Here is a 267,844-nt window from a genome sequence, read left to right on the forward strand (position 1 = left end):
TTTCCCATTGTCTATTCCATCCGTGGTTGTCATGGGGAACGTGATTTAAAGGGGTGGTTGTTACTGTTTGTTGAGCTTAAATTGGGGTTTGTGTCCATCCATTTGGGGAGTAAAGAAGGTTTCCAGGTATTTTCCCACTTTGATAGAGGTTTTTTTGAATGTGTAAAGTGTGTAGTTGTTAGGCTGTGATGTTGGGGTAATAGAGGGTCTTTGGTGTGTTAGATGCCCCCAGACATGCTTCCCCTGCTGTCCCAGTGTCATTCCAGAGGTGTTGGCATCATTTCCTGGGGTGTCATAGTGGACTTGGTGACCCTCCAGACACGGATTTGGGTTTCCCCCTTAACGAGTATATGTTCCCCATAGACTATAATGGGGTTCGAAACCCGTTCGAACACACGAACAGTGAGCGGCTGTTCGAATCGAATTTCGAACCTCGAACATTTTAGTGTTCGCTCATCTCTAGTGAGTGTGTTTTGTAGTGCGTCTGGGTTTAAAGTGAATTGGATGAAGAGTGAATGGAAAACTTTCTTTTGTAATACAGAAATTAATGAGAGGGATATGAAGAGGGTAAGTGAGGAGGTCAGAATTTTGGGGGTATATTTTGGGGAGGAACTGGATGGTGGGAAAAGTTGGGAGGTTACGTGCTCCAAAATACAAAAGAAACTGGAACTTTGGCGGCTCAGAGAATTAACTTTCACGGGCAAAATATTGGTAACTAAAAGTATAATTTTGCCAATAATTTTATTTTTGGCATTGGTCTTTCCACCAAGTGATGGAATAGTGAAAAAAATTAACCGTTTATTATTCATATTTTTTGGGGGGAGCCCCATAGAAAAGACTAAAAGGGAATTATTGTACAAGGGAAAAAAAGCAGGGGGTCAGGATTTTCCAGACATTGCCATTTTTATTGGTCTGAACTACGTGAAGTTCTTTGTGCAAAGTATTCAAAAAGACACAAAGGCTAGTTGCCTGGTCCGGTATTTAGCTGGTACAGTGGTAAAACGGCTCAAATGGGATGTGGATTATAGGGGCAAACCATATGCCTTTGAATGTACAAAATGGTATACATACATTGAAAAATTCTTAAAAAAAATACCAGCTTGAAAAAATTGAAATGGGAGAATTTATCTCTGGGAAAAAGAAATTGAAGCAGTTATGCTGTAATCAAATTGTTACTCCAATAGGGAGGTTGAACAGTGAGAAATCAAAAGAAGTGTGGAATAAAATCGCCAAAGGGGATTGCACAAATAAGCAAAGAGACATGCTGTGGCAGGCGGCGCATGACGCTCTGCCGGTTCGCAGCGTGCGACATCGTCGCGGGTTGGCAAGTTCAGCAAGGTGTCCGTATGAAAGGTGTGCGGGTGATGAGGATGTATGTCATTTATTTTGGGGGTGTCAGCGAGCGAAAGATGTGTGGAAGGGGTTAAATGGTGTGTGTAAGGAACTGACTGGTTTGGAGTGTTTGTCTTTTGAGTTTATTATGTATGGTTTGGTGAGGTTGAGGCCTGTGAAAGAGAGAGTGCTATGGATTTTTTTGGCTAGTGTGAAAGAAGTGTTGTGGGACGCGAGAAATTTGTACATTTATAAAAATGGAAGATTATGAATGATAATCTGTTTTCCCTTAGCCCAAACAGCAGCACAACTGGGGTATTTCTGCCCCTGTGAGCTGTTAGGACAGGTGGAACTTTTAATTAACTAACAGCTTTACCCCCTATAAAGAGGCTGCAAGACCCCCTCCCCCCTGTGTTAGTATCAAAGTATACAAATACAAATACAATATACACCATGACAAGGATCTGGGAGGGAGCCTTGTGCTGCTGTTTGGGCTAAGGGAAAACAGATTATCATTCATAATCTTCCATTCCCCCTACGCCCAACCAGCAGCACAACTGGGGATTTAGCAAGTATCGCTATTACCCTAGGGTGGGTGATCCTGGAGGCTGATGTCAAGACAGACTGTCCAAATGCTGTGGAATCCGCCGCACGCCAATCCAACCTGTAGTGCCTGGCGAAGGTCAGCTGTGAACTCCAGGAAGCAGCGGCACATATCTGTTCCAAGGAAAGGGAACGTCTTTCTGCCCAGGACGTCGCCACTGCTCTGGTGGCATGGGCACGGACAAACTCAGGTACCGGAAGGTCTTGAGCACGCAGGGAGCAGGTGCCGAATGGGAGAGCCGTAAACTGGAAATGAGACAACCTTCCGTTTAAGTACACAGCAATCCTTAGGAATTTCCTGTGGGCTGGAAAAACAGGTACGTGGAGGTATGCGTCCCTTAGGTCCAAGGTGACGAAATGATCCCCGGGCTGCAGGAAGGGGAGTACCGATCTGATGGTTTCCATCCGGAACCGTACCTTGTGGATGAACTGATTCAGGTACCTGAGATCGATGATCATCCGCCATCCGCCTGACGACTTGGGAACTAAGAAGACCGGAGAGTAGACGCCTTGGCCGCGTTCTGTGAGAGGAACGGGTTCCAGCGCGGCTTTGTCCACATACTCCTGAACGGACCTTTCTAGATGAAGTTGTTTGGTGCCCTGAAAAGGGCGAGTTGTTATAAATTTCTCTGCAGGGTGAGAGATGAAACTTATTCTGTAGCCTTCCTGGATCAGTTGCAAGACCCAAGGGTCCTGAATATGAAGACTCCAAGCGGCCAAATGATGGGAAAGCCGGCCGCCTACAGCTGCGGGGGCGCGGGGAAGGGAGGTCGGATAGTCAGAAGGATGAGCGCTTCTGCTGGTCACGGGAGGCGCCACGACCTCTCCCTCTGGTCTGAGGGCCGGAGCGTCTCTGGCCTCGAGAACCCCTTCTGGAAAATCCGCGGCCCCGAAAGGAAGGTCTTCCGCTGTTGGAGGGTTGAGGGAGGTTCTTCCCCTTTGAATCCGCGAGGCCTTCCATAATTCGGTCTAATTCCCTACCGAATAGCCTCCCAGGCTCGAAGGGGAGGGCGCACATATTAAATTTGGAGGCATTATCGACTCTCCATGGTTTGAGCCATAATGGGCGTCTGGCTGCGGTGGAAAGCGCCATTGCCCTAGAAGCCAGCTTCGTCTGGTAAGAGGTAGCCTCAGATAGGTGGTCTACCATCAGATTAATATCTGACATGGCTGATAGCAGGTCGTCACGATGAACTCCGGTGTCGATGTCCCTAGCCAGGGAAGACAACTCAGCCCGCAGGCCTGACACCACTTTGCTGGCAGAGATGCCCACCGAAGCCTGGGCGGAGGAGGCTGCATATATCCGCCTCAGGGAGCCCTCGACGCGGCGGTCCATAGGATCCTGCAGATTCGATCCGTCTTCAGATGGCACCACCGTGCGCTTAGTTAGCTTGGCCACGGCCATATCCACTTTGGGGGGAAACCCCCATGTTCCCTGCTGGGATTCGGCAATGGGGAACAAGGATCTAAAGCGTTTAGTGGCGTTAAACGCTTTTTCCGGCCGTCTCCATTCTGCCTCCATCTTTCGGACTAAATCCGAATTTGCCCTGAAGGATCTGGATCTTCTGCTGGATCCTTCCCCGCTCTCACGGTCCTTTGCCCGGATGGTCTTGAGCAGTCTGGGCATCTTTTCCAATGGAAATATAGATTTCTCCACTTCCTCGGATTCCTCCTCTGAATCCAGCTCCCCAATATGGAGATCCTCCAATTGTGGGAGAGAGAGCTCACTGGGCTCCACTCGAGGTCTTTTTGCCATGTGGGAGATGGTATCCTTAACTTCTCTCATAGACTGATGAACGAAGTCTTTTACCCAGCCGACCACATCACGCAGGGGGGTATCCTCTGATGGGGGGCCTCTGCATCCATGTCAACTGGCTGCCCTGACAGCAACTGCGTCTCATCGTCGTCGATGAGGGTGGGTTGCTGGTCATCCGCCACCAAATCGACCGGAGATGGAGGAGACTCTAGTGTTTGAGCATCTGAACACAGATACTCGTCTGTTAGGTCCGTGGAATCGCGAAATGGAGGGGCAGGTTGCGGTACAGTCAAAGGAAGGGAGAACAGCTCTGGGGAGCAGGGACAGTTGGGGTTATTGTTCTGGGAAGATTGGGAATTTTGGGTGGAAGGAGGACAAGACTGTTGGGTAAGAGGAGGTGGAGGCTGACTGGCTGGTGGACAATGTGCTTTAAGCGTTATCCGACAGCCATTACAAGACCTGTTCCTGGTTCTCGGGCCTACTAAGGCTACTAAGGTTAATGTTGAACTTTTGTGCAAAGTGCAGAACTTAGGGCTCGCCTGATGTTAAGGGACACACGCTGGTACAAGGCTCAACTCACCCTAAGTGCCAAAAACACTGCTGGTGCAAGGCTCTACTCATGCCAAGGGCCTCAATCTCTGCTGGTACCTCAGCTTAAGGTCCTGTAACTTTGTTTGGAAGGGCTCATGTTAAGGGCTAGAAAAGTGAATTTTGGAAGGTCTTACCACATCTCACACACACTCAAAATGACAGTTAAGGGTGAGGGCTTTTGGATTTCCCATTGTCTATTCCATCCGTGGTTGTCATGGGGAACGTGATTTAAAGGGGTGGTTGTTACTGTTTGTTGAGCTTAAATTGGGGTTTGTGTCCATCCATTTGGGGAGTAAAGAAGGTTTCCAGGTATTTTCCCACTTTGATAGAGGTTTTTTTGAATGTGTAAAGTGTGTAGTTGTTAGGCTGTGATGTTGGGGTAATAGAGGGTCTTTGGTGTGTTAGATGCCCCCAGACATGCTTCCCCTGCTGTCCCAGTGTCATTCCAGAGGTGTTGGCATCATTTCCTGGGGTGTCATAGTGGACTTGGTGACCCTCCAGACACGGATTTGGGTTTCCCCCTTAACGAGTATATGTTCCCCATAGACTATAATGGGGTTCGAAACCCGTTCGAACACACGAACAGTGAGCGGCTGTTCGAATCGAATTTCGAACCTCGAACATTTTAGTGTTCGCTCATCTCTAGTGAGTGTGTTTTGTAGTGCGTCTGGGTTTAAAGTGAATTGGATGAAGAGTGAATGGAAAACTTTCTTTTGTAATACAGAAATTAATGAGAGGGATATGAAGAGGGTAAGTGAGGAGGTCAGAATTTTGGGGGTATATTTTGGGGAGGAACTGGATGGTGGGAAAAGTTGGGAGGTTACGTGCTCCAAAATACAAAAGAAACTGGAACTTTGGCGGCTCAGAGAATTAACTTTCACGGGCAAAATATTGGTAACTAAAAGTATAATTTTGCCAATAATTTTATTTTTGGCATTGGTCTTTCCACCAAGTGATGGAATAGTGAAAAAAATTAACCGTTTATTATTCATATTTTTTGGGGGGAGCCCCATAGAAAAGACTAAAAGGGAATTATTGTACAAGGGAAAAAAAGCAGGGGGTCAGGATTTTCCAGACATTGCCATTTTTATTGGTCTGAACTACGTGAAGTTCTTTGTGCAAAGTATTCAAAAAGACACAAAGGCTAGTTGCCTGGTCCGGTATTTAGCTGGTACAGTGGTAAAACGGCTCAAATGGGATGTGGATTATAGGGGCAAACCATATGCCTTTGAATGTACAAAATGGTATACATACATTGAAAAATTCTTAAAAAAAATACCAGCTTGAAAAAATTGAAATGGGAGAATTTATCTCTGGGAAAAAGAAATTGAAGCAGTTATGCTGTAATCAAATTGTTACTCCAATAGGGAGGTTGAACAGTGAGAAATCAAAAGAAGTGTGGAATAAAATCGCCAAAGGGGATTGCACAAATAAGCAAAGAGACATGCTGTGGCAGGCGGCGCATGACGCTCTGCCGGTTCGCAGCGTGCGACATCGTCGCGGGTTGGCAAGTTCAGCAAGGTGTCCGTATGAAAGGTGTGCGGGTGATGAGGATGTATGTCATTTATTTTGGGGGTGTCAGCGAGCGAAAGATGTGTGGAAGGGGTTAAATGGTGTGTGTAAGGAACTGACTGGTTTGGAGTGTTTGTCTTTTGAGTTTATTATGTATGGTTTGGTGAGGTTGAGGCCTGTGAAAGAGAGAGTGCTATGGATTTTTTTGGCTAGTGTGAAAGAAGTGTTGTGGGACGCGAGAAATTTGTACATTTATAAAAATGGAAGATTATGAATGATAATCTGTTTTCCCTTAGCCCAAACAGCAGCACAACTGGGGTATTTCTGCCCCTGTGAGCTGTTAGGACAGGTGGAACTTTTAATTAACTAACAGCTTTACCCCCTATAAAGAGGCTGCAAGACCCCCTCCCCCCTGTGTTAGTATCAAAGTATACAAATACAAATACAATATACACCATGACAAGGATCTGGGAGGGAGCCTTGTGCTGCTGTTTGGGCTAAGGGAAAACAGATTATCATTCATAATCTTCCATTCCCCCTACGCCCAACCAGCAGCACAACTGGGGATTTAGCAAGTATCGCTATTACCCTAGGGTGGGTGATCCTGGAGGCTGATGCCAAGACAGACTGTCCAAATGCTGTGGAATCCGCCGCACGCCAATCCAACCTGTAGTGCCTGGCGAAGGTCAGCTGTGAACTCCAGGAAGCAGCGGCACATATCTGTTCCAAGGAAAGGGAACGTCTTTCTGCCCAGGACGTCGCCACTGCTCTGGTGGCATGGGCACGGACAAACTCAGGTACCGGAAGGTCTTGAGCACGCAGGGAGCAGGTGATGGCCTCCTTGATCCATCTGGACAGAGTCCCCTTCAATGCTTTGACACCTCTATTGTGGCCAAATATGTTGATCAGCAGATTTTCTGATCTCCGGAAGGAGGCTGTACGGTCCAGGTAGATCCGCAGTGCCCTGACCAAGTCCAGCTTGTGCATCTTCTCCTCCCACTCAGAAGTGGGGGAGGGAAAGAAGGCCGGTAAAGAAATTACCTGGTTGATATTCTGAAGTGAAGGTACTTTTGGCAAAAATCCTGGAACAAACCTCAGCTGTACCCTGTCTGAGAAAAAGGTTATAAAGGGTTCAGAGGCCGCTAAGGCCTGTAGTTCTCCAACTCTTTTGGCGGAGGTTATTGCCAACAGAAAGGTAACCTTGTATGACAGGTACTTCCAATCCACATCAGATAAAGGTTCGAAGGGGGGAGCACATAGCCCTTGTAGAACTGCAGCCAGATCCCACCGAGGGACTGGAGGTTGTACCTGGGGTCGGAGCCTGGCGGCCCCTCTTAGGAACTGCTTAATTAGAGGATCTTGTGATAGCCGAGTTTCCAGGAGAGCGGACAGCGCTGAAACTTGAACCTTCAGGGTGGCTGGTGAAAGCCCCCTCTCTAGGCCGTCTTGTAGGAACTCCACAATTGAATTTCTGTCAGAATTGCGCTGGTTCTCCTCACACCAGCCTCGGAATATTCGGGCTATCCTCTGATAGCTCCGGTTAGTAGATTCCGCTCTTGAATGGGCTAGTGTTCTTAGCGCTCCCTGGGACAATCCTCTATCTCCACATACGGCGCGGTTAACCTCCAGGCAGTGAGGTTGAACCTGTCCAGGTCCTGGCAGAGCTGTCTGTTTAGAGTTACCAGGTTGTGGACTGATGGAAGCCTCCAGTAGATCCCTCGACTCATCAGAATGAGGTGGGTAAACCATGCCCTTTTTGGCCAGAACGGCATGATCACTATTGCCGAGGTCTGGTCCTGCCTGAGTTTCGCCAATACCTTCGGAATCATCGGAATGGGAGGAAAAACGTATGCCAGTTTGAACCTCCAAGGTATTGACAGGGCATCCACCGCCAAAGGGTTGTCCTCCTGGTACAGGGAGCAAAACCTTTCTACTTTGGCATTGTACTGGGTGGCCATCAGATCCACCTCGGGGAGACCCCACATCTCGGTAAGATGGTGAAAGATTTCTGGATCCAGGGACCATTCGCCTGACGTCACCAGGCCTCTGCTGAGCTGATCCGCAAGGATGTTCAAGCGACCTCGAATGTGAACAGCCGACAACTGGGACAGATTCCTTTCTGCCCAGGAAAATATTAGGTTGGTCACCTGCAGGAGAGAGGGGAGTCTGGTTCCCCCTTGTTTGTTGATGTAGTGAACTGCTGTTAAGTTGTCCGTCCTTATCTTCACCGCTTGTCCCTGCAGGTGATGTGCAAACGCCAGAAGAGCACGGTGAACTGCCGTAAGCTCACGCCAATTGGACGAGCGCGTTTTCTCCAGACGATTCCATGTACCTTGTACTGGGGTCTCCCCTAGATGCGCTCCCCATCCTGTGAGGGAGGCATCTGTAGTCAACAGGGTCCAGGAGGTCTGGACCGTGGACTTCCCGTCTTGGAGATGAGACCACCAAGCCAGTGATCGACGGGTACTGATGGATAACTGGATAGGCTTCTGAAGTCCTGAAGGACTGTGGTTCCAGACTCTCAAGATCTCGCTTTGTAAGGGGTGCATGTGCCACAGGGCCCAGGGGACTGCCTCGATGGTGGCGGACATGAGACCTAGGACCTTCATGGCCGTCCTGATAGTAACCTTCCGGGTAATGGATAGGTGATGAGCCGCTTGACCAATCTTCTCTTTGCGAGGAGAGGGCAGGGAGATCGTCATACTGAGAGAGTCCAAGATGAATCCCAGGAACTGGATCCGGGTTGATGGAACCACTACTGACTTCTGCCAGTTTACTAGCCAGCCCAGCTTGTTTAGTAAAGCCACTGTGGTCTCTAGTTGTGTGGCGAGAACCTCCTTTGACCGGGCTTTTAGGAGCCAGTCGTCTAGATACAGAACTAAAAAGATCCCTTGGAGGCGCAGGGCGGCTGCGACCGGAGCCACTACCTTTGTGAAGGTGTGGGGGGCCGAGGATATGCCGAATGGGAGAGCCGTAAACTGGAAATGAGACAACCTTCCGTTTAAGTACACAGCAATCCTTAGGAATTTCCTGTGGGCTGGAAAAACAGGTACGTGGAGGTATGCGTCCCTTAGGTCCAAGGTGACGAAATGATCCCCGGGCTGCAGGAAGGGGAGTACCGATCTGATGGTTTCCATCCGGAACCGTACCTTGTGGATGAACTGATTCAGGTACCTGAGATCGATGATCATCCGCCATCCGCCTGACGACTTGGGAACTAAGAAGACCGGAGAGTAGACGCCTTGGCCACGTTCTGTGAGAGGAACGGGTTCCAGCGCGGCTTTGTCCACATACTCCTGAACGGACCTTTCTAGATGAAGTTGTTTGGTGCCCTGAAAAGGGCGAGTTGTTATAAATTTCTCTGCAGGGTGAGAGATGAAACTTATTCTGTAGCCTTCCTGGATCAGTTGCAAGACCCAAGGGTCCTGAATATGAAGACTCCAAGCGGCCAAATGATGGGAAAGCCGGCCGCCTACAGCTGCGGGGGCGCGGGGAAGGGAGGTCGGATAGTCAGAAGGATGAGCGCTTCTGCTGGTCACGGGAGGCGCCACGACCTCTCCCTCTGGTCTGAGGGCCGGAGCGTCTCTGGCCTCGAGAACCCCTTCTGGAAAATCCGCGGCCCCGAAAGGAAGGTCTTCCGCTGTTGGAGGGTTGAGGGAGGTTCTTCCCCTTGGAATCCGCGAGGCCTTCCATAATTCGGTCTAATTCCCTACCGAATAGCCTCCCAGGCTCGAAGGGGAGGGCGCACATATTAAATTTGGAGGCATTATCGACTCTCCATGGTTTGAGCCATAATGGGCGTCTGGCTGCGGTGGAAAGCGCCATTGCCCTAGAAGCCAGCTTCGTCTGGTAAGAGGTAGCCTCAGATAGGTGGTCTACCATCAGATTAATATCTGACATGGCTGATAGCAGGTCGTCACGATGAACTCCGGTGTCGATGTCCCTAGCCAGGGAAGACAACTCAGCCCGCAGGCCTGACACCACTTCGCTGGCAGAGATGCCCACCGAAGCCTGGGCGGAGGAGGCTGCATATATCCGCCTCAGGGAGCCCTCGACGCGGCGGTCCATAGGATCCTGCAGATTCGATCCGTCTTCAGACGGCACCACCGTGCGCTTAGTTAGCTTGGCCACGGCCATATCCACTTTGGGGGGAAACCCCCATGTTCCCTGCTGGGATTCGGCAATGGGGAACAAGGATCTAAAGCGTTTAGTGGCGTTAAACGCTTTTTCCGGCCGTCTCCATTCTGCCTCCATCTTTCGGACTAAATCCGAATTTGCCCTGAAGGATCTGGATCTTCTGCTGGATCCTTCCCCGCTCTCACGGTCCTTTGCCCGGATGGTCTTGAGCAGTCTGGGCATCTTTTCCAATGGAAATATAGATTTCTCCACTTCCTCGGATTCCTCCTCTGAATCCAGCTCCCCAATATGGAGATCCTCCAATGGTGGGAGAGAGAGCTCACTGGGCTCCACTCGAGGTCTTTTTGCCATGTGGGAGATGGTATCCTTAACTTCTCTCATAGACTGATGAACGAAGTCTTTTACCCAGCCGACCACATCACGCAGGGGGGTATCCTCTGATGGGGGGCCTCTGCATCCATGGCAATCTCTATATTCATACCCGTCGGGTAAGGGAATCCTGCATTTACCGCAGGATAAATGCTTCCTCTTGGAGGTCGACTTACCCCGGGAGGGGAGCATGGAAGAAGAAGAGGAGGAAATACTAAGGAGAAAAGCAAAACCAAGTTATTCAGGCTCCATATAAGTGACCAGGTCTGCCCGCCCCTGCCAAACCTGAAAACAATACGGTCAACCACCCCAATGTGCTTGAGGGACAAACCGACAGCTTGAGCACCCAGAGAGTGAGCAAGCAAGGCAGTACTGACAGGGGGAAGTTTAAATAAGCCGGGCAAACCAAAAAGGGGCGGAGTTACGATGATGCCCCGCCCCCTCACAACAGAGCCCCGAAATACTGAAAAAACCGGGGGCCCAGGAAACTGGAGATATCCAGGAGGAGACCTGAATACTTCCCCCCTCACCATCCGACCGGAGGGGGGAAGAAAGCACAAAAAACCCCGCAGTTAGCGGCGACCGATGGCCGGAGAACTGCGCATGCGCGGCAAACCCGGAAGCGGAAGTTCCACCGCCTGGGAACACGGCCGCGCACTACAGTTCCCCCTATGCCGTCGGGGAAGAGAAGTTCCTCCCCGCCTCCTGACCCGCCGAAGTGCCGGCAGACACGCGCCGGCACAGGGGGAAGATGAACGCACCCCAGACGGGAGGAGGCAAGGAGCGGAGGTAAGCTAAAGTCGGAGGGAGAGGTGCCCCCTAGTAAGAGGTTGCAACACCTCTCCCCCCTGCCACCTGTCCTGTCCGCACAGGACAGAAAAAAACACAGGGGGAGGAGGTCTTGCAGCCTCTTTATAGGGGGTAAAGCTGTTAGTTAATTAAAAGTTCCACCTGTCCTAACAGCTCACAGGGGCAGAAATACCCCAGTTGTGCTGCTGGTTGGGCGTAGGGGGAATGAAAAATTCTCTACAAGGGATTGTATTTCAATGGTGCTGAAAAAGCTATATTTTTGTTATATGGTTGACAAAGAGAGGGGCATGGATGCAGAGGGTACTTGGAAGTTTCTGAAGTGGAAAAGCCTCCTGTAATGTGCATTGTGCTCATATTGTAAAATAAAGTTTTGTTATGCTTTCAAAAACGCCATCATGATGACTGGTACACGAGTTATGCAAAAATAACAGAAAACGTTTATCCACGCTGATGTGGCGTGGAAAAAAAAAAAAGAAAAAAAAAATTCTGGGAAGAGGAGAAGAGTCGCCTTAATCTTATCGATTGCTGGGAATTGCTGGGTCTCGCTGGTTAGAGGACATCGCAAGTTTCTACACTTCGTAGACGGTGTCAGACGAGAAAAAAAAAAAAAAAAACATATACAAGATCATTCATCCAAATTTAATGAGCAACATGGAAGAGGAGAAAATCCACATGGTGAGCTGCAACACTTGCTATATGTTTACAGATCTGCCGGACCATAAAGCCAACTTCACCTGTATGAAATGTAAACTAGTGGCCCTTTTAGAAGAAAAAGTGCAGAGGTTGGAAGAAAGAATAGTGACGTTGAGAAGCATCAAAAAAAGTGAGGTCTTCATTGATGAAGCTGAAGCAAGCCTCCAGAACACAGTAGGGGATGAAAGTGCTAGAGAGCCTACAGTTGCAGAGACTGATGCAAGTCCCCCGAATACAGTAAGGGAAGAATACTTGAGAGAACCTACAGAGGCAGAAAACTGGACACATGTGACCAAGAGATGTAAATGGATCACAAGGCCATCACCACTCACACAGCTAAGTAACCGATATGAAACTCTCATGCAGGCGGATGAAAATGACAAAAATAACCTATCAGCAAAAGAAGAAACAAAAGTCACCCAGAGACAATCAGGAGCAACAAGAAATGGTGTTGCAAGGAAGAAAAGAAGAGTAGTGGTTATGGGTGACTCACTGCTAAGAGGCACAGAGGCAGCTGTCTGCAGGCCAGACTTAACCACACGAGAAGTATGCTGCCTCCCAGGAGCAAAAATCAAGGATGTGGCCGATAGGATACCAAGCCTCCTCAGCTCCAAGGACGACTACCCATTCCTACTGATACATGTGGGTACAAACGACACGGAAAAAAATGATTTACCAACTATGTATAAAGACTTTGAAAATTTGGGGAAGACAGTGAAGGAACTGGATGCGCAGGTAATATTCTCAACAATCCTCCCAGTTGATGGTCATGTCATCAGGAGATGGAATAGAATACTAGAGGTAAACATCTGGCTTCGACGGTGGTGCCGAGAGCAAGGATTTGGATTTTTGGACCATGGCATGAATTACCTCTACGATGGACTCCTTGCTAGAGACGGGATACATCTCACAAAACCTGGGAAAAACATATTTGCCAGAAGACTTCACTCATCAGAAGGGCTTTAAACTAGAAGAAGAGGGGATGGGAGGAAAAAAGAAAGACAAGAACATGCAGCTAAAAGACATACTTAACAAGGTTACTAGATGTGGTAAAGAGGAACCAAGACAGGATACTCAGAAGAAAATTACGAAAAAGGATGCAGCAGAGCACAATCTGAAATGTTTTTACACAAACGCACAAAGCATGGGAAACAAACAAGGAGAACTAGAGCTGATGATACACAAAGAAAACTATGACGTCATCGGCATCACAGAAACCTGGTGGAACGACATGCATGATTGGAACATACAGATGGAAGGATACAACTTATTCAAAAAGAATAGAACTAATAAAAGAGGGGGTGGAGTTGCATTGTATGTTAAAAAAGAACACATCTCCACAGAAATTACAGTTTTACAGAATGATAATCTACTGGAAATTATTTGGGTAGTAATTCAAGGGAAAAACAATGATAAGGACATCATACTAGGTGTTTATTACAGACCACCAGGACAGACAGAAGACATGGATGAGATTTTTTCACAGCAAATGACCACGCTCTCAAAGAAACATGAAATAGTGATCATGGGAGACTTCAATTACCCTGACATTCATTGGGAAACCCACACAGCCAAGAGTAAAGGCTCCATCAAATTTTTATCCTCTCTAGCAGACAACTTCATTGCCCAGCTAGTAGAAGAAAACACGAGAGGAACATCCATTTTGGACCTAGTCCTAACCAACAAGGAGCACATGGTTAAGGGACTACGGGTAGCAGGAACACTGGGATTCAGCGATCATGCTATACTTGAGTTTGGGGTTGCAAGAAGAAGACCTGAGAAGACACAGACTTCAAGGCTCGACTTTAGCAGGGCAGACTTCAAGAGCCTGAAGGCAAGGGTTAGCAGAATTCCATGGTGCAAAATTCTTAAGCACAAAAATGCACATGAAGGGTGGGAAATCTTCCGTAGGGAAATCATTAAAGCACAGGAACTAACAATACCTAGAAGGAAGAAAAATGGGAAGCACCTAAAAATATCAGGATGGATGACCAAAAAATTACATAACCTGCTAAAAAGGAAAAAGGAAACATACAAAAAGTGGAAGATGGGAACTATACCTAAGGAAGAGTACACAGCAGTCTGCAGACTCTGCAAGACAAGCATCAAAGGAGCTAAGGCTGAACACGAATTGAAGCTTGCAAAAGAGGCAAAGAGTAAGGTAAAAGGATTTTGGGGATATGTTAAAAGCAAAAGAAAAGTGAAGGAGACCATTGGAGTCCTGAAGAATGACAAAGGAGAAACAGTTAACATGGTGGAACAGCAGGTGGAGCTACTAAATTCATATTTTGTATCCGTCTTCTCCCAAGAAACTAATGGAAATATCGACATTAATGCGATTGTCATCACCTATTAACTCCAAATCAAGATATTCCCCGCTAGTCTGACTGACGCTTCCGGTCTGACTGACCCTTGGGGTCTTTCTTTTTCCGGAAGGGTCAGTCAGACTAGCGTGGAATATCTTAATTTGGAGTTAATAGGTGATAACAATCGTTCCTGGACGAAAACACACTTTAAAGAGGTTGATTGCAATGCCCTATTAGATTATAATAGCTGCCACTATCGGAAATGGAAGAAAAATGTGCCCTTTGGGCAATTTAAGCGTATTCGCCGGAACTGCACAGACCTACATGACTTCCAGTTACAAAGTTCAGTTCTGACACAAAGATTCAAAGAAAAAAGTTACCCAAAGAGCATAATTGCAGCAGCAGAAGCTAAGGCCAGCAAGCTAAGCCAGCAAGATTGCTTGTTACACCGATCCAAAGACATCAAGGTCAAATATAATCATAACTTTTTGACCACCTATAATGGTGCTCATAATTCCATCAGGGCAGCCATTAGGAAACATTGGCACATCCTCTTGAACGACCCTCATTTAAAGATGTCCATTCCCAATGTTCCTAAATTTACGTTTCGTAGAGCTAGGACGTTGAAAAGTCTAATTGCTCCCAGCAGACTAAAAAAATCTTTTGTACCTACATCTTTGACTTCTACCAACCTCTGCAAAGGTAGCTACAAATGTGGCAAGAAACGGTGCAAATGCTGTTATTGTATAACCCATGGAAGTGATGTTGTCACCAGTAGATCAACCAGGGAGTGCTTCCATCTAAAGTTTCATCTTGATTGTTCTTCATCTTATGTTGTGTATTTGTTGGAGTGCCCATGTTCATTACAATATATTGGAAGGACAAAAATGTGCCTAAGAGAGAGGATCAATAAGCATCGATCCAATATCCTGAATGGTTATATGAAGCACAGTGTCTCTAGGCATGCTGCAACATTCCATAATAAAAGCTTTGATGGGTTCAGAATTACTCCACTAGATCACGTTCCATCTGGCACGCATAATAGGTTCACCTTGCTGAAACGCAAAGAAATGTTCTGGATCTTTAAGTTTGACACCTTGGTACCGAAAGGGTTGAATGAAGCTCTGGAGGATGTTACATCTTAGTACAGGTCCACAATTTAGTATATCTTCCAGTGTCTTCTTCCTTCCTACATCTTAGTCTTTATTCCCTTGGTATTTTATATTCCCAGTGCACCAGTGCATTGGGTGTGCTTGGCCCCCCCCCCCCCATTAGTGTAGGTGAGTAGCCCCTATTCACATTTATATATGTTTATATATTTATATATATTTTTATATGTGCCTGTTTATTCTTATTTTTAATTCTACTATTTTATCCAATATATTTATTTTGAGTATAATTATTTATTAATTTATGTATTCATTAATCTATGTATATATATTATATTATTCAGTGCAATGAGTCCATATTAACACATGGGGAGAATATGTAGTTACTCCTCTATTATCACACATAGTAGTTGGAGCAGGCTGATTCACCTGTCTCCCATCCTTTCTGCTGCCGGCTCTATTGGTACGCATGCACACAGCCTGGAGATTGGCGCTTGCACACTGAGATTATCCAGACGCCAGCTAGGCCGGCATGTGCAGGCCCGACACTGGTTAAGTGTGGGAAGTGTTCTCCCGCCCCCTTTCTCCACCTGTGTGTGTTAAATAGCTGACCTTTAGCCTGGAGATACATGTTTGGAGCCATCCAGGCCAGGAAAGACAAAGATTTCATGTTGTTTTATTCATGTTGTTTTATTGATTATGTTCTAGCTACGGAGCCCTGTTCCTTTCTAGGCACAAGGTGCTAGCCGTCTAATATATATCTGGTGTGAAGTGTTTATCAATAGACTATTGCCTATGCTGGGAATAGTGTTACTACTTTGGAACTATGTGTTTTCTGGCTCACTAAAAAGAAAATGTATTATAGTATTGGGGCTCTCTCTTTCCATTGAGCAATTTTTTGTTTTTTATTCATTACCTAAGTCACTCTATGGTATTTCATTTGTCATACAGTTGCTGTTCTTTTTTATTTTTTATTCCTATTGTTTGATGATTTTTAATGTTTCTTATGTATATATCTGTGTTGCTTGAAGTGACTGTGCACTTGAGGAAGGACTACCATATGTCCGAAACGCGTTGTGCTGTTCCATTTGTTATTAAAGAAGTTTCTGTCATCTTCTGGGTGAACGCTGTTCTTCAGGCTGAGCATTGTATCAGGCCGGCCCCAATTTTTCGTTGTACGTTCCCGTTCGTGTAACGGTCCTGCAGCTGCTGCCCTCCACCTTATTCTACATACCCTGGATTTGCTTGCTCTCAAGGTTATTTGGGTTGTTGTGACTTCCTCACAACCCACCCAGGTGAGCAAGCACTTGTCTCTACATTTAAACCACATTTTCTTCCAGTGGTAATACACGAGGATCGGCTTGGTGTTGTTTGTTTTTTGCTCTTCTGCCTTACGTCCTTCTCCTGCCTTAGCTCCTTCTCCTGTACCATCATGCGCCTCCTCAAAACAACCCACCATCTCCCAGACTTTTGAGCGCAGGCAAAAATACAGCGCTACCCACCCCCATGCTCAAGCCTTAAACGCGCACATCTCCAAACTGCTGGCCCAGGAGATGTTGCCGTTCCGGCTTGTTGAAAGTCAGGCCTTCCGTGACCTGATGGCAAGTGCGGCACCTCGCTATGCCGTCCCTAGCCGTCACTACTTGTCCCACTGTGTTGTCCCCGCCTTGCACCAGCACGTGTCACGCAACATCCGGCGGGCCCCAAGTTCCGCGATTTGCACAAAGGTCCACTTGACCACCGCTGCGTGGACAAGTGCATGCGGACAGGGACGCTACATTTCACTGATGGCACACTGGGTTAATGTAGTTGAGGCTGGGAGCGGGTCACAATCTGGGGCGGTCTACCTTATTTCCCCGCCCAACATTCCTGGCAGGGGCTCTGAACCACCACCCTCCTTCTCTTCCACCTCCTCCGCCATCACATTGACCCCAGCTACCAACTGGAAACGCTGCAGCACTGGCGTGGGGAGACGTCAGCAGGCCGTGCTGAAGCTCATAAACTTGGGGGACAGACAGCACACTGCTTCAAAGGTGAGGGGTGCCCTCCTTGATGAGACGGCAACATGGCTTTCACCGCTGCACCTGGGCCCAGGCATAGTCGTGTGTGATAACGGCAGCAACCTGGTAGCGGCTCTGGAGCTTGCCAACCTCCGACACATTCCATGCCTGGCTCATGTGTTCAATTTAGTGGTGCAACGGTTTTTGAAAACATACCCCAATGTATCCGAACTACTGGTGAAAGTGCGGCTCTTGTGCGCCCACTTTCGCAAGTCCACAGTAGCCGCTGCTAGCCTCCGAAGCCTCCAGCAACGCCTCCATCTGTCAGAACACCAGCTGATGTGTGATGTCCCCACTTGCTGGAACTCGATGTACCACATGTTCAGTAGAGTGTGTGAGCAACAGAGACCCTTGATGGAGTACCATCTCCAAAACCCATGGGTTCCTCAGAGTCAGCTTCCGCAGTTTCTGCACCATGAGTGGCCATGGATGGCAGACTTATGCGAGATCCTGTGTGTCTTTGAGGAGTCAACCATGAGGGTCAGTTGTGATGACACAATTGTGAATGTCACAATCCCCCTCCTGTGTGTGATGCGAGAATCCCTCATCGCCATCAGGGATAACGCATTGGATGCTGAGGAGTCGGGCATAGGTGCTGAAACATCCCAGCAGGATAGTCATGGCACACTCCTGTCTGCTTCACAGCGTACATTGAGGGAGGAGGAGGACGAAGTGGCAGATCTCATTGTAACACAGGAGGCTAGCGGGGAAGTTCATTGCGTCCCATTGCTGCAGCGCGGTTGGGGCGAAATGGAGGAGGAGGAGGAGGAAATGGAGAGTAAGCATTCCGGTGGGGGCAGCTAAGTGACGCCAAGTAACACTCTGGCACACATGGCTGAATACATGTTGGAGTGCTTTGCAACTGACAAACGCATTGCCAAAATCCTGGAGAGCAACGACTACTGGATTTTTGCAATCCTCGACCCCAAGTATAAAAATTTTGTTTGTAATTTTATTCCGGTAGAGGGGAGGGCCAGTCGCATGAGTGAGTGCCACAAGCAACTGGTGCAGAATATGATGGAGATGTTTCCATCAACTGTCGTTGGCGGCACACAGGAGAGTTCCTCCAACAGGTGACAAACTGTCATCCGATCCACACCCGGCAGGGGCACACTCTCGAAGGTCTGGGACACGTTAAAGAGGACCTTTCATCAGATTGGGCACAGGCAGTTCTATATACTGCTGGAAAGCTTTCCCGATCCGTGCCCTGGGTAAAGCGCTATCGGTCCTGGTACCGTAGCGCTTTACAGTCAGAAGGGCGTTCCTGACACTGTCAGGAACGTCCTTCTGCCCAGCAGCACCTATCGCGATGTAGAGTGTGAGCGGGGAGGAATGCCCCCTCCCTCTGCTCACACAGCTCGTCCATAGACGAGTATTATCAGGAGGGGAGGGGGCGTTCCTCCCCGTTCACACAGCACAGCGCGATAGGTGCTGCTGGGCAGAAGGACGTTCCCGACAGAGTATCAGGAACGCCCTTCTGACTGTAAAGCGCTACGGTACCGGGACCGATAGCGCTTTACCCAGGGCACAGATCGAGAAAGCCGATAGTGCGCTGAATTAAGCCGATAGTGCACTGTCAGCTTTCCAGCAGTATATAGAACTACCTGTGCCCAATCTGATGAAAGGTCCTCTTTAATGGCACCCACTCGCCAAAGTACCGCCACTGAGGGGCCTAGTGTCACCAGGAGGGATAAGTATAGGCGCATGTTGCGGGAGAACCTGGCCGACACCAGCCCTGTCCTCTCTGATCCCTCTGCGGCCTATAATTATTGGGTCTCCAAGTTGGAGTTGTGGCTGGAACTTGCGCTGTACGCATTGGAGGTCCTTTCCTGCCCTGCCGCCAGCGTGCTTTCCGAAAGGGTCTTCAGAGTTGCCGGTGGCATAATTACGGATAAGCGCAGCCGACTGTCAGCTGACAGTGCTGACTGGCTGACGCTCATAAAAATGAATAGCCACTGGATAGACCCATCATTGTTATGTCCACCGGTGTCAAGCACCCCAACATGAAGTTGCATGTGTGTGCTCACCCTCTCCAATTCCTCCTCCTCCTCCTCCATCAGCACTGCACAATTCTGATCCTACTAGGATCAATCCACCCTGATACCCCCAACTCTGCTGGTTAGAGTCTGAATCCACCCTGATCCCCCCCAACTCTGCTGGTTAGCGTCTGAATCCACCCTGATTCCCCCCCCCACCCCCCACCCAACTCTGCTGGTTAGAGTGTCTACTCACTCCAAGGGCCAAAAACACTGCTTTCTAAAGGCTCTACTCATGCCAAGGGCCAAAAGCACTGTAGTTTAAAGGCTCCACTCACTCCAAGGGCCAAAAACACTGCTTCTTAAAGGCTCTACTCATGCCAAAGGCCAAAAACAATGCTTTTTAAAGGCTCAACTCACCCAAAGGGCCAACAAATCTCTGCTGGTGCAAGGCTGAACTAAGTTAAAGGGCATAAAACTAGAAGGCTGAAGTCACCTGAAGAGCCTCAATTTCTGCTGGTAGCTCAGCTTAAGGGCCTGTAACTTAATTTGGAAGGGCTCATGTTAAGGACCTTAAAAGTGAATTTTGGAAGGTCTTACCACATCACACACACACACACACACATCCACAATGACAGTTCATGGTGGGGACTGAAGGATTTCCCATTGCCTATTCAATCTGTGGTTGTCATGGGAAACGTGATTTAAAGGGGTGCTTGTTAATGTTTGTTGAGCTTAAATTGGGGTTTGTGTCCATCCATTTGGGGAGTAAAGAAGGTTTCCATGTATTTTCCCACTTTGATAGAGGTTTTTTTGAATGTGGAAAGTGTGTAGTTGTTAGGCTGTGATAATAGAGGGACTTTGGTGTGTTAGATGCCCCCAGGCATGCTTCCCCTGATTCCCAGTTACATTGCAGAGGTTTTGGCATCATTTGCTGAGGTGTGATAGTGGACTTGGTGACCCTACTGAGTCGAATGGTAGGATCCCCTGAAATGAAGCATTTTCTCCCATAGACTATAATGGGGTTCGATATTTGTTCGAATAGTCGAATATTGAGATGCTGTTCGAAACGAATAATGAACATCGAATATTTTACTGTTCGCTCATCTCTAATAGTAACAAAATTTTATTATATTTAGACCTTTACTTTGAAAGAGCCAAATTCTTGCATTGCAGCTTGTCCATCTCTTGGCTGATGTTTCCTTCTACATTTGGCCCTACTGCCTCTGAACATTTGCTGCCTGCCGATTTGATTTTCCTCTCTCCTGGTAGCCTATCGCCAGTCAGTGGTGAACCTAGCCTCTCTGCTGCCTGAGTTTTGACTCTGGGGGGGGGGGGTGTTTATCTTTTCATTGTCCGCCTCAGACACCGGGGGGTTGGGGATGCTAGCGGTAACATTACAATAAATGCAATGCAGTAATATTTTGTGCAGTAATACTCACAGGAGACGTCTTCCCACATTACCCGTTTCTTCCCTTTGGACCGCCATGACCACTTCTTGCAGCTGTGACTTGACTCTGTAAATGTAGACAAATAATTAAAAAAACTGACGCCCTGGCACTTGCAATATGAAGCCCTCAGTTGCAGCTACTCCGAGTCACCAACCTGGTAGGTGGTGGGTAAACACAAGGAAAAATGGAAAATAGTAAAAACCGGGTATGAAAGCGCCACTGAGTAGATGTAGGTTGATAAAAATCACTTTATTGGTTCCAAAGACAGAGGTATAACAACACAATGCCCAATGTATAATCCATGTAGCATATTCATAAAACTATAACATGGTAAAATAACGTGAAATTTTCAAAAAAAATTGTAATAAACCAGTTTGACAGACGGGGTTGTGTCATCAATTAGGTATATCTATACACACGGGGGGCGGAGCCTGACCGCGAATGGCACTGGATGCTTGTTACTAGAGCTCCCGCGCACAGTGCCTTCACTCACCTCGTTTAGCCATTTTCAGCACCTCAAAATGGGAAAGAACGGCAGAGACAGATCCCTTGAGACTCCGAGCACACCCAAGCTACAAAAACAAGGTGACATGCAAAAAATTCTCCGCAAAAAAGCCAACACTCCACCGAGGAGCGCTCTCAAGATGGCGCCGGAGCGCGGGACGGAGAGTGAATACATGGATGACTCGGAGGAGGAAGGAGCCGTGAGTACGGAGGGTCGCAATAGCGACATTATTCATATGTCTAAAAATTTCCTACAAAAGGATTTAGATAAAGCAGTAGACGAAATTAAAGCTGAAATACACTCTGTGGGACAAAGAGTCCAAGTTTTGGAAGAGGCATACACAGCAGTGAGGTCGCATGCAGACATTATGGCTGAACAGTTCTATAGACACAAGACACTGATAGACAGATCTTTAATGTTAGTGGAAGACCAGGAGAACCGCTCCAGGCGTAAGAACATTAGAATGAAAGGTCTCCCAGAGTCTGTACTGCCTGAAGAACTTTCTAAAATGGCCGCCAGTGTTTTCTCTGATTTAGTGGGACAGGAGCATGCCCGATCTATTGTTATTGAAAGGATCCATAGAGCCTTGAGGGCCAAACCAAAACAAGGAGAGCCACCAAGAGATGTGATATGTGGACTATTATCATATGTGTACACTTCTGATATACTAACCGCAGCCAGATCTAAGGATCGCATTACATATGAGGAGACTGAGATCTCCCTATACCAAGATGTAGCCCCATCTATCTTAGCCAAGCGCAGGCTTTTGAAACCACTGCTGGAAATCTTAAGAACCCGCAACATACAATACGCATGGTTATATCCCTTTGGATTAGCAGTCATGCTAGGCGGCAAACGATTGGCAATACATACCCCTGAGGACCTACAGGCTATTTGGAGACACCTGGACATTGATCCACTCCCGATTCAATCTTGGTTACCGACAGCTGACATTGACCCAGTCCCGGAGTTACCCCCACTTTCCACCTGGAATAGCGGAGGAAAATGCAAGTCCCAAAGAATGTGCAAAGCCTTGGCAAAACTAAGACAGGAGACATCCTAACACAATCTCTCATCCGCAGGCAATATGCATGTTGTACCCGGTAATCTACTCATGACCTCTTGCCAGAACTAGCAATATGCACCCTACTGTACCAAAGATTGCCTTACAGTTTGTTTTCAATTTTGAGTTATATGACTTTATGAGTTAAATATTCCATAACGCATTGAATATCCTTGATTCAAGTTGTTTCTCTTGTTTTTTCTCAGTTTGTAATGTTATTTTTAGGCGAGGTAGTGAAGGCACACTACAGATCAGAATTGTTCTCCTTACCCCATATTGTTCGCCTTTGGTGTATACTAACCAGTATTGATCCCGGGTGCTTTCCTGGTAGTTTCAACACTTAGCTCCCGGCTTTAGCCAAGGTGGTGTCTCACTAGGGGGCATACTTGGAATCACAAATCTCATATCTTTTGCCTACCTCATCCCCCCATAGACATGCTTCAAACATTATCCAGCTTCTATGAAGGAGACATTATCCTTGGAGGAGACATTAATGTAGCCCTAAACCCTCTGATAGATACATCTATAGGGAAATCCGCCATATCGCAAAAAGCATTGAGCCGACTTCAAGTGGCGTTACAAGATTTGCGTCTGTTGGACTCGTGGAGGGCCTCAAACCCCTCTGTTAAGGACTATTCTTATTTTTCCCCTCCTCATAAATCTCACCAGAGACTTGATTATATTTTTTGTTCCACCTCCATGATCCAACAGATAATCAGATCTAAAATAGGCTGTATGAGCATATCAGACCATGCTCCTGTTTCAACAACTTTCCTCTCCTCAGACATTCCAGCGCAACAATGGACATGGAGACTCAATGAGTCTCTATTAGATAATCAAGACACAACAAAACAAATCGCAGACGAACTCAAACTATTTTTTGAAATAAATAACACTCCAGAAACTAACCCAGCTTTACTATGGGAATCTCATAAAAGCTACATCCGAGGAATATTGATAGCCAAAGCCTCAGTGTTAAAAAGATCTAAAAGAAAAGAAATTGACTCTGTGCTAGCTCAGATTGCATCTTTAGAGAGAATACACAAGCAACAACCCCTTAAAAACCTACAAGTTGAACTTCAGAAACTGCGTGACAAACTGAAACAACTAATGAATAATTCAGCTGTTAAGAGCCTACTATATTCTAAACTGAGGTTTTATTCACATGGCAACAAAGGTGGCCGCCTTATGTCAGCAATGATAAAAAAGGAGAGGGCCAAGTCACACATAGCAGCAGTAAAAAACTCAACAGGTTCATTAAAAAGAGATACGAAAGACATAGCCACAGCTTTTTATGCCTTTTATTCGAAACTATATAATCTGAAATTCTCTACTCCAAAGCAGCCAGTCCTAGATAAGGAGAAACTCATATCTGAATTTCTATCCTCCATAAATCTCCCAAAAATTTCAAGCTCAGCTCACACATCCCTTTTATCTCCAGTAACCTCAGACGAACTATTAAAAGTAATAAACTCCTTCCCCTTAGGTAAAACTCCAGGACCAGATGGGTTGCCACTCCTATATTACAAAAAATTCACTATACAACTTCTTCCCCATCTAGTTGATACCTGCAACTACCTCCTCCAAGGCAACAAAATGCAAAGACAGACTCAAGAAGCACATATAGTTCTTCTTGCTAAAGAGGGAAAAGACCCTCAAGACTGTAGCGGCTACAGACCCATCTCACTCTTAAACCTAGATTTAAAAATATGGGCAAAGCTTCTGGCGATGAGAATAAAAACCTATTTACCGGACATAATTTGCGATGAACAGTCAGGCTTTGTAAAAAACAGAGAAGGTAAAGATAATACAATTAAATTGTTACATGCCATGTCAATTGCAAAAAAAAATAAAATACCGTTAATATTGCTAAGTGTAGATGCTGAGAAAGCATTTGACAGGGTGTCTTGGAAATTTATAGAGGCCTCACTTCTGTCATTCGGTTTTCCAGTACCCTTCATTAAAGCAATTCTAACACTGTATGAACAGCCACACGCTAGACTACGGATAAATGGTACTCTGTCTGAGTATTTCTCAATATCAAACGGGACCAGACAGGGTTGTCTATTATCACCCTCTCTTTTCGTGTTAACTCTGGAAACATTTCTACAATCAATTAGGCAAAATAACAAAATTCAAGGATTTCAAAGAGGGAGAGCTTCCTTACAAGCTGTTGCTTTTGCAGATGACATATTATTCTGTGTATCCAATCCAGCCACCGGTCTCCCCGAACTATTAGAGTCCCTACAAAGATATGGCCAGCTCTCAAACTACAAAATTAATGTGTCTAAATCAGAAATATTAAATGTATCCCTTCCCAAAGCTGAAGCACTTGAATTAGCAAAATCCTCCCCCTTTCTATGGAAATCATCAACCATCAAATACCTAGGTATCCACCTCCCGGCAGATCCTAAAGAAATATATAAGCATAACCACCTACCTTTATTGAAAAATGTTGAAAAACTACTGTTGAAGTACGACCTTCCACTAATCTCTTGGCTAGGAAGAAGAAACTTACTACAAATGTACATAGTGCCGAGAATTTTATATACGCTACAGATGTTACCCATACATGTCCCAAATGATTTCTTCTCCTCGATACGTAGATTGTTTTCTCGCTATCTATGGAGAAAGAAATCACCCAGAATCGCACACTCCTTCCTCACCAAACCAAAAAAGGAGGGAGGCTTAGCTGTACCAGATTTGCTGCTATATTATAGAGCCATCCAATTGTCCAGATGGATGTCGTACACCGTACCAATAAAATCTCCATCTCTGACCCTCCTAGAGGAAGCAAACCATGGCCCTGACATGATGAAACAACTATGGCTACCGAACCCCAAAACTTTCAGACACACAAATTTTTACCCCCTGTTAAAAGGCCCCTCAGAAACGTGGTTTCTATATAGAAACAAACTCATTACTGACGTGTCTCCACTGCTACCAGCAAATCTAGCTACGTATTTAACCTCCTTCAGATACCTAGACCCTCCTAATTGGTGGCAGAGGTTGAGTAGTTTCAAGATTAAAGACTTGTCTAAAGATGGAATCCCCCTGTCCAAAGAGGACTTACAGTTGACATTATCGATATCCAGTATAAACTTTTTGGATTATGCTAACTTTGTGCGAATAATTACAAACTTAGCTCAAAAAAACAATATCCAGAGACAACTGACTCGGTTTGAAACCTGTCTAATCTCATCCTCTCCCACTCACAGAAAAATCTCAACATGTAAAAATTATCTCACGCAAACAGCATCGACATCCAAACCTACCTACATTACCTCTTGGGAGTCTGAACTCAAGACATCCCTAACGGGTGATGAAATAGACTTTATTCTCTCCCACTCACACGGGTTTTCTGTTTGTTCTAGACTCCAAGAAAATCATTTTAAAGTACTATCCCGTTGGTACAGAACACCCACATGGTTCCTGCAAAGGGGCTTATCATCTACAGACACATGTTGGAGATGCAAAAAAGCTTCAGGCACAATGCTGCACATTTGGTGGGAATGTGAAACTATTCAAAAATATTGGCATGATGTATTGGCACAGATCAGGCTCATTATGGGGCGAATTCCTATAATTGGCCCTGCAGAGACCTTACTCTCAAAACCCTCAATAAGCTATAAACCTTCTAAACAAAATCTCATAACACACCTTTTGGAAGCAGCCAAATCAATGATCCCGTTATATTGGCTTCAATCAACCCCACCATCCTTCAGATGTGGAAGGAAAAAGTACATCAAATAGCTTGTTTTGAGGAGCTAATAAGTTGGAAAGACAGATCTCATGATGCATATACAAATCTTTGGGGTCCCTGGAGGAAATACTGTGCTTAAATTCCCTTTGAAACACTTACTTTAAAGTTTGACAAACAAAAATTTGAGTTATGGTACTACATATACTATGACTATTAAGTCCATGCATTCCTGACTCATCCCCTCCCCTCCCCTCCTACTCCCACCATCCTACCCTTTCTCTCATTTTATATGCCCCTTCCCCTTTTCTGCCCCTCACTCCAAAAAGCACACTTTATCTTATCTAATCCCTGAACTCACCACCCTAGTTTTCCACCCCTATGGTAAAGAAACCCAATTCATTGTACAAAATCTATACCCATTTTGCAAATGTTTTTTCTCTATTACTCATTTTAACATTTGACAAATTATTTCATCTATTTCATATTTCATATGTTCTTGTTTGTATACTCAACCTTTTGATATACAATTTTTCTTATTTGTTTTTCAATGTTCCAACCTACTATTCATATCTAATTTGTTTTGGTGAACTATGTAATTGTGTAAAAAAAAATGATGTAAAAACCTAATAAAATTGAGAATTTAAAAAAGATATATCTATACACACATATATGCATAGTAAATATAAATGGTTACAATATGTGAATGCAGTCACATATTGTAACCATTTATATTTACTATGCATATGTGTGTATAGATATATCTAATTGAGGACACAACCCCATCTTCCAAACTAATTTATTACAATTTTTATGAAAATTTCACATTATTTTACTATGTTATAGTTTTATGAATATGCTACATGGATATATTATATCTTATCAATGGAAATGCTTCTCTCTTATCAGCCCTCTCATGCAGCTTCTCACATCTGCTCACTCTTCTCCAGTGAAAAGACAGATCAAGTGATGCTAGGTTCACACTAGCGTTTGAGTCTCAGTACAAGATTCCATCTACCATTCCTCTTAAAATTGGAGAGCTTTAAGTCCTGAGAGGAGGACTTTACTCTCTGCTATCTTCCACGGAAACCAAGTGGACCCCATTATAGTCTAAGGGGACCACAGGTTTCTGCATGCAACCAGTTTTTAAGCAGATAGGATTTTCGCTTTTCAGGTCGAATTTTGAAGGACGGAAACACCAACATTAATGTGAAACTAACTTTAGATAGAATGGAAGTAATACTACTCAATACTCTACATCTAGTTCCAGGAGCACAGATGGTAAACCCCAAAACTATACACGTCGTATCGTGAATAAACGCAAACACAATGAGCAGAATGATGAACCGTCTGAGCTGAAGGTAATTAATCTGTCCAATCATTCTTTATCAGATGCACAAGTCTCGGTACTATCATTGGGACTCACCTTTATGTCCCACTGCACCCCTTGACAAATTTACAGCTATAAAAGATGTCTTTCTTTTCGCTAGGAAATTATTGCTTAAAAAACATTTTTTTTAAAGAGGACATGACTTCTTGTTTCACAGCCCAAGAAGAACTGGAGGCACTCCAGATTTTAGAAAAACACCTCGCAGAACAACTGGAACAGCAGGTGAGTACATTTCCTCCCAATATAGCCAAGAAATCCACCACATTCCCACCCTTGAATTTAAGTCCGCATGTAGATATTTTTGTGAGATCTATGTGTGATGTCATCATGTCGATTCCTGCACATAAAAAATATGACAATCTAACAGGGTCACAGAGAACTGCCTTGAAAGAATTGAAGAATATGAAAGATGTGGTGATTAAAGCAGCAGACAAGGGCGGGAATATGGTGGTCTGGCCGGTTTTGGCTTATGAAAAAGAGGCATTTCGCCAATTAAACAATAGCAGATGTTATAAGAGGTTAGATTGGTATCCAACAACTACCTTTGGGAAGGAAATTGAAAATATTCTAAGGAAAGCTTTGAGTGAAAACCTTATCACACAAAAAGTATATGATGGCTTAATGGTAGAACACCCCATAATACCGACTATTTATTTCCTTCCAAAGGTACATAAGAACAGTCTCAATCCACCTGGGAAACCCATTGTTTCTGGGAGAGGTGGATTGTGTGAACCGATTTGTAAATTCCTTGATTATTACCTCAAACCAATCATACTCACCTTGCCATCATACATAAAGGATTCAACGGAGGTTCTGCAGCGGATTGAGGATATTACTCTGGAGGATGATATGTATTTGATCACAGCAGATGTGGAATCGTTGTATACCTCCATTGACCATTCCTTGGGTATGCAAGCGATCAGGTTCTATTTGAGATCAAGTGGCATGGAAGCTGAGCTGATGGACCTTCTTCTTATACTATTGGAGTATGTCCTCAATCACAATTTTTTTGTTTTCAAGGACCACCTCTTTCTCCAGATCCAAGGAGTGGCTATGGGGGCGGCTTGTGCCCCCTCTTATGCCAATCTCTTCCTTGGATTCTGGGAGAGGGAGGCGGTCGATCATACTTACCAGCATGGGGACAGGTTTTGTCCTGGATGTGTTTTATTGATGATATCATCTTTGTTTGGCAGGGTACCAGACACCACCTGGATGAATTCTTGACGGAACTAAACAATAACACGCTGAACATTAAACTTACCTACAATATCTCTCAGAAGGAAGTTGATTTTTTAGATCTAAAAATTATTGTAGACAATACAGGAAATCTACATACTACTATCTTCCGTAAGGAAACCAGTGTGAACGCGTTCCTGCATTCTAACTCAGCTCATCCCTATCATGTCATAAGAGCAATGATAGGGATGACAATTCCTCAGGGCTAAACATATCTGTGACTTACCTGACAAATTTAAAGAAGAATCCAACCTTCTGCGACAACGATTTTTGGCTCGGGGCTATCAACCCAAGTGATATCGAAAGGGGATATAACAGAGCAGTGGAGGAACCTAGGAGTAATCTTCTCAACTTCAAAAAACGGTCACGAGAAGGAAATCAGATACGGTTTATTACCAACTACAATAACAGGTGGAAAGATCTACGTAATGCTATGTCCAGATTTTGGCCGATTCTAAAACAGGACAAGACACTTGAAAAGATCTTGCCATCAGAACCCCTAATGGTGGCTAAACGTAGCAAAACCCTAGGGGATCACCTTGTCCGAAGCCACTATGTTCCTCCACCATCAAGATTTATCTTCTCTAGCAAAGGTCCGAAATGGGGCTCCTCTGAGTGTGGTCACTGCACAGCATGCAAATTTATGATAAGAACAGACTCCTTTCAGGATTCACAAGGATCTCGCCAATATAAGATAGTACACAGCATGAATTGCCGCAGTGAGGGTGTTGTATACCATCTGACGTGCCCCTGCGGACAAATCTACATTGGTATGACCACACGCCAGTTACGTGTATGAATATTGGAACATATCCGTGACATCAGGAGGGCTCAGGATCCAAATGATGTATCTTTGCAACTGAACATAAAACCTGTTGCGAAACATTTCCGTGACCACCACATGGGGGATGTCCGTATACAGGTAAGGGCGATTGACAGAGTACATTTGGGTGTATGTGGGGGGGACATTAAGAAGAGGTTGTTACAATTGGAAACGAAGTGGATAACAATGTTGCAAACTGTATCACCTAAGGGATAAATGATAAGGTGGGCTTTGGATGCTTCCTTTAATATAGGTTATTCATTCTCTGGCTTTTATTGTTTTAGAATGATTTATGTGATGTTTTGTATCGTACCTTTTGGTGGGGGGCTTCTTATTTGGGGTCTGTTTAGAGTTTGGCACGTGAAAAAAATAGAAAAGAAAAATAGCGCACTCACCAGTCAACGGATCTAAAAACAGCAAAATTTTATTTCATCCTTAAAATACAAGGTCAGCCATTTCGACCATCAGGACAGAGAAGATGTAATGATACAAAAAGAAAAAAGCGACGATCGTTTCGTGCGTCTAGCACTTCGTCAAGTTCGTGCCAAACTCTAAACAGACCCCAAATAAGAAGCCCCCCACCAAAAGGTACGATACAAAACATCACATAAATCATTCTAAAACAATAAAAGCCAGAGAATGAATAACCTATATTAAAGGAAGCATCCAAAGCCCACCTTATCATTTATCCCTTAGGCGATACAGTTTGCAACATTGTTATCCACTTCGTTTCCAATTGTAACAACCTCTTCTTAATGTCCCCCCCACATACACCCAAATGTACTCTGTCAATCGCCCTTACCTGTATACGGACATCCCCCATGTGGTGGTCACGGAAATGTTTCGCAACAGGTTTTATGTTCAGTTGCAAAGATACATCATTTGGATCCTGAGCCCTCCTGATGTCACGGATATGTTCCAATATTCATACACGTAACTGGCGTGTGGTCATACCAATATAGATTTGTCCGCAGGGGCACGTCAGATGGTATACAACACCCTCACTGTGGCAATTCATGCTGTGTACTATCTTATATTGGCGAGATCCTTGTGAATCCTGAAAGGAGTCTGTTCTTATCATAAATTTGCATGCTGTGCAGTGACCACACTCAGAGGAGCCCCATTTCGGACCTTTGCTAGAGAAGATAAATCTTGATGGTGGAGGAACATAGTGGCTTCGGACAAGGTGATCCCCTAGGGTTTTGCTACATTTAGCCACCATTAGGGGTTCTGATGGCAAGATCTTTTCAAGTGTCATGTGGAGAGTTGCAGCCATCGATCTCTACCATCGGAGCCTTTTACATATGGACTCCATATTTGTAGATGTTAAATTTTTAATTTTTTTTTTCTAAAAAAATTTTAAAAAATTTTTAAAATATTTTTTTAACTTAGACATACTTTTTATTTTTGCTCACTTTCACTATTTATTATATTGTCACTTATTTGATTCACTTTATTGCCATCGTCTTATTAAATTTTATTGGCATCTTCATTTCACGTTTTTATTTTGTCACTCAGTATTTGTTTTATTCAAGTGCATATTTCACTTGACTTTTCACATTTTTTCTTGCACTTTTATCATATTGACCTTGAAAAAACCTTGCTGGGTTACCTTTTTTTTGTTTGTTTTATCTTATATGTAGTATTGCAACAATAGTTTATATCTTTTTGAAAACCTTTTGTGTATATCAACATCATCTATAGTTCACATTTTTTCTCTGGTGGCTATATGCAGTAATTAATATACAGGCGTATACAAGATATTGCTCTTGGTTTATATGTGCGGTGACTGTGGTCTTCCCTTCTATACACGCTGTATGTGTGTCTCCTTTGGACACTCCTACTGTTTTGATTAGCTCAAGCATTGTCATGTGATGCTCTCGCACCATTGTGATGCGGGAGCCACACCTGAATGAATTAATGGCGCCATTAATCCACTATTGTGTACCCTATAAAAGCTTCCCCTCCTGCCTCCATTCTGTAGCCCCCTGAAGAAGCAGGGGAGAAATGTCCATCGGGGCTCAGAGTGGAGGTCGCAGCTGGTGAGCAGTGGTTTATGTATATGCTTTACATCTTTTGTCCTATGTAGACTGGCTTATGTAATACTGGCATGTGTGTGTAACTTCACATTGTTTCTGTTACCTTATTTGCTCTAACTATATAGTGGTGATGTGGGTATGATCTTTGCAATGCTACAGATACTTTTCAATTAAGTGCCCTGATCTTGTGATATTGTCGGCAATAGGAGCCTATTTACATTTATATATACAAAATACAGGGCCCTTCTATACACACATTAATTGTGGCTGTTTTCATCCCCTACACCACTAGCAGATTATGCACCTGCTGGAGCTGCTCAGTCCAATGCGACCTCCACTCTTGTTGTTTGACATCTGGTGTTTTTAAATGTTTTTATGTGTTTGTGTTTTCCTGATACCAATATTCTTTACATTTAAAAAAATTTTGTAACAATAAATTTAGCTTTAAAATAAAAAAAAAAAATTTGTGTTATTTATACATTGATACTTAGTTGGTGCTTTTAATTTTAGATAGAAGTCTAGAGTTTGGAGATAGGAAAGCTAAAGATGATCTCACTTTCCTAGCACCTCAAAACTAGAACTCTTGACTCCCCAATCACTTAGTTAAGCCTTAGTGTAAATATTTTGTAAAGGGTTCTCAACTCACTTGAGCCCTCCTAGCTGAAACTTCATTAAACAATCTGTATGACAACTATGTATGAGTTTTACTTTCAACCAGCTTTCCCTGGATGAGACATTCCATTTAAATAACACAAAGACTTTTGAGGCAGCAAAGGTTAATTGTACTTTCATATTATGTAGCATTTTAAGGTACATAGGATCAATTTATGTAGCATACAATTAAAGCTAATATATTCAAGCATCATTGTAACAGGTAGGGCCAACCATAAGTGTAATGCCTGTGATCAGAGTGAATGCTCCAGGTTTCCACTGTACATTACAAGAAGGATTCAGTGGCTGTAGTGGCCACTTTGATTCAGACTGCCTGCCATCTTTAAAGACCTGGCATCCGTCATAACAGTATAGTGGATGTTGGGAAGGAGGTTAATATTGTAATTACATAGATCATCATTACATTTACATAGAAAAAAGTTTAATTTGATTCCAACAACAACTTGTCTTTTTTGTCAATTATGTGTATTAATTAATGCAAACTATTATATGTACTATTGTAAAAATCAAAGCTCCTTGTTAATAACTGCTCATAGACCAATTCCTCTACCATAGTAACAAATTTTTATTATACTTCGACCTTTAATTTGAAAGAGCCAAATTCTTGCATTGCAGCTTGTCCATCTCTTGGCTGATATTTCCTTCTACTGTGTCACATCTAGCAAGGAGACCCTATGGAATAAAAGCCAAAGCATTGTCATCACTATTATTCTCTTCACAAGAATATCCACATTTGGCCCTACTGCCTCTGAACATTTGCTGCCTGGAAGATTCAGCATCTCCAATTTGATTTTTCTCTCTCCTGGTAGCCTATCGCCAGTAGTCAGTGGTGAATCTAGCCTCTCTGCTGCTTGAAATTTGACTCTGGGGCGGGGTGGGGGGTGGGGGAGGTGTTGTTTATCTTTTCATTGTCTGCCTCAGACACGGGGGGGGGGGTGTGTTGGGGATGCTAGTGGTAACATTACAATAAATGCAATGCAGTAATATTTTGTGCAGTAATACTCACAGGAGACGTCTTCCCACATTACCCGTTTCTTCTCTTTGGACCGCCATGACCACTTCTTGCAGCTGTGACTTGACTCTGTAAATGTAGACAAATAATAAAAAAAACTGGCGCCCTGGCACTTGCCATATGAAGCCCTCAGTTGCAGCTACTCCGAGTCACCAACCTGGGAGGTGGTGGGTAAACACAAGGAAAAATGGAAAATAGTAAAAACCGGGTATGAAAGCGCCACTGAGTAGATGTAGGTTGATAAAAATCACTTTATTGGTTCCAAAGACAGAGGTATAACAACAATAGAACAAAGGCCCAATGTATAATCCATGTAACATATTCATAAAACTATAACATGGTAAAATAACGTGAAATTTTCAAAAAAAATTGTAATAAACCAGTTTGGCAGACGGGGTTGTGTTATCAATTAGATATATCTATACAGTACACACATATATGCATAGTAAATATAAATGGTAACAATATGTGAATGCAGTCACATATTGTAACCATTTATATTTACTATGCATATGTGTGTGTATAGATATATCTAACTGATGACACAACCCCATCTTCCAAACTAATTTATTACAATTTTTATGAAAATTTCACATTATTTTACTATGTTATAGTTTTATGAATATGCTACATGGATATATTATATCTTATCAATGGAAATGCTTCTCTCTTATCAACCCTCTCATGCAGCTTCTCACGTTTGCTCACTCTTCTCCAGTGAAAAGACAGATCAAGTGATGCTAGGTTCACACTAGCGTTTGAGTCTCAGTACAAGATTCCATCCACCATTCCTCTTACAATTGGAGAGCTTTAAGTCCTGAGAGGAGGACTTTACTCTCCGCTATCTTCCACGGAAACCAAGTGGACGCCATTATAGTCTAAGGGGACCACAGGTTTCTGAATGTAACCAGTTTTTAACCGGTTAAGGACCGCCGTACGTAAATTTACGGCCTGCGGTCCAGGTACCTAAAGACCGGACTATTGTCAAAATACGTCCTGTCTTTAGGTACCTTCTTGGCGGGGGGAGGGGTGCGGGGAGGACGGGGGTTAGGTGTTACTAACACCTAACCCCTTCCTCAATAATGTCCAGTTGGAACTGAGTCCGACTGGACGTTTTAACCCTTTCGATCGCGCCGTGAAACATCACGGCGCGATCGAAAGGCATCCGCCAGCAATTGAATCAGATCGGCACCCCCCGCGGCGAGATCGGAGGGTGCCGATAGCAGTAAAAGGTAGTCTGGGGTCTGGCCAGTGACCCCAGACTGCCCGGAGCCCCCACATACCTGGTGATCCTGCCAGGACCTTCTGATGTCAGGCTGTGCGTCTACACAGCCTGACATCCTGCTACGGAATGCCATGTGGGACACCTGCAGGCTGTGTCTCACATGGCATTCTATATCAGCACAGTATTGCTGATTGAAGTGTCCTAAATGGACACATGAAAAAGTAAAAAAAAAATTAAAAAAAATAAAATGAAGTGTATGAAAAAAATTAATAAAGTAATAAAGCCCAAAAATCCCTTTTTCTCTATAGAAAATGAATTATATAAAAAAAAGAACTAAAAAGTAATAAAAACAATGCATATTTGGTATTGTCGTGTCCGTAACAATCTATACAATAAAACTGAAATAATATTTAATGTACACGGCGAACGCCGGAAAAAAAACCCGGAAAAAACTCGCCGGAAGTAATGATTTTTCGCCGTCTCACCTTACAAAATATACTATAAAAAGTGATCAAAAAGTCATATGCATCCGATAACAGTACCAATAAAAAGCGCAGGTTGTCCCGCAAAAAATAAGCCCTCAACCAACACTGTCAACCGAAAAATAAAAATGTTACGCCTCTCAGAAGATGCTATGCAAAAAACATTGATTTATGTCCCCAAATGTGTTTTTCCTCTGCAGAACTAGTAACACATAAAAAAATAACATAAATGAGGTATCGCCGTAACCGTACCGACCCGCAGAATAAAGGACACATGTTACTTATACTGTACGCTGCATGGCGCAAAATTAAAAAAGTAAAACTCAATGCCAGGATTGATTTTTTTTTTTTTTTTTAAATCCAGCAAAAAAGGGTTAATAAAATGTATTCAATAAGATGTAGACACCCAAAAACGGTGTCATTACGAAATGCATCTCATCCCGCAAATAACAAGTCCTTATATGGCCGCGTCACCAGAAAAATAAAGAAAATATAGCATCTAATAATGTGAAGACAAAAGTCCGCAAAAATCGCCAAATTATTAGAACACAACTGGCTGCGGCAGGAAGGGAATATATAAGCTGTGCGAGCGGATATCAGGGGACACCCCATATTTACAGCTTATGAGGGAACGGACACCAGAAGTGACCCCTAAAGTGACCCCCAGAGTGACTCCCCCAATCATAGGAGCTACTGGGACATAGTACAGAATTTGGTGTCCCCAATTTCCTCTGCACCGCTTATATATTCCCTCTTCGCCATCCGCTGTGCAGTCACATCTGGCATACTAATCCTCACTACACCCCCTGATACATTCTTTGAGGGGTGCAGTTTTCAAAATGGGGTCACTCCTTTGGGGAATCCACTTTTCTGGTACCTTACAGGCTCTACAAACATGACATGGCGTCCAGATACCAAACATCTGAATCTGTACTCCAAAAGCCGCATCGCGCTCCTTCCCTTCTGCGCCCTGCTGTGCGCCCAAACTGCAGTTTATGCCACATGTATGCCACTGGTGTACCGGGGATAACGTACGTAATGTCATATGTGGGTATAAACTGATATTGGGGCACAGCCGGACACAGAAGGGAAGAAGGGTTATTGGGTTTTTGGAGCGCAGAAGGTTTGGTTTTTGGATGCCATGACACTTTTGCAGAGCTGAAACGCCAGTAACGTGGAATCCCCTGATATAAGATGTTATTTTGGAAACTACACCCCTGAAGGATTTATCCAGGGGTACAGACAGCATTTTTAACCCCCAAGTGTTGCTATAACTTATTATCCATAAATGAATACGAAGCTGATTGTGAAAGGTGAAAATGACCATTTTTCCAGGAATACGTCCTTTCAGTGCGTAATATGTTATGCCCGACTTGTATCAGAGATGAACGCTCTGAAAGCTGTTGTGCCCAGGATACCCGCTTAACAGTTTTTGGAGTGTCTCTGCTGACATAAGTCGGGCACAACATGTTGCACACTGAAATGGCAAATCAGTAAAATTTTCATTTTTAACTTCTCTATCAGTTGCGATTTCATTTCTGGAAACTAAATAAATGCAACACTCAAGGGTTAAAAAAATCTCGCTACACCACTTGATAAATCCCATCAGTGGGCTAGTGTCCAAGATGGGGTGACATGTCTGCAGATTCCACTTTATTGGCAATTCAGGGGCTTTGCAAAAGTGGCATGGTGTGCTCCAAAAACCAATATAGCGCTCCTTTCCTTCTGTCCCCGGCTGTGCCCAAACAGCCATTTATACCCACATATGGCATTAAGTCCGTTATCCGGGGTACACCAGTGTCATACATGTGGGCATACACTGCTATTTGGGTACCCAGCAGGGCGCAGATGTGAAGGAGCAATATGTGCTTTTGGAGTGCAGATTTAGATTCTTCGTTTTTGGACACCATGTCACATTTGCAGAGACCCTAAAATTGCCCCTACAAAATGGGGTCACTTCTTGGTGAATTCCAGTTTACTGGCACCTCCAGGGCTCTGCAAAAACAACATGGTGCCCAGAGGGTCCCTCTAAATCTCTACCCCAAAAGCTAAAACGCACAGTGGTCCTTCCCTTCTGAGCCCTGCTGTGTGCCCAAGCAGCAGTTTACACCCACATATATAATTTTTTGCCCCTCGGGATGGCCCCTTAATAGTTTTAGGAGTGTAGGTCTCTGACAACACAAAGTGGGTGCAACGTATTGGGCACCGAAATGGCATATTTTTAAAAATTTCAATTTTCATTTTGTACATTAATTTTTGGGAAGCATTTTAGGCTCAAAATGATAATACCCCTTGATACATTCCTTGACAGGTGTAGTTTCTAAAATGGGGTCACTTTTGAGGGGTTTCCACTGTATTGGTACTTTAGGGGCTCAGCAAATGCGACATGGCACCTGAAAACTATTCCAGCAACATCTGCCCTCCAAAATCCAAATAGCGCTCTTTCCATTCTGAGCCCCAACATGTACCCATACAGCAGATTATGGCCACATATGGGGTATTGCCGTGTTCAGAAGAAATTGTGTAACAAACTTTGGGGGGATTTTAATTCTTAAACTATTTGCAAAATTAAAAATATGGCGCTAAATGGACGATTCATTGGGAAAAAAAGTAATATTTCATTTTCACGTCCCAATGTTAATAAAATCTGTGAAACACCTGTGAGGCCAAAATACTCACTCTACCCCTAGATAAATTCTATGAGGGGTGTAGTTTCCAAAATGGGGTCACTTTTAGGGGGTTTCCACTGTATTGATACTTTAGGGGCTCTGCAAATGCGACATGGGATCTGAAAAATATTCCAGCAAAATCTGCCCTTCAAAAGCCAAATAGCCCTCTTTCCATTCTGAGCCCCGCCATGTTCCCATACAGCAGATTATGGCCACATATGGGGCATTTCTGTGTTCAGGAGAAATTGTGTAACGAACTTTAGGGAGCTTTTTCTCCTTTATCCTCTTGTGAAAATTAAAAATTTGGGGCTAAATTGACAGTTTGTTGGAAAAAAAGTAATTTTTCATTTTCAAGGCCCAATGTTAATAAAATCTGTGAAACAGCTGTAGGGTCAAAATGCTCACTCTACCCTTTGATATGTTCTGTGGGGGGTGTAGTTTCCAAAATGGGGTCACTTTTAGGGGGTTTCCACTGTATTGGTACTCTAGGGGCTCTGCAAATGAGACATGGCACCTAAAATTATTCCAGTAAAATCTGCCATCCAAAAGCCAAATAGCACTCCTTCCATTCCAAGCCCCGCCATGTTCCCATACAGCATACTATGGCCACATATGGGGTATTGCCGTGTTCAGGAGAAATTGTTTAACAAACTGTGGGGGGGCTTTTACTCCTTTAACCCCTTGTGAAAATGAAAACTTTGGAGATAAAGTGACATTTTAGTAATTTTTCATTTACACATCCCAATGTTAGTAAAATCTGTGAAACAACTGTAGGGTCTAAATGCTGACTATACCCCTTGATGAATTCTGTGAGGGGTGTGGATTCTAAAATGGGGTCACTTTTGGGGGGTTTCCATTGTTTTGGTACTCTAGGGTCTCTGCAAATAAGGCATGGAGCCTGAAAATTATTCCAGCAAAATCTGCTGTTCAAACACCCAGTGTCGCTCCTTCCCTTCCATGCACTGTCGTGTGCCCAAAAGTCAGTTTATACCCACATGTGGGGTATTTCTGTGCACGGGAGAAATTGCACAATAAACTATCAGATGCATTTTCTCCTTTAACCCTTTGTGAATGTGTTAATTTTAGGTCTAAATGAATGTATTAGTGAAAAAAAATGAAATGTCTAAATTTCACTGCCATATTATTTTTATTCTTATGAAATGCTTAAAGGGTTAACAAACATCCCAAATGCTGTTTTGAATAATTTGAGGGGTGCAGTTTTGAAAATGGGGTAATTTATGGGGGTTTCTATTATACAGGCCTTTATAATTACTTTCAGAACTGAAGTGGTCCCTAAAAAATTGGTTTGGAGAATTTTCTTGTAAATCTGGAAAATCGCTGTTACACTTTTAAGCCTTGTGACGTCCAAAATAAATTAAAAGACAATCAAAAGATGATGCCAATATAAAGCAGAGATATGGGAGATAATATTTATTCATGTATTTGGATGGTATGACTATCTGCTTGAAAAGTAGAGAATTTCACATTTTGAAAATTGCAATTTTTTTCTAATTTCCATCAAATTTCCTAGTTTTTTTTATAAATAAATGCAAAAATATTGATTAGTGTTTACCACTAACATGAAGTATAATGTGTTACGAAAAAAACAATCTCAAAATCATTTTTGTAAGTTAAAGCGTCTCAAAGTTATTGCCATTTAAAGTGACACATGTCAGTTTTGAAAAAAGAGGCCTGGTCTTTAACATACTTTTGGGCCTGGTCCTTAACCGGTTAAGCAGATAGGATTTTCGCTTTTCAGGTCGGATTTGAAGGACGGAAACACCAACATTAATGTGAAACTAACTTTAGATAGAAGTCTAGAGTTTGGAGATAGGAAAGCTAAAGATGATCTCACTTTCCTAGCACCTCAAAACTAGAACTCTTGACTCCCCAATCACTTAGTTAAGCCTTAGTGTAAATATTTTGTAAAGGGTTCCCAACTCACTTGACCCCTCCTAGCTGAAACTTCATTAAACAATCTGTATGACAACTATGTATGAGTTTTACTTTCAACCAGCTTTCCCTGGATGAGACATTCCATTTAAATAACACAAAGACTTTTGAGGCAGCAAAGGTTAATTGTACTTTCATATTATGTAGCATTTTAAGGTAAATAGGATCAATTTATGTAGCATACAATTAAAGCTAATATATTCAAGCATCATTGTAACATTGTATAACTATGATTGGTAGACAATCATCTGAACGAAGTTGGTGACAATAATGTGCATATTACCAATTTGTTTGTTCTGGTCTTTTTCTACTTTTGCATTAAACTTTAAAGGAATTCTTTAAAGAACTGTGAGGCAGCTGGGGAGATGGGGTTTCAATAAAGATGTTAAAGTCATCCATGATGAGGGTAGAAATACCGCTGGATAAAAAAAAACAAAATGATCCAGAAATTGGCAGGGTGAGCCAGGTGGATGGTAGATCACGGCTACATGTAAAAGGAGAGTGGGCAGAAAGGTCTGATAGCATGGACTTCAAATGAGGGGAATGTAAGTGACAGTACTGGTGGAATGACCAGAAAAACGCACTGTGGTGACAGAAGTATGCCTACCCCACCACCCTACCTGTTCTCAGGCCTAAAAGTGTGTGAGAATTGTAGGCTATTATGACACAGAGCAGCAGGAGAGCCAGTATCTGACTTCTGCATCCAAGGTTCAGTAAGGAATAAATTTCTGTATCAATGGCATACTTTTCATTGTGCTGAAACAAATTAGGGAACCTAAGAGAATATTTTCATTTTACTTCAGTCTGAATCCAAATGAGTACTTATACATCACAAAGTGAGAGGGGCAGCAGCCTTGAGCTGATAGACCTCAGTCTATCACTCTGTTTCACAAACTGAGTTCACTACGTCTTGAACCCATGATTTCCTGGCTATGTTCTGCAGTCTTGACCATTATACTATTAAGAATCCTGTTTGTTCTACGCCTTGCCTGGTCTGGTCTCTTCTATTGGAGTAATTGGTTTATGGAGATCAGATCACCTGTTCTGTGGTCAATCACAGTTTAGCTAGTCCTATATAAACCCACATCCTGTGCCTGATTATTATCGCTGTCTGACCCTTGTTTACCCTGAATCTCACCACTACTTTACTGCCCCTATGTACCGAACTTTGCAAACGTCTGACTACGGCTGATCTACTGCTCCTGTTTACCGAATTCTGCAAACGTCTGACCATGGTTTCTTCTACTCCTGAGGTACTTATACTGCATTTATTACATTAGTACTGTACCATTTACCTCATTTGGACTCCAGATCTGATAACTACCATTGTTACATAATAATCAGGCCCAACATGGAGACTGGAGGGGCAGAGTCTGCCTTGTCACAGCATGCATTCCAGATCTCGGAATTACATAACCTTGTATACAATCTTCAAGGACAATTAAATAAAGTGAAAAGTCAAGTAACTGAATTGGAAGGACATGAATTGTGTGCAAATTCTGCTGCGGTCAGACCCACTTCTCAAGTTTACCAGATTCCACTACCAGAAAAATTTGGTGGAAAGAGACACTTGTAACGAGGATTCCTTAATCATTGCCAGATGATTTTTTTTCTATGCATTCCTCTCAGTTCCCAAAGTTGTGTTCATCATTGCCCTGCTAATAGACAATGCACAAGCATAGGCATCATTCTATTTAGAACAGGATCATGCCATTTTGAATAATTTGGAGGACTATCTTGCAGCAATTAACTTAGTATTTGATGACCCCAATCGTTGCGCCACTGCTGAGTATCTCAATGCACAGATATCAATGTAAATAATCTTATAACACCAAATCAGCATGGGTTTATGAGGAATCGGTCACGTCAGACTAATCTGCTCAGCTTCTATGAAGAGGTCAGTTCAAGACTGGACATGGGTAATGCAGTAGACGTGGTGTATCTGGACTTTTCAAAGGCTTTTGATACTGTTCCACATAAATGGTTGGTATGCAAAATGAGAATGTTGGGACTGGGGGAAAACAAATGCATTTGGGTTAGCAACTGGCTCACTGATAGGAAACAGAGGGTTCTTGTTAATTGTAAATATTCAGACTGGGCCATAGTCACCAGTGGGGTGCCGCAAGGGTCAGTATTAGGTCCTCTCTTGTTTAATATCTTTATTAATGACCTGGTAGAGGGTTTACAAAGCAGGGTGTCCATATTTGCAGATGATACTAAACTTTGTAGGGTAATTAATAATGAGTATAGTAGAATATTACATGGGAATCTAAGGAAACTGGAAGCATGGGCAGAGACTTGGCAAATGAAGTTTAATGTTGACAAATGTAAGGTAATGCACTTTTGTCGACGTAATAAAATGTATGACTATGTACTTAATAGTAAATTACTGGGTAAGACTGCCAATGAAAAAGACTTAGGGATTTTGGGGGACAGCAAGCTTACCTTTAGTAACCAGTGTCAGGCAGCTGCTGCCATGGCAAATAAGATTATGGGATGCATCAAAAGAGGTATAGATTCTCATGACAAGGACATAGTTATACCTCTATACAGTGGCGTAACTACCGTGGTAGCAGCAGTAGCAGCTGCCACAGGGCCCGGGCCAGTAGGGGGCCCGGTGACAGCCGCTACCGCTGCGGTTTTTTTTCAATAGGCAGTTACGGGCCCTATTCACTTACCGATCCTGGCTGGGCCGGGATCGGCAAGTGACACCACGGGCCCCACAAAGGCTATCATTATACTCGGGGGTCTTTGCAGACCCCCGAGTATAATGACCGGCGGATCGGGAGAGGTAATAAACATAAAAAACTGTTACTTACCTCTCCGCGATCCTGCCAGGCCTCCGTCCTACTGTTGTCTGACGTCTCTGACGTCACATGAACCCAGCATGCTTCCCGGGTCATGTGACGTCCTACGTCATTAACGAAGGACGCGAGAGGAGGACAGCACAGGAGCCGGGAAACAGGTAAGAAGCAACAGTGGGGTTTTTTTTTCAATGTTTTTATTCCCCGGGTCTCCGATTATTATACTCTGGGGTCTGAAAAGACCCCAGAGTATAATAATTGTTTATGGGTGTCCACAGAGGGACATAATACTGTGTGCCACTATTGGGGTTAATACTGTGTGCAAGGGACACTATTGGGGTTAATACTGTGTGCAAGGGACACTATTGGGGTTAATACTGTGTGCAGGGGCCACTATTGGGGTTAATACTGTGTGCAGGGGCCACTATTGGGGTTAATACTGTGTGCAGGGGCCACTATTGGGCTTAATACTGTGTGCAAGGGCCACTATTGGGGTTAATACTGTGTGCAGGGGCCACTATTGGGGTTAATACTGTGTGCAGGGGCCACTATTGGGCTTAATACTGTGTGCAAGGGCCACTATTGGGGTTAATACTGTGTGCAAGGGACACTATTGGGGTTAATAGTGTGTGCAGGGGCCACTATTGGGGTTAATACTGTGTGCAGGAGCCACTATTGGGGTTAATACTGTGTGCAGGGGCCACTATTGGGGTTAATACTGTGTGCAGGGGACACTATTGGGGTTAATACTGTGTGCAGGGGACACTATTGGGGTTAATACTGTGTGCAGGGGACACTATTGGGGTTAATACTGTATGCAGGGGACACTATTGGGGTTAATACTGTGTGCAGGGGACACTATTGGGGTTAATAGTGTTTGCAGGGGCAAGTAAGGGACATAATAGAGTGCGGAGGAGGGGGGGGTCGGTCGAGGTCTTCGGCGTCAGTTGGGATGGGGGGGGCATGTCAAAAGTTCGCCACGGGGCCCCGCCATTTCTAGTTACGCCACTGCCTCTATACAAATCACTGGTACGGCCACACTTAGAATATTGTGCGCAATTTTGGGCCCCGATATACAAGAAAGACATAAGTGAACTTGAAAAAGTGTAAAGACAGGCAACCAAAATGATTAGGGAATGGGTGGACTGGAGTACAATGATAGATTAACAAACTTGGGGTTATTCAGTTTAGAGAAAAGACGTCTACAGGAAGATCTAATAACAATGTACAAATACATGAAGGGACAATACAAAGAACTTTTTAAGGATATTTTTACTCCTAGGCCAGTGACAGTGACAAGAGGACATCCTCTACGTCTGGAGGAGAGAAGGTTCACCAGAAACATACAGTAGAAGGGGATTCTTCACAGTAAGAACAGGGAGGCTCTGGAACTCTCTGCCCCAAGAAGTGGTGAAGTTCAAAGAGGGCCTAGATGCCTTTCTTGAAGAGAAAAATATCACAGGATATGGACTCTAGATTTTAAGGACACGTTGATCCAGGGTTTTTATACTGACTGCCAGATTTGGAGTCGGGAAGGCATTTTTTCCCCTGAAATAAGGCAATTGGCATGAGCCTCATGGGGTTTTTTGCCTGGATCAACACTGTAGGGATTGTAGAGTTATAGGTTGGACTTGATGGACTAATGTCTTTATCCAACCTCATCAACTATGTAACCTCCGCACTAAAATGGCGGTTCTATGGACTTTCTGAATCAGTTAAAGATGAACTTGTTAAAGAGGACCTTTGACCTCCTGGGGCACATGCGGTGTAATTGGCTTTTACGTTCTGTGCTCCCGGTGAAGAGCTATCAGTGCTGGTACTCTTCCTTGTCAGAAGGGCGTTTCTCACAGTCAGTCAGGAATGCCCTTCCTCACAGTAGCGTCTATTGCACTGCACTATGAGAGGAGGCATTCCTTACCTTCCTCAGCCATAATGCTGAGCAGTGAGGAATGCCGCCCCAGTACTCCTTTATGGACCAGTACTACCAGGAGGGGAGCGAGGCGTTCCTCACTGCTATCACAGTACAGCAAAATAGACACTACTGACTGTCAGAAACGCCCTTCTAACAGTGAAGAGCTATGGTACCGGTACTGATAGCTCTTCACCTGGGGCACATGACGTGAAAGCCAATAGTGCGCTGAATTCAGCGCACTTTCGGCTTTCTAGCATTATATAAAGCCATATGTGCCCCAGGAGGGGAAAGGTCCTCTTTAAAGTAGAACTTCCATCTGACTTTGAGGAGTATATATGATTATGTGTTCGTATTGACCAAAGACTCCTGTAAAAGAAGCGAGAAAGACAGGGTTATTATGATGGAGGCACCTTCTCCCATTTACCAGAGCGTCATTTTTACCAAAAATGCAGACACCTTCTCAAACAAGTTCTGCCCAGAACTTATGCAAGTAGATGCTATCCAGGGACCAATTTCGACTGCTGAAAAACGTTGTTGCCTTCCGGAAAGAGCATGCCTTTATTGAGGACAACCTGGACATTATGTTCTTGACTGCTCTAATAAGCTTTAAAGGGCTGTTGCAGCAACTGAAATTAGGTCAAATTTGGAGTCTTGTCCCCACTGTGTTTCTGTACTTCTTAACCCCTTCAGTGGCGAAGACATACTAAGGCACTGACCCACAAAGCAACTCATCACGTACTCTATGCTTGAGTGCTACTGCAGAAACAGCATGCCCAGTGTGAACATTCTCCTGCAGTGCCTCAGATGATTCATGCGCCAAATGCCGTTCAGACACTCCACACCTGAACCTAACAGCCTGGGATCACAAAGACCGAGTCAGAACAGTATCTGCCACAGTGTCTACTTGAGCTTGCTTTGTCTCTCGATGGATGCATGCTTCAGGTGTTTGTAATTGTCCTCATCCTATCAGGTCTTTCCTGGGTCTGTAAAAGGCTGACTGCTGACTTCAGTCCTCTATGGTTTTCGTGGTTACCCTCAGTGTCGCCCAGTGTGGCCCAGTCACGAAGGAGAGTTTAGTTGGAGTTGTATAGTTTCTGGAGCTGAATTGGAAGTGGTGTGGGTTTTGTTCTGTGTGAGAGTCTGTTTTACCCTCATACCTGCCTAGTCAACCCCTGTGCTGCATTTCTTGCTGCCTGTCGCTGTTTGATATTAGTGAGTTTCTGTTTTGGGTTTCAGGTTTGTTTTGCCCCAGTCATGTGGTTCCTTTCCTCACTACTCCACTCTTCCTCTCCTCAATTCCTGTTGTGTGTTTAGTGGTTGTGCTGTGCCTGTTAGTTCTCCAGCACGTCCCATCCTAGTTAGTAATGTTTGCAGCTGCACTTATCCTTTCGCTAGGGGTGACCGCCTCTAGTTTCTCAGTCCCTAGCCTCTTTCAGGTCTTCGTGTTTAGAGAACCAGTAGTTGTCAGGGCTGAGATTAGCTCAGGAACAGGTGACCAACACACCTAATCAGCCGTCTTAGCGCTAGGGACAGCTTACCTGACCTGTTTCCCTAATAGTGCTAGCACCATTCAGTACCACAATTGTCGGGCATTGACACAACCATGACAATGACTTCTAACCTCTTCAAGACCAAGCCTAAAAGTATCTAGCTGACCAGGCCTCATTTTTCAAATCTGACATGTGTCACTTTATGCGGTAATAACTTTGAGACGCTTTAACTTATACAAGTGATTTTGAGATTGTTTTCTCGTGACACATTATACTTCATGTTAGTGGTAAATATTGATCAATAATTTTATATTTATTTATAAAAAAAATAGGAAATTTATTGGAAATTTGGAAAAAATCGTAGTTTTCAATATGTGAAATGCTCTGCTTTTCAAAGAGATAGTCATATCACACAAATACATGAATAAATATTATCTCCCATATCTCTGATTTATATTGGTATCATCTTTTAATTGTCCTTTAATGTATTTTGGACATTATAAAGCTTACAAGTGCAAAAGCGATTTTCCAAATTTTTAAGAAAATTTCCCATACTAATTTTTTAGAGACCCCTTCAGGCCTATATAATAGAAACCCCCATAAATCACCCCATTTTCAAAACAGCACATCTCAAATAATGCAAAACAGCATATATGAAGTTTGTTAACCAATTAAGCATGTCACAGAAATTAAAACAATATGGAAGTGAAATTTAAACATTTCATTTTTTTCAACCAAACATTCATTTAGCCCTAAAATACACATTCACAAGGGGTTAAAGGAGAAAATGCATCTGACAGTTTGTTTTGAAATTTCTCCCGAGCACATAAATACCCCACATGTGGGTGTAAACTGATTTTTGGGCACACGGCAGTGCACAGAAAGGGAAGGCGCGACACTGAGGGTTTGAACAGCAGATTTTGCTGGAATAGTTTTTAGTGCCATGTCTCATTTGCAGAGCCCCTAGCCGGGGTGAACCTGCCTTTTTTCGCCGCCCGAGGAAAGAAAGCTGTGCACCCTCCCCCCCCCCCCCCGGGAGGAGGGGGCGGAGCGAGGGGGCGGGGCGGCGTTAGCAGGCAGAGAGCAAGCCTGGAGAGGACCTGCTCTCTGTCTGAGCATGAGCACCTCCCCAATCCACCGCTCGGTGACGCTAAGCCAGTCCAGGACAGCTTGTCCTGGACTGGCTTAGGTAAGCAAAAATGCCGCCCTCCCCGGGGCCCTGGCATAGCACCACCTGAAGCGTTCGCTTCAGGTCGCCTCATGGGAGGTGCGGCGCTGGCCCCTAGAGTACCAGTATAAAGGAAACCCCCCAAAAGTGACCCCATTTTAGAAACTACACCCCTCACACAATTCATTTAGAGGTATAGTGAGCATTTTCACCCAGCAGCCTTTTCACAGATTTTATTAACATTGGGATGTGTAAATCAAAAATTAATATAATGGCACTTCTTCACCAAATTTTTATATTTCACAAGGGGTTAAAGGAGAGAACGCACCCCACATTTTGTTAAACAATTGCTCATGAACGTGGCAATACCCTATATGTGATTATAATGTACTCTATGGGTACATGGTGAGGCTTGGAATGGAAAGAGCGCTATTTGGCTTTTGGAGGGCGGATATGACGGGATTAGATTTCCGTTGCCATGTTGCATTATCAGAGCCCCTAGAGTACTAATACAATGGGAACCTTCAAAAGTAACCCGGTTTTGGAAACTACACCCCTCACAGAACATATCAAGGAATGTAATGAGCAGTTTGACCCAACAGCTTTTTCACAGATTGTATTAACATTGGGACGTGAAAATGAAAAATTTGTTTTTTTCAATAAACCGTCAATTTAGTCTACATTTTTTTTATTTTTACAAGAGAAAAAAAAATCTGAGAAAAAGCCCCCCAAAGTTTGTTACACTATTTCTCCTGAACACAGCATTACCCCATATGTGGTCATAATCTGCTGTATGGGAACATGGCGGGCTCAAAATGGGAAGAGTCTGTTTTGGACTTGGAGGGCAGATTTTGCTGGAATAGTTTTCAGGTGTCATGTCGCATTTGCAGAGCCCCCTAAAGAACCAATACAATGGAAACCCCCCAAAAGTGACTCCATTTTAGAAACTACACCCCTGAAGGAATTTATCAAGGGGGTATTATCATTTTGAGCCTAAGAGTGCTTCCCAAAAATTAATGTACAAGGTACCAGGATAAAAGCTTTCATCCTGGTACCTGTGCCTACCATCAAGGCACGGGGAATGGTGGTTTCAACCGCCCATCTTTTATATATAGGAAGTGGACTATTAAGTTCAATTGTGTGTGAGCCGCCGTAAAGGGAAGTAGATAGGCTCCGAGAGGGTTCCTGGCTGCTAAAATATATTGAAAGCGTAGGATACCTCATTTGTTTGTAGAAATATTGAAACTAGCTATTCAGCTATTTAGTCTCCTGATGAACTCCTAAACACGGGAGGGAAACGCGTTGAGAGACGAGACTATTATATGTGAATGGGGACTTAAAGTTAACCCTTGAATAGATCCTCAACAAATTACCATCAGCTGCTATATCGGTTTAATACCGGATAGCTAATACTGGGCAGAGTGGGAGGTAGTTTATTTCCTAATACGGATACACCTTAGCCCATTTCTGCTACTTTATGGACGGCATGCTAATGTCTGTTTCCTTTTGAATATTAAACACTAGTAAGACATTTGTCTATTGGTTATTGGTCCAGGGGAGAGACTATTACTTCTGGATCAGTAAAAGCAGACCCTTGGCTTCTGAACTTAGGAGTTAGGAGTGATATATTAATTAAGTCATTTTTATACAAAGACTTTATTACAAAGGGTTATGCAGTGAGTTTGACACTTTATTTATTTATTTTCTATATGCCCGGGGATATTGTTTTAATGGTATCTAATAAAAGTTAAATTTTACACCGTCTATTTATTATTTGGAGTACAGTTTATTCAGATAGTGGATTCAAGTGGAGGTTCTGCCATATGTGGGTAGAAACGGCTGTTTGGGCACAGAAGGGAAGTAGCGCTATTTTGTTTTTTGGATCGCAGATTCAGATGTTTGGTATCTGATTGCCCATGTCATGTTTGCAGAGCCTCTAAAGTACCAGTAAAGTGGAATCTCTTAGGGAATGACCCCATTTTAAAAACTGCACCCTCAAAGAACTTATGGTTTGGGGGGTGTATCGGGCAATAGTATCCTAATAACACAAAAAATCCCTATTAAAATTTAACCTTTAATAGATTCCAATAAAACGCAAATCCCCTTAGTTAAGAATAAAGTGACTGGTGGTATCAGAAGACCATGGGAATTTAAAGATACACAAAGGGAAAGCTCAGTACTGGGTGCATAATATGTGGGACTATTCCCTCACATTGTTTCATATAGTCATCACTGTCCCTGTATGAGGTGCACTACCACTATACTTGTATATGAGAGCTCCAATAATGTCTCCTGCCCTTCCAGACACTTTGTTTATGTATAGCAATCTAAAAGATACATATGTGGGTCAATTAATAGTGAGTCAGGTCCTCTAGTATCGGCTACTTATACCCCGTCCCGTCAATCCCCAAAGGACCGGGCTGCCAAACCAACACATCCTCACTAAATATTCCCCTCTCATATGGTAAATAACCTTGACGCGTTTCACTAATTTGTTCATCAGGAGGTAAGTATGTTAAAGGATAGATGTGCAGTAAAAACCGCAGTTCACGGAACCATGAGGGTTGGCCCCGTTACTTAAAGGATTGACGCTGGTCTCTGCTTCGCTTCCGCTCTAAATAGAAAGAGCCTGGAAGTCCCCGCCTATCCTAGCTACGCCCCCACCCTCTGCTCTCCAATCCCTGAGAGCAAGGGAACAAGCCCACAGAGAGGGCGTGCCTGATGCACGGAACTAGATGGAGTCCGAATCTCGCGCATGCGCGAGCTCTTAGTAAAACACTCACTGTTTCTTTCAAACAGTGCAAGTGGTACGTGTAACAGGTAAGTAAACCACAGACCTAAGATGACGCTTGGCACGGATCCCCCACCCTGTGATACTAAAATCATAGACGCCTTTGAAAAACTAGTACTTGATGGTCTAGAGAAATTGTTACAAAATCTAGGATTTAAACGAGACAATCTACCAAAAGACGAAATCCTAGCATTACAGACTTTGGAAGCGGATAAATCCGTAATAATTAAAGCAGCGGATAAAGGGGGGAATTTGGTGGTTTTAGATAGAAACCATTATATTGAAATCTGTACACACATTCTATCTGACACCGATGCTTATAATGTACTTCCTGTTGACCCCACAGAGAGATATTGCACAGAACTAACTGACATTTTGAACCGAGCAAAGACAAATGGACTAATCACTCATAGTGAGTGGCAATACATGCTTCCCAGTTGCCCCCGGGTCCCCACATTTTACATTCTACCCAAAATCCACAAAGGATACCCGCCACTTAAGGGCCGCCTTATTGTCTTGGGCATAGGGGGTTAACACAAGGCGCGAGCGACTATGTCGACGAGGTAATACGTCCATTCGTTCTGGCGCTTCCCTCCTATGTCCGGGACACAATGGATGTCCTCTGTCATTTGGAGGACATCCAGATACCATCTGGGGCAGCCCTGGCGACACTGGATGTGGAGGCGCTCTACAGCTCCATCCCCCATGACTTGGGGTGTGGGGCGCTTCCTGGAGACCCGGGGGTCACGCTTCAGGGACCATGGAGGCTTCATACTGGAGTTACTACACTTTATTCTTTCCCATAACATCTTCCTGTTTAACGGCAAGGTATACCACCAGCGGCGGGGCACCGCGATGGGGTGCCCCACACCAACTTATGCGAACCTCTATTTAGGTTACTGGGAAGAGACTGTAGTCTTCAGTGATGACTGTGAACAATGGGCGGAGTACATTGTTTTATGGCTCCGCTACATTGATGACGTCATGATTATATGGTCCGGCACTCACGAATTATTTAATCAGTTCGTTGAACATCTGAATGTGAACAACTTGAACCTTCGCTTTACATCAATGATAAATGACAAACAAATACCATTCTTAGACGTCATTATCACCATCACGGATCAGGGTACTTTAGAGACCAGTCTATTTAGGAAAGACACTGCCACGGAATAGCCACCACCCGACAGCTTTAAAAAGAAGCATTCCTAAAGGCCAGTTTTTGAGGGTGCGAAGGAATTGCTCCTCAATGGAGGAATTTGACAGACACAGTGAAGCTTTAATACAGAGATTTACATCGAGGGGCTATCCAAAAAATCTTTTACATCAAGCCAGAGAGGCGGCTTGGCGCACTCCTAGGGAAACCCTGTTGACTCCGAGAATTAGGGAGGATGATAAAAAGGTCACACGTATGATAGGAACGTATAATAAATATACCTATGAAATAAATTACATCTTCAACACCTATTGGGGAATCCTCCTACAAGATGAGGACACCAGGAAGATTATTACACTATATCCATCCATCACTTTCAGGAGAGGCCGCAATGTTATCGATTTGGTAACTAGCAGTCACCTTCCTCCAAATCCAGTGGAGGAAACATGGATGACAAGGGCACGAACTCTAGGAACTTACAAATGTGGATCGTGCAGGGCCTGTGCCTATATAAAAAAAGGCACGGAAGTGATAGCGCACACCACAGGGAGAACTTTTAAGATCCGTCAATTCATTAATTGCCGTAGTGAAGGCATCATATACGTAACAACGTGCTCGTGTAACATCAACTACGTTGGCAAGACCAAGCGGGAATTCCACCGACGTATACTAGATCATGTGGGGGACATTATACATCAGTGTGACACCCCAGTAGCGAATCACGCCTGGTCTTGCCACGCGGGAGACCCTTTCTCCATCAAATTTCAAGGCATAGAAAGGGTCCCTAGATCAAATAGACGTGGCGACTGGGAGGGTCTGATTTTGAAAAAGGAGACACAATGGATTTTTCGTTTTAAATCCGTTAGACCCGGAGGCCTTAATGAATCCATTTCCTTTTTGCCCTTCCTGTGAATTCCCTTCATTACTATGGGGGTTTATGAGCACGCGTGTGTAGTGATTCTTTATCCACGGTGCTTTATATATACCCAAAGTATGTAGGATGTTGGATTGAGTAACTAACACGTGATATGTGTGATTGACCTCTAATTGAGCATTGGTCTGATGAACACATCCTTGATACTCCATTACGAACTACACACAGCCTTTTTAAAGATGCTATTATTATTAGCAATTTGGCGTGGATCATAACTAGAACCATCAATATTAACAAAATCATGAATATATCCTTCTTCATGTACTAATTCACGTGGTATATGGCCCAATGGAAGGCATATTGAATTGGATATGAATTATTCCTATTGAAGTATGAACACAATGTCCAAAAGATATATGTATGCTCTTTTGGTTTTATACATAATCAAATCCTAAGAAAATGGCTGCATGGTGTTATTCATTCAATCTTTATTGGACTTTGAGTTTTGTGTAGGAGATACAATAAAAATAGGAAGCTATATATCAATTGTTACGGACCTTCATGAAATAATACATTATAACCCATCTTTATCATATAATCCAGAGCTCGATCTGACTGGTTGGTTGTTTGGTCTTGTAGAACCAGCCTCCTCGTCATAAAATGGGGTCATACGCGGGTCCCCATTGGTTATAGGTCCAATTGGTTCTACATGTCCGTGCCAAGCATCATCTTAGGTCTGTGGTTTACTTACCTGTTACACATACCACTTGCACTGTTTGAAAGAAACAGCGAGTGTTTTACTAAGAACTTGCGCATGCGCGAGATTCGGACTCCGTCTAGTTCCGTGCATCAGGCACGCCCTCTCTGTGGGCTTGTTCCCTCGCTCTCAGGGATTGGAGAGCAGAGGGTGGGGGCGTAGCTAGGATAGGCGGGGACTTCCAGGCTCTTTCTATTTAGAGCGGAAGCGAAGCAGAGACCAGCGTCAATCCTTTAAGTAACGGGGCCAACCCTCATGGTCCCGTGAACTGCGGTTTTTACTGCACATCTATCCTTTAACATACTTACCTCCTGATGAACAAATTAGTGAAACGCGTCGAGGTTATTTACCATATTAGAAGGGAATATTTAGTGAGGATGTGTTGGTTTGGCAGCCCGGTCCTTTGGGACGGGACGGGGTATAAGTAGCCGATACTAGAGGACCTGACTCACTATTAATTGACCCACATATGTATCTTTTAGATTGCTATACATAAACAAAGTGTCTGGAAGGGCAGGAGACATTATTGGAGCTCTCATATACAAGTATAGTGGTAGTGCACCTCATACATGGACAGTGGTGACTATATGAAACAATGTGAGGGAATAGTCCCACTTATTATGCACCCAGTACTGAGCTTTCCCTTTGTGTATCTTTAAATTCCCATGGTCTTCTGATACCACCAGTCACTTTATTCTTAACTAAGGGGATTTGCGTTTTATTGGAATCTATTAAATTTTAATAGGGATTTTTTGTGTTATTTGATCAATTAGTTGTTTCCCTATACCCGGTGTATTATTTTGGCAATAGTATCATAAACGTGACTGCACAGCGGATGGTGAATAGTAGATATGTAAGCTGTGCGGAGTACATTGGGAACACCAAATTCCCTACTATATCCCCAGTAGCTACTATGTTTGGGGGGAGGGGTCACTCAGGGGGGCAGTTCTGGTTTATTTTCCCTGGTAAGCTCTAAATCTGGGTTGTACCCCAGTATTCGCTCGCACAGCTTATAGATTCCCTTCCTGCCGTAGCCAGTTGTGTTCTTATGATGTGGTGATTTTGGGTTTTTTGTCTTCACATTGTACAAGCTATAATTTTTTTTTACTTTTCTGGTGATGTGGCCGCATGACGGCTTGATGTTTGCGGTATGAGATGTATTTTGTTATAACATTTTTGGGTGTTTTTAACATATTGACTAACTTTTATTAACTCTTTCTTGGTGAATTAGAAAAAATCCCTATCAATTCTGGTATTGTGTTTTGCCTTTAAATTTTTTTTCCGCAAGGCCGTATAGCATAAGTAACATGTGAACTTTATTCTGCGGGTTGGTACAATTACGGTGATACCTAATTTATATTGTTTTTTATGTGTTACAAGTTTTGCAGAATAAATAATCCATTTGGGGACATAAATCAATTACTTTTGCATCACCAACTTCTGAGCAGCGTAACATTTTTATTTTTCGGTTGACAGAATTGGTGTATGGCTTATTATTTGCGGGACAACCAGTGCTTTGTATTGGTACTGTTTTTGGGTACATGTGACTTTTTGATCACTTTTTATAGCATATTTTGTAAGGTGAGATGGCGAAAAAACATTACTTTTGCTGGGTTTTTGGGGGTTTTTATAACTATATAAAACATTACACACTATTTTTTTTAAAACTTTTAATTTACATTTTTTATTTGTCCTATAAGGACACTAGAACCAGCGATCAGAGAGGATCGCTGGCTCTATGCTACAGACTTGCAATACAGTGTATTGCAAAATTTCTTTTGAAAAAAGCTCAGTTACCACTCACTGTATCAGCGATTCCAGCCTCGGGACTTGTCGAGGTAAATAATGAATAATTAGAGGAAGATGCGAATCCACAGCCCGACTTCTTAAAATTTCACTTTTAATCCATATTTAGGTTAAAATCAGCAGTGTACAAAGATAGAAAAAACATGGTGAAAACAGAAAGTAAAATAAAACAGCCGCAGACGCGTTTCGGGATTAAAAATCCCTTAGTCTTATCATCGCTAATGAATAGTGTTCTAGAGAGTAATAGACGATATCACATTATATGTTCACAACAACATCTGAAACTTGTAATTGTCTTGATTGCTATGATGTCATGGCTTTGCATATGCACAATAAAGTTTTTTCAAAAGAGCGTTGACTAACGGTTTGGATAATAAAAGATCATATACCTCAAAATTTCAATTAAAAATTTAAGTATAAATATAAACTTTATGACAAGAACATTTCTAATCGACTTATATTAGTGTGGCCGCCATGCCACTAAATCTCATTACATAGAAACCCTTATTTGTCTCCGAAAAAAGACACAGAGAAACCATACAACATTGAATACTGTGAAAAGAAAAGATAAGATAAAACTGACACAAGATTACCCAAGAAAGCCATGGTAAGTATTCCATAAAAAAGAGGAGTCTCTAAAGGTGAACCACATGTTATCATGTCCAGATTCTCGTGATGAACCTCAAGACACACAGAGATTTTTTACTTACAGGAAATCCCAGCTACTCGCCATGGCAGACCGCAGACGTAACCTTACACAATCACAATACCATAATATTTTTAATGCGCTGGTCACGTGTATAACGTCAACCCGTGCGTGTAAACGTAAGCGGCTGCCATGGCAACAAGCCGGGCAAGCCTTCATTCATGAAAAACTCCCATGATCACGTGTCATGGAATAACCAATGAAAATGTAGCCCTGTTACGAATTGCTTTAACTCTTGGACATCAATGAAGCCAGACTCATTAATGGGTTGACTATCAGCCGCCATCCCGTTGGACTTGAAAAGTGGAAACCCCTAAGTATCTTGAAAGTCAGCGATCTAAGTTTTTATTGGTACCATCGTAGCCCAAACGGCCACCTTTCCTATCATCACTGAAGTAGGTATAAGATGTTAAAGCTGAAGATATTAATAACAGTTGAAAACAAATGATAGATTGCACACACCATATAGGAGCATAGGTATGAACACTTCTAAGGTTACGTTGTCATATTAATAGATATATGTCAAATCAGTACGGATGTTCATCCCTTTTGGGAATCGTGAACAGAACTCCATGAAGCTTCTTTAATATATAATTTTTTTCTTATTGTCCCCACCCCTTACCAATTTGACTATCTTGTCTATGCCCCAAAACCGCAAACTTTTTACCGACCCCGAATGTGTTAAAGTGCTTAGCGGCTCCGGACATATGGTCCCCCGGTAATTTAGAACTGTCCGCTATATGTTCGAGGATACTAGTCTTAAGGGGTCTAGACGTGCAGCCTATGTAGTCTGTCTGGCACTCAACACATTTTATGCAATATATTACATCTGCGGTATTACAATCCAGCAAATAGTTAATTTTATGACTTTGTCCAGTACTATAGGCTATAATTTCATTACGATTGCTGGTATATGTACAGACCTTGCATTTCGGGTTGCCACATTTAACAAAACCTTTTGTGCATGAGGATGATTGACTTTCGTCCTGTAAAGGTTGTAGGAAACTGGGTGACAACAAGTTACCCAAAGTCCTTCCTCGTCTGGGCACATATCGGATACCCTGTTTCAAAATTTCTCTTGCTATCGGGTTAGTTTCCAAAATTGGAATATTTCTACTAATAATTTGTTTGATTTTTTTTAAACTCCAGACTGTACGGAGTAGAAAACGTAAGGATATTCTCCTCCGGTTCAACTTTATTTGACCCCCTCAATAGAGCATCCCTGGATTTAACTTTGACTTTTTTGGTTGCTCTATTGAGCATCCAAGTAGGATATTGTCGTTGTTTTAGCCTATTTAGGACGTCTGCGCTCGTACTTTCAAAGTCTGCCTCACGATTACAAGCTCCTTTAACTCGAGTAAGCTCCCCCACAGGGACGCCCTTAATAGTGGCTGCTGGATGGCAGCTGCCGGCCTTAAGAATTGCGTTTCCCGCAGAGGGTTTTCTGTAAAGGCTGGTGTGAACACAGCCTTCACTTACTGAACCCGTCAGTGTCAAATCCAAAAAATTAATGATGGTTTGATTTTTTTCATAAGTAAATTTTAAACCCAAAATATTGTGATTCAAATAATGAATGAATTCTGGTATGGGCGCTACATCTCCAAACCACACAATAAGTATGTCGTCGATGTAGCGCCCATACCAGAACAAATGTGTGTAAAAAGGATTAGTATCAGAAAAAATGTGTTTCTCTTCCCAGGCAGCTAGGAAGAGATTGGCCAAAGATGGAGAAAAAGGGGCTCCCATTGGAGCCCCCCGAATCTGCAAATAAAAAGTGTCCTGAAAAAGGAAAAAATTGTGAGATAAAAGAAATTTAGTCAATTCAAGAATGTACTCACACATTTCACTAGTATAATTACTGTATTTGTATAGATGGAACTCTAACGCGTCCAGGGCATCCCCATGGGGGATACTCGGGTATAGAGCGCAGACGTCACAAGTCCGCCAGGACATATCCTTATTCCAACGAAATTTATCGAAACACCTTAAAACTTGTTTACTATCTTTAATATATCCACTTGTTCTAAACACCAGAGGTTGCAAAATGGAGTCTAACCATATGCCTGGTCTCTCTAGCAAGGAATTATTCCCCGAAATGATTGGTCTTAGTGGGGTGGGTCTAGTGGTTTTATGCAGCTTTGGCAGACCGTAAAAAGTTGGTACACTAGGAGTTAAGTTTAGTAAATACTTCCGATCTATTTCTTTAGCCACTCCCTCATCTAAAAGGTTTTTCAAGGTGTCCATAAATTTACCTGTTGGATTAAAAGTTAATTTCGTATATGTTTGTACATCATCCAGAATCTCCAAACAACTCTTTTCATATTCAATACGATCCATAATCACAACCTTCCCCCCTTTATCCGCCCTTTTTATCACCAAATCGTTACGATTTTTCAATTCTTTGAGGGCTTGATTTTCCTGGGGGGAAAGGTTGTGACTCATGGTTTCCGAACTGACCTTTTCATGTAAGGTCCTGAGTTCATCCTCAATCTTTCGTTGAAAAATGAGAAACCCACTATCCCTACTCTGTAAGGGGTAGAACTCCTGATTGGATCTTTTTACAGTTGCCATGTCTAACTCCTTATTCACCTCACCTTGACTATATTCTAAGTGTTAGGGAATAGCAGATGATAATTCCCCAGCAGCTGCTGGTGAACCCTGGAGGGAGGGGCACAAGGGACAGTGAGCTCTAAACTGAAGCCCCCCGCTTTCCCTTCCTATTGCCAGACCCTATCCTAGGTGATAGGCGACAACCACGAGGACAAACCCTCCCTGTATACGTGAAACACAAAACGCAGACAAGACGCACAACAACAAAGGGAGGTCAGGTAGCCAGGGTTCGGTAACAAGAGAGCGATGCAGTTCCAAATCGGAGTCAAGAGAATAGTCAGTAGGAAAGCCAGAGGTCAAGGATAAGCATACAAGTAAATAACAGCAAGCGATACCAGAAAGCAAGTGCAATAACCGGCACCAGTGTGACTGTGAGCCAAGACTAAATAGGGAAGGAAGAACCCGCTCAGAACCTGACAGGAAGAAAAGCTGTCAATCACAGGCAAGACAGATTAACCATTTAATGAACAGAGGCAAAATTGGCTGAAGACGGGTGTGGTGCAAATCCAAAAGGACTAGAGCCGTGTTCACACAGTGCAACTAAAAACCTTAAGCAGATTGTCAAACTGCACACGCCTCCGGCGCCGCAGCATGCGAGCAGAGGGCGGCGCAGTGACCCGAACAGGCAGAGATGTTACAGTACCCCTCCTTTTATGAGGGGCCACCGGACCCTCACCAGACAAACCAGTTCTAGAGGGATTCTGAGTTTTCCCTGCCTTGTTTTTTGGTTCTGCTTGAACCACAGACGCTTGAGAACCAGGCAAACATTTTTTATTCACCTGGCGCTTCTGATACCACCAGGTATTAATACCAGAGGAGCGTTCCCAACTTTTAGTAGCTGAGACCTTCTCCTCACTGACACAATCAACAGAATGTAAAGCAATACAGTGGGATGAGCACTGATCTCCCCACTTTACCAACTCCTTTTTACCCCAATCAAAAATAGGGTTATGGAGCTTCAGCCAGGGGAACCCCAAAATAACATCAGCAGAGAGATTCTCCATAACAAAAAGGCTTATGACCTCTGAATGTGAAGAACCCACTTGCAAAGAGATCAAGGGGGTTTTAAAACTGACTTTACCCCTGGTCAGTTGAGTAGAATCCGCTCCAAGCAACAGACATAGGCGAGTCCAGTGGCAAAAGCTCAATGCCCAAAGATTCCACAACTGAATATTTAATAAAATTTGCTGCAGACCCAGAGTCAACTAGGGCCTTGCCAGAAACAGATCTGTCCCCAGAGGACAGAGACACAGATAACATCAGCTTATTGTTATTTCCACCAAATACCTGGTTGCCTGAGTGGTTCTTCCAATTACCACTCAGGCACTGAAGTCTTTGCGCAGGTGTCAGGGGTCTGATAGTGCAGTCTCGGATGACATGACCAGAGGAACCACAGTACAGGCACAGGTTATTCCTGAGACGATGTTCTCGTCGTGTTCTGGCGTCCACAGCTCCCAGTTGCATGGGTTCCTCACCAGAAGTGACGGGAGGAAAAGTAGGTTTATCAGAGGAGAGAGAGGAAGAGACAGAAAACTTGGAGGCAACAGGCCCTACTCTCTCTTTTAAATTTTCTCGGATCTTGCGGTCAATACGGACCGCCAAAGTCATGGCCTTCTCAAGAGTCGGGAGATCTGGGTGACCAACCCAGAGCTCCTTAACACGATCACACAAACCTTGCTTAAAGTGAGCCTTTAGTGCGGACTCACACCAACCTGCGGTTACACTGTACTTACGGAACTCAGAGCAATACTCCTCTGCAGAGCGTTTGCCCTGCCGCATGGTGAGGAGTTGAGTTTCTGCAAGCGCAATGTGGTCTGGTTCAGCATAAATAGAGCCCAGGGACTTAAATTTTTTTTCCAGATCAACCCACTCCTCAGCCTCAGCAGGGAGTTTAAGGGCCCAAGCTTGTGGGTCCCCCTGTAAAAGAGATATAACCACTCCCACCATTTGGGCCTGAGTAGCATGTGGATTAACACGGAAGTACAGGCGACAAGACTCCCTGAAAGTTTCAAATTTTGCACGGTCCCCTGAAAAACGGTCTGGGAGTAGCATCTTGACCTTATAAGGTGCCAAAACAGCTGGGGATGGTGCAGCAGCCTCAGTTAGGGTCTGAACCTGTTTAGCAAGTTCAGCTACCAGGCCTGTCAATCCCTCCAACTTGGCTGCAAAGCACTGGATAGGATCCATGCTTATCTGTAGGGAAGCAATGGATGTAGGTTGCAGGCCGGTTATTCTGTTAGGGAATAGCAGATGATAATTCCCCAGAAGCTGCTGGTGAACCCTGGAGGGAGGGGCACAAGGGACAGTGAGCCCTAAACTGAAGCCCCCCGCTTTCCCTTCCTATTGCCAGACCCTATCCTAGGTGATAGGCGACAACCACGAGGACAAACCCTCCCTGAATACGTGAAACACAAAACGCAGACAAGACGCACAACAACAAAGGGAGGTCAGGTAGCCAGGGTTCGGTAACAAGAGAGCGATGCAGTGCCAAATCGGAGTCAAGAGAATAGTCAGTAGGAAAGCCAGAGGTCAAGGATAAGCATACAAGTAAATAACAGCAAGCGATACCAGAAAGCAAGTGCAATAACCGGCACCAGTGTGACTGTGAGCCAAGACTAAATAGGGAAGGAAGAACCCGCTCAGAACCTGACAGGAAGAAAAGCTGTCAATCACAGGCAAGACAGATTAACCATTTAATGAACAGAGGCAAAATTGGCTGAAGACGGGTGTGGTGCAAATCCAAAAGGACTAGAGCCGTGTTCACACAGTGCAACTAAAAACCTTAAGCAGATTGTCAAACTGCACACGCCTCCGGCGCCGCAGCATGCGAGCAGAGGGCGGCGCAGTGACCCGAACAGGCAGAGATGTTACAGTACCCCTCCTTTTATGAGGGGCCACCGGACCCTCACCAGACAAACCAGTTCTAGAGGGATTCTGAGTTTTCCCTGCCTTGTTTTTTGGTTCTGCTTGAACCACAGACGCTTGAGAACCAGGCAAACATTTTTTATTCACCTGGCGCTTCTGATACCACCAGGTATTAATACCAGAGGAGCGTTCCCAACTTTTAGTAGCTGAGACCTTCTCCTCACTGACACAATCAACAGAATGTAAAGCAATACAGTGGGATGAGCACTGATCTCCCCACTTTACCAACTCCTTTTTACCCCAATCAAAAATAGGGTTATGGAGCTTCAGCCAGGGGAACCCCAAAATAACATCAGCAGAGAGATTCTCCATAACAAAAAGGCTTATGACCTCTGAATGTGAAGAACCCACTTGCAAAGAGATCAAGGGGGTTTTAAAACTGACTTTACCCCTGGTCAGTTGAGTAGAATCCGCTCCAAGCAACAGACATAGGCGAGTCCAGTGGCAAAAGCTCAATGCCCAAAGATTCCACAACTGAATATTTAATAAAATTTGCTGCAGACCCAGAGTCAACTAGGGCCTTGCCAGAAACAGATCTGTCCCCAGAGGACAGAGACACAGATAACATCAGCTTATTGTTATTTCCACCAAATACCTGGTTGCCTGAGTGGTTCTTCCAATTACCACTCAGGCACTGAAGTCTTTGCGCAGGTGTCAGGGGTCTGATAGTGCAGTCTCGGATGACATGACCAGAGGAACCACAGTACAGGCACAGGTTATTCCTGAGACGATGTTCTCGTCGTGTTCTGGCGTCCACAGCTCCCAGTTGCATGGGTTCCTCACCAGAAGTGACGGGAGGAAAAGTAGGTTTATCAGAGGAGAGAGAGGAAGAGACAGAAAACTTGGAGGCAACAGGCCCTACTCTCTCTTTTAAATTTTCTCGGATCTTGCGGTCAATACGGACCGCCAAAGTCATGGCCTTCTCAAGAGTCGGGAGATCTGGGTGACCAACCCAGAGCTCCTTAACACGATCACACAAACCTTGCTTAAAGTGAGCCTTTAGTGCGGACTCACACCAACCTGCGGTTACACTGTACTTACGGAACTCAGAGCAATACTCCTCTGCAGAGCGTTTGCCCTGCCGCATGGTGAGGAGTTGAGTTTCTGCAAGCGCAATGTGGTCTGGTTCAGCATAAATAGAGCCCAGGGACTTAAATTTTTTTTCCAGATCAACCCACTCCTCAGCCTCAGCAGGGAGTTTAAGGGCCCAAGCTTGTGGGTCCCCCTGTAAAAGAGATATAACCACTCCCACCATTTGGGCCTGAGTAGCATGTGGATTAACACGGAAGTACAGGCGACAAGACTCCCTGAAAGTTTCAAATTTTGCACGGTCCCCTGAAAAACGGTCTGGGAGTAGCATCTTGACCTTATAAGGTGCCAAAACAGCTGGGGATGGTGCAGCAGCCTCAGTTAGGGTCTGAACCTGTTTAGCAAGTTCAGCTACCAGGCCTGTCAATCCCTCCAACTTGGCTGCAAAGCACTGGATAGGATCCATGCTTATCTGTAGGGAAGCAATGGATGTAGGTTGCAGGCCGGTTATTCTGTTAGGGAATAGCAGATGATAATTCCCCAGAAGCTGCTGGTGAACCCTGGAGGGAGGGGCACAAGGGACAGTGAGCCCTAAACTGAAGCCCCCCGCTTTCCCTTCCTATTGCCAGACCCTATCCTAGGTGATAGGCGACAACCACGAGGACAAACCCTCCCTGAATACGTGAAACACAAAACGCAGACAAGACGCACAACAACAAAGGGAGGTCAGGTAGCCAGGGTTCGGTAACAAGAGAGCGATGCAGTGCCAAATCGGAGTCAAGAGAATAGTCAGTAGGAAAGCCAGAGGTCAAGGATAAGCATACAAGTAAATAACAGCAAGCGATACCAGAAAGCAAGTGCAATAACCGGCACCAGTGTGACTGTGAGCCAAGACTAAATAGGGAAGGAAGAACCCGCCCAGAACCTGACAGGAAGAAAAGCTGTCAATCACAGGCAAGACAGATTAACCACTTAATGAACAGAGGCAACCTTGGCAGAAGACGGGTGTGGTGCAAATCCAAAAGGACTAGAGCCGTGTTCACACAGTGCAACTAAAAACCTTAAGCAGATTGTCAAACTGCACACGCCTCCGGCGCCGCCGCATGCGAGCAGAGGGCGGCGCAGTGACCCGAACAGGCAGAGATGTTACACTAAGTCAATTAAAGTTTGTGTAGTCATGTGTTCTTTTAGAGTATTCTCCAATGCTAAAGATATCCTACTCTCAATCACACTACTTTGTGTGGAGGGGATGATATCCGAACCATTTAGCTATTTTTCCTCAAAAACTTATGGATCCAAAAAGAAAAAGACCACGTTATTTCACCCCCTCCAAACAGCATTGAATGGGAGGAACCCTAACTTAGAGGCAGATATGACACCGGGTGTAGATACATTGAAAACCTTTCAGGATGACAGTGTGGAAAATTTATCTTCTGTCACTTTGACGCAAGCCCAGCTGAATCTTCTAAGCAAAGACATGAACTTTGTCCCCAATAAACATTTTGACCTCATTAGAACATTACTGGATGTTAATTATTTTGTGAGATCTCTCACAGTAAAAAAAAAACATTTTTTTGAGGAAGGTTGTGATTATGTGTATTGAATATGAAAAGAGTTGTTTGGAGATTCTGGATGATGTACAAACATATACGAAATTAACTTTTAATCCAACAGGTAAATTTGAAAAACCTTTTAGATGAGGGAGTGGCTAAAGAAATAGATCGGAAGTATTTACTAAACTTAACTCCTAGTGTACCAACTTTTTACGGTCTGCCAAAGCTGCATAAAATCACTAGACCCACCCCACTAAGACCAATCATTTCGGGGAGTAATTCCTTGCTAGAGAGACCAGGCATATGGTTAGACTCCATTTTGCAACCTCTGGTGTTTAGAACAAGTGGATATATTAAAGATAGTAAACAAGTTTTAAGGTGTTTCGATAAATTTTGTTGGAATAAGGATATGTCCTGGCTGACTTGTGACGTCTGCGCTCTATACCCGAGTATCCCCCATGGGGATGCCCTGGACGCGTTAGCGTTCCATCTATACAAATACAGTAATTATACTAGTCAAATGTGTGAGTACATTCTTGAATTGACTAAATTTCTTTTATCTCACATTTTTTTCCTTTTTCTGGACACTTTTTATTTGCAGATTCGGGGGGCTCCAATGGGAGCCCCTTTTTCTCCATCTTTGGCCAATCTCTTCCTAACTGCCTGGGAAGAGAAACACATTTTTTCTGATACTAATCCTTTTTACACACATTTGTTCTGGTATGGGCGCTACATCGACGACATACTTATTGTGTGGTTCGGAGATGTAGCGCCCATACCAGAATTCATTCATTATTTGAATCACAATATTTTGGGTTTAAAATTTACTTATGAAAAAAATCAAACCATCATTAATTTTTTGTATTTGACACTGACGGGTTCAGTAAGTGAAGGCTGTGTTCACACCAGCCTTTACAGAAAACCCTCTGCGGGAAACGCAATTCTTAAGGCCGGTAGCTGCCATCCAGCAGCCACTATTAAGGGCATCCCTGTGGGGGAGCTTACTCGAGTTAAAAGAGCTTGTAATCATGAGGCAGACTTTGAAAGTACGAGCGCAGACGTCCTAAATAAGCTAAAACAACGACAATATCCTACTTGGATGCTCAATAGAGAAACCAAAAAAGTCAAAGTTAAATCCAGGGATGCTCTATTGAGGGGGTCAAATAAAGTTGAACCGGAGGAGAATATCCTCACGTTTTCTACTCCGTACAGTCTGGAGTTTAAAAAAATCAAAAAAATTATTAGTAGAAATATTCCAATTTTGGAAACTAACCCGATAGCAAGAGAAATTTTGAAACAGGGTATCCGATATGTGCCCAGACGAGGAAGGACTTTGGGTAACTTGTTGTCACCCAGTTTCCTACAACCTTTACAGGACGAAAGTCAATCATCCTCATGCACAAAAGGTTTTGTTAAATGTGGCAACCCGAAATGCAAGGTCTGTACATATACCAGCAATCGTAATGAAATTATAGCCTATAGTACTGGACAAAGTCATAAAATTAACTATTTGCTGGATTGTAATACCGCAGATGTAATATATTGCATAAAATGTGTTGAGTGCCAGACAGACTACATAGGCTGCACGTCTAGACCCCTTAAGACTAGTATCCTCGAACATATAGCGGACAGTTCTAAATTACCGGGGGACCATATGTCCGGAGCCGCTAAGCACTTTAACACATTCGGGGTCGGTAAAAAGTTTGCGGTTTTGGGGCATAGACAAGATAGTCAAATTGGTAAGGGGTGGGGACAATAAGAAAAAAATTATATATTAAAGAAGCTTCATGGATCATGGAGTTCTGTTCACGATTCCCAAAAGGGATGAACATCCGTACTGATTTGACATATATCTATTAATATGACAACGTAACCTTAGAAGTGTTCATACCTATGCTCCTATATGGTGTGTGCAATCTATCATTTGTTTTCAACTGTTATTAATATCTTCAGCTTTAACATCTTATACCTACTTCAGTGATGATAGGAAAGGTGGCCGTTTGGGCTACGATGGTACCAATAACAACTTAGATCGCTGACTTTCAAGATACTTAGGGGTTTCCACTTTTCAAGTCCAACGGGATGGCGGCTGATAGTCAACCCATTAATGAGTCTGGCTTCATTGATGTCCAAGAGTTAAAGCAATTCGTAACAGGGCTACATTTTCATTGGTTATTCCATGACACGTGATCATGGGAGTTTTTCATGAATGAAGACTTGCCCGGCTTGTTGCCATGGCAGCCGCTTACGTTTACACGCACGGGTTGACGTTATACACGTGACCAGTGCATTAAAAATATTATGGTATTGTGATTGTGTAAGGTTACGTCTGCGGTCTGCCATGGCGAGTAGCTGGGATTTCCTGTAAGTAAAAAATCTCTGTGTGTCTTGAGGTTCATCACGAGAATCTGGACATGATAACATGTGGTTCACCTTTAGAGACTCCTCTTTTTTATGGAATACTTACCATGGCTTTCTTGGGTAATCTTGTGTCAGTTTTATCTTATCTTTTCTTTTCACAGTATTCAATGTTGTATGGTTTCTCTGTGTCTTTTTTCGGAGACAAATAAGGGTTTCTATGTAATGAGATTTAGTGGCATGGCGGCCACACTAATATAAGTCGATTAGAAATGTTCTTGTCATAAAGTTTATATTTATACTTAAATTTTTAATTGAAATTTTGAGGTATATGATCTTTTATTATCCAAACCATAGTCAACGCTCTTTTGAAAAAACTTTATTGTGCATATGCAAAGCCATGACATCATAGCAATCAAGGCAATTACAAGTTTCAGATGTTGTTGTGAACATATAATGTGATATCGTCTATTACTCTCTAGAACACTATTCATTAGCGATGATAAGACTAAGGGATTTTTAATCCCGAAACACGTCTGCGGCTGTTTTATTTTACTTTCTGTTTTCACCATGTTTTTTCTATCTTTGTACACTGCTGATTTTAACCTAAATATGGATTAAAAGTGAAATTTTAAGAAGTCAGGCTGTGGATTCGCATCTTCCTCTAATTATACAGTGCATTGCAGTCTATAGAGGAAGCCAGCCGATACAGACGCATCGGCTGGGTTCCTCTATACCTGACAGGATCAACCAGGTACTGGGGGCTCTTAGCAGCCTGGGGTCACTGGTCAGACCTCAGGCTGCAGAAGATACTTATGGGCACCCCCCGATCTCGTAGCGGGGGGTGCCCAGGGGGCACTTTTAAACTTTGGTAAGCCCCTTGGTGATGTTTCACCGCTGGCATCTAAGGGGTTAAAACCTCCGCACGGAGACCAGCTCCGAGTGGAGTACATCGAGCACAGTGTTAGCTATCAGGTATAGCTAACACTTGCTTCCGATGTCGCCCGCAGGATCATCTAACCTGCGGGCGGCATCTCATGTCAGGGAAAGTTTGTTACTCCAACAAACTTTCCCTGACATGGCCGCTACATGATCGGGACCTGAATCTATCAGGTCCTGATCATGTCTCCGTGGACCCCAGCAGCTATTAGCACTGGGTCCACGGAGCTCCCGACCCTCGGGGAAACCGATCCCCATTTTAAAAGGAGCCCAAGCTGCGCCGACCGGGAAGCGGCTAATGGACTACATTTCACCTTACCAGTTCAGTTTTCGTGTGGCTCTTACAAGTTGTCTACTACAACAATGTTGGATTTCGGTGCAGCTGGAAATTTTATGAACATTAAGTTTGCATTTGATAATCATATTGAGAACAGCCCAAGATCTTCACCAGTTGAATTAGTGATTGTTGATGGGTCACCTTTAAATTCTGGTTCTGTTACTCATGAAACTACCGAATTGGAAGTGATTGATTCTGGTCATCAGAATCAAAATTTCACCAAAATTTCCAGTAATATTGGGCATAGCATGGTTCAGCATCCATAATCCTTCCGCAGACTGCAAGTCAGGAAATGTAACATTCACTTCTGAACATTGTCAACAAAACTGTCAACTGAAGCAGTCTATTCCTTCCCAGGTGGGAGCTACTGAAAGATCTATCACTAACTCTGTAGAATTACCTCAACCATATGAGGATTTTAAAGATGTTTGTGACAAAAGGAATGCTGACCAGCTACCTCCTAATTGCACGTATGATTGTCCTATTGAACTTTTTCCAGGTGCATCCTTACCTTATGGATGCATCTATCCACTTGCAGAGATGGAGCTGAAGGTCCTGGATAAGTACAGGGTGGCCATAATATAACCTCAGGTGTTTGGAGTTGTGTGCAGGCTGACCCAATGGACGGAATTGCCTGAAAATTTGTATGTGCGCTAATCAAGGCATGGGGAAACGGACGGCATGAAAAAAAACAAAACAAATAACCCTAAAAATCATCACCAACTGCTTCCTTGTGATAATGACACCCGCATGACATTTGCATTAATGTTTCTGGCCAGAGTGGAGGTGGATACTAATTGGCCATGGAATATTCTGTGGAGCGATGAAGCGCATTTTTACCTGAATGGAACGGTCAACACACAGAACTGTCGCATATGGGCCACTGAAAACCCGTGTGCGCTCGAGGGGGTTCCGCAGCATTCCCCCAAGGTGACCGTTTGGTGTGGGTTCACCTCATCGTTCATGATTGGACCGTTCTTTTTCGAAGATTTGGGCCCAACTGGGATTGCCACCTGTTCCGTCACAGCAGCGAGGTACTGGAAATGCTGGAAACAGTGGTCTTTTCCCAACTCCAACAGCTGCAGTGTCTGCAGATGATCACCTTCATGCAGGATGGAGCCCCTCCTCACATCGCAAATCCTGTGAAGAACGCTCTTCGTGCACATTTTCCCAATGACAGGATTTTGAGCCGCTCATTCCCTACAGCGTGGCCACCGCGCTCTCCGGATCTCACTCCTTGTGATTTCTGTTTGTGGGGACACTTGAAGGAGCGTGTTTATCGGGAGAATGTCAAAACCCTGCCTGACCTCAAAGACCGCATCATGTTGGAAATGCGCAGCATCTCACCAGAAATGTTACACGCAAGCGTCGAGCACGTTCTGCATAGGAGGACCATGCTCATCATGCATGATGGCGACCACACTGAACAGTCATGCTAGTCGGTGGTCCAAATGGGACATCCCCAAGTATCAACAGACAGGTTTTGCGCCACACACTCACTGTACAGCGCCACATTATCCTCTGGTGGGGAGTTTTCGGGGTTTTTTTTGTTTTTTTTTCATGCCGTCCGTTTCCCCATGCCTTGATTAGCACACATACAAATTTTCCGGCAATTCTGTCCATTGGGTCAGCCTGCACACGACTCCAAACACCTGAGGTTATTTTTATGGCCACCCTGTACATGAAAGAAAATCTGGCCAAAGGATTTCTTCGACATTCCACTTCTCCAAAGAAAAATGCCACATTATGTCCTTGTATTGACTATAGGGAACTAAATCAAATAACAGTAAAAAATCTTTATCCTCTTCCTCTCATTTCAGAGTTACTCGAGAGGTTACAGTCAGCAAAGATCATTACCTAGTTGGATCTACAACGGGAATACAATCTTGTCCATATATGACCTGGGGATGAGTGGAAGATAGCATTTCAAACATGCTATGGCCATTTTGAATCCCTTGTTATGCCATTTGGACTTTGCAACGCTCCAGCAACTTTTCAACATTTTATCAATGATATCTTCCGAGATCTGGTGGATCAATTTGTGGTGGCCTATTTGGATGACATATTAATATATTCTGAGAACCTTGAAGAACATCGTAAGCACGTTACCATAGTTTTGAGCCGTCTAAGAGAGAACCAAGTGGAAAAATGAGAATTTGAAAAAACAGAAATTCAGTTTTTGAGGTACATAATTTCTACAGAAGGAATGCACATGGACCCTAGTAAGATCCAAGCTATTTTAGACTGGCCTTCTTCCAAGAGTGTCAAGGAGATCCAAAGATTTGTCAGCTTTGCAAACTTCTACGGCAAATTTATTAGGAATTTCTCAAAAGTTATTAATCCAAACACACAACCCAGAAAGGAATTCCTTTTAAATGGTCTTCAAGTGCCGATGAACCAATTAACCCATTAACCCCTTCCCGACATTCGCCGTAATAGTACGGCAATGCTGGGAAGGGCTTCTCGCAAACCGCCGTACTATTACTGCGGATGCATGGTGCGCACACAGAAACTGACCACCGGCACCTCCGGGGTTACAGTGTCATATGGTGCCGATCGGCACCCCTCGCGCCGGTTTCGGGGGGTGCCGGTGTTCGTAGGGGGCAGCCCGGGGTCTGATCAGTGACCCCGGGTCTGCCCCTTCACTTACCCCCTCCTCGCACCTGGCTGATCCTGCCATAAATGAAGCTGTCAGCCTGTGCGTCCACACAGGCTGACAGCTTCCTATACACTGCAATACACGTGTAACACGTGTATTGCAGCGTATCTCTATTGAAGCAGTGATCAGCCGATCACTGCTTCAATCCCCATGGGGACAGAAAAAAAAAGTTGGACAAAAGTAAAAAAAAAAAAAAAAAAAAAGAAAACGCCGCGTCCGTAATAACCTGAACAATAAAATTAAAACATTATTTAACCCGAACGGCGAATGTCGTAAAAAAAAAAAAAACGTAGAAAACCGCACAAAATAATGAATATTCACCACCTTTCCCTTACAAAATGTTCAATAAAAAGTAATCAAATGGTCAGATGAAAACCAAAATGGTACCAATAAAAAGAAGAGGTCTTCCCGCAAAAAATAAGCCTTCAACCAGCTCTGTCTAGCGAAAAATAAAAACGTTATGCCTTTCAGAAGATGGCGATGCAAAAACAATAGATTTTTTTCCCTGAATTGAATTCTATTCTGCACAAATAGCAACGCATTAAAAAATCATATAAATGAGGTATCGCCGTAACCGTACCGACCCGCAGAATAAAGGTAACATGTTACTTATGCTGTACGCTGCACGGGAAAAAAAAAAAATGCTAAAAAGCAATGCCAGAATTGATGTTTCCTTTTACATCCCACCCAGAAAGAGTTAATAAAATGTAGTCAGTAAGTTACAGGCCCCAAAATGGTGGCATTGAAAAGTACATCTAATACCGCAAACACCAAGCCCTCATATGGCCACATTGCCAGAAAATAAAAATAAAAATCTACCTTGTACAATGTGAAGACAAAAACCCCAAAAGTCACCAAATCATTAGGACATAAGTGGCTGCGACTAGAAGGAAATGTGTAAGCAGTGCGAGCGTTTTCAGGGGACACCCCATACTTAGAGCTTATGAGAGATAATACACCAGCGCTGACCCCCCAGAATGCCCCTCTTCCCCGTCCGTGTCATAGGAGCTAGTGGGAAAATAGAATGGGATTTGGTGTGCCCAATTTACTCCGCACAGCTTACACATTCACTTCGGGGTTACTAATGCTCACTACATCACTTGATGAATTCTTTGAGGGGTGCGGTTTTCAAAATGGGGTCACTTTGTAGAGGTTTCCACTGTTTTGACTCCTCAAGGGCTTTGTAAATGCGACATGGTTCCTGAAACTGATCACAGCCAGATCTGCCCTCTAAAAGCTCTTTGGCGCGCCTTCCCTCCTGCATCTCGCTGTGCGTCCATATATTAGTTTACACCCACAAGTGGGGTACTATGGTAGTCAGGAGAACTTGCCTAACAAATTGTGGGATGCGTTTTCTCCTTTAACCCCTTGTGAATGTGCAAATTCTAGGGCTAAACGAAAATATTAGTAAAATAAATTCAAATTTGAAAATTTCACCTCCATTTTGTATTAATTCCTGTTAAGCACTTATAGGGTTAAATTACTAGGTATATGTTGTTTTGGCTTATTTAAGGGGTGCAGTTTTGAAAATGGGGTGATTTATGGGGGGCTTTAATACAAGGGTCTTTCAAAACCCCTTCATAACTGGATTAGTCCCTTTAAAAAATGGGTTTTGGAAATTTCTTGAAAATTTTGAATATTGTTGTTTCACTTGTAAATCTTATAATGTCCGTAAAAATTAAAAGGGTGACTAAAGTTTGATGCCGACATAAAGCAGAGATCTGGGACATGAGATTTATGATATAATTTTGGCGGTCTGACTATCTGTATGTAATGCACATCATTTCAAACTTTATAAAATGCATATTTTTCAAAATTTCCACCAAATTTCCAATTTTTTCATAATTAAACACAAAACATATCAACCAAAATTTACCACTAACATGAAGTACAATGTGTTACGAAAAAACAATCTTAAAATCACTTTGGTAAGTTAAAGCGTTCCAAAGTTATTGCCACATAAAGTGACACATGTCAGTTTTGAAAAATCGAGCTTGGTCAGGAAGTCAAAAAGTGCCATCGGCGGGAAGGGGTTAAAGACACTTTATACTTCTGCTCCTATCTTAGTTCATCCTAATCAAGACCTCCCATTTATAGTTGAAGTGGATGCCTCAGATTCAGCAGTAGGCGCAGTATTGTCCCAAAGAATTGGGGATAAACAGTGGATTCATCCTTGTGCTTTTTTTCTCCTACCTGATGTCACCTCCTGAAAGAAACTAGGACATTTGGAATAAAGAATTACTGGCAACTAAAAAAGCATTCACGGAATGGAGGCATCTTCTTGAAGGAGCATCTCATGTGGTTCAGGTTCTTACAGATCACCGAAATCTTGACTTTATTAGATCAACCATGAGACTTTCTGGTAGACAGGCTAGATGGTCTTTATTTTTTCAAGATTTAATTTAATTATTTCCTACAGACTGGGATCCCCCAATGGATAAGCAGACGCCTTGTCCTGGATGTTTTCTGTAATAACACAAGATGAAACTACCATCTTACCTGCTAAGAAGTTGCTAAGAATCACAGCATTCTTCTACGTCTCAGATTCCATTTTTTGCCAATATGAGTTTTCATCCTACATTCATTCCCAATTTTCCAATTTCTTCTTCAGTTCCTGCTGTCACCGACAGACTGTCTACTTTGAAACAAGTTTAAGAAAAATTGACAAACGCTATGCATGAAGCTCAAGATCACTATAAGAAAACTGCTGATAGTCATTGCAAGTCCTTTTCTTCCTTTGGTATAGGAAACAAAGTATGGCTCTCTACAGGAAACTTGAAGCTCAAGATACCTTCAGCCAAGCTAGGTCAGAAATTTATTGGACCATTTGAATTTGTGGCTCAAATTAATCCTGTAGCATTTTGTTTAAAACTCCCAAACTGTATGCATAATTCACTCTGTTTTTCATTCCTCCTTCTTCAAGCATTTTGTGGAAAATCCATTCCCAGAACGTAACTTGCCTCCAGGACCAAGTTATTGTTGAAGGAGAAGAAGAATATGTTGTAGAAGATATTTTGGATTCTAGAATTCATCGAAATCAGTCACAGTACTTGATAAAGTGGTATGGGTAAGGTCCTGAAGACAATTTATGGGAACCAGTAAACAACATCCATGCTCCACAACTCCATCAGCACTATCTTGGCAAACCAAGTACCGTTCAGAATATGCTCCTGGAGAAGGCAGAGTAATGCCACGAACTGAGTTCACTGGGTCTTGAACCCATAATTTCCTGGCTATGTTCTGCAGCCTTGACCATTATACTATTTAGAATCCTGTTTGTTCTGTGTCTTGCCTCATCTGGTCTCTTCTATTGGAGTAATTGGTTTATGGAGATCACCTGTTCTGTGGCCAATCACAGGTCAGCTAGTCCTATATAAACCCACAGCTTACTCCATCCTGTTCCTGATTATTCTGGCTGTCTGATCCTTGTTTACCTTGAGCCTCACCACTACTTTACTGCTCCTGTGTACTGAACTTTGCAAACGTCTGACTATGGCTGATCTGCTCCTCCTGTGTACCGATCTCTACAATGTCTGATTACGGCTGATCTATTACTCCTGTGTACCGATCTCTGCAAACATCTGACCATGGTTTCTTCTACTCCTGAGGTACTTATCCTGCATTTATTACTTTTTAAGTAATGTACCATTTGCCTCACCGTTTGGACTCAACATCTGATAACTAGCATTGTTACACTCTGGCAGATCGCTACTTGCCTAGGCAGAGCATTAATGCGTGTCTCAGTAGTTAAAAACATACTGGAAAGACAGTATCAGATTTGCAGAGGCGAACCCTCTGCATAGAAGGATTGTCTGTTTGAAAGAATGACATGTAGTGATTCATTCAGTACTGCACAGAAAATTGGACTTCACATGCCAAGCATAGGGCATTTAACAATGTTGAGACAAACCATCAGAAGGCTTTTAAATTAAACTGGTGTGCCAGCCAAATGTCGATTTGCAGGTGTTCCACTAATCTCATGCCACTAGAGATGAGCGAACAGTGAAATATTCAATATTCATTTCGAATCGCCCCTCAATATTCGACTATTGGAACAAATATCGAATCCCATTATAGTCTATGGGGAAAAATGCTCTTTTCAGGGGAAACCACTATTCAACTCAGGAGGGTCACCAAGTCCACTATGACACCTCAGCAAATGATGACAACACCTCTGGAATGCAACTGGGATAGCAGGGGAAGCATGCCTGGGGGCATCTAACATACCCAAGTCACAGTATTACCACACTATCACAGCCTATTAACTACACACTTTCCAAACTCAATAGAACCTCTATAAAAGTTGAAAAACACTTGGAAGCCTTCTTTCCTCCACAATAGTATAGACAGAAACACAAATTTAAAGCTAAAGAAACATTAGCATGCACCGATTTAAATCACGATGCCCATGACAACCACAGATGGCATAGGTAATGGGAAATCCAACAGCCTCCATCCTTAACTGTGAAGTAGAAGGACCAGCAACTCAGATTCCGTGATAAATGTGGTACTGAGGAACTGCGCTCTTCTCAATGGTTAGAAAACATGGTTTTATTGGTAAAAAAAAAACCTCACACAGCGTGTTTCGGGCGTCAGACTACGCCCTTCTTCAGGTGAAATAGTTTCTATAAATAAATAAAATAAAATATAATATATAACAACCCATTTATCAAATGTGTTCTATATTAAGCAGTAAAACCAGAAATAAATATAACCAGCATCTATAAACCTTCTGTGTACTTATACACACAAAATGAATGAAAAATATATGACCGTTTAAAATTATAACAATATTTGAAAAAAACCAATGATAAACATAATAAACCTAGATTCCAAAGATCAGCAGATCTTGAAATTGCAGGATAGTCCCAAAACAAGATTTTTACTTAAAAAAATTGCTGCATGAACCATTTTCATCTTGACACATAGATGTCAGTTGTATATACTGGTGGATAAAATATCCCTAAATCTATGGCTTATTTGATCCCTGAATGCCATCAACGCACAGTATCTAAACATTGTTGCAACTGCAGCCATGTGTACATAAACCCAAACGATGCCAAATAATACAATTGGCTACATTGTATATATCTGACCTCCCTCTTAGGACAGGTTCTATTTGCTGTTTAGCATTCTATTTAGCCCACAATAACGTTCCTAACAAGGAATTCTCAGGACCAAGTAATATAAAAGTTATTTCTTACCAATACCGCTAGGCTGATTACTTGTCAGCCCGGCGGAAGGCAAAGTTATTTATATCATTGGTGGGAGTGGATGGGGGAAGCTGTTGCTTCCCACGCGGGCACATGCAATCACGAGCGCACGTGTGCCCGTATCGGGCGAAGTTTCTCGGCATGTAGAAGGCGCATGCGTCCGCTTGACCAGCTTCACGCATGGGCAGAGTGGCAAATCTGCCCGAATCGCTCCGGACCACATAAGCCACTTCGAACCACCACCGCGCATGCTCCATGTTAACATCATTTGCCGTATCCGCTGCTCTAAAGGATCGGGTCCCTTACTGAGAAGGAAAAACAGCTTTCAAACATATAGATTATGACAAGGTGATTCTCACAACCAATAGTGCTAATAAGCAGCAATCCTAATGCTACTATTATGAAAACTGTAAATACACCAAAGTTTAATGGGGGAATGTGACAATGGAGTAAATTTATTTCGGACTCTATATAAATAGAATGAGATCCAATTTACAAAAATAAATAACTTTAAAAAGTTTTATAGGAAAAATTCTTTGGCCAAAGAAAAAACAATTGATTGAAATAAATAGCTAAAATTTAGGGGGGTTATTTTGATAGTAAAAGTGATTTCATATACAACATGGTGGTGATCTAGAATTATTAATCTAAAATTAGTCTAAAAATATTTTGGTTTAAATACGCACCATTAAAATAATTAAACTCGCTTGAGACTTCAGATATGTAAAGAAAAAATTTGTCATCAGTCTAAATATATTTTTGCAGATTGAAAGGCAATGTTGCGAACTGACTCTCTATAAATACAAGGTTATATTAAATGCTCATCCTGTTATATCCTCTAGTGCTTCATTTAGTCCTGTAGGGACCGAAGAATTAAGGCGATAAATCCAAAACATTTCACGGCGTCGAAGTAGCTGAAATCTATTTGGATACGTCCCTGGAATATAATCAACCGTGAAATTCTTAAAATCGCCGTTGTGGTACTGGGAGGCGTGCCTAGACACACTATGCTTTTCTAACTTGTTAAGCACATTCGAGTGGTGCTTGTTTAACCTTTCCTGAAGTATTCGTATAGTGCGTCTCATGTACTGCAGGCCACAAGAGCACTGCAGGACATAAATGACAAATTTTGAATCGCATGATAAGTGATGCTTGATTCTGAATGTTTCTCCTGTATTGGTACTGCGGATGTTTGACACTCCCTGGAAGTTGGAAGTGTCGAGGAAGGAAGTGCAAATGTTGTAGCACCATTTCACATGGGGCTACAAACATCCGCAGTACCAATACAAGAGAAACATTCAGAATCAAGCATCACTTATCATGCGATTCAAAATTTGTCATTTACGTCCTGCAGTGCTCTTGAGGCCTGCAGTACGTGGGACACACTATACGAACACTTCTGGAAAGGTTAAACAAGCACCACTCGAATGTGCTCAACAAGTTCGAAAAGCATAGTGTGTCTAGGCACGCCTCCCAGTACCACAACGGCGATTTTAAGAATTTCACGGTCATCCCGGTTGATTATATTCCAGGAACGTATCCAAATAGATTTCAGCTACTTGGATTTATCGCCTTAATTCTTTGGAACCAACAGGACTAAATGAAGCACTAGAGGATATAACAGGATGAGCATTTAATATAACCTTGTATTTATAGAGAGTCAGTTCGTAACATTGCCTTTCAATGTGCAAAAATATATTTAGACTGATGACAGAAATTTTTTTTTTACATATCTGAAGTCTCAAGCGAGTTTAATTATTTTAATGGTGCGTATTTAAAGCCAAAATATTTTTAGACTAATTTTAGATTAATAATTATAGATCACCACCATGTTGTATATGAAATCATTTTTACTATCAAAATAACCCCCCTAAATTTTAGCTATTTATTTCAATCAATTGTTTTTTCTTTGGCCAAAGAAGTACGCTTAGAAAACTTTTTAAAGTTATTTATTTATGTAAATTGGATCTCATTCTATATATATAGAGTCCAAAAAAAATTTATTCCATTGTCACATTTCCCCATTAAACTTTGGTGTATTTACAGTTTTCATAATAGTAGCATTAGGATTGCTGTTTATTAGCACTATTGGTTGTGAGAATCACCTTGTCATAATCTATATGTTTGAAAGCTGTTTTTCCTTCTCAGTAAGGGACCCGATCCTTTAGAGCAGCGGATACGGCAAGAGGATGTTAACATGGAGCATGCGGGGTGGTGGTTCAAAGTGACTTATGTGGTCCGGAGCGATTCGGGCAGATTTGCCAATCTGCGCATGCGCGAAGCTGGTCAAGCGGACGCATGCGCCTTCTACATGCCGAGACGCGAAACCTCGCCCAAAATGGGCACACGTGCACTTGTGAGCTCATGCGCCTGCGCGGGAAGCAACAGCTTCCCCCATCCACTCCCACCATCGATATAAATAACTTTGCCTTCCGCCGGGCTGACAAGTAATCAGCCCAGCGGTACAGGTAAGAAATAACATTTATATTACTTGGTCCTGAGAATTCCTTGTTAGGAACGTTATTGTGGGTTAAATAGAATGCTAAACAGCAGATAGAACCTATCCTGAGAGGGAGGTCAGATATATACAATGTAGCCACTTGTATTATTTGGCATCGTTTGGGTTTATGTACACATGGCTGCAGTTGCCACAATGTTTAGACACTATGTGTTAATGGCATTCAGGGATCAAATAAGCCATAGAATTAAGGATATTTTATCCACCAGTATATACAACTGACATCTATGTGTCAAGATGAAAATGGTTCATGCAGCAATTTTTTTAAAGTAAAAATCTTGTTTTGGGACTATCCTGCAATTTCAAGATCTGCTGATCTTTGGAATCTCGGTTTATTATGTTTCTCATTGTTTTTTTCAAATATTGCTATAATTTTAAACGGTCATATATTTTTCATTCATTTTGTGTGCATAAGTACACGGAAGGTTTATAGATGCTGGTTATATTTATTTCTGGTTTACTGCTAATATAGAACACATTTGATACATGGGTTGTTATATATTATATTTTATTTTATTTATTTATAGATAGAAACTATTGCACCTGAAGAAGGGCGTAGTCTGACGCCCGAAACGCGTTGTGTGAGGGTTTTTTTTTACCAATAAAACCATGTTTTCTAACCATTGAGAAGAGCGCAGTTCCTTAGTACCAGATTTATCACAGAATCTGAGTTGTTGGTCCTTCTACTTCACATTTATACACCTGCGAGGTGTTAGGAACATTGCTGCTCTATCTGACCATTGAGTTATCGTATTTACAGAGTTGTGACTTGGGTTCACAACTCCCCAAGGTGAGCGTCATTCCTTTGCTAAATATTTCCTCCTTTTGAAAATACTATACTACGGTTTGCCCGGTGTCTGTTCTATTTTGTTTTTGAGATTCCATCCTTGACTGTCATGTATGTGTGAAAATGGTAGTAAAAATCCAGCTTCCAGCGTCTTGAGTAAAACTTAACTTTTAATAAATTTCAAACATAAAACAGAATCTACAAAATATGTGTAACATCAGAGTTGCTAGCTGACGCGTTTCGAAAAAAACGTTTTCTTAAACGTAGCCTGATGAAACTGAAGCTCTTACTACAATACATAGAAGCACCAATCACCGTAAACTAACAACATATGTGAAAAAGTGGTTGGTGCTTAACACCCAAATACATTTCACCAAGAAAGGTTAAAAACATTTTAAAAATATATATAGCAACTTTGAAAATACGAATTTTCATAATACTAAATCATAAAGAGTAGAAATAGAACTACACCATATACTTAATCAAATATTTCAAGTTACTCAAGTATAAGAGAGAAAAATGAGCAAAAGGAAGCTATCATTAATGGATTGTAGAACAAGGAGATGCACATTTGTAATTGCATAAGGTAAGTATGTAAAGGAACAAACATATACAGATTGTACCTTATTAAAGTGATGATCATTCCCCTAATAAAGATGGCTGCAAAAACAAGAGAGTTTTACTGCGCATGCTCATACATTAAGGGGAATTGCCCTTATCAAAGATGGTTCCTATCGCGTATCCACCACCCAGCACGCATGCGCGCTGAATTGTAGAAGACACGGCAGGGACATGTATGGCAGTTTTCAATGAAACGAAAACAATCCAGAGGATAAGAAAAAAGCAGAACACAGACACTACATACAGGCAAGTAAAACATTTTTTTTAGTAAATGTAGGCAAGATGGTTTCTCAGGTTCACGCCGTGTGGATATCTGGTGTTAAGTTTCAGAATCCACTCAGCTTCCTTAATTCTAAGTTTGTGTGTGCGATCACCACCCCTGATGGCCTTGGGAATTTTATCTATTGCTTTAAAGTAGAGAGATGTAATATTTCCCTGATGTTCATTTAAAAAATGTTTGGATACACCAGTACTCTTAAATTGATTTTTATTCGTGATGCTTTGAATGTGCTCCACAATTCTATGTTTAAGGGAACGGTGTCCGACAGGTAGTGTCCGCTCAAAATCTGTCACGGACATTAGGAGCGGACACTAGCTGTGTCCGTGACACCTGTCATTCATTTCAATGGGCATCGGGTGCGTTGTTTTGCACTCCGTGCCCGTCCTTCCCTGTCCGCAAGTGAAGATGTCCGACTTCTCAAGCGGACAGAAAAACCCTGCATAATGCGAGGTTATAACCAAATCAATTTCTCAGCTATGAACAGCACCATTTCTGTCTCTTTGGACTTCATCAGCGCAGCCATCAGCTAGAGAGAATTGACGTTAGACGTTATCCCCATAATCTGGTCTCTCAGCCTCTCACTTAAACCAAATCAATTCTCTCTAGGCTGCGCTTAATTTGGTCAGTTGCAATGTTTGTAATAAAGACTATATAGGCAGTACCATCAGACCTACTAAACATAGAATTGCGGAGCAAATTCAAAACATCACGAATAAAAATCAATTTAAGAGTACTGGTGTATCCAAACATTTTTTAAATGAACATCAGGGAAATATTACATCTCTCTACTTTAAAGCAATAGATAAAATTCCAAAGGCCATCAGGAGTGGTGATCGCACACACAAACTTAGAATTAAGGAAGCTGAAAAAATGTTTTACTTACCTGTATGTAGTGTCTGTGTTCTGCTTTTTTCTTATCCTCTGGATTGTTTTCGTTTCATTGAAAACTGCCATACATGTCCTTGCCGTGTCTTCTACAATTCAGCGCGCATGCGCGCTGGGTGGTGGATGCGTGATAGGAACCATCTTTGATAAGGGCAATTCCCCTTAATGTATGAGCATGCGCAGTAAAACTCTCTTGTTTTTGCAGCCATCTTTATTAGGGGAATGATCATCACTTTAATAAGGTACAATCTGTATATGTTTGTTCCTTTACATACTTAACTTATGCAATTACAAATGTGCATCTCCTTGTTCTACAATCATTAATGATAGCTTCCTTTTGCTCATTTTTCTCTCTTATATTTGAGTAACTTGAAATATTTGATTAAGTATAAGGTGTAGTTCTATTTCTACTCTTTATGAAGTGATATGTATTATCACATTTTTTCATCTACTCTCAAGATTTTGATTTTAGATTCTGTTTTATGTTTGAAATTTATTAAAAGTTAAGTTTTACTGAAGACGCTGGAAGCTGGATTTTCACTACCATTTTCATATCATTGTTGTTTCTGGGCCGAAGAAATTTCATCCATGCATCATCGTCTTTTCTCCTGAGATGTGAGGGACTTATACTTACTTATACTTTGCAATTGGACACTTATTTTCCCTCCTCCCCCTTGTTCCCCATATTGTCTATATGTATGTGTGTGTGTGATGTGGTAAGACCTTCCAAAATTCACTTTTCTGGCATTTAACATGAGCCCTTCCAAATTAAGTTAGAGTGTCTTAAGCTGAGCTACCAGCAGAGATTGAGGCCCTTGAGGTGACTTCAGCCTTTTACCATCAGAGTTTTAGGCCCTTTAAGTTAGTTCAGCCTTGCACCAGCAGAGTTTTTTGCCCTTTGGGTGAGTTGAGACTTGCACCAGCAGAGTGTTAGCCCCTTTAAAATTGTTAGCCCTTAAAACGGTGGTTTCAAAACCATCACTCTCATTGTGTGGGATTGATGCAGTGGATTGGACTGAGGACCCAGACATTGACCTTGATTTTGATTGTGACATTGATAACATTTTGGCATCAAGTCCTGGGGGTAACTTTTAGTTAGAGTACCGCAAAGGTGGAGAATTGGCTGCAACCACTACTACCTGTAATGGTCCTCTAATATCGGACTCTACATTACCTCTACAGGGTCTGATCAGGTGTTAATAGTCCAAACAACATGCTCCAGTACTTTAGATGTAGATCAAAAACCACTTTCCCTTCCGACACCAGATTTAACCAAGGTTCATCATCATCCTTCTGAGATGGAGCCACTAAAGGAAACCTTGCCTTCCAAGGCATGTTCTGGAGCTGTGACTGAGCCAAATCTAAACAGAGAGTCCTTTGGAACTGAACAAAAGTGTCAAAAGACTTTAGAGACTGTTGAAAGTAATGGGATCCAGAATGAGGAGTTCATCAAAAGGCTGACAGACCCAACTCCAAATGCTGCAGCACAAGCAACCAGCAGTCAGACTAAGATTATCTCTTCTTCAAGTAAGACACAAGATTCTTTGGAACCAGAACAGGAAAACCCAGTGATTGCCATTGCAACAGTGCCTAGGCCATCTTTCAGAGCAGTTCATTCAGAGATTGAATTGGAGAAAAATAAGAACATTTACTGTGATCGAGTCTTCATGCACGTTAGTGGGCATGGACAACCTAACGTAGAAGATCCTCCATGCTGAGCTGGCCTCATTACTGAACACGATCAACTAGGATAATCAGGGCAGGAAACAGCCATAACATCTTATTGAAAGGAATCACCCTCGGTTTGCAAAGAAGCCAAAGTGCGTTTTGCACACTGTGCAACTCAAAACTAAATAGGGGCTCTGAGAAAAGCAACCTGAGCACCTCAGCCATGTGCCGTCATTTGTAAGGCAAGCACTGGGCTCAGTCAGAGAGAGCAAACGCAGGACAATCGTCGGCCAGCGTTGCCGAAACTGCCTCTTCCAAAGCTGGTGCTGCAGTCCAGACCATCAGCCTGGACACCTCCACATCTGCCTCTGACACTTTGGGGAGTTCACCCTCATCTGCCCCTTTTCCTGCCTCTGCTCCTTTTGCCTGCACCATCATGCGCCTCTTCCCAGCAACTCTCCATCTTCCTGGCATTTCATTGCAAGCAGAAGTACAGCGCACCCCCCACCCCACATGCCATGCCTTCAACGGCCTCATCTCAAAACCGCTGGCCCTGGAGATGTTGGCGTTCCTGCTAGTGGAGACTCAGGCCTTCCGTGACCTGATGGCAGCTACGGCACCTTGCTATCATACCCCTAGCCGTCACTACCTCTGTTGGTGTGCCGTCTCCGCCTTGCGCCAGCACATGTCCCCTAATATTAGTCGGGTCCTGAGTTCTGCACTTTGCTGTAAGGTCCACTTGACCTCCGACGCATGGACAAGTGCCTGTGGTCAGGGACACTGCTTCTCTGTAATGACAGGCCGGGTGAATGTAGTTGAGGATAGGCCCGGGGTTGAAACTGGGGTGGCCTATCTCCTCTCCCAGCCTAAAATTCCTAGCAGGGCCTCTCTGAAAGTCTACTCCTCTGCTGCAACCTCGAACACACCTGCAACCTGTAAGTGCTTCAGCACTGGGGTGTGGAGACGTCAGCAGGTCGTGCTGAAGCTCATCAGCTTGGCTGACAGAAAACACACTTCCCCCGAAGTTAGGGATGCCATTTTCTATGCGACGGCAATGTGGTTTTCCATGCTGCACCTGGGCCCAGGCATGTTTGCGTATGTGATCATGGCTGGAACGAGGTAGCAGATCTGGAGCTTGCCAGACTCAAACATGGTCCACACATGGCCCACGTTTTCAACTTGTTGGTGCAAAGGTTCTTTGAAACCTACACCATTGTGCCTGATATATTTGTGAAAGTGTGGCCATTTTCGTAAATGAAAATTAGCCTCTGCTAGGCTGAAAACATTCAGAGCACATTCCTGTCATCTTCGCACCGCTGGCTGATGGAGGAAGACGAGGGGGATGAAGTGGCATTTGATGTCACTGTCCCACACGAGGCTTGAGGGCAAGTTCAGTGCATCCCATTGCTTCAGCACGGATGGTGTGAAGGGGAGTGGAAAATGGAGGAAATGGAGAGTGACCCGTCCAGTTGGGGGCAGTGAAGTCATGCCAAGTAACACACTGGCACACATGGCTGACTTCATGTTGGGTTGCTTTTCAAGAGACAAAGGAATAGTTCACATCATGGAGAGCAAACAATACTGGATTTTTGCAATCCTTGATCCCGGGTATAAGAAAAAAATCTCGTCCTTTGTTCTGGTAGGGGAGAGGAAAAAAATCGCATAAATGATTGCCACAAGCAACTGGTGCAGAATATGATGGAAATGTTTCCGTAAACCCTCGCTGGCAGCAGAGAGCAGATTTCCTCCAAGAGGCTAACTGCCATCCGGTCCACAATCACCAGGGGAACACTCTCCAAGGTCTGGAACACGTTAATGCCCACCCCTGGCCAAACTACCACTATTGAGGGGCCTAGTGTCATCAGGAGGGAGAAGTATTGGCATATGTTGCGTGAGTACCTGGCCAACCACAGCCCTGTCCTCTCTGATCCCTCTGCGCCTTACACGTATTGGGTGTAGAAGTTGTACCTGTGGCCCTTGGGGTGAATGGAGGCTTCTACCAGCTGAGGTTTGGGTGAGTTTGGCGAGGGAGTGCAAGTACGCCTCGCAGTTAGCCTTTTTGGTGGCATAGAGTGTACACAATGAATCCCAACTGTCACTTGCAGAGCCACTCTTCTACTTGTAACTGAATGATAGAACCTGCGTGTCTATGCTCTCTTGAGTTAGAGATAGATTGGGGCCCCTGCATTTTAAGTTTCTGCCCCATTCTTTTGCTTCAGCACATAAACAGAGATGTTATTTTGTGCCCATTAGTGCCAATTCAGCCGTGCCACCCCCAGGATTAATTCTTTTACCCCTCTTTTGTAGTTGTCACTTTCCTCAGCAGCATATACAGTGTCAGGCCCACCATTCAGCTTCAGCCCATAAACAGAGATGTTATTTTATATTTAGCTGTATATCACTTTTATTTGGGAGTGGAATACCACCAGGAAAGCTGGATTCAGGATCTATTTTTCTTTATACCACTTGTTTGGGAGTGGAATACAACCAGGAAAGCTGGATTCAGCGTATATATACTACATATATGAGGTAGGCTTACTTCTGTCACCACAGTGCATTTTTTCAGGCCATTCCACCAGTACCCTCACTCACATTCTCCTCATTTGAAGTCCATGCTATCAGACTTTTCCACCCACTCTCCTTACGTGTAGACGTGATCTACCGTCCACCTGGCTCACCCTACCAATTTTTGGACCACTTTGCTTCTTGGCTTCCCCACTTTTTATCCAGTGACATTCCTACCCTCATAATGGGTGACTAACATCCCTATTGACACCCCTCACTCCCCAGCTGCCTCACAGTTTCTCTCATTAACCACTTCTTTTGGTCTTTCACAATGTTCTTCTTGTGCCACACATGTAGGTGGAAACACGATTGATCTTGTCTTCCATCGACTCCTCACAGTTTCTAAATTTACTAAATGCTCTGCCCCTCTCTGATCATAATCTTCGGTCTCTCACCATCAGCGCACTCTCCCCTTCACAAGATACACTTACCCAACACATATATAGGAACTTGCGTGCTATCGACACCCAGTACCTCTCGGATACTCTACAGTCCTCTCTGTCCCCCATCTCCTCAATCTCCTGTCCCAATCTGGCCACCAGTCACTATAATCCTTAAAAATGCATTGGATGAGGTGGCTCCCCCCTCCACTCGTAAAGTCCCACATAGGAGGCAGCAACCCTAGCACACGCCACAGACACGATTTCTTCAGCGGTGCTCTAGATGTGCCGAACATCTCTGGAGAAAATCAAGTTCAGCTGCAGATTTCCTCCACTTCAAATTTATGCTTAAAACATATAGTTCTGCACTTTACCACGCCAAACAAGACTATTTCACCGCCCTCATCTCTTCTCTCTCCAGCAACCCTAAAAGGCTTTTTGAAACTTTTCACTCCTTACTCACACCCAAGATACAGACGCCATTCACAAACCTTAGTGCCGATGACCTTGCCACTTATTTCCATGATAAAATTGATAAGATCCATCAGGAAATTACTGCCCAAGCCCCAGGTGGCATTGATCCTATCACCTACCATAGTAATGATCCCCTCACCAACCGCATTTCACTGTCCATTCTCATCTTTTGAACCTGTTACAGAAGAGGAAGTCTCCCAACTACTTTTTTCAGCTCGCCCTACAACCTGCAATAGTGACCCCTTCCCCTCACACCTTCTCCAATCTCTGTCGCCTGCTGTCACTACTTACCTTACTAGAATATTTAACCTCTCTCTCTCTTTTCTGGAATCTTCCCATCCTCCTTCAAGCATGCTGTTATAACCCCGCTATTGAAAAAACCCTACCTGGACCCATCCTGTGCTGCTAACTATCGACCCGTCTCTAACCTCCCCTTCATCTCTAAATTCTTGGAACGCCTGGTCTATTCTCGTTTAATCCGCTATCTCTCTGCTAACTCTCTGCTTGACCCCTTACAATCTGGTTTCCGCGCTCTGCACTCTACTGAAACGGCTTTCACAAAAGTCTCCAATGATCTCCTAATGGATAAATCCAATGGTGACTTCTCTCTTCTTATTCTTCTGGACCTCTCTGCAGCTTTTGACACTGTTGACCATCAACTCCTCCTCACTATGCTCCGCTCAGTTGGCCTCAATGTCACTGCGCTCTCCTGGTTCTCCTCTTATCTCTCAGACCGCACTTTCAGTGTATCATTTGCGGGCTCTGTTTCTTCCCCTCTTTCCCTTGCTGTTGGGGTTCCTCAGGGCTCAGTCCTAGGCCCCCTGCTCTTTTCTCTCTACAGAGCCCCCATTGGACAAACCATCGCCAGATTTGGCTTCAGGTACCATCTTTATGCTGATGACACCCAATTATACACATCTTCCCGTGACATCACCCCTGTACTCATACAGAACACCAGCGACTGTCTCTCTGCTGTCTCAAATATCATGTCCTCACTCTATCTGAAACTAAAACTCTCCAGGACTGAACTACTACTGTTTCCACCATCTAACAGATCTGTCCCTGATATATCCAATGTAGTCTCAGGCCTTACTATAACTCCTAGGCAGCAGGCCCGCTGCCTCGGGGTCATGTTTGACGCAGACCTTTCCTTCACCCCTCATGTTGAATCACTCGCACGTTCATGTCACCTCCACCTCAAAAATATCTTCAGAATACGCCCTTTCCTTACCAGAGATACACTAAAGACACTTATTGTCTCTCTGATTCATTCTCACCTTGACTACTGTAACTCCTTACTAATCGATCTTGCCCTCACTAAACTCTCCCCTCTACAATCTATTCTGAATGCAGCGGCCAGGCTCATCTATCAGTCTAGACGCTACAGCGATGCCTTTGGTCTGTGCCAGTTGTTACATTGGCTGCCTATTCATTACAGAATAAAATATAAAGTTATCACTCTCATCCACAAGGCTTTCCATAATGCTGCACCTCCCTACATTTCCTCCCTCATCTCTGTCTACCGCCCAACCTGTGTTCTTCGTTCACTCAATGACCTAACACTTACATCCTCTATTATCAGAACCTCCCACGCTCGTATACAAGACCTCTCCCGAGCTGCACCACTTCTCTGGAATGCTCTACCCCGGACAATCAGATTAACTCCCAATTTCTACAGTTTCAAACGCAAACTAAAGATGCATCTTTTCAGACAAGCCTATCACAATTTCTAACGTAAACCCTTAACCCTCCTCTGTTCCCGCTCCCACATTTCCCCACATGATATGATGTCATCTCATGCTAACTTTATAGGTCCAAACTCCATCCACATGTTAAAGGACACGACTGTTGACGGCTCATAAAGTTTTATGTTTGTGTAATGACAGTAACCTCTATTACAAAAGTGTCTGACCTCTGCATAAGCAATGCCACCCCTGCTACCTCTTGTGTTACCCCCTCTACCTCATAGATTGTAAGCTCTTGAGAGCAGGGCCCTCAGTCCCATTGTGTGAAATGACTTTCTTTGTAATGTATCTTTCTGTCTGTATTTGAACCCTACAAATTGTACAGCGCTGAGGAATATGTTGGCGCTATATAAATAAAATGTATTATTATTATTATGATTATAATACACAGATTTTCTGTATACCACTTAGGTTTTTGGGGGTATACACTGAGGAAAGCTGGATTGAGCGTATATAGCCTGACTGAATTGCTGTGTATCCCACTTTGGCGTTTGTGGGTACACACCATGGAATCTGGACCGAAAACACCTCCCACGGCTAGCTGCGACTGGATGCAGTATTTATGGCAGTATGGTTCACTATTCTGATATAGACTGATATTTATTGCCACTCTACTCATTCCACTTCAGTAGTAATATTGTTGTGGTCTTTACTTTGCTGTCTTTATATGATGTTGTTTCCTCTTCCATCTTGCCTTTTCACCTTTTGATTCTTTACCCTCTCCCCGATTCTCCAACCCAAATAATTGTTAGCATTTTATTGTTTTTTTTTTTTAAAGAAAAGAGCATGCTCTCATCATTGTTTATATCAGCGATTCTCAACCTGTGGGTCGCAACCCCGGCGGGGGTCGAACGACCAAAACACAAAGGTCGCCTAAAGCCATCGGAAAATACATATTTCCGATGGCTTTAGCAGCTGAGAAGCCACACTACCTTTTGCAGCAGGGTAGATCCTAGTAGGCTGAAGGACCTCTGATGATGTCATGACCATGTGATCGGACTCTGTGGGCGGAGCTATTCAGTAGAGTGCCGAGTTACACAGGAAGAGGAAGCTGCAGTGAATGGAGACTGGAAGGTAAGATAGAGAGAAGAGACAGCATGTGTAAGCAAGAGGGGGGGAGGGGGTACAGGCTGTGGGTGAGCATAATAGGGGGGTTCAAGCTGTGTGTGAGCGTGATAGGGGGTTCAGGCTGTGTGTGAGCAAGGGGGGTTTCAGCAGATTTTGTGGAAGAGAGCTTTTGTGATTAATCACTATGTTTAAATTATGTTTGATTTGTAGCAATGAGAATACATAATGCATATCAGGTATTTACATTCAGAATCATAACTGTAGCAAAATTAAGGCCCGTTCACACAGGCACAAAGGGGGCAGATTATGGCGCGAAATCCATGTCATAATCCGCCCCCTCACAATGGAGGTCTATTTAGACCACCAGGCTTGTTTTTTGCATGCTGCCACTCACAGGAAAAAAAAAAGCGGGCTGCCCTTCAGGCGGATTCCACAGCTCGGTGAGCCGTGGTGTCCGCCTGGCGGCAGCAACCTCCTGAGTCGGCCCATTAATTTCAGCCGACTCTGGGGGGAAGCCATGACAGTCGTGGCAAGCGTCACCGCACTCTCAGTGCCTAAATCCGCTATAAATCCGCTATACCGCCCCCTGTGTGAAGTAGCCACCAAAATTATTTTTTGGTTTGCGGTCACCGCAACATGAGGAACTGTATTGCGGGGTCACGGCATTAGAAAGGATGAGAACCACTGGCTTATATATTACACACTGTTCTGCTTACTCATCGCATTTTTGACTAGAACAGCTATCGGTACTACTAGTCAAAGATACACAGGTATCACAGGGATCAGGGAATATATCCATTTGGACATAGGTGGAAATTGCAGAATTCAGATATGGGGAATATGAACAGAGACTGCTGTTATATATGGTGTCAGGGTCTGGGGTTGCTAGGTGGGGTGGCATAAACACACAAGTCCAGATTCTTTAGTCCAAAACAAAGGTAGAGATTATTTTCACTCAAAAATGTAGTGCAGCAACAAAAAAAAAAACAATACAAAAATAAATACCTGCCCGGTTAGGCTCTAACTAAACACAGAATAGGTTACCTCACCTAGAATAACAGAAATCAAAAGCCAGTAGAATCATTCAGGACACAGCTCCAAAAATATGACCTCTCTGTTGGCTCTCCAGCCAAGCTCTGCCCAAAGTCTGCTGCTGGAGCTGACTTCTTAAGCTCCCTTGATGAGTAGACTCTCTCTGCTGGAACATCCCCAAAGTGTGGACTGGAGGGTGGTGGAATGACAGGTCCCACTGCCAACCTACCTGCCATTCCTAAAAATCCAGCCCAGTAACCAGAACTTTGAAATAACCCTCAGCAGACAATAGTTATCTGCTGAGAAACATTGTTTCTGGAGTTTTCTCATCTCACCCACCTTAGTAGTCTGGGTGAGACGTTCACCCCCTCCATTACCTAACCAGCCATCGGCTTACATATCCCCCCTTCTTCTCCAGATCGGAGGGCTGGTCATTTGTGGCCATCATACAATGCACTCTTGATAGGGCATCTGCATTTCCTAGCAATTTCCCTGGTCTGTGTCCCACATTGAAGACAAAATTTTGCAGAGACAAGAACCATCGGGTAACCCTAGCATTTCTGTCCTTATTGATTTTCATCCATGTAAGGGGAGCATGGTCAGTGATCAACTTAACTTTTCTACCCAGGAGGTAGTACTTCAGACCATCCAGCACCCACTTCAAGGCCAAACATTTCCTTTCTACAATGGCATAATTTTTCTCAGCGGGAGACAGCTTCCTGCTCAGGTACATCACTGGATGCTCCGCACCATTTACAACCTGGGACAGCACCGCTCCTAAACCTGCATTTGAGGCATCTGTTTGTATCAAGAATTCTTTCTTAAAGTCAGGGGCTATCAACACTAGCTGCTGGCAAAGAGAACTTTAACTTCTGGAACGCCTTCTCTGCCTCTGGTGTCCAGGGGATCATCACTGACTTCCCACCTTTTGTCAGGTCAGTAAGAGGAGCTGCAATAGAGGCAAAGTTTGGCACAAACCTTCGATAGTAGCCAGCAATGCCAAGAAACGCTCTGACTTGCTTCGTGGTCAGTGGTCTTGGCCAGTTTTGTATTGCCTCCACTTTATTAATTTGGGGCTTTATTACCCCTTTTCCAATTACATAGCCCAGGTACTTGGCTTCCTCCAGCCCTAAAGCACATTTCTCAGGGTTGATAGTAAGGCCTGCCTCACTTATGCAGTGTTTTTTTTTTAGGTCTGGGGACAAAAATGGCCTGGGGGCGGTTCAGAAACAGCTAAGACAATTGATCAGAGAAGGGAAAGCCAACTACAGGAGGAAGATGGAGCTACAGATGGGGGAGGGTAGAATCTCTGAGGTGTGGGACAGCCTTAAGGCAATTTCAGGACACAAGGAAAAGACAGGGCACCGAACAGTAGGGGACAGAAGTGTCTTAACGAGCTTAATCTATTCTTCAATAGATTCGACTCCAAGCAAATGCTCCCTCCACCAGCATGTCAGCTAACCTCCCTCTCCTCACACACCAAGACTCAACCCCCACCGAACTGCGGTCAACTGCAATCTGACTATCTGATCCTGCAGGAGTCTCAGGTGTGTAAGGAAATGAAGAATATTAGAGCGAACAAAGCGGGGGGACCTGATGGTATAAGCGCAAGAGTTCTTAAAATGTGCAGTGACCAGCTGTGTGGTATCATAACGCACATGTACAATATGAGCCTGAAGCTGGGAGTAGTACCTCAACTGTGGAAAACATCTTGCGTGGTACCAGTCCCAAAGAAACCCAACCCGATGGGCTACAATGACTACCGACCTGTAGCACTGACATCACACCTGATGAAGGTCCTAGAGAGACTGGTCCTGACACACCTACGCCCCCTAGTGAGCTCCGCTCTGGACCCCCTCCAGTTTGCCTACCGGCCAGGCATTGGGGTAGCCGATGCCATCATCCACCTTCTTCATAGAGCTCTCTCTCACCTGGAGAAACCCGGGAACACTGTGAGAATGTTCTTTGATTTCTCCAGTGCGTTCAACACCATTCAGCCAGGGCTACTGAGGGAGAAGCTGAACCTTGGTGGTGTGGACCATCACCTGTCCAACTGGATCCTAGACTACCTGACAAACCGCCCTCAGTATGTGAGAGCCCAGGACTGTGTGTCTGACACTGTGAAGTAGTAGTACGGGGGCACCACAAGGTACAGTTCTTGCCCCATTCCTCTTCACACTGTACACTGCTGACTTCAGGCACAACTCATCCAGCTGTTACTTACAGAAGTACTCCGATGACTCTGCTATAGTCGGCCTTATCACTGATGGCGACGATAGGGAATACAGAGACTTAAACCGGGATTTTGTTGAATGGTGCCAGCAGAACCAGCTCAGGATTAATGCTGGGAAGACCAAGGAGATGGTGGTGGACTTTAGTAAACGGAGAGGTGCTCCGACCCCGGTGGAGATCCAAGGAACATGTATTCAGATAGTCAGGACCTATAAGTACCTGGGCGTGCTCCTCAATAATAAACTAGACTGGGCTGATCACCTGGAGGCGCTGCACAGAAAGGGCCACAGCAGACTCTACCTGCTCAGGAGGCTGAGGGCCTTCGGAGTCCGGGGGACACTTCTTAGGGCCTTCTTCAACTCTGTAGTTGCCTCAGCCATCTTTTTCGGTGTGGCCTGCTGGGGAAGCAGTATATCAACCAGGGACAGAAATAGACTTGACAGGCTGATCAGGAGGGCCAGCTCTGTCCTGGGGAGCCCCTTGGACCCAGTACAGGTGGTGGGTGACAGAAGGATACTGTCTGTGGTGACCTCCATGCGGGAGAACAAATCCCACCCCATGTATGGGACCCTGATGGGACTTGGCAGCACTGTAAGCGACCATCTGCTTCACCCCAAGTGTGAGAAGGAGCGCTATCGCAGGTCCTTCCTTCCAACCGCGACCAGGCTGTATAATCTACATCAGACCAAACGAAGAGCACTCCGCACAGAGAACTAATGATTATGAGGATGACCATGAGGTCTTCCTCTTTCTCTTCTGTTTTTCCTTAGCTGCCATGGACTCCTAGTATATCTTCTCTTCTCAGCTTATCTGTGTCTACGTCTGTAATATATTACTCTGTATTATCCTGTATCTGTATTACTATGCTGCTGTAACACGCTGAAATTTCCCCAAAGTGGGACTATTAAAGGATTATCTTATCTTAATACTGCCTGCACCTTATAGAGATGACTTCCCTAGTCTGGGCTATGAATGACCACAGCTGCCAGGTAAGCCACTGCGTAGTCACGATGTGGCCGCAAGATCTGGTCCAATGTGGGACTATTAAAGGATTATCTTATCTTATCAACCTCTGAAAGGTAGCAGGCGCTCCATGCAAACCAAATGGCATAATTCTGTACTGGAACAGCCCTTCTGAAACAACAAAGGCAGTTTTCTCCTTGGCTTCTTTAGACAAAGGTATTTGCCAGTAACCTTTTGTAAGATCCAGTGTGGTTATGTACCTGGCATTACCCAACTTTTCAATAAGCTCATCAACCCTGGGCATAGGATAAGCGTCAAACTTTAAATTCTCATTTAATTTTCTAAAGTCATTGCAGAACCTCCAAGTACCATTGGGTTTTGGTATCAATACAATTGGCTTAGACCACTCACTTTTGGTTTCCTCAATCACTCCCAACTCCAGCATGTGTTTCACCTCAGCTGACACTACTTCCCTACATGCCTCCGGTATTCTGCAGGGTTTGAGGTTTACTTTCCTCCCAGGTTCTGTTTCTACATGGTGCTCTATCAGGTGTGTACGCCCTGGTAGGCCAGAGAACTTGCCTTTATTCTTCTGCAGGAACTCTCTTGCCTCCTGTTGCTGGGGCACTGAGAGGGTCTCATTCACATGGACCGGAGGGATTGGTGGCAACGAATCACCCACCTCTGTATTTGAATCCACCAAGGATTCCCTCTGGTTCCAGGGCTTAATCAAGTTCACATGGTAGGTTTGAAAAGGCTTCCTTTTTCCTGGTTGGTGAACCTTATAGTTGGATGGCCCTATTGTTTCCACAATTTCATATTGGCCTTGCCATTTCGCTAAGAACTTGGTCTCCACAATAGACACCAAAATAAGGACTCTGTCCCCTGGGTTAAACTCTCGGACTCTGGCAGAACGATTGTAAATTCTGCTTTGGGCCTCTTGTGCTCTTTGCAAATGTTCTTTTACAATTGCCATTACTGTTGAAATGCGATACTGCATTTGAGCTCTATGACACTACGGTATGGGGAAGCCTCCGTTTCCCAGGTTTCTTTGGCTATATCAAGTAAGCCCCTGGGATGTCTACCATAGACTAATTCAAAAGTGGAAAAACCTGTAGATGCTTGTGGAACCTCTCTAATAGAGAACATCAGGTATGACAACAGGCAATCCCAGTCACGACCATCTTTTTCTACCACCATTTTAAGCATACGCTTGAGAGTCTTATTAAAGCGCTCCACTAACCCAACTGTCTGGGGGTGATACACAGAGGTCCGTATGTGGGTAATTGTAAACAGCTTGCATAGTTCTTTCATAACCTTTGACATGAACGGTGTGCCTTGGTCAGCCAGTATCTCTTTAGGTATGCCTGTCCTTGAAAACATAATAGAATAACTCACTGGCAATACTCTTTGATGTCGTATTACGCAAGGGAACTGCCTCAGGATAGCGAGTAGCGTAATCTAAAGACAACCAGAATATATTGGTGACCTCTAGCTGACTTGACTATTGGACCGACCAAGTCCATACCAAACCATTCAAAAAGCACTTCAATGATGGTCAGGGGAACCAAGGGACTACGGAAATGTGGGGCTGGGGCATGTACCTGACATGGACTACTGTGCGTCCTGTCCTACTTCACTTCAATGTACACGCCTGGCCAATAAAATCTTTGGAGAATCCTCACCTGTGTTTTCTCCGCCCCTAGGTGTCCCCCAAGCACATGAGTATGGGCCATATGAAGTACCGCACGGTGGTATGGCTTTGGTACAAGAAGCAAAATGTACATAGCAAAATGTGGGAATTGGTGGTCAGCATCAGGTTCCTGAGGCACATTGTTAATAACTGTCACATTATCACGAGCATTAGCAACAGTGGGATCTCTCAATTGTGCAGTACCAAAATGATCCCGTGAGACCTCTAATTTAGGTATATTATGCTCAGGAGCTGGGGAAGAGGCATCATCTTCCTTTCCAGCTAAGACCTGTAGTGGAAAGGTGTCGCCCTCCTCATGCACTTTGGGTGTAGGCGGGGTTTCCACATTTGACTGTGTGGTTGTACCTTTTCTCCACAACTCCCAGAACAAAGGGAAATCACGTCCTAAAATCACATTATGCATAAGGTTTTTTACAACACCCACTTCATAATAAACAGATCCTAATATAGTCTCTATTGTGACCTTGGATATGGGCAGTCCTTGATATCCCCATGGATGCAACAGACACTCATACGTTTGTCAGGGATAGAGTTCATATCAAGCTGGCATGCACCAGAGTGTCCAAAAACATCTGGACAGAATGGCCTTTCACCACAACTTGGCAGACCTGAGGCCCAGTCTCTAGTCCCGGTGGCGCAGCACGGACAGGTCTGGCAAATAATGATTGATGCCCACCAGCGTCACAGTCCATTGGCTCAGAGGTGAATGGGCACTGGGCAGCAATATTTCCCCGCTCATGGCATCTCCAACATTGTACCAGCCCATGTTTCTCCAGCAGAGAGTACCTTCTTGGGCTGGTGGACTGCCTGGAAAACCAATCACAAGCCCTTTTCCCTCCGCTCTCAAACACTGGAACAGTCTTACCGGGAGGTGCCCTGTGCTAGGTGTTCCTGGGGGATGGTCGTGCTGTAGGGTCATCATGGAGTTCCGCCTCAGTCGCCAGGTACCTCTCCAGAAGGCTGACGAGCTGGTTGGCATCTTTGGGGTATCCATGTCCAACCAAGCGCTGCAACGCCGGAGGAAGAGCTCTGGTCACATTGAAAACAATAGGGAAAAAAGCAGCCCATTCATTTCTTTTTTTTATTTATAATATTTTTATTGAAAATGAAATAAGATAACAAAGGTTCGAGTACAGAAAGTGAATAACCAGTAAATATAGGAGTTAAATGGAGGTGACAAGATACATACCCTGGAGACCAGGGAAAGTAACAGTAACAAGTAACAAGTAGCTAATATATGCATATATGTGTAAACAATAAGAGCATAGATTGAGGCATCTTATCAAAACAATCATCATCACAGTGTTTCAAGCCCTCTCCCTAATACTGGAGGGGAATGGCAGTCCTGAACTGTGATAAAAACAAGTCTACAGCATAGCCGAGAGGTAGGAGGGATGCTGTTTCCGTAATGATCCTCTAAAAGCGGATATTACTATGAGCGGGTGGAGGAAAAATGGTAGTGGGTTGCACGACAGCAGGTACCATCATACGCTCTAGGGTAGAAAAGTAAATAAAGAGAGAGGGAAAAAGGGAAAAAAGAGAAAATAAAGAGAGAGGAGGAAATGATAGGAGGTGGAAATAGATAGAGAAGGAAGGAAAAAGAGAAGGAGGAAGAAGAGGGAGATAGGTAGTGAGGGAAGAAGGTGGATTTTGTTGGATGGGAGAGGTAAAGGGGGGTAGGGAGAGGGATGGGGGGGAGGAGAACAAAGAAGTGGAAAGGAGGGGGAGGGAGGGTTAAGGGAAAAAAAAGGGAGTGAGGTGAGGACGAGGGAGGGGTGACAGGATATATTATGAATTTTAATTGTTGTGATCAGAACGTGAGATTTTTCCAGGGAGACCAAATTTTTCAAATCTCCTGTGGGTCCTGTTAGACCAACTGGAAAGTTCTTCAAAGCGGCAGATCTGATAAACTTTCATAATCCACTCGGATTTTGTAGGGGGGTCAGGGGAGAGCCATTTTAAGGGGATCAATGAGTTTGCTGCAAGCAGCAGAATTGACAATAGGTTCAATTTAGACGGTTTGTAAGTTGGTGAAGGTAACGAAAGGAGTACCATAGCAGGGGTGAGTTCAAAAGAGGGGGATGAAAGCCTTCTTAAAAGATCCTGGACTTCATTCCAAAACGTTCGGACCTTAGGGCAAAACCACCAAATGTGGGAGAGGGAACCTTCGTGAGCATTGCATCTCCAGCAAACGTCACTATCAGAAAGATTGTGGGTGAAAAGCCAATGAGGGGTGCGATACCACCTAGTCAATAATTTGTAATGATTCTCTTGAAGTCTTACACACGGGGAAAAACCGTGGGAGAGAGAGAGAATTTGTTGGACTTCCTCATCAGTAAGAGTGATGTCCAACTCTCTTTCCCACGCGGATAGGAAGGCAGGCCTATGAATACGCAGGGGAGCTACGTGTGTCGAGAGAACATAAGAAGTGTTCGACAACTGTTTATGTTGTGCCATGGTGGAACGTTCGAACGTGGTTAAAGCCGTCCTAACCTCTCCTAACTCCAATGCACTCCGGATCACTCCATCAAGGTGGAGTTTCTGCAAAAACGTGAGATCAGCAGTATGGGGTAACAGAGAATAGAAGCTCTGGGGATCAAACCTATGATTCAAGGCAAGTACCTCTAGTAATCTATTGGAGAAGAGTTGTCTCCATAATGATGGGTGTGCCTCATGTGATTTTCCCAAAAATTCCGGGAGGACACCAAGTGGAAGAAGAGGAGAAGGGTACGGTGAAAGCGAATGTCTCATGTCTTTCCAAACCTCACAAGCCCCTAAAAGGAGAAGATGAATATTTTTGGAGCGATGCCCCGGGAGACCATATAGCCATAACTCAACAATCGCAGAGTGTCCAAAGGTAGTGAATGCTAGATCCGCTATGATGTTGTTTGGATTGGTGGAAGTAAGGTCGAGCCAATGTTTTAGTTGAATCGCCTTGTAGTAATTCGTTACATTTGGTAAGCCTATCCCTCCCGCTTGTTTCTTTTTCATGAGGAGTGAGGAAGGGAGTCTAGGACGTTTTCCCCTCCAGAGGAAGGATGAGAACAACTTTTTAATGGAACTAAAAAATGCAGGGGGGAGTCTGATCGGGAGCATATGCAACCTATAGAGGAGTTTTGGGAGCGCATACATCTGCAGCAGATTCCGTCTGCCAAACCAGGAAAAAGGCATCCCTTGGTATGACAGTAGCATTTTCCTTATATCAGCCAATAAAGGGAGAAAATTTTCCTCATAGAGCTTTTCTGTATCTGCCGTAAGTTGAACACCAAGGTATTTAAGTTTTCTAGAGGTCCATTTAAAAGGGGTAGAGCTGGCTAGTTGAATTACTCTAGAGCGAGGAAGTGTAATATTTAATACCTCTGATTTATCTAGGTTGGCTTTATAGCCAGATATTTCTCCATATGATCGGAGTAGATTCATAATGGTGGGGAGGCCCAATTCAGGGTTAGAGACTAGGAAGAGAACGTCATCCGCGAATGCTGCTGTTCGAAGAGTGTGTCTGCCAACTTTTAAACCGTGGATATCCGGATGAGATCTCACAGCCTGTAGAAGTGGTTCTAAGGTGAGTATGAATAAGGAAGGAGACGGGGCAGCCCTGACGTGTACCGTTGGATATATGGAAGGGTGGGGAGAGGGTGCCATTTATCTTAATTTTCGCATATGGAGTATCATAGAGGGAGAAGACCGCCGATATAAATGTAGGTGGGATATTAAATTTTTGCAATATTTTCCTCATGAAGAGCCAGTCCACTCTATCGAAAGCCTTTTCGGCATCGACATCTAAGAGTACCAGATCAGATTTAGTTTTTCTAGCGTGAGCTATGGCATGTAGGAGACGGTGTGTATTATCCTTCCCTTCTCTGCCTAGGACAAACCCTGCTTGATCAGTGTGTAGAAGTTGCGGGATAAGATTTTTGAGCCGGAATGCCAGTATTTTTGACCAGATCTTAAGGTCCACATTAAGTAATGATATTGGTCTGTAGCTCCCACAGATCAGGGGATCTTTTCCTTCCTTAGGTAAGACCGTTATGTGGGCCTCCTGAGCTTGTTTGGGCAGGGTTTTTCCTGACATCAGAGCATTACATGAGAGGGATAAGTGTGGTAATAGAGTGGACTGGAAGATTTTGTAATACTGCAATGGGAAGCCGTCCGGCCCTGGACTTTTCCCCTTGGGGAAACTATTTAAAACATGTTTTATCTCCTCGTGTGATATCGGGTCCGTGAGAGCAAGTGAGCTTTCCTCCGATAATGAGGGTAAGTCTATGGAAGACAGGAATTTGTCAATATTGTCAGTGTGAAGTAGAGTCTCTTCCTTTGAGCGGTGTGGAGTTAAATTGTAAAGGTCTGAATAAAATTTCTGAAAAGCTGATTGGATATCTTTGGTGGATTTTTGAACTGAGCCCTGGCTGTTTTTGATCTCAGATATGAAGCATTTTGATTTCTTTTGTTTGATCATGGAGGACATAAGTTTGCCTCCTTTGTCGCTGTGAGAATATAGTCTATGTTGAAAATGTAGGTAATGCTTGGCTGTTCTCGTATTGATCATGTCCTTCAGTTTCTCCCGTAGGGAACGCAGGTCCGCAGTCCTGGCATTCCTTTGGGAGGTTTTTCTTAGCCTTTCTATTTTAGAGATCTCAGAAAGCGTACGGTCTAGTTCAGCTTGGGATTCTTTTTTAATGTTTGATGCGAGCGAAATAAAGACTCCTCTAATTACCGCCTTATGTGCCTCCCAGGTTATTGTAGGGCAAATGTCTGCATTGGCGTTGAAGCTAAAATAAATGTCCATTTGTTTCTTAATTTCAGACACCACATCAGTCCTGTCGAGTAGGGCCTCATTTAGTCTCCAGTTCCAATCCTTCCTAGGGAGTTGTGTAAAAGTTAGTTTTACCCAGACAGGGGCGTGATCCGAAACCGTAATGGTTTCGATCCTTGATTTGCTAGAGAAAGGTATTAGTTCCTTAGATAGAAAGATGTAGTCTAATCGCTGATACGATTGTCTCGGATTCGAGAAAAAGGAGTAATCCTTGGTGGTAGGATTGAGGGTTCTCCAAATGTCAATGAGTTTCATATCGGCAAGACTCTGACAGAGCTTCCCTAAGGCTTTTTGAGGAGTGGAGGAAGAACCTGAAGAGGAGTCTATGGATGGTTCAAGGGTAAGATTTAAATCTCCCGCGAGTATGATAGGGCCCGTAGCAAAAAGCTCAAGTTCTCTCAGTGTGTTCAGTAGCCAGGGAACTTGTCCCTGATTTGGGGCATATAAATTGGCTAGTGTGTATTTTTGAGAGGCTATGGTGCCTTTGAGGAACAGAAATCTGCCTTCCGGATCTGCGTGGGTCTGAGTGCATTGGAAGGGGACAGAGTGGTGGACCAAGATGGAAACCCCTTTGGTGGCAGCTATGGGATTGCTAGAATGGAAAATCTGGGGGTACTGTTTCGTTGGTAAACGAGGTATTTTGCCTGCTTTGAAGTGAGTTTCCTGAAGGAATACTATCTGGGTGTTCAGTTTGCGCAAGATAGTGAAGATTTGAGATCTCTTATTGGGAGAGTTTAATCCATGGACATTAAAGGATGTGAGGGTCAATTCTGTCATATTTAAACCCTCGTCGTGCGTCACTATAGGGACACTATAGGATGGAAGGATGGGGGGAGGGTAGGTGAGGAGGGTTAGGGAGAGTAGATGAGGGAGAGGAAGGGATTGAAAGAGAGAGAGGAGGGGAGAGGAGAAAAATGGAAAAGGGGGGAAGAGAGATGTGAAGGGAGAGATAAAAGTAGTATAGGGAGATAGAAAGAACTAGAGCGTAGAGACGTACCTGAATCACAGTTACAATAGAGAGAAAAAAAAGGGGAGGGAGAGTAGTGAGTAAGATGAGGAAGAATAAATGAGATGATAAAATGATAAGATAATAAAATGATAAAGGGATAAAGGGATAAAAGGCGAGAGAGCCTGATCTCGCCTTTCAGATAGAATGAGACACTGAACCTATTTGTACTGAAATAGGTAATTGGGGTTGCGGAGTGTAGTCCTAATCGGGTCATAATAGCCCACAGTACGACCCTGAGAGAGGGGTGCGTAGGACCGAAAAACAAATACTAAAGTAGAATAGAGGGGGTGAGAGAATGATAATGATATTGATGGTGGTAGTGATAGTGTAGGGACCTGGACAGTCGAACAGCATCCCTCCTATGTAGGGACAAACATCAGAGAAATACAATGGAGAATCATTCCTGTGAAAGAAAAACCTGAATGATCAAAGAAAATACAGTGAAACATTGAAAACCAACTACAGCAATATCATGGAATAAAGGTATTGGGGATGAAAGGAAGGATCTATATTCAGAAACTGAGACCAAAACCAGGGCAGAATCCACACCACCAGTCCGATCTGTGTCATGTCATGCATAGTGTAGTACAGCCGGTTAGACTAAGTAAGGTTTTTATGAGGGAAGGGTGGAAAGGGGGGGGGGGGGGGGTAGTGGGAAGGAAGAGTCATCACTGGGAGCCGCCAGATAACGGAGGGAAAAAGGGGGGGTTAGGGGTACCCCACTAAAACCCATGATGAGTCTGTTGCTGTGTATAGGGGGTGGGGGAGTTAGCATTTGGTATGGAGGAGACTATAAGTATAGAGTCAAGCATGGCGCCCGGGCAGTAAGATAAGTTCTGGATATTAGCCCCTTCCCAGTGCGAAGGTAGCCATGAACATCCCTTAAAGCTTAAAGAACATAGAAAGACACCTGAGCACTAGGGATGTGGAAAAAGGTAAGGGGAGAGAGAAGGGGGAGAAATGGGGGGGGGGCAGGGGGGTGAGGAGGGGAAAAGGGGGGGTGTAAAGGAGTAACCTCATAGGGGGGGGGGCTTACCACCCGGGTCTACGGGGCACATACCAATGGTACACCCCACTCCAAGGTGGCGGGGGTACATTCCGTGTACTATGTGACATATGTTCCAGCTGTAAACATCGTAGCAGTAAGGCTACAAGGAATGTGCTGGGAGCAAACCTATGAGGAGAACTTAAATCTACAACAGTGGAAAAATACAATTATGGAAGTACATTGCGCTGTGTATGCAGCCAGAATCTCGTATACATGGCTGCAGCTCTAGGTGTCCACAGAAGGAAACTGGGGCATAACAGGTATAACCCAGAGTAACAATCAAAGCAATATGAAGAATGTGTAACCTGTAGATCTAACGTCGGTTAGAGAAGTAAGTGTTCAATCACTCATGATGTTGCTAACCAGGGCCTTCTTGGCCTTGGGCGATTTGTGCCTGCGTGGAGCAATGTCTGAGTCCAGGCTTGGGAGCTCAGGCCAGGCGTGAATATCCTCTGGCAAGGCAGACCAGGAGGGGATCTGTAGCGGCTCAATTCCCAGTTGTTGCCAGGCGTTTGCAAGGTCTTCCGGGGAGCGGATATATATCCTGCGGCCCTGCTTTAGGACCGAGAGTCCGAATGGAAAGAGCCACGCATATGGGAGGCCTTTCTCCCTCAGAGCTTCAAGTAAGGGTCTTAACATTCTCCTTTTCACGAGGGTTGAGGGTGCGATGTCTTGAAACAGTTGTATTTCAGACCCCTCGTAGGTTAGGGGACGTTTGTCTCTCGCAGCAGATAATATAGCTGATGTGTCAACGGTGGAAAGCAAACCACAAACAATGTCCCTAGGTGGTTCAGAGGGAGCAGGTTTAGGGCATATGGCGCGGTGGACCCTTTCAACTTGAATGGAAGCTGCCCTCTCTGCTCCTAAGATGTCTGCAAAGATGGCTGCCATTATGTCTCTGAGGGAGTCTGGAGAGTGTGACTCCGGTAGTCCTTTCAGTCTTATGTTCCTTCTCCTATTTCTGTTCTCCAGATCCTCAATCATATCATACATGCGATTTAAGTGGGTATGGTGGTTAGAAACATGGAGAGCTGCTGTGGTTGAGTGTAATGTGAGGGCAGAGTGTGCAGATTCCAACCTGTCCACACGACCCCCCATGTGTTGCAGCTCTGCACGCATCTCTGCAAGCTCGGACATAACCGGGGCTATAGCCTGTGCCAGTGCCTTTCTGAGGAAGGACTTAAAAAAGGAGGTAGAAACGGTACCTTGAGTGTCCGCTCCTGAGGTACTGTCCATGTCGGAGTCCTCCTGTGCATCCTCATGGTGTGTTCCCGCCGGCGCCATCTTGCGCGCCAACAACGGGGATTGAGACTGCTTCTTATTAAAGAATTTGTGAAGCTCTGCCGAGGACGATTTGGAAGCTGGTGTGCTCGGTAGGTCCCCACCTCGTTCACGCTGCTGTTTTCCCATTTTTTGGGCTGGTGATAGCTGCAGGGTCGGTGTTAGGCTAGTATATTGACGGAGCTTCAGGCTCTAGCATCCATCAACGTTGCCGGTCAGGCTCCGCCCCCCGCCCATTCATTTCTATGGGGAGCGCACGTATGCCGGCTCCCATAGAAAGCAATGAAATCTGTTTTAACTCTGCTGATTCGGAATGTGTTGCACACTCAGAATCAGCAAGCATGTACTCTGTGTGAAGGGGCCCTAAGACATGATAGGGAATTTAAATTCTGCATCCTACTTGGGACACTGTCAAGAATATCAGTGTAAAGAGCTGTTGAATATAATGATGCTATATAAGTAAGCAATATAAAAATAATGTTTTTTTTTTAACCTCCTGTTTCTGTTGGTTTGGTATTTAATTTATGTGAGATCTTGCACTAGGGGCTGACTACCCTGTGATTGGCCCTTCTGCAGGCATTGTGTGGTCTGCTGGTAATTGCTGTTTTTAATAAGGAACAGCTGAAGTCTATTATGAGTGACATATATGAGGATAATTTTGGCTCTGTGAATCTTTGCTGTTAATACAATTTTAGCTCTGTATTTTAGTGTGGGTTTTGATGGTAGTCCTTGAATTATTGGTATAACAATTATATTAGTACTAGCCTCTGCCCGTGAGTTCGTCTGCGGCTTCTTAGCATGGATGATCCACCTATATTCAGCAAATTGCTGCCATCGATGGTTTGCCTGCTCCGGCATTTTGGCAGCTCTCAAGCTGTCCTGCTGCTGAACATGTTCCTCACAACGTGACTATAATTGTTTCGGCATCTCAGCAGCTCTCTGAGAAGCTATATAAGGAGCGTGTTTTTGGTGTTGATGATCCACCTGCTCCGGCATTTTGACAGCTGTCAAGCTGGCCTGCTGCTGAACATGTTCCTCGCACTGTGCCCGTGATCGTTCCGGTATCTCAGCAGCTTGCTGGGACATCATATAATGAGCGTGTTGTTAGCGTTGATGATCCACTTGCTCCACTTGAGGAGAACTCTGTTGACTTCTGGCTACCTTCATAGCTCTCATAGTTTGCGACAAATTAGATTTCCTTTTTCCAGTCATGTTTAACCCCTTAAGGACACAGCCCAAAAGTATGTTAAGGACCAGGCCTATTTTTTCAAAATTGACATGTGTCACTTTAAATGGCAATAACTTTGAGACGCTTTAACTTACACAAGTGATTTTGAGACTGTTTTCTCGTAACACATTATACTTCATGTTAGTGGTAAACACTAATCAATATTTTTGTATTTATTTATTAAAAAAATAGGAAATTTGATGGAAATTTGGAAAAAAAAAATGCAATTTTCAAAATGTGAAATTCTCTGCTTTTCATGCAGATAGTTATACCACCCAAATATAGTAATAAATATTATCTCCCATATCTCTGCTTTATATCGGCATCATCTTTTGATTGTATTTTAATTTATTTTGGACGTTACAAGGCTTACAAGTGTAACAGCGATTTTCCAGATTTACAAGAAATGTAACTATGTTTGTTTTTTTGTTTGTTTTACACACTTTTTTTTTTTTTTTAACTTTTTTACATTTGTGCTGTAAGCACACTAGAACCAGCGATCAGAGAGGATCACTGGTTCTATACTAACTATAGACTTGCAATACACGTGTATTGCAGTCTATAGAGGAAGCTAGATATGCAGATGCATAGACTAGCTTTCTCTCGTCCCAGCATCCAAGGGGTTAAGGAGCAGTGTGTAGCTGTAAATTACAGCTCACACAGACTCCTTATGCAGCCGGCAGCATGCTTTATAGCCGGCCAAACCCCTAGGGTGCCATGATCACTATGGATCATGGCACCTTAAGGGTTAAACAGGGGGGGTCGGTGCAATCACCGTCCCTGCTGCTACAGGGGAAGCCTGGCTGTCAGATACAGCCGGCCTCCCGTGGAGATCGCACGGGCTCTGTTTCTGAGCCCGTGCGATCTCAATCACATACAGGTACGTGGGAATGCAGGAACTAACCACATTCCCTGACGTACATTGTACGTGATTTAGCGTTAAGGGGTTAAAATTGGCAAACTGCCAATTTGGATTAAAGGTGTTTACCTGTGTCAGTTTGGCAGCACTGCCTGATATGCCATAATATGCAAATGTGTACACAATGCTCTGAGGGTTAGCGTGTGTTTACACAGAGAGATAACAGACCTGGCTTTCTCAGAAGCTGAGATAAGGTACTGCCAAGAACAGTTTAATATAGTATGTGAATATTAATTCATAACAGTCGTGAAGCCATGTCATTTACTAGGATAAAAAGTGGCCTATGTTTTAATCGAGGTTACAAACTATCTATGTACCAAATTTCATTTAAATCTGTTCAGCTGTTTTTGCATGATCGAGGAACGAACATCCAAACACACAAACTTTCACATTTATAATATTAGTAGGAAGGATATACAGTACAGTTACAGAGAACTAGCCAAACATGGCATTAAAATTTTAGCTTTTGAATTACAACTCTCCCTTAAAGTTTAATTTACTTTGAGCGGGCTATGCTGGAGATCCCAGGACTCTCTGCTATGGATCTGTGTTCTATAAGGGTGATAACAATAGAGCAAGACTGCAACTTCTAATACTGATTATAATGAGATTTCTGCCAGTTTGCTTTGGCCATCCACTCCTACGGCATTTTTTGCATTTACTTCGGATAGGTTTTAAACTCATTTAAAGTTACATAATGCCCTCAAGTGGCTACATTGCCAGAAACATGAAACAGACATTATAACAGATACATTATAGCAAAAAAAAAAAAAAAAAAAAGCCACATCTTTAGGGCAAAACTGACTGTGACAGGAACAGGAAACGTATAAGCTGTGCAACTTTTTTTTTGCTCACCTGAACCTTTTTCACCAGTCCTTTTCTTTTCATCCTACAGTCAATGAAATTTTCTGGCAAAGCCTAAGATGCAAAACAAGAGTTGTTATTATTTTTAAATTATTTTGCAGAATGAAATATGAACATTTTCTTCAAAAGTATGCAATCATAAACTGCAACAAGCAAAAACCCATAAAACATGTTACATATATTGTGAAATATCCTGCTGCTTTGCTTCCTTGTAATTCAGACCTACAGTACATAACACACACATTTACTTAAAAGGTAACTAGAAAGTGCATACATGCCACACTAATGGTTGAACCAGCAAATTCAAATCTTCTATTTCCTATTTTTCTAATTTGGTAAGAGTTGTCTAGAAATTTGAGAATCTTCCACTGTAGTCTTAGTCAGCATGGTGACTTTCAATTTGAATCTGCCAAGGACATCACCAGCATAGAGTTACATATCCTCCCTGTGTTTGCACAGAATTCTTAAGTTCTAGAGATGAGTGAGTAGTTAAATACTCGATATATTCGAAATTCGTTTCAAGTAGCCCCTCAATATTCGACTACTCGAATCGAATATCAAATCCTATTATACTCTATGGGGGAAAAATGCTCGTTTCAGGGGTAGGCAACATTCGATCAAACTGAACTTACCAAGTCCACGAGTGAGGGTCGGGCTGGATTCTCAGAGAAGTCTTCTCCACGCAGCACCCCCACGTCGTCATCCGGCAATGAATTCACTCTTCTAGGCATCGGGCCTGGGCAGAGATGATTGTGCATGCCCGCACTACAAGAAAATAGCCACGTACAGTCAAAGCAGCCATTTTCTTGTAGCGCGGGCATGCGCAGTCGGCTCTGCCCAGGCCTGATGCCTAGCAGAGTGAATTCAGAGCTGGAAGATGCCGCGGGGACGCAGCGCGGAGAAGACTTCTAAAGGTAGGAGAAGAACCAGCGTTGATTGGCCGACTGTATAGCATTCGGCCAATCAACACTGGTTCTGCATCAAATTTTTGAATTCAAGTGGTACTCGATCGAGTACGAGTATTTTGAATGCCTTAGTATTCGATCAAATACCTATTTGATCGAATACTACTCGTTCACCTCCAGTAAGTTCACATGGGTTTTTTTGGACCAGATATTGACTCGGGAAGCTGTCTCAGAATCCAGTCTAAAAAACGCATCCTGTGGTAAGACCGTGACTGTCGCGGCATTCTGACAGTCGCGGCATTCTGCTCCGGTTTAGGCCCAAATGAATGGACCTAGTCAGGAGAGAGTTGCACAGTGGACGCCCGCAGCTGATTCAGACGCGGAATCCACGGTAAGAAATGGCAGCTCGCGGAAAAAGGAAGTGAATGACTCCCATTGAAGTCAATGAGAGGTGATTTTTTTGAGCTGGATTTGGAGGCATGTACATCAAAATCCGGTCCAAAAACCCCCGTCTGAACCCAGCCTTAGAGTGTGAAGAGCAATTTTCTTTTTTCTTTTAAATTGTAATAATTATTTCTTATCATAAAAAAACAGATCTCAAATACAATATTTCAGGGGATACAGACGTTGTCCCGATAGTGAAGTTAGGGTCCCACCCCGTATTGATAGGAAAAGAAGGAACTTCACACAAATTATATGCCAACCAAACAAGTGTGTTTATTGGTAGAGCGAACATTTTCAGTCTCTATGGACCTTCCTCAGGCTCTGTGGAATGCAGTGAAGAGTCAAAGGTGACTTAGGTCTGGAGGTATAGGGGAAATTCCGGGTACCTCTGCTGCCGTTGACCTAAGCCCGCTCTCTTGTAAAAGAATTTCCAAGTGTGATGCGCAAAATGGAAAGGCTATTTGCCGCAGGGAATTGCAAGATTGAAATCAAATTTCCTGTTTTTTTTTTGTTTTTTTTTACAAATAAATACAAAAATATTGATTAGTGTTTACCACTAACATGAAGTATAACGTGTTACGAGGAAACAATATCAAAATTACTGTAAGTTAAAGCGTCGCAAAGTTATTGCCATTTAAAGTGACACATGTCAGTTTTGAAAAAAAGAGGCCTGGTCCTTAACGCACTTTTGGGCTGTGTCTCTAAGGGGTTAAAGACCAAGTACTAAGAGACTGTGTCTCATAACTTTGTTATTCTCATGACTCAGAAAATGAAACCAAGAACACACATAAGAGGACAGAGAACTCTTTCAATTTTTTCCCCCTGTCTTCCCCTCTCCTTCTGTCTCTGTCCCCCTTCCCTCATAGATTGTAAGCCCTCGCAGGCAGGGCCCTCTATCCCACTGTGCCAGTCGGTCATTGTTAGTATTATATCTATTTTGTACGTAGGGTGTGGTAGTACCATGAAGTTATATTGGACAAAAATGGGTACCCCCCAAACGAAAGAATATATTAAAATGTAACTTTTATTAATTCATAAATAAAAGTAGGATGTGTCCCTATGGTGCATTAAAAAGTGAGAAAAGGACCTCCAATAAACAATATCCTGGTCCCAATTCTAAAAGTAGTATTATATCTACCTGTATATTTTGTGTATTGTATGTAAACCCCCAAATGTAAAGCACCATGGAATTAATGGTGCTATATAAACAACAACAATAATAATAATAATAATAATAATAATAATAATAATAATAATAATAATAATAATAATAATAATAATAATAATGATTTTTTTTCTACTCTAATGGTCTGAAAACACCTTAAGGACGTGGCTCCAATTTGAACAACACATGTTGCAAACCACTGCGGTGGAAGTCTTGTGCCTGCTTATAAACTGAGCGGATACTTTGTAGAGTGGGTGTTAGCTGTTTCATAAAATAAATACCAAGCTCTGGAACCTATAGTTGGATCTGAATTTCAATCGCAGGAATTAACCCCTTAAATGCCACAATCAATTTTGTAGTGTATATTACTGAAATATACTCCAAAATGCTCATGTAAAAGAATTACATAAAAATAATAATAAAAAAATAATAAAAATACATATTTGGTATCTCTGCATCCATAACAACCCCTACAATAAACCTAAAACATTATTTAATCTACATGTGAATGGTATGAAAAAAAAAAAAAGCTGAAGATTATGACTTTTCACCATCTCGCCTAACACAATTTAAAAAGCAATAAAAAGCACAGTTTATTCTGCAAAAAATAAGCTCCCAAACCGGTCATCAAATTTTTTGTTCTGCAAAATTAGTAACACATAAAAAATATAAAACCGGTATTGTAACCATTCTCATGCATAGAAGAAAAGTAACGTTTGGTGAACAGCAAAATATTTACAATGTTAAAAAGCAATTCAAGAATTAATATATTTTTTTAAATTTAGGAATTTAGTCATAGGCACCCTCAAAATGCTCTCAAGTGGCTACATTGCCAGAAACTTGAAACAAATATAGCAGATACATTGCATCAGCAAAAAAAAAATAAAAAAATTAAACACCTTTGGGCAAAACTGGCTGTGGCACCTACAGGAAATGTATAATCTTTGCAAGCGTGTATCAGGGTGCACCCCAAATTTAGTGATTACGAAACACCAAATTGAGTTCCCGAGCTACTGGGAGTGTGGGGAATTTGTTGTACCCAACGTTCTTCACACAGTGTACACATTTCTTTCTCACTATACGTTATGCATTGATATCTGGGAAAATTAATGCTCAACATACCTCTTGTTGAATTTTTTAAAGTGCTCAGTTTTCTGGCACTTTAAATTCTCTGAAATTGTGACATGGCATTCAAAACATTCAAATCTGAACTCCAAAAGCCAAATAGTGTTCATTCACGTCTACATCCTGCTGTGTGCCAAAAAACTATTTGTGCTCACATACATGGCATTGTTTTATTGTTTAACTACAACTTGGCCAGTTATAAAAAGAACCCAAACATAGATTTGTCAACAAAACAGAAAAAATACAGTAACGCGGGGCAGGAGCAAGGGCAAGGCAAGACTAGGTCCCATAGCAAACTTTTGAAGTGGGCCTTCCCCACCTTCACATGTAATAGTGCCCTTCTTGGCCCCCATATGGTATAACAACCCCTTTTCCCAAAATGGCCTCAGGCAGTATACTGTAATATCCCATAGAAGCCCTTCCACACAGTAGAATGTCCAATAGCAGCTCTTTCAAACAGTATAATGCTCCATAGTGGCTCTTCCACACAGTATAATGTAGCTTAGTGGCCCCTCCACACAGTATAATGTTCCATAGTGGCCTCTTCACACGGTATAATGTCCCATAGTGGCTCTTCCACACAGTATAATGTCCCTTAGTGGTCCCTTCACTGAATAATGTCACATAGCGGCCCCTCCACACAGTGTAATGTTTTACCACCCACAAACTATTATTATACCCTAAGTTCTGAAAAGATATGGTGTGATATGAGACTCATGGAACCCCCTGAGTGGCAGAAGGAGAATTGAAGATGGTCATGAGCAGGAACGAGGATCAGTAAGTAAATAGGGCTGTTACCTGCTGGGGTTAATCCAGAAGGTAATGGCATAGTAAAAAACAAAACAAAAAACAGCAGGGGCCCACCAAGCCATCTTATGGCAGGTTCACATCTGCGCCTGGTCTCCGGTTTAGCCAATCCGACCAGCTTCCTTCTTCTGCCCCGGGAAACAGGACAGGAGACGGAAACCCAGCGGTGAGTTTTCAGACCCATTCACTTGAATGGGTTTGTAAAGGTGACCGCTCATGTGCGTCTTCTGCCTGTCCGCAGGGACATAGAGAGTTCTGGTGGCTTTCCTACAAAACTCTGCTGCGCGGTTTCAGCATGCACAAAAGGGGCGGGGTTGTGGCTAATGGGGGAGGAGTTCTTTTTCAGCCATAACGGAATGTTCTAAGCAGCTGCAGATTGCTAGCATCTGCTCACATAGGGAACTAAGCGAAATTTAACTGATCTGTTGTGGTTAAAGGACAGAAAAGCACGGTAGTACATGCTTTTCTTTCCATTTAAAATAATGGACAAGGGTATACAGAGACCATAACAGAGTGTTTTTTTTATTGAAGGTAATGGGTCCACTGACTGACACGTTATTATAAGGTAAACAGATATAAAAACTAGAGATCAGCGAACACTAAAATGTCCGAGGTTCGAAATCCGATTCGAACAGCCGCACACTGTTCGGCTGTTCGAACGGATTTCGAACCCCATGATAGTCTATGGGGGGAAATGCTCGTTTCAGGGGTACGCAAAATTCGATAAAATTATACTTACCAAGTCCACAAGTGACGGTTGGGCTGGATTCCCCTTGAAGTTTTCTCCCGGCGCAGCGCCCCTGCGATGTCTTCCGGCTGGAATTCACTCTGCCTAGGCATCGGGGCCTAGGCAGAGCCGACTGCGCATGTGCGGTCGGCTCTGCCCGGCCCGACGCCTGAGCAGAGCCGGATGCCTAGGTAGAGTGAATTCCAGCCGGAAGACGCCGCAGGGACGCTGCACGGAGAAGACTTCTAAAGGTAAGAGAAGAACCAGCATTGATTGGCAGAATGTATAGCATTCTGCCAATCAACGCTGGTTCTGCATCGCACCTTAAACCTCGAACAGCTAGTAGTGTTCGATCGAGTACGAGTATTTCGAATACCGTAGTATTCGATCGAACACCTACTCGATCGAACACTACTCGCTCATCTCTAATAAAAACATGTTAGTCAGGCGGACCTGCATAACATGATGTGAAAACATCCTAAATTGTTTATTTTGATTAGTTTGATTTATTAAAAGCAGTAAAACTTAATAAAACCAATATAAATATGGTATTGCTGTAATCCTAATGACCTGCTGTAAAAACAAAATGTGGGCATGCTTGCCAGAGAAAGCTCTTTCATTGCCTCCCACAGTCCATCTATCTGCAGCCACGCCAGAGTTAATACTGCATAGTGAAGGATGGGTGGCATCTTTATGCAGTCTTCCACGAAGGATCTTTCTCCCCCATCTCCTACTCTAGAAATCTCTTTTCTTGACCGACCCTCTTTCCAATGTCACCACAGGGATCACCTGCACCATCTCCATTATCCTTTCCTGATTCTCTTACATTTTCTGTTCTGCTCTCCCTACCCCTAACCCTCCTCCAGCAGGCCTCCAGGCTCCATGTCTAATACTACCTGTGTGACCCCTATAACTGTTCCTCCTGCCTTGGTAGGGCTGGCAGTGATGGATAACCCCCTGAAGCTCCTGGAGCAGCAACATCAACACCATTTCAGTGGCAACATCTTCTTCTCCTACTAAACAGGACTGCAAAGACCTAGTATTGGGATGATGGACTCCCTGGAAAATACCCATGATAAAACCAAGAAATATATCTCACACTTAAAGGAGGTAGCAACTTCCCATTCTCTTTCTATGCAGGACACCACCTGTCACCTGGAGGACATGGATAATAAAAAACGGACATCATAACATCAAGGTTAAGGGTCTGCCTGAGGTCACATGGGAGGAGAACTTTAAAATCAACTTGGTGGAGATCTGGAAAACCACCAGTCACACAAGTTGGATAGGGTGCATAAGGCCCTCTGACCTAAGGGACTGCCTCTACCCCACAAGATGTGATCTGCTGTGTTCAGGACTTTGAACTGAAGGAAGCAATCAAATCCCAGGCACACTTTAAGAGAGATTTTGAGATTAATGATGCTCCTATTCAATAGTACTCTGACTTCTCCTGGGTCACATTTCAGAAAAGAGGAACCTACGTCCTCAATGGTCTATCCTGAGAAAACGTTCAGTAGATCAGCTTGCAAGGATGGGCAGTCGGCCACTTTGAGAATGTATGCAGATATGCCTGATTTCTGTGCATCTCTGGCCATCCCTTAACCACCCTTGTAGGGCTGAGAGGTGAATGCCCTCTCCCCATCTCTGTTTCCTGTGTGGAAAACAGTCACCCAGAAGAAATGTTACTTTTCTTCCACCGATTCTGCTTCCTTGTCTAAACCTACTCGTCCTTCACAATGTGAAATCCTGCATTTAGCCCACTTTACCTCGTCAGGAACCTTCCTTCTTGAGTCCATGCTCTTCACCTTGTAGGTCTCCACTACTCAGTCATTGTGGAACTGTTCTAGCCAGTGGTGTAAATAGGAATGGCAGAGCCCCAAGGCGAACATTTTACATGAGGCTCCTCTAGCACCCTGACCTCCCACGACCCCCCGCCCTTCCGCACAAACCACATTCCTGCACACACTATTATACCCCATTGAGGCCCATACACACACACTATTATGCATAATAGTGGCCCCTGCAGACACTATAATGCCCCACAGTAGCCCCTGCACACAGTATTATGCCCTATTGTGGACCAAGGATTGGTGGGCATGGGGAAGTGCTTCCCGCACTGTCTGGGGCGGCACACGCACACTCCCATGCACATGTGCCAGCCACCGACAGCTCTCAGCGTCATGGTGGCATATGTACCTTGGCCCACCCCATTTTTCACTGGGTCTAGAAATTCAAGATGTGTATATCGATATTGTATCAATATATTGACATTGTTATTGTTGGCAACTTCAAAATTGATGTCTACACCTGTTAATGTTGTCTATTAGCCTTTTGGTGACATCCCATCAGTAGTATATACTAATTTCTTGTGGAATTGTCATGCTCTTATTATGAATTGGTTTGATTGTTTGCGACCCACTGGGTGTTAATAATTACTGTATTTTATTGTATTTTATTTTGAACAAGCTGAGATGTGCATTTTTCTTGTTCTGTTTCATGTATCTACAGTTCATTTACACTTGAGAAAGGGCAATCGCTGCCCAAAACGCGTTGTGTTGTTCTGAACTAATAAAGAGGTTTGAAATCCATTTACTGTGTGAAGCACGGGATCCTTTAATTTGGTCCTCTGGCATTTCTATTTACACTACTGGTGACAAGGAATCTGCCGCTGTTATCCACCCAGGGAGAAACCCCCTATGAATCGGTTCCAAGGCGCAATTGGCAGTTGTGAATTTCTCACAACTCCACCAAGTGAGAGTCAACAATACTACACCATATACGGCTCAGTGCTGTACTTCTTTTTGTTTTCACAAGATAATATCCTTGAATGTGAATGGTCTTAACTCCAATGTAAAGTGCAAGATGCCTCTTGCAGAATTGATTTCCCTGAAGGCCGATATTGCCTTTCTTCAACAAGTTCTTCCAACTTATTTTGATACTTCCTGGACCTATAATTTTGTATTCCCTCGTGCACTTCTTCTTTAACCCTATTACAAGGCCTGGAAGTGATAACTTGAATTGCAAGAATTTCAGACCCATAGTGCTTTTGAATGCTGATCTGCTCATCAAGAATTAATATATGCCTCCCATCTCTGATACATAAGGATCAGGAAGGATTTGTACCTTGCCATCAAGGCGGCGATAACATTTGATGACTGATCTAATAGACATCGCTTCCAGATCAGACACCGAACTCTTGTTCATTTTGTATACAGAAAAAGCTTTTTTGCCATTTGGGGTGGCTCTTCTTGTTTGTAACTTTAAAGGCCTTTGGTCTGTATGGTCCCTTCTTGAGGACAAGTAAAGGCCTTTATACAGCTCCTACTGCCAATATTAAGCTCCCTCATGCCACCTCCTTGCTTTTCACCCTTTTTAATGATACTGGTCAGGGATGTCAACTACCCCCTTTCCTCTTTGTCATGTCCATAAAACCTCTGGCTGAACCCTGACATTGGTGGGATAGGATATGGAACAAAAAGTTTACACTTTCCCTTTTTGCTGAAAATGTCCTCCTGATCCTGATTAAGCAACACATTACCCTCCCTAATCTTCATGCCCTCCTAGGTACATTTGGTGGCCTCTCTGTATATAAAATTAATGCTTCTAAAACCGAGACTTTGCCCACCCACATCTCCCCCGTGGCATTATACCACTTGGAGGACTTATTTTCCTATAGGCAGGGCCGGTTTTAGATGAAGTGTGGCCCTGGGTAAAACTAAAAGCGGGGCCCCCATATAATGACATACCAACACCATCATATTCAGTCATTTCAGAAGTCATTGCTGCACTTCCAGCAGCAATGATATAGTCTCAAAGGATCAGGAATATAAAAAAAAACACAGTAAAGATATATATAGCTGTGAAACCGCTATGGATGGACCATAATACTGGGGAGAATTATTACCGTTCTACAGACAATTAACAAACAAAACAGATCATGTAAAGACCAACACCACCTCTATACAAGGACCAAATAGTACACAACCTCCATACTGTGACAACCTCCATTACATTGCATAGTTAAAGAGGACCTGCTCGAAGTACTCGTCCATAGATGAGCATTATCAGGGAGGGAGAGGGCGTTCCTCCCCGCTCCACAGCACGGCGCGATTGGCGCCGCGAGGCAGAAGGACGTCTCTGGCTGTCAGAAACGCCCTTCTGACCATAGAAGAGCTACGGTACCGGGCCGTAAGCTCTTCACACCGGGCACAGATCGGGAAAGCCGATAGTGTCCTGAACTCAGCGCTCTGTCAGCTTTCCGGCAGTATATAGAACTGCCTGTGTGAAAAATGGTGAAAGGTCCTCTTTAATCATAGACCATAGTTGTGCACTACATAAACTTCCATCGTAATAAACAACAGATCGATTAAAGGGTTTTCTGGCCCCAAATTGATTCTTTTCTACTGTTAACTAAGATCATCCACACTAGCAGCTTCTGGGTGCCAGTGTAAGAGTCAGGTGCCCCCTTTTCTGTGAAATTGCCTTAACTGTCTTGTTTAGCTGCGACCTACTGGTGTGAGGAATTATTGCCAATATGACTGAATATGATGGTGTTGGTATGTCATTATATGGGGGCCCCGCATTTAGTTTTACCCAGGGCCACACTTCATTGCCTTGTACTAAGGCGAGAGACAATAATCTCCCTGTTTCTGCCTGCTGAATGGAACGGTCCAAAAGAAGTGATGTGGAGCAGGAAGCTCGGAGCAGCCAGCTTGGGCCCAGACTCTGTGCTGTGAGGACCTGTTGGAGGCTATTTCTGATCTAGGGCATAATAGAAGGCCTGAAGCACTGCAGAGGCTTACAGGAAAAAGCAGCAGTGTTACGGAGAGTGTTCTTAGAGACTAAAGCCTGGTTGAGAAACTTTCTATGGACGACTGAAGCGCAACCAATTGTTTTCTGGAGTTGCCTCACCGTTATGGAGAATTGCCATGTGTGTGTGTTACGGACTGTACCTTAGACGTCTCCAAGTTACTGCCATCACCGTGTTCAGACCTTTACCCAAGACGGAAGCAAGACAGAGTCTGCTGAGTTCCTGGACCCAGGCCTGCACTGAGGAAGCACCGTAGAGAGCTAAGAGACTGTATAAATCCGGTACTGTACAATTACCTCAGGGTCAGATAATGCCAGTTTATATAGTATGTTATACTCATATTGTTATATATAACTTATATGCTTCCCTTGTTATTTCATTCCCATTTCCCACAAGTAAACTTTGTTATATACCAGTGAGTGTGCATCTGTCTCCTAGTTGCAGATCCTTGTTACCTGCTGACCTCGACTTACACCAGACGCTGCTAGTGGACAGGATGCCGCACCACTATTATTTAAGTAATAGGAGCGGCGCTGCAATTACCCTGAACTACCACTATACAGAGGATGGCGCTGCTGTGCCAGTCCTATTACTTGAATAGTAACGGTGCTGCATCCTGTCCACTATAAGCTATCAGCACATGGAGAACAATCGGACCCAACAGATCCTATCTGAGGTCCTATCCTGTGGACAGTTTCTCAGTATCAAAAGACAGTTTGTGGCTAGAAAACTCCTTCTAAAATAGTGAATTAATTCTCTTTTTTGCCCTAGTTTGTCCTTATAAATAATAATTTCCTCATCCTCATTAATAATAATCCCTCTTTATTATAATTCCCCAGCTGGGCTTATTATTAGTAGTTCCTCCTTTTAACCACTTCCCGCCAACGGCATTTGATTTTCGTTTTTGATCCCTCCCCCCTTCCAAACCCTATAACTCTTTTATTTCTCATATGAGGTCTTAATGTTTGCAGGACAAATTGTTCTTCATGATGCTACCATTAATTATTCTGTACAACGTACTGGGAAGCTGGGGCAACACGGTGACTCAGTGATTAGCACTGGAGCCTTGCAGCGCTGGAGTCCTGGGTTTGGATCTGCAAAGAGTTTGTATGTTCTCCCCGAGATTGCGTGGATTTCCTCCCATTCTACAAAGACATACTGATAGAAAAAAAAGTACATTGTGATCCCTATATGGGGCTCACAATCTACATTTTAAAAAAAATGTACTGGGAAGCTGGAAAAAAAAATTCCCCTTAACAAAAATTCAAAACTGTGCCAATGCCAATTTTTTATTTTTATTTTTTCTAAAAGTCACCATATTCTGACACCCGTAACTTTTTCATACTTCCGAGTATGGGAATGCATAGAGTATCATTTGTTTGCGGAGCCAGGTGTACTTTTCAGTTATATCATTTTGGGGGCTGTTTATAGCTTTGATAACTAGAGATGAGCAATATTCATTATTCGTTTCGAATAGCCGCTCAATATTCGACTATTCGAACGAATATCGAACCCCATTATAGCCTATGGGGAAAAATGCTTTGTTTCAGGGGAACCCACAATTCGACTTAGGAGGGTCACCAAGTCCCCTATGACACCTCACAGGAAATGATGCCAACACCTCTGCAATGCAACTGGGACAGCAGGGCAAGCATGCCTGGGGGCATCTAAGAAGCCCAAGTTACAGTTTTACCCCACCATCACAGCTATCAACTACAAACTTTCTACAGTCAAAAAAAAATCTATCAAAGTGAGAAAATACCTGGAAACCTTCTTTCCTCCCCAATTGGATGGACAGAAACCCAAATTTAAGCTAAAGAAACATTAACAAGCACCCCTTTAAATCACGTTGCCCATGACAACCACAGATGGAATAGGCAATGGGAAATTCAACAGTACCCACCCTGAACTGTCATTGTGGATGTGTGTGTGTATGTGTATATGTGTGTGTTTGATATGGTAAGACCTTCCAAAATTCACTTTTCTGGCCCTTAACATGAGCCCTTCCAAATTAAATTAGAGGCCCATAAGCTGAGCTACCAGCAGAGATTGAGGCCCTTTAGGTGACTTCAGCCTCTTACCAGCAGAGTTTTAGGACCATTAACTTAGTTCAGCCTTGCACCAGCAGAGTTTTTTGCCCTTTGGGTGAGTTGAGCCTTGCACCAGCAGAGTGTTAGCCCCTTTAGAATTGTTAGCCCCTAAAACGGTGGTTTCAAAACTATCACTCTCATTGTGTGGGATTGATGCAGTGGATTGGACTGAGGACCCAGACATTGACCTTGATTTTGATTGTGAAATTGATAACATTTTGGCATCAAGTCCTGGGGGTAACTTTTAGTTAGAGGACCACAAAGGTGGAGAATTGGCTGCAACCACTACTACCTGTAATGGTCCTTTAATATCGGACTCTACATTACCTCTACAGGGTTATGGTCAGGTGTTAATAGTCCAAACAACATCCTCCAGTACTTCACATGTAAATCAGAAACCACTTTCCCTTCCGACACTAGATTTAACCAAGCTTCATCATCATCATCATCATCATCATCATCATCCTGCTGAGATGGAGCCACTAAAGGAAACCTTGCCTTCCAAGGCATGTTTTGGAGCTGTGACTGAGCCAAATCTAAACACAGAGTCCTTTGGAACGTAACAAAATTCACCAGCAGTGTTTTTGGCCCTTAGGGTGATTTGAGCCTTGCACCAGCACATGTCCCATAACATCAGGCGGGCCCTAAGTTCCACTTGACCAGCGATGTGTGGACAAGTGCATGTGGCCAGGGACGCTACATCTCAATCACGGCACACTGGCTGAATGTAGTTGAGGCTGGGACTGGGTCGCAAACTGTGGCAGCCTGCCTTGTCTCCTCGCCCAATATTCCTGGCAGTAGTGCTGAAACACCACCCTAATCCTCCTCCGCCATTAAATAGACCCCAGCTATGAGCTGGAAACACTGCAACACTGGCGTAGGGAGACGTCAGCAGGCCGTGCTGAAGCTTATCAGCTTTGGGGACAGACAGCACACTGTCTCTGAGGTGAGGGATGCCATCCTGGACGATATGGCAATGTGTTTTTCCCCGCTGCACCTGGGCCCAGGCATTTTTGTCGTGTGTGATAATGGACCAAACCTGGTAGCGGCTCTGGAGCTTGCCAGCCTCCAACACGGTCCATGCCTGGCCCACGTTTTCAACTTATTGGTGCAACGGTTTTTAAAAACGTACCTCAATTTACACGAGCTACTGGTTAAAGTGCGGCGCTTGTGCGCCAACTTTGGCAAGTCTACAGTAGCTGCTGCTAGCCTCAATACACTCCAGCAATGCCTACATCTGCCTGAAGCACCGGCTGTTGTGCGAGGTCACCACACGCTGAAACCCTAGATACCATATTTTGAGCAGGGTGTGTGAGTAGCAGAGACCTTTGATGGAGTTCCATCTCCAAAACCCAAGGGTTCATCAAAATCAGCTCCCTCAATTTCTGCACCATGAGTGCCCATGGGTGGCAAACTTATGTGAAATCCTATCCCATCCTTTCCACTGGACACTTTACAAACTCACTAGGACCTCTATGAAAGTGGATAAATAATTTGAAAACTTCTTTCCTCTACATTAATATGGACAGAAACATAACTTTAAACCGAAAGAAACATTAGTATGTGCTCATCACAATTCCTGATATGACAGCTGCGTTAAGCAGGGTGCAGGGTACAACGCAGACCAGGCCCGAGCATCAGGAACCGGTGTTACAATGGCTAGCGGATAATGCTTCCTGCTGCTTTTCCACCAGCCAGTCAGCCACTACCTGCAGTCGTGTTCATACCCAAGAGTCTGCCCCTCCTTCCTCCAAACATGCCCAATCTTCACAACAGAGTAATCCCACCCTTGTCCCCTCCCAGGATCTCTTTTCAGGTCTTTTTATTGTCTATCCCTCTGTTGAACCACTTCCCGAATCCCAGGAGCTACCAGACGACTGTGTCCGGATGCCCAAATACTGGAGCATCCGCCATTTCCTACCAGTTTAGTGGTTGTGGACCCGCAACCAGCGTTTCTGGGCCTTAGTGATGATGACGAGACACAGTTGCCATCAGGGCAAGCTGTGGTTATGTGCGGTTTGCAGTAAGGGGAGAGTGAGCAATTGGAAGAGGAGTTGGTGGACAACGAGGCCACCAACCCGACATGGACAGAGGTGATGTCTAGCAGGGAAAGCAGTGTAGATGTGGAGGCAAGCTAAGCAGGAAAAAAGGTGGCTAGAGGCAGAGGCATGGACAGGGGTGATGTCTAGGGGGGAAAGAAGTGTAGATGTGGATGCAAGTGCAGCAGCAAAAAAGGTGGCTAGATGCAGAGACATGTCCAGAGGCAGCAAGGCCAAAGATTTTCCGTGTACTAGCCACTAGCGCAAAACTCACCCATGTTGGCAGACTTATGCAAGATCTCTCCGTGTTTTTGAGGAGTCCACCAAGAGGGTCAGCTGTGACAACGCACTCATGAGTGTAACAATCCCGCTCCTGTGTGTGATGCAAGTGTTAGGGACAGTAAAGTGTCCTCATAAGAGTATGTTGCAGAGTTCCAAATTAGATAATTAAGTGACAGGCCTAGATGGCCTGCAGCCATTTTCTTTAAGCCTGGAGAACTAATTAAAGACACAAGATGGTAGTGTATCAAAAGAGTTCTGCTTTATTATAAGAAAAAGGTAGTTTAAATACATTACAGACAAAGAGCTGGCTTGGCTATTCTAATCAATACAACCGTGATTGGTTATAGAGATATAAGACAAGCCTGGCACATGGCTATTGGCTGAGGCCTGATTATGATCTGCATCTCATTATAGTTTTCCACACTGGGATGGACTTTCCCATGAAACAAAGAAGGATTTGAAATACTTATGTGTGAGCTAACATCCCAGACTGTCTATATGTGTGTATCATGGCAAAAGAGATAAGATGACATGTTCCAACTTAATTAACAATTAGCTACATAGATTCTGTCTATACAAACTCTAAGTGACCTTCATAAACCATAAAATATGACAAAGTGCCCAGATACCATAAGATTAATACTTTTGTTGGTTATGTGTCCATACATCATGTAAAGGAGGTAAGAGATATACAAAGTCAGCTGCATCTTCTCAAAATGAGGCCCTTGAGAAATAAGGATTAGCAACCTCTGCATTAACGTTCATTATCACATTCCTTAAAGTCTAACAAAGGGCCTCCTTGACTTAAGCAGAAAAATCAGTTTATATGTGAAAGAGTATAAGATGGTTGCCAAAATACAAAGATGGAGGACTTAACTCTAACACAAGAATCCCTCCTCGCCATCAGGGAGAACGCATTGCACGCTGAGGAGTCGGGCATAGGAACAGAACCATCCCAGCAGAATAGTCAGTGCACACTCCTGTCCGTTTCACAGCGTATATTGATGGAGGAAGAGGAGGATGACAAAGTGGCAGATGATCTCATTGTAAAAAAGGAGGCTAGCGGCACCCCCTGGCCAAACTACCGCCACTGAGGGGCCTAGTGTCACCAGGAGGGACAAGTATAAGCACATGTTGCAGGAGTACCTGGCCGACCCCCGATCCCTCTGCGCCCTACACTTATTGGGTCTCCAAGTTGGATTTGTGGCTGAAACCTGCACTATACGCCTTGGAGGTCCTTTCCTGCCCTGACGCCAGCGTGCTATCGGAAAGTGTCTTCAGCGCAACCGGTGGCATCATCACGGATAAGCACAGCCGGCTGTCAGCTGACAGTGCTGACCGGCTGACTTTCATCAAAATGAACAGCCAATGGATAGACCCATCATTTACATGTCAGTTACATGACAAATTTAGTGCGGTTTGCACACTTTGCAAGTCTAAATTGAGTAGGGGCTCTGAAAAGAGCAACCTTACCACCTCTTGTGTGCGCTGTCATTTGGAAGGCAAGCCCTGGGCTCAGTGGGAAAGAGCAAACGCAGGACAATCGTCGCCCGGCCTTGCCGACACTGCCTCTTCCACGGTTTACAGTGCTGGTGCTGCAGTCCAGACCACCAGCCTGGACACCTACACATCTGTCTCTGACACTTTGAGGAGTTCACCCCCATCCGCCCTTTTTGCCTGCACCATCATGCGCCTCTTCCCAGCCACTCTCCATCTCCCAAGCGTTTCATTGCAGGCAGAAGTACAGAACAAGACACCCACATGCCCAAGCCTTCAACGGCCTCATCTAAAAACTGCTGGCCCTGGAGATGTTGGCATTTATGCTTCTGGATACTTAGGCCTTCCATCACCAGATGGCAGCTGTGGCACCTCGCTATGCTGGGCCTAGCCTTTATTACTTCTCTTGGTGTGCTGTCTCCACATTGTTGCCTGCACGTGTAATATCAGTCGGGCCCAGAGTTCCGCGCTTTGCTGCAAGGTCCACATGACCACCGACACACCGGCAAGCGCCTGCAGTCAGGGATGCTGTGGCAGAAATGCATTTTTTCTTCAAATCCACCCCATTCTGAATTTTTTTTACAGCTTCCCAGTACATTATACAGAATAATTAATGGTGGTATCATGAAGAAAAAATTGTCCCGCAAAGATTAAGACCTCATATGGGAGAAATAAAAAAGATATGGGGTTTAGAAGGAGGGGAGTCAAAAACGAAAATCAAAAAATGCCATCGGCGGGAAGGGGTTAAAAACAGGTTTGACCATATATGGCCTGACTGAATGGCTGTGTCTCCCATTTAGCTTTTTTTTTGGGGGGGGGAGGGTACAGCATTGAAAACAGGTTTGACCATACATGGCCTGACTGAATGGCTGTCTGCCACAGCATGGGAAAGCTGGATGTTGCGTATGTGCACTGAATGAATTGCTGTGTATACCACTTAGCTTTGGGGTGTACAGCATTAAAAACAGGTTTGACCATACATGGACTGAATGAACGGCTGTCTCCACTTAATGAATCCTTTTCTACTTCAATACTCTTGTATAAATTTCTCCTTATCCTTTCTCTACATTTCTATGCTATTTCCCTGAATTTCTATTGAGCAAATTATCAGTTTTGAAGTGTTTTCTACCACTCTCCATAGCACCTGCTGATGTCTCTCCCTGCACTATGTACAATATGAAATAACGGAACCTAAAATGTTTCAGGGTTTTTATAAGACTGTGACATCACAGGGCTGGCTGCTCCCTAGCTGCACGCATGGCATTGTGGGTGATCACGCATTCTCAGATTTCCTTGCCCCTTGACCTAGCATATGCAGCAGCAATTTAAAGAAAAAATGTGATTTGATACATTGAAGCGTGAGGCAATCCAGGTTACTTGCAAATCGAAGTCTTCCTGAAATTCATATCGAATTCCACTTTGTCAGCTTCGATTCGCTCAGCTCTATAAGCAGACAGGAGCGGACTTGTGCTTGCTATGGAACCTCGCAGCATTGTTACACACCAAAAGTGCAGAATTGCCCTCTTCTATTAAAGGGGTACTCCCACGTCGCATACTTACCCGTCTTCGTTCCTCTAAAATCTTCTGTCTTCCAGCTTTGTCTCGTCATTGGTGGGCGGGGTCACATATGCAAAGCCAAGCGGCGAGGTGCTGCCGGCCCTGCGTGCGCGCTCATACACCAGTCTACCCTTCACAATGCGAATACAGACCCGACACCCTGCGTGTCTGTATTAGCATTGCGAAGGCTAGACTGGCGTATGAGCTTGCACGCAGGGCCGGCGGCATCTCGCCGCTTGGCTTTGCATATGTGACCCCGGAGCGGAATAACAGCATCGCTTCTGCCGCTGCTGTCTTCATGCAGGGCAGAAGCATAGCGATGTGCCTGTGCTGGCGTCTAACAGTCCCCAGCATCCGCCTATTACAGCGGATGCCGGGGAGTTAGACACCGGCACAGGTGAAGCCAGCAACATCGCTATGCTTCTGCCCCGCATGAAGCAAGCAGTGGAAGAAGCGATGCTGTTATTCCGCTCCTCCGCCCCGGAATAGCAGCATCGCTTCTGCCGCTGCTTGCTTCATGCAGGGCAAAAGCATAGCGATGTTGCTGGCTTCACCTGTCCCCCAAAGGGTAAACTACCCCCCCTTCCAGGCTCGCTCCCGTGTACTTAGCCCCTCCTCCCTCCCCCCTGAGAGCAGGCAGACACACCACTTGACTCAGGAGCAGCTAGGTCAGGGCTGTGGCCACAAAAAAATGAATAAAGTGAGATAGTGGCCAAACAAAGCAGTTTTGCTGAAGCATTGTATTTAGGAAAAGTCTTACATTCACATTAACAAGCAGTATAGATAGGATCCTTGTGATGGGACAACCCCTTTAAGTCATTTACTGAAGGATACAATATCCACTTGGAAAGAGGTGAGAAAAATATATGGTTTATCCTATGCCATAGGACATCCTGAGTTCTTTCAGGGCAAGGCTAAAAAATGTATCGACGCTTCTGGTAACGGGTATTGTCTCAACAAATTATCCATCTAGTTAAAAGAAAAACAGTTCAACCTAGAGTCGCCCTACAGTTTCCAAGTTATGCAGGTGAGGTCCTTCTGTTGATCTATGTTGACCTCCCCAGGAATCTGACAGCCACTAGCCTATTTGGAAGCTTTATGAAATTGCTTCTTCACAGTTCTCACTCTGTTGTGCAAAAGGCTCCTGGGTCATAAGGCCATATTGAGTTTCTTCAAATAGAAGCAATGAACAGGAGATCAACAGAGTTCTGAACTCATTCTCAAAGGCTAGCATAAGGTACAGAGAACAGTTACAAACAAAAGGTGGAGGGAGATTTGTTTCAGACTCATGCATCAGCCTACATATGATGTGAAAGGAATAGGGGCAAAGTGGTAGAAGGAGTATACATTTCTCCCAGGTTCCTGTCATATACACTCTAGATGCATCTGAGAAAAGCTGTGTTTCTTGCTGGAGTGTTTTACCAAAACACTGGTAAAAATATCTGGCTACTGGAGTAGGAAGAAATGGTTGTAGGTAGTTGTTATTTTGTTTGCCTGGAAAAGTTTTAATAAAACTGGTTGCGGCCAGTTGCGTTATACTTGGCTGGACTGGACTTTCTTTGCTGTGCCAAAAGTGCTTGTCTATCGGAGAAGACGACTATCCCTGAGCTAATCCCATGGTCTTAATATTCCACCAACCACTGCGAATGTACTGCGATAAAGGGTTTTGGGAGCTGAGTAATCCAGTATATTCATACCTGGCATTTACCATTACCTCTGACACCATAATCTCTCTTGTTCCATCAAGATTCTCTGTCAGACCAATCAACTGGATCCTCCAAGAACCACACTAACACATTCGGTTTAACTAGTATCCAAAAACTGCATTATAAGTAAATGCTTAGAAGCTCGGGCTATAACTATAGTAATAAAACAACTTGAGGGTGCATTCACACTGGATATACGCTGAGCTGATTCTCAACATAAAACGCATTCAGAATCGGCGAGTACAAAGCAGATCCCATTAATTTCAATGGGAGAGGGCATACGTGCGTTCCCCATTGAAATAAATGGGCTGCTTTTTTCCCCTATTGGTTTCAATGTGATAAGCGTGTATCACATAGAAACCAATAGGGAAAAAAGCAGCCCATTCATTTCAATGGGGAGCGCATGTACGCCGGCTCCCATTGAAATTAATGGGATCTGCTTTGTATGCGCTGATTCTGAACGTGTTTTACGTTCAGAATAAGCTCAGCGTATACACAGTGTGAATGCACCCTGAAATCTTGTTCTTGGTTGGCGTAATTGACACAGAGACAAAGAAATGGGGGCTAAGGAGAGCATAGCATTCATATAATAAAGCCAAATTAAAATGAACATAGTCCAACATTTCTTGTTTGTTATACAGTAATGTCTGGAAAATAAATTGTCATACAAGTGGGGACCAAATGTTTGCTATACCTCGACAAATTTTTTAAGGAGTGTAATTTCAAACTGAGATAATTTGTTGGGGGTTTCCACTGTTCTGACAGGAGCTCAGTACATACGACATTGTAGCTGAAAACGATTACAATGAAATCCTCCAATTAGTGTTCCGTCCGTTTTCAGTTCCATTATGTGACCGTACAACAGTTTACACCCACTTTAGTCAGAAAAAATTGCTTAACAAATAATGGATGCTTCTTCTTTTTTAACCCCTTCCCGACATCCGCCATAATAGTACGGTGCTGCTGGGAAGGACTTCCCGCAAACCTGCATGGTGCACGCACAGAAACTGTGTGCGCACCATGCACTGCGGGTATCAGCCGTAACATACGGCTGACAATGCCCCGTATCACCCGCGGTCGGAACCATGTCCGATCTCGGGTGTTCTGTATACAATGGTGCCGATCAGCACCCCCCGCGCCGGTTTCGGGGGGTGCCAGTGTTCGTAGGGGGCAGCCCGGGGTCTGATCAGTGACCCCGGGTCTGCCCCATCACTTACCCCCTCCACGTACCTGGTTGATCCTGCCCAAAAGGAAGCTGTCAGCCTGTGCGTCTACACAAGCTTACAGCTTCCTCTATACTGCAATACACGTGTAACACGTGTATTGCAGCGTATATTTATTGAAGCAGTGATCGGCAGATCACTGCTTCAATCCCCCATGGGGACCGAAAAAAAAAGTGAAAAAAAGGAAAAAAAAATTTTTTTAAATAAGTTTAAAATAAATTATAAATAAATAAAGCCCCAAAAATCCCTTTTTCCCCATATAAAATGTTCTATTATGTGTAACGGGATTAGCTCAGGGTTCGCTGTCTTGAGCACTCTTGGCACACAAATAAAGTCCAAATCCAGGCAAGTATGGTGCAACTGGCTGCAACCAGTTTTACTAGGAATTTTCCAGGCAAAACAAAACAAAACAATGCAAAATAAATTCTAGCCGTCCGGCTTCTACCTTCAACAGCAGGTATCCTAACTATGGGAGCTGGGCCTTCTGCACAGCTCCCAAAACAGTAGTTTTACTCACACGTATTTTTCCCAGGAGTGGACAGAGACCTATACCTGTGGGCTTTCTGCCTTTTTATACACAACCTTCAGGAACACCGGAATTAACCCCACACATCTCAAACCCTGGAGTGGCTGAGTGGAGTATAGACCCACCCAATACTCCTACTCCAGCAGCCAGACCTTTTCCAGGGTTTTGGTAAGACCGACCCGCCAGGAGCACGGCTATGCTCAGCTGCACCTAGATCGTGTAGGACAGGAACCTGGGAGAAATGTACACTCCCTCTATCACTTTTCCCCTGGTCCTGTCACATATGTAAAATGAAAAATAGAAAAAAACATAACATATTTGGATTCACCGCGTCCGTAATAACCTGAACAATAAAATTAAAACATTATTTAAGCCGAACGGTGAACGGCAAAAAAAACCCGTAGAAAAACGCACAAAATAATGATTATTCACCACCTTTCCCTTACAAAATGTTCAATAAAAAGTAATCAAATGGTCAGATGAAAACAAAAATGGTACCAATAAAAAGCAGAGGTCATCCTGCAAAAAATAAGCCCTCAACCAGCTCTGTCTACTGAAAAATAAAAATGTTATGCCTTTCAGAAGATGGCGATGCAAAAATAATTGATTTTTTTACCTGAATTGAATTTTATTCAGCACAAATAGCATCGCATTAAAAAATAATATAAATGAGGTATCGCCGTAACCGTACCGACCCGCAGAATAAAGGTAACATGTTACTTATGCTGTACGCTGCACGGGAAAAAAAAAATGCTAAAAAGCAAAGCTAGAATTGATGTTTCTTTTTACATCCCACCCAGAAAGAGTTAATAAAATGTAGTCAATAAGTTACAGGCATCCCAAAATGGTGGCATTGAAAAGTGCATCTAATACCGCAAACACCAAGCCCTCATATGGCCACATTGCCAGAAAATAAAAATCTAGCTTGTACAATGTGAAGACAAAAACCCAAAAGTCACCAAATGATTAGTACAAGTGGCTGCGACTAGAAGGAAATGTATAAGCTGTGCGAGTGTTTTCAGCAGACACCCCATATTTAGAGCTTATGAGAGAGAATACACCAGCGCTTATCCCCCAGAATGCCTCTCTTCCCCATTCGTGTCATAGGAGCTAGTGGGAAAATAGAATGGAATTTGGTGTACCCAATTTACTCCACACAGCTTACATATTCACTTCAGGGTTACTAATGCTCACTACATCACTTGATAAATTCTTTGAGGGGTGCGGTTTTCAAAATGGGGTCACTTTCTAGAGGTTTCCACCGTTTTGGCTCCTCAAGGGCTTTGTAAATGCGACATGGTTCCTGAAACTGATCACAGTCAGATCTGCCCTCTAAAAGCTCCTTGGCGCGCCTTCCCTTCTGCGTCTCGCTGTGCATCCATATGTTAGTTTACACCCACAAGTGGGGTACTATGGTAGTCGGGAGAGCTTGCATAACAAATTGTGGGATGCGTTTTCTCCTTTAACCCCTTGTGAATGTGCAAATTCTAGGGCTAAACGAAAATATTAGTAAAATAAAATCAAATTTGAAAATTTCACCTCCATTTTGTATTAATTCCTGTTAAGCATTTATAGGGTTAAAATACTAGGTATATGTTGCTTTGGTTTATTTAAGGGGTGCAGTTTTGAAAATGGGGTGATTTATGGGGGGGTTTAATACAAGGGTCTTTCAAAACACCTTCATAACTGGATTAGTCCCTTAAAAAATTGGTTTTGGAAATTTCTTGAAAATTTTGAATATTATTGTTTCACTTGTAAACCTTATAATGTCCGTAAAAAATAAAAGGGTGACTAAAGTTTGATGCCGACATAAAGCAGAGATCTGGGACATGAGATTTATGATATAATTTTGGCGGTCTGACTATCTGTATGCATTGCACATCATTTCAAACTTTGCAAAATGCATATTTTTCAAAATTTCCACCAAATTTCCTATTTTTTCATAATTAAACACAAAACATATCAACCAAAATTTACTACTAACATGAAGTATAATGTGTTACGAAAAAACAATCTCAAAATCACTTTGGTAAGTTAAAGCGTTCAAAAGTTATTGCCACATAAAGTGAAACGTCAGTTTTGAAAAATCAAGCTTGGTCAGGAAGTCAAAAAGTGCCATCGGGAAGGGGTTAAACAGCAGTGTTTTTGGCCCTTACAGTGAACTGAGCCTTTAAACAGCAGCATTTTTGGCCCTTGGTGTGAACTGAGCATTTAAACAGCAGTGTTTTTGGCCTTTCGGGTGAACTGAGCCTTTAAACAGCTGTGTTAAAGGGATTCTATCATTAAAGTGCCATCGGCGGGAAGGGGTTAACACCTTGCGAAGATGAAAAAATTTGGGGCTAAAGTGACAATTTATTATAAAAAAAAATAATTTTTCATTTTCACATCTCAGTGGTTAAATTCTTTTTTTTTTTTTTTTTTTTTTTTTTTTTTTATTATGTATATTGTGAGCCCCATATAGGGTTCACAATGTACATTTTTCCCTATCAGTATGTCTTTGGAGTATGGGAGGAAATCCACGCAAACACAGGGAGAATATACAAACTCCTTGCCGTTGTTGTTCCTGGCGGGATTTGAACCCAGGACTCCAGCGAGCGCTGCAAGGTTGCCGTGCTAACCACTGAGCCAGTTTCGGGGGGTGCCGGTGTTCGTAGGGGGCAGCCCGGGGTCTGATCAGTGACCCCGGGTCTGCCCCTTCACTTACCCCGTCCTCGCACCTGGTTGATCCTGCCGTAAATGAAGCTGTCAGCCTGTGCGTCCACACAGGCTGACAGCTTCCTATACAATGCAATACACGTGTAACACGTGTATTGCAGTGTATATGTAGTGAAGCGGTGATCAGCCGATCACTGCTTCAATCCCCCATGGGGACAGAAAAAAAAAGTTTGAAAAAAGTAAAAATAAAAAAGTTTAAATAAGTTTAAAATAAAATAGAAATAAATAAAGACCCAAAAATCCCTTTTTCCCCATATAAAATGTTTTATTATGTAAAATAAAGAAAAATAGAAAAAAACATTACATATTTGGTATCACCGCGTCCGTAATAACCTGAACAATAAAATTAAAACATTATTTAACCCGAACGGCGAACGTCGTAAAAAAAAAACGTAGAAAACCGCACAAAATAATGATTATTCACCACCTTTCCCTTACAAAATGTTCAATAAAAAGTAATCAAATGGTCAGATGAAAACCAAAATGGTACCAATAAAAAGAAGAGGTCTTCCCGCAAAAAATAAGCCCTTAACCAGCTCTGTCTAGCGAACAATAAAAACGTTATGCCTTTCAGAAGATGGCGATGCAAAAACAATAGATTTTTTTCCCTGAATTGAATTCTATTCTGCACAAATAGCAACGCATTAAAAAATCATATAAATGAGGTATCGCCGTAACCGTACCACCCCGCAGAATAAAGGTAACATGTTACTTATGCTGTACGCTGCACGGGAAAAAAAAAAAATGCTAAAGTCAATAAGTTACTAGTAGTCAATAAGTTACAGGCCCCAAAATGGTGGCATTGAGAAGTACATCTAATACCGCAAACACCAAGCCCTCATATGGCCACATTGCCAGAAAATAAAAATAAAAATCTACCTTGTACAATGTGAAGACAAAAACCCCAAAAGTCGTCAAATCATTAGGACATAAGTGGCTGCGACTAGAAGGAAATGTGTAAGCGGTGCGAGCGTTTTCAGGGGACACCCCATATTTAGAGCTTATATGAGAGAAGACACCAGCGCTGATCCCCCAGAATGCCCCTCTTCCCCGTCCGCGTCATAGGAGCTGGTGGGAAAATAGAATGGGATTTGGTGTACCCAATTTACTCCGCACAGCTTACATATTCACTTCGGGGTTACTAATGCTCACTACATCACTTGATAAATTCTTTGAGGGGTGCGGTTTTCAAAATGGGGTCACTTTCTAGACGTTTCCACTGTTTTGACACCTCAAGGGCTTTGTAAATGCGACATGGTTCCTGAAACTGATCCCAGCCAGATCTGCCCTCTAAAAGCTCTTTGGCGCGCCTTCCCTCCTGCGTCTCGCTGTGCGTCCATATATTTGTTTACACCCACAAGTGGGGTACTATGGTAGTCGGGAGAACTTGCCTAACAAATTGTGAGATGCGTTTTCTCCTTTAACCCCTTGTGAATGTGCAAATTCTAGGGCTAAACGAAAATATTAGTAAAATAAATTCAAATTTGAAAATTTCACCTCCATTTTGTATTAATTCCTGTTAAGCACTTATAGGGTTAAATTACTAGGTATATGTTGTTTTGGCTTATTTAAGGGGTGCAGTTTTGAAAATGGGGTGATTTATGGGGGGATTTAATACAAGGGTCTTTCAAAACGCCTTCATAACTGGATTAGGCCCTTTAAAAAATGGGTTTTGGAAATTTCTTGAAAATTTTGAATATTGTTGTTTCACTTGTAAATCTTATAATGTCCGTAAAAATTAAAAGGGTGACTAAAGTTTGATGCCGACATAAAGCAGAGATCTGGGACATGAGATTTATGATATAATTTTGGCGGTCTGACTATCTGTATGTAATGCACATCATTTCAAACTTTATAAAATGCATATTTTTCAAAATTTCCACCAAATTTCCAATTTTTTCATAATTAAACACAAAACATATCAAACAAAATTTACCACTAACATGAAGTACAATGTGTTACGAAAAAACAATCTTAAAATCACTTTGGTAAGTTAAAGCGTTCCAAAGTTATTGCCACATAAAGTGACACATGTCAGTTTTGAAAAATCGAGCTTGGTCAGGAAGTCAAAAAGTGCCATCGGCGGGAAGGGGTTAATAAGTTCTAAAATCCCATCCACGTTCCTCTGACTGTAAAACACCACACCCTGGCCTTAAGTGGGAAGAATCTCTACTAAAGTATGGAGATGTGCCTAGTAAACACTGAAATAAATATTGAAAGGGCTATATCCAGTGCTACAGCCCATTCAACATCTGATCAATAGGGCTACAGAGAGTTGGACCCTCACCAATTTAATATTGATAACCTTTATGTGTCAGACAACTCGTTTAGCATGCAAATTGATGCCTCAGACAAAAGGTGAGTAGAAGCCTGGACAGAGGCTATAGGGTTGCTGGATTTTGTAAAGACATTTTACACTGTCCCTCGTAAACATTAAATGGGTAAAACCAGGCCCTTTGGCTTGGAAAAACCTGATGGTAATTGGATTAAAAACTGACTTAGGCCAGGGGCCAAAGTTGAGAAAATGCTGTTGAAAAATGGTGTTTTACAGTGCCTGCAAAGTGCATGAGTTTCTGGCTAATCCCAACTACACATTGTAGAAAAATTTCTGTAGCGGAAACACTACTATTTTAAAAACGGTGTATTTTTTAAATTAAGATGTCAATTATACCTACGTATACGCTGACTTTTTCCCCATAGGTATAACAGGAACAGACTTTCTCTGCGGACATTCTGTGAAAAGCGTTGTGGAAAAAAATGTGATGATGTGATGCTTTTCCACAGCACTTTCTTGACTGTGGCTTGCTACATGGGTCCTTGGACATACATGTTTTTTTTCAACCGTACTAACTATGTATAGGAACTTCTTACCATTGAATCTATTTGTTCCAGCACTTTCATGAAGTGTTCAACAGTAATCTTTATTCTTTTGTCGAGCTTGCCAAGTGCTTCCATCTGAAGACTTTTACTTAGAAAACCCTGTAAAGAAAATTTTTATGATTTTGGCAGGGTCTTCTAAAATTTCACATAAAAAAATTACCAGTTGCATGTAAGTGTGAAATTTAGTCATTAAAAAGTTGTCATAATGTACAATACCCCCTTGAATAAACAAACAGCTATATCAGAACATAGACCTGGGACCTCTACAGTTGCTACTGTGAGGTTGCCTGTCTTTTCTAAACAATTTCTGTTTGTATGTACTGTATGTTCCCCTTCAAGAAAAAAATCAAAAAAGAAAAAGATTCAGAGCTCACCCATATTCAGACAATCCTTGCAGTTGTAGTGTCTTCGGGGTGCACGGCACATTCAGGACAAACGTATGTCTTCCAAGTAATAGCAAAATATCAAAAACACCGGCTACTCGTCCGAAGATTTTGTTTTGTTTCATTTGTTTAATGGATTTATATCAAAAGTTATATTTTATATTTATCTTCGGACGAGTAGCCGGTGTTTTTGATATTTTGCTATTTCAAGAAAAATATCTTTGTACCGTGTTAGCATGTGGATATGAAATAAATTTATTTTTGAAAAGTCTTCAGTAGTTTATACCTTTATTAATGGCTAACTTAAAAAATTTCAGGATAACTAAAACGATCCCTTCATCAGGCTGGTGGGCTGAAGGCAAGCATATTTATACAGGAATAGAGTGTTAGAAGCAAAATAGATGGATAGCAGAACATGCGAACAGTTCAAAAAAACATATCAGTTCACAGGAAAGTTCTCTGGGTTTATGGTTCCTTTGATCAGTCACGTGGTGTCTAGTTGTTGTAAAACGTCATAAAACCCTGTGACTGGTTTAGCCCCCTTTGCAGTGAGTCAAACGTCATCATGAGTTTATATTCCCATATCCTCCGATGTTTTCTGTTTTGAAATTTCCTCTTAAAACCAAGATTTTCATGTCATTGATGATAATATGATTTTGATTGCATAAGTGTTTTGGCGCAGGGAGATCAATTCTCTGCTCTCTAATCATATGTCGGTGTGATTTCATCCTCATCCTAAGTGTCTGGCCTGTCTCTCCTACATACAGGCCTCCAGGACACTTGGTACACATTAATAAATACACCACATTAGGTGTGCTGCAGGTGAAGTTACCTGGGATCTTATAGTCTTGATCGGAGTTCGGGATCTTTATTTTATTCGTGATTAGTATGTGAGGGCAGGTTTTGCACTTTTTCTGTCCCGAAAGCCCGCAATATGTAATCATTTTTTAAGTTAGCCATTAATATAGGTATCAACTACTGAAGACTTTTCAAATTTTTTTTCATCCCCTTAAAGAACTGCTTGTCTGTCTTCCAGAGTCATTATTGTTAGTGTTGAGCAAATAGTATTCGAAACTATTCGTCTAATACCTCGCTCCCATAGGAATGCAAGGAAGCGGCCGAACACCGAGGGGTTAAGCGCAGTGAATATTTGACGGCCGCTAACACACATTCTTATGGGAGCGAGGTATTCGACGAATACTATTCACTCAACACTAATTATTTGTTATTTAGGCTATTCGTTGCCTATGACACCTGCTTGCCTCCTAGACCACTCTCCACTGAATCAACTTTGTACCATGCAAATCTCTCGCTGTCGACCAGATTGCCAACTATTCTCTTGCCTGATCCTTTTATACTCCGCTGACCTCCTGTTACCGACAACCACGATATACTGTGCCACAAACCCTCCACTGAGGATGCTCTTCTGCTATTACAGGCGCTTTCAGACCATCTGCCAGGTTCAACACATTTCTGATGAGTTGTTCTGCTCTTCTGGGTCTGCTGGTACCAGTGGTGCACCTGGCTTGCTGTACTCTCTTCAATAGCTGCTAACTCCTGCTGAATGAATCTGCCAAGTCCAACCCTACCACTAGGGACTCTGGTGAACACGTCCGAAGGCTGGACTTCACTCGGTTGTGAGGTGCATGGGGTTGGATGCACGGACCATACTTTCTAGTGGAATCTGGTTTTCTGAAACTAACCTTGTCTGTCTGAGTTTTGAACTGTATTTGCTCATAACAGTGCAAGTGTACAGAACTGGGTATATGGAGAAAATTCCCTGACAACAAAAGCACTGGTAGTTGAAATCCAACAATGTTAATCAAATACTTAACTCCTCCAACAGCTGCCATTGCTAGAGAGTTTGGAGGTCCTCATACACACTAGATAGCCAGCTGAACGTGTCAAAATTGCCGGATCTGGCTGATACATGTCTAAAATAGTTACACATAATTGCAGTACTGTTTTTTTGTTAAATCTGTCAGAAGAATAAAACAATGCATAGCAAAAGACTAACTCATACTCTGAACCCTATTAGTCATTGAGTACTGTATTTTAAAAAAAGAAGATAGAAGAAGGTTTCTTATGTTTGCTTTTAAGATTACTAAAGACAGGATGCTGATCTTCTTTTCTGACTAAAACACAAAGTGTATGGGAAAAAGATAAAGAAGAAGGAGAAGAAGAAAAAAATATAGGTTGACACATAACCTTCTGGATGCCCGATAGCTCTTTGTTAACATCGTCCAGTTTGCTTTCTATTTGTTCCACAGATTTTTCTAAATCCTTTAGCTTCTTTAATTCAGTTTCCTCCTCTGGACAGTTCTGTTGAGAATTAAAAAAAAAAAAGACTTTCCATGAGATTAGGAAAACATTTGTTTTGTACTGTGTTAGCCAGTGGGTAGGAAATATTAAAAAAACAAAAAAAAAACTAAAAAAAAAACTTGAGAGTCTTCAGTATTTGATACCTTTTTCTAATGGCTAACTAATAATGATGAAGACAGATTACAAACTTTCGAAAACAATTTCTGGATGCAAATTTATGTACAGAGGGACACATAGGAATATAATTTTAGGAGGGAGGGTGAAGAAGGTTATTGGTACATACAAGTAAACAGTTCATCAGTTCACAATGTTCTTATTAGTTTTCTTTTATGGCTGTCTCAGTTCAGTGATTTCTGTAGGATGCCATGAACCCATGTGACAAATTCATTCCTTTCTAGAGAGTGTTAACCCCTTAAGGACACAGCCCAAATGTATGTTAAGGACCAGGCCTATTTTTTCAAAATTGACATGTGTCACTTTAAATGGCAATAATTTTGAGACGCTTTAATTTACACAAGTGATTTTGGGATTATTTTCTCGTAACACATTATACTTCATGTTAGTGGTAAACACTAATCAATATTTTTGTATTTACTTATTAAAAAAATAGGAAATTTGATGGAAATTTGGAAAAAATTGCAATTTTCAAAATGTGAAATTCTCTGTTTTTCAGGCAGATAGTTATACCACCCAAATACAGTAATAAATATTATCTCCCATATCTCTGCTTTATATCGGCATCATCTTTTGATTGTATTTTAATTTTATTTTGGACGTTATAAGGCTTACAAGTGTAACAGCGATTTTCCAGATTTACAAGAAATGTAACTGTTTTTTTTTTTTTTTTTGTTTTACACTTTTTTAAAAAAAAAAACAAACAACTTTTTTTACATTTTTTTATTTGTGCTGCAAGCACACTAGAACCAGTGATCAGAGAGGATCTCTGGTTCTATACTAACTACAGACTGCAATACACGTGTATTGCAGTCTATAGAGGAAGCTAGCTATGCAGATGAATAGACTAGCTTCCCCTCGTCCTGGCATCCAAGGGGTTAACCCTCCCCCCATCGGAGCTCGCTCCGATGGGGGGAGGGATTAAGGAGCAGCGTGTAGCTGTAAATTACAGCTCACACAGACTCCTGCTGCCGGCAACATGATTTATAGCCCGGCCAAACCCCTAGGGTGCCATGATCACTATGGATCATGGCACCTTAAGGGTTAAACAGCGGGGGTCGGTGCAATCACCGTCCCTGCTGCTACAGGGGAAGCCTGGCTGTCAGATACAGCCGGCCTCCCATGGAGATCGCACGGGCTCTGCTTCTGAACCCGTGCGATCTCTATCACGTACAGGTACGTGGGAATGCGGGAACTAACCACATTCTCTGACGTACAGGTACGTGATTTAGCGTTAAGGGGTTAAACAAGGTTATCAGCTTGTACTCACAAATCATTCACTCTTTCCTTGATTTAAAATTCCCTCTTAAAACCAATAATTTCATGTCATTGGTGATATTATGATCTTCATTACAGAAATGTTTTGACACGAGAAGGTCCATTCTTTGTTCTCTAATTATATAACGGTGTGAGTTCATCCGCATTCTAAGCTTATGACCAGTCTTCATGACACAGAGGAATTGCAACCTACTCCTTTAGAGGTTCCAATCTTAGCAAAAAAGGAGACATCTGATTGGACACCTCCAACTGGACGAAATTCTGATCTGGATAATTACATAGACTGTTTCAGACACATGGTCAAATCAACTATACTGGATACAAACAAAAGACTGCCGTCTAACATCAGTACCCAGGAAAGAACGGCCATACAAATCCCTGAGAAATAACAAAGACATCATCAATAAACCAGTGGACAAAGGTGGTGCAATAGTTATGATGAACACATCAGACTACATACAGGAAGTACACAGATAACTAACTGACACACACTATTACTCCAAATTGGATTCAGACCCCACAGAAGAGTATTCCAAAAAACTGAAAAAGGTTATCTCCGGCCTATCTGATGGAGCGGAAAGCCTAAGCAGCCTCATACTAGCAAGTCCAAGGACAGGGACCTTTTACATGCTTCCAAAACTGCACAAATCTGGAAACCCTTATGGGAGGAACAAAAAATAATAAAAAACTAATAGGGGTTTGTTATAAATCTCCAAATATAACGGAAGAAGCTGAAAATATACCAGTAAAACAAATAGATGAGGCCGCAAAGCATAATAAAGTCATTATTATGGGGGATTGCAACTACCCTGATATCAACTGGGAGGCAGAAACCTTCAAATCCAACAAAGGGAACAGGTTCTTGTCAGTAATATAAGACAACTACCTATCGCAACTGGTGCAGGACCCAACTAGAGGCGAGGCACTTTTAGACCTAATTTTAATAATTGAACCTGACACACTGTCAAAAGTGGAGGTTGGGGGACATCTGGGTAATAGTGACCATAACATAATAAGTTTTCTTGTACACATTAAGAAGATGTTCATTAGAGGGGGTACAAAAACACTAAACTTCAGGAATGCCAATTTTAACCAGCTGAGAGAGGAGCTTAGCAGCATAAACTGGGACAATGTCCTCAACGTGACAGGAACACAAACTAAATGGGACATCTTCAAAAATATACTAAATAAGAGCACTAGAAAGTACATACCCTATGGGAATAAGCGGGTCAGAAATCATAGAAAACCAATATGGCTAACTAAAACGGTACAGAATGCAATGAGGGATAGAAAGGAAGCATTTAAAGTACTAAAACAAGAGAGTAGCGACACAGCATTAAAAAAAACTATAAGGTGAAAAATAAATTGTGCAAAAGACAAATAAAGGAGGCGAAGATTGAGGCTGAGAGAAAAATTGCCAAGGAAAGTAAAATTAATCCAAAATTATTCTTCAATTACATAAATAATAAGAGAATAAAAACTGACAATGTTGGCACTCTCAAAAATTATCTGGGTGTAATGGTGGAGGAGGATGAGGAAAAAGCACAAGTATTAAATGCCTTCTTCTCTATAGTGTTTACACAAGAAAATCCATTGGCCAGCAACATGATTAGGGGTAATGTTAACTCTCAATTAAATGTCACCTGCTTAACGCAGGAAGAAGTACGCCGCCGCCTGCAAAACACTAAAATAGAGAAATCGCCTGGTCCAGATGGAATACACCCCCAAGTTCAAAGGGAATTAAGCATGGTCATAGACAGACCCTTGTATCTAATATTTAAGGATTCAGTAATGACTGGGTCTCTTCCACACGATTGGCGAATAGCAAATGTGGTGCCAATTTTCAAAAAGGGGTGTAAAAGTGAACCTGGAAACTATAGGCCAGTAAGTTTAACTTCTGTGGTGGAAAAGATATTTGAAGGCTTTCTAAGAGATGCTATCCTGGAGTATCGCAATGTAAATAATCTTATAACACCAAATCAGCATGGCTTTATGAGGAATCGGTCCTGTCAGACTAATCTGATCAGCTTCTACGAGGAGATCAGTTCAACACTGGACATGGGTAATGCAGTAGACGTGGTGTACCTGGACTTTTCAAAGGCTTTTGATACTGTTCCACATAAACGGTTGGTATGCAAAATAAGAATGTTGGGACTGGGGGAAAACAAATGCATTTGGGTTAGCAACTGGCTCACTGATAGGAAACAGAGGGTACTTGTTAATGGTAAATATTCAGACTGGGCCATAGTCACCAGTGGGGTGCCCCAAGGGTCAGTATTAGGTCCTCTCTTGTTTAATATCTTTATTAATGACCTGGCAAAGGGTTTACAAAGTAGGGTGTCCATGTTTGCAGATGATACTAAACTTTGTAGGGTAATCAATAATGAGGAGGATAGTAGAATATTACAAGGGGATCTAAGGAAACTGGAAGCATGGGTGGAGACTTGGCAAATTAAGTTTAATGTTGACAAATGTAAGGTAATGCACTTTGGTCGACGTAGTAAAATGTATGACTATGTACTTAATAGTAAATTACTGGGTAAGACTGCCAATGAAAAAGACTTAGGGATTTCGGTGGACAACAAGCTTACCTTTAATGACCAGTGTCAGGCAGCTGCTGCCAAGGCAAATTAAATTATGAGATGCATCAAAAGAGTTATAGATTCTCATGACAAGGACATAGTTATGCCTCTATACAAATCACTGGTACGGCCACACTTATAATTTTGTGCGCAATTTTGGGCTCCGATATACAAAAAAGACATAAGTGAACTTGAAAAAGTGCAAAGACGGGCAACCAAAATGATTAGGGGAATGGGTGGACTGGAGTACAACGATAGATTAAACAACTTGGGGTTATTCAGTTTAGAGAAAAGACATCTACGGGGAGATCTAACAACAATGTACAAATACATGAATGGACAATATAAAGAACTTTCTAAGGATATTTTTACTCCTAGGCCAGTGACAGTGACAAGAGGACACCCTCTACGTCTGGAGGAGAGAAGGTTTCACCAGAAACATAGAAGGGGATTCTTCACAGTAAGAACAACGAGGCTTTGGAACTCTCTGCCCCAGGAAATGGTGATGGTGGATTCATTAAACAAGTTCAAAAAGGGCCTGGATGCCTTTCTTGAAGAGAAAAATATAACAGGTTATGGACTCTAGATTTTAAGGACACATTGATCCAGGGTTTTTATACTGACTACCAGATCTGGAGTCGGGAAGGAATATTTTCCCCTGAAAAAGGGCAATTGGTGTGAGCCTCATGGGGTTTTTTGCCTTCCCCTGGATCAACACTGTAGGGTTATAGGTTGGACTTGATGGACTAATGTCCATCTACTCATCTACTATGTAACTATGTAACCCAGGGAGACCAATCATTTCATGTGCAGGCACCCTCACTGAACAGATTTCTGGATGGGTGGAGGGTACTCTCAAACCCTTAGTGAAGGATACAGCCAGCTACCTTCAGGACATCACAGACCTATTAAATAAACTATCAAATATACGTCCCCTTCCAGATGGAACCATCCTGGTCACCATGGATGTAGAATACTTGTACTCCAACATCCCACACCAGGACGGTGTAAATGCCTGCCAGTTTTTCATGGAAAAGCGAAGTATGAACGATGAATCGGTGGTCAAACTCACAAAATTCATCCTCACCCACAATTACTTTTTTTGGTGACTGCATCTATCTACAGCAGACCGGCACCGCAATGGGGAGTAAAATGGCGCCACAGTACGCTAATCTTTTTATGGCCAAGCTTGAGAGCGACTTCCTATCCACCTGCACTACCAGTCCTCTGGCCTACTACTGCTTCATTGAGGATATCCTAATCCTTTGGACTGAGTCTGAACAATAGCTGAAAACTTTCCGTGACCATTTCAACCAGTACCATCCCACCATTAACCTGACGCTCAATTACTCCTTCACAGAAATAAACTTCCTGGGCACAGTCATCAAGATACAGGACAACAAAAGTGAGACATCACTGTATCGGAAACCAATTGACCGCCCTACCTACCTAAAATGGGATAGCTTTCATCCTAAACACATAAAGAACTCCATTGTCTACAACCAGGCTATCAGATACCATCACATATGTTCAGACCCTGCAGATAGAGACAAACACTTTGGGGGCCTGAAAAACACATTCTTGAGGCAGGGTTACCATCCAAGAACAATTGAAAACCAGATCACCAGGGCCACTAGAATACCAAGATTGGAGTCATTAAAATACAATACCATACAGGAAATCGGGTGCCCCTGGTCGTCACATTTAACCCACACCTGGAGATGCTGAGAAGAAATCACACGCAAGTTACATCCACTACTGCAAAAAGACGACCATTTAAAATCCATATTTCCAGACACCCCTCTCCCCCTCTCCTGTGCTATAGACAGCCACCAAATCTCAGGAATATGGTGATTAGCATCTCACTGTCACCTCCAACTAACACAGGAACTTTCCATGTGGACAGAAAAGGTGCAAAACCTTCCCTCACATCATGATTGATTATCTTGTAAATGATCACATTTACAAGATAAAGATACCAAATTCTAACAGGGAATATAAAATCCCAGGTAACTTCACCTGTAACACACCTAATGTAGTGTATTTAAGAATATGCACCAAGTGTTCCACTGAAAATCTGTATGTTGGAGATACTGGTCAGAAGCTTAGAATGCGGATGAACTCACACCATCATACAATTAGAGAACAAAGAATGGACCTTTCGTGTCAAAACATTTCTGTAATGAAGATCATAATATCACCAATGACATGAAAATTTTGGTTTTAAGAGGAAATTTTAAATCAAGGAAAGAGAGAAGGATTTATGAGTAAAAGCTGATGACCTTCTTTAACACTCTCCAGAAAGGGATGAATCTGTCACATGGGTTCATGTGGTCCAAAAGTGCCTTAAGTACCAGGCCTCGTTTTTCAAAACTGACGTGTCACTTTATATGGCAATAACGCTTTAACTTACACAAATGATTTTGAGATTGTTTTCTCGTGACACACTGTACTTCATGTTAGTGGTAAAATGGAATCAATATTTATGTATTTATTATTAAAAAAAATAAAACATTTGATGGAAATTTGCCAAAAAAATAATCGCAATTTTCAAAATATGAACTGCTCTGCTTTTCAAACAGATAGTTATATCACACAAATACATTAATAAATATTATCTACCATATCTCTGCTTTATATTGGCATTATCCTTTGATTGTCTTTTAATTTATTTTGGATGTTAGAAGGCTTTGAAATGTAACAGCAATTTTCCATATTTACAAAAAATTTTCCCAAACTCATTTTTTAGGGACCACTTCAGTTCTGAAGGGGATTATAAAGTCCTATATAATAGAAACCCCCATAATTTATCCCATTTTATAAACTGCACCCTTAAAAAAAATTCAAAACAGCATTTAGGAAGTTTGTTAACCCTTTAAGTATTTCACGGAAATTAAAACAACATGGAGGCAAAATTTAGACATTTCATTTTTTTTTTCTATAATACAGTCATATAGCCCTAAAATTAACACATTCCCATAGGGTTAAAAGGAAAAAATGCATCTCACATTTTGTTATGCAATTTCTCCGGAGCACAGAAATACCCCACATGTGGGTGTAAACTGATTTTTGGGCACACAGCAGCACATGGAAGGGAAGGAGTGACACAGGGTGTTTGAAAAGCGGATTTTGCTGAAATAATTTTTAGGCAACTTGTCTCATTTGCAGAGCCTCTAGAGTACTAATACAAAGGAAAACCCCTAAAAAAGACCCCATTTTGGAAACTACACCCCTCACAGAATTCATTAAGGGGTATAGTGAGCATTTAGACCCCACAGCCTTTTCACAGATTTTATTAACATTGGGATGTCTAAATGAAAAATGACTAAAATGTCACTATCCCCAAAGTTTTCATTTTCATAAGGGGTTAAAAGAGAAAAAGCACCCCAAAGATTGTTATACAATTTCTCCTGAACACAGCAATACCCCATATGTGGTCGGAATCTGCTGTATGGGTACATGGTGGGGCTTGGAATGGAAAGAGCACTATTTGGTTTTTGGAGAGCAAATTTTGCTGGAACAGTTTACAGGTGCCATGTCGCATTTGCAGGGCCCCTAGCATACCAAAACACTGGAAACACCCAAAAGTGACCGCATTTTGTTAACTGCATCCCTCACAAAATTTATCAGGGGTCTAATGAGCATTAGTATCCCAGACATGACTACACAGCAGATGGTGGAGCGTGAATATATAAGCTGTGCAGAGTGCATTGGGAACACCAAATTCCCCACTATATCCCCAGTAGCTCCTAAGATTGGGGGGTCACTCTGGGGGCAGTTCTGGTATATTTTCCCTCCAAAGCTCTAAATCTGGGGTGTTAAACAGCGGGGATCAGTGTTATCATCATCCCCGCAGTTACAGTGGGAGCCTGGCTGTCAGATACAGCCGGGCTCCCATGGTGATCGCACGGGCTCTGCTTCTGAGCCCATGCGATCTCCATCACGTATAGGCACGTGGGAATGCAAGAACTAACCACATTCCCTGACGTGCCTGTACGTGAAATAGCGTAAAGGGGATAAAGACTTAAAAACCTTATGTTTTGCTGAAGAGAGCACATCTATTTTATTTGGATTTTGGACCTGTTTTTGGAAAATTGCCGTTAAAAATAGCAAGAAATAAACAACAATTGTTATACCAAATCAAACTTGTGGCCTACTTCTTTGACACTGACCGTGCAAGAGTATACACATTTAATATTGCACTTAGAACTCATCCAACATTTTTTAGAAGAATATTTATTGTGCACGGTTATGTAATTAATCACTAGCTAATGCAAAGAAACATTCTTAAATAATTTTGCAAAAAACAACACAATCGCAAAATTGAAACTTACCTTCTTTCCAATTAGCATTATTTTGCAGCCATTTTTGATGCCCAGTTTTGTAAGCGTCTGTTCCATTTGCTTTAGTGATTTTCCTTAATGTATGGAAAACAGAAAGCAATTACACAAAAAAAGAGAAATTTTTAATTATGCAAATAAAATATTTCTGCAGTATTTTCATTTGAGAGATCTGTTCCAGGTCTTAAAAAGCCTTGACATAACAATCCTATTAATATTATAAATGTGAAAGTTTGTGAGTTTGTGGGTTTGTTTTTTGGATGTTTGCATGTTCGGATGTTTGTTCCTCAATCACGGAAAAACCGCTCCACCGATTTGGCTGAAATTTTCCACAAACATAGTTAATACACCCGATTAAACAGTAGGCTACTTTTCGTCACAATAGCGCACATACGTTTGTGCCAGGACCCCCACAAAACCCAAACTCACACCACCATCTCTGCAATCTCACACACTTTGGACCATAGCATGCCACAAAATTCATATTGCCGCCTACAGCCTCGCCCCTAACCCGACACAATCACATATACATATACGTTACCACTTTGCCCCTCACCTTAACGATACTCCAGGAGGCTCTCTTTAACGCTCTGGAGCAGCCATGTTTGCCGACCCCCACCGCTCTATCAATCCGCGACACCGCCCACCCATGTCAATACCCCTAGGCGGTCTAATAAATGCAAAAAAAAAAGTTTAAAAAAAGTTAAAAAAAAATATAAAAAAATAAATAAAACGATTAAAAATTCAAATCACCCCCCTTTCCCTACAACACATATAAAAGTAGTTAAAAACTGTGGAACACATACATGTTAGGTATCCCCACATCCGAAATCGCCCGCTCTACAAAGCTACACAAATATTTTTCCTGTTCGGTAAACGCCATAGCAGGAAAAATGGTCAAAAGTGCCAAACCGCCATTTTTTCACTGTTTTGATTCTGATAAAAATTTGAATAAAAAGTGATCAAAGCAATAACATTTCCCGAAAATGGTAGAACTAAAAAGTACACCCGGTCCCGCAAAAAAAGACGCCCTATACATCCCAGTACAGGCACGTATAAAAAAGTTACGGCTGTCGGAATATGGCGACTCTTCAAAAAATAATTTTTTAACACAGTTTTGGATTTTTTTTAAGGGGTCAAAGTGTAAATAAAACCATATAAATTTGGTATCTCCGGAATCGTACCGAAACACAGAATACAGGGGACAGGTCATTTTGGTTGCACAGTGAACACCGTAAAACCAAAGCCCGTAAGAAATTCGCAGAAATGCATTTTTTCTTCAAATCCACCCCATTCTGAATTTTTTCCCTGCTTCCCAGTACATTATATAGAATAAATAATGGTGGCATCATGAAGAAAAATTTGTCCCAGGAAAAATTAAGACCTCATATGGCTCTGGGAGCGGAGAAATAAAAAAGTTATGGGGTTTAGAAGGAGGGGAGTCAAAAACGAAAATCAGAAAATGCCATCGGCGGGAAAGGGTTAACTTCAAATACTTCTGTCCCAAAGTCACTATGTAAAGTTTCTCACAACACCGTATAGCAGCTCAAATACAAATTAACTTCAACACAAAAGTCTCACGTAACGTATTCTCAGAATTACAGCAAAAACAAGATACAAAGTTACATTTCATATCCCATACCTTATACACAGTACGAAAACCTTACCCACGCCTGTATATACCCACTTCTACAATCACCGCAGACGAAGTCGCGGGTACCAGCTAGTGTAATATATACTCAACTCTCTGGCTGCTGATACAGCAGAGAATCTTTCATCAGGTTTAGATCTATGTGACCTTTAGCTTACACGTGAGTAAGGCAGTCAAAAAGTGGTTAAACAGTGACTCTATTCAAATTAAGAATCACGGCTTAGCTACTGATTGGCATCCATGGTAACATGTGAGAAAAATAATCAATAAAAGCCATGGGCCCGAAAATGACTTCTCACTGGATCTCCAGCCAAACAATGTGATGAATGTGTATAATTTTTTAGCCTCTAAAAAGAGGGGAACAAAGGACTTAAAACATTATTTTATATGTGAATTAGCTCATTCTTCAATGGATGGTAACACTTTATTTTTGCTAATGGGTGAGTTATTGCATATTGTCCTAGTTTGTGAGTTTGTGTGTTTGGATGTTTGTTCCTCAATCACGCAAAACCCACTCGACCGATTTGGCTGAAAGTTTCCACAAACATAGTTAATACACCCGATTGCGCAATAGGCTACTTTTCGTCACAATAGCGCACATACGTTTGTGCCAGGACCCCCACAAAACCCAAACTCACACCACCATCTCTGCAATCTCACACACTTTGGACCATAGCAAGCCACAAAATTCATATTGCCCTCTACAGCCTAGCCCCTAACCCCACACAATCACATATACATATACTTTACCACTTTGCCCCTCACTTTAACGATACTCCAGGAGGCTCTCTTTAACGCTCCAGAGCAGCCATGTTTGCCGACCCCCACCGCTCTGACAATCCACGACACCGCCCACCCATGTCAATACCCCTAGGTGGTCTAATAAATGCAAAAAAAAAAGTTTAAAAAAAGTAAAAGAAAAATATAAAAAAAATAAAAAGTATTAAAAATTCAAATCCCCCCCCCTTTCCCTAGAACACATATAAAAGTAGTTAAAAACTGTGAAACACATACATGTTAGGTATCCCCGTGTCCGAAATCGCCCGCTCTACAAAGCTATACAAATATAGGAAAGAGAAGGGGAATATGAATATATGAAGGGGATTATAAAGTCCTATATAATAGAAACCCCCATAAATCATCCCATTTTATAAACTGCACCCTTAAAAAAATTCAAAACAGCATTTAGGAAGTTTGTTAACCCTTTAAGTATTTCACGGAAATTAAAACAACATGAAGACAAAATTTAGACATTTCATTTTTTTTTTTCTATAATACAGTCATATAGCCCTAAAATTAACACATTCTCATAGGGTTAAAAGGAAAAAACGCATCTCACATTTTGTTATGCAATTTCTCCGGAGCACAGAAATACCCCACATGTGGGTGTAAACTGATTTTTGGGCACACAGCAGCGCATGGAAGGGAAGGAGTGACACAGGGTGTTTGAAAAGCGGATTTTGCTGGAATAATTTTCAGGCAACTTGTCTCATTTGCAGAGCCTCTAGAGTACTAATACAAAGGAAAACCCCTAAAAAAGACCCCATTTTGGAAACTACACCCCTACACTACACTTTTAAAAAAAAGTAAAAAAAAATATAAAAAAAAATAAAAAGTATTAAAAATTCAAATCCCCCCCCTTTCCCTAGAACACATATAAAAGTAGTTAAAAACTATGAAACACATACATGTTAGGTATCCCCGTGTCCGAAATCGCCCGCTCAACAAAGCTATACAAAATATTTTTCCTGTTCGGTAAACGCCATAGCGGGAAAAATAGCCAAACCGCCGTTTTTTCACTGTTTTGATTCTGATAAAAATTTGAATAAAAAGTGATCAAAGCAATAACATTTCCCGAAAATGGTAGAACTAAAAAGTACACCCGGTCCAGCAAAAAAAAGACGCCCTATGCATCCCCGTACACTGACGTATAAAAAAGTTACGGCTGTCAGAATATGGTGACTTTTAGGAAAAAACATTTTTAACACAGTTTTGGATTTTTTTTAAGGGGTCAAAATGTAAATAAAACCATATAAATTTGGTATCCCCGGAATCGTAGCGAAACACAGAATACAGGGAACATGTCATTTTGGTTGCACAGTGAATGCCGTAAAACCAAAGCCCGTAAGAAAGTCGCAGAAATGCATTTTTTCTTCAAATCCACCCCATTCTGAATTTTTTCCCTGCTTCCCAGTACATTATATAGAATAAATAATGGTGGCATCATGAAGAAAAATTTGTCCCAGGAAAAATTAAGACCTCATATGGCTCTGGGAGCGGAGAAATAAAAAAGTTATGGGGTTTAGAAAGAGGGGAGTCAAAAATGAAAATCAAAAAATGCCATCTGCGGGAAAGGGTTAACTTCAAATACTTCTGTCCCAAAGACACTATGTACAGTTTCTCACAACACCGTATAGCAGCTCAAATACAAATTACATTCAACACAAAAGTCTCACGTATTCTCTGAATTACAGCAAAAACAAGATACAAAGTTACATTTCGTATCCCATACCTTATACACAGTACGAAAACCTTACCCGCGCCTGTATTTACCCACTTCTACAATCACCGCAGACGAAGTCGCGGGTACCAGCTAGTATAAAATAAAAAGGTTACAACTCCATTGTGGCACAAGAGCTAAATCACATATAAACTATTCTAATTATATTGTGTACGTTAATACTGTTACAGCAATACCAAATTGATATGTATTTTCCTATATTGTACACAATAAAATACTTCATTTGGTTTTTTTTTTCACCATTCACCATAAATCATGAGTTATTTTTATAGTATGGATAGTTATGTGACAATAACAAATATGCCTACCTTTTATATTTTTCTGGAAAAAAAAATACTAATACATTTGTACTGGTTGCTGTTTAGTCTAACAGCTTAACCTCTAATAATAATTTGGGATCCTTAGTAGTCATTATTAACCTTGGAATCTAAGGGCTTGTTCACATCTGCTCCCGATCTCCGTTCATGCAGGTTTCCGTTTCCTGCACAAAACTGAGCAGGAGACGGAAACCTGCAGAACTCTTTCATACCTGGTGAGAAAGAGTGAGAGTTTTATGCTCTCCACCGCAAAACCGCTTTTTTTTTTTTTTTTTAATCGGACACAGAGTCGGACATGCAGTACTCTATGTCTGGTTTTAAAAAAACGGTTTTGCAGCGAAGAGCATGAAACGCTCACCGGCGCTCACGGCCGGACCCGGTCTGAAAGCTTTCCGTCTTCTGCATGCTGAGAACGGACTCCGGGCGCTAGTGTGAACCTAGCGTAAGGGGCTAAACAGCAATTGACATGACAATGTGACAAAGAATTAAAGGGGCTCTATCAGCAAAATCATGCTGATAGAGCCCCACATATACGTGAATAGCCGTTAAAAAGGCTATTCAGGCACCGTAAATGTTATATTAAACTACCCCCCAGTTTTAAAATAAAACCCTAAAAAAGAATGTTATCTACTTACGGATCGTGCACGCTGGGCGGGCATTCAGGGTGCGCCATCTTCTTCATCCACGACTCTTCTTCCTGCGATGTCCTCCGGTCCCGTCCTCCTCTGGCACTCGCGAACTGACATTGATATAAAAAAAATGGCCTGGGCGCCTGTGCAGTAGCCGTAGTAGAAGCCGAATGCTACTGAGCAAGCGCCCAAGCCATTTTTTTAATATCAGTGTCAGTTCGCGAGCGCCAGAGGAGGACGGGACCGGAGGATATCGGAGGAAGAGGAGGCGTGGATGAAGAAGAAGACACACCCTGAATGCACGCCCACAGTGCACGATGCGTAAGTAGATAACATTCTTTTTTAGGGTTTTATTTTAAAACGGGGGGGGGTAGTTTAATATAACATTTACTTTTTAAAGGCTATTCACACATATGTGGGGCTCTATCAGCATGATTTTGCTGATAGAGCCCCTTTAACTTATCAAACAACAGGAGTGAGGACCCTGCTTGCCAGAACTTACAATCTACTGTATGAGAAAATAGGGAGAGACAAAAGGTAAGGGAGTTTGTTTAGAACAATGGTCCATCCATCTTTTAATAAATAAGGTCAATAAACTGAATCTGTATGAGCCAGTCACCAGCTGGTATCTGTGAATATATTTTAGGGGCATGGAGTGCAGAGTAACTACTAGATGGAGGAGAGACGAATAGAGTAGGAAAGATAGCTTAGGATAAGAATTGTTATCTAAGCGTGTGGAAATGTAGTATAATGTAATTAAGTATTGTGATAAACCTGACTTAACAGATGTGATTTTAGGGCATTTTTGAAGATGCTGTAGTAGTTAGCTATTATTCTGATTGTCCAGGGAAAAGTCTAGGAGATGGTGTGAGATATTCAGTTAGCAGAGGATGCAATTCCTCAAGGCAATTGGCAGAATTCAGAGGAAGGTTAAAGTGGTAGACATTGACGAGTGTTAAAAGATGAAGGGAGGTGCAGTGCTATGGATAGATTTATGGGTGAGTGGGCTAATTATTTGTGCTGAAAAAGCCCCCCTTGGCTTATACTCGAGTCAGCAGGAAAAAAAAAAGGTTTCTTTTTCTTTTTTGGTGGTGGGGGTCTATGACCAGCCGCAATAGTAATGTATAGAATCACCCATAAAATAGTGAAAAAAAAAAAGAAGCTTTAAAAAATAGAATAAATAAAAGTTCTAAATCCCTCCTTTCCCTAGAATACATATAAAAGTAGAAAATTACTGTGAAACACATACACATTAGGTATCCCTGTGTTTGAAAGGGTCTGGTCTACTGAATATAGGGTCTGCAGTGCTCCTGTTCCGTCGGAAAGGGGATAATAGGAGCACTGCAGATATCCTATATTCAGCCAGGCTGAATTCCAAGTGGGGGAAAAAAAAAAAAAAACAGTCCTCAATCTCAGGGAAGGGGCAGACAAACAACCAAAACACCCCCTCCCCTTTCCCAGCAACTACTGCACCCAAAAACGCTGATCATTTTAATTTTTGAAATTTTCCAGTAGCCGCTGCATTTCCCCTCTTCGGCTTATACTCAAGTCAATAAGTTGTTTTTTTTTTTTAATTCAAGTAGAGTCAATAAGTTTTCCCAGTTTTTTTGTGTTTTTTTTTTAGGGGCCTCGGCTTACATTCGGGTCGGCTTATACTCGAGTATATATAGTATATTATATACTGTCCAGGGGACACTTCTTAGGGCCTTCTTCAACTCTGTGGTTGCTTCAGCCATCTTTTTCGGTGTGGCCTGCTGGGGGAGCAGTATATCAACCAGGGACAGAAATAGACTTGACAGGCTGATCAGGAGGGCCAGCTCTGTCCTGGGGAGCCCCTTGGACCCAGTACAGGTGGTGGGTGACAGAAAGATACTGTGTGTGGTGACCTCCATGCGGTAGAACAAATCTCACCCCATTTATGGGACCCTGATGGGACTTGGCAACACTGTAAGTGACCGTCTGCTTCACCCCAAGTGTGAGAAGGAGCGCTATTGCAGGTCCTTCCTTACAACCGCGACCCAGCTGTATAATCTACATCAAACCAAGTGTAGATCACTCCGCGCAGAGAACTAATGATTATGATGATGACCATGAGGTCTTCCTCTCTCTCTTCCGTTTTTCCTTAGCTGCTATGGACTCCTAGTATATCTTCTCTTCTCAGCATATGCGTGCCTACGTCTGTATTATATTACTGTGTATTATCCTGTACCTGTATTACTATGCTGCTGTAACATGCTGAAATTTCCCCAATGTGGGACTATTAAAGGATTATCTTATCTTATATATATATTCTGTAGTGGATGGGCAACCAGTGTAACGACTGGCTGAAGATAGATGCAGCTGTGTACCATTTTGACAGCAAGAAGAGTCTGGTGTAGATTGTACAGTACAGATTGTAGAATGGAGAGATTAGTAAGAGAAAGTCCAATTAGCAGAGAATCGCAATAGTCAACAGGAGAGTGAATCAAAGCAGCAGTGAGGGTTTTGGTTGTTTCCAAGCAAATCATACACTACAGTGGGTACGGAAAGTATTCAGACCCCTTTAAATTTTTCTCTCTTCGTTTCATTGAAGCCATTTGCTAAAAGCAAAAAAGTTCATTTTATTTCTAATTAATGTGCACTCAGCACCCCATCTTGACAGAAAAAAACTGAAATGTAGATATTTTTGCAAATTTTTACAAAAAAGAAAAACTGAAATATCACATGGTCATAAGTATTCAGACCCTTTGCTCAGAGTAGAAGCACCCTTTTGACCTAGTACAACCATGAGTCTTCTTGGGAATGATGCAAAACATTTTTCACATCTGGATTTGGGTATCCTCTGCTGTTCTCCCTTGCAGATCCTCTCCAGTTCCGTCAGGTTGAATGGTGAACATTGGTGGACAGCCATTTTCAGGTCTCTCCAAGGATGCTCAATTGGGTTTAGATCAGGGCTCTGGCTGGAAGAATAGTCACAACGTTGTTCCGAAGCCACTCCTTTGTTATTTTAGTGCTTAGTGTTATTGTCTTGGTGGAAGGTGAAACGTCGGCCCAGTCTGAGGTCCAGAACACTCTCCACTCTTCCAGGATTTCTCTGTACTTTGCCGCATTCACCTTTCCTTCAATTGCAACCAGTTGTCCTGTCCCAGCAGCTGAAAAACACCCCAATAGCATGATGCTGCCACCACCATGTTTCACTGTTGGCATTGTATTGGGCAAGTAATTAGCAGTTTTCACCACACATACCGCTTAGGATTAAAGCCAAAAGGTTAAATTTTCGTCTCATCAGACCAGAGAATCTTATTTCTCATAGTCTGGGAGTCCTTCATGTGTTTTTTGGCAAACTCTATGTGGGCTTTCATATGTATTACACTGAGGAAAGGATTCCTTTGGGCCACTCTGCCAACTGATGGGTGGCTGCGGTGATAGCTGACTTCTACGATTGCTCAGTTTGGCTAGACGGTCAGGCCTCAGAAGAGTTCTTATCGTCCCAAATTTCTTCCATTTAAGGATTATTGAGGCCACTGTGTACTTAAGAAATTTGAGTGCTGGAGAAATTCTTTTTTTTTTTTTAATTCAACAAGTTTTATTGAGTTTTTCAACAGTATATAGCAAACATGCAAAAAGTACAGCAAACTGGAAACAAGAATGACAAAGTACAAGAGACAGAGACAGTGTAGTAGCAAATAAACAGAAGTGACTGTTAAACAAGTGTGCCAAGCAACACCTATGTATACGTTCAATTCAGGACGGAGTAAAGAAAGCGTAATGATGGGTATTGAGAGGCAAAAAGGTGTGGATAAGAAGACCGGGGTAAGGAAGTGTGGCATGCCAAAAAGCACGTTGCCAAAAAACAGACAAAAAGGAATGGGGACGCGGGCCCCGCGGGACCCCGCACTTAGGACTGCATACTGGAGAAGGGACAGGGGAAAAAGAAGGGGGGGGAGGGGGGAATGAGAAAAGGCGAAGGGGGGATAGAGAGAAAGTGAGCTGTAGTGAGTTGGAAGAGGAAAGCAGGCGGAAAAGAGAGAGGAAGAAGGGGGAGAGGGAACAAGGGGAAGAAGAGATGTAGAGTAGAAACAATGGAGAGTAGGGGAAACACACCAGAGAAACACCGAGGACCAGAATTCAATAATTGCTGAACAACGGGAAGGATGGGGGGGGGGAACGAGCAGAAGGTCAGGTAGGAGGTCCAGTCAAGGTGACCAGATTTGAGAGAACTTGTCATGTGACCTATTGGCCCAACTAAGGAGTTCCTCGAACTGTGCAATGAAGTCCAATTTATGAGTCCAATGGTGGGCTGTCGGGGTACGGTCTGTAGCAAGTGAAGGAGGATAAGGGGGATAAGCGTCTTCACAGCAGCCAAAAGGTGAGAAATGAGGATGTGCTTGGAGGGGTGATACTCAGGCGGCGAGGCAGATAGAAAGATCATGGCCAGCGTGATCTCAAACTGAGGGTATCCAATGGATCTTATCGTTTCTCTGATGTCAGTCCAGTACTGTCAGATAAGAGGGCAGATGTGTAAGTAAGTACCTTCTGTTTGTAGACATCTCCAGCACTGGTTCGTGGGGGCAAGCCCCTTGCGGTGCAACCAAGAGGGAGTGTGGTACCATCTCGTTAAAAGCTTATAGTGACTTTCCTGTAAACATATGCATCTGGAAGGACCGTGAGAATGCTGTAAAATGGAGTCAACCATATGTTCCGGAAAGACAAGGCTGAGTTCATGTTCCCACAAGTCAATGAAGTGCGGTTTGTTATAATGGACGGGATCAATATATCTTTTTAAAAGACGAGAGGTCTTCCTGAGGAGAGTAGTCTTGGAAACCATCAATTTCTCAAACTCCGTGAGTTTAGTCCTGAGCTTGAATTTCTGGGGAAGGAGGTTTAAGCAAGTTTTCAGATGTTAGATATGCAGGAAGGAAAGGGTGGGGGCTGAAGATAAGATAAGATAATCCTTTAATAGTCCCACCTTGGGGAAATTTCAGCGTGTTACAGCAGCATAGTAATACAGATACAGGATAATACAGAGTAATATGTTACAGACGTAGACACAGATAAGCTGAGAAGAGAAGATATACTAGGAGTCCATGGCAGCTAAGGAAAAACAGAAGAGAAAGAGGAAGACCTCATGGTCATCCTCATAATCATTAGTTCTCTGTGCGGAGAGCTCTTCGTTTGGTCTGATGTAGATTATACAGCCTGGTCGCGGTTGGAAGGAAGGACCTGCGATAGCGCTCCTTCTCACACTTGGGGTGAAGCAGACGGTCGCTTACAGTGCTGCCAAGTCCCATCAGGGTCCCATACATGGGGTGGGATTTGTTCCCCCGCATGGAGGTCACCACAGACAGTATCCTTCTGTCACCCACCACCTGTACTGGGTCCAAGGGGCTCCCCAGGACAGAGCCGGCCCTCCTGATCAGCCTGTCAAGTCTATTTCTGTCCCTGGTTGATATACTGCTTCCCCAGCAGGCCACACCGAAAAAGATGGCTGAGGCAACCACAGAGTTGAAGAAGGCCCTAAGAAGTGTCCCCTGGACTCCGAAGGCCCTCAGCCTCCTGAGCAGGTAGAGTCTGCTGTGGCCCTTTCTGTGCAGCGCCTCCAGGTGATCAGCCCAGTCTAGTTTGTTATTGAAGAGCACGCCCAGGTACTTATAGGTCCTGACTATCTCAATACATGTTCCTTGGATCTCCACCGGGGTCGGAGCACCTCTCCGTTTACTAAAGTCCACCACCATCTCCTTGGTCTTCCCAGCATTAATCCTGAGCTGGTTCTGCTGGCACCATTCAACAAAATCCCGGTTTAAGTCTCTGTATTCCCTATCATCGCCATCAGTGATAAGGCCGACTATAGCAGAGTCATCGGAGTACTTCTGTAAGTAACAGCTGGATGAGTTGTGCCTGAAGTCAGCAGTGTACAGTGTGAAGAGGAATGGGGCAAGAACTGTACCTTGAGGTGCCCCCGTACTACAGATCACAGTGTCAGACACACAGTCCTGGGCTCTCACATACTGAGGGCGGTTTGTCAGGTAGTCTAGGATCCAGTTGGACAGGTGATGGTCCACACCACCAAGGTTCAGCTTCTCCCTCAGTAGCCCTGGCTGAATGGTGTTGAACGCACTGGAGAAATCAAAGAACATTATTCTCACAGTGTTCCCGGGTTTCTCCAGGTGAGAGAGAGCTCTGTGAAGAAGGTGGATGATGGCGTCATCTACCCCAATGCCTGGCCGGTAGGCAAACTGGAGGGGGTCCAGAGCGGAGCTCACTAGGGGGCGTAGGTGTGTCAGGACCAGTCTCTCTAGGACCTTCATTAGGTGTGATGTCAGTGCTACAGGTCGGTAGTCATTGTAGCCCATCGGGTTGGGTTTCTTTGGGACTGGTACCACGCAAGATGTTTTCCACAGTTGAGGTACCACCCCCAGCTTCAGGCTCATATTGTACATGTGCGTTATAATACCACACAGCTGGTCACTGCACATTTTAAGAACTCTTGCGCTTATACCATCAGGTCCCCCCGCTTTGTTCGCTCTAATATTCTTCATTTCCTTACACACCTGAGACTCCTGCAGGATCAGATAGTCAGATTGCAGACTATCTGAGAAGATGGGAGGAGATGAGGGAGAGTTAAGGAGAGGGAGGAAAAGGTATAGTGCTAGGCGATGTAAGCTGCGTTCAGCTAGGGTAGATTAAATTAAGGCGTCAATAAGGTAGGTCGGGAGTCATTAAGTGGCCAATGACATGGGAGCAACCTATGAGGCGTTGGAGATTATAGTAGAAGTAACAATGGTCAAAGGCCCCCCCCTGGGGGGGTCACGGCCGACCTGGAGTTATGTAAGTAGGTAAAGTATAATCTGACAATAGGGATTATGCGGGTAAGGGGGGGGGGGAGCGGAGGTTGCGGGTGGGAGGGGGGTAATGGGATTTCAATGGTGCGATATTTGAAACCGGCCCCCCACTGAACAGAGCTGACACGTGTACAATAAAAAATTCACACGATGCAGAGACGACCCATAACCCAGAGGCGTAAGTGTGTAAATGGGGGTATAACTCCCCAGACGAAACTGAGAGCAACAACCGGACTAGGTGAGTGTATGTGATGACACCAGGGTGATGGGTCAGAGGCTGCCACCTAAATAAAGGCAAAAGACTCCAATTGCGCACAATAATAGGCATGAAAAACATTAAGTAATACAACATGTATGCGACAGATAATGAGTGACCATGTGATAGAGATAGAACCATTTGACTCAACAAACATATAGCAGAGAATAGATAGTCGGATGGGAGAGGCAGAACTATGCTGGATGAGGAGCGGAAGAGGAAGGTAGGGGGGTGAGAAATAACGTGGGCAGGGCAGAGAAAAGAGAGACAGTTACAGACCTAGGGAAGAGGGAGAGGGCAGTGAGGGAACAGTGGAAATTCTAGGGTACAGCAACTATAACCACGCATGTAACTGAGCTGAGTCATTGGGTATAATACAAAAATCACATGGTGCAGTAACGACCTATGACCCAGAGACGCGAGTGTGTGAACAGGGACGAAATCCCCGGGAAGAGACATTAGAGCAATTGAAACTAACTGAGTGTGCACAGTAACGCCAGGGTGATAGGTCTGAGACTGCTACATAAGAAACTGCAAATATTCCATCTCACACTGTAAGCACAAGTAGAGCATTAAAGGAACGGAAGAGCATTAAACAGAAATTAATTAACTTCAAAACAGAGCTAGAACCAATGATATGAATAATTGGGTAGGAAGGGAAGGGAACGTGGGGAGGTGGGTAAGGGACAGACAAGAACGTACCTAGTAAGAAGAATGTCAAGAGGAGCAGGTAGATGCCATCAAACTACAGGAAGCACTCATTCACTCGGGGAAGGAGGGACGAGGAAAGGGGGAGGGGAAGGCGGAACGGGGGCGGGGAGAAGGAGGGGCATAGGACTAGAAAGAAAAGGGGGGACTACGGAAAGGAAGGGGGAGGGACAAAAGGGAGGGGGCGGGGCGAGGAGGGGGAGAGAGGCAGAGGGGGGAGGAGACGGGGAAAAGAGCAAGGGAGAACTAAGAATGCGAGAAGTGGAAGAGTGGAATGCATGGAGGGGTGCAGGGTGGCTAAGTCAACAGCAGAGTAAAGACAAACCTAATGCAAAGAACATGAACGGAACTAAAGCAAATGTAAAGTAAACCTAATACACATACAAAGATAGCGAGATAGAGAGAACTGTCGCAAGTCGAGGTCCTAAAGAAATCACATAAGAGATAACTGAATGTGCTTATGCATAAGGCAAATACAACCAGTGTAGATAGACGATGTCCCATCACCCCAGAGATTAGGCGGTCGGGAGTAGGCTCGGTTTGGGATGAGCTCATCTGCTTCTCAGTGATTTATTTCTCCTCGGCGTGCGAGGAGAGGCAGCCGAAGTAGTCGGAAGCTCCGTGGGTAGTGGCTCTTGTACGGGCAACCAAGAGGGGATGTCCAGGGGAGGAATATCCAGGGCAAGGTGAAGTCCCTCCAGGTCAGCAGGGGAGTATACACTAAATCTCTTACCATTCCGCATAACTGGCAATCCGAAGGGGAAAAGCCATGAGTATTGAAGGTTCTTTGCATGTAGAGCATCTATGAGGGGCCGGAGAACTCTCTACTTCTGGAGAGTGGCTGGGGAAAGGTCTTGATAGAAGTGGAGCCTCGCACCCTCATGTACCAGGTCGGGTTTATCCCTCGCTACCTTCAGTATCGCCGTGGTATCCGCTGATGTGAGGAGGGCGAAGATAGTGTCTCTCGGCAGGTTGTCAGGGCCAGGCTTGGGGCAAGCGCTCTGTGCACTCTTTCAATGTGGGATGTAGTAAAAGGCAAGGCCACCGCCTGGAGATCAGGAGTGGAGGATAAGAGCGTATGGAAGATGGAGGAGACGATTTCCGGCAAAGCTTCGGGGAGAATTTGCTCTGGGAGACCACGGATGCGAACGCTTCGGCGGCGACTCCTATTCTCTACATCTTCGAGCATAAGGTAAGCCTTATTTAGGTGTTCAGTGTGTATGTCAAGTTTTCTGGAGTTGGCTTTGCAAGTTTTCATAAACACTGAGTGCGTGACTTCAAGCCTGTCCACCTGCTTTCCAATATCCTGCATGTCCGCTCACAGCTCCGAGAGTTCGGTCATGACCAGGGCTATTGCCTGTGCTTGAGCCAGAGTCTTTTTTAAGTAGTTTCTGGCGATAGGTGCGGAGGTGGGTTCTGGAGGATAGGAGTCCATATCGGAATCAGCCGTTGCCTCACCCACGCTGCTGTTGTCATCAGGCGCCATGTTGTCGGCAGAGAGAGGTAGCTTCAGAGAGCCTTTCTTCAGGAATTTATGCATTCCGGGTTGCAAATTGTGGGATTTCTGGTAGCCAGGGGTTTCTGTCAGTCTGTCATGACCTGGTTGTTTGTGTATTTTGGTGTGTGTTTCGGTTGGGGATTTGATCCGGACTCCTATGTTCTTCTGGTGGTTGCTTTGCCACTGGACCATCTGGTTTGGTATTGGTGTCAGTCCTCTGAGCATACTTGAGGTTCCAGGAATCGAACCTCAGGTGTTTAATATTGCCATCATCCTATGGGAGGATTCTGGGGCCTTTTTAAGGAAGAGGGCTGGGCTCCACTAGTTGCCAGTTTTCGTGGTTTACACCTTAGGATTCTTGGCTCTAGGAGGAGGATTGTTTTGGTGAAAGTTCCAAAAGATTAGGAGGTGGTGTGAGAGTTGCCTGTTGTGTGAATCTGGTTTGTTCCCTCACACTTCATCTCTACCCTGTCCTTCTGCTCTGTTTGCCTGGCACTTTCTTGTGGTTTGAGAGGTTTTGGGTTCCAGTGTTTTGCCCCAGTCCTGTGTTTACCCTTTCCTCACCTCTCCACTGTCCCTCTCCTCATTCTCTTGTTTTGTATTGTGTTGTGCTGCGTGTCCGTTGTCCAGCACCTCCCATCCCGTTTGTCTGTCTGCAGCTGCACCTTGATTTCTGTAGGGGTCACCACCTTAGAAACCCCAGTCCCTAGCTCTCCTATAGCTCTTGCCCTATCTGTCTGCTAGGTCTTCGTGCTAGAGAGCCAGTTGTAACAGCAGTGGAAAGAGACCAAAAGAAGATAAGATAAGATAATAAGATAAGATAGTCCTTTAATAGTCCCACAGTGGGGAAATTTCAGCATGTTACAGCAGCATAGTAATACAAATACAGGATAATACACAGTAATATATTACAGATGTAGACACACATATGCTGAGAAGAGAAGATATACTAGGAGTCCATAGCAGCTAAGGAACAGAAGAAGAAAGAAGGATGACTTCATAGTCATAATCATTAGTTTTCTGTGCGGAGTGATCTTCGCTTGGACTGATGTAGATTATACAGCCGGGTCGCGGTTGGAAGGAAGGACTTGTGATAGAGCTCCTTCTCACACTTGGGGTGAAGCAGACAGTCACTTACAGTGCTGCCAAGTGCCATCAAGGTCCCATACATGGGATGGGATTTGTTCTCCAGCATGGAGGTCACCACGTACAGTATCCTTCTGTCACCCACCACCTGTACTGGGTCCAGGGGTCTCCCCAGGACAGAGCTGGCCCTTCTGAAGAAGTGTGACATGATTAGGTCACTTGAGCAAGTAGTAAGACGAGAAGAAAAAAATGAGCTGGGAGACGACTTCTTTTGTTACCAGGTCAAAGATTGAGTATTCACAATGAGGAGGTAAGAAGGAAAGGGGACTACTGCTTGGAAATGGGCTTATTTCTCTCAGAGTTTGGGCATGTTTTGTGCACTGAGGTCTGTGACAGATGCCTGTACCTTTGGTATAAGAAAGGAGTGAAAGGTATCAAAGACTTGTTTAGGGTTATTGCAAATAGAATAAATGAGGCAGTGTAATAGGATTGTTTGGTCAGTTGAAGAGCAGAGTTATAGGCTCTGAGCATAAACTTAAATTTTGTCTCCACAGACTTTCAATAAGTCTTGAGCACCACTGAAGAAACCATGCCCCCTGATGCGAGTTTTCATATACACTTTTAAAAATAAATAAAAAATTATATATATACCGTATATACTCGAGTATAAGCTGAATTTTTCAGCACAGTTCTTGTGCTGAAAAAGCCCCCATCGGCTTATACTCGAGTCAGCAAAAAATAATTTTTTATTTTTTTTATTTTTATTTTTTTTTTAAGGGGGGGGGGGGGGGGAGGATATGACCAGCCGCAATATCAATGTATAGAATCTCCCATAAAATTGTGGGGGAAAAAAGTTTAATTTTTTTTTTTTTTTAAAGTTGTAAATCACTCCTTTCCCTAGAATACATACAAAAGTAGAGAATTACTGTGAAACACATACACATTAGGTATCCCTGTGTCTGAAAGTGCCCGGTCTACTGAATATAGGTTATCTGCAGTGCTCCTGTTCCATCGGAAAGGGGTTAATAGGAGCACTGCAGATACCCTATATTCAACCAGACTGAATTCCGAGTGGGGGGAAAGAAAAAAAAACAGTCCTCAAGCTCAAGGAAGGGGCAGACAGACAAGCAAAACTCCCCTTCCCCTTTCCCAGCATCTACTCCGACCATTTTAATTTTCGAAATTTTCCAGTAGCTGCTGCATTTTCCCCCTAGGCTTGTACTCGAGTCAATAAATTTTCCTAGTTTTTTTGTGGTAAAATTAGGGGTCTCGGCTTATGTTCGGGTCGGCTTATACTTGAGTATAAACGGTATATATATATATATACACATAAAATTATATATATATATATATATATATATATACACACACACACATAAAATAATAAATAATATATACATGTGTATATATATATATATATATATACATATATATATATATATATATATATATATATATATATATACACATATATATATATATATTTATATTATAAAAATTAATTTCTGTCTGTCTGTCCGTCTGTCTTCTAATGCGAACCAAACGAATGGACCGATCTTCACCAAATTTGGTACAGAAATACTTCAGGTATCCGGGAAGGTTTAAGACGAGACTCCAACTCGCTCAGACGTATCGTTGCTGAGATACAGCATTCCAAACACAATGACCTTAGCCAATACAAACCAGCAAGTTTTTCACTCATATTCCAACTGCAATACACACGGTCTGCACAAAGTACCACACGCCGGGGAATTGGATACATGCGTCTGCACACAGTACCACATGCCAAAGGATTGAATACACGCATCTGCACACAGTTCCACACACCAGAGCATAAGATATGCACATCTGCACACAGTACCACATGCCGTAGGATTAGATACGTGCATCTACACACAGTTCCACATGCCGTAGGATTAGATACGCGCCTCTTCACACAATACCACACAGGGGAGGATTAGATACGTGTGTCTACACACAGTACAATAAGCCAGAGAATTAGATACATGTCTCAGCACACAGTACCACATGGGGAAGGATTAGATACGCGCATCTGCACACAGTACCACATGCCAGAGGATTAGGTATGTGCATCTGCACACAGTACCACACAGGGGAGGATTAGATACGCGCATCTGTACACAGTACCACATGCCAGAGGATTAGATACGCGCATCTGCACATAGTACCACAAGCCAGAGGATTAGATACGCGGCTCAGCACACAGTACCACACAGGGGAGAATTAGATACACACATCTTCACACAGTACCACACGCCAGAGGATTAGATACGCGCGTCTGCACACAGTACCACATGGCGTAGGATTAGATAGGCGCGTCTGCACACAGTTCCACACGCCGCAGGATTAGATACGTGCCTCTTCACACAATACCACACAGGGGAGGATTAGATACGTGTGTCTCCACACAGTACCACAAGCCAGAGAATTAGATACGCGTCTAAGCACACAGTACCACACAGGGAGGATTAGATACGCGCGTCTGCACACAGTACCACATGCCACAGGATTAGATACGTGTGTCTCCACACAGTACCACAAGCCAGAGAATTAGATACATGTCTAAGCAAACAATACCACACAGAGGAGGATTAGATACGTGCGTCTGCACACAGTACCACAAGCCAGAGAATTAGATACGCGTCTCAGCACACAGTACCACACGCCAAAGGATTAGATACACGCATCTGAACACAGTACCACATGCCGTAGGATTAGATACGCGCGTCTACACCCAGTTCCACACGCCGTAGGATTAGATACGCGCCTCATCACACAATACCACACAGGGGAGGATTAGTTACGCGCATCTGCACACAGTTCCACACACCAGAGGATTAGATAAGCACGTCTGCACACAGTACCACATAACACAGGATTAGATACGTGTGTCTCCACACAGTACCACAAGCCAGAGAATTAGATACATGTCTAAGCACACAATACCACACAGAGGAGGATTAGATACGTGCGTCTGCACACAGTACCATAAGCCAGAGAATTAGATACGCGTCTCAGGACACAGTATCACACGCCAAAGGATTAGATACATGCATCTGCACACAGTACCATATGCCGTAGGATTACATACGCGCGTCTACACCCAGTTCCACACGCCGTAGGATTAGATACGCGCCTCATCACACAATACCACACAGGGGAGGATTAGATACGCACATCTACTTACAGTTCCACATGCCAGACGATTAGATACGCACATCTTCACACAATTGTACATGCCATAGGATTAAATACACGCGTCTGCATACAGTACCACATGCTGTAGGATTAGATACGCGCGTCTACACACAGTTCCACACGCCGTAGGATTAGATACGCGCCTCTTCACACAATACCAAACAGGGGAGAATTAGATACGCACATCTTCACACAGTACCACACGCCAGAGGATTAGATACGTGCGTCTGCACACAGTACCACATGGCGTAGGATTAGATAGGCGCGTCTGCACACAGTTCCACACGCCGCAGGATTAGATACGTGCCTCTTCACACAATACCACACAGGGGAGGATTAGATACGTGTGTCTCCACACAGTACCACAAGCCAGAGAATTAGATACGCGTCTAAGCACACAGTACCACACAGGGAGGATTAGATACGCGCGTCTGCACACAGTACCACATGCCACAGGATTAGATACGTGTCTCCACACAGTACCACAAGCCAGAGAATTAGATACATGTCTAAGCAAACAATACCACACAGAGGAGGATTAGATACGTGCGTCTGCACACAGTACCATAAGCCAGAGAATTAGATACGCGTCTCAGCACACAGTACCACACGCCAAAGGATTAGATACACGCATCTGCACACAGTACCACATGCCGTAGGATTAGATACGTGCGTCTACACCCAGTTCCACACGCCGTAGGATTAGATACGCGCCTCATCACACAATACCACACAGGGGAGGATTAGTTACGCGCATCTGCACACAGTTCCACACACCAGAGGATTAGATAAGCACGTCTGCACACAGTACCACATGCCACAGGATTAGATACGTGTCTCCACACAGTATCACAAGCCAGAGAATTAGATACATGTCTAAGCACACAATACCACACAGAGGAGGATTAGATACGTGCGTCTGCACACAGTACCATAAGCCAGAGAATTAGATACGTGTCTCAGCACACAGTACCACACGCCAAAGGATTAGATACACGCATCTGCACACAGTACCATATGCCGTAGGATTACATACGCGCGTCTACACCCAGTTCCACACGCCGTAGGATTAGATACGCGCCTCATCACACAATACCACACAGGGGAGGATTAGATACGCACATCTACTTACAGTTCCACATGCCAGACGATTAGATACGCACATCTTCACACAGTTGTACATGCCATAGGATTAAATACACGCGTCTGCATACAGTATCACATGCTGTAGGATTAGATACGCGCGTATACACACAGTTCCACACGCCGTAGGATTAGATACGCGCCTCTTCACACAATACCACCCAGGGGAGGATTAGATACATGCATCTGAACACAGTACCACATGCCAGATAATTAGATATGCGTCTCAGCACCACACGGGGGAGGCTTAGATACGCGCATCTGCACACAGTACCTCACACCAGAGGATTAGATATACCTATCTGCACACAATACCACACACAAGAGGATTAGATACGCGTTTCTAAACATAGTACCACATGCCGTAAGATTAGATATACACGTCTGCACACAGTTTCACTTACCGGAGGATTAGATACGTGCCTCTTCACACAATGCCACACGGGGGAGGATTAGATACACACATCTGCACACAGTACCACACGCCGTAGGATTAGATATGTGCATCTGCACACAGTACCACACCAACAAGGATTAGATACTTGCGTCTAAACACAGTACTACACGGGGAAGGATTAGATACAGCTTTACTCCAGGTATCCATAACAACTGATCACAGGTTTTTCACTGATATCCAAAATGAGATACACATAATCACATGACGCTTATGGTCATACACACAAACCACATACAAAATACAGCAGGGCAAAATTGGACATTCCTTATGGGGCCACTACACAAACATAAAATGTAATATACCCGTGCGAAGCCGGGTCCTCCCTCTAGTATATATATAAAAAACAAGAAAACTTGATAGTCTTCAGTAGTTGATACCTTTTTAATGGCATCAACTACTGAAGACTATCAAGTTTTCTTGTTTTTTATATTTCCAACCCACTGGCTAAAACGGTACAAGAACGAACATTTTCCATATATATATATATATATATATATATATATATATATATATATTACACACACAAGGGGGGACCCAAAAGTTTCCAGAATGAGGCTACTGTGCACAAAGTTTTTGTAGTACGCGATTCTGCAGCTAGTTATTTCTTCAACAATGCCTTCTCAGTCATTGTGCCAAGCGGCATTGATGCGGAAGGTTTTGTCTACCCGCAGTGAATTTTCTTGCAAGAGCTGTTTTGTCCAGCCGTCGCTCGTCAAGTGAAGTCCAATGTGAAGACAATGGTCATTTGTTTTTTTTTGATGCAAAAGGGATTGTGCACTCGGAATTCATTCCAAAAGGTCAAACCATCAACCAGGTTTTCTACTTGGGGGTTCTCAAGAGGTTGTGCAACAGTGTGCGGCAAAAAAGGCCTGAAATGTCTGGCAGTCTGGTGATTGGTTTTTCCAGCACGACAATGCCCCAGCCCACACCGTCATCTCGGTAACCACTTTCATGGCAAGAAACGGCATGGCTGTCTTGCCCCACCCACCCTATTCACCCGATATGGCTCCCAGTGACTTTTTTTTATTCCCACAAATGAAGAGGAACCTCAAGGGGAAGTGTTTCGCCGATGTGGAGGAGGTGAAGAGGAAAATGACGGAAGCACTTGCACACATCAAAGTAGATGAGTTTAAAAAATGTTTTGAACAGACAATGATTTGGCAGCCGAGATTTGACAAGTGTACTGCCGCAAAAGGAGAGTACTTTGAAGGAGATTGAAGGAATTTTGTACATAAAAATAAATACACGCTTCAAAAACAACTTTTCGGGAAAATTTTGGGTCCCCCCAGAGGGAGGACCCAGCTTCGTATATTACATTTTATGTTTGTGTAGTGGCCCCATAAGAATTGTCCAATTTTGCACTGATGTATTTTGTATGTTGCTTGTGTGTATGTCCATAAGCGTCATGTGATTATGTGTATCTCATTTTGGATGTCAGTGAAAAACCTTTGATCAGTTGTTATGGATACCTGGAGTAAAGGATTAGTCCTTCCCCGTGTAGTACTGTGTTTAGATGCAAGCATCCAATCCTTGTTGGTGTGGTACTTTGTGCAGATGCACATATCTAATCCTCCCCGTGTGGTATTGTGTGAAGAGGCGTGTATCTAATCCAACAGTAAGTAAAAATGTGTGCAGTTTCTAATGACTCTGGCGTGCGGTACTGTGTGCAGATGCGCGTATATAATACTCTGGCGTGTGTTACTGTGTGTAGATGCGCGTATCTAATCTCCCCCCCCAAGTGGAACTGTGTGCTGAGATGCGTATCTAATTCTCTGGCATGTGGTACTGTGTGCAGACGCCTGTATCTAATCCTACAAACTATAGTATAGTATAGTTCAGATGCACGTATCTAATCCTCCCCTGTGTGGTATTGTGTAAAGAGGCGTGTATCTAATCCTTCGGCGTGTGGAACTGTGTGTAGACGCGCGTATCTAATCCTACAGCATGTGGTACTGTATGCAGATGTGTGTATCTAATGCTATGGCATGTACAACTGTGTGAAGATGCGTGTATTTATTCCTCTGGCATGTGGATCTGTAAGCAGACGCACGTATCTAATCCTACGGCATGTGGTACTGTGTGCAGACCTGCTTATCTAATCCTCTGGTGTGTGGAACTGTGTGCAGATGCACGTATCCAATCCCCCGGCGTATGGTACTGTGTGCAGATGCGCGTATCTAATCCTCCGGCATGTGAAACTGTGTGCAGACGCACGTATCTAATACGACGACATGTGGTACAGTGTGCAGACGTGCATTTCTAATCCTCCGGCGTACGGAACTGTGTGAAGATGTGCATATCCAATCCTTTGGCGTGTGGTACTGTATGCAGATGCGCATATCTAATCCTTCCCTGTGTGATACTGTGTGTAGAAACGTGTATCTAATCCTCTGGCGGTGGTACTATGTGAAGACATGCGTATCTAATCCTCCAGCGTGTTGAACTGTGTGCAGATGTGCGTATCTAATCCTCCCCCGTGTGGTACTTAAAGCAGACACACGTATCTAATCCTTCAGCGTGTGTAACTGTGTGCAGACGCGCACATCTAACCCTCGGTCGTGTGGTACTGTGTGAAGATGCACGTATCTAATCCTCCCCTGTGTGGTATTGTGTGAAGAGGCACGTATCTACTCCTACGGCATGTGGAACTGTGTGTAGATGTGGGTATCTAATCCTACGGCATGTGGTACTGTGTGCAGACGCGCGTATCTAATCCTACGGAATTTGGTACTGTGTGCAGACGCGCTTATCTAATCCTCTGGCGTGTGGTACTGTGTGCAGACGCGCGTATTTAATCCTCCCCTGTGTGGTATTGTGTGAAGAGGCGCGTATCTAATCCTACGGCATGTGGAGCTGTGTGTAGACGCACGTATCTAATCCTACGGCATGTGGTACTCTGTGCAGACGCGCGTATCTAATCCTCTGGAGTGTGGAACTGTGTGTAGATGCGCGTATCTAATCCTACAGCATGTGGTACTGTGTGTAGATGCGCGTATCTAATCCTACGGAATTTGGTACTATGTGCAGACGCGCTTATCTAATCCTCTGGCGTGTGGTACTGTGTGCAGACGCGCGTATTTAATCCTCCCCTGTGTGGTATTGTGTGAAGAGGCGCATATCTAATCCTACGGCGTGTGGTACTGTGTGCAGATGCGCGTATCTAATCCTATGGCATGTGGTACTGTGTGTAGACGCGCGTATCTAATCCTCCCCCGTGTGGTACTACAGTGGGGCAAAAAAGTATGTAGTCAGTCACCAATAGTGCAAGTTCCACCACTTAAAAAGATGAGAGGCGTCTGTAATTTACATCATAGGTAGACCTCAACTATGAGAGACAAAATGAGAAAACAAATCCAGAAAATCACATTGTCTGATTTTGTAAGAATTTATTTGCAAATTATGGTGGAAAATAAGTATTTGGTCAGTAACAAAATTTCATCTCAATACTTTGTTCTATATCCTTTGTTGGCAATGACAGAGGTCAAACGTTTTCTGTAAGTCTTCACAAGGTTGGCACACACTGTTGTTGGTATGTTGGCCCATTCCTCCATGCAGATCTCCTCTAGAGCAGTGATGTTTTGGGGCTGTCGCTTAGCAACACGGACTTTCAACTCCCTCCAAAGGTTTTCTATAGGGTTGAGATCTGGAGACTGGCTAGGCCACTCCAGGACCTTGAAATGCTTCTTACAAAGCCACTCCTTCGTTGCCCTGGCGGTGTGCTTTGGATCATTGTCATGTTGAAAGACCCAGCCACGTTTCATCTTCAATGCCCTTGCTGATGGAAGTAGGTTTGTACTCAAAATTTCACGATACATGGTCCCATTCATTCTTTCATGTCCTCGGATCAGTCGTCCTGGCCCATTTGCAGAGAAACAGCCCCAAAGCATGATGTTTCCACCCCCATGCTTTACAGTAGGTATGGTGTTTGATGGATGCAACTCAGTATTCTTTTTCCTCCAAACACGAAAAGTTGTGTTTCTACCAAAAACAGTTCCAGTTTGGTTTCATCAAACCATAGGATATTCTTCCAATACTCTTCTGGATCATCCAAATGCTCTCTAGCAAACTTCAGACGGGCCCGGACATGTACTGGCTTAAGCACTGGGACACGTCTGGCACTGCAGGATCTGAGTCCCTGGCGGCGTAGTGTGTTACTGATGGTGGGCTTTTTTACATTGGTCCCAAGCTCTCTGCAGTTCATTCACTAGGTCCCCCCGCGTGGTTCTGGGATTTTTGGGGTACTGGGATCACCGTTCTTGTGATCATTTTGACCCCACGGGGTGAGATTTTGCGTGGAGCCCCAGATCGAGGGAGATTATCAGTGGTCTTGTATGTCTTCCATTTTCTAATTATTGCTCCCACAGTTGATTTCTTCAATCCAAGATGGTTGCCTATTGCAGATTCAGTCTTCCCAGCCTGGTGCAGGGCTACAATTTTGTTTCTGGTGTCCTTTGACAGCTCTTTGGTCTTCACCATAGTGGAGTTTGGAGTCTGACTGTTTGAGGGTGTGCACAGGTGTCTTTTTATACTGATAACAAGTTTAAACAGGTGCCATTACTACAGATAATGAGTGGAGGAAAGAGGAGACTCTTAAAGAAGTTACAGGTCTGTGAGTGCCAGAAATCTTGATTGTTTGTAGGTGACCAAATACTTATTTTCCACCATAATTTGCAAATAAATTCTTACAAAATCAGACAATGTGATTTTCTGGATTTGTTTTCTCATTTTGTCTCTCATAGTTGAGGTCTACCTATGATGTAAATTACAGATGCCTCATCTTTAAGTGGTGGAACTTGCACTATTGGTGACTGACTAAATACTTTTTTGCCCCACTGTATGTGCAGATGCGCGTATCTAATCCTCCCCCGTGAGGTACTGTGTGCAGACGCACGTATCTAATCCTCCCCCGTGTGATACTGTGTGCTGAGACGTGTATCTAATTCTCTGGCTTGTGGTACTGTGTACAGAGGTATGTATCTAATTCTCCAAAGTGTGGTAGTGTGTGCACACACACGTATCTAATCCTCCCCTGTGTGGTATTGGGTATTGTGTGAAGAGGCCCGTATCTAATCCTTCGGCATGTGGAACTATGTGTAGACGCGCGTATCTAATCCTACTGCATGTGGTACTGTGTGCAGACGCGTGTATCTAATCCTATGGCGTGTACATCTGTGTGCAGACGCGCATTTCTAATCCTCTGGAGTGTGGAACTGTGTGTAGACGCGTGTATCTAATCCTACGGCATGTGGTACTCTGTGCAGACGCGTGTATCTAATCCTATGGCGTGTACAAATGTGTGAAGACGTGCGTATCTAATCCTCTTGAGTGTGGAACTGTGTGTAGACGCCTGTATCTAATCCTTCGGCATGTGGAACCGTGTGCAGATGCAGGTATCAAATCCTTCAGTGTGTGGAACTGTGTGCAGAAGTGCGTATTTAATCCTCTGGTGTGTGGGACTGTGTGCAGACCCGTGTATCTAATCCTCTGGCGTGTGATACTGTGTGCTGATCTGTGTATCTAATCCTCTGATGTGTGTATCTCAGTTTGGATATCAGTGTTGTATTGTGCATGTGGAGTGACCGTGTGTATTGCAGTTGGAATATCAGTGAAAGTCTTACAGGTTTGTATTGGCTAATGGGGGGGGGGGGCACTGTGTTTGGAATGCTGTATCTCAGCAACGGTACGTCCGAGCAAGTTAGAGTCTCGTCTTAAACCTTCCCGGATATCTGAAGTATCTCTGTACCAAATTTGGTGAAGATCGGTCCAGTCGTTTGGTTCGCATTAGAGAACAGACAGACAGACGACAAGAATTCATTTTTATAATATAGAGAGATTGATAAATATATAAGAATTGTCCAATTTTGCACTGATGTATTTTGTATGTGGTTTCTGTGTATGTCCATAAGCGTCATGTGATTATGTGTATCTCATTTTGTATGTCAGTGAAAAACCTGTGATTAGTTGTTATGGATACCTGGAGTAAAGCTGTATCTAATCCTTCCCCGTGTAGTACTGTGTTTAGATGCAAGTATCCAATCCTTGTTGGTGTGGTACTTTGTGCAGATGCACATATCTAATCTTCCCCGTGTGGTATTGTGTGAAGAGGCGCGTATCTAATCCTCCAGTAAGTGAAACTGTGTGCAGACGCGCGTATCTAATGACTCTGGCGTGTGGTACTCTGTGCAGATGCGCGTATCTAATCCTCCCCCATGTGGAACTGTGTGCTGAGATGCGTATCTAATTCTCTGGCATGTGGTACTGTGTACAGATGCACATATCTAAACCTCCCCTGTGTGGTATTGTGTGAAGAGGCGCGTATCTAATCCTACGGCGTGTGGAACTGTATGTAGACGCACGTATTTAATCCTACAGCATGTGGTACTGTATGCAGACGTGTGTATCTAATCCTATGGCGTGTACAACTGTGTGAAGATGCATGTATTCCTCTGGCGTGTGGATCTGTAAGCAGACGCACATATCTAATCCTACGGCATGTGGTACTGTGTGCAGACCTGCTAATTCTCTGGTGTGTGGAACTGTGTGCAGATGCACGTATCCAATCCTCTGGCATGTTGTATTGTGTGCAGACGCATGTATCCAATCCCCCGGTGTATGGTACTGTGTGCAGACGTGCGTATCTAATCCTCCGGCGTGTGAAACTGTGTGCAGACGCACGTATCTAATACTACGGCATGTGGTACAGTGTGCAGACGTGCGTTTCTAATCCTCCGGCGTATGGAACTGTGTGCAGATGTGCATATCCAATCCTCTGGCGTGTGGTACTATGTACAGATGTGCATATCTAATCCATCCCCGTGTGATATTGTGTGTAGAAACGCGTATCTAATCCTCTGGCGGTGGTACTATGTGAAGACATGCGTATTTAATCCTCCAGCGTGTTGAACTGTGTGCAGATGTGTGTATCTAATCCTTCAGCGTGTGTAACTGTGTGCAGACACACGTATCTAATCCTTCAGCTTAACTGTGTGCAGATGCGCACATCTAACCCTCGGTCGTGTGGTACTGTGTGCAGATGCACGTATCTAATCCTCCCCTGTGTGGTATTGTGTGAAGAGGCGCGTATCTAATCCTACGGCATGTGGAACTGTGTGTAGACGTGGGTATCTAATCCTACGGCATGTGGTACTGTGTGCAGACGCGCGTATATAATCCTACGAAATTTGGTACTGTGTGCAGACGCGCTTATCTAATCCTCTGGCGTGTGGTACTGTTTGCAGATGCGCGTATTTAATCCTCCCCTGTGTGGTATTGTGTGAAGAGGCGCGTATCTAATCCTACGGCGTGTGGAACTGTGTGTAGACGTGCGTATCTAATCCTCCCCCGTGTGATACTGTGTGCTGACGTGCGTATCTAATCCTCCCTCGTGTGATACTGTGTGCTGAGATGCGTATCTAATTCTCTGGCTTGTGGTACTGTGTGCAGAGGCATGTATCTAATCCTCCAAAGTGTGATACTGTGTGCACACACACGTGACTAATCCTCCCCTGTGTTATTGTGTGAAGAGGCGCGTATCTAATCCTTCGGCGTGTGGAACTATGTGTAGACGCGCGTATCTAATCCTACTGCATGTGGTACTGTGTGCAGACGCGTGTATCTAATCCTACGGCGTGTACAACTGTGTGCAGACGCGCGTATCTAATCCTCTGGGGTGTGGAACTGTGTGTAGATGCGTGTATCTAATCCTACGGCATGTGGTACTCTGTGCAGACGCGTGTATCTAATCCTATGGCGTGTACAAATGTGTGCAGATGCGCATATATAATCCTCTGGAGTGTGGAACTGTGTGTAGACGCCTGTATCTAATCCTTCGGCGTATGGTACTTTGTGCAGACGCGTGTATCAAATCCTTCAGTGTGTGGAACTGTGTGCAGAAGTGCGTATTTAATCCTCTGGTGTGTGGGACTGTGTGCAGACCTGTGTATCTAATCCTACGGCATGTGGTGCTGTGTGTAGACGCGCGTATCTAATCCTACGGCGTGTGGTACTGTGTGCAGCCGCGTGTATCTAATCCTATGGCATGTACAACTGTGTGAAGACACGTGTATCTAATCCTCCCCCGTATGATACTGTGCGCTGAGACGCGTATCTAATTCTCTGGCTTGTGGTACTGTGTGCAGAGGCATGTATCTAATCCTCCAAGGTGTGGTACTGTGTGCACACACGTATCTAATCCTCCCCTGTGTGGTATTGTGTGAAGAGGCGCGTATCTAATCCTTCGGCGTGTGGAACTATGTGTAGACGCGCGTATCTAATCCTACTGCATGTGGTACTGTGTGCAGACGCGTGTATTTAATCATATGGTGTGTACAACTGTGTGCAGATGCACGTATCTAATCCTCTGGAGTGTGGAACTGTGTGTAGACGCGTGTATCTAATCCTACGGCATGTGGTACTCTGTGCAGACGCGTGTATCTAATCCTATGGCGTGTACAAATGTGTGCAGACGCGCATATCTAATCCTTTGGAGTGTGGAACTGTGTGTAGACGCCTGTATCTAATCCTTCGGCGTATGGTACGCATGTATTAAATCCTTCAGTGTGTGGAACTGTGTGCAGAAGTGCGTATTTAATCCTCTGGCGTGTGATACTGTGTGCTGATCTGTGTATCTAATCCTCTGATGCGTGTATCTCAGTTTGGATATCAGTGTTGTATTGTGCATGTGGAGTGACCGTGTGTATTGCAGTTGGAATATGAGTGAAAGTCTTGCAGGTTTGTATTGGCTAAGGGGGGGGGGCACTGTGTTTGGAATGCTGTATCTCAGAAACGGTACGTCCGAGCGAGTTGGAGTCTCGTCTTAAACCTTCCCAGATATCTGAAGTATCTCTGTACCAAACTTGGTGAAGATCGGTCCAGTCGTTTGGTTCGCATTAGAGAACGAACAGACAGACAGACAGACAAGAATTCATTTTTATAATATAGAGAGATATATATATATATCAACATTAAATAGCAAAAAAAAAATCTTAAACATGTTTCACATAAAAAGTTGTTAAAAACTTTCAGGTTACTCCAATTTAAGGCTGACAAAACTCAATTGAGCACTTCTGTCCTCTAAAAATGAAGGAGCCAGATGAAATTTTTGTCTGTCAAAAGAGATATGTAGAAGTTAAAAGTGTGAACTACAATGCATGCTACAAGGAATAGAAGAACCAGCATATGAGGCATTCATAAAACTTCCTTTTTTTAATCGAAACATTAACCCTTTCGCTGCCAAGCATGTAGCTATACGTGCTTCCAAGGTGGCACTTCATGATTGCATGCAGATATCTGGATGGTTTAAGATTCATTTTAACCCTTTCCCGCCAATGGCGTTTTTTTATTTTCGTTTTTGACTCCCCTCCTTCTAAACCCCATAACTTTTTTTATTTCTCCGCTCGAAGAGCCATATGAAATCTTAATTTTTGCGGGACAAATTTTTCTTCATGATGCCACCATTAATTATTCTGTAGAATGTACTGGGAAGCTGGAAAAAAATTCAGAATGAGGTGGATTTGAAGAAAAAATGCATTACTGCGAATTTCTTACGGGCTTTGGTTTCACGGCGTTCACTGTGCAGCCAAAATGACATGTCCCCTGTATTCTGTGTTTTGGTACGGTTCCAGGTATACCAAATTTATATGTTTTTTTCTAAAAGTCGCCATATTCTGACAGCCGTAACTTTTTTATACGTCAGTGTACGGGGATGCATAGGGCGTCTTTTTTTGCGGGCCCATGCTCCAAGATGGCGGGGAAATGGCGCCTCGGGCAAAATGGTGGCGCCCATGCGCCGCCGGGGAAATGGCGCCCCGGGCGCCTTTGACCATGGCACCGGAGGGGTTAATGCCTCCGATCGGTCCGGGGACCGATCGGAGACATTAGAGCCGGTTGTCTACTGCTTAAAGCAGTAGACACCCAGCTCCCAGGCGGTCGCCATAGTTACAGATCCGACATGCGCCGTACTATTACAGCGGATGTCGGGAAGGGGTTAAAGATGAGAATCTCATCTTTAAAATGATACCTAGCACTTGCTGATAGAAGTTATAGTGTTGGACCGATTCACTGACGAATACACTATTTGGCATTGAGATCCAACTGCAGATATCAATTCCTGTCCGCATTTCAACAGTGATTCGCTCCAAAATAATAATAATAATTTTTATTTATATAGCGCCAACAAATTCCGCAGCGCTGTACAATTTGTAGGGTTCAAATACAGACAGAAAGATACATTACAAAGAAAATCATTTCACACAATGGGACTAAGGGCCCTGCTTGCAAGAGCTTACAATCTGTGAGGTAGAGGGGGTGACACAAGAGGTAGCAGGGGCGGTATTGCTTATGCAGAGGTCAGACACTTTTGTAATAGAGGTGACTGTCATTACACAAACATAAAACTTTATGAGCCGTCGACAGTCGTGTCCTTTAACATGTGGATGGAGCTTGGACCTATAAAGTTAGCATGAGATGACATCATATCATGTGGGGAAATGTGGGAGCGGGGACAGAGGAGGGTTAAGGGTTTACGTTAGACTTTGTGATAGGCTTGTCTGTAAAGATGCGTCTTTAGTTTGCGTTTGAAACTGTAGAAATTGGGAGTTAATCTGATTGTCCGGGGTAGAGCATTCCAGAGAAGTGGTGCAACTCGGGAGAAGTCTTGTATACGAGCGTGGGAGGTTTTAATAATAGACGATGTAAGGGTTAGGTCATTGAGTGAGCGGAGAGCACGGGTTGGGCGGTAGACAGAGATGAGGGAGGAAATGTAGGGAGGTGCAGCATTATGGAGAGCCTTGTGGATGAGAGTAATAACTTTATATTTTATTCTATAATGAATAGGCAGCCAATGTAACGACTGGCACAGACCCGAGGCATCGCTGTAGTGTCTAGCCTGATAGATGAGCCTGGCCGCTGCATTCAGAATAGATTGTAGAGGGGAGATTTAAGTGAGGGGAAGACCGATAAGTAAGGAGTTACAGTAGTCAAGGCGAGAATGAATTAGAGAAACAATAAGTGTCTTTAGTGTATCTCTGGTAAAGAAAGGGCATATTCTGGAGATGTTTTTGAGGTGGAGGTGGCATGAACGTGCGAGTGATTCAATATGAGGGGTGAAGGAAAGGTCTGCGTCAAACATGACCTCGAGGCAGCCGGCCTGCTGCCTAGGAGTTATAGTAAGGCCTGAGACTACAATGGATATATCAGGGACAAATCTATTAGATGGTGGAAAGAGTAGTAGTTCAGTCTTGGAGAGATTTTGTTTCAGATAGAGGGAGGACATGATATTAGAGACAGCAGAGAGACAGTTTCTGGTGTTCTGTATGAGTGCAGGGGTGATGTCCCGGGAAGATGTGTATAATTGGGTGTCATCAGCATAAAGATGGTACCTGAAGCTAAATCTGGCAGTGGGTTGTCCAATGGGGGCTGTGTAGAGAGAAAAGAGCAGGGGGCCTAGGACCGAGCCCTGAGGAACCCCAACAGCAAGGGAAAGAGGGGAGGGAACAGAGCCCGCAAATGATAAACTGAAAGTGCGGTCTGAGAGATAAGAGGAGAACCAGGAGAGCGCAGTGTCATTGAGGCCAACTGAGCGGAGCATAGTGAGGAGGAGTTGATGGTCAACAGTGTCAAAAGCTGCAGAGAGGTCCAGAAGAATAAGAAGAGAGAAGTAACCATTGGATTTGGCCATTAGGCGATCATTGGAGACTTTTGTGAGAGCCGTTTCAGTAGAGTGCAGAGCGCGGAAATCAGATTGTAAGGGGTCAAGCAGAGAGTTAGCGGATTAAACGAGAATAGACCAGGTGTTCCAAGAGTTTAGAGATGAAGGGGAAGTTAGAGACGGGTCGATAGTTAGCAGCACAGGATGGGTCCAGGGAGGGGTTTTTCAATAGCGGAGTTATAACAGCATGCTTGAAGGAGGATGGGAAGATTCCAGAAGAGAGAGAGAGGTTAAATATTTTAGTAAGGTAAGTCATGACAGCAGGTGACAGAGACTGGAGAAGGTGTGAGGGGAAGGGGTCACTACTGCAGGTTGTAGGGCAAGATGAAGAAAGTAGTTGGGTGACTTCCTCTTCTATAAGAGGTTCAAAAGATGAGAATGGACAGACTGAAGTGCGGTTGGTGAGGGGATCAATGCCACTAGGGCTTGGGCAGTAATTTCCTGAAGGATCTTATCAATTTTACCATGGAAATAAGTGGCAAGGTCATCGACACTAAGGTCTGTGAATGGCGTCTGCACCTTTGGTGTGAGTAAGGAGTGAAAAGTTTTAAAAAGCCTTTTAGGGTTGCTGGAGAGAGAAGAGATGAGGGCAGTGAAATAGTCTTGTTTGGCAAGGTAAAGGGCAGAACTATATGTTTTAAGCATAAATTTGAAACTATAAGTTCTATCATCAAATGCTAGATATCATTTTAAAGATGAGATTCTCATCTTTAAAATGCATTTTAAAGCATCGAGATATATTCATGTAGCCCAGAGATATAGGGCTCTAAATTGTCCCCCCTCCCCTCCTCCTGTCTCGGAAGCATCAGTTAAATTGTAGCAGAAAGGGAGGGGGGGGGAGCAGCCCAGCAGGGTGCACAGTGATAATGAATGATCATCATTATCTGTGTATAACCTGTATGTGACCTCAGGAGGGGGGTTATCATGGACTCTTCTGTCCCTATTAACCCTTCTCCGGCCAATCAGAGAGCATACTATTCCTTTGCATTCTGATTGTCACATACAAGTATAATGTAATTTCCCCTGAGTTTTACTAGTGGGGTATTCTTATGTAATACCCTCTAAACATAACAAGTTTATTGGCGCTGTGACCCAGACGTTTACCATTGTCCAGGTCGCAGCGCCAAAAAAAAGTCGCACCAAACACTTACACAACACATACAAAGTCATGAATAAAGTTTACACTTCATCCAATCCCTGTCCTGTCCATACCTGAGATTTCTACAGTAAAATACATCTCTAGTGATGTCCGTTACACGCTAAAACAATAGTAATAACGATTATCACTGGAGATGAATGTATAGATTGGTATAACAAGAAATATTTCATGAGCGTTTCCCTATAAACTAATCTTCCAAAAGCAACTTACACATTAGATCTGATATGGGGTGTTGAATGGATCAGAGCAAAAGAGGGGGAGGATCCATGTTTATTAATTTTTTCCCCTTGACATCCTAGTAGCTTGAATACCTGTTGTGGCTACTATACCCCCAATCAGACCTATGCGACTACCTGAGTCTAGCTATCCTACATTTTGATAGGTGACGGTGGTTCACTTGTGGGGGGAGCAATTTTATATGAAATATTTTAGTGGGTATTAATAAAAGCTTTTGAGTTTTAATTTGCTACCCTATATTTTTGGATACTCACTTTATCCCCTTTTTTTTCTGAATGTATAGATTGCTAAAATTTTTATAGGGGGATGGAAAATAACATTTTTATGTAAAGTCCTAATTAATTTGCATGCACAAAATGGGATAGTGCATTTCTGCGATTTTGGCGATTCTTTAACACCCGCCCCTGTAAATATATACATGTGTGGTATGTATGAACTCCTCACATATTGCAGTTTTATGCACAGTACATTATGTTTGCAGAAAGGGATTGCTTGAGCCGCACTTTAGTGGTAAATTTGAATTTTTATGCAATTTTTGCTAGCAATCTTTGTTTGCCGCAAAGTTGAATGAAGGTGGTTGTATACTGTATATGAACTATTAAATTGTGTTTTTATATACGGTATGCTGTGTAATCTGAAAAAAGTTAGATTTTGGTATCACAGTCACAGTTTGGTAGGTGCAGTATAGCTTTTAACATATTAGTGAATAACAGCTAAATCCTGCTTGTCTTCTGTATTTGTGTTTTTGGGAGTCTGAGCTCTTGTTGTAGTCGATGTTTGCGGTACATATAGTATATATACACATTGTATACACCATACCTCCCAACTTTTGAAGAACCGAAAGAGGGACAATTTTTTTAGCCCCGCCCACTTGTGGTGACTCCGCCCATTCTCATTAATTTTTCATGTGCCCGCACACAGTATAATCCTCCTACAGTCACCCGTAAATTATATGTCCCCCCTCCATCTCTGCCCCCAGTTTCATATACACCCTTCATCTGCCCCCAGATTCATGTCCCTCCATCCAGTTTCATGTCCCCTCCATCTCTGCCCCCAGATTCATGTCCCCCCATCTCTGTCCCCAGATTCATGTCCCCCATCTCTGCCCCCAGATTCATGTCCCCTCCATCTCTGCCCCCAGATTCATGTCCCCTCCATCTCTGTCCTCAGATTCATGTACCCCATCTCTGCCCCCAGATTCATGTCCCCTCATCTTTGCCCCCAGATTCATGTCCCCTCCATCTCTGCCCCCAGATTCATGTCCCTCCATCTCTGCCCCCAGATTCATGTCTCCACATCTGTGCCCCCAGTGTCATGCCGTCCCCTCCTTCATCTGCCCCCAGTTTCATGTTCCACCTCAGTGTACACATTACACTTACCTTCTCATTCCCTCGCCGCTCTCTCTCTCGCGCGCACAGTTGTAGACGCGATGTGACGTCATCACATCGCGTCTACACAGCCAGTAGGCAGCGTGCAGCGGCGAAGCAAGGAGCTAAACTGTGACAGCTCCTTGCTTCAGACGCATATGTGTTCAACTCAGATCTGCGTCCTCTGGACACAGATCTGAGTTGAAATCGGGACATACCGGGACCAACCAACCGGGACCGCGGGACACGTCACCGGAATCGTGAATGTTCCGCGGAAATCGGGACGGTTGGGAGGTATGTATACACCTTAAGCTATTATTTTAAATGTATTTTGTATATAAATCTGAGATTGAACATGAGTTTTAGGTGCAAATATGTGTTTTAGCGTATTTTTTCAAAACATTATTTGTGTTGGTCGCAAAGTTGCATGAAGGTGGATGTGGCTATCGATGACCCATTAAGACATTTGTAATCTTCAGGTTGTCTACTTTCAAAAAATATATAGGGTTTAGGGGTTCACTTACTTTTCATGGTGTGTAATCACTACATTTTATAGGATGATACGTTTTTAATATTTCCAGCTTCAAAGCAGATTTTTGTTCCTTCCAGTTCTAGCAATTTTCTGAAGACACGTGCATGCGGGTGCAGGCCATAGTGATATGTATGAACTCTGCACATGTTGAACTCTTATTTTTAGGAGGTTTGAGGCATTTAATTTTTTGTTTGGTTTCTGCTTTTAACAATTAATATACATTGATTTGCATTTTTTCACAAAACATTCACTTTAAATCAAAATTGCATGAAAGTGGCTGTTTGTATACAGCACCAAGTGGCATTCTGACAATGCTGCAGGTGTCTACTTTAAGAAAATATATAGGTATGGGGGGGTGGATGCTTTTTTAATGTTGCAATTTATGTTTGATTTGTCCATCTCAAAACTGTGAAAATTGCTCTGGCTACTGGAGGTGAAAAATTTCCAAAGACCCTTGGCAGCGAAAAGGTTAAAAAAGGGTTTTTTGTGTACTCACCTGTAAAATCCTTTTCTCATTGTTTCACTGGGGGACACAGCATCTTGGGTATAGACCTGGTCACTAGGAGGCAGACACTAGGGAAATAAAGGAAGTTGGCTACGCCCACACAGGCTATACCCTCTCACTGACAGTGCACTCAGGCAGTTTTGCACCACAGCAGTAGGAGAGAGTCCACAAAACGAATATGGAACCAACAACCACGAACAAACCTAAATTTATCAAGAAATAAAATCCCGCACACAAAATAACAAGGGATGGGACCTGTGTCCGCAGTGAAACAACGAGAAAAGGATTTTACAGGTGAGTAAACAAAAATCCCTTTTTCTTGCAATATTTCACTGGGGGACACAGCAGCTTGGGATGCAAAAGCAGTCCCCGAGGGAGGGAAAAAAACAGACAGTCCTGAACAATCGCCGCACTGCCGCTTGCAGAACCCTCCGACCAACTGGCATTGGCAGAAGACACCGAAAGATATGGCAAAATTTAGAGAAAATATGTACCGAAGCCCAGGAACAGCTTTGCAGAGCAGCAAAACAGAAGCCTGATGTCGAACAACCCCGGAGGCACCGACAGCCCTGGTAGCGTGAGCTGCTACAAGGAAGGGTGAATCACTACTTTTTAGCCGTAAGGCTACCTAATGACAGACCAAATCCATCTAGAAATGGACACCCTAGAAGCGGCAAGCCCTACCTAGAGCTCTCTGGAAGATCAAAAAAGAGCATCACAGTGCTGAAAAAGGAAACGTGAGGGCTAGAAAAAAAACGGCCGCCCGGAGCAACATCCAGGCACTGGATGGCGCTCAGGAGGATCCTTAGACTCTGGACAAAAAGATGGCAAGACAATGTTCCCATTGGTGAGAATAGAGGATGTCACCTTAGAAAGAAAAGATGGTGGAGGACAAACCACCCTGTCCTGTAAAGAATCAAGAAGGGAGACTGGCGCGCAAGCTGCCAACTCAGAACCCTACAAATAGAAGTGACTGCAACAAGTAAAAAATCACCTTCCAAGAAGAAAACGGAGCGAGCTTTGCTCTAGAGGCTCAAGGGAGGAGCCTGAAGTACCTCACAAACTAGGTAAAGTTATCAAAGATCAACTGGAAGCTGGAAGGAGGGACACAGTGAGCCATACTCTGGAAAAAAAAAGGTCTTTGCTTGAGCAAGGAAAACCAGGGCCTACTGGAAAAGAAAAGAAGCGCAGATATCAGACCTTTCAGGGAGAGGCCAAGACCCTGATCCAACCCAGACTGAAGAATCGCCAGGAACCTGGGCAAAGAAAAAGACAACAATCTACAGTTCCGTACCAGTGGACATAAGACCACCAAGTGTGATGGAAAATTTTAGCTGACTGAGGTTCCCTGGCCTTGATCATAGACTAAAAAAAAGGCTCAGAAAAAACTCAGCCTCAACAGCCACGTTGTTAAACGTAGCTAACGTATGGTGAGGTGGAAAGGTCCTTGAGAGAGCAGATCCTCCCACAGAGGAGCAAGCCAGGGCATGTGCCAACAGAACCATGAGATCTGCATACTAGCCAGACGAGGCCAGTCTGGAGCTACCCCTTCGACCCTGAGTTCCTTGAAAATCTGAGTAAGGATGGTAAGAGGGAGGAACCGATACAGAACTAAAAAAAAACACCAGAGAATTACAAGAGCGTCGGACACAACACTCGAGGATCCTTGCACCTGGCCACTACAGAAGAACTTTGTGGAGACCTCAGGAGGCCTCAGAAACAAACCACCTGGCTCTTGGTTCCACCCTGGAGAGACAAGGAGGCGACGGTCGTAGAACTGTTGGTCTCAAAGCGAGCCGTCCGACCCCAGAGAGGAGGGGTCCAGTACACAGAGCCCAAAAGAAGGCCCTCAGTTCCAACAACTTGAATTGGAGGGAGGATTCCTTCCGGACCACCGTTCCAGGACATCCTGGACCCGGAACTCTGCATCTCCCCCCCCCCCCCCCGAAAAGCTAGCGTCGGCAATGACACCTGCCAGGGGATGGAAGAATAGACTTCCCCACAAAAAAATCCCCAGAAGAAGTGCCATCTACAAAGTCCGAGATGAACTCGAGGAACAGAGGAGTTAGGCGATCCAGACTGGACTGGCATTGGCCTCAACGTGCCAAAATTACCAGCTGAAAGGCAGCAACTGGAACGGGAAAGAAGAGTTCGAACCTTGGTTTTTGGAGGGAGAATCTTGCCCAGACGAGTACTTAAAAACATATCCAGAAACCTCCATGTGCTAAAGAGCACAAGACAGGACTTTGCCTCGTAGAAGAGCCAGCTGAACCGCCAAAGAAGATCCAGAGTGTACTGTCCTTTGGAGAGATAGTCTGTCCTGGAGGGGACCTTAGCCAGAAGATCTTCCAGGTACGGGACAGCCACACCTCCGGGTGGGGAATAGCCATGAGAGAGGCCAGCACCCTAATGAAGACCCGGGGAGTGAAGGCCAACCCAATTGGCCCAAGTAGAGTGCGACTAATTGGAAGTCGCAACCCTACCGCAAAAACAGAAAACCGCTGAAGGGCCAGGACAATGCACAAGAGGAATGTGGAGTAAGCGTCCCGGATAATGATGGACAAAAGGAATTCACCCAGTTCCATAAAGGCAACCACGAATAGCAGAGACTCCATCAAAAGATCTGAACTCGAGCAAAACCTGTTGAGAGACTTCAGGTCCAGAATGGAACAGAGAGAACTGTCCTTTCTTTGGAACAGTAAACAGGCTGGCATAGACCCCCTGGAAATGTTGAGAAGCAGGCATGGGCACAATCACCCCCGCTGAAGCATGGAGACCGCCTCGAGAAGAGAGGCTGCTCAAGCAGGAGAAGAAGGACAAAACCTTCCTCCTAGAAAATTCTATGGAATAGCCGATCGAGATCACCTCCCGAAACCAGGCAAGTCAAAACTCCCAGAAGGCGAGCCGATGATCCCCCACCTAAAAACCCCTGGGTAGGGGAAAACCTTAATGCAAATTGAGGCTAGACAGCATCAGACCAGGAAGGCTAGAGCGGGGATGCCCAGCAGGTCTAGTCTTGCTGGAGGGCTACTTGGAGGACGAACCCCAAGGAGATTGCTTCCTGAAGAGGCAAGAAGAGCTAACGCTCTGAACGTCTCTGATAAAGCAGGGAGCTTCAAACCCCAGTCGCTACTCCAAGCCCTTCCCAAAGGGAAGGCACTGCTCACATGAGAAAAAAGGTGGGGAGAGCAACCACAATCATCTTAAAAGCAGGCTCAAACCTCCACGAACAACCGTGTGACATATAGCCACGACATCAGCAGTGGTCTTGGCAGACCGGCGAGCCACTTCTAGGGAAGCATCACTTAGACATTAGAAGCATATAGAATCTGCTCTATCAGAAGCTGGTGGTCCTGCAGAGCTGACTAATCAATAAGACCAGCACTTAGCTGTTTGCCTCAGGTAATTCAATTAACCCAGGATTCAGCGAAATGCAGAGCTGATTTATCAGCAAAAAGAGAGATGCACAGAACCAGCCGCAAACAAAACACCAACCAGCCAAAGAGTCCAGCCTTCTAACAGAGAAAGCACTGAGAGAGGCAGAGTTACTAGAGGCAAAATAGGTAGACCTAGAAAACCTGGCAATGGCTAAACCACCGCATACGACTCGGTCCACCTAGAGATGCATAACTCCGGGAAGGAACAGGACATCTGAAACCAACAGGGACTGGACCGGATTAATCCACTGATCCTGATCAATATGGTAACAAAGGCCCCAAGGCTAGGCGTATGGCAGCTATGCGGAAGGACATATCCTTCTAAGCAACAGTCCTCTGTATCTAAAATGTATCACAAATTGCATGAACAAGCTTCTGCGCAGCAGATGCTACCAATGTGCCTGGCTGGAACTCCATCCGGAGTCAGAGGCGTCCCCAAAATAACCAGAGCAACAGTCCTAGAGTCCTCCATTATTTGAAGAGTAACACATACTGCACAGACATGCTCCTGCGTAGCAGCTGCTACCAATGTACCTGACTGGAACTCCGATTCGGAGTCAGAGGCGTCCCCAGAATAAACAGGTAAGCAGGAGGAGACCTAGATCCACCTGTCCTGGAGGAGCCGTGTATAGATCCTCTATGTTGACCTAAAGGAAGATTTCCTAGCCTGTGTGCAAGAGCAGCCCCTAGGACTGAAACAGGAAAAACCCCTTAGGGCCTTAACCACAGCTGCTAACTGTGCAGACAGAGGCATCCCCCAACCGCAATAGACTGATAAAAGTCTGGCCAAGTTACCCAACCTGGGGAAACAAACCACTCAAAACTGGTGAGGGGGAGAAGGGCCAGGGGACTACAAAGAGGGCTAAGTGGAGCAACAGAATGAACATATAGATACAACCTGTTCGCAAGACATTATAGCTTGCAGCTAGAGCACGCATAAACGTGCTAACAGTGGGGAGCGCCAGGACCCAGCAAGACTGCCATGAAAAATCATGGCGGCAATAAAAGAAAAAACAACAACCCCCAAAGGGTACCCTACCAGATCCTGGAAGGAGACCATCCCCAACTGCTGTGCACAAGAAGATCCACAAAGGCTGCGCAAAAGCTGAGACTGCAAAGGAAAAAACAGGCTTCAAAACAGGAAGAGACACACTAAACAAGGTCCTCCCTGCAAGATTCCCACCCAAACAGGTGGGAACACCCAGGGCCGCCCTCCACCCTATGGGTGGGCTCCAGATTCAGGAAAGCCCGGGGATGAAGCAGGGCCTAATGTGGCCTACACGCCGGCAAAGCCGGCCGCGGCCGCAGCGCAGTTCCTGGTGCTGGCCGCATGCCTGGGAACACGGCAGGACCTAATGCAGCCCACTCGCTGGCGAAGCGGTAACGGCGCCGCCCGTGCGACCTGGAAAATTCGAGGATGTGGCGGGCCTAGTGTGGCCTGCATGTCGGCGAAGCCGCGACCGCCGAACGGAGCCCGCCGCCGGCCACGTGGACCACACTGCCTGCCCAGAAAAAGATAAACAACCTCCAGGGTAAGAGGGGAGAAAGGGAAGGGCAGAGAGTGGAAGAGGGGGAAAAAGGAACAACATACTCACCTATGTTCCCCTACTCATACTTACTGGTCCAAAGTCTTCAGGCACCACAGACTCACCCCTTTGGTAATACCTCGTACGTAATAGTGGGGTCGCCGGAATATCCAGCCGCCGATGCAGCAAGTAAAGAAGGGGACTGGGTGACTGCGAGGCGCTCTATAATAGAGCGCTTGCGCCCGCAGGGGGTACGACTAGTGTAGCTTGTACACTGACACCCTGCCCCTGAAAGAAAAAATAAAAACGGTGTAAGACAGAAAGACCTGACTCAAGTCGTGACTGCCTCCTTCGACACTAGGTTAAAAACTGCCTGAGTGCACTGTCAGTGAGCGTGTATAGCCTGTGTGGGCGGAGCCAACTTCCTTCATTTCCCTAGTGTCCCCCTCCTAGTGACCAGGTCTATACCCAAGGCGCTGTGTCCCCCAGTGAAATATTGCGAAAAAGTCTGTATTTAGTTAATAATGAAAGGTATGGGAGGCATAGAATGTTTTGCCATTAACTCATTCCAGGTTGTTGCCAGCTGAACTTTCTGCCAGATTGAAAACCTACACATGGTCTCCCCTAACAATACACCCAAATCTCCCTAGTGTGGCTTTGATTAGTCATTGCGCATTGTTCATTTACTACAATTACCGTATATACTTGAGTATAAGCCGAATTTTTCAGCCCAGTTTTTGTGCTGAAAAAGCATCCCTCGGCTTATACTCGAGTCAGCAAAAAAAAAAAAATTTTTTTTTTTTTTTTTTTTTTTTTTAGGAGGGGGATCTATGACCAGCCACAATATTAATGTATAGAATCTCCCATAAAATAGTGCAAAAGAAAGAAAAAAAAAGAAGATTTTAAAAACATAAAAGTTCTAAAATACTCCTTTTCCTAGAATACATACAAAAGTAGAAAATGACTGTGAAACACATACACATTAGGTATCCCTGTGTCTGAAAGTGCCTGGTCTACTGAATATAGGGGATCTGCAGTGCTCCTGTTCCGTCAGGAAGGGGTTAATAGAAGCACTGCAGATACCCTATATTCAGCCAGACTGAATTCCAAGTGGGGGGAAGAAAAAACCCAGTCCTCAAGCTCAGGGAAGGGGCAGACAGACAACCAAAACAGCCCCTCTCCTTCCCCAGCATCTACTGCACCCAAAAACTCTGACCATTTTAATTTTTGAAATTTTCCAGTAGCTGCTGCATTTCCCCCCTAGGCTTATACTCGAGTCAATAAGTTTTCCCAGTTTTTTGTGGTAAAATTAGGGGGTCGGCTTATATTCGGGTCGGCTTATACTCGAGTATATACGGTAGTTCTGTTATTACTAGTGTATATTGTTAGATTTGAATTTCTTTCACAGGGTACAAGGTGCAACATGAGAATGGGGACTGACCCTTATTGTCCCATATGATTTATGCAAAATTTTATAACAATGCTAGGTTACATACAAGTTTTAATTTGAAAAGGTTTTATTATGCAATATGTACCAATATTTCTATCCTGTACTTTATGCTGTCTCATACACTATATTGCATTTAGTGTGCAATAAAACAAGTTTAAAAAAATCCATATTACTTCACCCGTACATGTTTTTGACTTGGACACCAGCTACATGGGCTGCTTACATGGTGATGTGTTATAGACTTTATTGTTTTGATAAAATTATAAGTGCCTGCTACACTGCCATACTGCCGCTAATCATTATAATCTAGTTTAGGCAAGAAAATAATGGTCTATATTTTGCCAGTCTGATAATAACACCCATTCATCTTAGTATAATCAGAAACTAAACACTGCAGAAGAAAGCTGTAGGAGTGAATGTGGAATAGGATTTTGAGGCATAAGTCCACCTCAGATTCCAATTTCATTTCTGCTGTGTGAACATAACCCAGGAGAAAGCTCCTAGGAAGGGGTAAGAGAAATATCCCAAGGCCAATCTTAGCCACTCCTATCAATCATAGCATCATTCCATCATTACTTCTACTTTACCTTTGTATATCAGTTTCTGTGAGGCAAGTGGTACCCCAGTGATTTTCTCGACAGACAAAGCCACGTCCTGAAGAGTAGGGTCATTGTGCTGTTCTTCAGCCACAACTTGAAGTTTGTGCTTTTCACTTCCTGCAAAAAATAAAAAAAATAAAAATTGCAGCCATATGGGATAGAAATCAGAGGCTTAATTTACAAATGTCTTGCCATAAGCGTTTAAAAATAAGAGATCTTAAAGGTAATTATAAAACACTCTTCCCAAGTTCTTTGTATGGAGGCACTAACCATAAGGTATAAAGCAGTTAAACAAGATGATGAAAACAAAACACAATGACAATTGTGGTGTTATTTTTGTTTCAATAGTTTTTTATTAAAGATTTTCAAAAAATTTTCAAAATTAGTACACAGTGAGCAATAAGTCAAACATATTACAGTAACTTACTCAAGGAGGAGGACATACAAGAAATGAGACAAAAGACACTGAAAAAGGGTGAGGGAAAAGGAGAAAGAAATAGCAGGTCGACCTATTACATCAACTGTGGAAGCAAAGTACAGAAACAGTAAGGTCAATGCTGAAACATTTAGCAAAATCAAAGTCAGAAATAACTCTCAATGTCAAGAGCAGTGTGAGCTCTCCAACCAGGCGTCCCAAACAAGATTATATTTAGAGACGGACATGTAGCCCAAAGTAATGACTCATTCATAAGAGCGAGTCGTGTCAATAAGAAGCAACAAGTTTTGGTATACTCTGGCTTCTCTTCAGAACGAACAAATCTTTCGCCTTTTACTAAAGATTTCCGTGGAGAGGAGCGAAACTGAGTTTTGCAGCAATTTTTGCATGCTCCAGCCTGCTGGGGCTTAAAAAAAAAAAAAAAAAAAAAAAAAAAAAGAAAAAGAAAAAAAAAAGAAGAAGCAACAAGTTTTGCAGTGGTGGAGCAAGAGGTTGTTTCCAGTTCGTGGCAATGACTATTTTGGCCATCACCATAATCTTAGAAGACAACTTGTGGTGCAATGGGGGGGGGGGGTTAGTCCAACTCCAAATTAAGCATTGCCACCCAAGAGGTCCAAGGAAGGGGACAATCCAGCAGACGGTCCAAGAGATCAAAAACTCCCAATATGGGCCAAGCCGAGGACAAAATCTGCTCTACAAAAGCCAAATAGTGGTCTTTTCATTCTGAGCCCCACCATGTACTCATACAGCAGTTTACAACCACATATAGGGCATTTCTGTGTTCAGGAGAAATTGTGTTACGAACTTTAGGCAAGTTTTTATCCTTTATTCCCTTGTGAAAATGAAAAATTTGGGGCTAAATTGACAGTTTATTAGAAAAAAAAAGTAATTTTTCATTTTCATGTCCCTAAGTTAATAAAATCTGTAAAACAGCTGTAGGGTCAAAATACTCACTATACCCCTTGGTATGTTCTGTGAGGGGTGTAGTTTCCAAAATTGGATACTTTTTGGGGGCTTTGAAAACTATTCCAGCAAAATCTGCCATCCAACAGCCAAAGAGCGCTTTTTCCATTCTGAGTCCCATGTACCCATACAGCAGATTTTGACCACATATGGAGTATTGTTGTATTCAGGAGAAATTGTTTAACAAACTGTGGGGGGATTTTTCTCCTTTAAACCCTTGTGAAATTGAAAAATTTAGGGATAAAGTAATGTTTTGGTAATTTTTCATTTACACTTCACAATGTTAGTAAAATCTGTGAAACGGCAGTGGGGTGAAAATGCTTTATGAATTCTGTGAGGGGCGTTTCCAAAATGGGCTCACTTTTAGAGGGTTTCCATTATTTTCGTACTTTAGGGGCTTTGCAAATGAGACATGGCGCCTGAAAACTATTCTAGCAAAATCTTTTCAAACCCTCAGTGTCTTTCCTTCTCTTCCATGCGCTGCCGTGTGCCCAAACATCAGTTTACACCCACATATGGGGAATTTCTGTGCTCGGGAGTAAATGCATAACAAACTGTGAGATGCATTTTCTCCTTCAACTCTTTCTGAATATGCTAATTTTAGGTCTAAAAAAATGGCTGAAAAAAGAATCAAATGTATAAATTTAATTTGATTTTCTTTAATTTAATTTCTGTTGAAATGCTTAAAGGGTTAACAAACATCCCAAATGCTGTTTTGAATTATTTGAGGGGTGCAGTTTTGAAAATATGGTGATTTTTGGGGTTTCTTTTATATAGGCCTTTATAAATCCTTTCAGACCTGAAGTGGTCCCTAAAAAATGAGGAATTTTCTTGTAAATCTGTTACACTTCAAAGCCTTCTAACATCCAAAATAAATTTAAAAAAAAAATCAAAAGATAATGCCAATATAAAGCAGAGATATATATATATAGTACCATACATACTGAACTATATTCAGAAATACTGGTGTCCAGGGAAGGGGAAGGGGAAAAATAAAGCCCACAATCAATGAACAATGAATTAGAATAGTAACTCACATCCTCCGGTCTGGAAGTAATGGTGCACGGATAAGGCTCCTCGGTCCAGAGCACTCTTGAACAAAAGTTTGAAGTGGAATCCAGCACACAAAAAACTTCTTTAAAAATCCATATTTATTGAAAAACTTGTATTAAAAATATACACGTATGAATCCATCGATAGTGGTGGCCCCCATGCGAGAGAAAAGCAACCAAACTAACGCGTTTCGGAAAACAAGTTCCTTAGTCGTAGCTAAGTTACCCTGTGGACTCAAAGTGCTTTTAAAACCAAAATCTCTCTAATCACTGATCAAGAATATCTGTTGTAGTTAACCCATTATGAACAAGTCTAGGTATAAACAGTATAGCATAGCCCAGTAAAACGCACAGTATGAACACAGCACAACAAACTATGATGGCACATAATAAAGAGGAGAAAAAACACAGATATCCATAATGACATCATTATAAACGAACACTACAAATATCGAAGATACTCAAAACATCACAAATGTTCTTCATCATCTGCATATCAATATATGTATAAATGTACAAATCCAGATTCTTACCGTGAGCACAAGCTGAGAAGTTGTACTATAAAAAACCCAACGGTTTAAAACTGTATATCACCAAACGGAAACCACATAGGGTCATACATATTTGTTGTTAATCCATTCCCGTAATAAAGATGGCGAAATTTCCATGAAACCCCGAAAACGCTTGCGCATAAACTACTGTAAATGCGCAGGCACTTCCTGTGAGGTCAAAAAAGCCCCGCATGCGCTCCTACCAGAGGACAATTCCCATAGTGAAGATGCCCGTACTTTGCTCAACGCATGCGTGACAACCCTACCAATCAAGGTGAGTAGATGTTTGCCCAACCAATCAGAACGAGTTAGTATTAAACGTAATTCATGAGACCCAACCCGGGATAAAAAACACTTCCCTTATTTAATTTTTATTATGCAAAATACATTTAGCAATATAACCAAATATAATAGTCTCAATAAATATAGGCTATATCATTCCTTTTATTGAGACCTATAGGAGAGCGAGTGTCCAATTTAAAAATCCACTCCGCTTCTTTAACTCTCAGCATATGCTCACGATTTCCTCCCCTTATAGGATTCTGAACAAAGTCAATGGCCTTAAAAGAAAAAGAGGAGGTATCCCCGTTATGAATTTGGACGAAATGTTGTGAAGCTCCCGTTGATTTATTGAGATCTCTGTTGTTAATACTGTGTAGATGTTCAGAAATTCTGACCTTTAGCGGTCTGATCGTACTTCCCACATATTGTTTATTACAATGTGTGCAATTGATAAGATACACAACGTAATTTGAATTACAATTCAAAAATTTCTTTATGGAATATTGTTGTGTCCTATCAGAGTTACTAAATATAGAACCCTTGTTTGCATACTTGCACACACCACATCTCACCAGGCCACATTTGTAAAAGCCTCTCAAATGAAGCCATGTTGTAGATTTTTGTAACGAATAATTTTCCACTAATAGACTAGGTGATAGGTAATTGCCAATCGTTTTGCCACGTTTGGCCACAAAACTGCAGCCATTTGAAAGAATAGACCCTAAAATAGGGTCTTGGTTCAAAATGGGCAAATTCTGTTTGATTATTTTAACTATTTCCTTGTAGTTATTATACCTAGTTGAAAAATAGATATGTGATTCCTTTGGCCTTTTTTTCGTTACTGAAATGTCGCCATTATTTTCGGATTGCCTAAGTAGAGAATCACGACTTCTTTTGGCCACTGTTTTAGAGGCTCTATCCAAAGTCCAACGGGGGTAACCCCTCTCTCTAAATCTACGCCTAGTCTCCTCAATATGTTTTACAAAAATGTCATCCTCAGAGCACGTCCTCTTCACTCTAATAAACTCCCCTATAGGGAGAGAATTAATTGTATGTTTAGGGTGAAGAGAACGAGCATGCAATAAAGAGTTACCAGATTGGGGTTTACGATACAAGCTGGTGATTACCATGCTTTTTGATACACCAGCTAAAGTGACATCAAGGAAATTGATCTCACTTTTATCCACATGGTAAGTAAACCTAAGATTGAAGTGGTTCTGATTGATGTGGTCTATGAACTCCCTGATGTCTTCCTGTCGTCCCTGCCATACGAAAAGCAAGTCATCAATATACCTGCCATACCAGGCAATTGAATCTCTAAATGGATTGTTGTCAAACAAAAAATGCTCCTCCCAGTACGCCATTACGAGGTTGGCCAACGAGGGCAAGAATTTGGCCCCCATCGGCGCCCCGCAGGTCTGTAGGAAGAATTCCTTGTTGAAATAAAATAAATTGTGACTTAGCAAATAGTTTATGACAGACAGTAAGAATTCACAGAACACATCAGACATATCTGAATACTTTTTAAGATGGTACGTAATAGCCTGCAAAGCCACATCGTGGGGAATAGAAGAGAATAATGAGATGACATCACAAGACAACCACATATAGTTCCCCCTCCACTGAAACCCACTGAAGATGTTAAGTATTTCCTTGGTATCCCTAATGAACCCAGGAACTCTGGTGACAAATGGCTGTAAAACTTTGTCCACCCATTGACATAGTTTCTCGTTCAGGGACCCGATACCAGAAATAATGGGTCTCAGTGGAGGGGGAAATTGGTCCTTGTGGACCTTTGGGAGTCCATGAAAAACAGGGACTATTGGATGATCTGGCTTAAGAAACTTGATCTCCCCGCTAGAGAAAATCCCCAAACCAAGACCCTCCAATAATAACTTATCCAGAGTATCCGAAAAAGTTTTAGTCGGATCAGCAGACAACCTTCTATAGGTTTTGGTATCATTAAGAATGTCATATACTGATTTAATATAATCTTGGGTGTTAAGGACAACTACCATACCTCCTTTATCTGCTAATCGGATAGTAACATCTTGATTTTTGCATAAACTATATAAACTAGCTCTCTCGTCAGACCTTAAGTTATCAGAAACAAAGGAAATATCTCTAGATAATCTTATCAAATCCTTCTCAACCGCTTGTTGAAATTGATCACACGCTATATGACGAGAACTTATAGGGTAAAAAGAGGGATTAGTAATGTCCACAGAACATTCAGGCTTCTGACGAGAGAGCTAGTTTATATAGTTTATGCAAAAATCAAGATGTTACTATCCGATTAGCAGATAAAGGAGGTATGGTAGTTGTCCTTAACACCCAAGATTATATTAAATCAGTATATGACATTCTTAATGATACCAAAACCTATAGAAGGTTGTCTGCTGATCCGACTAAAACTTTTTCGGATACTCTGGATAAGTTATTATTGGAGGGTCTTGGTTTGGGGATTTTCTCTAGCGGGGAGATCAAGTTTCTTAAGCCAGATCATCCAATAGTCCCTGTTTTTCATGGACTCCCAAAGGTCCACAAGGACCAATTTCCCCCTCCACTGAGACCCATTATTTCTGGTATCGGGTCCCTGAACGAGAAACTATGTCAATGGGTGGACAAAGTTTTACAGCCATTTGTCACCAGAGTTCCTGAGTTCATTAGGGATACCAAGGAAATACTTAACATCTTCAGTGGGTTTCAGTGGAGGGGGAACTATATGTGGTTGTCTTGTGATGTCATCTCATTATTCTCTTCTATTCCCCACGATGTGGCTTTGCAGGCTATTACGTACCATCTTAAAAAGTATTCAGATATGTCTGATGTGTTCTGTGAATTCTTACTGTCTGTCATAAACTATTTGCTAAGTCACAATTTATTTTATTTCAACAAGGAATTCTTCCTACAGACCTGCGGGGCGCCGATGGGGGCCAAATTCTCGCCCTCGTTGGCCAACCTCGTAATGGCGTACTGGGAGGAGCATTTTTTGTTTGACAACAATCCATTTAGAGATTCAATTGCCTGGTATGGCAGGTATATTGATGACTTGCTTTTCGTATGGCAGGGACGACAGGAAGACATCAGGGAGTTCATAGACCACATCAATCAGAACCACTTCAATCTTAGGTTTACTTACCATGTGGATAAAAGTGAGATCAATTTCCTTGATGTCACTTTAGCTGGTGATGTATCAAAAAGCACGGTAATCACCAGCTTGTATCGTAAACCCCAATCTGGTAACTCTTTATTGCATGCTCGTTCTCTTCACCCTAAACATACAATTAATTCTCTCCCAATAGGGGAGTTTATTAGAGTGAAGAGGATGTGCTCTGAGGATGACATTTTTGTAAAACATATTGAGGAGACTAGGCGTAGATTTAGAGAGAGGGGTTACCCCCGTTGGACTTTGGATAGAGCCTCTAAAACAGTGGCCAAAAGAAGTCGTGATTCTCTACTTAGGCAATCCGAAAATAATGGTGACATTTCAGTAACGAAAAAAAGGCCAAAGGAATCACATATCTATTTTTCAACTAGGTATAATAACTACAAGGAAATAGTTAAAATAATCAAACAGAATTTGCCCATTTTGAACCAAGACCCTATTTTAGGGTCTATTCTTTCAAATGGCTGCAGTTTTGTGGCCAAACGTGGCAAAACGATTGGCAATTACCTATCACCTAGTCTATTAGTGGAAAATTATTCGTTACAAAAATCTACAACATGGCTTCATTTGAGAGGCTTTTACAAATGTGGCCTGGTGAGATGTGGTGTGTGCAAGTATGCAAACAAGGGTTCTATATTTAGTAACTCTGATAGGACACAACAATATTCCATAAAGAAATTTTTGAATTGTAATTCAAATTACGTTGCGTATCTTATCAATTGCACACATTGTAATAAACAATATGTGGGAAGTACGATCAGACCGCTAAAGGTCAGAATTTCTGAACATCTACACCGTATTAACAACAGAGATCTCAATAAATCAACGGGAGCTTCACAACATTTCGTCCAAATTCATAACGGGGATACCTCCTCTTTTTCTTTTAAGGCCATTGACTTTGTTCAGAATCCTATAAGGGGAGGAAATCGTGAGCATATGCTGAGAGTTAAAGAAGCGGAGTGGATTTTTAAATTGGACACTCGCTCTCCTATAGGTCTCAATAAAAGGAATGATATAGCCTATATTTATTGAGACTATTATATTTGGTTATATTGCTAAATGTATTTTGCATAATAAAAATTAAATAAGGGAAGTGTTTTTTATCCCGGGTTGGGTCTCATGAATTACGTTTAATACTAACTCGTTTTGATTGGTTGGGCAAACATCTACTCACCTTGATTGGTAGGGTTGTCACACATGCGTTGAGCAAAGTACGGGCATCTTCACTATGGGAATTGTCCTCTGGTAGGAGCGCATGCGGGGCTTTTTTGACCTCACAGGAAGCGCCTGCGCATTTACAGTAGTTTATGCGCAAGCGTTTTCGGGGTTTCATGGAAATTTCGCCATCTTTATTACGGGAATGGATTAACAACAAATATGTATGACCCTATGTGGTTTCCGTTTGGTGATATACAGTTTTAAACCGTTGGGTTTTTTATAGTACAACTTCTCAGCTTGTGCTCACGGTAAGAATCTGGATTTGTACATTTATACATATATTGATATGCAGATGATGAAGAACATTTGTGATGTTTTGAGTATCTTCGATATTTGTAGTGTTCGTTTATAATGATGTCATTATGGATATCTGTGTTTTTTCTCCTCTTTATTATGTGCCATCATAGTTTGTTGTGCTGTGTTCATACTGTGCGTTTTACTGGGCTATGCTATACTGTTTATACCTAGACTGGTTCATAATGGGTTAACTACAACAGATATTCTTGATCAGTGATTAGAGAGATTTTGGTTTTAAAAGCACTTTGAGTCCACAGGGTAACTTAGCTACGACTAAGGAACTTGTTTTCCGAAACGCGTTAGTTTGGTTGCTTTTCTCTCGCATGGGGGCCACCACTATCGATGGATTCATACGTGTATATTTTTAATACAAGTTTTTCAATAAATATGGATTTTTAAAGAAGTTTTTTGTGTGCTGGATTCCACTTCAAACTTTTATACTGAACTATAAGCTGAGTTTTTCAGCACAGTTCTTGTGCTGAAAAAGTGCTCCTCGGCTTATACTAGAGTCATTACGGTAATTTTCTGCTAGCAGGCCAGGAAAGCAGACCCCGCCCTCCCACCGCTCCCTCACACACTGGCATGGCAGACCCGGCGTGTGTCTGCTTCCTGGCGTGCAAGCAGAAGTACCGTAAGTACTTCTGCAGTTTTTAATGTACAGCATCACCACGCTCAGGAGCGTGGTGATGCTGTGGGCCCCGGCACCCGCCCCAGTGTCTGTATGCCAGGTCCGTATGCTGGGTCGGTAAGTGTAATGGCACCGCTCTGCAGAGCGGCAACCACAGAATCTGGCACTTCCGCTGTAACGCTTACAGCGGAGGTGCCCTCCCAAGATGTCCTCCCCCATCCAAGTTTAAAATTAGCCCCGGGGCCGGTCACCACTGGCCCCATACCTTTAAAGTTGCAGGTTGCAGACCTGTTCCGATGACAGCCGGGAGCCTAATGAAGGCTCCCAGGCCTGTTATCGCTACATTACTATTGCGGCTGGTCTATGACCATCCGTAATAGTAGTGTAGAGAATCTCCCATAGACGGCACTTGTATTGCCATCTATGGGACTTGCAATCAAATGATTGCAGGTTTAAGTCCCCTAGGGAAAGGGGGGGGGCTAAAAAAAAACTAGTAAATAAAAATATAATAAAAAATAAAAAAGTTCTAAATCACTCCTTTCCCTAGAATACATATAAGGGCAGGTTCATAGCACCCAATCTCAGTTATGCAGGTTTCCATTTTCTGTCAGCAGAAGACGGATACCGACATTCAGTGTCCGCCGGTGAGTGTCTTCTGCTCTCCATGGTGAAACCGTTTTGTTTTGTTTTTTTACCGGACACTATATATATATAGTTTAGTGTTTGCCACTAACATGAAATACATTGTGTCATAGTTACATAGTAGATGAGGTTGGATAAAGACATTAGTCCATCAAGCCCAACCTATAACCCTACAATCCCTACAGTGTTGATCCAGGGGAAGGCAAAAAACCCCATGAGGCTTATGCCAATTGCCTTATTTCAGGGGAAAAAATTCCTTCCCGACTCCAAATCTGGCAGTCAGTATAAAAACCCTGGATCAACGTGTCCGTAAAATCTAGAGTCCATAACCTGTTATATTTTTCTCTTCAAGAAAGGCATCAAGGCCCTCTTTGAACTTGTTTAATGAATTCACCATCACCACTTCCTGGGGCAGAGAGTTCCAGAGCCTCGCTGTTCTTACTGTGAAGAATCTCCTTCTATGTTTTTGGTGAAACTTTCTCTACTCCAGATGTAGAGGGTGTCCTCTTGTCACCATCACTGGCCTAGGAGTAAAATATCCTTAGAAAGTTCTTTGTATTGTGACTTCATGTATTTGTACATTGTTATTAGACCTCGCCGTAGACGTCTTTTCTCTAAACTGAATAACCCCAAGTTTGTTAATCTATCGTTGTACTCCAGTCCACCCATTTCCCTAATCATTTTGGTTGCCTGTCTTTGCACTTTTTCAAGTTCACTTATGTCTTTCTTGTATATCGGGGCCCAAAATTGCGCACAATATTCTAAGTGTGGCCATACTAGTGATTTGTATAGAGGCATAACTATGTCCTTGTCATGAGACCTTGTCCTTGTCATCTATACCTCTTTTGATGCATCCCATAATTTTATTTGCCTTGGCAGCAGCTGCCTGACACTGGTCATTAAAGGTAAGCTTGCTGTCCACCAAAATCACTAAATCTTTTTCATTGGCAGTCTTACCCAGTAATTTACTATTAAGTACATAGTTGAGGGGATATCGTCACTACATAAGGAGAAAACCACCATTTAGGTGTGTGGAGTCTTATTAAGCCATGAGCACTACACTGCAAAGGAACATGGGAAGAATATGCTAATCTGACTTCCATGATGTAATTAGGATGCTTGAGGCACTGGCATCCTAATTACATCATGGAAGTCAGATTTGCATATTCTTCCCATATTACGTACAGTGTCATACATTTTATTACATCGACCAAAGTGCATTACCTTACATTTGTCAACATTAAACTTCATTTGCCAAGTCTCCACCCATGCTTCCAGTTTCCTTAGATCCTCTTGTAATATTCTACTATCCTCCTCATTATTGATTACCCTACAAACTTTAGTATCATCTGCAAATATGGACACCCTGCTTTGTAACTCCTCTACCAGGTCATTAATAAAGATATTAAACAAGAGAGGACCTAATACCTTGCGGCACCCCACTGGTGACTATGGCCCAGTCTGAATATTTACCATTAACAAGTACCCTCTGTTTCCCATCAGTGAGCCAGTTGCTAACCCAAATGCATATGTTTTCCCCCAGTCCCAACATTCTCATTTTGCATACCAACCATTTATGTGGAACAGTATCAAAAGCCTTTGAAAAGTCCAGGTAGTAGCTACGTCCTCCGCTACTGAAGTGTCACCTTGGGGGCACGTATAGCTACGTGCTTGGCAATGAAAGCTTTAAACTTACTGGCCTATAGTTTCCAGGTTCACTTTTACACCCCTTTTTGAAAATTGGCACCACATTTGCTATTCACCAATCCTGTGGAACAGACCCAGTCATTACTGAATCCTTAATTATTAGATACAAGGGTCTATCTATGACGATGCTTAATTCCCTCAGAACTCGGGGGTGTATTCCATCTGGATCGGGGCGATTTCTCTATTTTAGTGTTTTGCAGGCAGCGCCATACTTCTTCCTGGGTTAAACAGGTGACATTTAATTGAGAGTTAACATTACCCCTATGAAAAAACAATCTCAAAATCACTTATGTGAGTTAAAGCGTCTCAAAGTTATTGCCATTTAAAGTGAAACGTCAGTTTTGAAAAACAAGGCCTGGTCCTTAACGGCTTAATCGGCTTTCACATTATGTGCCCCTGCTGAAGAGCTATAGGTGCCATTACCGTAGCTCTTCAGCGTCAGAATTGACAGACTGTCAGAAACGCTCCTCTTATCAGTAGAGTCCATAGCGATGTACAGTCAGAAGTAGCGTTCCTTACCACCCAGCCATGACACTGAGCGGTGAGGAGCGCTTCCCAGTACCATTCTATGGACGAGTACTGTCAGGAGGAGGGGGGCTGTCATCTCACTGTAATGACTTTGGGCAGGATCTTAAATATAAGCAAACACTGCCACCTCTCTTAGGTATCTGGTCACTTCTCAATAGGCTGTACCCTTATGTTATTTACAGCCCAGTTATAGCTAGCCGTGTTTCCCTTATGACCATTAAGTCATATTCCTCTTCAAACATTATTGCTTCTAATTCCTCACTAATACTGTTATTAGTATAAATTTACTTTAGTTGTTCTACTTTATTCCCATTTTTTATTTCTTATTATTACCAGTTCTTACACCTCTCTTCACTTCAAGGCCAGTTTCCTTGCTTACATCAACACCATCTTCATTTTCTATACTCCCCAATCCCTATTTGAAACACTGCTCCAACCTTCTAGCCATTGAGCTTATCCCTACTAAAGAGACTATAGCCAACACAGAAAACAGTCAAGCATCTAGAAGACAATAGAGTAATCTGTTACAAAGACTGGGGAATATCAATCTGTACCCTTAATGGCTGATCCTCCCCACACACACAAACTCCTTGGTGGCCTTTCCTACGCTCCCATTGCACTTCTTACTGAACTAGGGAAGACCTGGTTACTAGAAGTGTCCTGCTGCATCTGCGTAACCCCTGGGGTGATGTCCTCCTTATTCCACCAACTTTGCAAACTTATTTGGGTGTTCCAGGTTAAGATGAGCCTCATTGACACTCTTCCGTCTACCTGACCATTATCCAGCTCTCTGCCTGTCCATACTGAAACTCGATGCTTCCATCCCCATCCGAATCGATATTGTCAATAGCATGCGGTGTTGAGAGTTGTTTATTTAGACGTAGAATAGGGGCTTTCAAATGAGCAATTCTCTTATAGCCTTCACAATAATGTCACATTAGGGATACCTAATGTGTATGTGATTCACAGTATTTAAGTACTTTTATATGTGTTCTAGGGAAAGGGGAGTGATTTGAATCCTACTAGTAAAAATATCAGTAAATGTCATTCAGTGAGGGGTTAGGGGCTACCTGAGAGGCGACAATACAGAGTTTGTGGGTGGAACTACTAAGAAGTGTGTGTGATTGTGGAGCTGCTGTAATCTGTCCTGGTTTTGTGACCCTCCTGGCAAGAAGCCATGTCCTTTAGCCTCCCGAAAAGTAGCCTATGTTTCAATCCTGACTATGTTTGGATGTTTGTTCCTCAATCACGCTAAAACGGCTTTTGCTCAAGTTTTCCACAAACATACTTTATAGTCAGGATTGAAACATAGGTTACTTTTCGGGAGGCTAAAGGACATGGCTTCTTGCCAGGAGGGTCACAAAACCAGGACAGATTACAGCAGCTCCACAATCACACACACTTCTTAGTAGTTCCACCCACAAACTCTGTATTGTCGCCTCTCACTGAATGACATTTACTGATATTTACAGACCTTTCAGACTGAGTTTCGGGTCACATACTTCAGCAGCCTAGCTCCCCCACGCTCCGGGAATGGCATGTATGATGAAGACCAGCACAATACGCCCCCCCCCCCCCCGCACCCCCACTCGGCCAAGGACAGCAACTACACTGCAATAAAAGTGCCCGATGCACACTTCCTACTTACCCTCTGTTATCTGGGACGGGACGTATCTGCAAGCCTCTAATGCACTCATCCCCCACCCGGCACTTACTTTGACAGTGTGACTTATTGCACTATCTTCCAGTTTTCCAGGCTCTCTGCACAGGTAGGGACAGCATTCAGTGGCAAAACAAACACTGTTTGCTCAACTGTGACTCTACATCAAAGCAGCCCCCATCATCTCTTCCCACAGCCTTTCAACGCAGATGCACGGCACATTTCATTCACTTAGTTACTCCAGCCACTAGCACCTACACCCTGAATATATCCATATTCCTCCACAAAATGCAACTACTAAATGTGCCCCAATAACATAATACTGTCTACCTCTTACAGCCACATCTACAATTCCTACATGTGAAAGACACACATTCCTTGGTCCTATCTCTCCAGCCATATAGATCTTATCTCCTCTAAATTACAGTTCTGTTTACCCACAGGCTGCTGCCCACACATAAATACAGGAAGAGAAAATCACACTGTCCAAGCAGCATCTTCCAACACTCACCTTAAAAGAAAAAAAAAAACATTCATACAAATTGCCACTTTCACTGTAACACAAATGCCCAGAAAACGAAAAGCGAATAGTTCCCCAACATTCGAAAAAAAAAAAAAAACACCTATGAAAGTAGCCCGAAATCAGGAAACTTCAGCTCAAGCTGAACTAAGTAGGATTGAGCAAGCTACATATTCCCCTCAAGTTGGTATTTACAATGACCATTAATAAGTCCCAAGGACTAACGCTAAAAATGGCAGGAATACATTTTCTCACATGGTCAGCTTTATGGCGCTTCCTCCAGAGTATCCAATGCCCAAAACTTACACATCCTGGCCGAAAATAACAAATCATACAATGTTGTCTATCGAAGTATATTCACTTGAAACACATCTGTCCCAAATAAACTATGGACATTTCAAAATTAACATATAACAGCTCAAATAATAAAGAACGTCAACAAAACAGTACAACAATTCTCTGTATCATTACATACTCAATATAACCGGGAGAATTTGCTATCCGCTCCACTGTTTTAAAGTATGCAAACATTTAAAAAATCTGTATCCACCCAATTCTCAAATAACCGCTGACGAAGTCGCGGGTAACAGCTAGTTTATAATACTTTTTCATCTTTTTTAGTTTTTTTTTTTTTCATTGGGGTCTGATAACTAATGTAATGCCTTACAATGCTAATGCATTGCAAAAAAATCGTCATTTCTTTTGAAGGCTACATAGACTAGCTGGCAAAAGAAAGTCACTGCAGTCAGGCCAGGGAAGCCTTTACAAGGCCCCCGGCTGTCATGCCAATGTGACGTTGGCCCTGGAGCTTGCTCCAGGTGCTAGCCATCAACCGCAAAATGGCAGCACCCATGCGCCGCCGGGAAAATGGTGCCTCGTTCAGCTTTGACCGGGGCGCCAGAAGGGCACCGACCGTGGGCATTAGCGCATGGCGTCTGCTCATGGTGTATGAAACAGCAGACACCAGGCGGCCGCCATAGTTAAACACCCGGCATCCGCCGTACTACACACTCCTTTTTGTTGTATTAACCTGTCCAGTAGCATAACTACCAAAGACTAGGCTCCATGCAGTATAACGCCCACTTTACCAGCACACAAACAGTATATAGCCCCATTTACTGTCCCCTTGTCTGGCCCCACAAAGTCTAAAGGCCCCCTTACCTCACACACTTTATATTGTCCCTCCATACAGTTTGCTGCCTCCTTTACTGACCCCCACACAGTAAATAACCCCAAATAGTAAATGCTTGTGACTTTAGGCCACCAGAGGCCCCCCATACTTTGCCCAATTCGTGTACAACCCCAAGTAGGTGTTTTAATCCGAAACATGCGTTGGGGTGTCGTCAGCAGATGGCAGAACATTGCACCATATTGGCCATACACATGGGTATGTTTGTTTCCTCATTACTAGAATGGACTTATGTATATTATAGCATATAGCATTTTCTGTGATGCTACCACATATACTATAGGCTATATACAACTGTATATTTAATCACCCATCATGTGATGGAGATTTAACTATGATTTATATATGACCAGGCTGCATCAACAGATGCTATATGAGAAAGTCTTTAACACTGTGGTGACTGATTTGTATGATGTTGAAAGTTACATCTGATGCTATATTTAACATACAAATATATATATATATATATATATATATATATATATATATATATATATATATATATATATACACTAGCTGGTACCCGCGACTTCGTCTGCGGTGATTGTAGCAGTGGGTAAATACAGGCGCGGGTAAGGTTTTAGTAGCGTGTAAAAGGTAAGGGATATGAAATGTAACTTTGTATCTTGTTTTTGCTGTAATTCAGAGAATACGTGAGATTTTTGTGTTGAAGTTAATTTGTATTTGAGCTGCTATACAGTGTTGTGAGAAACTGTACATAGTGACTTTGGGACAGAGGTATTTGAAGTTAATATACCTCGATATACGACATTGTATGCTTTGTTATTTTCTGCCAGTAGTGTGTTGACATTTTTTTTGTTTTTAAAAGTTGCCATATTCTGACAGCAGTCACTTTTTTATTTGTCTGTGTCGGCGGATGTCTTTTTTTGCGGGGCTGGGTGTAGTTTTTAGTTGTTGCATTTTTGGGAAATGCTATTGGTTTGATCACGTTTCATTCATATTTGTATGATAATGAAAATAGTGAAAAAACGGTGGTTTTGGACTTTTCAGTATGTTTGCCGCTACGGCGTTAAGCGTCCAGGACAAATATTTGTATAGCTTTGTAGAGCGGGCGATTTCGGACACAGTGGTACCTAACATGTATGTGTTTCACAGTATTTAACTACTTTTATATGTGTTCTAGGGAAAGGGGGGGATTTGAATTTGTAATACTTTTTATTTTTTTTTCCTTTTTTTTTTTTTGTTTTTGCATTTATTAGACCACCTAGGGATATTGACATGGGTGGGCGGTGTCGCGGATTGTCAGAGCGGTGGGGTTCGGCAAACATGGCTGCTCCGGAGCGTTAAAGAGAGCCTCCTGGTGAGGGGCAAAGTGGTAAAGTATATGTATATGTGATTGTGTGAGGTTAGGGGCTAAGCTGTAGAGGGCAATATGAATTTTGGGGCTTGCTATGGTCCAAAGTGTGTGAGATTGCAGAGATGGTGGTGTGAGTTTGGGTTTTGTGGGGGTCCTGGCACAAACGTATGTGTGCTATTGTGACGAAAAGTAGCCTATTGCGCAATCGGGTGTATTAACTATGTTTGTGGAAAGTTTCAGCCAAATCGGTTGAGCGGGTTTTGCGTGATTGAGGAACAAACATCCAAACACACAAACCCACAAACTATAGGATATTTACTCTTGTGTGACTACACTGCCATATGGGTGCATGGCCCTGTGACTGTCTAACACCCTTGTCTGTTTTGTGTTGTGTTATTTGTAATTTTTATTATTAACTTTAATAAATAATAAAAAGTATTGATATATTTTTTCATGGTGTTTTGGTGATTTTGAGTACCACCTGAAGAGACTGTAGAGTATAATAATAGCAGTTCCATTTTGGTCCATACAAATCTGCCGAACAAATCTCACAAGTACAAGACAATATAATGCTTTGATTTACAGATCCTGCTCTCGGCCACCTGTGCTTCTCCTTTAGCCTCCAGGAGAGTCAGCATTGTGATGTGGGACGCACAAGGCCCCCAGGAAGGCTGAAGGGGAAGCATCAGGCATCAATAAGTAAATAGCAGTAAGGTGCCGACTCAGCCCCCTATGGTCAAGGGGCCCCATTGCAACAGCCACAACTGATGCAGAGCCGCCACTGACCTGGTCCGTAATTTTTGCTAAAAAGATGACAACATCCAGTGTTACAGCCACAATTTTTTTTTTGTATGTATATTCTGAGCCCCACATAGAGCTCACAATGTACATTTTATCTATGCAAACACAGGGAGAACATACAAACTCCTTACAGATGGTTTTTTTGCCCATGGCGGGATTTGAACACCAGGAGTCCAGTGCTGCAAGGCTGCAGTACTAACCACTGAGCCACCATGTGGCCCCCTCGTTATGGCCACAATTGTCATGTACCATTAGCCTTAGGGTCACACTGCTTGTTTTTTTATTTTATTTTTTTGTGTCATATAAGCAGCTTCAGAAACGTCTGAAAATTCTCCAACTCATTTCAAAGGGAGACAGCTAGCTTCTTTTATCAGCTACTAAACGAAGAAAAAAACCAACTCCACGTCAAAACTTGCATTCTAGTTGCAATGGCCTACTAACCTACAAACTGGAGAGATTTATCATATACATTTGTTAACAGCAACATGGCAGCAGCTAACTAATCATACCATGCTTTTTTTTATTTTATGAAAAAAAAAAAAATTACCAGTCCTTCCTAGACAATTAGATATGTTACCATGTGTGATGTTACAACCACACACTATTAAAACCCATTTCTATCAATGTGCAAGAGGCTCTAGTTAAAGTGGTCGTCAAGGATAACTAGAAATCCCTACACTAATCTAAACACTCACCCCCCTCCTACTTTCTAAATAACATTATTAATATAAAATGTATACATACTCATCATGTGACCGCTGCAAGGACATTTACTGATAATATGGGGACGATCCATTTCTCCATTTCTGAAAACAGATCATCACTACTCCTCTCCTCCTATCCACTCCATTATACTTACCCTCCACACTTCCTCAGGTAAAATGGCTCCTCCCTCTGTAAGGATTCTGCAGGGTGCGTGCTCTTCTCCAAGCACTGTGTGCACTGCTGCTGGTAATGCACTTCTACTGCGCATACACGCAGGCGCAGTAAAGGTGGATCATCGCTGCCGGCAGTCAGAAAACAGGGAGGAGAAAGTCTGAAAGGAAGATAGGAAACTGTAATAGAGTGGATGGAGGGAGTGCCGGCTCAAGGTTTGTGTGGGTCCTTGGGTGACAGAGCCCCAGTGGGCTCCCTTTGGAGTAACTCATGTACAGTCATGGCCAAAAGTTTTGAGAATGATACAAATATTAATTTTTACAAAGTCTACTGCTTCAGTTTTTCTAATGGCAATTTGTATATACTCCAGAATGTTATAAAGAGTGATCAGCTTAACAGCAATTACTTGCAAAGTCAATATTTGAATAGAAAATGAACTTTATCCCCCAAAACACATTTCAACATCATTGCAGCCCTGCCTTAAAAGGACCAGCTAACATCGTTTCAGTGATTGCTCCAGTAACACAGGTGTGGGTGTTGATGAGGACAGGGCTGGTGATCAATCTGTCATGATTAAGTAAGAATGACACCACTGGACACTTTAAAAGGAGGCTGGTGCTTGGCATCATTGTTTCTCTTCTGTTAACCATGGTTATCTCTAAAGAAACACGTGCAGTCATCATTGCACTGCACAAAAATGGCCTAACAGGGAAGAGTATCGCAGCTAGAAAGATTCGGAGAAGACGAGGTGAGCACTACTACCAGTCTTGTCTCATGCCAACTGTAAAGCATCCTGAAACCATTCATGTGTAGGATTGCTTCTCAGCCAAGGGAATCGGCTCTCTCACAGTCTTGGCTAAAAACACAGCCATGAATAAAGAATGGTACCAGAATGTCCTCCAAGATCAACTTCTCCCAACCGTCCAAGAGCAGTTTGGCGATCAACAATGCCTTTTCCAGCATGATGGGGCACCTTGCCATAAAGCAAAGGTGATAACTAAATGGCTCAGGGAACAAAACATAGAGATTTTGGGTCCATGGCCTGGAAACTCCCCAGATCTTAATCCCATTGAGAACTTATGGTCAATCATCAAGAGACAGGTGGACAAACAAAAACCTATAAATTCTGACAAAATGCAAGCATTGATTGGGCAAGAATGGACTGCTATCAGTCAGGATTTGGTCCAGAAGTTGATTGAGAGCATGCCAGGGAGAATTGCAGAGGTCCTGAAGAAGAGTCACTGCAAATATTGACTTGCTGCATTTTGTTACTCATAATATGATTGCAATTATATTTCTGCATGTGATAAAAACATCTGACAAACACACATAAAAACCAGGGGGCAGCAGATCATGTGAAAATATAATATTTGTGTCATTCTGAAAACTTTTGGCCATGACTGTACACTGCAGCAAAAAAAAAAAAAAAAACACAAAATTGAGTGTTTTTTTGCTGAGGGAGACATAGGACTGTTTTACAGCCCCACTCCAGTAGAAGTAAATCTAACATGTTCAGACATCAGAAAGTAAAGAGGAATTTGAGGCGGATTCAGATTCTTCTTTATTTTTTACCCCTGACTCATAGTGCAGAACATCAGCATTCTGTTGCATTCTGTTTCTGTTGCAGTTTTCCACAAATGAATGAGTCTAACCAATGGAAAGTCTCAAGCCGCGGCCTCCAAATCAGCTGCAGAATCAGCGACAAGATCCAGCAGGACGCTTTTTTTTCCAGCTTCCTGCTTCATTCAGTTTCATTAGGAGGCAGAATGAGGGAGGAGTTAGCTACTGATTTAGGTGCGAAATCCAACCTAAAATCAGTGTCAAATTCCGTGTGGACCCCAGACAGCATTATATGCTCCGCAGTGGCCCCCAGACAGCATTATATGCTCCGCAGTGGCCCCCAGACAGCATTATATGCTCCGCAGTGGCCCCCAGACAGCATTGTATGGATTGCAGTGGTCCCCACACAGTATTATATGCCCACAGAGGCCCCAACACAGTATTATATGCCCACAGTGGCCCCCTTGCAGTTTTACATTATCCCAAAAGCCCCCTTTCCCCCAGAGCTACTTCTATTATACTCTGGGATCTCCTCAGACTCCAAAATATAATAATCAGATGCCCAGGGAAAGGGTTTAAAAAAAACCAATCACTTATTACTCACCTTACCTCACCTCTCCTGGGAATCCTCACTCCTCTTCCTCCTTGCGACTGAGCTCCTGCTCCCCAGATGTCACTGCTGTGGGCCTGAGATTGTACCTCAGAGGTCAAGTGGGACACATTGACGTAATTAAGCCAGTGCTTTCCTGCTTTCCCCGTGAACGCTGGGGCCCAATCACACACCCAGCAGCGAGGCCTGGGTAGCAGGATCTCAGTCACCGGCCGGAAGAGCTCTGGAGTGGATGCTGAGCCCAGGATAAGTGTGTGTACGTATTTTTATTTTTTATCACCTCATCTGGTCTGGCATCTAATAGAAATGGGCCCAGCGATGCCAGGCCCCTCTTCATTAGCGGTATGTATCGTAGTTGGGGAACCAGGCTTTCCCCGACTGGTTGGACATAGTGGTCCGAGGCCACAGACATTTTCAGCTGGATGCAGGCTTGTATCCTATGCCACTGCTGAGTGGGCCCCCTCAGGAGCTTAGGGTCCTGGCGCTTGCCCAAATATGCCAGGTGCTGACGCCAGCCCTGGATGGAAGGGAAAATAGTATTGACGTTGAGTTTCTGAATAAGGGGGGGGTGCATTGTCAACGGATAATCAGAATACAGGTAAATACACATTTTTGATAAATTATGTACTTTAGAAAGTAGGCGGGGAAGAGTGTTTAGATTATTGTATTAGTTATTATCCCGGATAACCTCTTTGAAGGGATTCTATCATTTAAACACTTTTTTTTCTAGTTGACACGTCGGAATAGCCTTAAGAAAGGCTATTCGTCTCCTACCTTTATAAGTCGTCTGCGGCCCGCCGTTCGGTGAAAAATCAGTTTTTTCACAGTATGCAAATGAGCTGAGGCACCAGCGCTCAAAAAGCACTGGGGGCGTCCCCAGTGCTGCGAGAGAACTCTCTCCAGCGACGCCTCCATCTTCTAAAGCAACTGCCTCTTCATCTTATTTTTCCAGCTGGGGTCAGACTTGTGCGCCTGCGCAGTCGGCTCTGCCATCAGGACCCAGGCAAAGCCGAGTGCACAGGCCGGCCGGCGGCCATTTTTTTTTAGGCCACTTACACGTGCAGTACACTCCTGTAGTTCTATGGAGAACAGGAGCATACTGCGCATGCGCACATAAGCGGCCTCCAAAAAAATGGCCGCCCTGTGCACTCGGCTTTGTCTGGGTCCCAATGGCAGAGCCGACTGCGCAGGCGCACAAGTCTGACCCCAGCTGGAAAAAGAAGATAAAGAGGCGGTTGCTGCAGAAGATGGAGGTGTCGCTGGAGAGTTCTCTCGCAGCATTGGGGACGCCCCCAGTGCTGTTTGAGCACTGTGGCCTGCCCCCAGTGCTGCGAGAGAACTTATTTGCATAGCGAGAAAAAAACTGATTTTTCATCGAACAGCGGGCCAGAGACGACTTATAAAGGTAGGAGACGAATAGCCTTTCTAAAAGAGGACCTTTCATGGTTTGGGGAACAGGCAGTTCTATATACAGCTGAAAAGCCAACAGTATGCTAAATTCAGCGCACTGTCGGCTTTCCCGATCTGTGCCCCGGTGAAGAGCTTCCGGTCCCGGTACCATAGCTTTTTACAGTCAGAAGGGCGTTTCTGACAGACAGTCAGTCAGGTACGTCCTTCTTCAAAGTAGCGCCTATTGCGCTGTACAGTGTGAGCAGGGAGGAACGCCCCCTCCCCTCCTGATAGTACTCGTCTATGGACGAGCACTGTGAGCAGAGGGAAGGGGCGTTCCTCCCCACTGAATTCAGCGCACTGTCGGCTTTCCAGCAGAATATAGAACTGCCTGTGCCTAAATCAATGAAAGGACCTCTTTAAGGCTATACAAACATGTCAACTAGAAAAAAAAGAAAAGTGTAGGATCCCTTTAAACTGTAGCATAGCCATGTCTTATGAGGTCCATCTCCATTATTATTCATTCTGTATGTTTTTGTTTGTGCATGCATATAACAAGTTTGGGATAGGTGAAGATCATTACCATGTGTAATGATGACAACCACGCCGCTGTTAGAGCTCATTTCTGTCACTGCACAACACAATCCCCGAGGTAGAAAGAATGACGATACTTGCTGTCACACTTTAAGTCCTGGCAGATTTCCTAGGGATAACTGTAACCGGTAAACGCTAAATACTATACTCCGTAAGGACCTTCTGACGTCTAGAGGTCACGTGACAGTCTCTTATCATATAACTAGGTAGGCGTATCTTTACGTGCTAAAAGGTCCTTCCACACAAAATGTGTAAAGATACGCGGGGTGCACGATGTGCTATGGTAAAGGATATATACTATACTCGGTAGAGACCTTCTGACGTCATAAGGTCACATAACTGGGAAGGCGTGTCTTTACTTGCAAGAAGGTCCACCACTGTATCCTGTGTAGTGGAGCAAAATGGAGAGATGATAGATGCTAAATCCTAGGACCTCTGATGACGTCAGACCATGTGATCAGAGTCTTGTGTGGGCGGAGCTATTCACGACAGTGCTGACTTAAACAGGAAAAGGAAGCTGCAAGGAATGGAGACTAGAAGGTATGGTCGTGGCTAGAATGGAGTTGCTCCTGGTAGGTATGATGTCACATGAAGGGGCGTGGCCTCTCAAAGGAGGGCGGAGTTTCGTCCATCACTGCTCGGTGCTGTATAGAGGAAGCCGGAGCCGAGCACATGTAGATGGAGAAGAGAAAGCAGAGAGGATTGTCTTGTGGTAACGGAGGATGGAAGGGGAGAGAGAGGTTTGTTCTACATAGGACTGTATGTTCGATGAGGGGAGAGAGTGATGTAGTTACATGGGACTGCATGTTGGATGAGGCTGTGGGGAGAGAGTGATGTAGTTACATGGGACTGCATGTTGAATGAGGCTGAGGGGAGAGTGTAATGTAGTTACATGGGACTGTATGTTGGCTGAGGGGAGAGAGTGATGTAGTTACATGGGACTGTATGTTGGCTGAGGGAAGGAGTGATGTAGTTACATGGGACTGTACGTTGGATGAGGCTGAGGGGAGAGAATGATGTAGTTACATGGGACTGCATGTTGGATGAGGCTGAGGGGAGAGAGTGATGTAGTTACATGGGACTGCATGTTGGATGAGGCTGAGGGGAGAGAGTAATGTAGTTACATGGGACTGTATGTTGGCTGAGGGGAGAGAGTGATGTAGTTACATGGGACTGCATGTTGGATGAGGCTGAGGGGAGAGAGTAATGCAGTTACATGGGACTGTATGTTGGATGAGGCTGAGGGGAGAGAGTGATGTAGTTACATGGGACTGTATGTTGGATGAGGCTGAGGGGAGAGAGTGATGTAGTTACATGGGACTGCATGTTGGGTGAAGCTGAAAAGAGAGTGATGTTTTACATCGGACTGTATCCTGGAGGGTATGGGGGATTGGATTGATGTTTAGGGTGGTATAGGAGTCGTTGGCATGGAGGGAGACAGGGTCCTTTGGGTGTTCCTGGCATTTAAGGGGGCACAGGAGATCTTTGGGGGTACTGCTGGTATCTATGCTCAGCAGTGCCCCCCTGCCACAGTATTATAGTATTACATGCCCAGCAGTGTCCTCCCCCCCCCCCCCCAAACAGGATTATATGCCCATCAGCAGTGGCCTGGGACATTAGGGGCCTGGCGACAGCCGCTACCCCTGGCTTTTTTTTCTTTTTTTAATAGGCTGTTACCGGCAGGGGCCGGGATCGGTAAGTGACACCGTGGGGCCCCCAAGCACTATTATTATACTAGTTTTTTTTAATACTACTATTATATTGTACTATTTTCAGAACCCCAAGTATAATGATTGGAGGCCCCGGAAAGGTAAGAGAACATAATAAACGTCACACAACTAGGCCCGGATCATGTGACATACGTACGTCATTAAAGGTGGCCGACGCCACCGAAGACTGCAGCGGAGCGGAAGATAGGTAAGTTACAGTGTTTTTTATGTTTGTATCACCCTTGGTCTCCGTTTATTATACTCTGGGGTCTGAAAAAACACCAGAGTATAATAATTGTTCATGGGTGGTCATTATGGGGCATAATACTGTGTGCAGGGGCCACTATGGGGTATAATACTGTGTGCAGGGGCCACTATGGGGTATAATACTTTGTGCACGGGCCACTATGGGACATAATACTGTGTGCAGGGGCCACTATGGGGCATAATACTGTGTGCAGGGGCCACTATGGGGCATAATACTGTGTGCAGGGGCCACTAAGGGACATAATACTGTGTGCAGGGGCCACTATGGGGTATAATACTGTGTGCAGAGGTCACTATGGGGCATAATACTATGTGCAGGGCCCACTATGGGGTATACTACTGTGTAGGGGCCACTATGGGACATAATACTGTGTGCAGGGGCCACTATGGGGCATAATACTGTGTGCAGGGGCCACTATGGGGCATAATACTGTGTGCAGGGGCCACTATGGGGCATAATACTGTGTGCAGGGGCCACTATGGGGCATAATACTGTGTGAAGGGGCCACTATGGGGCATAATACTGTGTGCAGGGGCCACTATGGGGCATAATACTATGTGCAGGGGCCACTATGGGACATAATACTGTGTGCAGGGGCCACTATGGGGCATAATACTGTGTGCAGGGGCCACTATGGGGCATAATACTGTGTGCAGGGACCACTATGGGGCATAATAGCGCGTGCAAGAATGTGGCGGGGGGGGGTCGTCGGTCGAGGTCTTCGGTGTCGGTCAGGAAAGGGGGGGGGGGGGGCATGTCAAAAGTTCGCCATGGGGCCCCGCCATTCCTAGTTACGCCACTGTCCAGCAGTGTGCCCCACCCCCAAACAGTATTATATGCCCAGCAGCTCCCGTCCCCAGTATTACATGCCCAGCGGTGCCCCCCCCCCCCACAGTATTACATGCCCAGCAGTGTCCCCCCCCCCAGTATTATATGCCCAGAAGTTCCCACCTCCCACAGTATTACATGCCCAGCAGTGTCCCCCCCACAGTATTATATGCCCTGAAGTTCCCACCCCCCACAGTATTACTTGCCCAGCAGTGTCCCCCCCCCACAGTATTATATGCCCAGAAGTTCCCACCACCCACAGTATTACATGCCCAGCAGTGTCCCCCCCATACAGTATTACATGCCCAGCAGTGTCCCCCCCATACAGTATTGCATGTCCAACAGTGCCCCCCCACAGTATTACATGCCCAGCAGTGTCCCCCCATACAGTATTACATGCCCAGCAGTGCCCCCCCCCACAGTTTTACATGCCCAGCAGTGCCCCCCGCCACAGTATTACATGCCCAGCAGTGTCCCCCCCACAGTATTACATGCCCAGCAGTGTGTTCCCCCACACAAACACACACACAGTATTATATCTCCAGCAGTGCCTCCCCTCCCCCCCCCCCCCAGTATTATATGCTCCCAACAGCCCCCCTCCGCTCCGGTGATATTATTCTACACTGTGGTCTCCTCAGAGCCCAGAGTATAATAATCGGAGGCCCAGGGAAGGTGAATAAAAATAACAATCACTAATCTTTGCCTTTCCTGGGCATCCTGTCTCTGGCTGCCTTCAGCATCTTCCCGACGTCTCTGTTGAGGCCTGTGATAGGTCCTCAGCAGTCATGTGGGGGGGACACTGATGTCATTACACCGCTGCTCTCCATCTGACTGCTGGGGCTTATTCTCATGCACATGATGGAAGACGCCGGAAAGGACGCAGAGCCCATGAGAGGTGAGTATATCTATTTATTATTTTAAGTCACCTCCCCTGGGTTAGTATCTATTGAAAAAGGGCCTGACTCGGGCCACACAGTGGCTCAGTGGTTAGCACTGCAGCCTTGCAGCGCTGGAGTCCTGGTATTCAAATCCTGCCAAGCGCAAAAAAAACATCTGCAAGGAGTTTGTATGTTCTCCCCGTGTGTGCATGGATTTCCATTCCATATTCCAAAGCCATACTGATAGGCAAAAAAATGTACATTGTGAGCTCTATGTGGGGCTCACAATCTACATAGAAAAAAAGAAAAAGGGCCTGGCAACATGCCGGTGCCTCTTTTCATTTACAATATATATAGTGGTCGGGAAACCAGGCTTTCCTCGACCGCTGTCATAGTGGTACTGGATCCCGGCTATCTCTAGCTGGTCACGATAGTTACGCCCCTGGCAGTGGGTCTTTGAGGTACTGCTGGCATCTAAGGGGGGCAGGGGGTCTTTGGGGTACGGCTTGCATCTGAAGGAGGGGCGGGGCCTTTGGGGTGCTGCTGGCATCTAAAGGGGGAGTAAACATCCCTGGGGTGCTGCTTGCATGTAATGGTGGGCAGGGGGCCTGCTGCATGCGTTTGTATGGGATCCCACGGGTATTGAATTTGTGTGTTGGGTTCCTGGGGCACTACTTGTGTGTGAGAGGGAGTTCTGGAGGTGGTCCCAGGGTGCTGCCACCTGTGTCCTTGTTTGGAGGTCCCTGGGATGCTACCTGTGTGTGTGAAGGGGTGCTGGTGGTGGCCCCTTGGGTACTTCCACCTGTGGGCATGTGGCGGAGGTTCCGAGGTACTGCTTTGTAGTGTTTAGGTCATATGGGTGATGCCTTCATGTAAATGGGGGATTCCTGCAATGCTGCCTGTATGTGGGCGGGGGTTGTTGATGGGCTCTGAGATGCTACCACCGGTGTGCGTGTGGGGATGCTACCTGTGAGTTGGAGGGGTCCGGCACCTGAGGTGTTGCCACCTATGTGTTAGGGTGCTTCTGCTGTATGCTGAGGGGGATGGGGGCTTCAGTCCCTGGGTATCCTGATCTGTATCCTGAGAGGGGCGCAGGGGCTGCCGTCTGTAAGCTAGGGGGATCCAGGACCTGGGGGCTGCCTCCTGTGTGCTGTTGTGATCTTGACCCTGGGGAGCTGCTGCCTGTGTGCTGAGGTGATCCAGACACTGGGAGGCTACCACTTGTGTGTTGGGGGGAGGGTCCGGTCCATGGGCGGCTGCTGCCTGTATGCTAGGGGAGGGAGGTGGTCCAGTCCTTGGGGGGCTGCCACCTGTATGCTGGGGGCCTGCATCTGTGTGCTAGGATCTCCGGTACTTGGGAGACTGCTGTCTGTGAGCTGTTGTGATCTGGACCCTGGGGGGCTGCCTGTATGATACGGGTTCCAGTTCCTAGGGGCTGCCGCCTGTGTCTTGAGAAGGGGGATCCCTTAGAGGTTGCTGTCTGGTGTGGGGTGCTATCTTTATGTAAGTGGGAGGTGCTGCCTCTGTGTGAGGGGATGCTGTGGGTGTCCCTGGGCAGGCTGCCACCTGTGTGCATGGGGTCAGGTCCCTGGTGGGTTGTCATCTGTGTGTTGGTGGAGGGGGTTCCTGGGGAGTGCCGTTTTTCTAGTGTGTGTGGAGTCCCTGGGGTGTTTCTGCATGTGTGAAGTAGGTGGTTGGGGAAGGGGGCTGCTTGGGTGTAAGCAGAGTAAATCACGTATCTCTGGTTACATAGCGCAGAGACGCTGAAGTTATCACATACAGTAGTGCCCCTGTGTTACATATATTCTCACTCCTCCTGCATTATAAATAGAATGGCCCCCACATCCTACTGTCCCACCCTTTATATCCAGGGTGTGAGCTGTATGCATAAACATTCTGCACTGCTCACTCTCCATGGTGTTTAAAGAGGACCTTTCATCACTTGGGGCACATGTGGTTTTATATACTGCTAGAAAGCCGACAGTGTGCTGAATTCAGCGCTCTATCGGCTTTCCCGTTCTGTGCCCCCGGTGAAGAGCTATCAGTGCCGGTACCGTAGCTCTTCATAGTCAGAAGGGCGTTTCTGATACTCTGTCAGGAACGCCCTTCCTCACAACAGCGTCTATACTGTGAGAGCGGGAAGGAACGCCTCCTCCCTCTCCTAATAGTACTCGTCCATAGACTAGTACTGGCGGGGCGTTCCTCCCCGCTCTCACAGTACAGCACTATAGGCACTGATGTGAGGGGAGGCTGTGGGCGTGATGGTGGAGAAGGTTCCTGGGGGTAATACTCGTCCATAGACTAGTAGGGTGGGGGGCGTTCCTGCCCGCTCTCGCAGTCCAGTGCTATAGGCGCTGATGGGAGGAAGGGCGTTCCTAACTGTCATAAACGCCCTTCTGACAGTGAAGAGCTACGGTATCGGCACTAATAGCTCTTCACCGGTGACACAGAACGGGAAAGCCGATAGAGCGCTAAATTCAGCGCACTGTCGGCTTTCTAGCGGTGTATTACACCGCATGTGCCCCAGGAGGTGAAAGGTCCTCTTTAAACAACGTACAGCCTGGCGCACATGTGATCCTATCTTTCCTCTAGTAACCCCATCACATGAGACAACAGTGGCTGTTTTTTTCCATGAGAGCAGGTAATACTAGACCAGGACAGGTAAGTGGATGGAAGGGGGGGGGGGGGTGATAGACTACGTTGGTAACTAGTGGAGGTGGCTTTTTGTTTGTTTATTATTTTGTTTTTTAAAATGGATGAAGATTGTGCAGATGGTTTTATTTAAAAAAAAAAAATATTTTTTAAAATGTATGTTTGTTTTAGTAATATTACTGTAGGTGGAGCTTATCATAAGATATAGGTCCTATACTGAATAACCTATACAAAATATACCTAGACCACGAACCTACCTGCAGCAACTCCATTCTAGCCAATTCTGTAGGGAGACAGCTAGAATGGAGTTGCAATAGGGAGGACCTACCTATAGCAACTACAGAATACCCAGAGACCATGAACCTACCAGCAGTAACTCCATTCTAGCCAATTCTGATGTGAGACAGCTAGAATGGAGTTGCTGTAGGGAGGACCTGTCTATAGCAACTACAGAATACCCTGAGACCATGAACCTACCGGCAGCAACTCCATTCCAGCCAATTCTGTAGTGAGACAGCTAGAATGGAGTTGCTGTAAGGAGGACCTACCGGCAGCAACTACAGAATACCCTGAGACCATGAATCTACCAGCAGCAACTCCATTCTAGCCAATTCTGTAGTGAGACAGCTAGAATGGAGTTGCTGTAAGGAGGACCTACCGGCAGCAACTACAGAATACCCTGAGACCATGAACCTACCGGCAGCAACTCCATTCTAGCCAATTCTGTAGTGAGACAGCTAGAATGGAGTTGCTGTAAGGAGGACCTACCTACAGCAACTACAGAATACCCTGAGACCATGAACCTACCAGCAGCAACTCCATTCTAGCCAGCTCTGTAGTGAGACAGCTAGAATGGAGTTGCTGTAAGGAGGACCTACCTATAGCAACTACAGAATACCCTGAGACCATGAACCTACCAGCAGCAACTCCATTCTAGCCAATTCTGTAGTGAGACAGCTAGAATGGAGTTGCTGTAGGGAGGACCTACCTATAGCAACTACAGAATACCCTGAGACCATGAACCTACCTGCAGCAACTCCATTCTAGCCAATTCTGATGTGAGACAGCTAGAATGGAGTTGCTGTAAGGAGGACCTACCTATAGCAACTAGAGAATATACCAAGACCATGAACCTACCCGCAGCAACTCCATTCTAGTCAGCTCTGTAGTGAGACAGCTAGAATGGAGTTGCTGTAAGGAGGACCTACCTATAGCAACTACAGAATACCCTGAGACCATGAACCTACCAGCAGCAACTCCATTCTAGCCAGCTCTGTAGTGAGACAGCTAGAAAGGAGTTGCTGTAAGGAGGACCTACCTAAAGCAACTACAGAATACCCTGAGACCATGAACCTACCAGCAGCAACTCCATTCTAGCCAATTCTGTAGTGAGACAGCTAGAATGGAGTTGGTGAGACAGCTAGAATGGAGTTGCTGTAGGGAGGACCTACCTATAGCAACTACAGAATACCCTGAGACCATGAACCTACCTGCAGCAACTCCATTCTAGCCAATTCTGTAGTGAGACAGCTAGAATGGAGTTGCTGTAAGGAGGACCTACCTATAGCAACTACAGAATACCCTGAGACCATGAACCTACCGGCAGCAACTCCATTCTAGCCAATTCTGTAGGGAGACAGCTAGAATGGAGTTGCTGTAGGGAGGACCTACCTATAGCAACTAGAGAATATACCAAGACCATGAACCTACCCGCAGCAACTCCATTCTAGTCAGTTCTGTAGTGAGACAGCTAGAATGGAGTTGCTGTAAGGAGGACCTACCTATAGCAACTACAGAATATACTGAGTCCATGAACCTACCAGCAGCAACTCCATTCTAGTCAGTTCTGTAGTGAGACAGCTAGAATGGAGTTGCTGTAAGGAGGACCTACCTATAGCAACTACAGAATATACCGAGACCATGAAACTACCCGCAGCAACTCCATTCTAGTCAGCTCTGTAGTGAGACAGCTAGAATGGAGTTGGTGAGACATCTAGAATGGAGTTGGTGAGACAGCTAGAATGGAGTTGCTGTAGGGAGGTCCTACCTATAGCAACTAGAGAATATACCAAGACCATGAACCTACCAGCAGCAACTCCATTCTAGTCAGTTCTGTAGTGAGACAGCTAGAATGGAGTTGCTGTAAGGAGGACCTACCTATAGCAACTACAGAATATACCGAGACCATGAACCTACCCGCAGCAACTCCATTCTAGTCAGCTCTGTAGTGAGACAGCTAGAATGGAGTTGCTGTAAGGAGGACCTACCTATAGCAACTACAGAATACCCTGAGACCATGAACCTACCGGCAGCAACTCCATTCTAGCCAGCTCTGTAGTGAGACAGCTAGAATGGAGTTGCTGTAAGGAGGACCTACCTATAGCAACTACAGAATACCCTGAGACCATGAACCTACCAGCAGCAACTCCATTCTAGCCAATTCTGTAGTGAGACAGCTAGAATGGAGTTGGTGAGACAGCTAGAATGGAGTTGCTGTAGGGAGGACCTACCTATAGCAACTACAGAATACCCTGAGACCATGAATCTACCGGCAGCAACTCCATTCTAGTCAGCTCTGATGTGAGACAGCTAGAATGGAGTTGCTGTAAGGAGGACCTACCTATAGCAACTACAGAATACCCTGAGACCATAAATCTACCGGCAGCAACTCCATTCTAGTCAGCTCTGTAGTGAGACAGCTAGAATGGAGTTGCTGTAAGGAGGACCTACCTATAGCAACTACAGAATACCCTGAGACCATGAACCTACCTGCAGCAACAACATTCTAGCCAATTCTGATGTGAGACAGCTAGAATGGAGTTGCTGTAAGGAGGACCTACCTATAGCAACTAGAGAATATACCAAGACCATGAACCTATTCAGCTCTGTAGTGAGACAGCTAGAATGGAGTTGCTGTAAGGAGGACCTACCTATAGCAACTACAGAATACCCTGAGACCATGAACCTACCAGCAGCAACTCCATTCTAGCCAGCTCTGTAGTGAGACAGCTAGAATGGAGTTGCTGTAAGGAGGACCTACCTATAGCAACTACAGAATACCCTGAGACCATGAATCTACCAGCAGCAACTCCATTCTAGCCAATTCTGTAGTGAGACAGCTAGAATGGAGTTGCTGTAGGTAGGACCTACCTATAGCAACTACAGAATACCCTGAGACCATGAACCTACCTGCAGCAACTCCATTCTAGCCAGCTCTGTAGTGAGACAGCTAGAATGGAGTTGCTGTAAGGAGGACATACCTATATCAACTACAGAATACCCTGAGACCATGAACCTACCGGCAGCAACTCCATTCCAGCCAATTCTGTAGTGAGACAGCTAGAATGGAGTTGCTGTAAGGAGGACCTACCGGCAGCAACTACAGAATACCCTGAGACCATGAATCTACCAGCAGCAACTCCATTCTAGCCAATTCTGTAGTGAGACAGCTAGAATGGAGTTGCTGTAGGTAGGACCTACCTATAGCAACTACAGAATACCCTGAGACCATGAACCTACCTGCAGCAACTCCATTCTAGCCAATTCTGATGTGAGACAGCTAGAATGGAGTTGCTGTAGGGAGGACCTACCTATAGCAACTACAGAATACCCTGAGACCATGAACCTACCAGCAGCAACTCCATTCTAGCCAATTCTGTAGTGAGACAGCTAGAATGGAGTTGGTGAGACAGCTAGAATGGAGTTGCTGTAAGGAGGACCTACCTATAGCAACTATAGAATACCCTGAGACCATGAACCTACCTGCAGCAACTCCATTCTAGCCAATTCTGTAGTGAGACAGCTAGAATGGAGTTGCTGTAAGGAGGACCTACCTATAGCAACTACAGAATACCCTGAGACCATGAACCTACCAGCAGCAACTCCATTCTAGTCAGCTCTGTAGTGAGACAGCTAGAATGGAGTTGCTGTAAGGAGGACCTACCTATAGCAACTACAGAATACCCTGAGACCATGAACCTACCAGCAGCAACTCCATTCTAGCCAATTCTGTAGTGAGACAGCTAGAATGGAGTTGGTGAGACAGCTAGAATGGAGTTGCTGTAAGGAGGACCTACCTATAGCAACTACAGAATACCCTGAGACCATGAACCTACCTGCAGCAACTCCATTCTAGCCAATTCTGATGTGAGACAGCTAGAATGGAGTTGGTGAGACAGCTAGAATGGAGTTGCTGTAGGGAGGACCTACCTATAGCAACTACAGAATACCCTGAGACCATGAACCTACCTGCAGCAACTCCATTCTAGCCAATTCTGATGTGAGACAGCTAGAATGGAGTTGCTGTAGGGAGGACCTACCTATAGCAACTACAGAATACCCTGAGACCATGAACCTACCTGCAGCAACTCCATTCTAGCCAATTCTGATGTGAGACAGCTAGAATGGAGTTGCTGTAAGGAGGACCTACCTATAGCAACTACAGAATACCCTGAGACCATGAACCTACCAGCAGCAACTCCGTTCTAGCCAGCTCTGTAGTGAGACAGCTAGAAAGGAGTTGCTGTAAGGAGGACCTACCTGAAGCAACTAAAGAATACCCTGAGACCATGAACCTACCAGCAGCAACTCCATTCTAGCCAATTCTGTAGTGAGACAGCTAGAATGGAGTTGGTGAGACAGCTAGAATGGAGTTGCTGTAAGGAGGACCTACCTATAGCAACTATAGAATACCCTGAGACCATGAACCTACCTGCAGCAACTCCATTCTAGCCAATTCTGTAGTGAGACAGCTAGAATGGAGTTGCTGTAAGGAGGACCTACCTATAGCAACTACAGAATACCCTGAGACCATGAACCTACCAGCAGCAACTCCATTCTAGTCAGCTCTGTAGTGAGACAGCTAGAATGGAGTTGCTGTAAGGAGGACCTACCTATAGCAACTACAGAATACCCTGAGACCATGAACCTACCAGCAGCAACTCCATTCTAGCCAATTCTGTAGTGAGACAGCTAGAATGGAGTTGGTGAGACAGCTAGAATGGAGTTGCTGTAGGGAGGACCTACCTATAGCAACTACAGAATACCCTGAGACCATGAACCTACCTGCAGCAACTCCATTCTAGCCAATTCTGATGTGAGACAGCTAGAATGGAGTTGCTGTAAGGAGGACCTACCTATAGCAACTAGAGAATATACCAAGACCATGAACCTACCCGCAGCAACTCCATTCTAGTCAGCTCTGTAGTGAGACAGCTAGAATGGAGTTGCTGTAAGGAGGACCTACCTATAGCAACTACAGAATACCCTGAGACCATGAACCTACCAGCAGCAACTCCATTCTAGCCAATTCTGTAGTGAGACAGCTAGAATGGAGTTGGTGAGACAGCTAGAATGGAGTTGCTGTAAGGAGGACCTACCTATAGCAACTACAGAATACCCTGAGACCATGAACCTACCTGCAGCAACTCCATTCTAGCCAATTCTGATGTGAGACAGCTAGAATGGAGTTGGTGAGACAGCTAGAATGGAGTTGCTGTAGGGAGGACCTACCTATAGCAACTACAGAATACCCTGAGACCATGAACCTACCTGCAGCAACTCCATTCTAGCCAATTCTGATGTGAGACAGCTAGAATGGAGTTGCTGTAGGGAGGACCTACCTATAGCAACTACAGAATACCCTGAGACCATGAACCTACCTGCAGCAACTCCATTCTAGCCAATTCTGATGTGAGACAGCTAGAATGGAGTTGCTGTAAGGAGGACCTACCTATAGCAACTACAGAATACCCTGAGACCATGAACCTACCAGCAGCAACTCCGTTCTAGCCAGCTCTGTAGTGAGACAGCTAGAAAGGAGTTGCTGTAAGGAGGACCTACCTGAAGCAACTAAAGAATACCCTGAGACCATGAACCTACCAGCAGCAACTCCATTCTAGCCAATTCTGTAGTGAGACAGCTAGAATGGAGTTGGTGAGACAGCTAGAATGGAGTTGCTGTAAGGAGGACCTACCTATAGCAACTATAGAATACCCTGAGACCATGAACCTACCTGCAGCAACTCCATTCTAGCCAATTCTGTAGTGAGACAGCTAGAATGGAGTTGCTGTAAGGAGGACCTACCTATAGCAACTACAGAATACCCTGAGACCATGAACCTACCAGCAGCAACTCCATTCTAGTCAGCTCTGTAGTGAGACAGCTAGAATGGAGTTGCTGTAAGGAGGACCTACCTATAGCAACTACAGAATACCCTGAGACCATGAACCTACCAGCAGCAACTCCATTCTAGCCAATTCTGTAGTGAGACAGCTAGAATGGAGTTGGTGAGACAGCTAGAATGGAGTTGCTGTAGGGAGGACCTACCTATAGCAACTACAGAATACCCTGAGACCATGAACCTACCTGCAGCAACTCCATTCTAGCCAATTCTGATGTGAGACAGCTAGAATGGAGTTGCTGTAAGGAGGACCTACCTATAGCAACTACAGAATACCCTGAGACCATGAATTTACCGGCAGCAACTCCATTCTAGCCAGCTCTGTAGTGAGACAGCTAGAATGGAGTTGCTGTAAGGAGGACCTACCTATAGCAACTACAGAATACCCTGAGACCATGAACCTACCAGCAGCAACTCCATTCTAGCCAATTCTGTAGTGAGACAGCTAGAATGGAGTTGGTGAGACAGCTAGAATGGAGTTGCTGTAGGGAGGACCTACCTATAGCAACTACAGAATACCCTGAGACCATGAACCTACCTGCAGCAACTCCATTCTAGCCAATTCTGATGTGAGACAGCTAGAATGGAGTTGCTGTAAGGAGGACCTACCTATAGCAACTACAGAATACCCTGAGACCATGAATTTACCGGCAGCAACTCCATTCTAGCCAGCTCTGTAGTGAGACAGCTAGAATGGAGTTGCTGTAAGGAGGACCTACCTATAGCAACTACAGAATACCCTGAGACCATGAACCTACCAGCAGCAACTCCATTCTAGCCAATTCTGTAGTGAGACAGCTAGAATGGAGTTGGTGAGACAGCTAGAATGGAGTTGCTGTAGGGAGGACCTACCTATAGCAACTACAGAATACCCTGAGACCATGAACCTACCTGCAGCAACTCCATTCTAGCCAATTCTGATGTGAGACAGCTAGAATGGAGTTGCTGTAAGGAGGACCTACCTATAGCAACTAGAGAATATACCAAGACCATGAACCTACCCGCAGCAACTCCATTCTAGTCAGCTCTGTAGTGAGACAGCTAGAATGGAGTTGCTGTAAGGAGGACCTACCTATAGCAACTACAGAATACCCTGAGACCATGAACCTACCAGCAGCAACTCCATTCTAGCCAATTCTGTAGTGAGACAGCTAGAATGGAGTTGGTGAGACAGCTAGAATGGAGTTGCTGTAGGGAGGACCTACCTATAGCAACTACAGAATACCCTGAGACCATGAACCTACCAGCAGCAACTCCATTCTAGCCAATTCTGTAGTGAGACAGCTAGAATGGAGTTGGTGAGACAGCTAGAATGGAGTTGCTGTAGGGAGGACCTACCTATAGCAACTACAGAATACCCTGAGACCATGAATTTACCGGCAGCAACTCCATTCTAGCCAGCTCTGTAGTGAGACAGCTAGAATAGAGTTGCTGTAAGGAGGACCTACCTATAGCAACTACAGAATACCCTGAGACCATGAACCTACCAGCAGCAACTCCATTCTAGCCAATTCTGTAGTGAGACAGCTAGAATGGAGTTGGTGAGACAGCTAGAATGGAGTTGCTGTAGGGAGGACCTACCTATAGCAACTACAGAATACCCTGAGACCATGAACCTACCTGCAGCAACTCCATTCTAGCCAATTCTGATGTGAGACAGCTAGAATGGAGTTGCTGTAAGGAGGACCTACCTATAGCAACTAGAGAATATACCAAGACCATGAACCTACCCGCAGCAACTCCATTCTAGTCAGCTCTGTAGTGAGACAGCTAGAATGGAGTTGCTGTAAGGAGGACCTACCTATAGCAACTACAGAATACCCTGAGACCATGAACCTACCAGCAGCAACTCCATTCTAGCCAGCTCTGTAGTGAGACAGCTAGAAAGGAGTTGCTGTAAGGAGGACCTACCTGAAGCAACTAAAGAATACCCTGAGACCATGAACCTACCAGCAGCAACTCCATTCTAGCCAATTCTGTAGTGAGACAGCTAGAATGGAGTTGGTGAGACAGCTAGAATGGAGTTGCTGTAAGGAGGACCTACCTATAGCAACTATAGAATACCCTGAGACCATGAACCTACCTGCAGCAACTCCATTCTAGCCAATTCTGTAGTGAGACAGATAGAATGGAGTTGCTGTAAGGAGGACCTACCTATAGCAACTACAGAATACCCTGAGACCATGAACCTACCAGCAGCAACTCCATTCTAGTCAGCTCTGTAGTGAGACAGCTAGAATGGAGTTGCTGTAAGGAGGACCTACCTATAGCAACTACAGAATACCCTGAGACCATGAACCTACCAGCAGCAACTCCATTCTAGACAATTCTGTAGTGAGACAGCTAGAATGGAGTTGGTGAGACAGCTAGAATGGAGTTGCTGTAGGGAGGACCTACCTATAGCAACTACAGAATACCCTGAGACCATGAACCTACCTGCAGCAACTCCATTCTAGCCAATTCTGATGTGAGACAGCTAGAATGGAGTTGCTGTAAGGAGGACCTACCTATAGCAACTACAGAATACCCTGAGACCATGAATTTACCGGCAGCAACTCCATTCTAGCCAGCTCTGTAGTGAGACAGCTAGAATGGAGTTGCTGTAAGGAGGACCTACCTATAGCAACTACAGAATACCCTGAGACCATGAACCTACCAGCAGCAACTCCATTCTAGCCAATTCTGTAGTGAGACAGCTAGAATGGAGTTGGTGAGACAGCTAGAATGGAGTTGCTGTAGGGAGGACCTACCTATAGCAACTACAGAATACCCTGAGACCATGAACCTACCTGCAGCAACTCCATTCTAGCCAATTCTGATGTGAGACAGCTAGAATGGAGTTGCTGTAAGGAGGACCTACCTATAGCAACTACAGAATACCCTGAGACCATGAATCTACCGGCAGCAACTCCATTCTAGCCAATTCTGTAGGGAGACAGCTAGAATGGAGTTGCTGTAGGGAGGACCTACCTATATCAACTACAGAATACCCTGAGACCATGAACCTACCAGCAGCAACTCCATTCTAGCCAATTCTGTAGGGAGACAGCTAGAATGGAGTTGCTGTAGGGAGGACCTACCTATAGCAACTAGAGAATATACCAAGACCATGAACCTACCCGTAGCAACTCCATTCTAGTCAGTTCTGTAGTGAGACAGCTAGAATGGAGTTGCTGTAAGGAGGACCTACCTATAGCAACTACAGAATATACTGAGTCCATGAACCTACCAGCAGCAACTCCATTCTAGTCAGTTCTGTAGTGAGACAGCTAGAATGGAGTTGGTGAGACAGCTAGAATGGAGTTGCTGTAGGGAGGACCTACCTATAGCAACTACAGAATACCCTGAGACCATGAATCTACCGGCAGCAACTCCATTCTAGTCAGCTCTGATGTGAGACAGCTAGAATGGAGTTGCTGTAAGGAGGACCTACCTATAGCAACTACAGAATAACCTGAGACCATAAATCTACCGGCAGCAACTCCATTCTAGTCAGCTCTGTAGTGAGACAGCTAGAATGGAGTTGCTGTAAGGAGGACCTACCTATAGCAACTACAGAATACCCTGAGACCATGAACCTACCTGCAGCAACAACATTCTAGCCAATTCTGATGTGAGACAGCTAGAATAGAGTTGCTGTAAGGAGGACCTACCTATAGCAACTAGAGAATATACCAAGACCATGAACCTATTCAGCTCTGTAGTGAGACAGCTAGAATGGAGTTGCTGTAAGGAGGACCTACCTATAGCAACTACAGAATACCCTGAGACCATGAACCTACCAGCAGCAACTCCATTCTAGCCAGCTCTGTAGTGAGACAGCTAGAATGGAGTTGCTGTAAGGAGGACCTACCTATAGCAACTACAGAATACCCTGAGACCATGAATCTACCGGCAGCAACTCCATTCTAGCTAATTCTATAGTGAGACAGCTAGAATGGAGTTGCTGTAAGGAGGACATACCTATATCAACTACAGAATACCCTGAGACCATGAACCTACCAGCAGCAACTCCATTCTAGCCAATTCTGTAGTGAGACAGCTAGAATGGAGTTGCTGTAAGGAGGACCTACCGGCAGCAACTACAGAATACCCTGAGACCATGAATCTACCAGCAGCAACTCCATTCTAGCCAATTCTGTAGTGAGACAGCTAGAATGGAGTTGCTGTAGGGAGGACCTACCTATAGCAACTACAGAATACCCTGAGACCATGAACCTACCTGCAGCAACTCCATTCTAGCCAATTCTGATGTGAGACAGCTAGAATGGAGTTGCTGTAGGGAGGACCTACCTATAGCAACTACAGAATACCCTGAGACCATGAACCTACCAGCAGCAACTCCATTCTAGCCAATTCTGTAGTGAGACAGCTAGAATCGAGTTGGTGAGACAGCTAGAATGGAGTTGCTGTAAGGAGGACCTACCTATAGCAACTATAGAATACCCTGAGACCATGAACCTACCTGCAGCAACTCCATTCTAGCCAATTCTGTAGTGAGACAGCTAGAATGGAGTTGCTGTAAGGAGGACCTACCTATAGCAACTACAGAATACCCTGAGACCATGAACCTACCAGCAGCAACTCCATTCTAGTCAGCTCTGTAGTGAGACAGCTAGAATGGAGTTGCTGTAAGGAGGACCTACCTATAGCAACTACAGAATACCCTGAGACCATGAATCTACCGGCAGCAACTCCATTCTAGCTAATTCTATAGTGAGACAGCTAGAATGGAGTTGCTGTAGGGAGGACCTACCTATAGCAACTACAGAATACCCTGAGACCATGAACCTACCTGCAGCAACTCCATTCTAGCCAATTCTGATGTGAGACAGCTAGAATGGAGTTGCTGTAGGGAGGACCTACCTATAGCAACTACAGAATACCCTGAGACCATGAACCTACCAGCAGCAACTCCATTCTAGCCAATTCTGTAGTGAGACAGCTAGAATCGAGTTGGTGAGACAGCTAGAATGGAGTTGCTGTAGGGAGGACCTACCTATAGCAACTACAGAATACCCTGAGACCATGAACCTACCAGCAGCAACTCCATTCTAGCCAATTCTGTAGTGAGACAGCTAGAATGGAGTTGCTGTAAGGAGGACCTACCGGCAGCAACTACAGAATACCCTGAGACCATGAATCTACCAGCAGCAACTCCATTCTAGCCAATTCTGTAGTGAGACAGCTAGAATGGAGTTGCTGTAGGGAGGACCTACCTATAGCAACTACAGAATACCCTGAGACCATGAACCTACCTGCAGCAACTCCATTCTAGCCAATTCTGATGTGAGACAGCTAGAATGGAGTTGCTGTAGGGAGGACCTACCTATAGCAACTACAGAATACCCTGAGACCATGAACCTACCAGCAGCAACTCCATTCTAGCCAATTCTGTAGTGAGACAGCTAGAATCGAGTTGGTGAGACAGCTAGAATGGAGTTGCTGTAAGGAGGACCTACCTATAGCAACTATAGAATACCCTGAGACCATGAACCTACCTGCAGCAACTCCATTCTAGCCAATTCTGTAGTGAGACAGCTAGAATGGAGTTGCTGTAAGGAGGACCTACCTATAGCAACTACAGAATACCCTGAGACCATGAACCTACCAGCAGCAACTCCATTCTAGTCAGCTCTGTAGTGAGACAGCTAGAATGGAGTTGCTGTAAGGAGGACCTACCTATAGCAACTACAGAATACCCTGAGACCATGAACCTACCAGCAGCAACTCCATTCTAGCCAATTCTGTAGTGAGACAGCTAGAATGGAGTTGGTGAGACAGCTAGAATGGAGTTGCTGTAGGGAGGACCTACCTATAGCAACTACAAAATACCCTGAGACCATGAACCTACCTGCAGCAACTCCATTCTAGCCAATTCTGATGTGAGACAGCTAGAATGGAGTTGCTGTAAGGAGGACCTACCTATAGCAACTACAGAATACCCTGAGACCATGAATTTACCGGCAGCAACTCCATTCTAGCCAGTTCTGTAGTGAGACAGCTAGAATGGAGTTGCTGTAAGGAGGACCTACCTATAGCAACTACAGAATACCCTGAGACCATGAACCTACCAGCAGCAACTCCATTCTAGCCAATTCTGTAGTGAGACAGCTAGAATGGAGTTGGTGAGACAGCTAGAATGGAGTTGCTGTAGGGAGGACCTACCTATAGCAACTACAGAATACCCTGAGACCATGAACCTACCTGCAGCAACTCCATTCTAGCCAATTCTGATGTGAGACAGCTAGAATGGAGTTGCTGTAAGGAGGACCTACCTATAGCAACTAGAGAATATACCAAGACCATGAACCTACCCGCAGCAACTCCATTCTAGTCAGCTCTGTAGTGAGACAGCTAGAATGGAGTTGCTGTAAGGAGGACCTACCTATAGCAACTACAGAATACCCTGAGACCATGAACCTACCAGCAGCAACTCCATTCTAGCCAGCTCTGTAGTGAGACAGCTAGAAAGGAGTTGCTGTAAGGAGGACCTACCTGAAGCAACTAAAGAATACCCTGAGACCATGAACCTACCAGCAGCAACTCCATTCTAGCCAATTCTGTAGTGAGACAGCTAGAATGGAGTTGGTGAGACAGCTAGAATGGAGTTGCTGTAAGGAGGACCTACCTATAGCAACTATAGAATACCCTGAGACCATGAACCTACCTGCAGCAACTCCATTCTAGCCAATTCTGTAGTGAGACAGCTAGAATGGAGTTGCTGTAAGGAGGACCTACCTATAGCAACTACAGAATACCCTGAGACCATGAACCTACCAGCAGCAACTCCATTCTAGTCAGCTCTGTAGTGAGACAGGTAGAATGGAGTTGCTGTAAGGAGGACCTACCTATAGCAACTACAGAATACCCTGAGACCATAAACCTACCAGCAGCAACTCCATTCTAGCCAATTCTGTAGTGAGACAGCTAGAATGGAGTTGGTGAGACAGCTAGAATGGAGTTGCTGTAGGGAGGACCTACCTATAGCAACTACAGAATACCCTGAGACCATGAACCTACCAGCAGCAACTCCATTCTAGTCAGTTCTGTAGTGAGACAGCTAGAATGGAGTTGCTGTAAGGAGGACCTACCTATAGCAACTACAGAATATACCTAGACCATGAAACTACCCGCAGCAACTCCATTCTAGTCAGCTCTGTAGTGAGACAGCTAGAATGTAGTTGGTGAGACATCTAGAATGGAGTTGGTGAGACAGCTAGAATGGAGTTGCTGTAGGGAGGTCCTACCTATAGCAACTAGAGAATATACCAAGACCATGAACCTACCAGCAGCAACTCCATTCTAGTCAGTTCTGTAGTGAGACAGCTAGAATGGAGTTGCTGTAAGGAGGACCTACCTATAGCAACTACAAAATATACCGAGACCATGAACCTACCCGCAGCAACTCCATTCTAGTCAGCTCTGTAGTGAGACAGCTAGAATGGAGTTGCTGTAAGGAGGACCTACCTATAGCAACTACAGAATACCCTGAGACCATGAACCTACCGGCAGCAACTCCATTCTAGCTAATTCTATAGTGAGACAGCTAGAAAGGAGTTGCTGTAAGGAGGACCTACCTGAAGCAACTACAGAATACCCTGAGACCATGAACCTACCAGCAGCAACTCCATTCTAGCCAATTCTGTAGTGAGACAGCTAGAATGGAGTTGGTGAGACAGCTAGAATGGAGTTGCTGTAGGGAGGACCTACCTATAGCAACTACAGAATACCCTGAGACCATGAACCTACCTGCAGCAACTCCATTCTAGCCAATTCTGTAGTGAGACAGCTAGAATGGAGTTGCTGTAAGGAGGACCTACCTATAGCAACTACAGAATACCCTGAGACCATGAATCTACCGGCAGCAACTCCATTCTAGCCAATTCTGTAGGGAGACAGCTAGAATGGAGTTGCTGTAGGGAGGACCTACCTATATCAACTACAGAATACCCTGAGACCATGAACCTACCAGCAGCAACTCCATTCTAGCCAATTCTGTAGGGAGACAGCTAGAATGGAGTTGCTGTAGGGAGGACCTACCTATATCAACTACAGAATACCCTGAGACCATGAACCTACCAGCAGCAACTCCATTCTAGTCAGCTCTGTAGTGAGACAGCTAGAATGGAGTTGGTGAGACATCTAGAATGGAGTTGGTGAGACAGCTAGAATGGAGTTGCTTTAGGGAGGTCCTACCTATAGCAACTAGAGAATATACCAAGACCATGAACCTACCAGCAGCAACTCCATTCTAGTCAGTTCTGTAGTGAGACAGCTAGAATGGAGTTGCTGTAAGGAGGACCTACCTATAGCAACTACAGAATATACCGAGACCATGAACCTACCCGCTGCAACTCCATTCTAGTCAGCTCTGTAGTGAGACAGCTAGAATTGAGTTGCTGTAAGGAGGACCTACCTATAGCAACTACAGAATACCCTGAGACCATGAACCTACCGGCAGCAACTCCATTCTAGCTAATTCTATAGTGAGACAGCTAGAATGGAGTTGCTGTAAGGAGGACATACCTATATCAACTACAGAATACCCTGAGACCATGAACCTACCGGCAGCAACTCCATTCCAGCCAATTCTGTAGTGAGACAGCTAGAATGGAGTTGCTGTAAGGAGGACCTACCGGCAGCAACTACAGAATACCCTGAGACCATGAACCTACCGGCAGCAACTCCATTCTAGCCAATTCTGTAGTGAGACAGCTAGAATGGAGTTGCTGTAAGGAGGACCTACCTATAGCAACTACAGAATACCCTGAGACCATGAACCTACCAGTAGCAACTCCATTCTAGCCAGCTCTATAGTGAGACAGCTAGAATGGAGTTGCTGTAAGGAGGACCTACCTATAGCAACTACAGAATACCCTGAGACCATGAACCTACCAGCAGCAACTCCATTCTAGCCAATTCTGTAGTGAGACAGCTAGAATGGAGTTGCTGTAAGGAGGACCTACCTATAGCAACTACAGAATACCCTGAGACCATGAACCTACCAGCAGCAACTCCATTCTAGCCAATTCTGTAGTGAGACAGCTAGAATGGAGTTGGTGAGACAGCTAGAATGGAGTTGCTGTAGGGAGGACCTACCTATAGCAACTACAGAATACCCTGAGACCATGAATCTACCGGCAGCAACTCCATTCTAGCCAGCTCTGTAGTGAGACAGCTAGAATGGAGTTGCTGTAAGGAGGACCTACCTATAGCAACTACAGAATACCCTGAGACCATGAACCTACCAGCAGCAACTCCATTCTAGCCAATTCTGTAGTGAGACAGCTAGAATGGAGTTGGTGAGACAGCTAGAATGGAGTTGCTGTAAGGAGGACCTACCTATAGCAACTATAGAATACCCTGAGACCATGAACCTACCTGCAGCAACTCCATTCTAGCCAATTCTGTAGTGAGACAGCTAGAATAGAGTTGCTGTAAGGAGGACCTACCTATAGCAACTATAGAATACCCTGAGACCATGAACCTACCTGCAGCAACTCCATTCTAGCCAATTCTGTAGTGAGACAGCTAGAATGGAGTTGCTGTAAGGAGGACCTACCTATAGCAACTATAGAATACCCTGAGACCATGAACCTACCTGCAGCAACTCCATTCTAGCCAATTCTGTAGTGAGACAGCTAGAATGGAGTTGCTGTAAGGAGGACCTACCTATAGCAACTACAGAATACCCTGAGACCATGAACCTACCAGCAGCAACTCCATTCTAGTCAGCTCTGTAGTGAGACAGCTAGAATGGAGTTGCTGTAAGGAGGACCTACCTATAGCAACTACAGAATACCCTGAGACCATGAACCTACCAGCAGCAACTCCATTCTAGCCAATTCTGTAGTGAGACAGCTAGAATGGAGTTGCTGTAAGGAGGACCTACCTATAGCAACTACAGAATACCCTGAGACCATGAACCTACCAGCAGCAACTCCATTCTAGCCAGCTCTGTATTGAGACAGCTAGAATGGAGTTGCTGTAAGGAGGACCTACCTATAGCAACTACAGAATACCCTGAGACCATGAACCTACCAGCAGCAACTCCATTCTAGCCAATTCTGTAGTGAGACAGCTAGAATGGAGTTGGTGAGACAGCTAGAATGGAGTTGCTGTAGGGAGGACCTACCTATAGCAACTACAGAATACCCTGAGACCATGAACCTACCTGCAGCAACTCCATTCTAGCCAATTCTGATGTGAGACAGCTAGAATGGAGTTGCTGTAAGGAGGACCTACCGTAAGCAACTACAGAATACCCTGAGACCATAAACCTACCGGCAGCAACTCCATTCTAGCCAATTCTGTAGTGAGACAGCTAGAATGGAGTTGCTGTAAGGAGGACCTACCTATAGCAACTACAGAATACCCTGAGACCATGAACCTACCCGCAGCAACTCCATTCTAGTCAGCTCTGTAGTGAGACAGCTAGAATGGAGTTGCTGTAAGGAGGACCTACCTATAGCAACTACAGAATACCCTGAGACCATGAACCTACCGGCAGCAACTCCATTCTAGCTAATTCTATAGTGAGACAGCTAGAATGGAGTTGCTGTAAGGAGGACATACCTATATCAACTACAGAATACCCTGAGACCATGAACCTACCGGCAGCAACTCCATTCCAGCCAATTCTGTAGTGAGACAGCTAGAATGGAGTTGCTGTAAGGAGGACCTACCAGCAGCAACTACAGAATACCCTGAGACCATGAACCTACCGGCAGCAACTCCATTCTAGCCAATTCTGTAGTGAGACAGCTAGAATGGAGTTGCTGTAAGGAGGACCTACCTATAGCAACTACAGAATACCCTGAGACCATGAACCTACCAGCAGCAACTCCATTCTAGCCAATTCTGTAGTGAGACAGCTAGAATGGAGTTGGTGAGACAGCTAGAATGGAGTTGCTGTAGGGAGGACCTACCTATAGCAACTACAGAATACCCTGAGACCATGAATCTACCGGCAGCAACTCCATTCTAGCCAGCTCTGTAGTGAGACAGCTAGAATGGAGTTGCTGTAAGGAGGACCTACCTATAGCAACTACAGAATACCCTGAGACCATGAACCTACCAGCAGCAACTCCATTCTAGCCAATTCTGTAGTGAGACAGCTAGAATGGAGTTGGTGAGACAGCTAGAATGGAGTTGCTGTAAGGAGGACCTACCTATAGCAACTACAGAATACCCTGAGACCATGAACCTACCAGCAGCAACTCCATTCTAGCCAGCACTGTAGTGAGACAGCTAGAATGGAGTTGCTGTAAGGAGGACCTACCTATAGCAACTACAGCATACCCTGAGACCATGAACCTACCAGCAGCAACTCCATTCTAGCCAATTCTGTAGTGAGACAGCTAGAATGGAGTTGCTGTAAGGAGGACCTACCTATAGCAACTACAGAATACCCTGAGACCATGAACCTACCAGCAGCAACTCCATTCTAGCCAGCTCTGTAGTGAGACAGCTAGAATGGAGTTGCTGTAAGGAGGACCTACCTATAGCAACTACAGAATACCCTGAGACCATGAACCTACCAGCAGCAACTCCATTCTAGCCAATTCTGTAGTGAGACAGCTAGAATGGAGTTGGTGAGACAGCTAGAATGGAGTTGCTGTAGGGAGGACTTACCTATAGCAACTACAGAATACCCTGAGACCATGAACCTACCTGCAGCAACTCCATTCTAGCCAATTCTGATGTGAGACAGCTAGAATGGAGTTGCTGTAAGGAGGACCTACCTATAGCAACTACAGAATACCCTGAGACCATGAATCTACCGGCAGCAACTCCATTCTAGCCAGCTCTGTAGTGAGACAGCTAGAATGGAGTTGCTGTAAGGAGGACCTACCTATAGCAACTACAGAATACCCTGAGACCATGAACCTACCAGCAGCAACTCCATTCTAGCCAATTCTGTAGTGAGACAGCTAGAATGGAGTTGGAGAGACAGCTAGAATGGAGTTGCTGTAAGGAGGACCTACCTATAGCAACTATAGAATACCCTGAGACCATGAACCTACCTGCAGCAACTCCATTCTAGCCAATTCTGTAGTGAGACAGCTAGAATGGAGTTGCTGTAAGGAGGACCTACCTATAGCAACTACAGAATACCCTGAGACCATGAACCTACCAGCAGCAACTCCATTCTAGTCAGCTCTGTAGTGAGACAGCTAGAATGGAGTTGCTGTAAGGAGGACCTACCTATAGCAACTACAGAATACCCTGAGACCATGAACCTACCTGCAGCAACTCCATTCTAGCCAATTCTGTAGTGAGACAGCTAGAATGGAGTTGCTGTAAGGAGGACCTACCTATAGCAACTACAGAATACCCTGAGACCATGAACCTACCAGCAGCAACTCCATTCTAGTCAGCTCTGTAGTGAGACAGCTAGAATGGAGTTGCTGTAAGGAGGACCTACCTATAGCAACTACAGAATACCCTGAGACCATGAACCTACCTGCAGCAACTCCATTCTAGCCAATTCTGTAGTGAGACAGCTAGAATGGAGTTGCTGTAAGGAGGACCTACCTATAGCAACTACAGAATACCCTGAGACCATGTATCTACCGGCAGCAACTCCATTCTAGCCAATTCTGTAGGGAGACAGCTAGAATGGAGTTGCTGTAGGGAGGACCTACCTATATCAACTACAGAATACCCTGAGACCATGAACCTACCAGCAGCAACTCCATTCTAGCCAATTCTGTAGGGAGACAGCTAGAATGGAGTTGCTGTAGGGAGGACCTACCTATAGCAACTAGAGAATATACCAAGACCATGAACCTACCCGCAGCAACTCCATTCTAGTCAGTTCTGTAGTGAGACAGCTAGAATGGAGTTGCTGTAAGGAGGACCTACCTATAGCAACTACAGAATATACTGAGTCCATGAACCTACCAGCAGCAACTCCATTCTAGTCAGTTCTGTAGTGAGACAGCTAGAATGGAGTTGCTGTAAGGAGGACCTACCTATACCAACTAGAGAATACCCTGAGACCATGAACCTACCTGCAGCAACTCCATTCTAGTCAGCTCTGTAGTGAGACAGCTAGAATGGAGTTGGTGAGACATCTAGAATGGAGTTGGTGAGACAGCTAGAATGGAGTTGCTTTAGGGAGGTCCTACCTATAGCAACTAGAGAATATACCAAGACCATGAACCTACCAGCAGCAACTCCATTCTAGTCAGTTCTGTAGTGAGACAGCTAGAATGGAGTTGCTGTAAGGAGGACCTACCTATAGCAACTACAGAATATACCGAGACCATGAACCTACCCGCTGCAACTCCATTCTAGTCAGCTCTGTAGTGAGACAGCTAGAATTGAGTTGCTGTAAGGAGGACCTACCTATAGCAACTACAGAATACCCTGAGACCATGAACCTACCGGCAGCAACTCCATTCTAGCTAATTCTATAGTGAGACAGCTAGAATGGAGTTGCTGTAAGGAGGACATACCTATATCAACTACAGAATACCCTGAGACCATGAACCTACCGGCAGCAACTCCATTCCAGCCAATTCTGTAGTGAGACAGCTAGAATGGAGTTGCTGTAAGGAGGACCTACCGGCAGCAACTACAGAATACCCTGAGACCATGAACCTACCGGCAGCAACTCCATTCTAGCCAATTCTGTAGTGAGACAGCTAGAATGGAGTTGCTGTAAGGAGGACCTACCTATAGCAACTACAGAATACCCTGAGACCATGAACCTACCAGTAGCAACTCCATTCTAGCCAGCTCTGTAGTGAGACAGCTAGAATGGAGTTGCTGTAAGGAGGACCTACCTATAGCAACTACAGAATACCCTGAGACCATGAACCTACCAGCAGCAACTCCATTCTAGCCAATTCTGTAGTGAGACAGCTAGAATGGAGTTGGTGAGACAGCTAGAATGGAGTTGCTGTAGGGAGGACCTACCTATAGCAACTACAGAATACCCTGAGACCATGAATCTACCGGCAGCAACTCCATTCTAGCCAGCTCTGTAGTGAGACAGCTAGAATGGAGTTGCTGTAAGGAGGACCTACCTATAGCAACTACAGAATACCCTGAGACCATGAACCTACCAGCAGCAACTCCATTCTAGCCAATTCTGTAGTGAGACAGCTAGAATGGAGTTGGTGAGACAGCTAGAATGGAGTTGCTGTAAGGAGGACCTACCTATAGCAACTATAGAATACCCTGAGACCATGAACCTACCTGCAGCAACTCCATTCTAGCCAATTCTGTAGTGAGACAGCTAGAATGGAGTTGCTGTAAGGAGGACCTACCTATAGCAACTACAGAATACCCTGAGACCATGAACCTACCAGCAGCAACTCCATTCTAGCCAATTCTGTAGTGAGACAGCTAGAATGGAGTTGCTGTAAGGAGGACCTACCTATAGCAACTACAGAATACCCTGAGACCATGAACCTACCAGCAGCAACTCCATTCTAGCCAGCTCTGTATTGAGACAGCTAGAATGGAGTTGCTGTAAGGAGGACCTACCTATAGCAACTATAGAATACCCTGAGACCATGAACCTACCAGCAGCAACTCCATTCTAGCCAATTCTGTAGTGAGACAGCTAGAATGGAGTTGGTGAGACAGCTAGAATGGAGTTGCTGTAGGGAGGACCTACCTATAGCAACTACAGAATACCCTGAGACCATGAACCTACCTGCAGCAACTCCATTCTAGCCAATTCTGATGTGAGACAGCTAGAATGGAGTTGCTGTAAGGAGGACCTACCGTAAGCAACTACAGAATACCCTGAGACCATAAACCTACCGGCAGCAACTCCATTCTAGCCAATTCTGTAGTGAGACAGCTAGAATGGAGTTGCTGTAAGGAGGACCTACCTATAGCAACTACAGAATACCCTGAGACCATGAACCTACCCGCAGCAACTCCATTCTAGTCAGCTCTGTAGTGAGACAGCTAGAATGGAGTTGCTGTAAGGAGGACCTACCTATAGCAACTACAGAATACCCTGAGACCATGAACCTACCGGCAGCAACTCCATTCTAGCTAATTCTATAGTGAGACAGCTAGAATGGAGTTGCTGTAAGGAGGACATACCTATATCAACTACAGAATACCCTGAGACCATGAACCTACCGGCAGCAACTCCATTCCAGCCAATTCTGTAGTGAGACAGCTAGAATGGAGTTGCTGTAAGGAGGACCTACCGGCAGCAACTACAGAATACCCTGAGACCATGAACCTACCGGCAGCAACTCCATTCTAGCCAATTCTGTAGTGAGACAGCTAGAATGGAGTTGCTGTAAGGAGGACCTACCTATAGCAACTACAGAATACCCTGAGACCATGAACCTACCAGCAGCAACTCCATTCTAGCCAGCTCTGTAGTGAGACAGCTAGAATGGAGTTGCTGTAAGGAGGACCTACCTATAGCAACTACAGAGTACCCTGAGACCATGAACCTACCAGCAGCAACTCCATTCTAGCCAATTCTGTAGTGAGACAGCTAGAATGGAGTTGGTGAGACAGCTAGAATGGAGTTGCTGTAGGGAGGACCTACCTATAGCAACTACAGAATACCCTGAGACCATGAATCTACCGGCAGCAACTCCATTCTAGCCAGCTCTGTAGTGAGACAGCTAGAATGGAGTTGCTGTAAGGAGGACCTACCTATAGCAACTACAGAATACCCTGAGACCATGAACCTACCAGCAGCAACTCCATTCTAGCCAATTCTGTAGTGAGACAGCTAGAATGGAGTTGGTGAGACAGCTAGAATGGAGTTGCTGTAAGGAGGACCTACCTATAGCAACTACAGAATACCCTGAGACCATGAACCTACCAGCAGCAACTCCATTCTAGCCAGCACTGTAGTGAGACAGCTAGAATGGAGTTGCTGTAAGGAGGACCTACCTATAGCAACTACAGCATACCCTGAGACCATGAACCTACCAGCAGCAACTCGATTCTAGCCAATTCTGTAGTGAGACAGCTAGAATGGAGTTGCTGTAAGGAGGACCTACCTATAGCAACTACAGAATACCCTGAGACCATGAACCTACCAGCAGCAACTCCATTCTAGCCAGCTCTGTAGTGAGACAGCTAGAATGGAGTTGCTGTAAGGAGGACCTACCTATAGCAACTACAGAATACCCTGAGACCATGAACCTACCAGCAGCAACTCCATTCTAGCCAATTCTGTAGTGAGACAGCTAGAATGGAGTTGGTGAGACAGCTAGAATGGAGTTGCTGTAGGGAGGACTTACCTATAGCAACTACAGAATACCCTGAGACCATGAACCTACCTGCAGCAACTCCATTCTAGCCAATTCTGATGTGAGACAGCTAGAATGGAGTTGCTGTAAGGAGGACCTACCTATAGCAACTACAGAATACCCTGAGACCATGAATCTACCGGCAGCAACTCCATTCTAGCCAGCTCTGTAGTGAGACAGCTAGAATGGAGTTGCGGTAAGGAGGACCTACCTATAGCAACTACAGAATACCCTGAGACCATGAACCTACCAGCAGCAACTCCATTCTAGCCAATTCTGTAGTGAGACAGCTAGAATGGAGTTGGAGAGACAGCTAGAATGGAGTTGCTGTAAGGAGGACCTACCTATAGCAACTATAGAATACCCTGAGACCATGAACCTACCTGCAGCAACTCCATTCTAGCCAATTCTGTAGTGAGACAGCTAGAATGGAGTTGCTGTAAGGAGGACCTACCTATAGCAACTACAGAATACCCTGAGACCATGAACCTACCAGCAGCAACTCCATTCTAGTCAGCTCTGTAGTGAGACAGCTAGAATGGAGTTGCTGTAAGGAGGACCTACCTATAGCAACTACAGAATACCCTGAAACCATGAACCTACCAGCAGCAACTCCATTCTAGCCAATTCTGTAGTGAGACAGCTAGAATGGAGTAGGTGAGACAGCTAGAATGGAGTTGCTGTAGGGAGGACCTACCTATAGCAACTACAGAATACCCTGAGACCATGAACCTACCTGCAGCAACTCCATTCTAGCCAATTCTGATGTGAGACAGCTAGAATGGAGTTGCTGTAAGGAGGACCTACCTATAGCAACTACAGAATACCCTGAGACCATGAATTTACCGGCAGCAACTCCATTCTAGCCAGCTCTGTAGTGAGACAGCTAGAATGGAGTTGCTGTAAGGAGGACCTACCTATAGCAACTACAGAATACCCTGAGACCATGAACCTACCAGCAGCAACTCCATTCTAGCCAATTCTATAGTGAGACAGCTAGAATGGAGTTGGTGAGACAGCTAGAATGGAGTTGCTGTAGGGAGGACCTACCTATAGCAACTACAGAATACCCTGAGACCATGAACCTACCTGCAGCAACTCCATTCTAGCCAATTCTGATGTGAGACAGCTAGAATGGAGTTGCTGTAAGGAGGACCTACCTATAGCAACTAGAGAATATACCAAGACCATGAACCTACCCGCAGCAACTCCATTCTAGTCAGCTCTGTAGTGAGACAGCTAGAATGGAGTTGCTGTAAGGAGGACCTACCTATAGCAACTACAGAATACCCTGAGACCATGAACCTACCAGCAGCAACTCCATTCTAGCCAGCTCTGTAGTGAGACAGCTAGAAAGGAGTTGCTGTAAGGAGGACCTACCTGAAGCAACTACAGAATACCCTGAGACCATGAACCTACCAGCAGCAACTCCATTCTAGCCAATTCTGTAGTGAGACAGCTAGAATGGAGTTGGTGACACAGCTAGAATGGAGTTGCTGTAGAAAGGACCTACCTATAGCAACTACAGAATACCCTGAGACCATGAACCTACCTGCAGCAACTCAATTCTAGCCAATTCTGTAGTGAGACAGCTAGAATGGAGTTGCTGTAAGGAGGACCTACCTATAGCAACTACAGAATACCCTGAGACCATGAATCTACCGGCAGCAACTCCATTCTAGCCAATTCTGTAGGGAGACAGCTAGAATGGAGTTGCTGTAGGGAGGACCTACCTATATCAACTACAGAATACCCTGAGACCATGAACCTACCAGCAGCAACTCCATTCTAGCCAATTCTGTAGGGAGACAGCTAGAATGGAGTTGCTGTAGGGAGGACCTACCTATAGCAACTAGAGAATATACCAAGACCATGAACCTACCCGCAGCAACTCCATTCTAGTCAGTTCTGTAGTGAGACAGCTAGAATGGAGTTGCTGTAAGGAGGACCTACCTATAGCAACTACAGTATATACTGAGTCCATGAACCTACCAGTAGCAACTCCATTCTAGTCAGTTCTGTAGTGAGACAGCTAGAATGGAGTTGCTGTAAGGAGGACCTACCTATAGCAACTACAGAATACCCTGAGACCATGAACCTACCTGCAGCAACTCCATTCTAGCCAATTCTGATGTGAGACAGCTAGAATGGAGTTGCTGTAAGGAGGACCTACCGGCAGCAACTACAGAATACCCTGAGACCATAAACCTACCGGCAGCAACTCCATTCTAGCCAATTCTGTAGTGAGACAGCTAGAATGGAGTTGCTGTAAGGAGGACCTACCTATAGCAACTACAGAATACCCTGAGACCATGAACCTACCAGCAGCAACTCCATTCTAGCCAGCTCTGTAGTGAGACAGCTAGAATGGAGTTGCTGTAAGGAGGACCTACCTATAGCAACTACAGAATACCCTGAGACCATGAACCTACCAGCAGCAACTCCATTCTAGCCAATTCTGTAGTGAGACAGCTAGAATGGAGTTGGTGAGACAGCTAGAATGGAGTTGCTGTAGGGAGGACCTACCTATAGCAACTACAGAATACCCTGAGACCATGAACCTACCTGCAGCAACTCCATTCTAGCCAATTCTGATGTGAGACAGCTAGAATGGAGTTGCTGTAAGGAGGACCTACCTATAGCAACTACAGAATACCCTGAGACCATGAATCTACCGGCAGCAACTCCATTCTAGCCAGCTCTGTAGTGAGACAGCTAGAATGGAGTTGCTGTAAGGAGGACCTACCTATAGCAACTACAGAATACCCTGAGACCATGAACCTACCAGCAGCAACTCCATTCTAGCCAATTCTGTAGTGAGACAGCTAGAATGGAGTTGGAGAGACAGCTAGAATGGAGTTGCTGTAAGGAGGACCTACCTATAGCAACTATAGAATACCCTGAGACCATGAACCTACCTGCAGCAACTCCATTCTAGCCAATTCTGTAGTGAGACAGCTAGAATGGAGTTGCTGTAAGGAGGACCTACCTATAGCAACTACAGAATACCCTGAGACCATGAACCTACCAGCAGCAACTCCATTCTAGTCAGCTCTGTAGTGAGACAGCTAGAATGGAGTTGCTGTAGGGAGGACCTACCTATATCAACTACAGAATACCCTGAGACCATGAACCTACCAGCAGCAACTCCATTCTAGTCAGTTCTGTAGTGAGACAGCTAGAATGGAGTTGCTGTAAGGAGGACCTACCTATAGCAACTACAGAATATACCGAGACCATGAACCTACCCGCAGCAACTCCATTCTAGTCAGCTCTGTAGTGAGACAGCTAGAATGGAGTTGCTGTAAGGAGGACCTACCTATAGCAACTACAGAATACCCTGAGACCATGAACCTACCGGCAGCAACTCCATTCTAGCTAATTCTATAGTGAGACAGCTAGAATGGAGTTGCTGTAAGGAGGACATACCTATATCAACTACAGAATACCCTGAGACCATGAACCTACCGGCAGCAACTCCATTCCAGCCAATTCTGTAGTGAGACAGCTAGAATGGAGTTGCTGTAAGGAGGACCTACCGGCAGCAACTACAGAATACCCTGAGACCATGAACCTACCGGCAGCAACTCCATTCTAGCCAATTCTGTAGTGAGACAGCTAGAATGGAGTTGCTGTAAGGAGGACCTACCTATAGCAACTACAGAATACCCTGAGACCATGAACCTACCAGCAGCAACTCCATTCTAGCCAGCTCTGTAGTGAGACAGCTAGAATGGAGTTCCTGTAAGGAGGACCTACCTATAGCAACTACAGAATACCCTGAGACCATGAACCTACCAGCAGCAACTCCATTCTAGCCAATTCTGTAGTGAGACAGCTAGAATGGAGTTGGTGAGACAGCTAGAATGGAGTTGCTGTAGGGAGGACCTACCTATAGCAACTACAGAATACCCTGAGACCATGAACCTACCTGCAGCAACTCCATTCTAGCCAATTCTGATGTGAGACAGCTAGAATGGAGTTGCTGTAAGGAGGACCTACCTATAGCAACTACAGAATACCCTGAGACCATGAATCTACCGGCAGCAACTCCATTCTAGCCAGCTCTGTAGTGAGACAGCTAGAATGGAGTTGCTGTAAGGAGGACCTACCTATAGCAACTACAGAATACCCTGAGACCATGAACCTACCAGCAGCAACTCCATTATAGCCAATTCTGTAGTGAGACAGCTAGAATGGAGTTGGTGAGACAGCTAGAATGGAGTTGCTGTAAGGAGGACCTACCTATAGCAACTATAGAATACCCTGAGACCATGAACCTACCTGCAGCAACTCCATTCTAGCCAATTCTGTAGTGAGACAGCTAGAATGGAGTTGCTGTAAGGAGGACCTACCTATAGCAACTACAGAATACCCTGAGACCATGAACCTACCAGCAGCAACTCCATTCTAGCCAATTCTGTAGTGAGACAGCTAGAATGGAGTTGGTGAGACAGCTAGAATGGAGTTGCTGTAGGGAGGACCTACCTATAGCAACTACAGAATACCCTGAGACCATGAACCTACCAGCAGCAACTCCATTCTAGCCAGCTCTGTAGTGAGACAGCTAGAATGGAGTTGCTGTAAGGAGGACCTACCTATAGCAACTACAGAATACCCTGAGACCATGAACCTACCAGCAGCAACTCCATTCTAGCCAATTCTGTAGTGAGACAGCTAGAATGGAGTTGGTGAGACAGCTAGAATGGAGTTGCTGTAGGGAGGACCTACCTATAGCAACTACAGAATACCCTGAGACCATGAACCTACCTGCAGCAACTCCATTCTAGCCAATTCTGATGTGAGACAGCTAGAATGGAGTTGCTGTAAGGAGGACCTACCTATAGCAACTACAGAATACCCTGAGACCATGAATCTACCGGCAGCAACTCCATTCTAGCCAGCTCTGTAGTGAGACAGCTAGAATGGAGTTGCTGTAAGGAGGACCTACCTATAGCAACTACAGAATACCCTGAGACCATGAACCTACCAGCAGCAACTCCATTCTAGCCAATTCTGTAGTGAGACAGCTAGAATGGAGTTGGAGAGACAGCTAGAATGGAGTTGCTGTAAGGAGGACCTACCTATAGCAACTATAGAATACCCTGAGACCATGAACCTACCTGCAGCAACTCCATTCTAGCCAATTCTGTAGTGAGACAGCTAGAATGGAGTTGCTGTAGGGAGGACCTACCTATAGCAACTACAGAATACCCTGAGACCATGAACCTACCAGCAGCAACTCCATTCTAGTCAGCTCTGTAGTGAGACAGCTAGAATGGAGTTGCTGTAAGGAGGACCTACCTATAGCGACTACAGAATACCCTGAGACCATGAACCTACCAGCAGCAACTCCATTCTAGCCAATTCTGTAGTGAGACAGCTAGAATAGAGTTGGTGAGACAGCTAGAATGGAGTTGCTGTAGGGAGGACCTACCTATAGCAACTACAGAATACCCTGAGACCATGAACCTACCTGCAGCAACTCCATTCTAGCCAATTCTGATGTGAGACAGCTAGAATGGAGTTGCTGTAAGGAGGACCTACCTATAGCAACTACAGAATACCCTGAGACCATGAACCTACCAGCAGCAACTCCATTCTAGCCAATTCTATAGTGAGACAGCTAGAATGGAGTTGGTGAGACAGCTAGAATGGAGTTGCTGTAGGGAGGACCTACCTATAGCAACTACAGAATACCCTGAGACCATGAACCTACCTGCAGCAACTCCATTCTAGCCAATTCTGATGTGAGACAGCTAGAATGGAGTTGCTGTAAGGAGGACCTACCTATAGCAACTAGAGAATATACCAGGACCATGAACCTACCCGCAGCAACTCCATTCTAGTCAGCTCTGTAGTGAGACAGCTAGAATGGAGTTGCTGTAAGGAGGACCTACCTATAGCAACTACAGAATACCCTGAGACCATGAACCTACCAGCAGCAACTCCATTCTAGCCAGCTCTGCAGTGAGACAGCTAGAAAGGAGTTGCTGTAAGGAGGACCTACCTGAAGCAACTACAGAATGCCCTGAGACCATGAACCTACCAGCAGCAACTCCATTCTAGCCAATTCTGTAGTGAGACAGCTAGAATGGAGTTGGTGACACAGCTAGAATGGAGTTGCTGTAGGGAGGACCTACCTATAGCAACTACAGAATACCCTGAGACCATGAACCTACCTGCAGCAACTCCATTCTAGCCAATTCTGATGTGAGACAGCTAGAATGGAGTTGCTGTAAGGAGGACCTACCTATAGCAACTAGAGAATATACCAAGACCATGAACCTACCCGCAGCAACTCCATTCTAGTCAGCTCTGTAGTGAGACAGCTAGAATGGAGTTGCTGTAAGGAGGACCTACCTATAGCAACTACAGAATACCCTGAGACCATGAACCTACCAGCAGCAACTCCATTCTAGCCAGCTCTGTAGTGAGACAGCTAGAAAGGAGTTGCTGTAAGGAGGACCTACCTGAAGCAACTACAGAATACCCTGAGACCATGAACCTACCAGCAGCAACTCCATTCTAGCCAATTCTGTAGTGAGACAGCTAGAATGGAGTTGGTGACACAGCTAGAATGGAGTTGCTGTAGAAAGGACCTACCTATAGCAACTACAGAATACCCTGAGACCATGAACCTACCTGCAGCAACTCAATTCTAGCCAATTCTGTAGTGAGACAGCTAGAATGGAGTTGCTGTAAGGAGGACCTACCTATAGCAACTACAGAATACCCTGAGACCATGAATCTACCGGCAGCAACTCCATTCTAGCCAATTCTGTAGGGAGACAACTAGAATGGAGTTGCTGTAGGGAGGACCTACCTATATCAACTACAGAATACCCTGAGACCATGAACCTACCAGCAGCAAATCCATTCTAGCCAATTCTGTAGGGAGACAGCTAGAATGGAGTTGCTGTAGGGAGGACCTACCTATAGCAACTAGAGAATATACCAAGACCATGAACCTACCCGCAGCAACTCCATTCTAGTCAGTTCTGTAGTGAGACAGCTAGAATGGAGTTGCTGTAAGGAGGACCTACCTATAGCAACTACAGAATATACTGAGTCCATGAACCTACCAGTAGCAACTCCATTCTAGTCAGTTCTGTAGTGAGACAGCTAGAATGGAGTTGCTGTAAGGAGGACCTACCTATAGCAACTACAGAATACCCTGAGACCATGAACCTACCTGCAGCAACTCCATTCTAGCCAATTCTGATGTGAGACAGCTAGAATGGAGTTGCTGTAAGGAGGACCTACCGGCAGCAACTACAGAATACCCTGAGACCATAAACCTACCGGCAGCAACTCCATTCTAGCCAATTCTGTAGTGAGACAGCTAGAATGGAGTTGCTGTAAGGAGGACCTACCTATAGCAACTACAGAATACCCTGAGACCATGAACCTACCAGCAGCAACTCCATTCTAGCCAGCTCTGTAGTGAGACAGCTAGAATGGAGTTGCTGTAAGGAGGACCTACCTATAGCAACTACAGAATACCCTGAGACCATGAACCTACCAGCAGCAACTCCATTCTAGCCAATTCTGTAGTGAGACAGCTAGAATGGAGTTGGTGAGACAGCTAGAATGGAGTTGCTGTAGGGAGGACCTACCTATAGCAACTACAGAATACCCTGAGACCATGAACCTACCTGCAGCAACTCCATTCTAGCCAATTCTGATGTGAGACAGCTAGAATGGAGTTGCTGTAAGGAGGACCTACCTATAGCAACTACAGAATACCCTGAGACCATGAATCTACCGGCAGCAACTCCATTCTAGCCAGCTCTGTAGTGAGACAGCTAGAATGGAGTTGCTGTAAGGAGGACCTACCTATAGCAACTACAGAATACCCTGAGACCATGAACCTACCAGCAGCAACTCCATTCTAGCCAATTCTGTAGTGAGACAGCTAGAATGGAGTTGGAGAGACAGCTAGAATGGAGTTGCTGTAAGGAGGACCTACCTATAGCAACTATAGAATACCCTGAGACCATGAACCTACCTGCAGCAACTCCATTCTAGCCAATTCTGTAGTGAGACAGCTAGAATGGAGTTGCTGTAAGGAGGACCTACCTATAGCAACTACAGAATACCCTGAGACCATGAACCTACCAGCAGCAACTCCATTCTAGTCAGCTCTGTAGTGAGACAGCTAGAATGGAGTTGCTGTAGGGAGGACCTACCTATATCAACTACAGAATACCCTGAGACCATGAACCTACCAGCAGCAACTCCATTCTAGTCAGTTCTGTAGTGAGACAGCTAGAATGGAGTTGCTGTAAGGAGGACCTACCTATAGCAACTACAGAATATACCGAGACCATGAACCTACCCGCAGCAACTCCATTCTAGTCAGCTCTGTAGTGAGACAGCTAGAATGGAGTTGCTGTAAGGAGGACCTACCTATAGCAACTACAGAATACCCTGAGACCATGAACCTACCGGCAGCAACTCCATTCTAGCTAATTCTATAGTGAGACAGCTAGAATGGAGTTGCTGTAAGGAGGACATACCTATATCAACTACAGTATACCCTGAGACCATGAACCTACCGGCAGCAACTCCATTCCAGCCAATTCTGTAGTGAGACAGCTAGAATGGAGTTGCTGTAAGGAGGACCTACCGGCAGCAACTACAGAATACCCTGAGACCATGAACCTACCGGCAGCAACTCCATTCTAGCCAATTCTGTAGTGAGACAGCTAGAATGGAGTTGCTGTAAGGAGGACCTACCTATAGCAACTACAGAATACCCTGAGACCATGAACCTACCAGCAGCAACTCCATTCTAGCCAGCTCTGTAGTGAGACAGCTAGAATGGAGTTCCTGTAAGGAGGACCTACCTATAGCAACTACAGAATACCCTGAGACCATGAACCTACCAGCAGCAACTCCATTCTAGCCAATTCTGTAGTGAGACAGCTAGAATGGAGTTGGTGAGACAGCTAGAATGGAGTTGCTGTAGGGAGGACCTACCTATAGCAACTACAGAATACCCTGAGACCATGAACCTACCTGCAGCAACTCCATTCTAGCCAATTCTGATGTGAGACAGCTAGAATGGAGTTGCTGTAAGGAGGACCTACCTATAGCAACTACAGAATACCCTGAGACCATGAATCTACCGGCAGCAACTCCATTCTAGCCAGCTCTGTAGTGAGACAGCTAGAATGGAGTTGCTGTAAGGAGGACCTACCTATAGCAACTACAGAATACCCTGAGACCATGAACCTACCAGCAGCAACTCCATTATAGCCAATTCTGTAGTGAGACAGCTAGAATGGAGTTGGTGAGACAGCTAGAATGGAGTTGCTGTAAGGAGGACCTACCTATAGCAACTATAGAATACCCTGAGACCATGAACCTACCTGCAGCAACTCCATTCTAGCCAATTCTGTAGTGAGACAGCTAGAATGGAGTTGCTGTAAGGAGGACCTACCTATAGCAACTACAGAATACCCTGAGACCATGAACCTACCAGCAGCAACTCCATTCTAGCCAATTCTGTAGTGAGACAGCTAGAATGGAGTTGGTGAGACAGCTAGAATGGAGTTGCTGTAGGGAGGACCTACCTATAGCAACTACAGAATACCCTGAGACCATGAACCTACCTGCAGCAACTCCATTCTAGCCAATTCTGATGTGAGACAGCTAGAATGGAGTTGCTGTAAGGAGGACCTACCTATAGCAACTACAGAATACCCTGAGACCATGAATCTACCGGCAGCAACTCCATTCTAGCCAGCTCTGTAGTGAGACAGCTAGAATGGAGTTGCTGTAAGGAGGACCTACCTATAGCAACTACAGAATACCCTGAGACCATGAACCTACCAGCAGCAACTCCATTCTAGCCAATTCTGTAGTGAGACAGCTAGAATGGAGTTGGAGAGACAGCTAGAATGGAGTTGCTGTAAGGAGGACCTACCTATAGCAACTATAGAATACCCTGAGACCATGAACCTACCTGCAGCAACTCCATTCTAGCCAATTCTGTAGTGAGACAGCTAGAATGGAGTTGCTGTAGGGAGGACCTACCTATAGCAACTACAGAATACCCTGAGACCATGAACCTACCAGCAGCAACTCCATTCTAGTCAGCTCTGTAGTGAGACAGCTAGAATGGAGTTGCTGTAAGGAGGACCTACCTATAGCGACTACAGAATACCCTGAGACCATGAACCTACCAGCAGCAACTCCATTCTAGCCAATTCTGTAGTGAGACAGCTAGAATAGAGTTGGTGAGACAGCTAGAATGGAGTTGCTGTAGGGAGGACCTACCTATAGCAACTACAGAATACCCTGAGACCATGAACCTACCTGCAGCAACTCCATTCTAGCCAATTCTGATGTGAGACAGCTAGAATGGAGTTGCTGTAAGGAGGACCTACCTATAGCAACTACAGAATACCCTGAGACCATGAATTTACCGGCAGCAACTCCATTCTAGCCAGCTCTGTAGTGAGACAGCTAGAATGGAGTTGCTGTAAGGAGGACCTACCTATAGCAACTACAGAATACCCTGAGACCATGAACCTACCAGCAGCAACTCCATTCTAGCCAATTCTATAGTGAGACAGCTAGAATGGAGTTGGTGAGACAGCTAGAATGGAGTTGCTGTAGGGAGGACCTACCTATAGCAACTACAGAATACCCTGAGACCATGAACCTACCTGCAGCAACTCCATTCTAGCCAATTCTGATGTGAGACAGCTAGAATGGAGTTGCTGTAAGGAGGACCTACCTATAGCAACTAGAGAATATACCAAGACCATGAACCTACCCGCAGCAACTCCATTCTAGTCAGCTCTGTAGTGAGACAGCTAGAATGGAGTTGCTGTAAGGAGGACCTACCTATAGCAACTACAGAATACCCTGAGACCATGAACCTACCAGCAGCAACTCCATTCTAGCCAGCTCTGCAGTGAGACAGCTAGAAAGGAGTTGCTGTAAGGAGGACCTACCTGAAGCAACTACAGAATGCCCTGAGACCATGAACCTACCAGCAGCAACTCCATTCTAGCCAATTCTGTAGTGAGACAGCTAGAATGGAGTTGGTGACACAGCTAGAATGGAGTTGCTGTAGGGAGGACCTACCTATAGCAACTACAGAATACCCTGAGACCATGAACCTACCTGCAGCAACTCCATTCTAGCCAATTCTGTAGTGAGACAGCTAGAATGGAGTTGCTGTAAGGAGGACCTACCTATAGAAACTACAGAATACCCTGAGACCATTAATCTACCGGCAGCAACTCCATTCTAGCCAATTCTGTAGGGAGACAGCTAGAATGGAGTTGCTGTAGGGAGGACCTACCTATATCAACTACAGAATACCCTGAGACCATGAACCTACCAGCAGCAACTCCATTCTAGTCAGTTCTGTAGTGAGACAGCTAGAATGGAGTTGCTGTAAGGAGGACCTACCTATAGCAACTACAGAATATACCGAGACCATGAACCTACCCGCAGCAACTCCATTCTAGTCAGCTCTGTAGTGAGACAGCTAGAATGGAGTTGCTGTAAGGAGGACTATAGCAACTACAGAATACCCTGAGACCATGAACCTACCGGCAGCAACTCCATTCTAGCTAATTCTATAGTGAGACAGCTAGAATGGAGTTGCTGTAAGGAGGACATACCTATATCAACTACAGAATACCCTGAGACCATGAACCTACCGGCAGCAACTCCATTCCAGCCAATTCTGTAGTGAGACAGCTAGAATGGAGTTGCTGTAAGGAGGACCTACCGGCAGCAACTACAGAATACCCTGAGACCATGAACCTACCGGCAGCAACTCCATTCTAGCCAATTCTGTAGTGAGACAGCTAGAATGGAGTTGCTGTAAGGAGGACCTACCTATAGCAACTACAGAATACCCTGAGACCATGAACCTACCAGCAGCAACTCCATTCTAGCCAGCTCTGTAGTGAGACAGCTAGAATGGAGTTGCTGTAAGGAGGACCTACCTATAGCAACTACAGAATACCCTGAGACCATGAACCTACCAGCAGCAACTCCATTCTAGCCAATTCTGTAGTGAGACAGCTAGAATGGAGTTGGTGAGACAGCTAGAATGGAGTTGCTGTAGGGAGGACCTACCTATAGCAACTACAGAATACCCTGAGACCATGAACCTACCTGCAGCAACTCCATTCTAGCCAATTCTGATGTGAGACAGCTAGAATGGAGTTGCTGTAAGGAGGACCTACCTATAGCAACTACAGAATACCCTGAGACCATGAATCTACCGGCAGCAACTCCATTCTAGCCAGCTCTGTAGTGAGACAGCTAGAATGGAGTTGCTGTAAGGAGGACCTACCTATAGCAACTACAGAATACCCTGAGACCATGAACCTACCAGCAGCAACTCCATTATAGCCAATTCTGTAGTGAGACAGCTAGAATGGAGTTGGTGAGACAGCTAGAATGGAGTTGCTGTAAGGAGGACCTACCTATAGCAACTATAGAATACCCAGAGACCATGAACCTACCTGCAGCAACTCCATTCTAGCCAGTTCTGTAGTGAGACAGCTAGAATGGACTTGCTGTAAGGAGGACCTACCTATAGCAACTACAGAATACCCTGAGACCATGAACCTACCAGCAGCAACTCCATTCTAGCCAATTCTGTAGTGAGACAGCTAGAATGGAGTTGGTGAGACAGCTAGAATGGAGTTGCTGTAGGGAGGACCTACCTATAGCAACTACAGAATACCCTGAGACCATGAACCTACCTGCAGCAACTCCATTCTAGCCAATTCTGATGTGAAACAGCTAGAATGGAGTTGCTGTAAGGAGGACCTACCTATAGCAACTACAGAATACCCTGAGACCATGAATTTACCGGCAGCAACTCCATTCTAGCCAGCTCTGTAGTGAGACAGCTAGAATGGAGTTGCTGTAAGGAGGACCTACTTATAGCAACTACAGAATACCCTGAGACCATGAACCTACCAGCAGCAACTCCATTCTAGCCAATTCTGTAGTGAGACAGCTAGAATGGAGTTGGTGAGACAGCTAGAATGGAGTTGCTGTAGGGAGGACCTACCTAAAGCAACTACAGAATACCCTGAGACCATGAACCTACCTGCAGCAACTCCATTCTAGCCAATTCTGATGTGAGACAGCTAGAATGGAGTTGCTGTAAGGAGGACCTACCTATAGCAACTACAGAATACCCTGAGACCATGAACCTACCAGCAGCAACTCCATTCTAGCCAGCTCTGTAGTGAGACAGCTAGAAAGGAGTTGCTGTAAGGAGGACTTTCCTAAAGCAACTACAGAATACCCTGAGACCATGAACCTACCAGCAGCAACTCCATTCTAGCCAATTCTGTAGTGAGACAGCTAGAATGGAGTTGGTGAGACAGCTAGAATGGAGTTGCTGTAGGGAGGACCTACCTATAGCAACTACAGAATACCCTGAGACCATGAACCTACCTGCAGCAACTCCATTCTAGCCAATTCTGTAGTGAGACAGCTAGAATGGAGTTGCTGTAAGGAGGACCTACCTATAGCAACTACAGAATACCCTGAGACCATGAATCTACCGGCAGCAACTCCATTCTAGCCAATTCTGTAGTGAGACAGCTAGAATGGAGTTGCTGTAAGGAGGACCTACCTATAGCAACTACAGAATACCCTGAGACCATGAACCTACCGGCAGCAACTCCATTCTAGCCAATTCTGTAGGGAGACAGCTAGAATGGAGTTGCTGTAGGGAGGACCTACCTATATCAACTACAGAATACCCTGAGACCATGAACCTACCAGCAGCAACTCCATTCTAGCCAATTCTGTAGGGAGACAGCTAGAATGGAGTTGCTGTAGGGAGGACCTACCTATAGCAACTAGAGAATATACCAAGACCATGAACCTACCAGCAGCAACTCCATTCAAGTCAGTTCTGTAGTGAGACAGCTAGAATGGAGTTGCTGTAAGGATCACCTACCTATAGCAACTACAGAATATACTGAGTCCATGAACCTACCAGCAGCAACTCCATTCTAGTCAGTTCTGTAGTGAGACAGCTAGAATGGAGTTGCTGTAAGGAGGACCTACCTATAGCAACTACAGAATATACCGAGACCATGAAACTACCCGCAGCAACTCCATTCTAGTCAGCTCTGTAGTGAGACAGCTAGAATGGAGTTGGTGAGACATCTAGAATGGAGTTGGTGAGACAGCTAGAATGGAGTTGCTGTAGGGAGGTCCTACCTATAGCAACTAGAGAATATACCAAGACCATGAACCTACCAGCAGCAACTCCATTCTAGTCAGTTCTGTAGTGAGACAGCTAGAATGGAGTTGCTGTAAGGAGGATCTACCTATAGCAACTACAGAATATACCGAGACCATGAACCTACCCGCAGCAACTCCATTCTAGTCAGCTCTGTAGTGAGACAGCTAGAATGGAGTTGCTGTAAGGAGGACCTACCTATAGCAACTACAGAATACCCTGAGACCATGAACCTACCAGCAGCAACTCCATTCTAGCCAGCTCTGTAGTGAGACAGCTAGAATGGAGTTGCTGTAAGGAGGACCTACCTATAGCAACTACAGAATACCCTGAGACCATGAACCTACCAGCAGCAACTCCATTCTAGCCAATTCTGTAGTGAGACAGCTAGAATGGAGTTGGTGAGACAGCTAGAATGGAGTTGCTGTAGGGAGGACCTACCTATAGCAACTACAGAATACCCTGAGACCATGAATCTACCGGCAGCAACTCCATTCTAGTCAGCTCTGATGTGAGACAGCTAGAATGGAGTTGCTGTAAGGAGGACATACCTATAGCAACTACAGAATACCATGAGACCATGATCTACCGGCAGCAACTCCATTCTAGTCAGCTCTGTAGTGAGACAGCTAGAATGGAGTTGCTGTAAGGAGGACCTACCTATAGCAACTACAGAATACCCTGAGACCATGAACCTACCTGCAGCAACAACATTCTAGCCAATTCTGATGTGAGACAGCTAGAATGGAGTTGCTGTAAGGAGGACCTACCTATAGCAACTAGAGAATATACCAAGACCATGAACCTATTCAGCTCTGTAGTGAGACAGCTAGAATGGAGTTGCTGTAAGGAGGACCTACCTATAGCAACTACAGAATACCCTGAGACCATGAACCTACCAGCAGCAACTCCATTCTTGCCAGCTCTGTAGTGAGACAGCTAGAATGGAGTTGCTGTAAGGAGGACCTACCTATAGCAACTACAGAATACCCTGAGACCATGAATCTACCGGCAGCAACTCCATTCTAGCTAATTCTATAGTGAGACAGCTAGAATGGAGTTGCTGTAAGGAGGACATACCTATATCAACTACAGAATACCCTGAGACCATGAACCTACCGGCAGCAACTCCATTCCAGCCAATTCTGTAGTGAGACAGCTAGAATGGAGTTGCTGTAAGGAGGACCTACCGGCAGCAACTACAGAATACCCTGAGACCATGAATCCACCAGCAGCAACTCCATTCTAGCCAATTCTGTAGTGAGACAGCTAGAATGGAGTTGCTGTAAGGAGGACCTTCCGGCAGCAACTACAGAATACCCTGAGACCATGAACCTACCGGCAGCAACTCCATTCTAGCCAATTCTGTAGTGAGACAGCTAGAATGGAGTTGCTGTAAGAAGGACCTACCTATAGCAACTACAGAATACCCTAAGACCATGAACCTACCAGCAGCAACTCCATTCTATCCAGCTCTGTAGTGAGACAACTAGAATGGAGTTGCTGTAAGGAGGACCTACCTATAGCAACTACAGGAATACCCTGAGACCATGAACCTACCAGCAGCAACTCCATTCTAGCCAATTCTGTAGTGAGACAGCTAGAATGGAGTTGGTGAGACAGCTAGAATGGAGTTGCTGTAGGGGGGACCTACCTATAGCAACTACAGAATACCCTGAGACCATGAACCTACCTGCAGCAACTCCATTCTAGCCAATTCTGATGTGAGACAGCTAGAATGGAGTTGCTGTAAGGAGGACCTACCTATAGCAACTAGAGAATATACCAAGACCATGAACCTACCCGCAGCAACTCCATTCTAGTCAGCTCTGTAGTGAGACAGCTAGAATGGAGTTGCTGTAAGGAGGACCTACCTATAGCAACTACAGAATACCCTGAGACCATGAACCTACCAGCAGCAACTCCATTCTAGCCAGCTCTGTAGTGAGACAGCTAGAAAGGAGTTGCTGTAAGGAGGACCTACCTAAAGCAACTACAGAATACCCTGAGACCATGAACCTACCAGCAGCAACTCCATTCTAGCCAATTCTGTAGTGAGACAGCTAGAATGGAGTTGGTGAGACAGCTAGAATGAGTTGCTGTAGGGAGGACCTACCTATAGCAACTACAGAATACCCTGAGACCATGAACCTACCTGCAGCAACTCCATTCTAGCCAATTCTGTAGTGAGGACAGCTAGAATGGAGTTGCTGTAAGGAGGACCTACCTATAGCAGACTACAGAATACCCTGAGACCATTAATCTACCGGCAGCAACTCCATTCTAGCCAATTCTGTAGTGAGACAGCTAGAATGGAGTTGCTGTAAGGAGGACCTACCTATAGCAACTACAGAATACCCTGAGACCATGAACCTACCGGCAGCAACTCCATTCTAGCCAGCTCTGTAGTGAGACAGCTAGAATGGAGTTGGTGAGACAGCTAGAATGGAGTTGCTGTAGGGAGGACCTACCTATAGCAACTACAGAATACCCTGAGACCATTAATCTACCGCAGCAACTCCATTCTAGCCAATTCTGTAGTGAGACAGCTAGAATGGAGTTGCTGTAAGGAGGACCTACCTATAGCAACTACAGAATACCCTGAGACCATTAATCTACCGGCAGCAACTCCATTCTAGCCAATTCTGTAGTGAGACAGCTAGAATGGAGTTGCTGTAAGGAGGACCTACCTATAGCAACTACAGAATACCCTGAGACCATGAACCTACCGGCAGCAACTCCATTCTAGCCAGCTCTGTAGTGAGACAGCTAGAATGGAGTTGGTGAGACAGCTAGAATGGAGTTGCTGTAGGGAGGACCTACCTATAGCAACTACAGAATACCCTGAGACCATGAATCTACCGGCAGCAACTCCATTCTAGCCAATTCTGTAGTGAGACAGCTAGAATGGTGTTGGTGAGACAGCTAGAATGGAGTTGCTGTAGGGAGGACCTACCTATAGCAACTACAGAATACCCTGAGACCATGAACCTACCTGCAGCAACTCCATTCTAGCCAATTCTGATGTGAGACAGCTAGAATGGAGTTGCTGTAAGGAGGACCTACCTATAGCAACTACAGAATACCCTGAGACCATGAACCTACCAGCAGCAACTCAATTCTAGCCAGCTCTGTAGTGAGACAGCTTAGAAAGGAGTTGCTGTAAGGAGGACCTACCTAAAGCAACTACAGAATACCCTGAGACCATGAACCTACCAGCAGCAACTCCATTCTAGCTGTCTCACTGACAGAATTGGCTAGAATGGAGTTGCTGCTGGTAGGTTCATGGTCTCAGGGTATTCTGTAGTTGCTTTAGGTAGGTCCTCCTTACAGCAACTCCTTTCTAGCTGTCTCACTACAGAGCTGGGCTAGAATTGAGTTGCTGCTGGTAGGTTCATGGTCTCAGGGTATTCTGTAGTTGCTATAGGTAGGTCCTCCTTACAGCAACTCCATTCTAGCTGTCTCACATCAAGAATTGGCTAGAATGGAGTTGCTGCAGGTAGGTTCATGGTCTCAGGGTATTCTGTAGTTGCTATAGGTAGGTCCTCCCTACAGCAACTCCATTCTAGCTGTCTCACCAACACCATTCTAGCTGTCTCACTACAGAATTGGCTAGAATGGAGTTGCTGCCGGTAGATTCATGTCTCAGGGTATTCTGTAGTTGCTATAGGTAGGTCCTCCCTACAGCAACTCCATTCTAGCTGTCTCACCAACTCCATTCTAGCTGTCTCACTACAGAGCTGGCTAGAATGGAGTTGCTGCCGGTAGGTTCATGGTCTCAGGGTATTCTGTAGTTGCTATAGGTAGGTCCTCCTTACAGCAACTTCCATTCTAGCTGTCTCACTACAGAATTGGCTAGAATGGAGTTGCTGCCGGTAGATTAATGGGTCTCAGGTGTATTCTGTAGTTGCTATAGGTAGGTCCTCCTTACAGCAACTCCATTCTAGCTGTCTCACTACAGAATTGGCTAGAATGGAGTTGCTGCCGGTAGATTAATGGTCTCAGGGTATTCTGTAGTTGCTATAGGTAGGTCCTCCCTACAGCAACTCCATTCTAGCTGTCTCACCAACTCCATTCTAGCTGTCTCACTACAGAGCTGGCTAGAATGGAGTTGCTGCCGGTAGGTTCATGGTCTCAGGGTATTCTGTAGTTGCTATAGGTAGGTCCTCCTTACAGCAACTCCATTCTAGCTGTCTCACTACAGAATTGGCTAGAATGGAGTTGCTGCCGGTAGATTAATGGTCTCAGGGTATTCTGTAGTTGCTATAGGTAGGTCCTCCTTACAGCAACTCCATTCTAGCTGTCTCACTACAGAATTGGGCTAGAATGGAGTTGCTGCAGGTAGGTTCATGGTCTCAGGGTATTCTGTAGTTGCTATAGGTAGGTCCTCCCTACAGCAACTCCATTCTAGCTGTCTCACCAACTCCATTCTAGCTGTCTCACTACAGAATTGCTAGAATGGAGTTGCTGCTGGTAGGTTCATGGTCTCAGGGTATTCTGTAGTTGCTTTAGGTAGGTCCTCCTTACAGCAACTCCTTTCTAGCTGTCTCACTACAGAGCTGGCTAGAATGGAGTTGCTGCTGGTAGGTTCATGGTCTCAGGGTATTCTGTAGTTGCTATAGGTAGGTCCTCCTTACAGCAACTCCATTCTAGCTGTCTCACTACAGAGCTGACTAGAATGGAGTTGCTGCGGGTAGGTTCATGGTCTTGGTATATTCTCTAGTTGCTATAGGTAGGTCCTCCTTACAGCAACTCCATTCTAGCTGTCTCACATCAGAATTGGCTAGAATGGAGTTGCTGCAGGTAGGTTCATGGTCTCAGGGGTATTCTGTAGTTGCTATAGGTAGGTCCCCCCTACAGCAACTCCATTCTAGCTGTCTCACCAACTCCATTCTAGCTGTCTCACTACAGAATTGGCTAGAATGGAGTTGCTGCTGGTAGGTTCATGGTCTCAGGGTATTCTGTAGTTGCTATAGGTAGGTCCTCCTTACAGCAACTCCATTCTAGTTGTCTCACTACAGAGCTGGATAGAATGGAGTTGCTGCTGGTAGGTTCATGGTCTTAGGGTATTCTGTAGTTGCTATAGGTAGGTCCTTCTTACAGCAACTCCATTCTAGCTGTCTCACTACAGAATTGGCTAGAATGGAGTTGCTGCCGGTAGGTTCATGGTCTCAGGGTATTCTGTAGTTGCTGCCGGAAGGTCCTCCTTACAGCAACTCCATTCTAGCTGTCTCACTACAGAATTGGCTAGAATGGAGTTGCTGCTGGTGGATTTCATGGTCTCAGGGTATTCTGTAGTTGCTGCCGGTAGGTCTCCTTACAGCAACTCCATTCTAGCTGTCTCACTACAGAATTGGCTGGAATGGAGTTGCTGCCGGTAGGTTCATGGTCTCAGGGTATTCTGTAGTTGATATAGGTATGTCCTCCTTACAGCAACTCCATTCTAGCTGTCTCACTATAGAATTCGCTAGAATGGAGTTGCTGCCGGTAGATTCATGGTCTCAGGGTATTCTGTAGTTGCTATAGGTAGGTCCTCCTTACAGCAACTCCATTCTAGCTGTCTCACTACAGAGCTGGCAAGAATGGAGTTGCTGCTGGTAGGTTCATGGTCTCAGGGTATTCTGTAGTTGCTATAGGTAGGTCCTCCTTACAGCAACTCCATTCTAGCTGTCTCACTACAGAGCTGAATAGGTTCATGTCTTGGTATATTCTCTAGTTGCTATAGGTAGGTCCTCCTTACAGCAACTCCATTCTAGCTGTCTCACATCAGAATTGGCTAGAATGTTGTTGCTGCAGGTAGGTTCATGGTCTCAGGGTATTCTGTAGTTGCTATAGGTAGGTCCTCCTTACAGCAACTCCATTCTAGCTGTCTCACTACAGAGCTGACTAGAATGGAGTTGCTGCCGGTAGATTCATGGTCTCATGGTATTCTGTAGTTTGCTATAGGTATGTCCTCCTTACAGCAACTCCATTCTAGCTGTCTCACATCAGAGCTGACTAGAATGGAGTTGCTGCCGGTAGATTCATGGTCTCAGGGTATTCTGTAGTTGCTATAGGTAGGTCCTCCCTACAGCAACTCCATTCTAGCTGTCTCACAACTCCATTCTAGCTGTCTCACTACAGAATTGGCTAGAATGGAGTTGCTGCTGGTAGGTTCATGGTCTCAGGGTATTCTGTAGTTGCTATAGGTAGGTCCTCCTTACAGCAACTCCATTCTAGCTGTCTCACTACAGAGCTGGCTAGAATGGAGTTGCTGCTGGTAGGTTCATGGTCTCAGGGTATTCTGTAGTGTGCTATAGGTAGGTCCTCCTTACAGCAACTCCATTCTAGCTGTCTCACTACAGAGCTGACTAGAATGGAGTTGCTGCGGGTAGGTTCATGTCTCGGTATATTTCTGTAGTTGCTATAGGTAGATCCTCCTTACAGCAACTCCATTCTAGCTGTCTCACTACAGAACTGACTAGAATGGAGTTGCTGCTGGTAGGTTCATGGTCTTGGTATATTCTCTAGTTGCTATAGGTAGGACCTCCCTACAGCAACTCCATTCTAGCTGTCTCACCAACTCCATTCTAGATGTCTCACCAACTCCATTCTAGCTGTCTCACTACAGAGCTGACTAGAATGGAGTTGCTGCGGGTAGTTTCATGGTCTCGGTATATTCTGTAGTTGCTATAGGTAGGTCCTCCTTACAGCAACTCCATTCTAGCTGTCTCACTACAGAACTGACTAGAATGGAGTTGCTGCTGGTGAGGTTCATGGACTCAGTATATTCTGTAGTTGCTATAGGTAGGTGATCCTTACAGCAACTCCATTCTAGCTGTCTCACTACAGAACTGACTTGAATGGAGTTGCTGCTGGTAGGTTCATGGTCTTGGTATATTCTCTAGTTGCTATAGGTAGGTCCTCCCTACAGCAAACTCCATTCTAGCTGTCTCCCTACAGAATTGGCTAGAATGGAGTTGCTGCTGGTAGGTTCATGGTCTCAGGGTATTCTGTAGTTGATATAGGTAGGTCCTCCCTACAGCAACTCCATTCTAGCTGTCTCCCTACAGAATTGGCTAGAATGGAGTTGCTGCCGGTAGGTTCATGGTCTCAGGGTATTCTGTAGTTGCTATAGGTAGTCCTCCTTACAGCAACTCCATTCTAGCTGTCTCACTACAGAATTGGCTAGAATGGAGTTGCTGCCGGTAGATTCATGGTCTCAGGGTATTCTGTAGTTGCTATAGGTAGGTCCTCCTTACAGCAACTCCATTCTAGCTGTCTCACTACAGAATTGGCTAGAATGGAGTTGCTGCAGGTAGGTTCATGGTCTTCAGGGTATTCTGTAGTTGCTATAGGTAGGTCCTCCCTACAGCAACTCCATTCTAGCTGTCTCACAACACTCATTCTAGCTGTCTCACTACAGAATTGGCTAGAATGGAGTTGCTGCTGGTAGGTTCATGGTCTCAGGGTATTCTGTAGTTGCTTTAGGAAAGTCCTCCTTACAGCAACTCCTTTCTAGCTGTCTCACTACAGAGCTGGCTAGAATGGAGTTGCTGCTGGTAGGTTCATGGTCTCAGGGTATTCTGTAGTTGCTATAGGTAGGTCCTCCTTACAGCAACTCCATTCTAGCTGTCTCACATCAGAATTGGCTAGAATGGAGGTTGCTGCAGGTAGGTTCATGGTCTCAGGGTATTCTGTAGTTGCTTTAGGTAGGTCCTCCCTACAGCAACTCCATTCTAGCTGTCTCACCAACTCCATTCTAGCTGTCTCACTACAGAATTGGCTAGAATGGAGTTGCTGCTGGTAGGTTCATGGTCTCAGGGTATTCTGTAGTTGCTATAAGTAGGGTCCTCCTTACAGCAACTCCATTCTAGCTGGTCTCACTACAGAGCTGGCTAGAATGGAGTTGCTGCCGGTAAATTCATGGTCTCAGGGGTATTCTGTAGTTGCTATAGGTAGGTCCTCCTTACAGCAACTCCATTCTAGCTGTTTCACATCAGAATTGGCTAGAATGGAGTTGCTGGCAGGTAGGTTCATGGTCTCAGGAGTATTCTGTAGTTGCTATAGGTAGGTCCTCCCTACAGCAACTCCATTCTAGCTGTCTCACCAACTCCATTCTAGCTGTCTCACTACAGAATTGGCTAGAATGGAGTTGCTGCTGGTAGGTTCATGGTCTCAGGGTATTCTGTAGTTGCTATAGGTAGGTCCTCCTTACAGCAAGTCCATTCTAGCTGTCTCACTACAGAACTGGCTAGAATGGAGTTGCTGCAGGTAGGTTCATGGTCTCTGGGTATTCTATAGTTGCTATAGGTAGGTCCTCCTTACAGGCAACTCCATTCTAGCTGTCTCACCAACTCCATTCTAGCTGTCTCACTACAGAATTGGCTATAATGGAGTTGCTGCTGGTAGGTTCATGGTCTCAGGGTATTCTGTAGTTGCTATAGGTAGGTCCTCCTTACAGCAACTCCATTCTAGCTGTCTCACTACAGAGCTGGCTAGAATGTGGAGTTGCTGCCGGTAGATTCATGGTCTCAGGGTATTCTGTAGTTGCTATAGGTAGGTCCTCCTTACAGCAACTCCATTCTAGCTGTCTCACATCAGAATTGGCTAGAATGGAGTTGCTGCAGGTAGGTTCATGGTCTCAGGGTATTCTGTAGTTGCTATAGGTAGGTCCTCCCTACAGCAACTCCATTCTAGCTGTCTCACCAACTCCATTCTAGCTGTCTCACTACAGAATTGGCTAGAATGGAGTTGCTGCTGGTAGGTTCATGGTCTCAGGGTATTCTGTAGTTGCTATAGGTAGGTCCTCCTTACAGCAACTCCATTCTAGCTGTCTCACTACAGAGCTGGCTAGAATGGAGTTGCTGCTGGTAGTTCATGGTCTCAGGGTATTCTGTAGTTGCTATAGGTAGGTCCTCCTTACAGCAACTCCATTCTAGCTGTCTCACATACAGAATTGGCTAGAATGGAGTTGCTGCCGGTAGGTTCATGGTCTCAGGGTATTCTGTAGTTTGCTGCCGGTAGGTCCTCCTTACAGCAACTCCATTCTAGCTGTCTCACTACAGAATTGGCTGGAATGGAGTTGCTGCCGGTAGGTTCATGGTCTCAGGGTATTCTGTAGTTGATATAGGTATGTCCTCCTTACAGCAACTCCATTCTAGCTGTCTCACTATAGAATTAGCTAGAATGGGAGTTGCTGCCGGTAGGTTCATGGTCTCAGGGTATTCTGTAGTTGCTATAGTCCTCCTTACAGCAACTCCATTCTAGCTGTCTCACTACAGAGCTGACTAGAATGGAGTTGCTGCGGGTAGGTTCATGTGTCTCGGTATATTCTGTAGTTGCTATAGGTAGGTCCTCCTTACAGCAACTCCATTCTAGCTGTCTCACTACAGAACTGACTAGAATGGAGTTGCTGCTGGTAGGTTCATGGTCTCAGGGTATTCTGTAGTTTGATATAGGTAGGTCTCCCTACAGCAACTCCATTCTAGCTGTCTCCCTACAGAATTGGCTAGAATGGAGTTGCTGCCGGTAGATTAATGGTCTCAGGGTATTCTGTAGTTTCTATAGGTAGGTCCTCCTTACAGCAACTCATTCTAGCTGTCTCACTACAGAATTGGCTAGAATGGAGTTGCTGCAGGTAGGTTCATGGTCTCAGGGTATTCTGTAGTTGCTATAGGTAGGGTCCTCCCTACAGCAACTCCATTCTAGCTGTGTCACCAACTCCATTCTAGCTGTCTCACTACAGAATTGGCTAGAATGGAGTTGCTGCTGGTAGGTTCATGGTCTCAGGGCATTCTGTAGTTGCTTCAGGTAGGTCCTCCTTACAGCAACTCCTTTCTAGCTGTCTCACTGCAGAGCTGGCTAGAATGGAGTTGCTGCTGGTAGGTTCATGGTCTCAGGGTATTCTGTAGTTGCTATAGGTAGGGTCCTCCTTACAGCAACTCCATTCTAGCTGTCTCACTACAGAGCTGACTAGAATGGAGTTGCTGCGGGTAGGTTCATGGTCTTGGTATATTCTCTAGTTGCTATAGGTAGGTCCTCCTTACAGCAACTCCATTCTAGCTGTCTCACATCAGAATTGGCTAGAATGGAGTTGCTGCAGGTAGGTTCATGGTCTCAGGGTATTCTGTAGTTGCTATAGGTAGGTCCTCCCTACAGCAACTCCATTCTAGCTGTCTCACCAACTCCATTCTAGCTGTCTCACTATAGAATTGGCTAGAATGGAGTTGCTGCTGGTAGGTCATGGTCTCAGGGTATTCTGTAGTTGCTATAGGTAGGTCCTCCTTACAGCAACTCCATTCTAGCTGTCTCACTACAGAGCTGGCTAGAATGGAGTTGCTGCCGGTAAATTCATGGTCTCAGGGTATTCTGTAGTTGCTATAGGTAGGTCCTCCTTACAGCAACTCCATTCTAGCTGTCTCACATCAGAATTGGCTAGAATGGAGTTGCTGCAGGTAGGTTCATGGTCTCAGGGTATTCTGTAGTTGCTATAGGTAGGTCCTCCCTACAGCAACTCCATTCTAGCTGTCTCACCAACTCTATTCTAGCTGTCTCACTACAGAATTGGCTAGAATGGAGTTGCTGCTGGTAGGTTCATGGTCTCAGGGTATTCTGTAGTCGCTATAGGTAGGGTCCTCCTTACAGCAACTCCATTCTAGCTGTCTCACTACAGAGCTGACTAGAATGGAGTTGCTGCTGGTAGGTTCATGGTCTCAGGGTATTCTGTAGTTGCTATATGGTAGGTCCTCCCTACAGCAACTCCATTCTAGCTGTCTCACTACAGAATTGGCTAGAATGGAGTTGCTGCAGGTAGGTTCATGGTCTCAGGGTATTCTATAGTTTGCTATAGGTAGGTCCTCCTTACAGCAACTCCATTCTAGCTGTCTCTCCAACTCCATTCTAGCTGTCTCACTACAGAATTGGCTTAGAATGGAGTTGCTGCTGTAGGTTCATGGTCTCAGGGTATTCTGTAAGTTGCTATAGGTAGGTCCTCCTTACAGCAACTCCATTCTAGCTGTCCTCACTACAGAGCTGGCTAGAATGGAGTTGCTGCCGGTAGATTCATGGTCTCAGGGTATTCTGTAGTTGCTATAGGTAGGTCCTCCTTACAGCAACTCCATTCTAGCTGTCTCACATCAGAATTGGCTAGAATGGAGTTGCTGCAGGTAGGTTCATGGTCTCAGGTATTCTGTAGTTGCTATAGGTAGGTCCTCCCTACAGCAACTCCATTCTAGCTGTCTCACCAACTCCATTCTAGCTGTCTCACTACAGAATTGGCTAGAATGGAGTTGCTGCTGGTAGGTTCATGGTCTCAGGGTATTCTGTAGTTGCTATAGGTAGGTCCTCCTTACAGCAACTCCATTCTAGCTGTCTCACTACAGAATTGGCTAGAATGGAGTTTGCTGCAGGTAGGTTCATGGTCTCAGGGTATTCTATAGTTGCTATAGGTAGGTCCTCCTTACAGCAACTCCATTCTAGCTGTCTCACCAACTCCATTCTAGCTGTCTCACTACAGAATTGGCTATATGGAGTTGCTGCTGGTAGGTTCATGGTCTCAGGGTATTCTGTAGTTGCTATAGGGTAGGTCCTCCTTACAGCAACTCCATTCTAGCTGTCTCACTACAGAGCTGGCTAGAATGGAGTTGCTGCCGGTAGATTCATGTCTCAGGGTATTCTGTAGTTGCTATAGTAGGTCCTCCTTACAGCAACTCCATTCTAGCTGTCTCACATCAGAATTGGCTAGAATGGAGTTGCTGCAGGTAGGTTCATGGTCTCAGGGTATTCTGTAGTTGCTATAGGTAGGTCCTCCCTACAGCAACTCCATTCTAGCTGTCTCACCAACTCCATTCTAGCTGTCTCACTACAGAATTGGCTAGAATGGAGTTGCTGCTGGTAGGTTCATGGTCTCAGGGTATTCTGTAGTTGCTATAGGTAGGTCCTCCTTACAGGAACTACCATTCTAGCTGTCTCACTACAGAGCTGGCTAGAATGGAGTTGGCTGCTGGTAGGTTCATGGTCTCAGGGTATTCTGTAGTTGCTATAGGTAGGTCCTCCTTACCAGCAACTCCATTCTAGCTGTCTCACTACAGAATTGGCTAGAATGGAGTTGCTGCCGGTAGTTCATGGTCTCAGGGTATTCTGTAGTTGCTGCCGGTAGGTCCTCCTTACAGCAACTCCATTCTAGCTGTCTCACTACAGAATTGGCTGGAATGGAGTTGCTGCCGGTAGGTTCATGGTCTCAGGGTATACTGTAGTTGATATAGGTATGTCCTCCTTACAGCAACTCCATTCTAGCTGTCTCACTATAGAATTAGCTAGAATGGAGTTGCTGCCGGTAGGTTCATGGTCTCAGGGTATTCTGTAGTTGCTATAGGTAGGTCCTCCTTACAGCAACTCCATTCTAGCTGTCTCACTACAGAGCTGACTAGAATGGAGTTGCTGCGGGTAGGTTCATGGTCTCGGTATATTCTGTAGTTGCTATAGGTAGGTCCTCCTTACAGCAACTCCATTCTAGCTGTCTCACTACAGAACTGACTAGAATGGAGTTGCTGCTGGTAGGTTCATGGTCTCAGGGTATTCTGTAGTTGATATAGGTAGGTCCTCCCTACAGCAACTCCATTCTAGCTGTCTCACTACAGAGCTGACTAGAATGGAGTTGCTGCTGGTAGGTTCATGGTCTCAGGGTATTCTGTAGTTGCTATAGGTAGGTCCTCCTTACAGCAACTCCATTCTAGCTGTCTCACTACAGAATTGGCTAGAATGGAGTTGCTGCAGGTAGGTTCATGGTCTCAGGGTATTCTATAGTTGCTATAGGTAGGGTCCTCCTTACAGCAACTCCATTCTAGCTGTCTCTCCAACTCCATTCTAGCTGTCTCACTACAGAATTGGCTAGAATGGAGTTGCTGCTGGTAGGTTCATGGTCTCAGGGTATTCTGTAGTTGCTATAGGTAGGTCCTCCTTACAGCAACTCCATTCTAGCTGTCTCACTACAGAGCTGGCTAGAATGGAGTTGCTGCCGGTAGATTCATGGTCTCAGGGTATTCTGTAGTTGCTATAGGTAGGTCCTCCTTACAGCAACTCCATTCTAGCTGTCTCACATCAGAATTGGCTAGAATGGAGTTGCTGCAGGTAGGTTCATGGTCTCAGGGTATTCTGTAGTTGCTATAGGTAGGTCCTCCCTACAGCAACTCCATTCTAGCTGTCTCACCAACTCCATTCTAGCTGTCTCACTACAGAATTGGCTAGAATGGAGTTGCTGCTGGTAGGTTCATGGTCTCAGGGTATTCTGTAGTTGCTATAGGTAGGTCCTCCTTACAGCAACTCCATTCTAGCTGTCTCACTACAGAGCTGGCTAGAATGGAGTTGCTGCTGGTAGGTTCATGGTCTCAGGGTATTCTGTAGTTGCTATAGGTAGGTCCTCCTTACAGCAACTCCATTCTAGCTGTCTCACTACAGAATTGGCTAGAATGGAGTTGCTGCCGGTAGTTTTATGGTCTCAGGGGTATTCTGTAGTTGCTGCCGGTAGGTCCTCCTTACAGCAACTCCATTCTAGCTGTCTCTCACATCAGAATTGGCTAGAATGGAGTTGCTGCAGGTAGGTTCATGGTCTCAGGGTATTCTGTAGTTGCTATAGGTAGGTCCTCCTTACAGCAACTCCATTCTAGCTGTCTCACTACAGAACTGACTAGAATGGAGTTTGCTACTGGTAGGTTCATGGACTCAGTATATTCTGTAGTTGCTATAGGTAGGTCCTCCTTACAGCAACTCCATTCTAGCTGTCTCACTACAGAACTGACTAGAATGGAGTTGCTGCGGGTAGGTTCATGGTCTTGGTATATTCTCTAGTTGCTATAGGGTAGGTCCTCCCTACAGCAACTCCATTCTAGCTGTCTCCCTACAGAATTGGCTAGAATGGATTTGCTGCTGGTAGGTTCATGGTCTCAGGGTATTCTGTAGTTGATATAGGTAGGGTCCTCCCTACAGCAACTCCATTCTAGTTGTCTCCCTACAGAATTGGCTAGAATGGAGTTGCTGCCGGTAGATTCATGGTCTCAGGGTATTCTGTAGTTGCTATAGGTAGGTCCTCCTTACAGCAACTCCATTCTAGCTGTCTCACTACAGAATTGGCTAGAATTGAGTTGCTGCAGGTAGGTTCATGGTCTCAGGGTATTCTGTAGTTGCTATAGGTAGGTCCTTTCTACAGCCAACTCCATTCTAGCTGTGTCACCAACTCCATTCTAGCTGTCTCACTACAGAATTGGCTAGAATGGAGTTGCTGCTGGTAGGTCATGGTCTCAGGGTATTCTGTAGTTGCTTCAGGTAGGTCCTCCTTACAGCAACTCCTTTCTAGCTGTCTCACTACAGAGCTGGCTAGAATGGAGTTGCTGCTGGTAGGTTCATGGTCTCAGGGTATTCTGTAGTTGCTAGAGGTCAGGTGTCCTCCTTACAGCAACTCCATTCTAGCTGTCTCACTACAGAGCTGACTACAGAATGGAGTTGCTGCGGGTAGGGTCATGGTCTTGGTATATTCTCTAGTTGCTATAGGGTAGGTTCCTCCTTACAGCAACTCCATTCTAGCTGTCTCACATCAGAATTGGCTAGAATGAGTTGCTGCAGGTAGGTTCATGGTCTCAGGGTATTCTGTAGTTGCTCATAGGTAGGATCCTCCCTACAGCAACTCCATTCTAGCTGTGTCACCACTCCATTCTAGCTGTCTCACTACAGAATTGGCTAGAATGGAGTTGCTGCTGGTAGGTTCATGGTCTCAGGGCATTCTGTAGTTGCTTCAGGTAGGTCCTCCTTACAGCAACTCCTTTCTAGCTGTCTCACTGCAGAGGCTGGCTAGAATGGAGTGTTGCTGCTGGTAGGTTCATGGTCTCAGGGTATTCTGTATGTTGCTATAGGTAGGGTCCTCCTTACAGCAACTCCATTCTAGGCTGTCTCACTACAGAGCTGACTAGAATGCGAGTGTGCTGCGGGTAGGTTCATGGTCTGGTATATGTCTCTAGTTGCTATAGGTGGTCCTCCTTACAGCAACTCCATTCTAGCTGTCTCACATCAGAATTGGCTAGAATGGAGTTGCTGCAGGTAGGTTCATGGTCCTCAGGGTATTCTGTAGTTGCTATAGGTAGGTCCTCCCTACAGCAACTCCATTCTAGCTGTCTCACCAACTCCATTCTAGCTGTCTCACTATAGAATTGGCTAGAATGGAGTTGCTGCTGGTAGGTTCATGGTCTCAGGGTATTCTGTAGTTGCTTATAGGTAGGGTCCTCCTTACAGCAACTCCATTCTAGCTGTCTCACATCAGAATTGGCTAGAATGGAGTTGCTGCAGTAGGTTCATGGTCTCAGGGTATTCTGTAGTTGCTATAGGTAGGGTCCTGCCTACAGGCAACTCCATTCTAGCTGTCTCACCAACTCTATTCTAGCTGTTCTCACTACAGAATTGGCTAGAATGGAGTTGCTGCTGGTGAGGGTTCATGTCTCGAGGGGTATTCTGTAGTCGCTATAGGTAGGTCCTCCTTACAGCAACTCCATTCTAGCTGTCTCACTGACAGAGCTGACTAGAATGGAGTTGCTGCTGGTAGGTTCTGGTCTCAGGGTATTCTGTAGTTGCTATAGGTAGGGTCCTCCCTACAGCAACTCCATTCTAGCTGTCTCACTACAGAATTGGCTAGAATGGAGTTGCTGCAGGTAGGTTCATGGTCTCAGGGTATTCTATAGTTGCTATAGGTAGGTCCTCCTTACAGCAACTCCATTCTAGCTGTCTCTCCAACTCCATTCTAGCTGTCTCACTACAGAATTGGCTAGAATGGAGTTGCTGCTGGTAGGTTCATGGTCTCAGGGTATTCTGTAGTTGCTATAGGTAGGTCCTCCTTACAGCAACTCCATTCTAGCTGTCTCACTACAGGAGCTGGCTAGAATGGAGTTGCTGCCGGTAGATTCATGGTCTCAGGGTATTCTGTAGTTGCTATAGGTAGGTCCTCCTTACAGCAACTCCATTCTAGCTGTCTCACATCAGAATTGGCTAGAATGGAGTTGCTGCAGGTAGGTTCATGGTCTCAGGGTATTCTGTAGTTGCTATAGTAGGTCCTCCCTACAGCAACTCCATTCTAGCTGTCTCACCAACTCCATTCTAGCTGTCTCACTACAGAATTGGCTAGAATGGAGTTGCTGCTGGTAGGTTCATGTCTCAGGGTATTCTGTAGTTGCTATAGGTAGGTCCTCCTTACAGCAACTCCATTCTAGCTGTCTCACTACAGAGCTGGCTAGAATGGAGTTGCTGCTGGTAGGGTTCATGGTCTCAGGGTATTCTGTAGTTGCTATAGGTAGGTCCTCCCTACAGCAACTCCATTCTAGCTGTCTCACCAACTCCATTCTAGCTGTCTCACTACAGAATTGGCTAGAATGGAGTTGCTGCTGTAGGTTCATGGTCTCAGGGTATTCTGTAGTTGCTATAGGTAGGTCCTCCTTACAGCAACTCCATTCTAGCTGTCTCACTACAGAATTGGCTAGAATGGTGTTGCTGCAGGTAGGTTCATGGTCTCAGGGTATTCTATAGTTGCTATAGGTAGGTCCTCCTTACAGCAACTCCATTCTAGCTGTCTCACCAACTCATTCTAGCTGTCTCACTACAGAATTGGCTATAATGGAGTTGCTGCTGGTAGGTTCATGGTCTCAGGGTATTCTGTAGTTGCTATAGGTAGGTCCTCCTTACAGCAACTCCATTCTAGCTGTCTCACTACAGAGCTGGCTAGAATGGAGTTGCTGCCGGTAGATTCATGGTCTCAGGGTATTCTGTAGTTGCTATAGGTAGGTCCTCCTTACAGCAACTCCATTCTAGCTGTCTCACATCAGAATTGGCTAGAATGGAGTTTGCTGCAGGTAGGTTCATGGTCTCAGGGTATTCTGTAGTTGCTATAGGTAGGTCCTCCCTACAGCAACTCCATTCTAGCTGTCGCACCAACTCCATTCTAGCTGTCTCACTACAGAATTGGCTAGAATGGAGTTGCTGCTGGTAGGTTCATGGTCTCAGGGTATTCTGTAGTTGCTATAGGTAGGTCCTCCTTACAGGAACTCCATTCTAGCTGTCTCACTACAGAGCTGGCTAGAATGGAGTTGCTGCTGGTAGGTTCATGGTCTCAGGGTATTCTGTAGTTGCTATAGGGTAGGTCCTCCTTACAGCAACTCCATTCTAGCTGTCTCACTACAGAATTGGCTAGAATGGAGTTGCTGCCGGTAGGTTCATGGTCTCAGGGTATTCTGTAGTTGCTGCCGTAGGTCCTCCTTACAGCAACTCCATTCTAGCTGTCTCACTACAGAATTGGCTGGAATGGAGTTGCTGCCGGTAGGTTCATGGTCTCAGGGTATTCTGTAGTTGATATAGGTATGTCCTCCTTACAGCAACTCCATTCTAGCTGTCTCACTATAGAATTAGCTAGAATGGAGTTTGCTGCCGGTAGGTTCATGGTCTCAGGGTATTCTGTAGTTGCTATAGGTAGGTCCTCCTTACAGCAACTCCATTCTAGCTGTCTCACTACAGAGCTGACTAGAATGGAGTTGCTGCGGGTAGGTTCATGGTCTCGGTATATTCTGTAGTTGCTATAGGTAGGTCCTCCTTACAGCAACTCCATTCTAGCTGTCTCACTACAGAACTGACTAGAATGGAGTTGCTGCTGGTAGGTTCATGGGTCTCAGGGTATTCTGTAGTTGATATAGGGTAGGGGTCCTCCCTACAGCAACTCCATTCTAGCTGTCTCACTACAGAGCTGACTAGAATGGAGTTGCTGCTGGAGA

The 267,844-nt window shown here is 44.2% G+C and overlaps 1 protein-coding gene and 1 non-coding gene across 6 annotated transcripts; one reads left to right on the top strand and one right to left on the bottom strand.

Annotated features, from left to right (window-relative positions):
- Positions 1 to 32,305: 32,305 nt before the first annotated feature.
- Positions 32,306 to 207,458, bottom strand: BAG1 (BAG cochaperone 1). 5 transcript variants are annotated; one of them, XM_075271040.1, is made up of 8 exons: positions 198,179 to 198,227; positions 185,046 to 185,174; positions 142,227 to 142,309; positions 133,745 to 133,858; positions 131,145 to 131,252; positions 104,647 to 104,709; positions 33,140 to 33,214; positions 32,789 to 32,805 (listed from the first exon to the last, which is right to left on the bottom strand). In XM_075271040.1, the coding sequence occupies exons 1-7, from the start codon at positions 198,225 to 198,227 to the stop codon at positions 33,158 to 33,160; spliced, it is 603 nt and encodes a 200-aa protein (XP_075127141.1). In that variant the 3' UTR covers positions 32,789 to 32,805; positions 33,140 to 33,157. The 5 variants fall into 5 exon arrangements, with proteins under 5 accessions (XP_075127142.1, XP_075127140.1, XP_075127143.1 ...); XM_075271041.1 differs by lacking the exons at positions 33,140 to 33,214; positions 198,179 to 198,227 and adding an exon at positions 207,362 to 207,458 and having other exon boundaries at positions 32,306 to 32,805; XM_075271039.1 differs by lacking the exons at positions 33,140 to 33,214; positions 198,179 to 198,227 and adding an exon at positions 207,037 to 207,456 and having other exon boundaries at positions 32,308 to 32,805.
- LOC142201677 (U5 spliceosomal RNA) lies at positions 185,786 to 185,901 on the top strand. The gene has a single exon (XR_012715587.1). It is a non-coding gene; the product is annotated as a U5 spliceosomal RNA (small nuclear RNA).
- Positions 207,459 to 267,844: the final 60,386 nt, after the last annotated feature.

Source organism: Leptodactylus fuscus, chromosome 4 (assembly GCF_031893055.1).
Source record: "Leptodactylus fuscus isolate aLepFus1 chromosome 4, aLepFus1.hap2, whole genome shotgun sequence".
Classification (NCBI taxonomy): domain Eukaryota; kingdom Metazoa; phylum Chordata; class Amphibia; order Anura; family Leptodactylidae; genus Leptodactylus; species Leptodactylus fuscus.

Bases quoted from the DNA above. Each gene is read 5' to 3' on its own strand.
- BAG1 (XM_075271038.1), bottom strand. From the start codon at position 198,227: ATGAGTGCATTAGAGGCTTGCAGATACGTCCCGTCCCAGATAACAGAG. The intron at 185,175-198,178 runs GTAAGTAGGAAG...TATTTTTTGCAG, and splicing joins CCCGTCCCAGATAACAGAGG to GAAGTGAAAAGCACAAACTT. The intron at 133,859-142,226 runs GTAAGTTTCAAT...AATTCTCAACAG, and splicing joins TAATGCTAATTGGAAAGAAG to AACTGTCCAGAGGAGGAAAC.